This window comes from Perca fluviatilis, chromosome 8 (genome assembly GCF_010015445.1).
Source record: "Perca fluviatilis chromosome 8, GENO_Pfluv_1.0, whole genome shotgun sequence".
Taxonomy (NCBI): Eukaryota; Metazoa; Chordata; class Actinopteri; order Perciformes; family Percidae; genus Perca; species Perca fluviatilis.
Genome location: NC_053119.1, coordinates 15815920 through 16104277, shown reverse-complemented (window position 1 = coordinate 16104277; position 288358 = coordinate 15815920). Strand labels below are relative to the sequence as shown.

The 288358-nt window shown below is 39.2% G+C and overlaps 1 protein-coding gene and 3 long non-coding RNA genes across 7 annotated transcripts in view; 1 reads left to right on the top strand and 3 right to left on the bottom strand.

The window, feature by feature from the left end:
* Nucleotides 1-31082: 31082 nt before the first annotated feature.
* LOC120563409 lies at nt 31083-47265 on the bottom strand. Its single transcript, XR_005639946.1, has 3 exons — nt 47127-47265; nt 33534-33667; nt 31083-32814 (listed from the first exon to the last, which is right to left on the bottom strand). It is a non-coding gene; the product is annotated as an uncharacterized LOC120563409 (long non-coding RNA).
* A 1148-nt stretch (nt 47266-48413) lies between these two features.
* lysmd4 (LysM, putative peptidoglycan-binding, domain containing 4) lies at nt 48414-53173 on the bottom strand. 2 transcript variants are annotated; one of them, XM_039810068.1, is made up of 3 exons: nt 52865-53173; nt 50857-51134; nt 48414-50752 (listed from the first exon to the last, which is right to left on the bottom strand). In XM_039810068.1, exons 2-3 carry the CDS (start codon nt 51118-51120, stop codon nt 50207-50209), a joined length of 810 nt encoding a protein of 269 aa, XP_039666002.1. In that variant the 5' UTR covers nt 51121-51134; nt 52865-53173; the 3' UTR covers nt 48414-50206. The 2 variants fall into 2 exon arrangements, with proteins under 2 accessions (XP_039666002.1, XP_039666001.1); XM_039810067.1 differs by having other exon boundaries at nt 52912-53169.
* Nucleotides 53174-56036: 2863 nt separating this feature from the next.
* LOC120563424 lies at nt 56037-245437 on the top strand. Of its 2 annotated transcripts, none has more exons than XR_005639953.1 (4): nt 56037-56234; nt 57550-57615; nt 58411-58475; nt 244227-245437. It is a non-coding gene; the product is annotated as an uncharacterized LOC120563424 (long non-coding RNA). The 2 variants fall into 2 exon arrangements; XR_005639952.1 differs by lacking the exon at nt 244227-245437 and adding an exon at nt 134993-135205.
* A 41603-nt stretch (nt 245438-287040) lies between these two features.
* LOC120563790 overlaps nt 287041-288358 on the bottom strand; it is a 6298-nt gene continuing 4980 nt past the window's right edge. For both annotated transcript variants that reach the window (XR_005640006.1, XR_005640007.1), the window contains exon 2: nt 287041-288358. This exon is cut by the window's right edge. This is a non-coding gene — a long non-coding RNA (uncharacterized LOC120563790).

The following is a 288358-nucleotide window of genomic DNA, read 5'->3' as shown; positions in this document are numbered from 1 at the left end:
ATATTTTGTATCACTTTGCACGAGTTATTTGTTTTCAAATAGATCCAATTCTTTGTGTGCAAGACTGTTGAGGCTACAATATTTCACTCTCGCCAGTGAAACCCAGGACATAATCAATAAGACATGCCAAACAATAGAACACAATGATTTGAGTTTAATACCCTTGGCTCGAGAATCACTAATGTTCCTGTTGCAGAAAAATCGATCTCCTCCACACCGGAGCGGCTCTAACTGAAACGCACAGTGAAAGTACATCAAACACGTGCAGTGCTAACAGGGTGCTACACAAACCGTGTGACGTCTGCATGCTACACACACCGTGTCATTTGGTGTCTGTCTGCAAGTCATGCTGTGAAAAACTGAAGAATCACTAGTATTGTGGCATTTCAATTTACTGTATTGGATCAGATCAACACTTATGAACACTTATAAATTTGAACTGCAATTTCATCAAACACACCAGAGACTAATTTGCTTTTGTTTTACACAATTGAAACTGCAGCTTAAACAACAACTGATATGATAACATTTAATAAGTTTTAATACATATATAGTACTGTGCAAAAGTTTTAGGCAGGTATGAAAAAATGCTGTAAACTAAGAATGCTTTCAAAAATGGAAGTGTTAATAGTTTATTTTCATCAATTAACAAAATGCAGTGAATGAACAGAAGAGGAATCTAAATCAAATCAATATTTGGTGTGACCACCCTTTGACTTCAAGACAGCATCAATTCTTCTAGGTACACTTGCACACAGTTTTTGAAGGAACTCGGCAGGTAGGCTATTCTAAACATCTTGGAAAACTAACCACAGATCTTCTGTGGATGTAGGCTTCCTCAAATCCTTCTGCCTCTTCATGTTATCCCAGACAGACTGGATGATGCTGAGATCAGGGCTCTGTGGGGGCCATGCCATCACTTCCAGGACTTCTTGTTCTTCTTTACGCTGAAGATAGTTCTTAATGACCTTGGCTGTATGTTTGGGGTTGTTGTCCTACTGCAGAATAAATTTGGGGCCAATCATACGCCTCCATGATGGTATTGCATGATGGATAAGTATCTGCCTGTATTTCTCAGCACTGAGGACACCATTAATCCTGACCAAATCTCCAACTCCATTTGCAGAAATGCAGCCCCAAACTTGCAAGGAACCTCTACCATGCTTCACTGTTGCCTGCAGACACTCATTATTGTACCGCTCTACAGCCCTTCGGCGAACAACCTGCCTTCTGCTACTGTCAAATATTTCAAATTTGGACTCATCAGTCCAGAGCACCTGCTGCCTATGTTTTTGTGCAATGTTCAGTCGCTTGGCCTTGTTTCTATGTCGGAGGTATGGCTTTTTGGCTGCAACTCTTCCATGAAGACCACTTCTGACCAGACTTCTCCAGACAGTACATGGGTGTACCTGGGTCCCACTGGTTTCTGCCAGTTCTGAGCTGATGGCACTGCTGGACAAAATATAAGCATGTGTTTTTCATCTGCTGCACTAAGGTTCCTTGGCCGACCACTGCGTCTACGATCCTCAACGTTGCCCGTTTCTTTGTGCTTTTTCAAAAGAGCTTGAACAGCACATCTTGAAACACCAGTCTGCTTTGAAATATTTGTCTGGGAGAGACCTTGCTGATGCACTATAACTACCTATATACTATAATTGGTTGATCATACACCTGACTACAATCCTACAAAATCCCTGACTTTTTGCAAGCACCTATAAAAAGTTATGCTGGTTTGAAGGCAAAGGGTAGTAACACCAAATATTGATGTGATTTAGATTTTTCTTTAGTTCGCTTTGCATTTGTAAATTGATATTATTTATATTTTTGAAAGCATTCTTAGTTTACAGCATTTTTTCACACCTGCCTAAGACTTTTGCACCCACACACACCCACACACACACACACACACACACACACACACACACACACACACACACACACACACACACACACACACACACACACACACACACACACACACACACACACACACACACACACTCACACAACAGTCACTATGCTATAGGGGCGTATCACTATTGATGGCAATGTTGATTGGTCAGACTGATGTCTCAACAACGTTTGGATTAATTTTGTACAAATATGAATCATGTGGTCTTTCATGGTCTCCTGATGTCTCCCGTAGTGCCACTGTGAGGTTGGCATTTTTGGTTTTGAATTAAATGTCTCACCATCATCAGGTCTGAATTTTAATGTGGCCAATACTTGAACAAATATCTGCAAAAATAGCAACATTACAATCAGCCTAGTACTTTGTGTTTTTTTTAGTGCTAATTAACAATAGTTAGCATGCTAACAAACTAAACCTTGATGGTGAACATGGCAAATTGTAAATACAGATACAATATAAATCTATAAACTATAAACATTACCTGCTACACATCAGCATGTTAGCATTGTCATTGTGAGCATGTTAGCACGCTGGTATTAGCATTGGCAGCCTCACAGAGCTGCTAGCATGGCTGTAGAAATTCTGTCTTGTTATGCTAAATCTGATTCATCCACTTGTTTGTTTTGTTGAATTTAAAAGTCTAATGAGAGACAGGGGCTGCAAAATAGCCCACGTTACATCCAGGCCTCTTGCATTACTTTTTGCTATGTAATGTGTTTATATGTACCCTCCCTGTTTTGAATGATTTCTGCAATCACAAAACATTTTCACAGGTTTCAATGTTTGCATTGTGAATTCTCCATCATTTGATTTGTTGACATTAATAATGCAACAGAGATAGATATTGGCTGACAGTCAAAGGGCATGTTCAGGCTGCTGTGTGTCTTCAGGACTACATTTCATATTCCCTCAGATGAATAAATACTACAGTATTACACTGTACCACACTGGCAGAGTTGGGACAAACTTGTAAAATAAAGTGGAGAGGTTTGCTAAGAGAGTTAAGTGTAGAGGCCAACATGTAATTAATTAACCATGTCCCAGAGGCAGAAAATGACAGCCACATTTTAGGCTTCTATTACAGGGTGTTGAGTTGCAGGCCTCAGGGGGGGCTGCCACATCTCAGGAATCTCTCCCTCTCAAATCAGATACATGATAAATATTCAATGACACAAGGGCTTATGGGTAACAACGGGCTCCGTTTCCCTGAACTTGATGGAAGAGGGGCTTGACGGAGCAACGTAATACAGATCCTCAAACCAAAGCGCAAGTCTGCATCAACACCCCCTCGGGATTCACCCTCTGATCTCCAAAACCGTAGACGCCAGTGTCAGTAAATGATCCCCGCAGCACACTCCTCTCCTTACAGGTAAAAGCACGCTGCAGGACCAACCCAAATTCACACAGAGGGAGGGAAGTGTGATGAAAGCATATTTAATGTTTAAAACACTTTAATGTTTTGGTACCATCGGTACAACCTTTGTTGGTCTGCCTCCTGTGTCTCAGAGTATAGGGTTAACGTTTGCTGTGTTTGCTTCTGCAGTTACTGAAGTCACTCTTTGATAGCATGATCAATAGAGCAGATTACTTCACACTGTCAGCTATCACCTTTCTCTCAGAGCTGGGTAAATGAGCTCAACACACCGGCAATGGAGTGCAAGCTGTTTGTGAGAGTGATGATGTTTTTAACAAATAAGTCACATTGTACTGTAAACCTTTTGGGTATTACAAAACAAAATATCCAATTCAATTAAATCTCAAAAGAGCTTATTTCAATACACTTTGGCATAATCAGAGGTGTAACACTGTGAAGCTGATTAACTGTAAATCAGTTCCTCACATCAGCATATTGAACAAAGCGGTATGTTAATGAGGCAGAGGATGGGCGAACTGTGCTCTCAGCCTGTGACCTTAATTAAGTCATCAGACTCGGCTACTTGACCGGCGGTCAGGATGCTCAGTCACATTGTCCTGCAGCTCTAACACGACACAAAACCAGCTTTTAGAAGATCACAAAAGCTATGGATTTCAGTAACTCTGTGTCCTAGAAATATATTCTTTTAATTAATTTTCACAAATTTCTTTTAAAAGAAGACGTCAATGCCGGCTGCATGGCATATGTTCACTGGCAAACAAAATGTTGCTATTGAGCATTTTGCAAAAATGTTCAGTATACACATATTGAGATTTTTGCAGATATGTTGATGTATAACCTTTCTCATCATGTCCAAAAAATAAATATATTGGGGCACTATTACATTTCTCTTAAAACAGGATACAAAAGGATATTCTTATCAATGCTGCTGCACAGTCTCATGCACAGGTAGTGTTTTTTCACTCAGTGTTTTTCTTGCTGACAGCAAAATAAGCATTCGCCGGTGGCTGAGGTGCATTACGCACAAACTCAATTTAGTTTTCAATCTTCCAGAGACTGATTACTGGAACACAGCGGAAGAGATATGATGAGGGGAAAATGCATTTGTAATGAAATGACTCTGCATAGTCTTGAAAGTTAATCAGTGCCGTATGATTCGATTGGGCTGTCTGGTGCTCCTGTGCAGCTAACAATAGGTCAGACTCAGGTAATCGTGAGTAGAAAGCATTAGCTCCTGATCCAAAGGTTCAGACATTAAAACTCAGTGGACACACTGCTGCTCACACATTAAGAGTCCTGGTACTCATACAACATGCCTTAATCCTATTAAAATAGATCGCTTACATACTGTATAACACCAAGTCAATAGAGATACATGTAATCTCATTGCCTCTGTAAAAAAAAAAAGATTGCCCTAAAGATACTTAAGGTGGTATTCATTTCACTCTATTGATGGGGCCCAGGGAAGGCAATGAGGCTGACACGGTGTCTCTGGTGAGACATTTGACAGAGAGAAACGGGTTACATGAATACTTCATGGGCTTTGGGTGCATATTCCCACACATCCACAACATGTTTGTCCTGCTGGAAATTACATCTTTTAAGTCACAAGAGTGCAGCATTTCACGCTGTGGTTCAAAGTGTTACTGCTTTTAAATATAGACAAATTGTGAGGTGTGACACGTTGACACTAACACTACTAACTCGCTGCTCCCACTTGCAGCGGCATTGACAAATCTACAGCCATCTCTATGGCAACTGGTGGCTACCTGATAACAGATGATCTTGCAGAGGTCTGAGTCAATAACTGAACTGTGGAAATTAAACAACAAGAAGTTGGGATTTGAATTAATTACACACTGATAAGATGCTCTCATATTCAAAGCCCAGCTAATGAAGAAGCAGAGGATTATACACAAACCATCACTCCTCTACACTCATATCATCATAGTGAGAAATAAACTAACTCACTTTCAGTGGAGCCTGTCAGCTTAGCTGTGACCTAATTAATACCAGAGAGCAGTGCTTTGGAGAGTTGTGTTGCAGTGCTTAACCATGTTAATGAGTTCAGCCTCCTCATCTGAACTGGCAGTGGCTTCACCGCTGCCTTGTAAGTTTAATTTAATTTATGAAATGATTGCGGCTTAAAGGAGTCAGTGTCTGCATCAACAGGGGGAAACAGCTCAACCATGACAGTGTAATAATACAGCAAATAAGAACAATGTGAAAACTGGAGCGGAAACTAGCAGTACAGTAACAGATAATCACATGACATTATTCATCTGATGGGTGGTGAACCTGACTCTTGTCATGATGTTGAGCTGCAGCTGACAGTTGGTAGAACAAAGTGATGTTTTCGAAGACACTGCTGCAGAATAAATGCTTATGCTATATTTGCTGCCTTCATACATTAACTAAGTAGATTGTATGGTATAAAGCATTATTGTATATAACATGTATGCAGAAACGTCTTTGGTTGTAAGTCAGTAATCTGAATTATGCTGTAAAACTAGACAAGTGAAAATAGATAACTCTTTCATAACCCAGAACTAATGCTTTAGAGAAAACGGTTTTCTTTTCTAGTCTTAATGACAAGTAATATGACATGGAAATGAATTGATAATGAGGCCCTGCTCATGTATTGTTTGCATTTATTTAATTATTATGTAATTTTATTTTTTATTTAAGAACGGAAGAACGGGGGGAACACTGTACTGTGAGAGGACATAGTGTGTTGGAATCTGGCTATATAATATTGTCCTATCACTCCTGCACGTGTGGTTTGTTTATTCATTGTAATGACAAAAAAGACTATGATGATGTGGTTGAAAGCTCCAGAAAAGGCTAGTAGGTGGACATCACATTTTAGATGAGATATGATTAAATGTACAATGTCAAGCTAGAAAATGTGAATCTGTAAGTAAAGGTAAATTAAAGTATAAATAATAGTCATATTTTTGTTGGAGAAACTGAAAACTGAGTCAGTGAGATTTAAGATATAATTTCTCAGGAAGTACGAACGGTGTGATGAAGTGTAGATGTGCTGAAAGTGCCCTCAGAGATTGGAGGAGATGCCTTTTCCCCATTACATCCAGTGAAGCATCAATTGGATCTCAGTGTGCGATAAAATGATCCCTCAGTGGATGAGAATGTAGATGAACTCTGTGTTTTTCATCAACACTATTTTCCATGCTTATGTATAGTAAACAACAAGGCAGCTCTTTTAATCTATTTGAAGTGCCCTCAAATCTGTGCTTGACTTTTAAGAGCTTCGTCCAACAGTCATAGAGCTAACTATTATGTGCAGCTCTGCTCCAGCAGGCAGAGTGAGATGCAGCCACTCAAGAGGAAAAACCAACTGAATATATACGTCTGAATCAATGTGGCTCCTGTCATTTGAAATATACAGTGTACACGAGTCAAAGTGCAAAACAAAATGACAGAAAATGGCTGGTTTTCCTGCAGCTTTGAAGGAAAGCAAAGGATGAAGACACACAGTCACAAGCTTTCATCTGCAGGCAAGACACACAAATCACAGAAACATTATATGATTAATGAGCCATGCTAGAGAAAAGAGAAGTTCTTTATAGTAATTTAAATCATCAGAGACTCTTGTGAGTCTGAATGATTATTACAATGACATCCTTTTGTAACATATCACTTCTAAAAGCCAACATGCATGTAACGTATGTCGATTATTTACGACTATATAGTATTTCTGCTCATACATAATAAGTATGAATATTACCTGCACTTACTGTAAATTGCCTATTATTTGAAATGGTCTCGACATCTCCATCATCACTGGAGATTACAAATAATAGCAGATACAATCAAAATCATTCAGGGATGTCTGCTCTTTGGAGGGCAGACACAGGTAATTGTAATCAGTTGTACAGAATTGCATAGGTAATTGCTCGCTTCAAGGGTTATTTGGTAACTTGTAAACTGTTTAGTTCACAGAAGCCAGACTTATATAGAGTCAATTTATTCTCATCTCATATAGAAGAAAAAAAAGGAGCCACAAAAGTTAATTATTATTACACCATGGAAAAATGGACTGCATCGACTAAAGATATAAGAAAGATGTAAATTGTGGACTTATGAATTGTACTGAATATAGCTGTACCCCAAGCCTTCCTCTGTGCTTGTGACTTTCCCAGGAAACCTTAATGAAACAGAGGATTTATTATTTTGCAGACACTTGCTCAAGACTGGCAATTCTTAGTTTATTCTTTAAAAAGGCACTTTAAAATGTAAATGAATATTTAACACTGTTCTTCCTACTGGGAGAGTTTAGTGATGTGAAGCAAAAACACTGCCTTATTTCCATACAGCAGAAGAAATCTCTGCTGCTGCTGTGATCACATTAGCCTGCTGACGGACGACTGTTTGAAATTGCTCTCCGCTTGTTTATGCAGAGCTGAGTCATGACAACATTTAAAATTCAAATCTGGATATGACGATGTGACAACATAAAATGTATAAGTTGTGATGACAAGAAACCATTTTGAACACAAGAAAAAGCTAGTTAAAACATTACTTTTGTGCAATATGCCTTAATAATGTTAAGGATTGATGAGGCAGCTTGAAGTGTTTGTTATATAAAAAAAGAATTCCCTGGATCCTTTTACAAAGTAATTTCCCTATAAAGAACATGTTTATCATGAATAGGAAAACATCCTATGGGTGTTGTTGGCATCTGTATTTGTCACAGTCAGGCTTTTGAGCATACTGAACAGAACTACTGTATTTACTATCAGCTGCCAAACCTGCCATACATACCCTGTAGATAATACGTCCACTGTAATAAACGACATGTACTATAGTAATTCTGCCTACACTGTAATCTTTTAGTTGTATTAGTATTGTACAATGACATTGCAGTTAATATATGTATCTATTATACTGTTTTATGTACTGTAATAGAAACTCATATCCATCTTTCTTTATACCATGTTATCTGGCAGGATGCACACTAAACAGTGACAGCTGTGCAACATTTCACTGCATTGATAACATTGTTAACAGATAACACTGAAAGTTATGTATTAGCCATGCTAGCAGTGATTGGTTGGTCGATAAGACTGTTGTGGTCCAGAGTAAATCAGGCACCGTTTTTTTTAAAGATTTTTTTTGGGGGGGTGTGGGGGGGGGGATTTTCCCTTTATTTGATATTGACAGTGGATAGACAGGAAAGGTGGGAGAGAGATGGGGGATGACACGTAGCAGTCGCTGGCTGGACTTGAACCCGGGCTGCTGCAAAGGACCCAGCCCACATGGGGCGCATGCTCTCACTGGGTGAGCCAGAGGTCGCCCCGAGCAGGCACCTTTTATTTGAATTTATAACTACTGTTCAAATGAAAAAAACGGAATATTCAAACTGTAATCAGTATAAGCACAACAGGCTGTTCCAATGGGGCACGTTTGTAAAATGCACTGTCCATCGTAACCCATTGCATTTTGTTTTTGTCTTCGGTTTATAACTAATAAGACATTATAAACTATAAACCTTACCTGCTAGAGTCACTAACATTTTCATTGTAAGCATGTTAGCATTTAGCTCAAAGTATGCTATTCCCAAGTCCACTTGTCCTCTTGTGCTTCAGTTGCATGTATCTTAGCACCACTGCCAGCAAGTCATCCTCCTTGTACACTAGATGGCTAGTTGGTCTAGGGGTATGATTCTCGCTTTGGGTGTGAGAGGAACCTGGGTTTAAGTCCCGGACAAACCCTTTCTAAGAAAGGTGAGGTGTGAGTCTTAGAGGTAAAGTAGATTAAAATGTAACTGTATCCACACTTTTGCATGATTAAAAGGAGTAAGAGACATAGAGAAAGAGCCGTTTGGTCTGGATAACTACTGGGAATAATCAAACCCTATTCTTAGTTAGAAAACATGCTGTCTGAAATGCACAGCAGGATCATCAGCTTGGGTTCTTATCTCTCCGAGAGAGAGAAAAAAATAGATGAAGGTATTTATCTCTGAGAGGATTTTTTGCTTTGATACTCCTTTGCAATAAATCTGTCTCCATTCTTCAAAGAGACAATACAGTCTCTGTGGAGCATATTCTGTCAGTGAGACGCCTAAAAACCTTCATACAGGCTTTGTCTGACTCACTGATTTAGTGTCTTTAATTGTTTTTCCAACCTTTGTGTGAAAAAGTTAGTGAGATTCTCCCAGCTGCTAGTTTACACGATCAACTACCCTCATTGTCGTGTTCAGGCATTATACTGAGCAGGTACTTTAGTAATGTCAGGAAGAGAGAGGAAGCAGTATTGCAAATCAATCATTTCTATTCTCTCTAAACATATTCACTTACCAGAGAACAAAGGAAAGGAGAGCCAATCGCAGGTTTGGCACACATTGTGATGAAGGGCAGATATTCAAGAAACACGCATTGGCTTTAGGTTAGCTAATTACTTTTTAAATTGACCAATTTATCTTAATCTGAAAGGCTTCAAGATAAAATGACTATATCACTTAGCAGTGCTGAAGATCCTTTGTTATGAATGGACAATGCATGCATCCACCTTCACTTGAAAACACATTAATTTCATGAGATTAAAGCATGAAGACAATGACACATAACATGACCCGTAGCAGTGGGTATTGTCATTAAAATTCAACTATAAAGGTTTCTCCATCACCATCATTAGGCTGCTACACCTGTAAACTCTCTTTACAGTATTATATACTTAACTGGACGTCTTTTGCATTTATTAATTAGGTCGTAGGCTACTTTATTTTGTTCAAATATATGTTTATGTTTTTCAATATTCAATCAAATCTGTGTGTCACCTGAGCTACCCATGAAGCATCTTAGAAGTCTTGTAATAAGATGATGTTTTCCTGAGAAGCCAAATAATGTTTAAATTTGGTGATGATTGACGGGATAAGTTTGCAAAACCATTAAATGGACAAAGAAATGATTATTTCCCCCAACTTTGTTAATTAACTATAATATTCTATTTTCTCTATTTGGATCATATTTGAATATTTAGAAGAAAACAAAACTGCAAAGGCTGACCCATATTCACTTAGTTACAATTAGCACAGGTTGGATCTTAAAAAAACATGTCCAACACATTCACTGTGTCAAGCTCTTCACATATTTACAGATCTTGTGTAGGAATCCACTTAAAATGTGTTACAAAGGTAGCACCATTTTAATATTCTGCACAGTAATTTTGGAGCTGTTTTGAAGGCAGATTTTCCTCCAGCTGGCTGAGGCTGGCTGTTCCTCCCTCCTCCAGTGTTTGTGCTAAGCTAGTCTACATAAACAAAACAATCTCAACTAATTTTTTCAAATGTCAGTATTCACAGAAGAATCAGCGAATAATGAAATACTATTGGCTGATTTGAGTTCACAACTAGCATGAATGAGCTTTGATATTTAGAACATGTTTAACTGTCATAAACTCCACTTTTCATTTGTTTATCAGCATCCAGTCTATAGTAAGCGTAACTTGTTCAGACATGATAACAAAGAGAACATGCTGTGAATTGGCCGATCAGGATCATCAGGAAAAAGTGATGAAGCTCCAGGGACTCTGCTCTCTGAACCATCCTGCAGTTTTACATTCAGTATTTCTCTGTGGTACAGATGCACTACAGTATCACACGCATAATACTGAGAAGAAAAAAGCTAAAGCTACAAGGGTGCTAACGCTTACAGGCCTGCAGCTTGACATGGGCCGTGCCAATTGTGAAGACAGGCTCATTAAAGGCTGCCTCCCCTTGTGTGACAGCAGCCATTTGTTTAAGAGCCTATCTCCTCTCCAGCCAACCCAGATGCGATAAGTCAAAGCATAAGAGCGCTCACAGAGACACCTGACAAATGACAGTGTGTACCTGGCTCAGATCGTAGCAGCATCTCTTTGGAAGAGTAATGTCCAAGAGGAATCAATTTCCTGCAATGAATCGCAGCCGAGACAAAAATCTTCAAGATGTTCATGCGAATATGTGTTCACATATGGTCTGATGAGAAGTCAACCTTATATGGAGAGAGAATGCAATATGTGCAACAACAGATGTGAGTCAGATTAGGTCATTCAATGAAATACATCTACGGCAATATCACTGAGACAAGATTTAGTTACTTAGAATAACAAAACAGTGGTTGCTCATTTTTACTTTTAGCTTACTGCCTCAATACATTGCTGTTGAGTCAAAACTTTTGGGAGGAAAAGTTTCACATGAACTATTTAGAATTGGTGAAAAATAAATAATTTAAATGCCTCCTCTAGAATATTTCAACTGATACCGTGCAATATGATTGAAAGCTCCAGAACAGCTGCTAAATGGACATAGAGGTAAGATTTTAGCTCAAAGTATGCTATTCCCAAGTCCACTTGTCCTCTTGTGCTTCAGTTGCATGTATCTTAGCACCACTGCCAGCAAGTCATCCTCCTTGTACACTAGGTGGCTAGTTGGTCTAGGGGTATGATTCTCGCTTTGGGTGTGAGAGGAACCTGGGTTTAAGTCCCGGACAAGGTAACTTTTGTTGACTGCTGTACCGAGGTCAAGCATGAACTTTAAAGTTTAACTTTTAAGCCAACGTGAACAAGAAGTCCTTAAAGTGCTACGAAAAATGGACATTTGAATATCTAATTCCTTGAAAAGCGGGGAAACTGAAGGCAATTGTGTAATATGACTCAAAGCTCCAACAGCTTGAGGTGCCAATAAAATGTTCTTATATTTAACATTGGTTCATCAAAAAAAAATTACAAATAGTTCTTAAAAAAAAGTCACCGGTGCCAAGATACTTCATATAAAATAACATGTAAAATCCAGTAAAACTAAATATCATATTACCTCTCTCCATGTACTGCCGTTCACTCTCTTGAGATCTTTGCTCAATGTGACCGTCACCTTCTCTCCTCCTTGAGATTATTTGGATGCAAAGCTATCCACACAGAAAGACAGTGTTTACATAAAATAGTCTAAGGTAAACAACGGCTTACTAACCTCAGTCTCATCTAATAATCTGGCAGGCATTTTTTCAGCAGTCTTTTAAACACAAATATCACAGTAATGTGGTAGCAAAACAAAAATAGAGCTCACTTGCTTGAGAAGATAACCCATGTGTGTCAGTACTGTAGTATTTGCAGCAGTGCCTGAATTGGAACAGAAAAGGTGCCAGTAGCAGTTGCATGACATGATCATTGCACGTGTCTTGGCTATATTTATATTCATACATATATCTTGAAGGGGTGACCCCGAATAGTCGCCCATTTTATGATTCGTTCTAAGGAGCCTGATTCGACTGCCAATCTCACTGTTGAATCGTTGCAATGTCTGAAAATGTTGTCATGAAACAAAGAATCATTCCATTATGCTGTATGGGGTGCTGAGTTTCTGATAGTACATATCATTGCTTGATTTTTCCCAAAGAATCATGATATATAGCCTATTTTGGTATAAATATCAGCCTATCAATAAAACTCTTAATAGCAATTCGAAGTAATGGTACTCATGTGGACAAGTATCAGAAGTTCAGAGTACTGGTGAGTACTGGCCCATTTCAAGCCACTAACTTGCAGTATGCATATTTGGCAGCTTTTAGTTATAAAACATGCAATTTAGGAGGTATAAGAAAAAATACAGAAGCAACATACATGAAGCAAAAAAATATTTTTTACAATCTCCACATTAATAACCACAACTTCATATAGAAGCTCTCAGCTGTAAAATGTGGCATTCATAACACGTCATCGACCCTAAAAATGCTTTTGCCTTTGAAGAGCCTTTTTTTACCATCCTGGATATACACTGTACATAATGTCACAGACCCTTGAGCCTCAAAGAGACCCCCAACCATAAAAAAGACCTAAAACAGCCTTAATTTTTACTGGAATGCATCACATAAATGGCACTGTATAATATTCACTTTGCCTATCTAAAATATAATTTTCAGGGAAAAAGAAACCAGTGATGATGTTGACCATATAATGTTGTAGCTGATCTCCATTACTCTCAGCCTTTTAATAAGAAATTAAACAAATGCTAGGAGCTGTGAAGGGTTAAGCTGCTAAAGCTGTGTGCTGTCTGTATTTCAATTCCATTATAGCAGTCTCCCTCTGGCTGTATCGAGTGTCTGCTACTCAGGATGTGGCGCAACAATTAATCCTCAGATTGATTCACTTCCTATTGAATTGCCCCCAAACTCAAGCTGTAATTCAACCTGTCCTTGTTAATCCTAGACCCAGCCTCACTCACACTTTAAAAAAGGGGGCGAGACATGTAGCAACTGTTAATTTATCAATTTCAACTCTATTGAAGGCATGGTTGTGGCTCAGTTAAACGTTTTCTTTTTGAGGAGGGAGTTTCAAATCGATTAAAAATGTTTGATATTTGATCATTATAAAATTCCAAAAATCTTGACATTGCAACAGAAGTAGTAGTAGTTTTTTTTCAGTTCTAGCTCCGGTACAGCTACTAAATGGATCTTGTGGTGAGATTTGTTTTGTCATTGACTGTTTCCAATGTTAAGAATGGACTTTCAGTCTCAACTTTTAAGTCATTGTGGTTGAGAAGTCCTTAAAAGAAATATTTTGACAATTTGGGAAAAACACTTATTCACTTTCTTGCTGAGAATGGGATGAGAAGATCGATACCACTCTCATATTTGTCTGTGAAATATTGTGTAACGCTACAGGGAGGGGACAGTTAGCTTAGCACAAACACTGAAAACGGAGGAAACAGCTAGCTTGACTCTGTCTGAAGGTAACAAAATTATCCCTACCAACACCTCTAAAGCTCACTAATAAACATGTTATATATTTTGTTGTTGTGTATTGTAAAAAGAAAAAAAGTAAATTGGACTATTTCCAGGAAGTTTATCGTTATACTTTGTCATTTATATGAAATGAACAAAAAACATATAACATGTTAATAAGTGAGCTTTAGCGGTACTGGTAGTCGGATTTAGTTACTTTTGGACAGAGCCATTAGCTCCCTCTGTTTCCATCTTTTATGCTAAGCTAAGCTAACCATCTTCTGGTTCCAGTCTTATATTTAACATGCGGATTACAGAGTAGTATCTCTTTACTTATTAAACATGAAATGTTAATTTATTATTATTATAATAAAAGTTATCTTTCTCTATCTTTTATTGTTTCTAAATGTATACCACTTGAAGCAGTTCAGCATATTTGAAGTTGATGTTGATTCTTGCAATTGGAATGGGTGTCTTCATGGTGGAATGGACTTATTGCTTTGTATGAAAGCGTGCACTAAATGAATGTAATGTAATGTAAACACTATTTCTCAAAATTCTATTTCTTTAAAGTGCTCAAACCTTTACAATTCATTGATTCAAAATCTATCTGCCGAGGAAGATTGACAATCAAAAGCTCCAGCACAGCTACTAAATGGACCTTGTGGTGAGATTGTTTTGTCATCCAAAGATCTTGTTTACCCTTGATTAACATAACAACACCTGCGGTAGCTGTACAAAGCCACTGCTACAGAGAAAGTAATAGTAGAAGTGATTAGCAGTGGAGGTTGAGCTGTCTTTCGATGCTTCCTTTGTTTGAAACTGAAAGGAATCCAATGAGCAGCGAAAGATAATGTCATGACAATGTTCAAGGTAAAATAAACAATTTTTTAATGTTCTATTAAGACAACAAATATTGAGCCGGTAACTCAGCTATAGCTGCTGGATTTAAAATGTGCTGCAGTCTGAGATTGCCTCTTATCACATTTCCATTGATAAAATGTTGGAGCAGCATTTTTTCTGACTGAGATTTCATGTCACTGTTGGGAGATAATATATTTATATTAAAAAGCTTTCAGTGCAATCAATCTTTCCTCAGGGACATGAAAAAGAAGCTTAATAAGTTTTATCAGCAGCAGCTTTTTGGGCCCTATAGAGGTCCTGTTCATTATGATTATAGTGCAGCACTATAGGGCTCAAGGGGCCACTTTGAAACGGTGAGAACAAATATTTCACAACTGGGAAATTTGTGTGGGATTCAGTCGGCAAGATAGTTTAAACCACTGATTTCTGGGGACAGTAGTGGAACATGAGACGGTAACAATACTAATCCGCTTCAAAGGCAACGTGCTTGTCACAAGTCCTTTAAAAGCTCACTCTCCCAGTCAGAAAGTACCAGAGGGGAAACCATTAGGCTGCACTTTGATCTTGCCAGGTCTATCACTTTTGATAACAGCGTCTGAAGCAAATGAGGACAATATTGTCATTCAAGAAGCATGCTTGGCTGTATGGCACGTTAATTAATGTAAACTGCTGGATGCTCAAACTGCGGGAAAAAAAAAAAAAAAAATATTTTTTTTTTTTTTTTTTTTTTTTTTATTTTAAAAAAAAAAAAAAAAAAAAGAAAAAATATTAAGGGGAGAGTGAAAAAAAAAAAAAGAAAAAAAAGATAAATATATATATAATATAGTATAAAAATACATTTAAAAAAAAAAAAAAAAAAAAAAAAAAAAAAAAAAAAAAAAAAAAAAAAAAAAAAAAAAAAAAAAAAAAAAAAAGGAAAAAAAAAAAAAAAAAAAATAAAAAAATATGGGGGAAAAAAAAAAAAAATATTCCTAAGGGCCAGAAATGAGAAATATTTAATGTACATTTTAAAAAAAAAAAAAAAAAAAAAAAAAAAAAAAAAAAAAAAAAAAAAAAAAAAAAAAAAAAAAAAAAAAAAAAAATTTTTAAAAAAAAAAAAATTTTCTTCATTTACAACATTCATATTCCTCACCATTCCATTAAAATAGTAAAATACAAACATGTTAAAACTTAGAGACATTTATTTCTTCATCACTGCAGACACATCATGTCACATTAAAATGTGGAGAACTGGAAAAGAAGATAATCCAGCAGAGGGAGAGGATGTCGGCTCTACCTGATTCTAAGAAAACTTTTTTTCTGAGCTCTTTCATGCGTGAAACCATTTATGGCTTTTCTTTAGCTTCAAACCTCTTTAGCTCCTCAGCTGTTCACAGCTCTTGACATAATTGAGAGTTATGGTATTTCATTGTTAGATCGTAGCCCGAAGACAAACATAATAAAAACCAATGTGTATTCTTACATCATTTGAGGTGTCACATAGCTAAATAAATGCAGAGGGCAGTATATACAGCAGAGCCACAGCTTTGAAGAGTTAACCTCACTTCACCAATAAAGAGGTTTTGGGATTATTCTAGTGGGAATACTAAATAAAGCGTTCTATAAATAATGTGGTAACTGCTCCTCTCAATTTGAGAGAAAAACAAAACTGGCATTGAAGTGACATTCCCCAACCACGATGTAACCTAAAAATAAACAGGAAAGGCTGTGAGAACATTTACAGCTCATTCTGCTCGTGATAATGAGAGCCCGCTGAGTCAATCAGCAGAAAGCTAACATGCCGGGGGGCTTCTCCTGTGGAGGCACCCCGTCTCTACTGAGCCCAAAATCTGAATACTCTGGAGTTGTTGACTTATTTAAATGAGATGGATGTTCCTTTCATGCCACATAGCAGTCCTCAGACATTTGTACGGTGATTTAAGTCACTTGTACGGGGTATTTTGTTCATATATTCACATTCTGGGTACAATTTGGAGTAATTTCCTGCTGCTGTTTGGACAGTGAAGTGCTTCAGGCTGCGTTAAAAATGTTATGTAGTAAAGCTTACAGTATATCCATCTTATTGAGAGGGAGGGAGCTGAGTACCATTACTTCCACAATTTTCACTTCAAATATTAAAATACCGACATGGGCGGGTTCAGAAGTTGTTTGCATATTTTGGCATATTTTGCATGTCTCTTTAAACCACGAGAGTTAAATGAAAATCATTTATCATGCCTTTTTCACAAATACCCATAAATAAAGATGTTTGAACTTCAGAGTGCGCTCAATATTATAGTACTAATGTTTTTATTGTTACTGGAAATCATACCGGAAGATCCTGTTTTATTTTACATTTCTGACATATAACAGTGAAAAGCTCAAATAAGAACGATGAGGATACAATAGAAGACAACTAACTGTGAACATGAGATGCATCAGTCTCTGATCAATAATGAGCTTATGACAGTGATGGACTGCAGGAATTGCAGAGAAATTGGAGAGACAAATTGTCCAGAGCTCAGAATACACAACCCACCTTGGTTCAAGGTCACTAAAAGTGAGGCGATTGGTGTCAGGCATGATCTCCAAAAGTTCCTTTTACTGCAGTAAAAGGTTCAATAGTTACTATTGTTTTAACATGAATAGTTCCTTGCTTGATGCTCGTTGTAAAATACTTGCTGTGTCTTTACCTTATGTTTGTTAAAATTGCCACAATTCTTATTCAAACAGCAGCCATATTGATTTACGGTATGTCAACTCTGTGTGGAAGGCTGCAGAGCAGGTGGAAACAGTTAATGGCAGATCTAGGGCTGAACCATATGGTTGAACTCAACATGGCATAAGATATGATACAATATTTTTCTGCTATTGAAGTTCTTCTGCAAACCATGCAGCGAGCTGAACATGTTTCCAATAAAGGTTGAAGACACACCGATTGCCTTTGAGGTTTGTACTGGAAGTAATTGTGAAACTGTGAAAACAGTATTGGATAACAACGTCAATAATAGTGATTACAAATCAGAAAAAGGTGAGATTCCATAAATAAGAGTTAGACCGAAGGTATTATAATACAGCACAAGGAAACTGGATTCACAAAAGTATAGATTAGCTTTCCATTAGTTACATTGTGCTTTATGCCGTGGGAAGTACAGCACAATAATTAATCTGGCAAATAAACACATAAAGTCCACAAGATTAAAGGAACACGCCGACTTAATGGGACTTTAGCTTATTCACCGTAACCCCCAGAGTTAGATAAGTCCATACATACCCTTCTCATCTCCGTGCGTGTTGTAACTCTGTCCGACGCCCCCCCTTAGCCAAGCACAGATCCTGGAGGTAACAGGTTCCAACCATAATAATATACAGTCTATGGTTCCAACTAGCCTACTGCTCCGAATAAGTGACAAAATAACGCCAACATGTTCCTATTTATATGTTGTGATTTGTATAGTCACAGGGTGTACAAATAACAAGGTCACATGAGACACAACTGTCTTCTAACCGTATACAAACTGGGAACTATATTCTCAGAAAGGTGAAGCACTGCTACTCTATGCTCGGGGCTTCTCAGGTGCTGCAAGCATTTCACTCCGCCCAAGTAGTAGATGTAGCACTAACTAACTGCGGGTCAATCACTGCTCATATACACGCATTCATTCTCCCTTGTGGGGGGAGGGGCTTAGGAGGCCATTTTGGGCTTTAGCGGAAAAGGGGGAGAGAGTTTGTCGATGAGAAGTTGTCGATGTTAACATTTTTTGGCTAAGTCCTGGATCTTCACAATCCTACCTACAGTACCTTTAATTAAAAGAGTAAAATAAAGTTTAAACAGTTAGCCCAACAGTTATTCCACATAATTAGAATGTTGTATTAGCAAAACATGAACTCCAGATTAGGTTCAGATTGGTTAGCAGTAAGCTAATCATAGAAACACTAAACACAACCAAATCAGAAATTAGCAGTCACAAAACGCTATAATTATAATATTAATAATAATAAACTGTATTTATATAGCACTTTTCAAAAGACACAAATAATAAAAGGAATGGCGGCTAAGGTTGGGTATCGAACTTCGACTTTTATGCACCTACCGAATTACCTTCACAGTATCGAGTATTGAAAATTGCCTTGTCCTTCAATATCAAATATCAATATCTAATGAGTAAATCTCATCAGCATCAGTGAGCCAATAAGCATGTAGCATGCTTGTACCAAGATCTAATAATGCTTGTGATTGGCTGTCTAATGTTACATGTCGTAGAGTCATGCAGGAAAAACACTACGCACAGAGACGGGGCTCACGTGTGTATGTTTTTGTATTTTGAGAGGCTTCACTACAGTGTGCGTCACAGCTGGAAAAAAAAGAAAACGATTTGAACCCTAATGTGTAATTTTGTAATTTATTTTTCTTAAAATGGATTTCTTTTTAAAATTGGTATCAGTATATGTATTTTATTGAAAAGTTTTGAACAATACCCCAACTGTGGCTAAATAACATTTTGCTGCTTTGGTTCCAGGGTCCTGGTATTGTTCATGCTGGCTCACTGTCACACTTACTGAGACACTTGAACAGAACAGAGCCATCGTTATTCTTATTATAATTGTTATTATTATAAAGTTACACCTGTGCTTTTCCTACTCTGGCATGTTGAAATGTCTGCTGTGAAAAAGACCTATATGATCATATAATCACAATACCATTTCACTTAAAGTTGGTAAACAAAAATGTTAAATTATGGCTCTAACACTAGCAGATCTGAAGTACTCTATAGTATTATTTTGCCACTGGTTTCTTTTTCAATATTGAATGAAGCGCTACATTTATTTGATCAAGCATTTATGTTTTTTTAATCATTACTTTATTAGCCTAGTTGGGTGGGAAGAAAGCTATGCCTCTCCAGCTTCTCCCGTAGCTCTGGGTATATGTCCTGCACTGACTTGAGTGTGAGGTAAACTGTGCTAAATCGTGTCTCCCCCATCTGTAGCACTGTCTTCGATAATTGCGCAACCAGGCCAGATTGTTTCAGATATCTCACGAGTCCTTTAGCAGCAGATAATGGTCTCTCCTATAGAGAGCCGAAGTCACGCCCCTTCCGGTGGACCTCATGGGACCTTAACTCAGAAAAAATATGAACATCAGTGAATGGGGAGAGGCAAATAATTTTTTGATCCCGTTTGAATTGAGCCATGGATTACAAATATGATGTTCGTCATTTTAAAAGATAATTTTTCAACCGAAGAAAGTCTCAGTTAGCCATAGGTTTGTCATATGACCACTTAGTTTAGTGTGAAACCGCTCAGTGAACTACATCTCCCGTCTCACACAATCTACGTCACCTAGCTTGATGCTCGGCTTGCTCGCTAGCTAGCTAGCTTAGCTCTGTTCCTCAACATGTAACGTTAATCTTATCTTGCTGTGTTTTATCCAGTGAAGTGTTTTCAGCAGATAAGCAAAAGAACAAGCAAGATCCTCTGCTCATTTGAGTAACGTTACATCCTGGTACGATACACACACACACACACACAGGTACGATACACACAGACATCGTAGCTTCAGCGAGACGTCATCCATGAAGTGTGTAGTCTTTTCTAATTACGTCTTATACTTCAACAGTTTAACAATAAACTGAGACTTTCTTCGGTTGAAAAATAATGTTTTAAATTGACGAACATCATATTTGTAATCCATGGCTCAATGCAAACGGGATCAAAAAATAATTATTATCTCTCCATTGACTCTCGTTCATATTTTTTCCGAATTAAGGTCCCATGGACCGGAAGCAGAAGGAAATGACTTTGGCTCTCTATATCCGGCGCATTGTCGGCCAGTGTGTCGGCATGCAGACCGTGGTGAAGGACAGTATTAATTAGGTGATCGAAACATTAAAGTCTCCTATATGGTTCCAGGGCTTTGATTATGTTGCTGCCTTGATCTGTTAAGTTTCTTTATTCTGATACATTCCATTCTGAATAAACAGACAACTCAGTTTACATGCTTTGTCCTTGTTTCATTATTTATTAAGATAATTCTAAACAGATTTCTGTAGTTCATACAACTCGGAATTGTAGTTGAGAATGTCAGTTATAACGGCCCATGTATAAAAAATTGTCGGGTTTAAATCGGGCTCGGGCTCATAATTACAGTTAATGTGTCGGGCCGGGCTCGGACACAACGTGCACAGGCTCGGATAGGGCCAGGCTGGATTTTTTTGGGCCCGATCTAAGCTTTAGTAGTTAGGTTATAACAAAAACACTTTAGGCAAGGTTAGGGAAAGATGGTGGCTGTGGTTGAATGTTGATAAGTACATTATGTCCTGTGCTTCAAATCACAGATGTTTTCTGTTATAAACCATGATCATGATCTTTCCCTGACCTCAACCAAGTGCTGTGAGTGACTAAACATAACCATAAAAAAGCAGACTTGTAGTCACTATGAGCAGATATTTTATTGCAAGTTTGGATATTTTGGTGGAAAACAAATTAAATTACATTGTTAAAGGTCCCATGGCATGAAAATTTCACTTTATGAGGTTTTTTAATATTAATATGAGTTCCCCCAGCCTGCCTATGGTCCCCCAGTGGCTAGAAATGGCGATAGGTGGAAACCGAGCCCTGGGTATCCTGCTCTGCCTTTGAGAAAATGAAAGCTCAGATGGGCCGATCTGGAATCTCCTCCTTATGAGGTCATAAGGAGCAAGGTTACCTCCCCTTTCTCTGCTTTGCCCGCTGAGAAAATTTGGCCCACCCATGAGAGAGAGACATCATGGCTTCCAAACAAGCAAAGTGGCAGTTGGTCAAGGCCACTTCTTTTTCACTTCAGTTAAAAGGATAATCAAGATTATTCGACCTTCGGCTCTTTGCTTCATGTTGTTCCTCCTCCTCTCTCTCTCTCTCTCTCTCTCCCCTTCATGTCTTCAGCTGTCCTATAGAGATTAAGGCGTAAAATGCCCAAAAAACAATCTTAAAAAAAAAGTATCTGATGATGCTATTAAGGCAGCCTATTGCCTATACTGTGTTGTTGTCCCTAGCAGAGGCAGAAGTGCAGAAAAACTATAATTTGGCATCAAACTGAGACAAAGAAAAAAAACAAAGCTGAAAAATCAATACATAAGCATGGTACGGTCACAATGCCTATTGCTATCTGGTGCTCACACAGAGTTATTCCTTGAGTGGACTAAATCTGGAATTATAAAAAAAAAAAAAAGGAAGCATGATTGATTCCATGCTCGCCACTGAGGGATACAGGCAGTAATGCTCACTGCTTTAAAATAAGATGTGTTCTACTTGACTAAAGTGGCTTTTTGTATGGAACCCATGTTTGTGTTCAAGGAATAGTGTGGCTGTAATCTTACTGCAGGACTGAAACCAATATATTAATAACATGCTGGAATCAAAGCACACCTTTAGTTTAAACACACACACACACACACACACACACACACACACACACACACACACATACACACACACACACACACACACACACACACACACACACACACACACACACACACACACAACACACACACACACACACACACACACATTTCATTTCCCCTGTCTCTATCCCCCAGATACAATGACAAGCTTCACATAAAAGACATGATTTTTTTTCTCTGGAAGAAAAAGCAAGTGGAGTACAGTATGTGACAAAGAAAGATAGCGAGCTCCCAAAATAGCATATTTTTGGCGGGATGAGGAGGGATAGTGATGATTAGTGTCCGATATTTCTGGGTCATTTTCATGTTTTGAACTCGGGTTAATCATGAGGGATGATACTGTTTCCAGTCCAATCAAGGGGAGCAGAATTTCTAACTAAAGTACTACCCTGGAGAAGATTTCATTAGGCAGAAAAAACAGATTTAGGTGACAAGACATTTCATTTGGTTCTGCATCTACCATCTCTGCACAGCCTGGTGGGTGATCCAATGCAGCGGGGATCTCATCTAGAGCTGTGTCGTAGTTTGCGGGTGATACTAAAGGGCGTCAACCATACTCCAGTGAGCCATTAATTCACGTCACACAAATTAATCCAAGTGTAGGCCTCTGCCACACACAGAGAGCCCCCTCTGCTCTCCCACCGTACATGATATATTCCAGGACTGCTGCACATAGCCACATTTTGGCACCCAGTTGAACACTAGCAAGAAAAAGAGAGGGGAAAAAAAAGTTGGACAAACTTGAAAAAACCCTCTGTCAAAGTATTAAATAATATGTATTGCAAATCTATGTGGACTGTCTCGCCTCAAAGGAGTCATATATACCACACACATGTCAAACCTTCATAGCGTGTGCCACATCTGAACTGCAGACAACAACACTGGATCTGTTGAAATCCTTACAACCCACACATACTGCACACTTTTCTTTGCTGTTTCAAACGGTCATGCTCATTTTCGTCATTAATCATTAATCTTAATTGGTTAAAGAGATGGAAAACACGCTTATTCACTTTCTTGCTGAGAGATATGGAAGATTGATACTACTATTGTATTTGCATGGTAATTATAGACCCCTTGCAAACACGTGACCACGACCACGTGATGACGCCATGACGGACGGCAGAATCACCGGAAGCACAAGCTAAATAGTGTAGTAGACGAGCGGCAAGTTTCATTAGTTTCAAATAAATAACACTAAATAAAATGTAATAATAATAATTATACTATCTTCTTCTTTATGGCTTCTTCAGACATTGTTTAAATTCACCTACCCTGGTCCTTGTCTCGATCCTGCCGGTAGCTAGCTTGCCCCGCTAGCCGTTAGCCGTTAGCTGCCGTCCGGTGAGTGTATTCAGCCAGGCTTCTGTGATAATCATCCCAATAACAATCCATGGAGCGATGGTGGTGTGGCTATGTCTTCCAGTTACTGAAGGCTAGATTTAGCTTGCGCTTGGAGCAGCAAGTACATCTGCTTGTTGCCCCTCTGTCTGTCTCATTCTTTCCAACTCTTGTGAGGCTAGTTCTTCGACTGTATACTCGGATTTGAATACATAAGGACGACCATATAACTCAAAAGGCTCTTCCCTGTGTTGTATATCTGCTATATTCTCCATAGTTACATTACTCCAAGCTTCTTCCCTTGTAAACAAATCCGCCCTTCACTTTTCACACACTACGCTCCGATCGGCACACTGCTGTTTACCTTTTCTTGCTACAACTAGCAGCTACTACCGCACTACTGTTTTTTTTTTAGGGGGGAATACACTTCAATACGTGACATGACCTGTCCTCTGGAGGACATAGCCACACCACCGTGGATTGTTATTGGGATGATTATCACAGAAGCCTGTCTGAATACACTCACAGGACGGTAACTAGCAGCTAACGGCTATCAGCTAGCAGGGCAAGCTAGCTACAGGCACGTGCCGTTGTTCACTGGTTGAGCCGATGCAACTCTCTAATCGATGCCTGAACGCATCCCAGCTCTGAGAAATAATTCCTCACACGTTAATCCATGCAGTAAATCACGGAGTGTCTATGATCAGTATTAACCACACATAATGTAACATCTAGCCATCGTCTTATCTGTGATTATATTCGCTCGGTGGATATTTCGACAGCTAGCTGGTCGGCTAACTGTTTTAAATCAATCATTTAAAACAGAAAGGCAATACAGACTGGAAATGAGGAAACAGCTAGCCTAGCTCTTTCCAAAGGTAAAAGAAATCCCCTACCAGCACCTCTAAAGCTCACTAAGAGACCGTTCGGTATTTCTGGAATGGACCACCGGAGGAAATAGGGGAGGGTCATGTGTTTTTATTCTTTGTTGAGGGGAGGGTCATCCAACATTTTTCAGTCGGGGGAGGGGGTGGAGGGTGTGGGGGGTTATATATTTATATATAGTTTTATAAATATCTTAAATAACACAAAACAACTAAATGGCGGTAGGTAATACATCTGATTTCATATACTGCTTTAGTACTTTTATACATTTATTCCACTTTGTTTAAACGGCGAAGTGGGGGAAGCCTAGTGATGAGTCCATAGCAACCAGTTTGTGTGTTGAATGTTACCCAGAGTGCCTTGCTGAATAGTCTCAATATTTTATAGTTTTATTTCATGTGAATACTAGTTTACTAGATGAGTTACTTAGTATTTGAAGTAATGCAGTAATGCAGGAAGTGTTTTACATTTAGTTTCCATGCTTATTGTGTTTCCACAACAATTTTAGTGAGTAAGGAGGGTCATTCCTTTTTTGAGGGTCATAGACATTTTTTTACTGGCGAGGGGAGGGTCATGTCTATTTTGGCTAAAGGTCCCAAACCTCTTCTGGTCCCTAATTGGCATGTTATATCTAATTTGTTTAATTTGTACAAAAACAGTCTAAAAACAGCAATTGTGTTTTTTTAGGAGGTTATGTGTTAAGCTAAGCTAACCACCTTCTGGCTATAGCTTCATATTTATTGTATAGACCAAGCAGCAACCTCCTGTGCTGAAAAATGAAACCCATGCTTGCAGTTCCTGGAATGGCCACTTGCTGCTGGCAAAAGGGAGTCAATCCCATAGACTGTAGAATATTAATGGACAAAGCATCCGGTTCGGCGAAGTGCTGCAAATGCGCAAATGCCTTTAACCTGCATTCTATCTGAATTCCAGCAGGGGGCGACACGTGCGGTTGCAAAAGGAGGTCGGTTTCTGTAGAAGTCTATGAGAAAGTGACCCACTTCTCACTTGATTTATTACCTCAGTAAACATTTTCATAATGAGTTTATGGTCTCAGTCGCTAGTTTTAAGTCTTCTGCAACACAGAATGATCTTCATTTTTTTAATTATGGTCTCGTTGATTTTAAAATCGGCGATAAAGCAGGGGATGTTTTAGGGCGTGGCTATGATGTGATTGCCAGTGAAAGTGTGTAACATAATGTAGAGTGTAATGGCTCCTCCCTCACTCCTCCCTCTCGTCTAAAATCCTCCGCAACCAGGATGGCTGCGCCCCTAACGGCAAACTCGACGACTCATAGCAGATCTCCACAATGGGTGATGTCACACATGCTCTGTCCATTAATATTATACAGTCTATGGTCAATCCACATAGTCCCCCCAAAAAAGCAACAATAAAGCACTTTTCCTGCTTCAGTCCCCCTATAGGTTGGAAGCGGAATTGTCCATTACCGCTGTCGTAATGTCTCATTATGACTCATTCGAACTACAGATCCGCTACCTGATCTGGCAAACTTGCATAATGTAATGTAATGGACAATTCCGCTTCCAACCTGTAGGGGGACCGAAGCGGGAAAAGTGCTTTAGTGTTGCTTTAAGAATTAAATATGTTTACAACGGTTTTGGTCTCTATAGCTGAGTTCCCACTTCATGACAACTGTAAGGGGTGATTTTTTTTTTATAACTCACTAAAGGCTTAAAATTATGCATAATTAAGGGCTTGGCCGCTTTGAGTGACAGGTGGCTGCTGTCACAGGAGACTGTAGACTTCATTCGGCCCGCCTCAGATCCATCCAGGCTCTGCTTCTTTGCCCATTTTCGGATTAGCTGGGGACGTCAGGCACTGCCAAGATGGCTTTGGACAGAGCCACCGGGAGCCGCCCACTTTGACCTTCATTTTGGCTCTTCAGAAACCTATGTGTGATGGCACAGAGACTACGTTCAAATTTTATACAGTCTATGGTTTAGACATGAGATTCGTACACGTCTTTTTATCTAACTCTCAGCAAGAACAACCCAAAATGTCAAACTATTTCTGCAAAGCTGTCCATCATGTGCACTGTAAATATTTGTGGTTTTATCACCCAGCTAGTGTTTCAGGTTGCAGTATATACACACCTTTGCTGATGGCTTTCTTTTCCACATTCTAAGAAGATGAATAATCAAGTGGGCATCTGCTGGAGCAAGACTCCTGAATATTGACATTACTGCCATCAAAAAGTGCTTGTCCACAGCACAGCTTGTTTCCTTGGAAACATGCCATGCGTTTTCTGTCTCCTGGCCTCTGCTTTAATCTTCTCAAGTCCTACTCCTGTGTGGAGCTGCTGATGCTATGGTACACACTAGTTTACAAACTAAATTGATGTGAATATCTTACATTGTTTCCTTCTTTTTCACATATTTGGATTCCCTGGGTTGGCAGAAAAGGAATATATTCCATCATACAACACTGCCCTAACAACTTAATATTCTCCTCATGTGTTGGACTGGATTCACTGGCTGTATGGGAGGGTTGTCACACAGAAATGAGAGTAAAATGTCATACCGCCCTCCAAGGAGAGCTACAACTACTGCCAACGCACAATAATAATACCAGACAATTATTACACTGTGAAATGAAGACTTTATCAATAGGAATATACATTAAAGCGCCCATATTATGCTCATTTTCAGGTTCATAACTGTATTTTAAGGTTGTACCAGAATAGGTTTACATGGTTTAATTTTCAAAAAACACCATATTGTTGTTGTACTGCACAGATCTCTCTCACTGCTGCAGATCCTCTTTTCACCTGGTTTCTGTTTAAGCTACAGAGTGAGACCTCTTTTCATCTTCTTCTTCTGTACTATCTTTGATTGCACTCGCACATGCGCAGTAGCTCAGATGTAGAGCATGTCAGCTAGCTAACTCTAGAGACAGTAAAAGAAAGCCTGTTTCTCCAACTCCAGTCAGTTACAAGGCAGGATTAGCTGGGAGACTTCTAAATGAGGGCGCACATGTAAGTAGTTCTTTTGTAGATTATGGTGAACTTGTGTGTGTTGTAGCAGTGCTTTGCTATTGAGAACGACGTAACGTACGCGTGGCGCGCACGCGCAGCATTGCCGGCTTAACGCTAACCACGAGCTAACGCGTTGGGGTTTAGCCAGCTCATTTCAGACTGTGACGTCACAGTCCGAGGCCGATTTGGAAAAGCTCACTAGGAGACTGAAAGCAGGACACATTCAGGGGCCGTCCACACGGAAACGTTTTTTTGTGCAAACGCACATGTTTTGCATCGTTTGGGCCGACCGTCCAGACGAATCCTGCAAACGCACTGCCTGAAAACGCACTTTTTTGAAACCAGGTCTCAGGGTGAATAAATCCGAAAACGGCTCTCGTTTGGCTTCGTATGGATGGTGAATACGGATCCGTATCGATGATGTCATCGTCCCCCAAACCTCTTTTACACCCTCTCCCCGGCCGCCTGACCAATGCCGTTGACGCACACAACTGCGGTGAAGCTAAGCGAGCATGTCCCATCTCCATGGTCAAACCAGCTCACTTCATCTAAATACTCTGCTCCCTGACCCTTCCCTCTGGATTCTACACAAGATATATTGCTAACGTTATGTAGCCAACGTTAAACATCGCTAAAGTAGCTGACCGCTCCAGCAGCGAAGTAACGTTACGTTAGCTGCGTATGGCTATCTGTTTATAAAGTGGAAGTACCGTAGATAACTTATCAACTAGCTAGCTAATCTGTCTGCTTATCAACTCCGTAACGGATTATAGTAACTTTTACCGACGGCTTATTGTAGAAAGGCTAACAAGGAAAAAACGTATAGATTATTAAAAGACATCATTCATGGATCATTGATGTTTGTTTGACTGCCGATGTTAGAGCTAATGTTAGCTCGCTGCTAGCGCGCTGCAATCATGCAAAATAAAAAGCAATCCAACAGCACATTATACAACGTAAACAAAGACACGTTTTCTTGCGGCAGCCTTTATAAAATGAGCAGTGGTGAAAGTTATCATAGTCCACGGATGTAATAAGAGAAAATGATAATCTAGCTAGTCATGTTATGATGGGAAGTGGAAGTGACTATGCTCTTCTTCTCCGTTTTTTGGTGAATTTCTGTAGCAGAAACAGCGCCGCCTATAGGCCTGGCATATGAAGTAGCGTATTGAGTCATTGACAAGTGGATTCGTTTGGACGCAACTATTCTTGAAACGAATCCAGGGAAGACGGTTAAAAAAAAGATCGTTTTGGTACGTGTGGACGGGGCCTCAGAAACCTGTATCTCACTCAAAACAGCATGGATGGATTTTTTTCAAAGTTTGTATGTGTGTGGAAGCACCAGAGACACAAAAGAACACCCCAAATCCCAGAAAAAGTGTTTTTTTCATAATATGGGCACTTTAGAGGAAAAACATTTAACTGTAGCTTATTCTGATATAGTCTTATATTGCCAGACCTTCCTCCACAGCGCTGCGGGGGAGGGTCTGGCTAGTCCACACAGCATTCCTGGATGGGAGAAAAACATGCTCTGGTTAATTGCCCTTTCTTTAAACACATTTGTTTCACAATTGTCCAATCACTAAGCGTCATACGGAGCAGCGATGCCTCTGCCAAATAGCCTCGGGAAGGAACTTGTTTTGGTGGAACATGTGTACGTTCAAAGGTTGTTTTAGTCGTGCAACAGAAAAGATTGGACAGATAGTCTAGCTAGTTGTCCTCATAAATCCACCAAAGTTTAAAATGCCAACACAAAAAGGGGAAAGTGACGGACATCCGGCCAAAATGAGGGACATCCGGCGCAATTTCCGGCAGCACCTGAACAATCCCGGAAATGAAACGTTGTCCTAATTCTGATATGACAAGTAATGAGGATTACATGTTACACTGCAGCATATTGTGAAACCATAAAGCTCAGTTCATACTCTTTTGACACTTTCCTTACAGGGCTTGTTGGCCATATCATCTTCTCACCTTAATATTTGCACCCGACGCCTCAGTTTTGTTCTCTTGATTTAGAGTCTGTCTTAAAACCGTTGAGATGCTGTTTCATGTTTATTGATGTCTGCTGTAAATCCCCACAGACTGTCCTTGAGTACTTTTGTTAATCTCAGAGGATAAGCAAGGTTAAGACATTCAATTATAAAGTCTTCTATCCAAACATTTTTCATAATAACATATAATCTATGAACCCTGAACGACACATTTTTCTCAAATATACTAGATGGACCTTGATATGAAAAATACTTTTTTGTAGCAAGGTCATATACATTTTGGATCTCTGCAGACGAACTCTGACAGCTCCGGATTAATGTTCTCACCAAACAGGCTGTCGACTCCAACAAAAATAAGCAGGCTAAGTCTATTCTGACCTTAAGAGTGCCCACTGATACACAGTGACAGGCAGGCACACAGATCCACAGCCAATGCACACAGTGAAAACACACCTGTACGCCTACACATTATTTGCCATACATTCGGATAAAGAACAAGGTAAAAAGAGACACATGAAAAGGACGGTAATGCATGTTGCTTTATGAATTGCATGCATGATCACAGAAATATGACTATTGTGTAATCTCAAAAAGTAAATTGTTTATATTTGCCTGTTAGCCTGTACAACAAGCCTCCAGAGAGGGAAACAGGCTATTGCTTTTAGCTTAGCAAACAGTTTACAAAAAAATCTTCTAGGGAAAGTTGTGTGTAACAAGAAAGTTTGTGTGTTAACCCTATTTATTTGTGAATTATATGGATCTTTGTCTCTGGCTGATGGTATCGTAAAGGACTTTAACAGATTTAATACAAAGGTAACCGATAGAAGGTTTTTCTTTCTTCATTCACCTCCATTACCCTTCACAGTAAGCTAATTTATGTACTGTGACTTTTAAAATTAAGTCACAACAGAGGTATTAAATATAATATAAGTTAGAAAGTTTCATCTGTGGAGTACTCAAGAATGAAAGAACACGTATTCTGGGACTATCAAGGTCTGCTTGCATGAAGTTGTAATGGAGTATTTTTGAGAAGTTTTGAAGGTAAAATTATTCTGTAATTCACCAGAAAAACACAATGATAGAAAAAATTATTTATATATTATATTTTAATATTATTTTTTTTTTTGCATTTCTTTCCAGTTAATCGTCTTGCAAACCTCGTGTTGGGAACCGCTGTCCTAAGAATATGTTAACGTACTACTAATTTGCTGTTTCAAATAGTCCAAGAACCGTGTCCTTTAGTAATATATTTTCTAACCAGATAATAGTCATAATGAGCTGTTTTGAAAAATATATACTGTATATAAGGAAAATACACAAACACACACACACAAAATGAATGAGTAAGACAGACAGAGATAGAGAAGGAGAGGGAGAAGGCTATTGATTTAACAGCCAGTTAATTCGAGTCTTTTGTTACCTAATACAGACAGATCTATCACCAATCACATCCTACAGCAGAGCACTAAATGCAATTTGCCCCAAGCATGTTGATCCTCTTTCAATAAGACACCTGGGAAAAGAAAAAGGATATAATAAAGAGAGGATTTCTGCAAACAGTGACTCATACACGATGAGCCAATTGTATGAGTTTATTACCAGGAATCTTTCACAAAACAAGTGATGTACTCAGGTTTGATCATATTTGATGTACCTGAAGACCTTCTATATTTGTATTTTTCAATTCCTTATCCGAATCAAGGGTCAAAGGATAGAGGGTGTTGTATGCTATACAGCTTGTTTAGCCCCTTGAATTGTGACTTGTGGTATTGGGCTATATTAATACAACTGCCTTGACTTTACCTGACTACTGCATAACTTAGATGCTAGATAGTTCTTTGTCCATATAAGCTCATTTATGAATTGGTTCTTGAGTGAAACCTCTCTTCAGGTACACAACTTTTTCAGAGATCACACACAAATTAAATACAAGACCTATGTGATATTTTTGTTTTCCAAATGCACATCTAAAGGGATTACGTGAAAATGTTGCTAAGTGTCCATTTTTCCCCTGCTGTGACATTTTTGGGGACAATCAGAACAAAGCAAAACAGACTGAGGAACACCCATAGTTTCCTTTTTTCCAAATGGCTGATAAGAATGTGAATGAGTACTTTGAATAATTTTTAAAGCATCCAGGTAAGTGCTTATTTGATGCAGCCGAAGATAACGATCCAGTCAAAACATAACAGCCAATAAACCATAAAGCTGCAGGAATACATGTCTGATGTTATCCCCATGCAACCGGTTGAGCATTAACTTATTCTAAAAAGATGGCAGATAAAGGCAGGAGCATGTTGCTTTGCAATTTTCCACATTTAATTTTTTTTAACTAGAGCAATCCTTGAACATGAATAATAAAATGAAAATTGAATAATTTCACCTTACTAAAACAGAAGAAACCCACACACGAGCACAAATGGAACAGGGTTGAATGTTTGACAGTCACGACAAAATATGCAGAGCATTTGTTTGTGTGTAAATGTTTTGTTGCTAAATAGTAACATTTTTGGTGTGTGTTGACCTGAAACAGTCAATCTGCTCAACACAGAATATATATCAACTAGTGTATATTCATGGTCCTCATATGGTTCCTAATACATTTAGAGACCCCTTGATCTTTCATCTCGTGCCACACAAACAGGCCAACATTTCCACACATAATAAAAATGAATATTCAAATGACAACGGCCATGAAATTTACTGAGGAAATTCATGACCCCCAGAGGATGAACCCTTTTTTGTTGCATGAGCTTTCCTCTACCACCGTCCTTAGGCCAAATCATCCCATCATGCAGTTGGCAGATTGCCGTGACATTTGCTGAACACATTCACAGAGATAAACCATTTGGGTTTCTTCTAGTGCTCACACTTTTTTAGCGTCTCTACAGAAAAGTCTAGAAAAATCAGCGCTGTGTTTGTTCAGTTCATCACTTTTGTGTGGTTTTAATGAACATTGCAGTCTTTAGGTCTGTTTGGTATATCAGCTCTTTCTATCTAATTGAATAACAATGTCTCCTAAGCTAATTCAATCGACAGAAAATTAATAAGCCACTTTTTTAATAGTTTATTAACAGTTGAAGTCATTTTTCAGGCTGGAGCCCTAGTTTAGTTTGTAGTGTACAGTAAATGTATACAGCTTGTGTATAACTGTCTACCTGTCTAACACAGCAACTCACTAGGTCACCACAGTTTCACCCTAAAGCACTGTTTTGATTATTTACTGTTTTCCTCCATGAGTTCATGAGCAGTCATCATCCATCCTCCGGCTTGGATCAGCACCATTCAGGGTATTTTTCCACCATAAACTGCAGAAATGGAAACATTTCTCTTGAAAAATGGCATTATGAACACATAGAAAAAATATCAGAATAACATCCACATACTGTATGTATTGGCATTATTATGTTTACACTAGGAACATAAGCGCCATCATCACAGAAATGAAAGGCAATGGATGATGATGATCATGACAACTGTATGCTAAACTGAGAAATAGAATGGAGATACAGTATACTGTATGTTGTCTGTGATACTCAGCGTTGTTTTTTCTGTAGACTCACTTCAGTAAACAGACTCCAGTCATTGTGAAATAGGTACGTCTTGAATATGTGTAACACACTGAAGTACAGTAATATTCTGTATTCGTAGCTAATGAGAAACATGCATACAGTGAATGCATCCAATTCTTGAAAGCTGCTAACTGGTTCAGTTGTATACAAGCTGCGTCTTAGAGCAGTGTTGTCATAACATAAACCAGATGTTTTTTTGGGCTGGAGTTTTTTGACAGAGAAACACCTCTTTGGCATATGACTTTTAGCTCAGTTTGAGGTAGCATAGATGGAGTTAACTGTTGTTAAATAACAGTATGACAAATGAACAGTAAACGCAAACATGGGAGAGTATATCAGTTAAATAAATCGTTACACGCTGAATGAAGAAATAACAGTGTTTTGAATGATACAAGTGGCTTTGCTCTGTCTGTAACCTATACAGAGTGTGTCTGGATTGCAAGAGAATTACTTACACCCTGTTGTGGTCCTTCCCTTGGCTGTTTGGGTTTGGATGTGTCCCAGACAAAAGCCTGTCCAAATAAGATCAATGTGTTCGTGCTCCCCTCCTCTGAGTGGGCACTCTCCCACAACTCCAGAGCCCAGAAGTCTGAGAGGAGGAATAAAACAGAGTTGCCACATATGAAACTCATGTTAGAGAGGAGCAAAAGTCTTGTTTATGCAAAAGCACACATTCATCCTATCAAGGGACATAATTCAGATGCATTATTTTTTAGATTAAGTAGATGTTTTTAATTAATGGCAGTATATGTAAAACTCTGCGTGCTGATACATGATGCAGTAAATTATTTTTGAGGAATTGTGTTTTACTGTTAATCTTGTCCAAGTGACATTAGCATAGTACAAAGTATTGCCGGATACCTTTACAGCTCTGTTGAGATAGTGTGCCTAATTGTATCACAGCTAATTACAGCGGCAAACGCTGTGTAATAAGAAACCAGGATAATGATCCATTACAACAGAGGAAGATCATCAGGGCTTCTAGCACCTAGTGGGCTTGCTCAATGCTTTGGTTGTAAACATATAATGGCTTAATGGCGGGACAATTTGGAAGCAGCTGGAGGCAAAGCAGCCGAGGCAGCTGTTTCAGTTCAGACCAGCAGAGGAGGGGGAACACTGCAAACCACAACACTGCATTAGCATAGAGCTCATCACAGTGTGAGCACACACGCACATACTCATGCACACACAGTTATTTATGTAAGCAAACATCACACCCAATAAGGTAGTAAAACAGTAAAACTGCAGCTTTAAAAAAAAAAAAAAGGTCCAAAATGTCAAGCTGTGTTCAGGGGGTCTAATGCGAAGAAGATGAGCGTCAACAGAGAGGACAATGTTGCTCACACAGTCAAAACAAAGAAATACCATAACATCTCACAAGACCATTACATTGTTTGGAATTTTAGGTCTTTTGTCTAGTGAAACCATTGTCAATCATCATTTTTAATAAAACACATGAAGGAGCAGGTATTGCTGCAAAAATTTAATCCATATGCAGTTGTAGCAGTAACAGTAACAGTTATTACTGCAGTTTCTCATTTTTCAAGATGGTGAGAACAAACAATATTCATAGACAGAATAACCCAGATTATTTTCTAATGGAGACTGTAGGAGCTACAGCACCCTCTACTGGCAACAGATATCTTTTAGGGTCTGTGGTTCCTGAAAACATACCCAAGGTCCACAAGAAAAACCGTCACTCACATTCCCCTGCCCACAAGCTGAGAAACTGTAATTTTGTGGCTTGGACAAAGTGATTTACTTGGACAAGATGACTGAGGTTTTATGCTCCAGCTAATGTCAGTTCCTCCGCATGAATCTGTTGTGTTTGTTGTTGCCCTTTGAAACAATGGACATTACAAATGGTTCAGATACATGTTTGTGTTTTTGATCCATTTTGGAGAATTAGATTGATTAGAAAACAACTACCTTAAGATATAAGCTGTCTTCCTGCTGTCTGCATGATCCACGCTTTGTTACAGGCTGTGATTGTAAACAATAAAGCTGACTCTGGTGCCGCTCTGTTCTCAAGTGGAGAACCACTTGCATTCACTCTTAGAACAAGCACGTATTGTACACCACTGAATTTGTTTGGCACCTGTGCAAAGACACACACACACACACACACACACACACAAACACACACACACACACACACACACACACACACACACACACACACACACACACACACACATACACACACACACACACACACTTTATATATTGTGGCTCTGCAGAGAGAGCGCCGTTACTGAAAAACAGTTTGTGATCCACACTCATTTTCCTCTATTTGTTTTTTACATTTATTTTTAAATCTTTTGTAACAAAGATTGATAATATCAAACCTAAATCCAGCTGCATCCTTGAGTTATTTGATAAAAAAAAAAGAGATTCCCCCTTGGTGGCTTGGTTAGAACACATTGTGTGATGTGTGATGAATTGCAAAGAGTCAAATCAGTAGTAGCTTTCAGAAATTGTATTCCTACCCCAGATGCTCCAAACTGACATGCTGAAGGTAGAAGGAAAGGCACTTTTCACACAATGGCACCTCATGCTGTGGCATGGCAGGAAAATACAGAAACCCTTATTTACAGCCCTTTGCTCAAATAGATAAATGGCGGGTACATCCTCACAATAACAAAGCGTAGAAGATGAGCAAGTAGCGGAGGTGCAGTGAGGCTAACAGCTGCACTGCTTCATCTACTGCAGTAAGTGTACATAAACACTCTTTTCCTTCTGGAGCATTACTTCTATTTTTTTAGTGATTATGAAAAATATGGTAAAGCTTGACCCGTGAATGTGAAAAATAGGAAGCAGACTCTGCCTACAGCCGCGAACAATTACAAACAGTGGATGGAATGCTTCTCTGCTGCTGCTCTCAGGAATGTGCATCATTGCCCTTTGTCCTCTGAACAAATTGGGGGGAAAGACTATTCAAGCCAGTATAATCCGTGCATTAGGAGTGTTTTAAAGCGGTCATACTTTACATTCTTTTGACTGATACCTATCTTGACACCTGTGAAAATGCCCAAACATTTGCATTGCATTTTTACACTGTTAAATTTAGATATGATAGTAAAGTACATATGTTACCAAATTTTAAAACCTTCAGATAACACTGGAAAGGTCTAAATTTTCCGAAGAAAATGTATGCGTTTACTACAGAAAATTCACAGTTAAAACGTCATAGTTCAAATGCTGAAGTAGTTTCTTGTTTTTGTTTTTTGGGCATTTTAGGCCTTTATTTAATAGGATAGCTGAAGTCTTGAATTGAGAGAGGGGAAATGACCTGCAGCAAAGGGCTGCAGGTTGGAATCGAACCCTGCGGCTGCTGCATCGAGGACTGAGCCTCTGTACATGGGGTGCATGCTCAACCAGGTGAGCTACCCAGGCACCCCACTGCTGAAGTTGATGTGGCATCGAAGTACAAAAACTGGAGGAAGTTTAAATTGCAGTTAAACTTCAAGAGCTAATCTGATAGTTGAACTGTCAGGAACAGTAAGCACTGAATGATCTTGAAGTATCAGTTGATTTAAAAGTGCTGAAAGGATATTAAATGTCAATGGAAGCATTGGTGATACAAGTGGAAGCCCTGAAAGTAATTATTGTCAGCTCGAGTGTATAAAACGACAAATGGTGATGGCAGTTAAAGTGTCAGCTGAACTTTAAGCAGTTGAAGTAAATCCTGTATCAACAGGGAAAGTTGGAGGAGTTGAAGAAGCTTTTGCTTTTTGCTGTTGAAAGAAGATCTGAAAGGGTTTGAAGTGCAGTCAAAGTGTAAGCATTGAAAGGAGTTGAAATGCCAGTTGAAAAGAAAGCGGTGAATGCAGTTAAAATGTCAGTTGACGTGGAAGCACTGTAGTGTGCACTGTACAGTGTTAAAATGTCAGTTATCCCAGGAAAATTGAAGTGTCACAGCAAGAACAGAAGCACAGTATAGATAATTAACCTTAAAAAAATAAAATACGTTATACATTATGAGCATCTATTATATCAAATAAGAAGCATCATTTTTTTTAAATAAGGTTACTATAAAGATCACACAAAAAACTATTGAGTGTTGACACAGATAAACAATAAAGTGAAAAAATATTACATGAATACAACAAATATTGGGGGAGAGTTGCTATTTTATCTTGAATTGAAAACTAAATTTGAAAACTAAATTTGAATATACTCAAACATTAATGTGATTTACTTGAGTTTTCAATTTGCATAACCCTTCACATTTCACTTTTAATAGCTCCTTTCAATCACCGTAACACGGGAGAAAAGAGAAGTAAACATCAATACTTGGAAAACCAGAAGCTTATTTAAAGGAAAGCGAACAATGTTTTAATTATTGATAGCTCTACTAAAAAGAAAGCCAAGTTATCAACTTATCAAGTTTCAGATTCAAATTTTTTTTCTTATTCTAAAACACACAGCAGTTTAAGGTATTAATCTCGGCAGATTTGCACAGCGCGTTAGCCGTGCAAATGAGGACAGATCCTTCTTTAAAATCTCCATTCCAACCTGACAAGTTTAAACAAAGCAATTTCAGGCCAACTGCACCTGCAGTATTGACGTGCCTTGTCAGGGGTGTCTAGCAGGAAGGCAATAATTTGTCTTGTAACATGACTGAAATGAGCTCAGAGTCTGGATGCTGTTGGCTGGGAGCAGAGTGACAGATAGTAACAGCTCCATTTCACGTTATTTCAGCGTCATTTAGAGCTACCAAAAACTACGCACTATAATGCAATAACCTGCTTATAATAAACAGCTTTGTGGTTAATGCGATTGATTTAAAGTACTTAGATACAAAATGTACCATTAATTATATAAATTGACTATACCTTGGATTGTAAAACACTAGGATCAGAAATAAGTGTTCATTATAAAATAAAGGTTGGCAATATTCTATATTGCCAACCTTTATATAATAACTTTATATAATAACTCCTAAAGGCCGAAACCAACAATGCATTAGTCCCCAGGTCCTCTGTAGCACTCAGCCCCAAGCCCATTTGTTCCTTTTCACTTGAAGACGTAGATCACAAATTATATTTTATAATAAAAAAAAGGCTCAGTAATTTCCAAAAACACCTGTGCACTTAAGTCTTCTACAAAGGTTACTCAAACAGGAGTGAATATGGAATTTGTTGGGGACTATTTTCAGCTGCAGATTTGGTGTCCTATCAAGTATTTACGGCAGCATGACAGTGTATATGGTTTTGACTCTAAATAAACTACAGTATCCAGGTTCATCATAAAGAAGGAATATGTCCTCCAGTGTAACGGTGTGGCTCGTTGATGTGTTTTTAGCAGTTTTTGAACAACAAAATAGGTGGCACAGAGGAATAATCTATATCAGTCTGTAGCTACACAGAAAAATACCTGTATTCATTTATTGTTAGTTTTATTTCTTTTCATGGGATTTGTTTACAATAAGAAAAATCAGGAATATTACCAGATGTATCCTTCATCAAAGAAAGACCAAATGTTTATTACATTTCAGGGGTTTTATTCTGCTTGAAAAGATCCATTATAAGCAGCTTTTTTTTCAAAAAGAGGATCCGCTTTCACTTTGCACTTCCTTCAGTGGGCCTGAGGGCTGAGGTTGCTAGGCGATGTTGGCTATCTCTGTGGTGACGTGATCCCCTTTGGGCCTGATTCTCACTCATCACCTCCACAGACAGATACAGGGACATATGTGCATATACACACATGCACAATGCCCACACACACTCACACTGATATCCAGAGGTCTTTCTCTCGCTCTGCTGTTATCTCTGGGAGGCTGTTGGCACTCACTCATTGCTGTGCTGAGAGGGGCTTCGATGGTCTGACCTGAAGAGACTGAGAGAACACCTAGGATACCTCTCCGTTGTCAAGGAGAACCAAATGGTGACAATGAAGAAACTATGGTAGCAGGAGGCGCTCAGCACTTCCTCTGTCTACCACTCAAACAAGTTGTGAACAGAAAGCTCTTTTTATTCTCCATTTGGAATTATTAAGATCCGTAAATGTGTGGTATAAATTCCTTAAAAGATAGCTAGTTGTAAGTTTTCCTGAGATCATTTTGGTTTAGGTTGAGGAAATGACAAAAAACAAATTACAGTATCTCATCAAAAAGTAAAACATTTTGTAGATAGCATTTGATTAACGAGACTAAGAGGCTACAGCCACGGCAGCAGCTCTGTGAGCTAATACTTAAGCACAGCTGTGCTTTGAGTTTAATGCTAACATTAGCATGCTAACATATTGATGTTTAGTAGGTATGACGTTTGCCATGTTCACCATCATTTTTAGCGTGTTAGCATGCAAACATTTGCTAATTAGCACTAAACACAAAGTACAGCTGAGTCTGTTAGGAACGTTTTGTAGCTATTTAGTCATAAAATCAAGTATTGAACAAAATACAAATGTTGACCTGATTAGGACACTAGATGAAAAGTTAAGGGATCACCAAAGTTATTACAATTCATCCTGAGGGGAACATGCATGTATGTACCAAATTTCAAGGAAATCCATCCAATAGTTGTCTAGACATTTGTAGCCACAAATGTAAGACCATCAAAGTCATTAGGATATATCATCTGGGAACCATACATGTTTGTAGAAAATGTGTACCGATCTTTCCAGTAGATGTTCAGATATTTTACTGGATAAATGAAAACTGAGACCTGTTGGTGCTAGATGGAAAGTCAGAGGTTCACCAAAGTCCTTAGGATTCAACCTTTCGGGATCACGAATGTTTCTACTTTCATTCATGGCAATCCACCCAATAGTTGTTGAGGTATTTTAGTCCGGACCAATGTAGTGCATGAACCAACCAACCAATATTGCCATCCGTTGAGCCACAACGCTAACAGGGTTAAAAAACAACAACAAGGAAATACCTTTAGAAATAAATTAAGCTAACTCTTGGAAGCATTTCTAGGTCACCTATGTCAAAGTCCCAGAACTAGTCCCAGGTCAATCTTTTCAAGTCTCAAGTCTGACCACAGAGGACTGCTAAGCACTTGTCAAGTCAAACTGGAAACTGTCACTGTCATACACAAACATTATTGTCTGATCATTGAGATGCTGGATTAAGAGTCAATAGCCATCAGAGACACACACACATACAGTCTGTGTAAGCATAGAAAGGAATCATGTTTTCCATTCCCCCACTATTCCTCCACTACAGCAGTATCCATGGGAGCATGAATCAGGTCAGAAAAACATATCAACACAAGGAAAATCATATCAATACCAGAGTGAGGAGAAAATGAGTAAGTGTGATTTTATAGTGGATTCATAAAGCGAGCCATCATATTACAATCAATTTGAAGAGTTGGGACATAAGTCGGGCAAGTCAAGTGTTTCTCCATGTATCAAATCTGAAGTCATCAAAATGATGACTATAAATAGACTTCAGTACAAGCCTGTAATGTAACTGCCTACCTCATTCAGAGTCAAAGCAGCTAATATATATCCGTTTTAAGCTGATATCAGTTTTCGATTCTTTTCTTATTGTATAATATTTAATAACAGCTATATAATTTATTTCCACAGCAGCCCAAAATAAAATAGCTCATTGATCGCTGTGTGTGTAGTTGTATAGATCTGTATTCTTGTGTATTATGTATGTAAGTATATTTTGCGTGTATCTGAATGTTTTTTTTGTATTTCAGACGTACATGAACAGGCAAATGTTATCCTGCTGGGACAATAAAGGGTGAAAGAAAACACTCTCCTGTAAAATGTATTTTGCAAGTTTGTCTCTCATTTCCACAAAAAAAAAAGCCTATGCATGTCTGAATATGTAGCAGTAATAAGACAGACCACAGCACAAATCCAAAACTCAGCAGTCTATGATCTTTCTCTGTACAGAAGTCTGGGGCTGCTTGTATGTTTATCACAAGGCTGAGAAGCACAGGGAGAGGAGTGTGCTTACATTTCTCAAAGGGGCATATTCCACTAATCCTGATTGCTGTCTTGCTACTATTTAAGTGGTGTGCATCTACGCTCACAGTTAAAAAAGAAATTCGCTCAGTTTCTAACTGAGTTTACTGATGCAGAAGTATCTCTGTAACATCCTTCATCAGAGCTGCTAAAAGTCTCTAATAATGTTGAGGAAAGGATATTATCATCAGGTAATAACAATGGTTACAGACATGTTTGACAGGCTGCACACATTTCAATCAGGAGAAACTTCGTTGCAGATATCCAAGATTTATTTGTAAGTTACACATGCAAAATATGAATTGTACATAGTCTTTGTAGATTAGACTCCAATGTATAAAATGTAGATATATTTTAAAGGGTTTAGGAAAACCCGAACATATCCCTGATGGAGTCTAGACACTGGTGGTGGTGGTGAAAGGGGCACGAAGACCAGAACTAAGGAGTCAAAGGGAGCGGTCAGCCGGAAGAAAACCGAGAGTGCCGGGTGAAGATGCCTGGAGGTGGAAGGGGAGGAGGAGGGTCGCACTCTTGTCTGACAGCCGCAGAGGAGAGAACAGATTTAAAACATGGATGTCATGCTGTGATTGGCTTGTGAAATACGAGGTTGAATCTGATTGGTTTAACTGAAAATCGACTCTTGAAAACAGCTGATCAGTTTAGGAGAAAAGTGATTAAGTTATTAAAGTCTCCCTGAAAGAATTTACATTGAGCTATATTAGTGAAGTACTTAAAATATTATATAATATTTATAGCTCGCTCAGATAGTTCACTCCGATTCTCCTGACACATTTTTTTCCAAGTTCTAATGGCCTTTACATTTTGGTTTGACTATGTCATTTTTGTTTTTAGCCAATGCTAGCGGCATTAATTATATAGAGATCAATATAAGACCATAATGCTCTGCTCTGACATATACCGACAGGAGACACCGATAGAGCTCTGAAAGAGTTATATTTGTACAGCTATACTAAGAGATTAGCAACCGGACTGCATATCTTTTACTGGACCTGACCTGACCCCTGATTTTCCTGTTGTTGTCTTAAACTTTTAGTTTTCCATTTCACATGCAGAAGAACACACAAAATAGAACCCATTGCCTTCAGTTTATACACTGGCTTTGATTGTTGTAATCTGCTGAAAGATCTGCTTGTGTCCTTAAACTGCAAGCACAATTAATGACCAATAAATCTGACTGTGTACACAAAAACAACTGGATCAGTTTACTTACTCTTTCTTTATCTCTCACGTCTGCATATTTTGGCATCAATACAGCATCTCAGAATAAAAGCAATGATTGGGTAGCATGGGTAGCTTGCCACCATAAGCTTCATTATGATTTTAAAGGTCTCACATCAGTCCTTCCACAGACGGTTTTTGTCTGTCTCCCCACTGTCAAATAATCTTCAACGTTACAATTCAGTTTTCGGCCTGTCACTGTGTCTTTATCTGGTCTTGGATCAGGAGCCACTCGCCAAAGGACAAGTACTCCCCCACGTATGGCAGCTTTGTGAGCCCAGGGATGAGCGATAGATGCTTTTTCCCTTTACCCAATCTTTTTGTTGAACAAGTCCTCTATCATGTTTGGATCAACTTTGTTTGACCTCACCATGCTTTACTTGACAGACACTATCCACCCCTTGTTGGTTGTGTCAGTAAAGTGTAAAATGCAGCTGTAGGACAAGATAAGATGTAGTCTTGTAATGGCCAAAATTGGAGACAAACAAAAAAATGTCATCCAGTAAAACCATTTTTGAAAATTCATTTTGCATACATTATTTTCACTTAATCTATCTATGTCATATCTATCTTTATGCAAAATACCTATTATTTTCTCTTCTAAACTCTGAAACACAATCACACACATTAAAATGCCTTTTTTACCTCTTGTTTCTTATTTATTTATACATAATTTTAAAAAATGTTTATTTGCCATTCTATTAATTTTATCCGTCAATTAGGACTTTTGTAATTCTTGGTGTGTTTCAGACACAACTTGCAATCGCCAACTTTTTTCGCGGTCGTGTGAGCAACGGCAAACATGAGTGCAGCTTTCACAAGCAAATAACTTTTTCCTTTGAAAGCCTCCTCTGAGAACATCTGCACAGGAACATCTGGGAATGGCAGGAAATTCGGCATCTCTCAGCGTGACGTGCAATGAATGTTTTTCAAGTACTTCAGAGGGATGAGCAGAGTATTGAGTCCTACAACCTCCAAACCCCTGACATAATTTATGGAATCCAGCAGCAAGTGGTTCTCATTACCCATGTCATCTTCCAAACAAATTGCTGTATTGGGCTCACAGCTGGGGTGATGTTTGTCTCCTGGCATAATTACTGTTATATTGTGTTTTCACAATATATATGTCCACAACATTGCTCCAGCTGTTGTTAACAATACACTTGGTGTGATGTGACTTAAATGAACGTTCCAGAGGAGAATTTTCATATCATTAACAGTTGCTACAGTGGACATGCTTGCATTATCCTCTCTTTTATTTCACTAAACCCCCAAAAGTCCTTGTGCGGAATAAAACCACAGAACTAAAAATGTCTTTTAATAACAGGAATCCCCCACCAGTTTGAGGGGGCATTCCAGTTCCAGTTAAAAAAAAACATACAGTTTTAATAGAGTTCATCTGGCAGTGGGGAGATACGAATTATGAGCCAGGAATTATGGTATAAATTGTGCCTGAAACTGGAGGACTGAACAGACTGCACCTGGTCTGACACAGCTGTTTCGCAGACACTTCTGCAGCTCAGATCCAGAGGCCTGATTTTGTGTTAAGGCCTTAAAAAAGTGTCAAAGGCAGAAAATAGAAAGGCATAATGGTCTCTTTGGCCAGTTATTTAAAAACCAATGCATTTAAAGTGTTTAATTTGGCATCTACAAGCTAGTGAAAGAGAAAAAAAAATCATTCCTCTTATGGAGAAAATGAAAATCTTAACTCAGTCAATATCTTTTAAATCAATTTACGCCTGCTTACCTTTTGTAATAACCTCATGGTTAATTTGAATGTTTATGATGGATTTCTTGGTGCATATATCTCTATCTATATTATGCAGACTTATTTCTGGTTTCATGGTTCCCAACAAACTGTAAAGTCTTTGTTTTCCCTCTATTGAAAATGTTTCTGCAAGTGAAGCTAAGGTAACTTCAGAGGCATACATTAAGTGGTTGCAGATACGGGGTTAACTTCATCAGCACTGCTGGTGTAATATACTATCAGAGTACTGAGAGCCCATATTGAGCCTCCTGTTTATGTCTTGTTGTGCTTCTTTGAGCCAAGCAGGTGCTCAGTTGAGTTGCATCCAGTGATTTCAGGGAAGCATGTCCAACCCATTATCCTCTCTTCATCCATGCCTGTCTCAGTGGATTCTCTCTTCCTGCCAACATTTTACATTGTCCTTTGCAGCCAACAAGGACACAATGGAGTGCAAGTTTATATGAGAGAGTATATGATCTCAGCAATACCACTTAAAATAAGATAGTCAGACTTTTTAAACAACTTTTTTGTGAGTCTTTAAACCAGCTCTGTAAAAGTACCAGCTACTTCATTGCATCTCTCTATTTCTATAGTAAAAGTCAAAAACTCTACCCACAAAGAGGGAAACCCTGAGTCAAATCAGTCGATGTCATGTTAAACAGCTTTGAAAGACTTTGTAATTTATGCTATATCTTTGAGGAGTATTTTATGTGTCTCACAGCATGTTCCTCTATAGATTTAAGTAATTTTTAAAAAAAAAAAAAAAAAAAAAAAAAAAAAAAAAGAGAAGATATAAAACAATATTTTTTTTAAAAAGCAACAAAGTAAAGTGCACATTTAACAGTATGCGTTTTCTCCTATCATGTTTTTTTATTCATTCATTTATGTCCATATTTGTTTTTTTTTTTTTTGGATTTTTTAATTTATTTTTTTTTTTTTTTTAGCGTTTGTCCTTTACTCAAACCAGGTTGAAACCGGCTCCTGTCTGCATGTTGAGGTGTCCTTGAGTAAGACACTAAACCCCAAGTTGCTCCCACTAGGCAGGCCAGCGCCTTGCATGGTTAGCTCTGCTATTGGTGTATGAATGTGTGTGAATGGGTGAATGAGCAGCAAATTGTAAAGCACTTTGTCCTGTATGGTAAAAAGGTGCTATATAAAAGTAGTCCATTTACCATTTAGGCCTACGATTTTGCCTTGCCAAATTTGACAATTTCCCCTTTATTTGTTTTTTAAATGGGTTCTGTTTTATTCCCGGTTCACGGTTCCCGCTATGAATGCCATAAAGACGTACAATACTGCATACAAGCAATTTTTTTCATTGAACTAATAGCACCTCATTTAATGCCTTATACATGTTTTGACTTAGCTATACTAATTTAAATGTGGAACATTTAAACTTTCTAATTTAATGTTCCTTTCTATCAATACTCAAAGTTGAGGTACAGTGTGAGCATGATGGACAGAAGGACATATGTTGTAAAGCTAAATGTTCTTAAGCTAAATGTAACTAGTAATTCCATTATTTCAAGAATTATTATAACACATAGATTGTATAAATACTCTGTGAAGATGTTTATTGTGCATTTCTACAGTTCACACATACTGATGTCTTGAAGGTGTCACACGGATTCAAGACACTACAATAATGAAAGACTATATAACGTTCTCTCTCTTTATATACTCTATCTGCGTGGTTTGACTAGAAGCGTCCCTCGGGTGAAGACCCCTCAAACCTCGGCTGGAATGTAAAACAGGTGCTGCACAATTGGTTCCTCCACAGCGGGGGCGAAAGAAAAACAGTCGCCCCTGCAGGAACATGAGTGACAGTACATCACATTCTCCAGCCAGCTGTGTCTCCAGATGATCCCTTACTTACACAGGCAGACTTAATAAATAACATTCAGCATGCAGAAAATTATAGTATGCATTCTCAGTCAACTCCATAGTTAACATTAAAAAAAAGAAAACAATCGCCACATTTTAAGGCTTTTTTTTCTGGTGGATTAGTTTTCATATTACAAATATATGTTATATCAAAAGATATACTGATAAAAACAAATTAAACAGTCTTAGCTCATTCCTTGACACCTTGTGTGTTTTTCAAGTGGCGCTGTAACATCTGGCACGGATTTATACACTGAAATTCTGGCTGGGGATCCAAAGAGAAGAGGTTTTAATTGAATCCACTCCGAAGAATGTGAAACTGAAATGTCTTCTGGCGAGAACCTTCGAATACATTCATGTTGCTTTGTCATCTGACCTGTTTCACAGATTGAAATAGTTTTTGTCTCATTTTTTTTTACTCCTGTGTCAAACTGACAATATTTTCCTATGTGAAGAGTAACTTCTTTTTTGCAGAATGGACAGTCTTGTCCAGACAAAGATAGTTACTTAAGTAAAAAATGAAAATATATAGAGTATTTCATTTAAATCCTTTTCAACAATCCTTTGGTTTATCCATGTCTTCTGCTGCCTCCCTTCCATTAGTCCAGCCCTGACCGTACCACATACCGGCACAACACTAAACCTACTGCTGTGCAACAATAAACACATTCACAGCCCACAGACAGCAAATTGCTTCTCTCATTCCCCACCACACCCTGCCTTCGTTCTCAGCCACCTGCAAAACAAACTGTGCTGGAAATTTCACTACAAATTACCCTGTGTCTGCCAAATCCCCCCGGGAGCTGAGGAAATCAAAACCCCTGGATCTCCCTGCCCCGATTGAAACAGACCTCAGCCTCACTCCCACAGAAATCATGTAGAATGTATTTATGTTTAGAAATAGTTTTTTATTTATTTAAGAAATGTATGTAATGTACTTTGATATTTTCTTACACTGAATTGTAAAGTTTTAATTCTTATCCATAATTTGTATTTGGCTTAAAAAGTCAAGACAAGCTGTTAACCTTTCCCCAAAAAGCTGATTGGTGGTCAAAGTGTCTGGAGGTGAAGAACCATATGAAAGTTCCCAGTTTACTTTTTGTCAACACCAATTGTACGAACAACCCATACTTCTTTGGGCTTCAGGTCAACATGACATCGTGAAACTAAGCCTTCATTCCCACTAAGAAAGAGTGAAAACTGAAACCTGTTTCGCTTCAGGGGAAAATCAAAGGAAGGCACATACCTTAGCAGTGAATAATGATCAACAGCATAAACCCAACAGGGTTTACATTGTAAGGGCCACAGAGCCTCCTGGTGACGGCTCTGCAGAACTCCAAACAGACAGGAATGTCAGAGAGAAAGAGAGAGAGAGAGAGAGAGAGAGAGAGAGAGAGAGAGAGAGAGAGTCAGTGGCCGATGTGCTAGAGAGATGAGTGTTGAAAGCTCCTTGGAAAAAGGATTAGGGCTGTTTATGTTGGCCAAGTGGCCCACTGCCAGCTGCTCAAGTGTGCAAACTTCTTAAAGCTGCAGAGCTTCGGGTTGCTCGTGAATCTTTTCACTGTATTTACCCTTCACCCAGACGGTATGGATGGTTGTGCTTTGTTCAAGGGGGAAAGCCCCCTCCACCTCAGCCCCCACCTCCATAAAAGCACGCTCTACCCCAAAAACGTGCTGGATTTAAAACCAGCTTTTTTGTGACACCATCCCCCAAAAACACAGAGTGTGCATAGGTTGAGTCATTTATTTTCAACTTAAATATGAAAGCAAACGTCCACTCAATGCAATAGAAAAAAGTGATCACATTTAAGTTAAATACTGTATAGGCATTTAGTCGTTGTTTTTTGACAGTGATGTGTCAGCCAAACCCTTCAGAACGCCAGAGCTCTGTGGCCTGGAGCTAGATCAGAGCAGGGTTCGTGAGCTGTATATGAGATGAGGGTCTCATGACATGGAATAATAAAAGGCATAGAGCCTCTGCAGCAATAGAGCTAAACTACTGAACTTTTGTTCTCGTGAATCAGAAAATACCGATATAACTTCTTTTTCCCCTTGTAGGCTGTAGGACTACCGTTTGATGTAGAGGACTACAATGGCTATAAGGAATGGATTTACATATTCACAAACTTCATAACCTATTCAGCTGTCCCTGTCCTTTGAAGTTTCTACAGCAGTGAACATGTCTCTTTAGGATGTGTCTTATAGTGTGTGTTTTGGCTTTAAACATAGGGTACAAACTGTTGGGATAGCAGTGTGTAGGAATACTATCTTTCAACCAGAATATCAAGGTTCAAATCCTGATTCGTGGGCCAGGCTCTGAATTTTCTATTAGTTTTAGCAGTGCCGACATTGTGCTTTAACTTCTGCACGGAAAAGGCAAAAAACTATACATTTTGCCTTTGGGCCTTTTAAATCCTGCTGGTTGTGTTACTGAGTGAAAACATTTCATTTGTACATTGTGTTTTATTTGATTTGTGTATTCATTGTTGATTTAGAAATACAACTGTTCATATTTAAAACATTGACTGCAGTGTACTGTTCAAATTACATGTTTTTAATCATGCCACACATATTACAACTTAAATTCACCCTTTCACTTGACAGCTAACAAGTTACGAAGAGTCGTTTTCTCTCAATGCCAATCCAGGCAAGACATGGGAAACTGGCATTTATCTTAAACCTTTGCATGGTGTTTGAGTGATGTAACTCTTCAGCAAATCTTTCTAAATCACATTGCAGTTGTTCCTTACATACTGTATTTGTATACTTTGGATTTTACTGTAAATACAATGAGTAATTGTGTCCAAATTGGCTACAAGCAGCTCCACAGGCCTTGTTTATCAATAAAAACTATGTTTTTACAATCATTTGTAATCCCAAATCGATATATCAAACCATATAATCATGCTACTTGCAGTCCTACTCAGAAGCTGTCAAGTAGTATTGTCTGACTCCATCCCTCCAACAACAAACGCCACAGCAACAGTTTGTGCACAATGCCATCTTTTGGTAACTGTAGGTACTGCAACTAATCAAAACAGTATACTGCCAAAATACAGTACATACTCTATCTCTACCTTTTTTGTGTCCTTAATAAAGTAATTATTCTATTAAAATATGTTTATATATTTCGCTGTAGATTTGCTGTCAGTATTCTAATCCCAGCAAATTGTGTGTCTGTGTGTATAATCTCAATACACAAGTATAAAATAAGAAAGATAAGTTAAAGAAAAACAGACAAAAGAAAAGACATCATGTCAGAGAATACTAACATGCTTTATAAAAATGTTCTTGCACATCAATCATGTCTATTTTTCCATCAAAATGGTTTCAAATTGACTTAAAAAAATATGTCAACAAAATCCAGTTTCATAAATTAAAATACTTCAGACTTTAAAAAGTGCATTGGACAACGCAAATTCACCACCTGCTCATGGTGGACTCAATTACCCATCAAACAACGTAAGATGGAGTATGCAATACTGTTTAAACCTGAAAATTAAGTACTTGTTTTTAATTATATCTCACACTTAATTCAGGGAAATTATAGATGACTAAATGTCATTTTCAAAATGCAACACCTTGTATTTTAAATATTGCAAGGTGTCAAATGAATACATATAATCTACTAAAATGTGTATTGCACGAAATTCTTAATGTAAACACAAAACACAGCCACAAATAAGTTAAATCAAACAAGGCACACAATTAATGATCAAACCCATGTCAAATACAGTTCAACTTTAAATTTGTCTCTCATTTTATCATTTTTAGGCAAATGTTTAAAAATATATTACTGTATTGGAACAGATATCAAGATTGCGCCCAATATGACACAGATATGATGACACTTGTTGATACTGACAACAGGCACTAGTGGAAAGGCAGGCTGTGATAAAGTCTACACAGACAAATACATTTTCCATTTGCAATTATTCAGCGTGTGTCATGTGAGGAGGTTTAAGACACAACCATTTAATACCTCACATTTAGTAAAGCACCTGAGGACCTATAATCCCAACACAACTGTTTTGAAAACAAAGGATCAGGGATCAATAGGATCAATAGGAAACAGTACTCTGAAAGCTGGTTGAAAAAAACATTAGTGTCCTAAATTGTCACACAAATGAGAACAGTGTTCAGCCATTTCACTTCAAGACATTCAATGAAGTATCTGTCTCAAGCATCGCATTTATAGTATAACATTAAAAGGTGACATTTACTGAAACGTGGTGGTATTGCATTGCTTTATCTTGATTGTCACCTACTTCTGAGACCATCTTACCCAACAGTTTTCAAAAATGATTCTGGTTTTCTGAGTCTGTACTATCCTGGTCCTCTTGTACTAAGGCCTGTCCCCGAGGAGTTTGACGAGATGGTGGATGACTGTAAAGCACCACTACCATCCGTTGGTAAAACTACTCCATTATCTTTTGTTTTGAAATAAATCACATAAAATAATGGCAGGACGATGCCTATCAGGAGCATGGCCACTACAGCATTCCACCACTGGATGCCCCAGTCTGCACCGTGACTGGTCAGGCGCTGTCCTCTGGAACCAAACCGTTGCTGTTTTTCTGAGTTTAACAAGAAATCCTCATCTTGATCATTTGTGATCTGAATCAGTTTTTCAATATCGTGGTCCACATCCATTAGAAAGTCTGTGACCTCCTGTAGATGTGGTTGGGCTCTGGCTCGGTCCGGAGGCTTTACTGGTGGGGTGGATGAATGTGGTATTTCTCCTTGAGGGTCACCTAGGTCTGTGCACATCTCCATTAAAAAGCTGTGTTTCTGAACAGGTATTTTGATAGATTTCAGTGCAAATAAATCTTGCCCCTGCATAAGGTTGTTCACCCGCTTTATATCTGCCACCTGTTGACAGAAACAGGAATGTCAACACTAAATATGCCACTGAAGACATCAACACCAGAAATGATTTTTAAAAAAGAACTTCAGTGACTATCCAAAATCTTTACCTTACAGCCATATTGTAGTGCAAGCTTGTTGAGGTTGTCACCATCTAACAACTCCCGCTCCAGCAGCTGGATGTTCCTCAGACTGTCCTGTTCTTGCTCTTGGAAAACCCGCGGCCTCATCTCCATGACGTTAAGCTCCTCATCATCTGAGGATACAGTAGACTCATTGGGCCTCCTATTGAACATGTAAACCTGGCCATCAGCACTGGCATGGACATCCACCGGGGCCTGGAAAGCCCGTGAAACGTGCTCCCCTCGCCGCATAATCTAGCACCAACCTGTAAAGAATGTAACAGTTAGACTTATTCTTACATAGTTTTAGGCTAGCCTCTGCTGCACTGCCTTGTGTATCTGAGCAATATAAAATATTTTCTAAGAGTCTCAGCCATTGGCACACAGCCTCATAGCAGGTGTAGTTGTTGAATGCTAAAAGGAGACCAGCAACTGAAAAATCTTTATTACAAAAAATACAGATACACAGTAACATAAAATGTTAAATGTCGGGTGAGCATTCCTACAGACACCCAGCATTCATGTTAAATTATGTTTTGACCTAATGTCAGGCCTCACAGTGGGAATCAGGCTGTGCCGTCTTGAATCTACTGGACCACCATGACCATCACCATGACAGGTGACACCGTTCTCTAACCCTGACCTAACTTACCTTTAATCTGCCTTTAAATCCTACACTCACCCAAGTAGAGAGCATATACTTTGTGGCTTGACCTGGCTTTATGTCTACATTAACTTATATCTGCTTACACAGTGGCTGGCCCCACTGGCCTTTTTTAGGCAGTTTCATCTGAAAGACATGATGGCCCGCTCAGTAGTCCAGCTGTCATCACTCACAAGTCTTATACGTACTATTTATGTAAGAAACTCTCCATACCATTGTCTGACCCAATGCACCTGTCCTCAGATCCTAGCCTCACCTAAGCAACCAGCAGATACTTGGCCATGACCCAACCTTATATTATCTACATTCTATCTACTTAGGCTAAACTGCAGTGGCTGGCCACCATCACTGTTTATCTACTCGCACACTAGTCTTACTAATAGCCACAAGTAAGCAACCCATCTGTTATGAGAAACCTTTCATGAGCCATGTCCCTTGACCTGGCTGTCTTACCAAAGAAAAGAACATGGTTTCAATTTGAAGAGTGCAGGCAAGTGCAGTTTCGTTGAGTTGGGCCCACTACACAAAACTAATGTTCATACTTTTGGTGGTCACAAGCTCAAAGAGAACATTTGGTTAACGGCAACATATCAGTCTCGGGTACAGTACCTCATGTCATAAAAAACATCCGCCTTATAATTGCGAAGATGGCTGCTTTCAAATAAGAGTGCGCTCGCTATGTTTTGCTCACTTTTTAAAGAGGAACTGCAAAACACATGGAGCAGCATGAGCGTCGCCATGGTTACCTGAGATTGAATCATAGACTGTTAATATTAATACAGTCTATGGATTGAATACAGCTACATAAAAGTAGCTAGATCACACGTGTCCTTGACAATTCTCACGATTTATATGGGTCGTGTAAACTTAAAGAGTAGTTTATATTTGGGGTTAATACTAATGCCACATATCTAACGATACTATGACTCTGGCTGGTCTGCTTTGCGTTCCCAACACATAACGTTACAACCCGCACCAGAGTTCACTTGCGGGTCGATAAGGTGGGGTGTTTAAAAAGGGGAGACCAAAGCAAACAGACAAACGTCGTTTGACAGCAGCACTCTAATCACCATGCATGTTTCAAATACTAACATGAACTATTTACATGCATTTAAGTTACCTAGCTAGCTAGCAACGTTAACGTTATACAAACTAGCTAAGTTAACGCAAACAACAGTTCTAGCAAGTTAGCTTTAGCTTTCAGCATGTTAAGTTGACCTAAATTCCATGGCAGACAGCAAGTCAGCGAACTGCTTTACTTCAGCTCCAGTTACAGTTAACTTTAGCCAGCCAGCTCATGTGCTTGACACCACATGGATAAATACTACTTACAGAAATACAGTGTCAAAGACTTTGCTCTCCTGTCCCCAACTAGTTACCTTATCCAAATGCTTTGGCAACAGTATTGCAGGACACCACCTTCCCACAGCAGTCCTACCTGCTACTAACATATTACAACAGCAACTTGTGGCGCGGCGCTAGCTACTGGTTAGCCTACTTCTTCTTCTTTGTGTTTTACCGACAGCTTGCAGCCTTAATTTTGCACTACTGCCATCTTCTGGAGTTAGCTAACTCCTCCAGTGTCTAGATTTTCCTCATCAGTCCTGTTCTCATTAGGAAGCTGACCAAGCATCTTCAGCCTTGCCCACTTTTCTCTTAATACATCCATGACTTTCACACTCCTGTATCATCATCATCATCATCATCATCATCATCATCATCATCATCATCATCATCAGCTTCTTCTTCTTCTTCTTCTTCTTCTTCTTCTTCTTCTTCTTCTTCTTCTTCTTCTTCTTCTTCCCTACTTCTAAACATACCTACTTCCTTTGGATTGAGTGTAAACTTATATATGTCAATGAGTGTAAATGGCTCCCTTATTATTGCGTTATCCCAGTGCTGTTGCTAATGTTGAGTTAGGCCTATACTTTTCGAGACATTATACCTTGTCCCTATTTTGATAATTCAATATTGACTTCAATTTCGTTTTTACCTGCCTCTTTTTCCAACCTGTCTGCTCTCTCATTTCTCTCTCAGAATTAATAAATTTGCAGGGACCCTCATGAATGTTATATTTTCCCCCTGTCTAACCATTCTAGAATTTGTAAACAAGACTTCATAAAGACCATCCTGATGACCTCTCGGGGCCGACACAGTTGCCTACTTCTTTTTCTTGTTGAGTTTTATGGCGTTGGCATCATGGATGTATTGGATGTATTATCCATCCATCCACATGAGATGCTTTACCGCCACCTACTGGGTCTTAACAGTTTCACAGTGCAATGTATTTACCGTACAGTGGACATAGCTGAGCAGCAATGACGTCACCCATTGGTTTGTGGACTGCCGTTTTGAAGCACGGATGTAGAATCCCATGTACACTGCCTCAAATACTTGCAAGCATAGATATATCTATGCTTGCAAGTACCACACATGTATATTAATCAAATACAATATTTACTCCTCTTTGAGTAGGCTGCTATATACAAAATGAAACAATATGTTAGTAGTAAAGTGATCACATTTATGTTATTGTCTATTCTATGGTCTGGACTATATAGTTATATACTATATAGTTGTTTGAGTTGGTTCAAATCCTTCCCATATACTGTATGTCTACAACGTTCAAGAACTTCCTGAAAACAATTTATTTGCTTGACCATGGTTAGCCTACTTCTTCTTTGTACCCTCTTTAGAATGCACACACCATTGAAAATAACAATCATTTTTATTTCCAAAGAAACCTCACAAAAAGGTTCAATGAAATGAGGAAAATGATATTATGATGCTAATTATTATTTTATTTGTTTAAATTGGTGTCATTTTGTTTGTCAATTGCAGTGTGTGACACTGTGGGCACCACTGCTGCATATACACAGGTTTTCCAATTTATGTGAGCAATACCCATTCACATTCATACATTGAACCATTACAAGTGAAATAAATGTGGTAATGAGACTTAGTGAATTCACTTTCTGTCAGTCTTGTCATTTGACATGAATCCACAATCCCAATGGAATTGCTCAGTAGAGCGATAGTGAGGCGTTAAAAACCAAATTATTATTTAAATGTTGTCAAATGTTGTTTATCAAACTCAAGTTTATCAAAACGTAAGATGAAGAGCCATCTGAGTATCATGTCTAATTCGCAATGAGCTAATGACATTACTCAATGTGGCCTCTTTGGGCATGTAAGATTGTTGGAGGAGGGTAATTTGGACTGAAAATGACCAGTCTAACAACAAACAAACAACTAAAAAAACATATTTCAGTTTACAAGAAACTACCAGAGCTAAGACAATATAAAAGATGTGCACATTTCATACTAAAATTTAAAAAAAAATATACACAGATTCATTGCAATAATTTTTGTATGGCTTACAGCTCTGCACAAAAAAGTTACCCATATAATATGTTTCAGAAAATATCATCACCATATACAGTTTTTTCTCTATATAAAAAAAGTATTTGAGATTTCCTTTTCAGCATATTTTCTCTTTAAAACGTAAATGCTGATTAATATTTAGTAACTAAAAAGCTCCTCTATGTGTGACATCTGTTGGTAGAAAGTCATCATTACATCAGATCTAATCCATTGAAGCACAGGACTCCTCTATCCATCTGTAAGCTTCCCAGTACAAGACAAGTGGTGGTGAGACAGCAACAGCAAACAGCGAGGATGCTAGAATGTGAATATTGACCCCTAGGTCCCCAGGGAAAGAACCAAAAAAGTTTTAGAAAAGTCAGTATAGTGATTGAGCTTTCTTTGACCACTAGATGGAGCTATTGATCTTTCATATCTCTTAACATTTGTTCAAAGCTGCTCATCTGCTTATCAGAACCATGATCAGAACTTATGCAGGGGGCCTTTTGGCAAGGGGCAAAGCATTACTTTAATTCCATTCTGGTATTGATTGCTATTGTTAACAGGTATGGAATATTCAGTTTGGTAGTTCGTCTGAAAATATTACAGCCATGGTAAATGCCTCATGAATGCCGCCACAAAAAGTAGAGTAGCCTAGAACCCCTTCTATCAATCCACCAAAATGAAAGCCAAGATTGTTCTCCAGTAGTCAAGGTCTAATGTCCAGCTCATGCAACATGTCAATTTTGTACACAGGATTTGAGGAAATATAATACAAATAAATGCACCAATAGGCATCCAGACCTTTTGACAATTAGTAAAGGCCATCACTACTGATTTTCATAACTGATACATTGAATTACAAATACACACTTCATTTGGTCTTGTCCGTACATAGTTTACACTATAAAGAAAACACATAGTAGTACTGTACTGTGTTAGATACATTGGGAATCACAAATGTATGTACAGCAACTGTTTAAAATGCCTCCTCTATTCATCATACTCAGTTATTGCTATTATTTTAAATCAATGTCCATTACCGTTTGGAGCGTGACAAACGTCCTGCCTACAAGGAACCTGATTGGTCAACTCTAAACAGCGCGCATTAATTTGAATGTACGTAGTTTGATGGCTGTAATCCGATTCTCCATGGATTCATCCCATGAGATGTACAGTTTAGCTAACATAAAAGTGACATTGGGGCTTATTATAAACAGGCGAGCGACATAAAAATGTCTAAATATGTCTAAAGTGGTTTGAGGCAAGGCCTAACCCGGACAAAACCCAACAGCGTTCGCTGCAGTGCAGTGCGCATTATGTGCGTAGGACGACAATGGTGAGCAAGTTATGATTTTACGCTAACGTTAGTAAATATCATAGACTGTTAATATTAATAATAATATACAGTCTATAAAACAATGGTTCACCCATAGTCATAAAATTATACCTTCAGTAATGTCAAAATTGTTCACCTAGCAGAAATATAATGCATGACTTCATAGCTAGCTAAAACCACATATGTAGCTAGAGTCGTTAGGCAGGTTAACTAACGTTAGCTCAAAAACTCACAAGTTTAGCTAGCTAGCTCATAAACGTTAGCTTACATTTAGCTAAACTACTACTTAGACGCTAACGTTACTACAGTCTCTGTCACAGGTTAATTACTTGTGTCATGGGAATAACTTTATATGTTATAAAGAAGCGAAGTGTCAAGCAAAAATAAAATTAAACTGGATTTTGTTGTCAACCTGACTGGTTGCACAGGGGCTTTCCTATAAAATTACAAAGCTGTTGCTTTAGCAATGCAAGGCCAATGCATTTTGGCCTTGCATTGCATTTTTAAATTGATGGTTTTGTTTTAATTAAAGTCCACACAGACTCTTCTTGATTAGTATAAATGAGTATACTTTTTTCAGATGACTGAAACCCCATCAACAATGCTCATAAAGGACTTGGCCTGCCAATATTTTGGAGGTTTCTGATAATATGGAGAGTAGGGATGCCCTGAAGACCTTTTGTTTTCCTGCAGTCCTCACCCAAGTCCTTTTTAATAATGAATATCTGTAGAGTCTGATACTATTCATTTTCATTACATTAATCTTGACTTTCTTTTGACATACAGCTGCACAGTGTACAGTAAGCCTGTATTACATTAGTAAATCAGCTTAATGCTTGACAGCTAAATAGCTCTACTTGAAATATGATAGAAATAACCTACATGAATTTCCCTTGATGGTTTCCTGTAATATTTTGTATAATATCCTACAGTATTTTATTGTATAGTATGGTATTTTATTTATTTTTGCTGTGTCGTTTGTACAGGTTTTGAACTCATAACGCTGTGTTTCTTGTGTCTTCATAAAGCACGTGGGGCATTTTTGACAGTGTTGATGTACTGCTGCAAACAATGCCTTGGACATAGATTGGGTTTGATAAGGCTAATACTGATCCATCAAAATATGCCTTGATTGACCTTGATCCCAATCTGATCTAGCTAATCCACATTGTCTACACATATACAGTACAGAATCTAGTTCATTGGTTTCCAACTGGTCTAGCCTCAGGGTCCAAATACTTGTGGCTTTATTTATTTGTTTTGTGAGCTGTTGCCCACAGAGAATGACATTGATACTCACCTATGATCAATGCAGGTGCACTATCAGAATGAAGGAGATGCAAAGAGAGCCCTAGCCAAGCAGGGAGAGAAGGCAGTACAGGTGAGAATTGAGAGTGAACTGTAAGGCCAGTTACACACTACCTGCGTGGCGTGAGCGTGGCGTTTCTGTTGCGTGTCAGCTGCGTGGCGGCTGCTTGGATTTTTCTATGTCTTTACACACCAGAAACGTGTCTGACACGGTGCTGCTGCTGCTAGCCTTGTCTGGACACATGTATGTTTCCCATTGATAAAATGAAATACCATGTTAAACATAAATATATACTGATTTGATTACAGCAAAGACAACGTTGGCAGTATTGACGGCAAAATAGGCTACAGAATATTTCGTTCTGTATTGACAGGTGCAATATTAGAAAATCGATTTTTTTTAAAAATTACATTTATATCTGCATTTATATCAAAACCTAGAGACTTTCACACATCAACATGTCATTATTAATATGTATTTGTGTCTAAACGACATATAACCACCTGTTCTATTTTGCCTGGAAACGCTTCCAACACGCTCGCGTGTCGCGTGAAAAATAGGCATCGGTTCTATTTCTAGCATGCACACGTTTTTGGCACGGCTCGTGCCGTGCCTGAGACGCGCGTGTCACGCAGGCAGTGTGTAAGCTCTAACCTGTTAACATGGGAGCCGAAATATAAACAGACACGCCACGCAGCTGACACGCCACCACGCAGCTGACACGCCACCACGCCACGCAGCTGACACGCTTGCGCGATGCATCCAGTGTGCAACCGGCCTAATGCTGTCTAATTATGGCAAATACCTCTGTATTAGTAGCAGCAATGTAATTTTTTTTTTTTTATATACTTGTTGTCCAAACATCAGAGTTTCAGACGGAGAAAGAGAACGCACACTTACCTACTGTAGAGCAAAAAGAGAGAAGTCATAAGGTAAGTTGTATTGTCATCACACAGACCATGACATTGGTATAGTGGCGGGTGTTATTGTGGAACATTTTGCACATGGCTAATTGAATTACAGTCCATACAAGAATTTTCAGAAAGCACTTTTTCAATGGAACCTTTTCAAGTCATTAGTGCTAGAGGCAAGGACAATGAAAGTGACACAGAGGCAGAAAGTGGGAGGTTGGACACTAATACTACACAATATTTAAGAGTGAACACATGTTCTGTTAAAATTGTAATTGTCAATACTGTAGAGCTTTTCTTTTTCTTGTCAGGTATGTATTTATGTCCCAGCTGAACGTAAATATTGATACTAGAGATGTTCCGATACCAGTATCGGTATCGGCTCCGGTACTACCTAAAATGCTTGTATCGGTATCGGGAAGCACTGGAGTTAATGCACCGATCTGATACCACGTAATATAGCCCTAAAGAAAATCTATGTTAAAGTAGATTATTTATGTTCTTTTTCCGTTATAACTGACTGTCAAACTGGATCATAAAAGAAAGTTCTGTGGCGTTCATTGTTTGTGTTTGTTCATGGTTCACAAAGATAGAAATAATATCACATCCATACAGGGATAGTAGTATACAGTTGTTAAAACATAATAAAATATATGACACACTGGTATCGGATCGGTACTCGGTATCGGGCAATATGCAAGTTCAGGTATCGGGAAGCAAAAAATGGTATCGGGCCATCTCTAATTGATACCATTAACATCCAGTCATCTTGGTGATATGTATCTCTGAGGCAGAGTTAAGGCCATATCAGAATATCATAGACAAGATACATCTCAGTTCTGAATGTAAAATAATTTCTTCTGTCGCACTCTCTTTGTTGCTGTCTATGTTTTGTGTGTGGAGGTATTAGAAATACCACGTGGAGAATGCAGGAAATGTGATTGGTCAGCAATCTGATAACTGTAATTGTTGTAACTAAACTTATAAAGTGCACAACTTACCACCACCCTCTGGAGTGGAGTCGAACCAAACCTGAATTGCATGTAGCCTATAAAAACCAAGAGGGATTACAATAAGATTTGTGATCTGGCTAACTGAGATGCATATATACTATGTGCCTAAGTGTAAATAAAAGTATATGGTATAGTTTATTGGATGTGGATTAAATGCAAATGGACCCATTCAAATAGGTCTGGCATTTTGCTCAATAACGGCTGTTTCCATTGGCAGGAGAAACAATTGACCAATCGGTGCTTTGTTGTCTGGATTTAGATTTAGATTCTTTGTATGTAGCTTGCTAGCTACATACAAAATGGTGACAAGAATGAAATTGAAGCAGCTGTGCAAGATGTTATAAGTCGATTTACAGATTTAACAACTCTTAAATTGCATATTTCATAGCTTGTCATGAAAAATATCAGAATAACTACTCCTAATAATGACTACTGAAGCTTCTGTGTCGACTAAAAATGATGCTGAGTGGACAGATACATCACATGCTACTAATTAATTGTCACAAAACGCAATAACTGCCCCCAGGCAAACATGAACACAATCTCAGGTTAAATGAATGACGTGGCAAGTAAGACTGATTATCAGGCTTTTGATGTGGTGGCAAGTAGGACTACAGTGTGTAGGGAGGAAGGTCCATTGACAAAATACACATAAAGGAATCATTCACAAGTAAAGGTGTGCAATTTATCAACTTTTAATTGCAATTATGATTTTTGGTCCTAACGATCACAAAAACAATGTAATCGATAAAAACAATTATGTTTAACTGTTTCACTGTTTTTTATGTTCAATAAACACCTTTCCAAATCTTAATGAGTAATCGTGTTAAATAATCATTGATTTTCAATATTGACCAAAATAATTGTGATTTTATTAATTTTTTCCATAATCGAGGAGCCCTATTCACAAGTTTGTCATCTTAGTTAGGGATGCACCGAATATTCGGCCACCGAAAATCTTCGGCCGAAAATGGCCCAAAAGGGCATTTTCGGTTTTCGGCCGAAATACTTATCACCGAAACAATACGGCCGAAAATGTTGTGATGACGCAAACAGAAACCGCGACCTGCACGTGTGTTAGTACCCGTTCCACCTGCAAAGCGTCTCCTAAGCAAAGAGGTTGAGACGGACCACGGAGTGAAAACCATGAAAAGTACGCTCTTAGAGTCTGTCAGCACACGTTTCAGTGAGATCTATTCGGATCCTCTGCACTTCATCGCGACTGTACTTGATCCGCGTTATAAAGAACATTACTTGGATGTGGAAATAAAGCAGGGCGCACGAGAAATGATCCAGGCCGCGATGGATGTGGAGAACCGCGTGGAGACGGAGACGGAGCGCGCACGGAGCAGCGCCCAGCGAAGGAGGAGATCAGAGCGCAGAAAAAAAGACTCGTCTCTCTGCACCAGATGAGGGGCATGCACCCTCGTTGTCTATGTTCAGTGAAATCCTGCAAGAAAGTGCCTCAAATAATAATAATAATAATAACAATAGGTAAGCTATTCTGTTCTTAGGCTACTATATACTGTATGTGACTATCAGATTGTAGCCATATTTCTGCCAGATATTTTTTTAATTAAACTTTAATATTAATTTATACAATTGCAATGCCTTGATTTTAGTAAAGATAATACACAGTCATGGCCATAAATGCAATGGTAATAATTGGCATAATTTCTTTCGGTGTTTCGGTTTTCGGTCTTGGTTTCCTCTTTTTCGGTTTTCGGTTTCGGCCAAGAATTTTCATTTCGGTGCATCCCTATTATTTATTCATCCGTACAGCTGAAGTGCACAACGGGATTGTAGCATTTCTGCAAACGGGAACAAATGTTGTACAAACAACAACAACAAAAATTAGTGTAATTAAAGTGTGAATGTGTGTTTGTAAAATGGAATGTTAATGGAGATATTAGCATAGTGTGCTGTTAAATGGAAAAAATAATAGTGATTAAAGTCTACAGAGACATAATAAATGGCAGAATTTTCTGTTCCTTGAGCTGAAATTGAAGAATGGAAGTGACAAGAAATTATAGGGTTTGGAAGGAATTGTTCAAGATCAGAAAAACTGTAAGATTCTTGTTTTTTATGTGTAGAAATGTGCATTTTAATGCATTAGAGAAATCTTTGTAGCTGACCTGACAATTGATGTACAATATTCTACCCTGCAGTAGACTTAATGAACGAGTGTAAATAAGCAGGGTTGTAATTGATTTGTCAAGGATAAAGCATCTTTTTTTATACTCAGTGGTTATAGTCTTGCCTTTTATGAAATGCAGTATGTGTACATTATTTTTAGTCACATTTCCCACAGGGCTAAGCTACAAGCAAGACTGGTTAAACATAGAGTTAACAGCAGTCATGCATATTTCAAATGACCTGCAGTTGACTCCTTTAACTAGATAGCATAGTCGACTCAAAAGCAAATCTAATTAGATTTTGTGTTTAAGGACATAAACCAGTCTCTTAATTAAAAGAATCATTCAGTAGTTATTGATCTCATATGTGGATGCTGTTGCCCTTTTTTAACCATGAAAAATTGTTTAAATTATTGTCTGTTCATCTGCCAGCGCAACCACGGCATTAAGCGAAAGTAAACCTTACTATTTACTTCATTGTGTCATGAAGTCAACCATTGCACTTGAAAACACTGAACGAAAGTAAAGTTAATGCTGCCTCAGAGGGAATCATCATATCATTTACATTGCATTCAGAATCAGTGTGTTAGTCTGAATGATGATCAACAGAGCGGCATAATGTGCCATATGAGAGAGAGAGAGAGAGAGAGAGAGAGAGACACACTGTGCACATGTTGCCCGAAGAACAACAGTATGGGCTTTGCTCTAAATGATTCAGAGCAAAGATTAAACATTTATTGAGGTGAAAGATTCATGTTTTTATGAACTCATTGCTGTATGGCCACATCATATGAGTTTCAGTATCTTGTGTTAAAAACATTTGTGACAGTGAAAGCCAAATGACTTCCACTCTTAAAAACGAACACATGTTGATGTTAGATTTACACAAAATGCTCGCTTCACTATTTAAACATTTTCATGTTATAACTTCAGTTTGGATAAATTAGTGGTAACCGTTCAGCTACAGATATCAATAAAATGCTTCATTAGGGGAAATATTTAAAAATCTCTCCTGTTTCTCAGCGATCTTTAGCCTCAAAACAGTTTGGGGAGCTTACGTTTTCATCAAAACGAGACTCTACAGGGAGTCATGTGTTTTTTTTTTTTTTTTTTTCTTTTTTAAGGGTTGTATTGAAGGCAAATTGATTCAAAATCTACATGCACAACAAGGGCAAATCTTTCATGTCATCATTAGCATCTAACACTTATTATTTTCTTTGTTATTGAAGTGTTGACACAGGCCTGATTACACCCATAGACTGTATATTATTAACAGTCTATGATTACACCCTATTGCCATACACTGTGAGAAACATTTGATTATTTGTCTTGCAGAAAATAGAGCATAAGATTTTTGTTTTCATCTGCTGGGTGGATGTTGAAATGAACTACAGGTGACTGGAGGTTTGTCTCGGAAATCTGTGGGGGTCCTTCAGCAGTTGGTATGGGGAAAACCAAATTAAATCCTTATGGCTCGGGGTCATGGCAACAGTTCAGATGTTTATTGATTAAACGTCAACTGCCAGGTGAACAGGATTCACAACTCAGAGAGGCATAATTCAACAATCCATCACTAGTGGAGGAACATTCAAACCAACACATCAGTGCATGTTTAGATCTCATTTATAACTCTAATATAATTCTACAACATTGGAAAAGTGCAGTAATGTTGTATATAAGTTAGTTGTTTTTGAACTTCTGTTGGGACTTGTTTGTTTGTTTGTTGGGTCAAATTAATGTATAACTGAGCTATGGGGAGATTATGACAAATGTGCTTGTTGTATGTTTCTTGTGGACAATGCCACCTTTCAGAGAAACCGCCAATTTTGGATTGACCAATGTGCAATTTTCTTAATAAATTTCATAAGCTTAATGGTCACTAATTAAAGCTGCAGTAATAACAATTTTTTCAGTTATAGTTGATCGACAAAAAAATGAAGCATCTATTAAGTTGCAGCTCTATTCTCAATTGTCGATTAAAATAGAATGATTCACCAAAAATTGAAACTATGTTGTCATGATAATATTCAGTATGTAATTGAATATTGGACAACAAAATATGAGGTCAACTATGCCTCTGTGAGGACAGAAATTGAGAGCAAACATGCTGGTTAAAGAAAACAAGCATCCTTGCATATCATAATGGTGTGTCAATGATGATGTATTTCAGGCTGCTTTGGGTACAATTTCAGGCAAGGAAGGCCTTAAGCCACGGGACTGAACAAATTGCTGATAGGTGCTATGCAACTGTAGTGGGGTATATTAATTTGAATCCCAAACCCTAAGGGTGACCACTCACATGAGAGACAGAGCTCTGGCAGCCGTGGTCTTTATGCAGGCCATGAGCATACAGTGGCACATAACCTTGCCCTGTCACCACCCTCACTAATGTGTCAGCTAACATTACTGTGATTGACGTTGAGCGAGCACTCCAGCCCTATGAGATCTGAGGCTCTGTATAACCTCGCCCTAGCTGGGTACCAGAGCTAGGGCATTTGGGGCATGGTGCTGGATCATGATGCCGTCTGTGTTTGTAGCCTGTGCCTCTGTTAAACAAGGGCATAAGCCTTTGTGACCTTGTTTAAATTGGAGCTTTTTTCATAGTGTTATCTGAGCCGAAATTTGAATGTTTTTGTGAAGTATTACTCTATTACAAACAGATAACTAAATAAAAAAGGTGCGTACATGCACATGCAACATAGTGGCATAACTGAAAGGGGGGGATCTATCCTCATATTGACCAATATCAGTGACTATGGGAATAAATGAAACAATATACTCTCTCCTTGATCTATGTCATCACTTTAGCATCCTGTAATAATGAGTTGTTTTACAATGCTGGTTGCTTATTGGTAGTAAAGTCACTGTTGAGTTGAAAATGCATATTTCAAGTTTTGGTATTGATTAATCAATCACTTGATCAGGATTTTGTCTAGCAAAGCCAGGATAGAAGGTTAATCTTAAAATTTACCAACAACTAGACATACCACTCACAAAATGACCACTAGCTGGTAACCCCCAGCTGAGGAATGCTACAATGCTAAGGCAGGCATATGAGTTACTAGCCTAATTTACTAGTCCTGTGGATTGCCAAAATATATTACTAATCTAGGAATCCTACTGATGAAGCAAGGCAGTTTTACAAAATCCAGTGACCTGCTAATCTAGGCAAGCTTGTTAATGGAATGTTAGTGACAAGCTTCTCATTTAGCTCCACTGGCCTCTAAATTACTACCCCTGGCCTACCAGTGACTGGAGTATTTGCTGGCTTTGACATAGACATAGCGCCACCAGACTCTCTTTAGTCCTATTTCTGGCACTTTGACTGCTTTATATATAGTAGGCAAATGCAAATGTACCCATTGATGCTCTGATGACAAAGTGGATGAAAGAATGCCTAAAGGCATCTACAGCCACCATCATGCACCTTAATGCAGAAGCATGAGTCTAGCTTGAATAGCAGTTGGAGGTTAGCTGCACATCTAACACATATCCAGCAGATTAATGCAATAGGGAAACTTCAACACAGTCTCACCACAGTGGAAAAGGAAGCTTTCAACAAAGGAAATAGATGTATGCATATGAAGTAAGACATGTTTGTGGCTAAGTGCAAGAGTAGTTTAACCAGGTAGACTGTTAATTGTAAAATACTTCATTCATACCTGTCGTGATAATTTTCTACTACAGCTCCGATGCATATACCCCCAAGAAACATTGAGTTGAGAGGTTTTAATGTAATATAATGGGCTGTGTTGGAAAAAACACTCCCCTTCTAAGAGGGGGCTACCTTGTAATGCTTGGTAATCCTCAGTGTGAGTTCAAACTGCAGTCACGAGCGTCACTACCTTTGCCTTGTGGTTCGATAGAATGTGAGCTTCCTTGTGACCGTGGGGTTTTAATAATGCATGCAAGATGTGTACAGGCACTGCAATGTGGTTTTATGCCTTACTTGAACCACTACATGATCTCAACTTTCCAGCCATTAAATCATCTCTGACGATGGGGAGAATGAGATGCATTGAAATATTAATTATTGTATAGAAGACTGTACTCTTTATGCAGTAGTGTAACAACTGTATAGAACGGCTAGACCCTGTAAAAATGCCATGATGGATCTGATGGATACTCCTGAGAGTAAGCAATGGCAGTGATACTAAAAATAGAAATTACAAAAAAGCCTTGCCTTTTGCCTGATAAAAACCTGATAGTGTCAAAACATAGCCTGTTCAATTTATTCTGTAGATATATACTCTGACTTTTCTGAACATACAGAAAAAAATTACAAAAATAAAGAAAGAGCAAACACACAGAAAATGTTTAAATACCAAAAATGTACTGGCATTTGAGTTTAACCAACTGAAATATAACCATCACATTAAAAGGGGGGAAAAAAGCCTGATGCTGATCAGTATCAAAATAATTAGCTTTTCTTTTAAAAGTCAGATTAATTGTCCCTAAGTATGTCAGCCAAAGTTGGGTCTGAGCATTTGTAACTGTAGAAAGACTGTTTATTGACAATACTTTAATGGTTACAACTGAAGCATGCTAACATTTCAGTCTGCGTTGCGCTTGCCTGAGTGTGTATGCAATGCCTCATAGTGTAATGTTATAGAAACCTTTATTCAGTAAACTGCTTTCTTATTCTGGTTATTGACATCCATTTCTTTTGATTTATATTTTAGCCACCAGCATGCTGGTAATCTGAGCAAATAGCTGGAATGATAATTATTGACTTCCAGGCACCTTTTTAGTACAAACTAAATGACCAAAATAACATCAATTATTTTTTTCTTCTGGCTATCACATAGTAAAATACCTTTTACAAAGAGTTCTCGGACTGATTTTGAAACTCTCCCTAATACAATTGGCAGCTTCAAATATAAAGATGACCTAGTACCAGCTAACACCACAAACAGTACACTAAAACCCAGTCAAAGGCAACAACTCCATCCGATCATAATTAATCGTCTTTGTGTATCAAATCGTTACAAATGTATGGTTTTAGTATTGCATTGTTGACCATGTATCCAGATACATACTGTATATAGTTGCTAAGGGAGAGATACAGACTGGCAGCTTCGTATCCTCCTGGCTATCACTGTAGGGCTATGTTCTGTATGTGCTAACATTCAACAATAAGTTTGCCATCGTTACTAAATCCAAAATATTCTCATGGCACTTTTGGGGGATGGATTTTTATGGGGATCAAAATATTGTTTTGTTTGTTGTAGGCTAGGAGCCTGAGTGCTGGTATACTCCTCTAAACCAGTACATTCCCTTTTTCTTATCGTAGTCTAGAAAACTAAACACCATTGGGAACTTGGCAAATTGTTTTTTACATGTGGAAATCCTACATAGCACAAGCAGTTAATGACCTCTGAATGAACCACAGTAAAGGATAGAAAAATGGATTATAAAGGAGTGGGGGTGCTGTACATGATTGTAGTCACACAAGTGACTGACCCGTAACACCACAACTAATATAGCTTGGGATAAAATAGAAGTCCTAGTGGTTTATAGAGATGGAACTTGACCATGGGCTGTTAATATTAATGGACAACGCATCCGGTTCGGCGAAGTGCTGCAAATGCGGAAGTGCCTTAAACCTGCATTCTATCTGAATTCCAGCAGGGGGTGACACATGCGGTTGCAAAAGGAGGTCGGTTTCTGTAGAAGTCTATGAGAAAGTGACCCACTTCTCACTTGATTTATTACCTCAGTAAACATTTTCATAATAAGTTCATGGTCTCAATCGCTTGCCTTAAGTCTTCTGCAACACAGAATGATTTAAATTTTTTTAATTATGGTCTCGTTGATTTTAAAATCGGCTAAAGCAGGGGGGTTTTTAGGGCGTGGCTATGATGTGTGTGCCAGTGAAAGTGTGTAACATAACGTCGAGTGTAAGGGCTCCTCCCTCACTCCTCCCTCTCGTCTAAAATCCTCCGCAACCAGGATGGCTGCGCCCGTAACGGCAAACTCAAAGACTCATAGCAGATCGCCACAAACCAATGGGTGACGTCACACATGCACTGTCCATTAATATACAGTCTATGAACTTGACTCAAATATTTAAAGGATGAAAAAACAAAAATTATTAAGAGAACAAAATTATCAGCCATTCCATTATTTTGTAGTGTTTATCATATACAAAACATAGTGGCACTTATCTTTAATTTCAAAAGGTATTTCATACAATTCACTAAAGAGCAGTATGTATTAACCTTCTGTAGAGAATGCCACGACCTACTGATGAAGTACATCTTCTGTCCATTTGGTGATCATCCACAGGGAAAGTGAACAATTAGGCCAAAAAAAGGAAATGGTCAACATTGGGAAACAATTCTTCTGTTTCCAACCGTGCTATCCCTTTGCCACTTTTTCAAGAAGACAATAAAAGAAGACAGGCAAAACTGAGAGTCAAATCGAAGGTTAATTGGAGCCAAGGAAATGTCAACCAATTTTACCGATCACCCACAAGGGATATGCAGTCCTTAGTGAAAAAGATGCGGGAATATCTGCACAGTATATTAGCTTCCTATCCATAATGGCCTTCTGAAGAGAGTGATGATGACATCTTTTCAGCACTCTGTTCCCCCTCAAAGCATTTGACAAAGACAAAGAGAGCGCGCGTGCGTGTATGTGTGTGTGTTGTATGGATATATGTATGGATGTATTCTATGCTTCATGTCAAAGTCTATATTGTTATTGGAGATGCAAGCTCCCTGGGAACCGACAGGTGTTGGCACCAGATCTCTGACACCTCTGTGGTCATGACATATCCATCCCCTCCAGTTAGTTTTACCACAACACATGGTGGTTTGACAAGAACAACCTCTCTGCTGAAGAATATCAGTGGCATTTTGGGCCTGATATGCCATGTATTATGAATATAACAAATTTACATGCACTTTGTTGTGATTCTCAAGTCTTTAAAGCTGTTTTGAAAAGCTTCCATCAGAGCAGTTTTTGAAAAATTGTTCAGTGTTTTTGGATGATTGTTACAGCATCCTTGTAGTTAAAATCTCAAGATAAAGATTGATAAGAAAATTATAAATGTGTATTTGTAAATGCAAAAGCTAAGGGAACGGAAATAAAGAATGTGCTTTCTTTAAGGTCAATCTGAGCCAAAATGTCACATCAGTGCAGCAGTTTATAGAGAAAATTGGCCTGGCCTTTAGTTGAAAAATTAAAAGAATTGTCACATTGTTTTTTTTACACACACACACACACTGGGGCTATATTTGTTACATACATACATACATACATACATACATACATTACATTACATTACATACACAGTATAATCTAGGACTGTAGTCTCCTAAATATTTTAATTAAATTCATACAGTATTTCTGGCATCCTGTTGAATAACAACTCTCATGTATGATACCTCCTGTTTGAATAAATTATTAGGTTTGTAAGTTAGTTAAGGTATTGGAAAAAATAGGCATCTCTCAGTAGGGAAAAAAATAACAACCCACTGCATTGACATTTATAGATGATTTTGACCAGTTCAGTGTTGTTGATATGCTCATGCAAGTGCGTGTTTATTTTAACCTTAATGAGCAGTGTTCTACGGTACTTGGAGTAACCCATGCTATCACTAACATTGAATCATGCTGTCACACCCTATAGTCTTTTTTTGTGCCTTTGACTAAGGGCAACTTAGCCTTGATCTTCCTTACAGGACTATAGAGACTAATGATAATAAAAAGGATTACTCTTGGTATAAGAAAAGGTGATGCAGTCCAGTCTTAATTGGTGAGTTCCCTTGCTAAGTTGAGCTAGTCTTGAGGCTGCCAGTTTGTGAACTGGTCAATTAATCTTCCCTCTCTCATAATGAGGTGGGGGATTTCAGATGGCTGGTCCTTCACACAAAGACAGACAATGTGCCCAAAGGATTTTCTGTCCCTGCACCAAGTGACCTGACAATTAAAAAATGTACCTCCCTACTTCCCCCTCCGCACCAGGTGGCAAATTGGTCTGACCCAACCTCATATCAAAAGGACTAACCATGACTTCAAATCAACTTCACAGGCACAAAAAGAGGGGAAAGGGCAGTATCCTCCATGAAATAAGATTGTTGTATTAAGACTTTTGGCCCCATATCATTCTGCCTTCCTCATTTTGAGGTAAATGAAAAGAGACTTGTTGGATCCTCCCCGCTGTGTGTCACAAAGGTTTACCCTCTCAGAGGGGAAAAAATGTGTTGTAGTTTGCAGATGTGACAGTGGAATAAGCTAAATGTTTAGGGTTAAATTTTCTTGACCTTGCATTGTAGCAGGCTTTAAATCTGTTTAGCGAGGAGGAGGATAGGAAACAGAAGAGCCGGTCACAATTAAAGGCAAACTAGAAACCAGCGATCAAAGTCCTGACATTTAACCTTTACACAATCTGTACTCTTTTTTTATATATTTTTTATCAATGCTGAAAGAAAAAGGGGATTGAGCTGTGTTTATCTATTCCATCATAATAAAGCTTAACAAATAGAATAATCACATTGTTGTTAGTACACTGCAGCTTCCTGCAACTAATTATTACCGAAATAAGTGTGTTCTTAATACCATACTGGTGGTTTTGCATGGTTTAGCCTAGAGCTGGGCGATATGGCAAAACATGTGATCCCGTCTTTTTCCTGTCATGATATATCCCATTTTGAGACCGTTTTCTCGCCCAGCCCTATTTTAGCCCATTAACTGCAAATCAAATTTGCTTTACATTGTTGCCAAATAATATGTTAAAAAAGGATGCCATAAATGAACTTGTAAATCAACTTGCATACATTTATAAATCTAACTCAATAAAAATATTATTTCTTTGCATTTTTCTTGTAGTAGAATTATTTTTATGCTGTACTGCAGTGGCCGCCTGAAGATTAAATAACTCCAAGTAGAACTGGGTGATTAAGAAAACTTAATAAGCAAATCCTTCAAAAGATAATTCGAAAACTTAAATATACTGTCAATAGGATACCTTCCTTGGCAATTATAATAATAATAAATAATAATCCATTTTATTTGTAAAGCACTTTTCATAAAAGAATCTCAAAGTGCTACAGAAACCACATTTAAAACGCATTACAAAAAAAAAAGAAAAATACATATGTAAAATACGCATAAAAACAGCTAAAAGAGCAGTTTAGTGCAAAAAAATAATATCTGCAAAGCCTAAGGACAACTTAAGAATGCCTGCCTGAACAAAACAGTTTTAAGCTCTTTTTTAAAGGTGTCCACAGACTGGGGTTTTCTCAGATGTTCAGGGAGGGAATTCCAAATGCGAGGAGCAGCGATGGAGAAGGCTCGATCTCCCATGGTGCGGAGTCTTGAGCGGGGCTGATAGAGGAGGTTTGTACTTTGGGACCGGTGGTTACGGGTAGATGCGTGAGGGATAATGAGGTCTTTGAGTTATTGCGGGGCGTTGTTGTAGATGCAATGGTGGGTGATGAGGGCAATCTTGTATAGAATTATTGAGGTTATGGGTAGCCAATGAAGGTTCTGAAGAATGGGAGTGATGTGGTCGTATTTGCGAGCTTTCATCAGAGTTCGGGCAGCACAGTTCTGAATGAATTGGAGTTTCTGAAGGTTTTTATTTGGTATACAGTTAAGCAGGCTGTTACAGTAATCAAGCCTGGAGGGAAGTATAATCGTGGACGAGTTTTTCAGCGTCAGAAAAACTTAGGGATGGCGAAGGTTTTAGAAATGTTTTTGATATGAAAAAAGCAGGTTTTGTACAGATGTTTGATATGGTTTGCAAAGGTCAGTTGTGGGTCCAGCTTCACACCAAGGTTGGTGACAGTAGTTGAGAGGGGGATGTCTTGACCAGAGAAAGAGATAGTGGTTATTAGTGATGACTGGACCTGATGAGGGGTGCCAATTTGTATGGCTTCAGTTTTAGAAGTGTTCAACTGGAGGAAATTTTGACTCATCCAAGCCCTAATCTCCTCCAGGCAGTTAGAGAGGACAAGAGCTGATGGTGAAGAGGAAACGGACTGATGACGAGGGAGCCGATGATGCTGAAGGGACCCGGGTGGAGCATGACGGTTCGCAGGTATAACTGAGTGTCATCAGCGTAACAATGAAAGGAGATGCCGTTCGGCTGATGACCGCGACCCAGTGGCAACATGTATAGAATAAAAGCAGGGGTCCCAGGATAGATCCTTGGGGAACACCACAAGTGACAGGGGCTGTTAGGGACCTGGCAGATCCCAAGCTGACATACTCTGTCCTGTCAGCGAGGTATGAGATGAACCAGTCCAGTGCGGAGTGACGGAGACCAATGTCAGTGTGGAGGCGGCTTAAGAGAATATGGTGATCGACGGTATCAAAAGCGGCTGAAAGAGATCGGTAGGATGAGCACAGAAGGGGATCCAGAATCTGCAGAGATAAGAAGGTCATTGATAACCCTCAACAGTGCTGTCTCTGTACTATGGGCAGGTCGAAAACCAGATTGGAATGTTTCAAACAATGAATGACGTTGTAGATGTTCCTGTAGCTGTGCAGAAACAGTTTTTTCAAGCACCTTGGACAGGAATGGAAGATGTGAGATAGGCCGATAGTTAGAGAGGCATTCTGGGTCAAGGTTGTGGTTCTTCAGGAGAGGTTTGATAACGGCAGTTTTAAGTGGGGGTGGAACAAAACCAGAGTTTAACGACTGGTTTATAATTTGTGTAATAAGAGGATTACATCACTTAAGCATCTATTTGCAAGCAATCATAGGGCATTTCCCAAAATCGGCACTGCAGGATTGGTTGAGTTGGCTAAACACACCACTATGCTAATGTTTTGGTATCAAAAGTCAGATAATTGAGACGAACGCTTCTTCAGAGGAACCTTAGTGTTGACAGTCACAACAATCTTAAATGTAAACGTGTTGTTGAAAAACAAGGTAACAGGACATCAGTGGCGTGATTATACTTTGACTATTAAAAGCTCTGTTGGGCCACAGTGCATGGGACAGTTCCAAGCAGGGCTTGGGGCATGGTCATTTAAAAGTAGACAAATGTGCAGCCCCACCACCAAAACTTAAAAAACAAGACTGGAACATGTCAGTTCCAAAGTCATTCAAAGTTATGTATTAATGTTTTCTGATGTAGTTAAAGGTGTCTTTATACCAGTAGCCTAATCTTTATAAACTCAGCAGTAAAACTGCAGGCCTGTATTTTAAATATTTTGAACAAAGAGAATCAGTTATGCTCTGCTGATTTATAAAGAGATCATGCGTTTGGAGCCTTAGTGAATAACCGTCTCTTGGTTACAGCTCAGTGGCTAACCATTAAGGTTGCTGATGACATTGTTTAAGTTCACTATTGAGTGTCAGTTGCTACAATCCTCAGTGATCCATGACTTTATCAGGTGCTGCCATGCAGAACGGTGGTACAAACCAGGAATTAGTCCACTCACTGCTTCAACCTGGTTGTTTGACCCCTGACATTTTGACATTGTCTGCTAGAATTTGAGAAACAAATTGTTTAGTCTCTTTTTATATATATATATATATATATATATATATATATATATATATATATATATATATATATATATATATATATATATATATGCAGTGTTTCAGTGTTTACACTCTATAAAATAGCAAGCGGCTAGCAGACCAGGGTCGGATCTACAGAGGGACGGGGGGGCAGCTGACCCCCCCCCACTGTAGGGCCTTCCTGCCCCTCTAGCTGCCCCCCTAACTTTGGTGTGCTTGTAAAAACAAACTGCCACTATGTTCACAAGCTTCTTAAAACATTGAAACAAACAATTGATTTCTATTAATTAATAATAAATAATAATTGTAGATGTAATCTTAGCCCCCTGCCCCTCAAATACTTAACTACATCCCTGCATCAAACGTGCAGAGCGGCGTTTGCACAGTCTGGCTCGCACACAGCGAGTCTGCTGCGGTGTGGTGGTCCTGTAACCTGACTCCGCCAGATGGATTGCTTCGCATTTGCTTGGTATATCCATCTGGGATCTTTCCGTTCGAGAACTTTTGGGAAGGGGCGAAAATACTGGTTAGCTGATTGGATAAACCATCTGTCTATCACCACCTATGTTGGCGATAGATGGGCCAAATCAACCAATCAGATCAAACTCTTGCCGAAACCAGTCGGGAGAAGAGCAAAAACATCTTTTCCTCCGAGAAAAGCCTCCAGTGCCGTTTTGTACTCTTCTTTTAATAAAGGAATACTTTCTAACTCGGATAAAACTTTAGACCCCTCAAAAATTGGTCGGTCGTTTGGCGAATGGCTCCAAATTTTCTCTATCTCAAGATGCCAGACTGATCTGCGAGTAGAAAACTGGAGCTCGCGAGATCAGGACGCTCTCACGAGGCTAGTGGCCCTGCATCCCGGCAAAGACTGGAGCGACTGAGCTGCCCCCGAGCCTCTGTAGGTGAAGTCAGTTTTCTCAGGTGAAGTTTAAACACGTTTAATTAGGGCCCGAGCGCCGACAGTGGCGAAGGACCTATTAAAACTGAAGGAATTATTATTCCTTCTTCCGGCAAATGAATCGCCTTTTAGAGGGACTTAACATACTCAAAAACTCACCAAAATTGGCGGTCGCATCAAACCTGGTGAACATGTACGTATTTTAAGGGTTGTTGCTGAATCTGTCTTCATTTCACCTCACCAAAGGTCAGTTTAAAGATTTTTCGTCAGATTTTGAGAGACTCTAGTCACGCTCAAAAGAAAAACTTTTAGTCATAGGGCAAGGCCGTGGCGGGGTGGCCATTTTGTGCGTTTCGCCATCGAAACAGGAAGTGGGTGTAACTTTAGTGTACATTGTCCAATTGGCTCGAAACTTTTCAGGATTCATAAGAGTCCAACCCTGAGGACATTTTAAGGCCAATATTTACTCAAAGTCATAGTGCCCTATAGTGGCAACAGGAAGTAGGCCTAAAAGTTAAGGTGAAAAATAGACTTTTGGTCATAGCGCAAATAGGAAATAAGCCTTATATGACAAACATTATCCGATTTACATGAAACTTATAATGTGTGGTCTACATGTGATACTGAGCCGCTCCTTATACTTTAACCATGCCCACTTACTCAGGTTGAACGTCAAAAAGTGCAGGCTTATCTGCTAATGTTAGCTACCGTTGGCTTGAAACCATCCAGTAAATAGACGGTACCCTAGGGTGATTTAACGTCACCGCTCATTTTACACACAGTTTAACAACAAAACAAAACGCTGAGTGAACATTACTTGCTAAGTTTTTCATGTTGGTTTTGAGTGGTAACATTAATACAGCATGTCGGAGGAATACAGTGTCTCCTGCAGTGGGGAGTCAAAGGCAGAGGGACCGTCACCGCAGCGTTCGCTAACGTAAGCTAACGTTAGCTAACGTTAGCTAACGTTAGCTAACATCATCTGGGGTCTGATAAACAGTAAATTCATCAAATTCAGTGTCCACAATGCTATTTTCCAATAAATTGTAGCTGTCATATTTCACGGGACCCGCATGAGTGTGGATTTCATGTTGCTGTTTGAAAAAAAAAAAAAATTGTTGTTTATTTGTTGCTATTGACTTGCTTTGAAGTTGATGGTACGTCCTGTTACTGTTCCAGTTGCTCACCCTAAGGGGAGAGATAGCGGATGACCGTCCGCTTGAGTTCAGTAGAGCACACGGCTCTGCAGAGTCGTGTAATTATGACTTTTCATAAACCGCCTGAAGGAGCGGCGGTGCGCGGTGTACATAGCGGAAACCCTGTTGTGCGTCTGCCCTATTTCTGATACCGTGGCGGCAGAAATTTTACCGTGGTGGGCCGCCACGGTAATATCAACATAGAGGAAACACTGGTGTAAGAAGAGAACCGCAATAGTAAGTGATAGTAAGACTCTCACATAAGGATGGGCGATATGGCCTAAAATCCATATTGCGATATACATTGCAGCCTCTTGCGATAACGATATATATCACGATATATAAATCATAATAGAAGCATTTCAGACCAGGTTACATGGACCTTAAGGAAAGAACTGCTAAATGTATTTTTTTTTTAAAAGAGAAAGAAACATAATATGTAGTTTTGAAAACATTTATTGTGCAAAACTGTAATTATACAACATAATGTTGCAGATAAATAAAATTCAAGTACATTAGATGCAGAGACTTTAACAAGGAAAACACTTAAAGTATTGGGTTTCTTTCCTTTAGTGCAAACCATTCTAAAAGGCACAACACTTAGATTAAGTCCTTGGTTCTTAAATGCCACCCAAGATGCAGAGACACTGTACTGGAAATACTTTCAGTATTAGGCAAAGATGCACAGATACTTTTAAATAAAAACATATTTCAAACAAAGTCTCTTACCTGCAGCCTAATGTAACGCATTTGAGCACACTTTTACACACACACACACACACGCACAAGTGCGCGCACACACACAAGTGCGCGCACACACACACACACACGGCTGTATGTTCAGCGGGGAAGTACAACGTCTGCAAACACCGGCTGCCAAGATTCCAATCGTCCGTTATATAGTGAATTGTCAGGCTGGTGAAAGGCTCCATGGTACGGCTCGACCACAGGTCCGTTGTAGCGGCTTAAATCCAAACCAAGTCCAAATAACGGATGTTGCACCGGTCTTTTTCACCAGCTCCTCGTTTCGCTTTCAGTCATGTTTACTCAAGATGACGATGATGCGTTGCAGCCGGTTGCAGCTCGTGGCTCTAAACTTCGCGGGTAGATTGCGTCATCAACAGGCATTATCGCGATAGTGCATTATAATTAAAATCTCTATCGTAGGCCAATTTTGTATCGTTTATATTGCATATCGTCTCTATCGCCCATCCCTACTCTCACATTGAGCTGAAATGGAAACACTGCTGCAACACGTGTCTTTCGGTTCAATTAAAGGCATTTATTTTTAGGATTCTGTTATTCTACAGTATTGAAGATAAACAAAAAAAGAATATCCGAATCCCCAAATTATAAACCGAATACCTACCCAAGGAATAAATATCCATATAGTTGAATATTCGTTATTTTAATGCAACAATTTGTACATTAGCAGGAATGTAGCACAACATGGACGTTTATTTAAATGTGAATGTGCAATAAAAATATTTTGTCCTTTTAAAATCAATGCATGAATGTGGTAAATAATCATGATCTCAATATTGATTAAAATAATCTTGATTATAATTTTGGCCATAATCGTGCAGCCATATGTGAAAGTGGATTTCTGTCTATGCAGCTTTTATATGTGGTATGGAGACATTATGCATTTACTCTTTGTTAGTAGTGGCTATTTTTTAAACATGAACACTTCAAGAGGTGGTTGACAGACACATTGTGATATGAGTATGTACCTACTGTGGTATCTGTTGTGTAGGACCAGTGTACCTTAACATTTGTCTCAGTAACTGAGAAATCTTGTTTTGTGAGTCCCATGCCACTCAAAGCAACACTATGTAACTTTTGCTGAACAGTAACAATTATGAGATCAGCCTAAGTGTTAAACTACCATTCAGCTAAGCTACTGTTTACCATTAACTTTAAACACCCAAATGTCAAATCACAAACCGTCACAAATCAATATTTGCCTTAAAATCGATCAGGCAATAATTGTGTCTTGCAAGAGTACTGTTTAAAAGACAGGAGGGATGGATGGCAGTCTGTTTCTTTAACCAGTAGGTGGTAGTCATATTACACCAGTGATGTGTATTCATTTAAAGGCTTTAAAAAATGCATTTAGTTCCATCCCTTCAAACTCTGCAGCTGCTCTCTGATTGAAGTCTGCATCACTATGGAGATCTTTGTTTCTGTCCATGCACAACTTAGTTACCAACAATGTCAACATACTGCTCTATGTTACTTCTGGTTTTGCGGTTCTTCATTTGCTAAAAATAGAAATACAAACATGGCGTTGTGTAATGGGGGATTATAACACCATGAAAAATGTAACTTACACATACAAGTGTGAATACTTTTGAGCAACTTCGGAGATTTGAGTTTTTATTTCTTGCACAATTTAATACAACTATTATTGCAAACTGAAGGTTATGCACAATGCCAATAAAAGGGCAGGTGGCCTATACAACGTTTCACTTATGGTTTAAAAATGACATTTAATAGGAATAGTCTTACCTTTCAGCAAAAAAAAACACACATATACCTCTCAGAAAACAACAACTTTTAACCCATAACATATATTTTGAACAGAATAGGTCTAAACCTTACTCATTTGTGGTGACTGAATTGTTCAAAAAGCAAAACCGCTGTGTGAGGGATGATTTAATAGTGAGAGTACCCTAAGTATGGGTCAAGATCAGAGTCAAGTTTTTTTGGCTCTGTCTTGAAGAGTAGAGACTCCACCGAGAGTAATTATTTGTGGAGGGTTTAGAGCCCTGGGGGTGACGGAGTGGGCGGGAGGGGCAGAGGGTGCGCTGAAACGGAAAGCACGCCAGTGCCACTCACGGTTGATGCTCAGTGAATCTGAAAGGTCATGTCATGTTTTCTGGCAATTGACTCGATTGGTTTGAATTCTGCAGCATAAGGCCGGGACAGTGGTGTTTGTGTATGTGTTTGTGTGAGTGTGTGTTTCTGCACATTTGCTGGGAAATGTGCCCCTGGGTAATCTTTTGCATTGACCTTATTACCCTGCACAGTGACGAGCCTGCCACATAACTTGCTCCCGCTGACTCTTTAACACACAAACACATGCAAATATTTTACTCGTTAATTGTTAACATCCATAAAAACCATTTAGATACTTGTGAAATATATTGACTACGTTCACATTAATCCAAGGTTTACGTAATGCATAACATGCAGTAAATTACCAATAAATGACAAAAACAATGACGAAAACATTTAATGCTATATTAACTATGACAAGCTATTTTCATTAAATGCTTAAATTACTACATTTTAGTAAATTTATGAATATCATCGTGGAATATGTCTGTTAAGAAAAGACAAAGAGAAGTTTATTTTGTGCAAGTTGCAGTCTCCACCTCCCTAAATGAACTGAAACAAAGACGATATTAACACATTTAATCAAGGTTGATCACAATCATCAAACACAGACAGCTTACAACCAGAAGCTAGCTCAGACATATTGTACATTCTGTGCTGCAGTCTTAAAGGATGTACCCAATGATATGGCTTCTGCCTTGGAGCCATTCTGTGCAAGTAATTTACCAGAACAATGTAATCTTAACCTCTACCCTTTGTTCATCATCTGGGAGGCTCAACTATCCAGCTATAAATAAACACCATCAGCATCAGAAATATTTCTATATATGGTGTGTAATAGATCAGTTGCAAGCATGTAACTAGTTTATGTTTTATTGGAATGTGTCTTAGTTATGGAAAAACATCTAATATAACCACCAAAAAGGGATGAGTATGTCCTCTAGGCGATAGCACACTACATGCAGTTTTACCAGCAAATCCATTGCCAGCCTTTACTCTGCCATGCCTACGCGGTTGACTCCTGCACTCCAGCAGATCGGTGGCAGAGGTCCAGAGTCACTTAGATCATTTTACCCGGGGCACAAAGGGGGCAGAGAGGAGCCAGTGACCCTGCGCTCGTCAGGCAGGGCTTTACGCCTCGCTGACTTCCCTGGTGTGACATTTCTCCTGTATTTGCCCCCACCCAACGCCTCCCTATGTAACCACCACTGCAGTGCGAAAAAGGATCATTGTCTGTAGAGATATCAATCAAATGAACAGCATCTGGGGTCAATCTGCTGTCAGTGCTCCCTCTTTGCTGTCCCAGCTCTCATGTAAAGTGACAATAATGACAGAATGTCAGAGATGATGCCAGATGTGGCCAGTTAACGCAAGATGACAATTTTAATCCCAGCGTTCTTAAACAGGGACATTGTACCTAGCTCCTTCCCATCTCCCCCTCCACCCCCATAAAAAAAACAAAAACAAACACGCCCCCTGCTATGGCTCATACAATGGTCGTGACATTATAAAAGGATCAATTGTGCCTTAAAACACTGCCTCTCCTCCATTTGGATATGCAGTACAACAGATGGGATTTATGCAGAACGGCTTTAATATCTATTTAAAGTGCTTTAGAGACAATGATCTAATGAGACATTTACAATTTGTTCAGCTGAGTTGAGAAAGCTTAGACCAAAGCTAACTGGCATCTGATATTTACAGCATAAATGTCCTTAGATTTTGCTGATATGCAAATGACAGCTGTATACTGTGACTTCACAGTAATTATGCCATCGCATTACTGTGATTTAGCAGTAAGCTGCTGTAGAATTACTGTAAAACCGTTACATATTTACTGTAATAAAGCAGCATTTTGCTGTGAAATTACATTATCTTGCTGTATATAATCACAATAATATCCTGTATATTTTAATTTTTACTGTAAAATGAATGCAACTCAGTAGCCAGTAATTTGCTGTGAATTTACAGTGAACAAGACTGTAAATTTGACATGTGATTTTACCAGACCTATACCAACATGTTTTGCATCTGGTCAATAAAAACAACAAAGCAAATACCATTTTAACCTTTTAATGAATACAACCAAACATGTACAGTTAAATAAGTAGTAAAATTCAACATCTTTTTCTTTTGGCAGTTGTAATTCATTGATACATTAGAACAGGGGGGTCAAACTCAGTTTCCCAGAGGGCCACACTGGAAAATGAGAACCACATCAAGGGCCAGACATGTAGAGATTATTGATATGCTTTTATTTAAGACAAAAAGTAAAATATTTTGACTGTATTATTGCATGACTCAAAATGCAAGTCTTCTCACTTACATTTTGGGCCTCATAATGCCCCAAAAAAGTTCCTCAGCCAGCGAAAAATACGTTGAATAAAGCACCAAGAAAGTTGGAAAAAGGCCGGGGGAAAAAAGCGTTTAAATTGTCTGAGATAGTGCCAAAAACATCGTAAAAAAGTGCCAAAAAACTTCCGAAAAAGTGGCAAAACATTTAGTAAAGTATCAAAAACGTTAAAACAAAGTGCCTAAAGCATTGAAAAAAAAAAAAAAAAAAAACCGCTGGAAAAGGCGTCAGAAATGTAAAAAAATTAAAATACAATATAGACATAGACATAGACACACATACACACACACAAAGACTTTGGAGAAAGCGACAAAAACTAGGTGGGCCTAAATTTATTGTGAATTTAAATGGAAATATGGGCCGGATCAAAACCTGCGAGGGGCCGGATTTGGCACTCGGGCCTTGAGTTTGACACATGTGCATTAGAACATTATTACCAATGTGATAATGACATAAATCACCTCACAGGAATGCATTGATACATTTAAACATTAGAACATTATCTTAAACAACAACAATACTACAACCATCTTCCAACCTGGGTGTATTCAGAGTAGGCCTACATGGTGTCCCTATACTTTAATCCATTCTGTCTACATCAACATCCATTCAAAGTCCACAAGTTTTCTCACGAGTCTGCTCACATGTGGGTTGATACCTCCAAGCTGTTTCTTCTTCGATTTGGAGCCCATCTCAGGGTTAATACCCAAGAAGCACCTGTAAACAATATGCCAAGACAACAACTTTCAGTACTGCATATTATATTGCTCATTATATTTTACAGTTAAAGGAATGCTCCAGAGTAAAAAACAACCTGGGGTCTATTTATGTTGATAATGGGTTAAAACTTTCATTTGGGAGTAAAATTACATTAATCGGAGGAGTTTTGAGCAAGACCATTATTTACATTAAAAATACTTTATAGCGTATTGCAGTGGGAATATGTCCATGTCAAAATAAATTGCTATTTTCAAAGCAAATCTGGTGGTAGTGTCCATGGGTATCCTACAGATAAACCGTATTGCAAACTTTTAAAGTGAACAGAGAGGCTATCACAAGGGAGTGCAAAGGAAACACACATCGTCTTACTTCTGTTCCGGTAGCGTCGAATCAGTGGGCACGTTCAACATCTTGCAGCTGCACGGATCTGGCTAATTCTTACAATAAAAAAAGCATCACATTTAGCCAGATCTGCACAACGCTGGAATAAGTTGAACGTGCACACTGATTTGAAGCTACTTAGAACAGAAGTAAGACGACGTATGTTGCCTTCAGAAACCCTCCTCGTTATAGTCCGGACATATACCCACTGCAACTTGCTATAAAGCATTTTTTGCAAATGCAAATAACCGTATTGCTCAAAACTCTGATTAACGTCATTTTTCTCCCATGTTGTTTTTACTCTGGATTATTCCTTTAATCTAAAGGCACAGGAAATGGTGTCCCTTTCCAAAAAACGTGTTAGAAAAGTAAATGAACTGACCACACCCCTACAACCCTTACCTTTCTATGGAGACAGCTGCATCCTTTGACCCCTAGTGTATGTGCGCGTGTGCGCATGTGCACGTCCAGACCCTTACCGTGTGTGTTTGTAGGTGTGTGTATAGAAGTGTGTGTGTGTAATGTAAATTTGAATGTTTCAATACCTTTGAATAAACTCCAGAGTACATGAGCCGTCGTCAGGATACTGACTAAAGTTGTTTTAGCTTGCAAAAACAGCTGCTATCCCATTGATGAAGCTGTCGTCTGGTCCCATCACCACTTGTCCTTCAGTGGATAGCATCCTTGGCTTCATCAGGTCACCTAAAATTAACAGATATGGAAGTGGAATGTTGAATAAAGAAGAAAAGAATGTTTCTGATTTTGATATCCAGCAACACTGCCTTTAAACTGCGAACCCACTTGTTAGTGATCTAACAAGATAATCTACTGATCTAGTCTCTCAAACAGCTCAAGCTACAGAACATGCCTTGCTCTCACAATTGTACGCAGTCTCTAAGATTGGTTTTTCACACAGTTCCAAAATAAATTTAAGACAATGCCCTACCCCACCCCTGGAATGCAGGAAAATCTCTAAAGCCATTGACTGTATACAACTACTACCACCACTTCTGTAATTGTTAAAAGATCAGAATTAGAAAAAGACATTCATTATTGAGAAAAATGTCAAGACAAGACATTGATCAGCAAGTTATTTAAAAATGTGTTTTTTGGTTCTTGCTGCTAGAAAATATTAATATGAAGTCCAGATATAAATATTACCTTGGACAATGAAGCAGGAGGTGCTCGGTAGCATCACTGTTCTCTGCACATCAGCGGCTGTGGCACACGGCTGTAAAATAAACCTTAACTGTAACATACATTTATGGTAGCAGATTCAAATACATAAAAGACAGTCCACTGGTCTCCTGACAGAGGGTAATCAGAGAGAATGTTATGTATACTATCCATCTAGTGTAATCACCAACTGCTTAAAATGAACTGGCTAGCAGGAGCATGAAATAAGCTCAGCAAAAAAAAAAAATGCCAAAAAAAAAAACGGCAGCACAAAAAAACGGAGGGAAAAAGGAGGATTTTGGTAGAGGAGAAGATAAAGTCTGATCAAACGAGGAAAAAGGACTGGTATCCGAAGTCAAATTATATTTAACGTAACAAGTACACTGAACGGACAAGGGGCAACCTGCTATTTCACCACAATGAGGGAGCCTGAGAACGTGGGGGAGGTCTGCTAGCTAGCTAACGTTATAGCTAGCTGGCTAACGTTATAGCTAGCTAGCTAGCTATATATAGCCCTCAGTTGCTCCAGTCCAGGGTGACTGTCAGTATGTCGTTCTGGATAAGAGTGTCAGCTAAATAAATAAATATATGACTGAGCCTGAAAATGTGGTGGCAGAGTCTGCTAGTTAGCCATCTAACCAGCATGAAAGCCAGTCCACTAACCTTAAAAGTTAAACCAAAAAGCAAATAATTCTTCAGAATAACTCTTAAAGCACCGTGAATTACAATCTACCCTATCCTTCTCTATTACCGTCTTTTACTTCTTGAATTTATGCCTTTAACTTGACGTACCTTGTATCTGGTATATTCTGCCTGGTCCCTCCTCGTCTGCCACAAAATCCAGTGAGTTTGGCTTCTGACCGCAAAATCGCCCCACAATGCAGTGCGTTTCAAGTGCAATTCAAATTTCACAATAAGATGCTGTACTTTTATAGAGAACATGCAGTCTTACATTAATTTCACAGTAAAAGTCTTAATACAATATTTTATTGTGAAATAATACTGTTAAATATTGTGAAGTGGTAATAATGTAATTTATTGTGAAATATTACAGTTATATCTTGTGAAATCCTGGAAATATTTTACAGTGTACAGTAAGGGTGTGACGAGATTTCTCGTCGAGGTGAAAAGAGTGAAAGAGTGACAGACAAGACGAACACAATATGTAAACATTGTAAGAAAGAAATGCCGTACTACTAACTGGTGCTGTAAGTGTTTTTGCATAGTGCTCGTGTTAGCCGCGGTATACGGCATTTTTTTCTTACAATGTTTACATATTGTGTTCGTCTTGTCTGTCACTCTTTCGCCGTTTATTATTTCCGCAGGAAAACCAAAATGTTGCCACACAAATGATTTAAAAGTGGCAGGGGGATTTTCAATAGTAATTCCACGCTCCATCACGCTGACATCACATCGCCTCACGAGACAACTTTTCACACGACGACGAAATCTCGTCTCGTTCTCATGAACCCAATCTCGTGATGCGTTTCGTCTCGTGGAGTAAGCGTCTCGTCACACCCCTAGCTTGTAACCTTGGTTCTCTGAGTAAAGACTATTTTTCCCAGTCATATTTCTTAACTGAAGTTTTCTTTAAATTAGTGTTAAAATCGCGTCTCGCTCTCGTGACCCCAATCTCGTGTCTCGTCTTGTCTCGTGAGCAAGTGTCTCGTCACACCCCTAGTGTACAGTATACAATTCAAATTTAGATATGGGTCATTTCTTCAGTTTTTACTGATTTTCACCTGGATTTTGTGTCACTACATGTCCAAAAGTTCTTGTTTTTCCCGGTAAAAGATGCAGATCACTATAGTATACAGTACACACAGTGTTCTTACACAATTAATGCTTCTAATAACCGTAAAAAGAAAAATGGGTAGAAAATGCAAATTAGCTGCAGATTATGCACAAGATTCCCTCCTAAAAAGTGTGTTGGCGCTAAAATTTCTTTTTTTTTTATCCAATTTTTACCCAAATTTGTAACTTTTTTTATTCTACCTCTCTTTAATATTCAAATGAACAGCAGTAAAAAAATAAAGTAATGACCCATAATTTTAATTTTAATCTACCATTTAAATATTAGCAATTAATTATTAGGGTGCTGGTCATATAGTTTACACATGGATGGGGATGTTTGGTGCATATGATGATAAAATGCTGCAGTGAAGTTGAAAGGCTTGGAACCTCTTGCTATCCATAAACTGCTGTCAAGGGAGTTGGGAAGAAGGGGTTGGGAAGGTAAAAGCTAGGACATGCTGTGCTAGGATCAACACGTGTCTGCAAAAGCCTGGAGGTTCCACAACAATCTGTTCCAGTTGGTTCACTCTTGTGCTGTGACCTCAATTTTTGACTGCTGTTGGATCTTCCTTGCACTCTGGTTTGACATAAGAACAGTACAGGCATCTCTACACTCGCCCAGCCGAGCAGAGGGGGGCAGAGTGGAAGAGCTTCTCGAAAATCAAACAATGAAGCTGAGGAGGAACATTGAATTAACATCCGCTCATCCTGGGCTGCGAGAGCATCTCTAAAACTTGGCAATCCTGTGAAATGACACTTTCAATTGGGGTCAATTGGACCCCTGCCTCTGGATTTCAGGCTGCCTAGGGGTAATCAAGGGCCGTAGATATAATTAAAGTAACAGGCTCTCATACTGTAGTTCAAACACTGCAACTGAACATTTGAGCAACACTAGGGGTCAGTGGCAGTCTGTGCAATCATGTACTGAAAAGACCCTTTCCAACATGTATATCATCACTTTTAGGGGTGATGAGAATTTGTAGTAGATGACCAAAGGTGGCAGTTGATACATTTACACAAACTTAAGCAACAATTGAAAATTTGTAATTTAATTTGTGGTCCTAACTGCTGCCAAATTGTAATTGTTAGACCACGATTGCAAGCTCATATCCAACATTTCAACATCTCTTCTTATGCCTTGTATTTTTCAGATCTTCCTGTCTTCTCAGCCATCTCATTTGATGCAGAAAGTGTGATTGTGGGTTCTTAGTGCTTTTCATTACTTTCTATACTCCCTTTCAGTGGCACAGCAAAACATCTCAGCAGCGGTGACACGGTGGTCTAGTAATTATCTAATTGTTCGAGCTATGTCTTTCTTTGATTTATGGTCTTGTATCAGTGGCTGACCTGATTTATAATGAGGTTCCCCCACTTGTGAAAATATGAACCTGAATTATGTGGCACCAGTCCAATTATTTCTTTGTTCGGCTGAGGCTCCTGTTGACATTGAAGCTGTGCATCACAAATGGCTGCCATTGAAGCTTTCACCTAATAACAATAATATGATCCATCATTTAAGATTGGCCCAATCACACCTCCCACCATGTTACCTACTTCATCTATTATTTTGTAGATGCACCCTTATCTCTAAAGATTGTAATCACATTTTCCTCTAATGGATTATTGGTAGTTCATCAGATAGGTGTTTTCATCGCAATGTTTATCATTTTTACACCTGCCAGGTACAGTATGTGATATGATTGTCATTACCACAATATTGTGTCTGGAAAACCACAACAGCAGCAGCCGGGAAAAAAACATGACTGCGCCTTCCATTAATCCAGCAGACCTCCCATTATCAAGTTCGGGCCACAAAGTCAAAAAACTGGGCACTAAGTGGAGCAAGTTGCTTGGCACAAGGACAAAGTTGACAGAAAACATGAGGCCCCCCACACACTGTCTGGACAGCAGGAGGCTGTGAGTACATGGGTTGAAGAATAGACCCAGCCACAAACACATCCACTATACAGATGAGCTGCCCCCTTCAAATTAGCACCAAGCACAGGGACTGCTGCTGGTGTCTGATGAAAAGATGCACGGCTGCCACTATTTGTGCCGCTAAGGCATTCATCAAATTAATTACTAGTGGATCCGAGCACCTCTCTGATACCTCTTTATTTTGAGTCCGGTAAATGGGGACTCAGACTAGTGCTGACAGAGAGGCCTAATACGCCCAGTCTTTCGCTGCACATAATTAATTGAAATCTTTGCTAGCTTGACAAATTGGAATGATGAATCTATCTTCTATGAATAGCTTAAGAAAAAAATGCATAATCAGTCAAAACCATACAGTAGAAGCAACATCTTGCTCTCCCCGTCTCACTCACTCGGTCTCTGTCTCTCTCTCTTTTGCTCTCTGCAGCATAGTATGATCCATTAGGCTGCAAAAGCATGGCTTGTTGAGAAGACTTCCCTTTCTTTCACCAACTCGATTGATAACTTTGGCTTCTTTCCTTAATAGAGCGGTCAAGGTGGAGAGTTCTTTTGTATAGTTCAATAGAATAGGGGAGAACATAAATCAAACTCTTCGGTTCTTTACAAAAGGAATCATACATTGTAGTCTCTAATCTTTAAAAAATCATAGATTGTCATAATAGTTAATATAAATGAAAAAAGCAAATCAGCAACAAAGTAGCTATAATCAGTATTTTTTATATAAATAAAAATGGATTTACTGTGCATTTTCAGCTCAATGTTGGCTGCAACTCTACTGTTTTAGTTCACTCTCAACACTCTCATAGCTCTAAAACCCCACTGTTTGCTACCTGCCCAGCACCGAACGAAAAGACACGGTTAGCGATTAGCTGGTAAACATAGTGGAGGAAGAATCAGTGGCTGGTGGAGGAGTGGCTAAAGAATCAGATAGTTCTCTCAGGAGTTGGTGGAGACCAAAATCAGAGCCCAAAGGAGAGTGAATATTTTTGGACATACAGTCACCAGGTGGACAGTAGGCTACACCGGCTCGGCTGTCCTGCCTCCTGCTTGGCTCACGTGCTGTCATGCTTCTGTGTTGATAGCGTCTTGCTTCGGTAGCTCAACGCAGTTATTTTTGTCATATTCATCAATACAGTGGCTAATTATCCATTTAACATTTAAACCTAACGTTACACTAGCTCACTCAAACAATACTTTTTCGATAACATTTTATAAATCAAAAATAAATTACAACATTACAAAGAACAAAACATCTTTTTATTTATTTTTCAGCTTCTACTACGTGAGCTCCATCTGTGTGTAACGTAGAGTTGTTCCTGCCTGCCTCTACGACATGTAATATTAGACAGCCAATCACCAGCATTGATGCTGATGAGATTTAGTCTTTAGGTATTGAAATTGGGTATTGAATTACAAGGCATTTTTTGATGCTCAATACTTTAGAGGCAATTCGGTTGGTGCCTAAAAAGTATTGAATTAGGTACCCATCCCTAGTTAACGTAAGCGGCGGTTAGTCCCCAGTAACGTTAATTGGTGCGTAGCTCCCGTTCCCCACCAGAAGCCGGGAAGGCTGGGTGACTGTCCAAAAGAAGCACAGTCCATCAGGTGTCAGATTCATTGAAAAGAGTGGATAAACTGCTTTGTAATTGACGTTATAGATTTAAAATTCATTCGTCACTCGTGCTGATTAACGTGGCTCAGCAGGCGGACTTACCGCTCCACCAGAAAATAAACCGTCAACGTTATAGTTCTGATAGTTAGTTAAAATCGCTTTACATGCGTAGGAAAAACCAATCGCCATTCATTCCTTCAATTGTGATATACGATCTGATTGCCAATCGGCACAAGCCTAGTGGACAGAAACATGACTTGAAATTAATGCTAATGTTGCACCATATCTGCTGGATTTGTAAACAGGCAACTGTTTGCTAACAAGTTATCAACTCCAAAAATGATAAAGTGTCGGTGTTGTGTTCACAGGTTGTTTCTATTGCCCCCAAGCGGCCCCAAAAAAACCCAATCCAGTTTTAAATCTTAGATCAATATATATTCTAAATGATTTTGTTTCTTTTTGGTGCACTTGCACCTGTTTCTGGTAATTACCTGTTTCCAGGTGAACCTTTTTGCACTGAGGTGGGTGGAGTGGCGCAGCTGAGGTAATGTTTATGTAGATGGAAAAGTGCAATTTTGGTACTCATTTTGGCATCAGGGCACTTATCATCCCACCTGCTCTAGCCACCTCTTATCGCCAATGCAGGCATAAACAGCAATTTTCCTAGCTATAATTAGTAGTAGTAGCATTAAAAAAAGACACTGTGGCGGACAGCAGTGCACATTAATTCACCTTTAATTTGTTGTTCAACTGCAACTCCACACAGACTTTTTAAAGCACATATGTGTAGATTATGTATGTGGTAGTAACACATCACATGCTGTCTGGTGTCTATTTGATGCTACGAATCGGAGTCACCAATGTCAGAAATTACAAAAGAAATGTGGACCCCACAATTCAGTGATTACAATCAATACCAGGTACTATTGAAACAATTAAACTGGACTTGAATATAAGCAGCCGTTTATATTAATTCGAGAGCATGAATAAAGTAATTAAGTGCAAAATTAATAATTTTTCCTCATTTATTATTAATATGTAATTTAAGAGAATTTGCCAGGTTCCTTAAGATTACTCTTTAGAGGGAGATCTAATCTGTTAGGCTGCTGTATGGAGTCAACATTACAGTGTATTGTGACGTAGTACTGCCTGTCAATTTTTAAAGGTTACAATTAAAAAAAACTGTTCTATGGAAATAAAGGTTTCTGTGTTCCACATTTCCTCTGATAATGTAGTTGGAGTTGGATTTTGTGGAAAAATGAAATGGTCAGCATCGTTTCAGCTACTGTAACTTACATTTAGTGTAAGTTTGCAAAGATATTGTCCTGTGCCACATTTCCATTGTTATCAGAAAAATACTGGTCTAGGGACAGTATGTGATTTAAAAGACTTCAAGGGTATGATAAGGGTGTTTGGCGGGAGGACAACACCATCGCCATATGTGGCAGTAGATGAAATATAACATGAAAAATATGCACAGCAGTCTGTGTTTGTGTGTGTGCACATGTGTATGTGTACATGTATGTATCTGTGTGGGTGTTTGTAGATTGAGAAAACACTGAATGTGAAGGTTGCTGCTGTGAAGGACACATCTTGTCTATGGTAAGTAGTCATTCTTAATAGGTTTGGTTTGGATGTGAAATATTGGTGTGCCAAGTCAGTATGTGACATTAGTGTTGTCTCTAGGGAAAACTGCAGACTGATCTCAGTTCAGCATGTACCGAGACAGGATAGGGGGCTAAATAAAGGCTCAGATAGATGAAACTGTACCTAAACCTTACAACCCCAAAACAATCACTTCACTCCACCTTCTATGATGAACATGTTCGCCATATGTAGAATATTGTTGCTAGAAAATATACCTTTGTATGAGCATTAATGTTTTTTCTCCATTTTCTCAATTAGTGAGGACTAATCAGCATCAAATACTGAGTATTAGGCTTTTGAGATCATGGAGGTTTGTAACTGAGATCAACTTGATATGAATCAGGTTAGTATTATAATGATAACTATAAAAACACAGGGATGTAAAATTGAATGTTAAAGACACAAGTATACTCTTTGTCTCTTCCTCCATAAATACTGCTTTCTACGTATGAAAGCCAGTAGAACATCAGTTCAATACATTATGCATTTACATGATTCCCTTTGCATTGCAAGTGTTAGTGTAACAATTATCTCTGTAGAGAAATACATTGGCATTGGGAGCAGAAAGTCTTGCATGATGTCTCTATGGATATTTCAAAAACTTTCGTTTTATTTGTGCAGTATGTTTTTTTTTTTCTTATCCGAAAAGAAGTTGCACCAAATCATGCCGCCAATTAGAAAGAGGCCAACTTTTAATTGACATTTTAGTGACTAAAATGCAGCAGGAAGCTAAGGGTTTTACTTCTTTTAAAAAGTCTTGGCTCTCTGAATGAAGTGGTTCTTTGATTGAAATCCTTGCCATGGAGCGTGACATGAGCATTTCCTTTCTGTTCTCCTATTATCAGCTGAGCCTATGGTGCACAACCTAATCCCTCTTCATCAAAGCGTTGTGGGCAGCAGTCAGCGGGATGTGACCATCAATTAATCACCCACTACCCCCTGACCAAGCTCAGTCCCAGCACAGGTCAGTCCCAGCACAGATGTGAGGCCTCATTGGTTTTAAACTCTCTCACTGGGAGATCTGCTGCAGACGTAAGACTGCCACAAACTGGCTTTGTCAAAGGGCTTCTGTAGACAGTGAGGCTGTCCCCAATATGTGAGTCAGGCTGCTCTGAGGGGAGGTCAGTGTGAGAAAGCACCATGAGATTAACCTTTAAGCTGAGCCTTAACTACTTCCCCTGCTTTAGTATTTTAACTTCATTTTTAATTGCAAGGAATGCTCCGTATTTTCTGTTTTATTATCAGTATGCCTTCTGTGAGAGTTAAGACAAGCTAGTGCGCTCATTTACTCAGTTTCACCCTCAGGGTTTTACTGCTCTCCAGCTAAGCTGTTTTCTGAGAATTCCATTGTCTTATTGGAAATCTTCTGAATATTGGATAAACCAATTTCCCCAAAGCCCCTATCCCTAACCCAGCATCCCCTGCTCCAGCTGCCCAATTCCCTACACACAAGGCAGATAAACCACCAGCTTGCTCACCTTACATTTCATTAAAATGCAGGTAAATGTCATTTCAAAGTACATAACCATATAATATTCCATGTAAATTTAAGCATCTCAAGACCAGTAGCTTAAAGCACTGCAGAACAGAAGGGTTGCAGAGTTCATAAATGAGTAAAAATCTCCAAATGAGTTTGGTGACCTCTTAAACTCCATGAAATTAATATAAGCAGACATCCTGCGCGCTGCAGGCTACTGCAGAGCTTGGGAAGATCACTTAAGCTCTCTGAGTTCCATAAAAGTTTTATAAGTTGACTTTCAAGACACATTGTAGCTGCTTATTGGTGACGACAGGGAGCAATATGGAAGCAACCAAACCTTTACTACCTTCACTTAACCCCTCATACACGTACAGGGGAAATACTGGCATCAGAACATTTAACATCACCCCTGAGCTTTGCACAGGAGGCTCATCCCAAAAGATTTCAGATTGAATTTATATAGGCGTGAGGGTTCGACTATCACATAGTCTGTGAGGTAGTTTACAAATTTTAAGTATAATTTTAACTGAACTGAACTTAGATTGTCTTTTTATTGCTACTGCTGTTTTGTTGCATGCTGTCACATACGATTTAATATACTGTTGGTTGGTGATATATTATATATCCTCTGTTTTCATTATTGGATGCACAGAGTTTCTCTGAAATTAAGAATTGTAACTCATTACGCCACCCCTGTTAGCCATAACTCTTTATAGACAGCAGAAATAGCAGATCATATTAACAAATATAGCTGCAAGCAGCAATGAGGGGCGCCAAGCAGTACACTAGCAGGAATCGCGTTGCCATGGCATGAGCAAGCACTCACAGAAACTTTGATGGCAATTGGATAAAGAATGGCTGAGATATCAGCTCATTTACTTTGTTACAGTGCCCCTAGAGGCCAAATTACACCAATGTCCTTGTGCGTTCTCACAATCAAGTGCCAAGTCCCTGTACCAAGTTTGGCTTTAGTACATCAAAGCGTTTCTGCGATATGACCTCACTTTCTTTATTACAGCGCCCCTAGAGGCCAAATGACACCACTTTCCTTGCACGTCCTCACAATCAGCTACCATGTCCCTGTATCAAGTTTGGGCTTCACGTTGGTGAGATATGAGCTCATTTCCTGTAACTCTAGCACCCCCCTAGTGGTCGAAAGTCACCAAATTTATTGTGTGTCCTCCGAATGGGGTCCCAAGTCCATACACTAAGTTTGGTTTCTATACGTAAAAGCTTTGCTGAGATATGATCATACTTCCTGTGATTATAGCATCCCCCTAGTGTTCAAAAGACTCCAAATGTATTGTACTTCCTCAGGATAGGGTACCAAGTTTGATTTTGATACGTGAAAGCATTACTGAGATATGAGCCTACTTCCTGTGATTATAGCGCTCCCATAGTGGTCAAAAGTCACCAAATTTCTTGAGCCTCCTCCTAATTGGGTCATGAGTCCAAGTATTGAGATTGGTTTTGATACGTGAAAGCCTCCCAGAGATAGGAGTTCACTTCCTGTTTAGCGGCTTCGCTGTCAATTTCAATTGGCTGTGACAGGCAAACACTTTCAAATATCAATACGCAATTAAATAACTTTTATGCGGCTTGGTCTGAAGATCATCTGTGCCAAGTTTCGTGAAAATCTGAGAAATGTTGTGACCTGTGAAAACTTTTTAGTGTTTTTGATGAAATCCAATATGGCGGCCGGATCAGTTACGTTGACGTCACAAATTGGCATTTGTTGGCCTTAGGACCTCCTACAGTATTAACAGACACCGCTAGTAAGTTTTAATTTGAAACACATCAAACGTTATAGGCCAAAATGTAATATTGCTAATTACAGTGCCCCCTGTAGGTCTAATGTCACCAAAAGCCTCTTCCTAATTGGGCCCTGTACCTATGTACTAAGATTGGTGTTGATACGTGAAAGACTTGCCGAGATATGAGTTCACTTCCTGTTTGGCAGCTTCACCGTTGATTTCGATTGGCTGTGACAGGCAAACACTGTCAGATATCAATACGCAGTGTGATAACTTTTGTGAGGCATAGTCTGAAGATCATCTGTGCCAAGTTTCGTGAAAATTTGACCTATTTGAACTTTTTAGTGTTTTTGATCAAATCCAATATGGCAGAAGGCCCAACATGGTGGATATTAGGGCTGTAGCGATACACTAATCTCATGATACGATATTCAGCTCACGATACGATATATATATATATCACGATATTCAGCCAACGATACAATTCGATACGATTCGATACTATTTGATATAATTCGATACACTTACATCATTTTCTGAAAGATTTAAAGGGGACAGAGTGATTTTGGTGACATCTTGTGAGTGTTCCATTTACTTGGATTTAATTAATTGAACTGAAAACATCAATTACACAATATATGTCTCTGACTGGACAGAGAGTCTACAGCAGAATTTTTCTAAGCACTCTGGTGGCCGGACTTTCAAATAAAGAAAATAAAATTAATTTATACCTAATACGCCTATTCTTGTTCGAAATTTTCACTTTCTTACTGAATTAATGCTATATATATATATATATATATATATATATATATATATATATATATATATATAATTTTTTTTTACATGTATTAGTGTGAGCAAACTCCTAGAAAACATGGAAACTCCATAATGATAACTGGCTCTTTAACTAGAAAAAGATCTCAGACTAGGAGGCAGTTCACTGAGGAGTGTTGGTTAAAGTCTGTGATTATGGAAACATTATTGTAGTATGCAGCATCCTGATTGGTGGAAAATGCTTGCAGAAAGAAATGGTTGTTGTCAGGTAGATATGTCACTGTCAAAAAGGCTGAAGGGAAAAGTTGACGTGGAAAAGCCAAAAGCCCAGCTTTAATGATGAATGGACTGATAAGCAGGCTATGCACTCGTCATGTATGCCTCATTTGCAATGAAACAATGTTGTTGCAAAATAATACAACCAGCATCATCATCATCAACGATCGTGTCATTCACGTGCATATTAAGTAGCTCCAGATTGTCCGCTCTAACGGAGAGTTTGGTTTGTTCAGCCAACAGTGAGGTTTACAAGAATTTGTCAAAATTTCCAGATTCCCGGCAACCTAAGATAAACCGTTAGACTGAAAACCGACAGCTTTTGTTTTAGCTTGTTTCGCTATTTGCAGAGTAGAGCTGTGTTTGCGTAAAAACAGTGGTGGACTGAGCAGATTGAAATATCGCTTTCTACATGTTTATGCTGGTCTACACAGGTCAGTGCATTGATAAGTATTGACTTTCTACTCACGAAGGTTTAATTGTAGCCTATTTACAGAAAAGAGACTAGCATGAGTTTATCTGCCCCAGCGGCCGTATCGTTCCCAGTCAGGTGCTGCGTGTTTTAACCTTTAACGTACACACATCTCGGCTCAGCTGTGTGTGTGGAGCTCGGGCATCGCTGTACAGAATCCCGGCATGTGAATAGAGATGTAAATACAGGGAGCTGGGTTTTTGCTCTAAATGCTTGAAATGATAAATAACGGAACACGTTTTTTCCTCTTTACATTTTGTGAATTCATGATTATTCTGCGGGCCAGACTATAAGCTTTGGCAGCGGGCCGCCAGTTGACGTTGGCTGCTCTACAGCGACACTAGCGGCTGGCTGACCAAATCGCTCTTCCTGCAACGTGAACGAGGGTAAACACGGGGGATTTGAATGGGACTTATGTATCGATACTCGCGACTTAAAAATCAATACTTTCTTGGGGAAAAAAATATTGATTTATATCGCAGAATCGATAAAATTGCTCAGTGGATATTGACATCATGGGGTGCGTTGAGTTTGGCGTCATCCAATGATTCCAACTATATCTCGACGTTCAAAATCGGGCATACGGTTCAAAAGTTAATCGCATGGATACATCACCAATTTTGACCCATTGGTGGCACTAGACTGCCTGTGGTGCAGACCTAAAACTTGGTGAAATGAATTATGGGACAGTCCCAAATCAACGTGCCAAATTTCACAACTTTTTACTGTACGGTTTTATGGGCTGTTATAGACTCCCATGGCAGAGGAAAGATGTGTAATAATAAGCTTCGCTGCTTGGCCCCCAATTAGCTGCTTGTTTGATTGTATGTCTCCATTAGGGCTTTGACTTTTGCCCAAAAATCATATTCAAAGTTTGTTTGTTTATTAATATTAATATTTGAATATATTTGAATATTTATTAATAATATTTTGACCATTAAATGCCTTCAGTAAGAGCTATATTGGTATCAAACTGAAGCTGTATGTTCTGTCCACCAGAGGGCAGTGTATCAGTCAGTCAATAGGCAGGCAATTATGTTTTCAGAAGAAAAACACTGCCACTACTGTTTTTTTTATATTAAAAGTCAGACCCTGGACACGAACAGTATGCTTTTGGCAGGAAGTTCGGAGCTTTCACCGTAGCCTACGTAAGTGCTCTGATGTTTATGTTAATCTTTACTGATCTCCCGATTCGATTACGATTATCATGTCAGCGATTCAATTCGATTCGATATCTCGATGCATCACGATGCGTCAAATACATTTTTCTATTAAAGCCACGTAGGATATTTAATTAATAGCTTTTCAAGCTTAAAAAAAAAAACATTCTGCAGTGCTCTAATACTAAATCAATTGGATACATAAAAATACAGCACTGAGCACATGGCACTTACTGAGTGTGCAAAACATAACAGAATATGTAAACAGAAATGTTCTTAGGCCTACATTAAATTGTAAACCGAAATAATCGATTATGAGCCTGCCGATTATTGATGCAGCATCGTCCATGTCCACGATTCGATGCATCGATTATTTGATTAATTTCAACACATCTAGTGCTGGTGTGTGCGTCGAGCCGGCGTGTGTGTGGGGAGTGTGTGTTAGAGTGAGAGAGTGAAGGTGATTAGCTTCAGAGTGAGTAGCGACTCTAGAGTCATAGTGAGAGGAGAAAAGCATCTCCCCTGTTCTTTCTGACCACGGTGAGACATCTGTAGCAGGAAAAGTTAACCGTCTCCTTGATTTCACGTTGTTTATGGAGAAGGAGAACCAGGAAATGAGTCGGGGGCAATACAACGCTACCAAGCCACGGCCGAACGACGTGCGTCGCCGCGACGTGTAGTTACATTTTGAAATGCATGAAAAAGCCTCAGAATCTGAATTGAAAACGTTTACAAGCTAACACATTTACAAAAAATAATGTCCATAACAGGTTTGAATATTGTGCCTAATATTCGTTCGAATATCGTTATTTTTTTTAAAATATTTGAATTATATTCAAATAACGAAGTTCGGAGTCAAAGCCCTAGTCTCCATTGTCAACTCCAAAACAAGAAATGACCAGCATGACTTAATTGATACATTTGTATGTTGTATTTCTTAAAATGTTTATTATTATAAAGTAGAGGTGTGACGAAATTAAAATGTGACAAGATTTCTCATCAAGGTACAAATTGTCTCGCAATATCTAAATACCGGTATGTAAGTGCAGAGCAGCAGCCAGTAGACGGAGTCTAACCTGGTTGGTCTTATAATACGTCTGTCTTTGAAGATGCTTATATATAGGCTTGGACCTATAAATTAGTATAGAAGATCCCCTGCCCGTTCGCCAAAGTTGACTATGAGTTCACTTTTACAGAGCGGTAGCGAAGTTGCAATTGTAAAAAGCTGTCTGTAAAACCCAGCGTAGAGGGTACGGCCGCTCTCTCTCTCTCTCTCTCTCTCTCAGCGCAGTTAAGTGTGGCGCTGACTCGTGCAGATCGCTCTCTTTTTCCGTCTTTTTTTTTCTCTTGTCTTTTTTTTAAATGAGTCAGAAGCAGAAAGCGAAACCTAACTTTACTTTTCATATTAAACAAAGAGAAATGTTCTCCCTCGTCTCTGCAATGAAACTCTTGGTTACGTTGTAACCTTGGTTCTCTAAATAAAGACTATTTTTCCAGTCTTATCTTAATTGAAGTTTTCTTTAAAAGTGTCAAAAGCTTGTCTCATCTTGTTCTCGTGAACCCAATCTCATGTCTCTTCTCGTGAGCTGAGTTTCTTGTCACACCCCTATTGTTAAGTGTTTAAAGAGGTTTTATACATACAAATGTACTAAAGTAATGCTCTTTCACAAGAAGACCTGCAAAATGTGTCCCACATTCAACAACAGCCTATGGAAGAAATTCTTCAGTTGTGAGATATTTTTCTCTGGAGTTGGAAGCAGATAAAAACAGCTAACAAGTGAGTGAATATTGGATTTGCAATCATATAGTAACCAGATCTATGATTCCAAATGAACACAATGTTGCGAATGCAAATGTGCAAGTCAGCAATTGTTTGCTAACACATTAGCCATAACAACTTGATTAGCTAATGGTGGCTGTGTCTGTCAGCTTATGTTTAAAAGGTTTTTTTGTCCTTTTGTGGTTTTAAAGTGCCCATATTATGAAAAAAACACCTTTTCTGGGATTTGGGGTGTTATTTTGTGTCTCTGGTGCTTCCACACACATACAAACTTTCCATCCATGCTGTTTTGAGTGAGATACGGTTTCTGAATGTGTCCTGCCTTTAGTCTCCTGGTGAGCTGGTCAAAATCGGCCCGGCTTGTGACGTCACAATCCGTAGCGTTAGCGTGCTAATGCTAGCGTTAGCATGCTAAATAGCAAAGCACTGCTACAACACACACAAGTTCACCATAATCTACAAAAGAACTACTTACATGTGCGCCCTCATTTAGAAGTCTCCCAGCTAATTCTGCCTTGTAACTGACCGAAGTTGGAGAAACAGGCTTTCTTTTACTGTCTCTAGAGTTAGCTAGCTGACATGATCGATATCTGAGCTGCTGCGCATGTGCGAGTGCAATCAAAGATAGTACAGAAGAAGAAGAAGAAAAGAGGTCTCACTCTGTAGCTAAAACAGAAACGGGAGGATCTACAGCAGTGAGAGAGAGCTGTGCAGTACAACAACAATATGGTGTTTTTTGAAAATTAAACCATGTAAACCTATTCTGGTACAACCTTAAAATACAGTTATGAACCTGAAAATGAGCATAATATGGGCGCTTTAATAATCCCACACTGCACTTTAAAGGGAAAATGTTATACACTCAACAGTATTCTGCTCTTTCTGTAACCTTTTCTTAGAGCAGCACCCCTGGCAATTGCACATACCTTTTTACCTGCAGATGCATCAGATGTTCTAATTACTTTCTTTAGCCTCGAAAGGTATGTTAACTGAGTGTATGTTAAACTACTGTAGCCTGCTCCATCCTCATGAATCTTAACTCTGTTCTTATAAAAGGTGATGTATTAAATCTCTAGTGTCCCAGAGTGTGACTCTCAGTTGGTGGGATACTAATCTGAACACGCCTCTGGAAACTAAGAGAAAGAGAATTGGCTGTTTAAATATGATGAAGCACAGTGTTGCCATGGGTATTTGCTAGCGGTTATCTCGTGTTCAGAAGCGTGCCCAGGTTAAGCAGCATGTTTTTGAGGAAAGTTGGCCAGCAAAATGAATGGGGCCACTGAAATGTGTTTAATGAGGATGAAATTGACTTCTCCCTTAAGGATGTACTCCTATTTAATGAGTTTTACCTCCAACCATAAGAGGAGATTTACAGGAATAATCTTGCCCATGTTGTGAATTTGTAAGATCAGATGTTTCTGTTTATTATGTAATGGTTGTAGGAGTGTAAGAAATGCTAAAGGCTGTGACACACCAAACAACCAGTCGGCTCCCGTCTCTCAACAAAGTGCCTCGGAACACACCGAAGCGGCGCTGACTTGAGCGTACGTTATGTGCGCGCGCGACCCGTAATACGTCTCCATAACAGCAGGTGGCGCTAATCTGTATTGTCTCCCAATAAATGAAAACCGGAAATGACGGAACGTCTCTCTAGACCTAGTAAACACAGAGCACGCCGTCGTCAGCCATTGTTTTCATCAGAGAGTGTTGATGGTAGTCAAGAAGGATCGTTGTTGTCATTACTCGCTGAATTGAAGAAAATATGATGGCTAGTAATAAGAAAATACTGGCGTTGTCAGCTCTCGGGCTTCTTCTTGTGGAAGAAGCACTGATTCGCCAGTCAAGGGCTAGCACTCCACCAGTCAGATTGGTCATTGAGTCCGACTGCCCACTGGCCGATTCAATAAGTCAAATTGGCCAAAATGGATGCCAACAGCTCCTCCGACTGACGACAGCACAGAACACACCGAACAGACTTGAGTCACTGACCTCGCCAGAATGTCCGACGGCCGATAATCGGGTTGGTGTGTCAGAGCCTTAATAATTCATAGTGTTGTTGATGCAGATAAGGGTTTCCAGGGTTTTCCTGCATAGAGAAAGTTTGGGTGCCCCCAAAGAGGTTTTAGCTAGCTCCAGAAGAAAATCACCAGCGCCAAAACATCTGATTTTCAGCAGCCAGCCTCCCTCTATTCCACAGCTGGTATATTTTATAGGGATCGACAGATATGGATTTTTTTAGTGCCGATATTTGGAGCAGATACTGCTTTTGCTTCCTCAATTTACATCATAAAAATGTAAACACTGCCACACTGGATTTGTTTTTGGAATCTGCTCTGCCATTTCTTTAAAAATAATAAACAAAAACACAGATCAGTGTGCAATGTGCATCATATGGATGGGTGCACTGCATATGGTTAACTGTGCAAGGGTCAACATCTACAACACAGCCTGTTCTGCAGCATGGTCTGCACGTGAACTGCAGCGTCTCCAGCTACACAGAGCGGTCTGTAAATAATGCTGGGAAAAAATATCGCGCCGAATGCAGGAGCCGTATCGGCCCGGCCGAAAAAATGGGTCTATCCCTAATATTTTACACATGTGGCTGGCGCTGATAAGCCAGCTAAACTGCATTACTTTGACTGCACCTGAATGCTCCGCTGGGAAGCTAGTGCTACTGGGATCTCTGTTTTCAGTTTTTGTACTGGACTCTCCTGGTGACCATGCTGCCCGACAGATATGGTTTTTTTGTGCCGATATTTGGAGCAGATACTGCTTTTGCTTCCTCAATTTACATCATAAAATGTAAACACTGCCACACTGGATTTGTTTTTGGAATCTGCTCTGCCATTTCTTTAAAAATAATAAACAAAAACACAGATCAGTGTGCAATGTGCATCATATGGATGGGTGCACTGCATATGGTTAACTGTGCAAGGGTCAACATCTACAACACAGCCTGTTCTGCAGCATGGTCTGCACGTGAACTGCAGCGTCTCCAGCTACACAGAGCGGTCTGTAAATAATGCTGGGAAAAAACTATCGTCGAATGCAGGAGCCGCGTATCGGCCGGCCGAAAAAATGGGTCTATCCCTAATATTTTACACATGTGGCTGGCGCTGATAAGCCAGCTAAACTGCATTACTTTGACTGCACCTGAATGCTCCGCTGGGAAGCTAGTGCTACTGGGATCTCTGTTTTCAGTTTTTTGTACTGGACTCTCCTGGTGACCATGCTGCCCAGGTGACTGGCGGCGCAGTGAGAAGCCGCTGCTGATGCGTGCGGAGCTCAGCCTCCAGAGTTCCGACTGCTGTCTGTCCGCGCGGCGGGCTGTGCTGCCGTAGATCAGTATTAAAATTAGACCGTTTCATAACCGGGTAAAAACATCTTATAGTTGCGATGAATAGAAGTCCAACAGTTGGCTTTAACCTGTTGCGAACAGTACGGGAGTACGCATGAAAACCACAGTTGCCACCGCTTTATCAGCATTGATTGAGAGGCGGCGGCGTCCTGCTGCAGAGACACTCTGCCCACCCCCGTTCATGTAACCGTGTCAGTTAAACTGTATTATACACTACTAGTACAGTGCCCGTTGAAAATGTGTTTGGAAAGGTAAAATGATATTAAACAAAGAGAAATGTTCTCCCTTCATCCTATAATGGTCATAAATCGATACTAGAGTCGCCTACTTCCTTGTTTAGTGCTGCAATTAATAAAATGCAGAGGAGGAGAAAATAGCATCTGTCTTCACAAAACTCTGTTGAGTGTTTGATGGTGATTTATTTGTGCTATAGTACGTAATCAATGTGAAACAATAGTAAAATAAGCTGTATTGCTCTCTGTTTACTGTACAATGACAAATTCAAGTACAAAACATTAGGGGCTAGATTTATCAAGCCGTTTGCGCCTGTTTCCAGGCGCTAATTGGTCGCAAAGACGGACGTAACCGATGCGGGCTATTTACAAACAGGGCGCACTTGGGTAAAATCGCAGATTGCCTGCCACATGAGCGAGAAGAGACAAGTTGCGCTTTCAATATGCGTTCGTGGGAGGGCGTGGGGAAAGTGGGTGGAGTTCCACCCAAAAGGTTGGGAGGATAAGCGCAAAGTGCACCTAATTATATATTCCGTGGTATTTACAAAGACTGTCAGTAAGAGCGCCTCTATTCTGGCGGGAAATTCTCCGCCTCTTAAATGAACTGGTGAAATGGCAGCAGCAATTTGAGTAAGACGAAGACATAGGCGAGACTGAAAATATTTTTAACACAAGAATCACACTTTGTCAGTGAACACAACATCATTTAGCGTTACAGATCAAGCAGCCATGCAATATTAGAGTTACTGGAAGAAATCAAAGATGAAATTGAATCTCCCACTCAGCATTCACATCCCACTCCAGCAGTTGTTAAACTCCTCGCTACATTACAAATATTGGCATCAGGATCATTTCAAACAGTCATAGCATCAGCAATGGGAATATCGCAGTCTGCACTCAGTCATATCATAGCACATGTACCGCTTTGCTACAGCGCAATTTACGGTATAGTGGGCGGAGAAAGACGCTGATTGCCTGATGGGTGTCAGGGTTGATAAATACTACGCAAAATGTGGAAGCATAGCGTGCGCTATTACCGAACTCTCATAAACAGACGCAGCCCAAACTGCGCTAGTGTTAGTAAATTAGGCCCTAGGTCTCAACTACTGCCAGAAAAGGCTTAGTTATGTTGTAACCTTTGTTCTCTGAGTGAAGAGACTATCTCTCCACCATACACATGAAATAAGTAACAGTGTAACTGTTAGTTATACAGGAGAGACGCCAGTCATTTGAGTTTATGGCAAAACTTTTCAGTGCTCTTTCATTTTGGGACTTTCGTTTGAATAAAGGACTATTTTTCCAGTTTTCTGTAAAATGGTGTTAAAATCTCGTCTTGATCTTGTGAGCTGGGTATCTCATCACACCCCTACTGACAATTTGTCAATAGAATGCAATTATGTTGTTTTTTTAAATAGAAAACATATAGGCCTATACTTCATAACGTTTTGTATTCATAACACAGTTGTATTATTGTACAAATTAGCTACAACAGTAATAGCAGTTACCTTATTTAAGGGAAAAAAGTGTTGGCTGACCGGATTGAAACAGCAGCCGCTTCAGCGACTTTATAGTGAAAAAACGTTACAGCGTACATTGATGTTAAAATGTATACAGGTTGGCAGGATGGTCTGAAATGTTTTGCACGGTCTTTCGCTGTATGTTTTGTTGGTAAATGTGAGATGTTCGAGTCTCGTCTTCATATCGGAAACAAGCTCTCTCTCACTCCCGCTTGGTCACTGGCACTCAGAGTCACATTATACTGACGTAAAGTCTAGCACGTGGGACTGCTGGGATTGGTTGAAGTCACGGCAAACTCCAGTTATTGGTCAAATTTGCGGAAAAGTTGCGGTGATTGGTCAAAATTGCGAGTCGCACCAAAGTCCTGGTGATTGGTTGAATTCGCCTGAATTGGTGCGATCGTGACATTGTGAAATCCTGGAGGGACTGTATAATGCAGCTATCCAACACAGATCTGAAAAGAATAGTGATGGCATTACATAAGAGTGATGCTGTTTCAATGAGGAATACAGCCAAACCCTGATTTAAACAGCCTGAGCTGTATTCCTAAAATAACATGGCCCTTCACATTGACAATAAGATAAAAGATAACAGAGCTGAAACTTGTCACACAAATGGGCTCGTAACGGCAGTGGTAATGTACAGTAACTATTGGTTTTGTAATGCAACTTGCCATAAGTTCTTACCTGCAGGACATTCCGGACTTGGTGAAATGTATCAAGTGTTTTATTTATACTTATCGCTAAACATCTTACACATGATGAGCTTACATTCTGAATGCATCTTATTCCAGTCCATGTGAGTATCTTCAATAACACAACACAGACCATGCAAACAGTGAAAAATGCAAGAAACTATAGTCAAAGCTAATTAGAAATCTGCCTTTGCATTAAATTTACCATCCTTGCCTTACTGTTCTTACTGTTTTTGATCAGCCATAGAAAATAAGTTTGTGTAATTTATGGACATCCAAAAGTATTTGATATAACAAACACACAAACAAACAAACCAACAAATGCTTTGTGAACAGGTACAGTAGCTCATGCTCATACCATGACAATAAATTGGCTAAACTGATGATGTTTATCTTACTGTTGGATTATTAAAAGACCAGCTGTTGTAAACACATGTCTGCATCAGTCATACGTTCTCAGATATTAAACCAACAACCCTCAATTAGAAGAATATTTACACAGCTTGTAGGAGAGCAAACAAAAGGCTACACAAAGCTTTTGTTATTCTGCAGAAATTAAGAATTATGTGCTGTTATGTTTGTTAGAAAGTAAGACAGTTTAATAAAATTTTCAGCAACAAAATATGTTAATATCTAAGTAATAGTGAAAAGTGGTTGTTGTATTATGACCTCATAAGGAGCAAGATTCCAGCAGGGCTCCAGACTAACTTTTTACCTTGGTTGCACTGGTGTGCCTAACTTTTTTTATTTAGGTTCACCAGCACAAAATTTAGGTGCACCCAAATTTTTCCTTGCGTCGCCATTAACGCCACAATTTCAAGGTCACCTTTTTATCACACTCCATATACATTCATATATATATTATGTTAATTATTTTAATAAGGAGTTGGTACATTTTCTTTTTATTTGAAGCACAATTATACTGTACTCAAAGTCTTATAGCGGGTCCCCCCTTGCTGTCAAATGCCCCTCAGATGGCCAACACCTGTCATTTGGCCTTCTTCCCCTTTGGCCTTGGCTAAACCAGCTTGCCATACTCTCTAGCATTAAAATTCTCCAAGCTGGGCCCCTCCACACTGATTCTTATAAGATCTTCCACTAGTCCAGAACTAAAAATCATATCTCTGTATTTTTCAGCTAAATGGTGATACACAATATATATCTCTATCTCTAATTTATATTTTTTACAAAGTGGGCTAAATGTTCAGTTTTAAGTCAAAGCCATTTTTCACAAGATCTTTTATTAAAACAGATGTGATTAAAATAAAATGCAAAGACAGGGTTTCCTTCCCAATTTGAAAATATACAGCTGCAACATCTGAAATAAATAGCCTGGGATATATTTAAAAAATATATATCATTTATAATATATCTCTGAGAAAGCTCCTTCACTTGTTTTCAATAACAGACCCGTATAGCCCAGTAGCTCATATAGGGAGAGAGTCGATGGAGCGGAGCGGAAAGGGATACTGAGCGCGGAGGGCTGACTCATTATGAATGGGTCCTGCACGGGTCGAATGCGGGTCAGCGGCGTTACACACGTCTTGTGTAGGCTATGAAATGTCTGTATCGTCACTGCATTTTTATGAACTACGATAATGTGGCCATGGGTCACATCTCTCGCCCAGGTCCAACAGGCTCCGTCTCACACGCTATTACTCAACGAACTGAAGTTACCGTAGTTCCATTTAATAACTTCTAATGTGTTTTTCGCCGTGGCGGCCGCAATAACAGATAGTTACCAGCGGAAACACTGGTACCAATACATGTTTCCCTCTCATACAATATACAGCTGTGTTAATAACAATTAAAACTGTAGACAAATGTCAGCATATGGACCGGCGGCGCAACATCTCTTGTGTTGCAGGTGAGCCGGCCCATGTGTGAGTGAATGGGGGCGGGGCTGCGCGGAGGCGAGATCCAAACACAGGCACGGCTTTACAGAAGGAATGGTTCATGTAACGCAACATTAAACCATATCGATATAAACGACATCGCTTTGTTCGTGGAGAGTCAGCGGATACGAGGACGTTAGGTGCGACCTAGGAAAAATCATAGTTGCACCCTTACAAATTTTGGTCTCATTTGCGACCAAATTGGTTACACTCTAGAGCCCTGTCCAGATTGGCCCATCTGAGCTTTCATTTTCTCAAAGGCAGAGCAGGATACCCAGGGCTCGGTTTACACCTATCGCCATTTCTAGCCACTGTGGGACCATAGGCAGGCTGGGGGAACTCATATTAATTTTAAAAAACCTCAAAACATTTTCATGCCATGGGACCTTTAAAGAAAAATATAGTAATTCTTACTCATCTACATTTATCCGACCTATTTGATAATTTTATAAAACATCAGGGTTAGATTAAACTATCCAAAAGTATATAAAGTCTTTATAATTAGGTTCACCTCAACCTACTTGATTGTTTTTGTATAGTATTGCTACTTTTACCTAAAATGTGAATATCTTTCACCACTGGTCAGAAGTTTAGAACTTCATACAATATCCTTATATATTCAATTTTCCTTTTTCCTGCAGCCATTGTTTGTGCAAATTTTGGTTGTGAGCTACATGCATGTACAGTACAGTGTATTTTACGTAGTATTCTCTTTCTTTCATATCTCATGACGCCACATAAAATAAGTAATATGAACAAAATCAATAATTATGAACGCCATCTGCCCTGTTCTGTTTCCTAAGCTTTAGTTTATTAGCTTGGTGGAGCTTTGCGGTAGAGTGATATAGTGCATGGTATGATGAGATTATTAGGCTTGAGTGAAAAAATTAGGTCCTAACCATTGTATGCAATAATCTCAGTTACATGCACCATCACTATGGAAAATGTGTGGGTTGGAAGCTTACCTAGTGTGTGGGACTGTGAGAGAGGCACACAGACTGCTGGATGCTGCAATCTCCCCTGTGGGCTAATAGATTTGAGATGACATGCTCTCCGCTTCCGTGCTGAATGTTCACTGAACTTTCTGGCAAAAGAGGCTGCCACTAAAGAGGGTTCAACCAGAGGTTAATATAAACAAACAGCAGAAAATGGAGATCTAGGGATTATTAAATACAGGGATGACTGACAAATCCCTCATTGCTATTAGCCCTTGGCCTGCACCTATGCCCCTTGCCAAAAATACGGTCTTCCCATTTTTGTACTGATGACCCTCTTTATTAAGTTTTAGCTTTGCAGGTCAAATATTCCTTATTCTTGATTGTGAATGGACAATCCTACCCTTGAAAACAAATATCTGTGTAATAGTAGTGTATACTGTACCTAAATTGCATCAATTTTTGTAGCTCTGTCCACAAGGTTCATTAAGTTTGATATCGCACTAAAGTGCCAATATCATTCATTTGTCAATATAAGTTGCTTGAATGTGTTTTTTTTCCACACTGCCTTTTTGGAAAATAACTGCATTTCTTCGTAACCCCCCCCCCCCACTTCCTCTTCATTATATAATATTGTGTGTAAAATATACAATGTCATGGTGTTTAAATTGTATGCTGCCCTCCAGTGGTTGTTTTCATACATTGCTCATATTGCCATACTGCATGGCTGATTGTGATTAGAGGGCTGTAACCTACTGTAGGATAAACTCTGGTATAGTCACAGGAACTTCACTATTTGTCATTTTCAGTTTTTCAGCACAGCAATAACATCTTGTGAGTACATATGTGCAAAAATATGTAGTCATGGTGATGACGTTGATATTCTTCTTGTGCGTCATCCTTTATTATGAAGGTATAAAACTACGTTATCTTGTAAAGAGCTGGTTAAGCGAAGGATGTGTGTTGTCCCATCTGAGATACGGAAATGCATCACTGCCAGCACTAATGTGCAAATTTTCTCATGTTAACTGTGTATTGTTAACAGTGATTGTCATCTAATTAAATCGTGGTTTGTCACAAGAGATGCTTTTAATGGCAAGATAAGCTCAGGGAGTCCACTGAAGCATTCCCAAGATCAATAAAGATGTTAGAGTCTAGAGAACGAATTGTCCTAGGGTTACATAGGCCAGTTGAATTAATTAGTATTGCGTTCTAATATCCCCCACTCAAACTTTCTGACCAAGCAGCATTTGGTTGGTTGCTGGATGCATCTAGCCTCAGACTCTAATTGTATTTGCTCTTGTGTAGCTTCATTAAGGAGATTAACCTGCCACGCTTCGTTTCTACACATAAATGTACATGGATACTGCTAATAGTCAGACATTTTATTCTGCACAGATATTTTCAAAGCCTCCCTTCTGTATTCTAGATGTTATTTATGTCTTCTTGTCCATTTTGGCCCAGTTTTCTTTCTCTTGCAACAGCTTTATAAATCATGTCCATCAACCAGCTCTGGAAAAAGCTTTTCTGTCACTGCAGGGGGCCCCACCGACAGACTGATGTCTGCCCTATTTGTAATACTGTGATTTCAATCAGCAGGCCCTGGGCAGGTAAGACAGAATAGCTTTTTTACTTATTTTTACTTATTTTTTTACTTTTCTTGGCTAAAATAGTGTTTTTATGGCCACATAAAAGTGCTCAATACTGAAGAAATGCTTCCCTCAGTGCCTAACAGCATGCTACATGTTCTGAGAAGAGTCTTATCAGGTTGGGCGATCTCTGCTAAGTTGGCAAGTAAAACAATATTTCTCTCCCAACCAATACAAACAAAAAAGACTCAAGCAAGATGGTGCCTAAATCCTTCTACATGGCGTTAAAGGGCGGATCTCCATTTTATTTTATTTTGTTTTTTTTCCTGTAGCTTCCCAGTAGTATTCCTTATGTATTAAAATCCAAACACATTGTTCACATTTTGGTTGAAGTAAGTATGTTTTAGCATCAAAATGCTGTTTTCCCAAGCCCTTCTTAAAACCTTGTCCCACGTAACCTGACGTAGGTTTCTGTATGATAACTTTGCTATAGTACTGTACAGTAACTTTGATGGCGATTGTCACTGCCCCATGTTTGCATTCATAAAAGAAGAAAAGAACGCAGATGGACTCAACCTTACATAACATACAGTATTTTAAGGTTTTGCAGAACATATTAATACATATTACAGGATACTCTGTACCGTTACATAATTACTCTGATTATCTTGGATGTATTACATGACAAAAATATAATCAAATGTCAGAGAATAGGTTTTTGCATCCATACTTGCTCCTTATTTCAACATAACCTTTTAGAAAGTGAGCAAAAACGTGGCAGGAATGGGAATAAAATCTTTTTGAATTGGTAACATTTAAATTAATTGTTTGAGTATTAAAACACTAATAAATCAAATTGGTTAGTTAATGTAAGACAGCCAGAGAGAGAAGTGGAGATACTAGTGGTGTCAGTCCAAGCACACTAGAGCAGTGTCCTGCTGAAGACATGCAACTGTGACTGTGTGAACCCTGGGGTTCCTTACAGACTGTGCCTTGTGTCAGTAGAGCGACCCAGGGGCTCAGCTCAGGCCACCTAACTGGGAGTCAAATCAGAGGCGCTCAGTTGGCACATCATGCCTGACTGGCCCATGACCCTGAGGGGCAAGACCCATGTCTGGGTCATGTACAGTCCTGTGACCCACTTACCAACTGATGGGAGGGTGACAGTCATGCTCTTGCGTATGAAGCAGCATCAACTTCACCTTCCAACAGCAGTTCCACCGTTTGCCAAGTTAACTTGTACTTCCATCACATCAGATTAATTTAATGACTTGTTTGACACAAAGATGTCCTTTAAGTTGCCCACATATGTTTTTGTTTTGCCAAGGATGGAAATGAAAAAATATGGCTTCAAATCCAGTTGTTGAATGTTGTGTGGTAATTAAGTAACTAAGAAGACGCTTGGCATCCTGATTACATAATCCAGCTACTCAGTGCCCACTTCAAATACATAAAAGTTAAAAAAAACCTAATCCAGTATTTATGCTTGACAGTTTACAAAACAAATCACTATTTATTATTTTATGAATTTCTTAAAAACAATAATAACCAAGCTATACTAGTATTTTACTCTATCTTATATAGCTTTTACATCTCAAGAAATTCTACAACATACAGTGTATAAAATGTCACAATACTGTGAGTGTTTTAATTTTATTTTTCATTTCTGCATGAAAACCCCAGAGTTGAAGTTGATATAGACCTGATAAAGAACCACACTGCAGGCTGCAAAGTGGTGGAGGGCCACTTGGAGCACATCACCTGCTTCTCTTGTCATCACCCTCTTCCTTGCAGCACCACAGGCTCTGGTCACTGCTCCATCAGCCAACCCTAATGCGAACCATCCCCCTCTTTGCCCTCCATTGGCCTTTACACTTCAATGTCACTCCTCGGCTTACCTAGAACACTGGACTGCAATGACTTGTCTCTGTAGGTCAATGAATTGTCCCATGCCATGCTCATACATCCCCTTTTTAATAACATGAGATGAAAAATACTGCCTCACTGTAAATGAAATAAGCAGTATGTTTCATTTTAATATGCCTACTAATGGACGTCAAGCCATAGTAGCTTTGAAAAATCAGGTACTACAGAGGAATAATGTTGCTTATTGGTAAGGAAAGTAGTCTACCTCTTTAGCTTAATTTGATAAGACAGAGGAAAACTGGTCTCTCCTTGTGCGATTGGGTCTATTAGCTCACCGACGTGCTACACAGTATGTCATTTGAGTCGGTTACACTGGCAAACTGCCTCGTTACCCCTGTACCTTGTTGTGCAGCATGACCAATTACTTTTGATCTTAAGAGGACATGACATTTGTAGGTTTTGCACTCTGAAATGACTGCACATGTTAAAAGATGCATCATGCCTTTTCCCTTGCAAATAATTTATAGCTCTCGCCCCCCAGGGTTTACTCTTTGAACTTAAAGGCACAAGCTTTAAATATAGTCGTTATAGCTGTGCTTTTAAAAATATCACATTTGGAATTTGTTACAACAAATTGACAAATTTGTATTTTTTGTGCTTAAGAGAGAAATACATCACATTTTATAAATGTTCAAAATGTAAAGGAATTTCCACATTGACATCAGTATTGTGCACTAGTTAAGATACAGAGCAGTAAAGGAGGATTTTTCTTTTGAAATGCAGCCTTAAAACACTGTGTTTCAAAACATCTTACATGCACTGTTACAACCACTGCCAGTGGGACTGACGAGAAAATACCACAGGGTAATGCAAATAACTTTTCTGATCTATTAACAGCCTCCATATTTTCATCTTGTTTTATATGGCTAACTGGTAATGGGTGATATGATGTATTACATGTCATGTTTATGTTATTAGGTATACTGAAAGCTTCATGTTTACACATATTTTATGCTTATTCAGCTATTTGAATTGTTGCCTTTCATATCCAAATTTGCTGTGATAGATAGGCAAAAATGCAACGACTACAAGCTTCTCTGCATATGCTGTACAATATGTTTTAGTTTTTTTGTAGTTGATAAAGATGAAGGTAAATATAGACCTATAGTCTATTCAGATTACTTTACAGCAAGTTTATGTGTAGTCCCCTACATTACTGTATAAGATCATTTCATTTATCCATATACTCTATTATATGTTGGCAAAAATCACAATACTGGATTAATTACAAGGCCAATGTACATTTCATCCCTATTTTACATCCTAGGTAGGTCTTTGTTGTAATGTTATCAATTACTGCCAATAATGTAGCTGTAGATAAAAAAAAGAGAAGGGAAGCACTGTTTTCTATTTCCAGAGAAGCATTTATGTTTTATTCTTCCTTTGGATACAATACTACTTGTATGCCTAATTTAAGATATACGTTTACTTTCTCCTACCTCCCTGACCAATAACTTGTTTTTAGGGTTAGGTGAACTAGTGCACTCAGTAATAACTGAGTTATGGACCAGGGGCAATATTATTAAAGCATCTCCTCTGCTGCTGCTGGCTGTCATGATATAGCAGATAATATACATAGAAATCAGGGGTGGGTGGATAAGTGGGAGGCTGGTTGTAAACCCAGTCCTATTCCCTAATTCCCTTGCTGGATACACGTGTTACCTCTATGGCAATTTGTCAAACACAACACTGCATGCTTGATGAATCAAGTGCCCCCTGGTGGTGATGTAATGGACCAGAAAAATAGATTTTGATTGTTCAAATTGGATGTACAAGCAGCCAAGGGCACTCTATGTCCATTTGAGCATTAATTTGCGCAGAAAGAAACAACTTGTAAAGCCACTTATACAAGCCTTAAACAATGTAATTTTTTTTGTAGTTTGTACAAAAAATGTATGTAGTTTTATGTTGATGTTAATGTATCTGCCAGATGGATAAAAGATGCATATTTTAATGTGCCAAATTATTATAGAATTTACTGAGAGACAAAGCAGAGAGATTTGTTGCACAGTCATACATTTTTTGTTTTATTTTTAAAGCCAATTCAGAAAGATTCAGCCCCTTCCGCTGTCTTAGATTCAAATTGTTGTGAAATCTTAACATGGATGAGTAACCCACTGCCTCTCGCACACAAAAAACAAACACATAAGAGACATAAACAAGGGACATGAGGAAGCGTCCAGTCAGATGGTTTTTAGCCTTTGTGTTTCTGTGGGGAGGTCACTGAATGAAAGAGAGCCAGAGCAGGGCATTTAATCCCATCATCAGAACTGCATTCCCATAATGAGAAATTAATAACATGAGCATGCTTTCAGATTAAACAGAGCAGTTAGGACCATTAGATCGTTTTCATTGCTGGCATTAGGGCAGTGGATCCGTTTTCCCCCCCCCTGTATAATCCAACAAAGTAGGTCAGTGTCTATTGAGTATTAGTGCTGTGGCTGTGATCCTGTTGTTTCAGCTCCAGGACATGGAATTAACCCCAAAGACAGCTAAACTGGAGAGGGCAAAGGTTTTGGAGGGGGAGGTTGGGGGTGAGACATCAGGCCCCCCTGGACATGGGTGTAACTGTGGGTAGTACTTCTAAACCTCTAACAGGTCCTGACACTCATCTCCTGCTTATTCTCAGAGCTTGAACTAGTATGTCTGCTTCCCTCCAGCATCAAGTTAGTAACTTGTTACTGTACTCTCCACACACACACTGACCCTTACTTCTTCAACTAAATCTGCATTATACTTACTATACATTACTACACAGACTGTCACTTTCTTGTGATACTAGATGCTTTGTTTAGCTTATGAAAAACAGAAATAAAAAAACAAAAACAAATGTTCTTGCAGTCTCAACTTTGGGCTTCAACACATACAGGGTCCCGTCTGCAAATGATTGTGAACACAGAGTTAAGATGAGAAATCTTTTATGGAAATCAACCTATCCTATCCTAGCCTATGCACAAATACATTTGGCAAGGGGTAGACACTTATACATAAACATGATTTTTAGTGTTTAGTATTTGATTGCAGCATTGGCCATGCGATATCTAAATTTGCATCACTTAAACAAGGTCTAACAGCTCAGTGATCCTGTCCACAGCTGCCCAGTGAGTAATAATCAGTGAAAAAGCAGAAGGCCCACTTTAGATCAGTGTTCTCAATAACCACACCCAAGACCTCACACCCAATGAGATGATGAGGGGCAGTCACAGATCATGCCAGATTAGTGCAGCTTGTTTTGCACGCACACACACACACACACACACACACACACACACACACACACACACACACACACACACACACACACACACACACACACAGCCAGCTTGTCACTGCTGACCTCTTAATGTGAAAGCAAGTATATTATGAGTGACAGGACAACACAGTTCACTTCCATCATATACTGTACTGTAGTGATGAGATAAATACGACAGTCAGACCATGGAGATGAACGTTTTTAAAAAGCTCTCGTTTTTATTGAATGTAAAACTGGTATAGTCTAAGAAGAAATAAAATATTTAGAGACTATGGGATCATGTGGCTGCAGTTGCTACTGTGTTCACCCATGCTCAAAATATACAGTACGTGATGTGACTTAATGGAAAGTGTCCACCAATGGCTATGGATTTCTTTTGGATAATCAGATCTTTAGGACATTTTTTATCACATTTAAATCAGTGTTTACAGTACTGCAAGAATGGTGTAGCGACATAAAGGCCTTGCTCACTGTGAGACATATTTTCAACCCTTTCACATAATGAAACAAAGCAGAGCAGCTTGGGCTACTTTGTCCAGCCCTTACAATCACAGAAGAACCTAAAGCCAGTGGTGGTGCTTCTGAAGCAATCTCTGATGCCATTAAAAGTGACAGCAGCTGCTCTGTCTGTCCTTGTGCACAGTATCAGTAATTCCCGCTGCCACTTCTTAAAGAGCCAGGTCACTTTTACCTCTGTTGACCCAAGTGCCCTTATATTGTACCTTTTTGTAAGAGTGCTCAAAGGCAACATGATCACCGGATTTTATGAATGCTTCTTGGGATTATGAAGATGGATAGAAGCAAAGTAAATTCATTGTATCATTTTGTCCTGCAGTTATCACAAACGTGTTTGTCGCGCAGTTAGCTCTCTACATCTGGTGATGAATTCACATAGAGAATGCCATGTCCTGAATTGCCCACTTGCCGTGATGCAGTCAAAGTTCGCTAGGGTTTAGTCGCTATTTAGTCGCAAGTGAACTGCGCTGGGGTTGTCAGTCTGACCTAAATAGAGCATTCTGGCACATTTACCTCAGTTGCCCCACACAGAGACTAGAGACAGAAGAAAATTGGAGAGAGTGCAAAGGAGACAAGAGGTTTAGACAGGAGGAGAGGCAGAGAGAGAGAGAGAGAGAGGGCTAAACAGAGTGTGAGAGCACGCACATGCATACAGTAAGAGAAATACTGCGGGGAGGTAATTCAAGGATACATTTAACAATATTGCTTTTTTTTAAAACGCATCACAAATACAACACCAGTTACTGTTTTATGTAAAAAGGTAACAAACAAGCTGAAAACATTGCTCTAAATTAATTTATATCCATGTCACATCATCATCTCTCTGTACTCTGAATGTGATGGGTCATGTACTAATATTGTCAAAGGTCTGGCTATAATAACTAATTTGATAAAAGGGGTACTATTGTGTAAGAGCAAGGTGTGGATCAATGACATGGCAAAACAGGTGTTCGGATTTCTTATATAGATCTATGTTTGTACATTGATGAGCTAATGTAATCAGTTTTTAAATGCTGTAGTACTGCAGAAGACATACTTTATAGATTGTGTTGACTTATTAAATTGTGAGACAGCGAGACAGATCACTTTAAGGTTTAAACCTCTACATTTGGAATGCAAGGAATTGCGTATCAGGCATTGTATGAATGTCAAAGTCATACCTGTTAATAAACTTTACCAGAATAACACTTAGGAGTGTAAACATTTAAAAAGACAGGTGGGAGAAAAGTCAAGGAGGAAAACCTTGATATACAGGTTGACAGATTCCTTTATTTAAAGACAAGTAAAGATAACGTCAGAAACAGTGTTTTCTGCAACATAGTTGCATGTGTGTGCATGTGGGTATGTGCGAACAGGCACATTTCTTGATATTTGTGTTAAATGTAGTATAGAATGTCTCATCTTACTGCATCATACTGTATATTAGGGCTGGACGATTACTGTAATCGAAAAGTAAAGTGTGAACTATGAGGGGCACATAAAAAAAAGGTAAAATGTTCAATTAATTGTGATTTTGATTTTAGGTCATATTGTCCAGCCCCCACACAAACAATTATTGGATTAGTGTTGATGACAACGTCCAGCTGTCATGTAGTTACTGTAAGTTCAGTGCAATGTTGCATTTATCCCTTAATAGCTCTAATACTAAATAATACAAATATGCCAACATTGCCACTTAAATTATGTTTTCTTTTATTAGGCGGTTGGGCCCAATGGGGCAGTAGTCTATTGTTTTTTCCTTCTTGCTTTCTTTCTTACCAAACCTCCCTTCCCATCAACAGCAATTGCATAAAAACACATCATCAAATATTCTCCTGGTGGTGGTGCACTGACAACCGTCTAAAGTTTGAAAATGTGGGAATTGAGAACACTACAATCTTGTGGACCTTAGGAAGTCCATCACTATCATTTTATCCAAACTGTGACACTTTTAAGACTTTCAGTTCTTTGATAGGTTGTTTAAATGTAACAAAATTTGCTGTACATATATGAGAATGTCAGGTGTTAACCAGTAAGTATTAAATGTCTTCTTTTCCAATTTGTATGTTTCAAAAGTATTAATATGATTCTGACAAATATACAGATAAATTACCTAGTTGATGCCTCAGATCAGTTTCTCAGGACAATCTGGTTTTTTTTTTTTTTTTAAGAGAGGGATTACAAAACATGGGTAAAAATCATCACTTGTAAAGTGACAATGCACTTCTTTAATTTGATTAGATCTACACATATAGCATGTTCTGTGTCCATGTGAAAAAAGTACTGCAAAGGGTGGTTATTAAAATGTTGGGGGCACAAGGACTATCATAGATCACAGGGTACTCTTCATCCTGTAGAGGGCAGTGAAGACACATGGCACAGTGTAAGCCAGGGTGCTGTCCTCTCCTCTCAAAGCAGTACATGTAATGTTCTCCAAGCATGGCATCTCTAACAGCAACACAACACATACATGCAGCAGTGACATGTAATAAAAGAAACCTTTTTAGATCCACTGATCTGCAGCACAGAACTGCAAGTAGTAATCCTGCTAGTTGGCTGAAAAACAATATCTTTAACTCACTAGTTATTTTGTATATATTTTCCTTTTAATCAAAGTAAAATTACAGGTTTACCACCTAGTACTGTAAAGAAAAAGCGTATTTAAGTTGGATTTGGAATATAGTTGGCAAAGGTGTTGATGCCAATTATTCACTAACCTTTTTCAACTGAGCAGTCCCGCTTTTAAGATAACAAGCATGTCTGGTCATTTGTTTTTCCTCATAAGAAACCAGATTTCTTACTGTATCAGATCAACAACCTTTAGGGGTGTACCCCAGTGAGCCATAAGGCTTGAGACAAAACATAGTCAAAATAGAAGTAGCAGAGGCCAAAATATCCAGATTTTTGGTTCTTAAAATGGGTCAAGCTCCAGTAGCACTGGGTCCTAGACTTCAACATTATCAGAGTTGTTCTCTCAGACTTCAGAAAGCTTACTACAGAGCCACAAAATACAAGACTGAGTTGTACTTCTTGTGATGAGTACCCCAATCCTTATGGTCAAATCTACAAAATGCTTATTCTTAAGCCAACAATTTGCAATTTAATAAAAACATACTAGATGTTTCAAACTCCTCAGCAACCATTTATTCCTACTTCTGCTCTCTACCGTTTGGTCAGACTGATCTCATGAAGTGGCATATGTATGACACGCCAATTTGTGTGCCATTATTGGCATTTTATCAGACGCATACTCGTTTTTGTTAGCATGTTTATCAACGCTGTTTGGCCTCCATTGACTTACGTTACCTTGTGATTGCATGTGAATTGACGCTGTAGCGAGTAAAACACAGGACTTTCCCCCAGGAGAGCGGGGATCGCGTCTTGCGTGTGACTTTGTGTCCCCCGTGTGACGTTTCCTTTCCATGTTTGTTGTTCTCCTAAACCCAACCCCGTTCTTCTTTTCCTAATCCCAACCTGTTCTTCTTTTCCTAAACCCGACCCGCGTGACGTTTCTAAACCCAACCGTAGCCTCGTGATAACACACCACATGGCTTTTGAAAGTGCCAAGTGGTGTGTATGTTTACGTTGTGATGTTGCAGACTGCCGTCCGCTGTATAGAGTGTAGATGCATACAGATAACACGCCACTAGGAAAGTGGCGTGTATGTTTACGCAAAGTCATGATATCACGTTGTTTTGGTGCTGCAGTCAGCTTGTGGGTTGGCCTTAACCATACAGACTGACATTCAGAGTTGGGTCGATTTCTGGTTTTGCTGGTTCGGTGTATGAGCTTAAACCAGTTGGATTTTACGCAAACCAGCTGCACCGGCATTTGTCATTATAAGTACATCAGCAACCTGTGCCGAGAGCGTCAAGTTGCTAAATCCAACTTTTATTGCATTAGTGATAAGCAATATGATAATGTGATTAACATAATATAATGTTTGTTTATAAATGGACTAACATAGCTTGCGCAATTTACTGCCAAGCCAAGGCCATCAACATAAAGGAGAGCAAATTTAAGTAGAGGTGGGAGTTGGTAAGATGTGCACGGCGGTTAGGTTACGGGCTTGCTAGCCGCATTTAGCAGTTAACACGAGCCTGGTAAGCATAGCAGCGTAACATTAAGTCTTAAAGAAAAGAATTTGAATTTGAGGCCGACAAAAGATGCGAGACGAAAAACATAGACGAGGCAATGTGTACCTAAACACTGCAAAAGAAATGAAGTGCCGCTTACACTCTGCTTCTTCTTAAGCCAGGTTTATGGTAGCCGTGGTGTACCCGGCGCATGGTGCACAAGCCATAAATTGACGTCACACCAGCTGTCCTTTCCAGCGCTAAGGCTCCACCAGTTGTCTCGCCGCGCGCTGCACTTTCAGTTCAACATGGTTGGTTTGGAAGGCCGAGCAGGTTCTTTTACAAACATCTGTGTGATTCTTTATGTGCAGACCACAGAGAGTCAAACAACCTTAAATATGTGGTCAAAGACAGACACCACACTGGGAAAAGAAAAAACATTTTGCTGAAGAGTGTGAAAAAACATAAGGGATCGTTTTGTCAAAGCTAAAAAAACGGCTTCATGGAAAGAGTTTTCTTACCAGTGTTACAGGCAGACAGTAGCTTCGATTTGGAGATAAACGACAGTCATGTTAATGATTAGGGTAGATAAATGGAATGTTTATGTGTTTATCATGGATGTGTTTACTAATTTTCCAGACAGCCGGATTTCTTTTACTTCTGCTCTCTTCTGTTCTGCTACTTCTTGCTTATTCACAGATTATTTTGTCTGTACGCCCTCTGGTGTTTCAAAGAATATTGCAACGAACAGTGCGTTGAGCGTAAACGTCTCTGTGCAAGTTCACGAGTATAACCAAAGCTTTACAGTATTGTTTATTGGCAGTTGGCAAACCAGCTTAGAGGTGCATTACTGCCACTAAGTGGACTGGAGTTGCTACACTTTCATTCATGGGTCTCATTCAAGCCCCCAGGAAGAGCACCATGTCTAAAAGCCACCATGGGCTTAGCGGATAACGGTGGTACTGCACCCCATGGCCCAGAAAGACTTTTCACATAGACATTGCATGGCGAAAGAAACGTCTATATTTCAGTGGATAATTTGTTTTGGGGTATATCAACCTACCAGCCCGAACACTGAAAGGGTCCTTGTTTAAAACATAATGTTTTTAACATTTTTAACATTCACTAGAAGCGAATCCAGAATTATTAAATTTGGAATAATGAACGCGCATAGTGGATGCGAGCAGACCCACGGGACTGTGCATGCCCGCTCACATGACTGTTCTCCCGAGCTCATGTAGCTAGCTGTAATAATGGATATAGCTAATGGTTGTAATTCACGTGTTCTATTAATACTTCCATGGTATTATCTTATGAAGTTATGATACATCCGAGGGATGTATGTATGTTGTAAAGCATGTTACGTGGATGTAACATCATTAGCGTTTCCCAAACTGGCGGGGCTATCGGGTAGCTAGCTAGTTGCTAACATCAGGGTTAGCTAGCATGGCTGTATTAAGATCATGCCTACATAACGTTACTACAGACATAGCGATTACATGGCCTTGGTTCTGTCTTATGATACATCCGAGGGGTATATGCTGTAAAGCTTGTAACGTGGATGAGAGATGAAGCCATGGATGAGCTCTGTTCATGAAACTGCAGGCTAACTGCTAGCGCTAGCTAGTAGCACGACATAATAATTAAATCTCCTTGGTTGTCTAGTTAAATACATCTATCGTTTATTTAGCTAAGCATGTAAACGATCGGGAGCAACGAAAACACAATGTTTAACGTTAGTGAATATTTTAGACAATGAAAACAGCAAGTTCATGAGTTCGCCACTTGTAAGAGACACAAGAGAGAAGCTCATGAACGAGCATGTTGCTACCGGTTGCTAAGACAACACAAACAAATTGTTGCTAGTGCGCGTGTCCATCGTGACGTCATGGGCCAAGAATGCGGAAGATCCGAGCTCCATGTTTGCTTTATGCGCTTATGAGCACTCTCATTGGAACGTACGGGACTTCCCGCTGAACGCTGTATCCAGTTCTCTTAATACATCCATTATGTTCCACTTGGGAGTGGCTGCTGAGTCAAGTGTGCCCCCCAGTGGTAAAATCGGGTAGTCCGGTCTTTGGCTTTGGGAATTTTTTACACCCAACCCTAATACCTATACAACCAATCAGTAATAGGGATGGGCATGATTACTCGACGATCTATAATTGATTATTAAGAATTTCGTTGATCACGTTAATTTGTTATCGATTAAACTAATGGTGGTTGCATTGCGTAGTGTGAGTCTTGAAGCATTGAAATTAATTTCACAGTGTGGCAGCAATTAAACATTTTACCACCCAGGGGCAATATTTGACTCCATACTCAGTTACCTGGCTGCGAGTTTCCGTTTTGATTTCAAAAGTAATCATGAAGAGGACACGGCGAAGTGTGGCGTGGGACCATTTTGATTTAAAAAAACGACACAACTCAAATGATGTAGCCTACCACTAAACAAAGTGTATTCGACCTTGGTTAATGTCGGTGGCGGCCGTGGTGCATCCTGCTCTCAGTCTCAACCTAGCATAAACTCGGCGTTAGCATGGAGGAGCTGCGATGCACAACGAGCAGAGAAAATTAGGGACCTGAAAGTTCATTGACATGGACATTGGAACCAGCATATCACATTCCGTCACAACGTACCATCACCAGACTGGTAGAAACTCACTACGAAGAACGTAATAAGGTTCCCCGGGCTGGCCAAGTTAGCGCGGAGGTACCTGTGCATGTCCGTGCCTTGGATATTTTTGAGTTACATTTTGACAAAACCTGTCAGATCTAGTATTGTTATGTTTATGATTCTTTTTATTTATTATTTAGGAACAAACGAGGGTCTCTGTTTAAGAACGCCGGCTCGCAGCTGCAGGTTCTGCAGGTTCTGCAGGTTCTGCTCCTTCAGATCACCGCAGCGCATATATCTATAATCTATATCTATAACCTCCAGTTTAACTGCCACAAGTTGTTCTTCTTGTAATTAAGATCTCATCGAGGAAAAGCACGCTGTATTTTTGTATTTTCATTGCATTTTTAACTTTAAAAAGTTAAATAAATAATATTAATGATTAATCGATAGTCAATTGTTAATTCTCCCGACGATCGACTAAGAAAATGTAATCGAATGCCCATCCCTAATCAGTAAGTGGCTAAAAGCTGCGTAAAGCTGCTGACAAGGCTGTTGATTCTCAGTGGCTTCAGCAGTATTAGCAACTCTTTCACAGTAAAGACATTTATATGCTTTTAAAGTATTACTTTTGGAGCCTTACTCTGTAATAAAGTATTTTTTACATTAAATGAGAAGACAATATTTAAGATGATTAAATTCATCCAAATGAATTGGAATGTCAATGAATGATGACATTCCATGTCATTTGAAATTCAGAGTTTCTACAGTTACTAAATATACAATGAGCAGAGCAGTGTAGCCTCCTGGTTTTTCAAAACTTATGTTTGTGTCCTTTCTTCGAGAGGATTTTATTTTTTTTACCATTGACTTTCGTGCTCCTTTGCTGTTAACAAGTGATCCTGACATCTGGCATTTTGATAAATAAAGTGTTTTTCTTGTATCACTGTTGCACAATTCTTCAAATAATACATTTGTTCCAGGGAAGAGTGTTAAGCATCTTATCAACCTTTTATTTTAGAGAAATCCATCTTATGACACCATTTCTCCTATAAGAGTTGTTGGTTGTTCTGTTTTCCTTATCATTTCTGCATTTCTGCATTGAAGCCATTATGTTAATTATGCTTCTGAAAGTTTGAGGCCATTTTCAGTAAGGGACATGATTAGGTAAATATTGATCTCCTGGATCGTTATTGTTTGGCTATAGAACACTTGGGTTACTGTGTGCTGCATGAGCTTTTTTGGAAAAATCTTTAGTTTTAAGTTTAATACCATTGCTGCTTTATTGGACAGCATTGCCATGTATTGAAGGAAAATGGGTCAGAATGTAACCCAGGCCATTGTCACATTGTATGTGCCTTAATGCCAACTGAGATACCAGGACAGACAATGACTGTTTTCATTATGACTGTTTTCTCCGTTTATTTGCTGTGACTATATGACGTTGGTTGTCTGATTATTTGATTCATATCTTGATCTCTGCCACACATACATGTTTTGATTAACAAAACATACTTCAGGAAAATTTGTCATCACTGGTATCACTTAAAGTGGAATTACATTAAGCTGTCATAGACTTTTGAAATTTTATCGGAATAATTCCCCAATAAATAATTAATTTGATGTTATGAAGTACCATCAATGGAGGATCTTTCACACAACAGTCCACATCTGCCGGACAACACCATATCTAGCACTCCTACGGCTGCTGTAAAAATATCAGGCCTCAGTAGGCTCTGCACATATGAAATCAAACAATTCTACCAGTGTACACTCTTCAGTGCATAGCGCTTGGTCACAGATGATTATTACATGCCACTCTGAGACAGAAGGCCCCGGGATCAAATCCTCCTTGGTGCTTTAGACTATCAGAGTGCAGATTCTTATCCAACATAATGTAGAGGATTAGGCGAGTAATGTCTGCGATGGCACATCAGTCCAAATGGTCCAAATTGCTTCCTGACCTGGCTGTTTTGAAGAAGTAAGTGCAGCAGATGAACTAAAAACCAAGTTCATGGTTTACAGTTTTTCATTGATAAACCTGCTGCCCGTCCGCTGCAATGGCATGATCAACAAACAGCCAGCTTTTGTAATGTGCCCTTGATGTGTAAATTATTACTTATCATCTTATGATATTCTTTTATCATTTATTCCTTTGCCTTTGCCAGATTTATCATGCATTTGAATCTCTGATTGAGTTTTGATTAATTTTCTTACACAATGGGATCTCCTTCATCACTTCCTCCTCTATTAACCTGCATATCAGTGCCCTGGAAAGGGACGCCTTGTGCCACATTATAATCAGTTGAAAGTAAAAGATAGGAGACAAGCCTGGGTCATCGTGGCAATCTTCCAAACAGCTTTTAAACAGTGTTTCACAATTGATAAACAACCGTGCCTGCAATTAATATTGTACATTCATGGTAAAAGGCATTCTGCATAATTACTCCTCTGTCTCCTCCAGTAATATGCACATTCAGTGTTATTATAAAGCACACCAGTAAATCATATTAAGTCATAAATAAGTGCCAGAAGAATTAATTAATTTTATACACACCCCTCCCCCTTGTGTGGTACTTTACATTAAACTATGTCAGCAGTTATTGATGCACTCTTTAAACAATGACATTTTACATGCCTTTTAAAGGGAACGGTTTACCAGTCCCTCCAGAAAAACGCGATTATGCGATCGCATAATTCAATGCATAATCAGCCAAAGTCCGCATATTCATGCGGGGGCCGCATTTTTTCAAATATACCGCACTTTCGCCGCATAAATTGCCGGTTTCCGCGCAAAATATGCGGTGCTTGCATAATTTAATAATCCCCGCATTTTCGTTGCAAAAAAGTCACATATATCTTAGCAGAAAGTTGAAAAAATGTTGCGTTTACTTCACACAAGAGCAGCCATTTTCCACTGTTGCCATGGGAACGTTATGAAGTGACGTAATTACGCGAAGTGAACATCATCGTAAAGCAGGTGTTGGAGGTTGAATTTGACATGTACTTTGAGTCTCTTAAGTTGATATCCAATAAGAAAGCTATCTTAATATCTGATATATACTCAAATTTCTTTGTTTAAGTGCTCCTGCTGTCTATATTATTAACGATTTTTGAAAGTCTGTCTCTTTTGTATCTTTTATTTCCCTCTGTTTAGACTATTACTTTTATTTTTACTTTAATATTATATTATTTGTATATATTGTTGTATCTTATTTGTTTATTTATTGCAATGACTGAATATCTGTAAACTACTTTTGGAAATTAAGTTTAAAAAAAGCAGGGTGTTGGGGAATCACTTTTTCTTCTCTTTTTCATTAAACCGCAGTTTTTGCAAGTTCCCGCAATTTTTGCAAGTTCCCGCAATTTTTGCAAGTTCACGCATTTTTTGCAAGTTCCCGCAATTTCATCGCATAAAATTGCATAAATATCCCACATATTCCATCGCATTTTTTTTATAAAACGTGCCGCATAATCAAGGATTTTTGCCCGCAACAAACTCCGCGTTTTTCTGGAAGGACTGGTTTACTGAGAGATAACTTGAGGAGTTTGAATAACCAAATATGTTTAAACTGTTCTTAATGTTTTAAGCATTATTTTCCCTCAAAACATATACAGTATGTAGTTGATTAGATGACTGTTTCTTAAATAAATAACATTGGTTAAGTTTTTCCTTATACCAACCTGTAGACAAAATGTTACCTGGTTGTTTAAACCTTGATTTGGGTAGAGGCTCACAGCAGGGTGGGGTTGGATACATTCATTAAGCGGCTGTATGTGGACTCTAAAACTTAATTAGCCAGTTAGCCAGACAGGGACAAGTTATAGATATAGTTGTAAATGATCAGTGATTATACATTTTAATAAAATGTATAATCAGTAATCTTTAGTTAATCATTTACAACTATATATATATAACATCATTAAATGATTTTATGATGTTATAAATGACCAATGGGTATGATCTCTTTTCCTGGTAGAATTTAGAAAAGTCTGTCATACTAGCAATGAAGAAACCTCTTTTTAGTGCAACTGTACTGTAAAAGATGGGGGGGGGGAGAGGGAGAATCTACAGCCCTTATTTCATGCAATAATGTATTCCAAAGTTCAGGTAATGCTGTCATGAGGCGTGAGCAGTCTGAATTAGCTGAATTATATCTTCAAATCTACATGTGACTGGCAGGATGGAGATATCCACTAGATGTGGCTGTGCACTTTTGCTTGCAACGAGGACTGTGGGTTTTGTCCCCTATTTCTTACAGTGTAGATGAGCTATGAAGGGATTGCTTCACTGCCAGTATGGACAGGAGCAATGCAACTAATCACTCTCAACATCCATATGGCATGTGAGTATTTTGTGAAGACAGACTTGGAAGACTCAGAGAGCCTGTCCTTTACGAATTAAACCAGTTAATGTAGTAGCCAAACTGTTCAAACTAATGATAATGGCAAAACAGTTCAGTGAGTGAAAACAACATTTTGATTGAAAGGATAAAAGTGGTGAGTGTGGCATGACTGTTGCCTGACTCCAGACCTTTGAAACTGGCCACTTCATAGACTTCACTATTTCGTCTGGCTTTGACGAAATAAAACGTGGCATAAAACAGCGATTTCTCGATAGAAAAAATGCTCGATCTAGTGAGTGCAACAGGGGAAGTTACGATTAGCCAATCACTGCCGTTGTCAAGCTGTGTGTTTACAAAAGCAGTATGTTGCTGAAATTGTAGTTTGTTTTTACCTGCTCCAGCGGTGTACTGGCATACCGTGAGCCGTCGCATCGGTGGGCCGGTGGCCCTACAGAAAATCCTTGTTTCACTATCAGAATTTACTTGATTCGGTCCAATAACATTTGGAAAGAGAATAAAGAGAGCCGCACCATTAAATTATTTTATCCCCATTCAAGTTAGCATATGGTTAAAGTGGAAGTTAGCTAGGTCAGACCTGAAGTCTCTTCTAATTGATTAGGAATATTCAAATCTCCTTCCCCACAGAAATTGTTTGGAGTGCAGGCAATGTCAGACAGAAGATGTAAACGGGGTGTAACTAGTTGACGATTCTGTCTGATATCATTCAAGCATGACTGTGTTGTTGTACTGATAAAAGCAGCGCTGTGGACAAATGCATTATACAGGGAATTTCATTTCCCCCCCAATTTTTCTCCCCATGTGGGACTGGCCCTTATAATGTATGTTTGTACAGACTGGATCCTATTATTTGAGACCTGCCATCTTTTATTTATTTATTTTTTTTCCCTGTCTTATATTCAAGATTTTTCACTATACATCGCCAACATTCCATCTAAAATGTATTTATTGTATTCTATCTATCTTTTGACCTGAAAGTGCACCTTGTAGTACATGTCTTACCAGATTGTAAACATACTAATGAACCAGGGTTCTAATAACTGGTCCTCTGATTTATTCTATATTCTATCAGATTAATATGTCTGAATATGAGGGCATTAGAGAACATATGACAGCACTTTTGTAGTTCCTATCCTCTTGTCAGGTTTCTCTTTTTTTTGATAAATACGAGATGTTGTCTTTGATGGCTGCTCAACAAAGAGAGAGCTGTCTTCAGCTGTAACCTCTCTGCACCAGAATCTGGAACATGACACATGTCAGGCTGTGATAAATGGTGCAGAGTCTCAGTAATTTCACCAGGAATGCCCTTGAGATGCCCAAAACCCCAATCGCAAATGCTATTGTTGAATTAAACCATACAAAGAAATCCTTCCCCCCCCTGACATGATAGCAACCATGGCTGAAGGATTTTTTTTCTTTTTTATTCTCCAGGATTTACCTGGAGTGTTTTGACTTATGTACAATGGAGTGTTTGCGTGCCTGCCTGCATTAAAGAGAGAACATAAGAAAGTGCATGGCACTATATGTTCATTTAGATGTATGGCACTTATATTAAGGCTTTTCATGTTAAAATTATAAATAAAAAAATAATTGATTGTATTTCAAATAATATATCACTTAAACTGTTGTACTTATCAGCAGTCTTGCTTATCGATTGATGTATTTTTTTTTTAGCACAAGTCACATTTTTGGTTACCTAAATGAAGTAACGCAATACAACAGCAATTCATTATATTTCATACATTCATCACATCAGATGCATTTTTTAAAACACATTTTAGAGACACCCTGCCAACACTGGATTCATGGCACATTTGGCTAACTGTCATGCAGCTGTCTCTTTGTTTTTGAATAAAAGGTAATGCAAAACACTTTTTGGGGGTTGTGATCACATTGACTAACCAAAGACGTTGTTTTGTGTTTGCAGTTCCTGTTTAAATTAGTGCTGTCAGTTAAACGCGTTATTAACGACGTTAACGCAAACCCATTTCATAAATTTTTTTATGGCCAGATTAACGTTCTTTTTGGCCTAGCAAAATTTTTTTCACATGCTGTTGCAACAACTAGTAACGTTAGAAAACTACAACACCACACCGGATCTAACTAGACCGGAAACAAAACAACCAGCACACCGCACACACTTGTTTGGGCTTGCGAGCCGGCCAAAGAGTATTAGGCTAACGTTATGTTTTGAGTGGATGGCGAGTGCGAGACGCCGTTGTGAACTGAGCTATCATCACAGCACGTCCAGTCTGAAATACAACTTGATGGCCAAGCACACAGCTGATGTGAGTTCTCCGCCCCCACGTCAAAGCCAGGCGACAAAAGCACAAAGCAAGCCGATCAACTTTTCCATGTTGATAAGAGCATCAACATGAGAAAAAATAATGGGACAAAAAGAAATCAAGGGACATTTAGAATAGATAAAACTGTATGATTGGGAGTTAACTATAACATTAATGCGATTAATTGCGATTAAATATTTTAATCGTTTGACAACACTGGTTTAAATGCTCAGAAGTGTGAAAGGAACTGCATTCACCAACAATAAAGTCACTATCTCTGAAATCCATATACAACATAAATGGGACTTAAAACAGAACTGCATTTGTGTTTATCTGGACAAATACACCCTCAATTTTAAACAGCATTTCATTTAAACAAGGACTACAATGACTGCACTCTATTAAGCATTAATAATGTAAGTGAGATACAGGCTGTGACAAATAGTCTCAAGATCCAATTCCCTATGGAGGCTTATCTGTAAAAATAACAGAGAAAAAAATACTTATTGTCACTGGTTTTCTTGCTCAGGCTCACTGAGCATTCTTATGTGTGGTGATTTACCCAGCAATTAATCCAAAAACTGTGGCTAAACTACCCTCTGTGAAATCCTCTCCATCCTATGACAAATAGAACAGAGGAATCTTAATTAGGAGGGAATGTGCTGCAGATGTATTAGAGTAGCGATGGGAAAACAGATGAGGCCATCACACCGCACAGCAGGGACCTGAGGAGTCTGGTCCCCCATCGCTGTGTCCTATCCATAATGCCACGAGTGTGCCACATGCCTTTGCTGTCATCTGCACAGTGCCACTGGGGCCCCCAGGGCCCACGGAGGTCCTTACTATCCAGTGATTGAGTTCAGCCTCTCACTGGTGCACTTTGGCTCATTCATTCATTTAGAAAACCTTTCCCATCACTATGACCCTAAACATCTGCTGCTTATTATATAATAGAGAGCAACCACTAATGTTCAGAAATTGATAAAATATAGTTTCAGTCTCACCATTTTTCTTGGGAGTTTTTGTAAAATACACAAGCTGTGATTTACTGGTAAAGGAAACATTTTTACAGTAAAGTTAACTGGATCTTTAAAGTAAATGGATGTGAACTGGACGCAATAAATCATGCAACCATATCTGCGTAGCTTTGCCCTATGTCTTGGCCCTGAGACTGCTTCTTTTTAATTTATTTTTTAAGTTTCCATGTTGGTCATTGGCGTTCCCTTTTGAAAAATAGCCATACTTTGACTGTGTCTGTTCAGCTGGCTGCCTTCAATTTTATACCTGCAAAGTTTCAATCTAGGCCCTGCCTGCGTCCTTTAACATTCGGTGCCCGCGTCAACACCCTCCCCCACCTTTTTCTCCCTTTTCCAGGATTACTGGTAGAGACTGCACTTGTGCTGTTATTTTCAACCTTGGTGGACAGGGGCTTCGGTATGTATTCTGGAAATACTTCAAAGAAAAGCAAAAAGGCAGCAATTTTCTGCTTGAATATCCCTCTGACTAAGTCCATTGATCATCCTTGGGGTTCCTGAGAGAGAGGGAGTGAGATGGAGAGGCATGTTTTATCCTCTAATAACTCCTACCTTCACCCCTTCCTTCCTCTCCGTTGTTGTGTTGTTGTTGGTGGCACTTCTGCTCTATTCCTTGGAGAGCTGCTGAGATTGAAGTTATTTTATGCTTCGGCTCCCCGGGCCCCAATTTGAAAACTCTTGTGTGTCAGTTTTCACACACTCCTGTCATATGGCAAGGAGCACTGCAGAGTTTTGCCTTTTTACTTTTTTCTGTGAATTCATCTTGTGGGGCATTCAGCATTTTAGTGATAAATAGGTCAAGAAAAGATGGCTAGTTTGTAGTTTTTAAAAATTCATAAAATGTTTGTTTTGTCCTGCAATAAATCCCAACTTCATGAAGATTATAATGTTCAGTTTTTGTTTTAGAGACATAGAGACATAGTTTTTGTTCATGTTCATTTCGGAGGATGCGGTTTGTGATGCTGTTGAATTGTATTGTTATTCTGATGGTGTTTCTATTATTTTGTCCACCCCATTTATATAAATGAGTTTAAGCTAAATAACAAACATCTCTCTGTATAATGCAGTACAGTTCAAAAGCATCACAAACTACATCCTCCAAAATGACTATATGTTGAATCAATACCTCTATTAAAAACACTCCATTATAACTGTCATAAAGGTAGGATCTATTGCAGGACTGTTGTATTAGACTGCTGGCAACTGAGTGTATATGTCAGCCATATTCGAGCTCTATTGCAAACATTTTGATTGTGAGGTAAAAAAAAAGCATTCTAAAACCAAAGCATGGTTTGAAAACAACCTCCTAAAACCTGAGGCTTTTCTAAAAAACTAAACTAACTAAACTAAAACCTTTTATTTCTCAGCATTCAAACATAAAATGAAACTTGTTTGAGATGTTAAACCTTTGGCGTTTATTGTAAAGTATTTCCTTTGCCCTAATGTTCATTAACATTTAAAAGAAACTGAAATAACTGAAAATGTCAGCAAGTATGTCACAGCCTGGTCTGAATCCTCTAAGTCCTTGTCATTTTTGTTTTCATCCAAGTAACTCCCCTTCACTCAGGTCGTCAGCCCATGTCTAAAGCGCTACTTCAAAAAACCTTTTGTGAGGGCTAAGAGTGCTGAAAAAACTTTTCCCATAATACAGTTCACCTTCCCCATTGTATTTCAGCAAATCATGATGCATTTCATTGGTTATGTGTCTTGAAAACGATGATATCACGTAAAACGTGTTCCCATCGGATCTGGCTTATCATGGAGAAGTACGCAAACGTTGCACTCGGTCTTAAAGGGATACACGCATATGTTGCATTGATTATTTAAAAATGATCTATAGTAGGGATGGGCGATATGGCCTAAAATCCATATTGCGATATACATTGCAGCCTCTTGCGATAACGATATATATCGCGATATATAAATTATAATAGAACCATTTTAGACCAGGTTACATAGACCCTAAGGAAAACCAACATAATGTTGCAGATAAATAAAATTCAAGTACACTAGTTGCAGAGACTTTGACAAAGAAAAAGCTTAAAGTATTGGGTGTCTTGTCTTTAGTGCAAACCATTCTAAAAGGAACTACACTTAATAAGTTGAAGTCCTTGGTTCTTAAATGCCACCCAAGATGCAGAAAACAGAAAAACTGGTGTCTGTTTAGACAGAACAGACACTGTCCTGAAAACACTTTCAGTATTAGGCAAAGATGCACAGATACTTTAAATAAAAACATATTTCAAACAAAGTTTCTTACCTGCAGCCTAATGTAACGCATTTGAGCGCACGCACGCGCGCACACACACACACACACACACACACACACACACGAGTTGGGACGTTTCCCGGTGGGCCGGTCTGATAATAGTTATACATTGTTAGCAACACCATCCGGCGGCCTGGCGCCGCTGCCTGCTGGTCAAACGGTGCAGCCTCTGCTCAACCCGTACGGCAGGGGCCGTAAACGTCCCGGTACATTTTTTGGTCCCACTCCGCCGCTGCACACACGGCTGTATGTTCAGCGGGGAAGTACAACGTCTGCAAACACCGCCTGCCAAGATTCCAATCGTCCGTTATATAGTGAATGGTCAGGCTGATGAAAGGCTCCATGGTACGGCTCGACCACAGGCTCGTTGTAGCGGCTTAAATCCAAACCAAGTCCAAATAATGGATGTTGCACCGGTCTTTTTCACCAGCTCCTCGTTTCGCTTTCAGTCATGTTTACTCAAGATGACGATGACGCGTTGCAGCCGGTTGCAGCCGCTCGTGGCTCTAAACTTCGCGGGTAGATTGTGTCATCAACATGAATTATCACGATAGTGCAATATAATTAAAATCTCTATCGTAGGCCAATTTTGTATCGTTTATATTGCATATCGTCTATATCGCCCATCCCTAATCTATAGTATTATATAATTATAAATGTGGGGCCTAGACATGTTTCATGCTTGTTTTTTCTCTACTGCATATTGCCATAAGTTGGCTTGTACATGTATGTATTTTGTCTTACCTGTAAGGTCTTTTGGTCAAGGTGGGGAAGGATGTCTGGGTCACAAGTGAGCTCTGTCTGATTTTGGTGTACTGGCGCAGGCACCTTTCAGACACCTCTCTTCACCTGCCAACCTCCTCCATCTCTGGCAGACTCAATAAAGTGCAGCTAATTGGAAGGTGATGACAGACAAGCCAGGCCCAATTTATTGCAGTTTGAAGACAACCCATTCACTTTCCCCTCTGTGGCCCGGCTGAGTCCCGATGTTGGAGCATTGCTTTCACCCCCCCTAAGCATGCATTTGGCGTCTGATGTCTGGTGATGGGACATTGAAATAACCCATAAAGAAAAATGAATACCATGCATTCTTAAAAAAAACTGTTGGTAGATTAGCCTTGCGGCTTACATTGCCCTCTTTCAGTGATGCCAAAGGTATCGTGCCTTGTGCACGCAGGTTAATGTGAGTGTATATATAACAACACAATCCAACCCTGCCTGTCTGCGCTATTAAAAGATGTTTTGTCGTGCTAAAATAAAAAAATATATATTTTTGTGTTTTTTAAACGTCATGTTTGTCACTAGATGAAGGGATTTAGGTGTCAGCTCAGAGCATTAACTTGGCAAGCTATGAAATACATGAAATTGGGTATTATTGCATATCAAAACACGAATGGACCAATATCATGTATTCCATGTTATAAACTTTGTTTTCTGCTGCTAGATTGCTGAAGCCCAAGCCTTGACACTTGTGATGTACTCTGCCAAGAACATTAAGTATCCGAAAGTGATAAAGCTTCAATTTGCTAGACCATTAGACTAATTACTGCAATAATTAAGTAACTACTTGATTAGAACTAATGGGTACCTAATTATCCAGGAAGAAAGGATCAGGTGGTAATTAATAGAGTCAAGCTGATGTCTTCTGACTTACCAATGCCGATTACCAAACATACAGGACTGAAACTGGTGATGACAAAATGAAAAAAAAAAAAAAAAATGTTTACCTAACCCCCTGTAGCTAAGGCAAACAGTGTGTTAGTATCACATCACATGACTGGATTGTTAATGATTTTTAGTAACAAGAACATTACACATCAATACATTATACAAGATGATTAGCCTGCATCTATTTTCTAATTCATCCCTGAGCAGGGGTTGATGTCAATAGTATTGATAATGCATACAAATAAGGAAGTATTATTCTGTATTGTGTGTGTGTGTGTGTGTGTGTGTGTGTGTGTGTGCGCAGGTGCGTGCGTGCGTGCAAAGCGGGGACTGCATGCACGGAGCTGTTACTCTTAACTTGATTCTAATCACATTTCACAATGAACATCTCTCACAGACAGAAAAAGATGAATAGAGACAAATCTAAAATTTATAGAATTCTACAATTTGCATAAAGTGCATTATCTAAACATGTAAGTGAAAAGTTGGGGTGTTGAAAAGGTCATTAAAATTTAAGTATATTGAATGCGGAATATTATTATATTTATCTATCAATCCATCAATCTACTACTTACTTAATGTATAATTGTTATAAGACGGGCAGCAGTCAAGCCTAGCCTACATATAATATGCATGACTATGAATAAAAGTAAAAGTGAAAGCTAACACTTTTTGATGTATCGTTCTTTTTTATATTACGGTTTGAATAATATGTGCCTGGAGGGTGGGCTATAAATTAAAATGCAGAATTGAGGTATAAATGTTTAAGGGTCATCCTCATCTATTTCTATTATGTATTTAAAATGGAAAGAATCACTGTTATTTGGATTAAACAGACACTCCTACACTGCATTACTTCAAGCAGACAGATTGAAGGTTAAAGGTGCATTTAGCAATCTTTCATTTTCCTTAAACAACCTCACAAAGAATGCATAAATGGAATTTTTTTTTTGCTCAGCTTACTTGATTCTTTATTTAAAACTAAAACAATTTAGTCCATTAATCGATTAGTTGATACTGAAGGTTGAATGAAAAGACATCACCTCGGACTCTGGGAAGTTGTGGTATTTTTTTCGTCTTCCATTTTTTGATATTTCATAGACTAAATGATTGATTGAAAATAAGTAATGTATTACTTATGACATTTAACCAGATTTGATAATGCATTGTAACCTTTTAATTGCGGTTATTTTTGTGCAGGTATGATATGAAGAAGCTCTAGTTTAGCTTGTTGGCAGTGTAGTTAGTGTCCCACAACCTATTGAGGAAAACTCCCTATCAAAAACGCTGCCATCCCAGCTGTGGCAATCGCATGGGGGACCATGCGATTACAAATAAAAGGACTGTGAAGGAGAAGGTGTGGGGTCTCCAGCTGAAGGGTCCTGTGAGAGCCCCAATGAGGGGTTTTAACAAGATGAGCAGTGAGGCCAGAGTTACTATACCTAAGCTCTCTCCCTCTGCATATTCCTGTGAGAGGATGCTTTTTTATCTTAGGGAAGTATAAAAATAGCATACTTTGTGTGTGTTTCTGTCACGGTATGGCATTTGGAAGGTAGGGGCTCATATAAGTAGCAACAGTGGTGTCAATTAATCAAGGGTTTATAGGCCGTGCTCTACAAGACATCAAAGTGTACTGCTCTCAGCAGAGATTGCTGTTAGAAACGTGGGCAGACCCGGCAGGCTTGTATGTTCATTACTCTATTCAAGTGTCAAACAGCCGGAAACTTTATATTCATTATTTACACACTACAAATACACAATAAGTTGACAGAGAAGCATTGTCTTTGAGTATGTGAGATCGTATCCTATCAGATTACTTGTAGCGAAATAACACTTTATAACTCAGTCAGTATCCACTCCTCTCCCTGTGCTCTAACACCGCACCCAATTGATATGCAGTCTAATCGTCTGCTAGGAGCTGATGTGATGTAAATGAAAGTAATTAGGGAAATGTCAAACATAATTAATAAAACAGGTTTAAGTTGTGAAAACACTTGTCAGCGGAATGAATGAAGATTTCGCCTCTTGTCTCCATCACGCTGCCCTCCCTTTTTGCCACTGTTCAATTAGGTCACAGATTGCTCCTAAGTTACCGCTCCTCTCGCACTTTCACTTCTACCCTCTATCTCTTGATCTCACAGCCTTTCCAATTCTATGCATAGAGACCTGAGAGAAAGGGGGGGGAGCCCCCATCCTGTGGAAGGGAAATAAATTTGCCTGTCCATCCACCGCCTGGATGAAATTAATTGCAGACTCCTCATGCTGTCTGGGTACAACTGGGGCATTAACATAAGCAATTTGCGTCTAACTTCTTCTGCCGGCTGTTTAATAGAGCATCGGACCTGGCCGATAAGGCTTAAGGTCCCTGACGCATTAGCATTTTCATAATATCAAAATATTATAACACCATGATTTGCTAAAGCCCATTCATTATTGATAAGAACAAAAGGTTTTATAAATTACAAAAGGGGAGCATGACCTATAATTACGGCAAGCAAATTAGGGTGTGCAGTAAAGTCAGTTACATTTTGAAGGAAAATAATGATGCTGGAGACCTTTCTCCTTCCCTCAGGATTGAAAAAATAATAGATTCCTTCACAGCCTCACACGGGGTTGAGGAGCATACTCGCAGGTTCATGAGGGACAATGTCTGCACAAGAACGAGAGCAAGTGTCCCTGGCCCATATACACAATCGCTGCATGCATAAAACGGGCCATTAGGCCAGTTAGTTTTAGTTAATGAACATACTCAATCCAAGAGAGATATTTATGCAAATAAACAAATTATAATTCCGACAGTTTACTGAACAGTACTGTCAAATAACAGGCGTACACAGCAACCAAAAACTGTGATTTTGAATTTTGTATTTCAGGACCTGATTTGGTCTGGCAGTGATTGTGACGCAATGCAATGATAAAGCTTCCGCTGTTAGTTGTGGTTGGAGACCGACAGAAATATAGCTCTGTAAAAGATATTTGTTTTAATAATGACTATGTCCCTGTTAAATCATACAGTGATAATTAATCTCACCTTATTTACTGAAGGTGAGAAAGATATCAGATTAATTTTAGTTTCTGCTCACTGTTATTGTATAGGGACAGTTGTGAGGGCACTGTAACATGACTGAGAGTGAAGTTGGATATTTTGTGGATGTGTATTAATGTAGTGTAGTAATCGATATTTCTAAAAAATAAAAAAAATGTCTACAAATGGTACAAATTTTGTCCCTCTAGTTTACTTGAATGTTTAAAATATCAAAAGATGCTGTCTCACAAACAGCTGACTGATGTAATATATATATATATATATATATTTTTTTTTTTTTTAAACAAGCATGTGTGCACCCTTAAGCAGTTGTTGGTGCTCACATGGATCAGCACAAAACACTAGCATGCTGTGTCACCAAAGCACAATAAATAAAATGTATGTCATATTTTCAGGTGTGGAACCACAGATGCCAGTTGATGCTTCAGGGTAGAGGAGATAATTGAGCAAGTTCTCTGGAGAACTCCATCATTATCCACTATCTGTTACTGCAGTGTGTTTGCCCCAGATGATAGGAATGAGAATTCACCAAGACATTTTGTTTAACAACAAAACCCAGTTCATCTGGCCTTTGCTTTTCTGCAAAGCTACACGGTTTAGTTCTTTAAGGTGCCTTCTAGATCATTTCTTTTCATTGTGGTGTTGCCAACTTTGCACATCATCATTTTCTGAAACTCTGAAAAGAAATGTTTAAAACCCTAAATTTAACTTTTCATGTCATAAATGTAAAAATGGGAAACAAGAATATTTCTGTGTGTTTCTTTCATTTACTTATATTAACATAATTCATTTCACAGTTCAACCTGCCTCCTCATTTTTGTCGAACAGGTACTCTCTGTAATTCACATTTGATAATAAAACCATTTATAAGTTTCACCATGTAAACACAGCCATCTGGAAACGCAACAAAACTTGACTTTTTTTTTATCCTTTCATGACTAAGAACACAAACACAGTGTGTGTCTAATACCTGTGACACACACAGTTCGCTACTTAGTTTTAGATGGTATTGTGTAAAGACTGGCAGATTAGGTTGGCGTGCCAAACTCATGAAGTTTGCAAACAGCTGCTTATTTACACGTCCAGAAGACCAGAGGCCTGTACTATGAATCAAGATCAACATGCCCTGGATTTCTTTCAGTTACCCGGCATAACCTAACCTAACAGCCGCGGTCCCGCATAAACTGTGTCACGACGCTGTTTTACAACTATTTCAATCAACCCAGGTTTTCCCAATCCAGCGCCGTTAACATAAAAGAGGCGATGTTTGCACAGCATGACCAATCGCAAACATCTACCAGAGCCGCCTATTTTACATTAGAAGAGCAAACTATAATTCTACATAAATATGAAGAATACAGACATGGTTTTACATGCAAAACGCAATACAGTTGCTGCTTCCTAAATTAGGAAGGAAAGCTGAAAAAAAAAAAAGCTGACACTGTAAATGTGTAATCACATCGCTTATCAATACCACTTCCCCATCGGTCAGGCACTAGATCTGACCATAGTTACATTTGTGCTTTCCATAAACTGTCGTTGCTTTAGCCTATTATTTCAGTTGCAACCCTGGCAGTGGTAAGCGATTGTGAGAGCCAATAAAAAATATCAAAACATAATTCAAACCGATGTGCGCATGTGCAACACACGGCTTGAAGCTACATTGTGTAAGAATTACTCCCATCTAGCGTTGAGATCACATATCGCACTCAACTCTCTCTCGCCACGCAGTATTGCAACTACGGTAGCCTTCACGCTTCAAAAAGCGAAGGTGTACAAAAGGCCGTCTAGCAGCCGTCATTGTTGGAGTTCACGCGTTCTCTTAATACATCCATGAGTTCATGTCGGAGAGTGGCGCGGAAACCACGAGTGGGCACGCGCGCCAACCGACGGAAAGGAGAGAGAAAGAAAAGGTGACTGCAGCGGTCCGGAGGATAATTAACTAGTTGGGATTTGGTGTGTGCCTCTAAAGCAGCTCCTATGTTCACTCTTTTTCCAGTCTCTTGCTCTTTTCAATATCCGTTTTCTTTTTCTGGGCGAAGAAGAAGACTCCTGTTGCTGGCTGAAAATTGGATTTTGAATATGTGTGGTCCTCCATGTTTCCTTCTTCAAACTTGCCGGGGTCGGGAAACGACGATACCCATTACCAGCAGTTGTGAGTCGAAAACGCGAAAGGCGGAGCAGTATAGCCTGTATGTCCCTTACCGGCTAACGTATTTCAAGATGGCTGCATCATTATGGAGCGTCTACCCAAAGCCGGTCTACGGAAAGCCATTCCACTCCCTATCCAGCCCCATTGTACCGGATTTTGGTTGCAGTTCCACCAGAGTTCCACTGGGGGTGATCGCGGTCCAGTGCAAAATGAATGGGAGTCTATGGAGCTAGACAGCTAAATTTGTCTCTTTCGCCTTATTGTCGTTGAGAAACCTCAGATTTGATTGTAGTTTTTGCAAGTTCAACATGGGTTATAGGTCGAAAGTTGAATGAACGAACTTATGTCCTTTTGATTTCTTACAGGGTGACTCGTTGTTGCCCATAACACGCTAGCATTCTGCTAATGAATGCTGATTGGTCAGTGAAGGAGTGATTACGATCGGGGATCCAGCTTGACGGCATCCGAAGCAGAGCCTGAATATCAGAGTGAATATTTCGGTGTGGTCTTTAAAACATTAGCAAACCTCTTTCTAGCACATGTATTAACAGGGAGAGCCTAACCTGTCAGCTGTGTTGTCGATGCCTCGAGAGAACAAAGGAAGTGACTCAGAGCTTGCCGTAAAGCAGTATCTCTGGCCGTATATGTGTATGACGTCATTAACATTTTAAAAGGCTTTTTAGAACAAAAAAGCGACTTTAAAAAAATCTAACACACAGCAGTGTGTATTTTCTTAGCCTCCCCTTTCGAATGCAACATTCAAATTACTAGACAAAAAATTATATCCTGAGAAAAGTGGGTTTTGAGGGGTATAGCTCCATAGAGTCCCATTTATTCTGCACTGGCCTGTGAGCGCCCCCTATACGGAACTCTGGTGGAACTGCAACCAGTTCAGAACCTGGAAGTAACGAGGGAGTGGAACTTCTTGATATATTAGAAGTTCTTTGGTCTACCCCAGTTCATGCTAGCGCAAATGTAAAATTCCAAGCTAATAGGAATACTTGGAATTGATGGTGGTGGTAAATATTCATGAAAAAGGACAAGTTTGTGAAGGGCAATACAGATTTTGACACTGGGGCTTTAAGAAGCCAACAAATAGCCTATACGTAATTCACTCCGCTGATAATCTATATCTTTCATAAAAAGACCCATCAGGGAATGTTAACGGGGTTATCACTCTCTAAATGTTTTAACTTCCATGAGCGCACCTCTCTCTCTCTTTCCACGCACTGAGCTCCACGAGAACGGTCTTCTAAGAACGGTGACACCGTTATCAATACGAGTATTGATTGTTCAGTAGGCGGTGCTTTTACACCGGTTGCTCCCGAGCAAGTTAGGTGTTCAGTATAAGTTACCATGGCGATTTAACCTGGTAACAAGTGATCCACCGTCGTGATACACTAAATCCTGGGTTGAACCTGAAGTTACCTCGTTAATTCCAAATCTTGCTTCGTAGTACGTAGTACTCTGGGGCCCGTTCCAGAAAGCAGGTTTAGTGAAAACTCTGAGTTTGTTAACCCTGAGATGAGGGAAACTCTGGGTTTTCTGTTTCAGAACTGGAGGTTAATCAAACCTGAGAGAGAGAGGTGACTCCAGCCCGTTTCAGAAAGAGAGGGAACTTAACCTCAGAGTCAGTTACTATGGTAACTGAGCCTGTGAACCTAACCTGGTCGCGAGCAGGTTTTCTTCAGTAAACCTCGAGTTTCTCTCAGTCTCCTCCTTCTGACACAGCACTCTTTCATTACCTCATTCATTCATTCATTCAGTCTGTATCAGGCGCATTTTAGCGCAGTTTATCTGTATGAATAAAAAAAACAGAGTTGGTTTATTAACCGTGTTAGGCAGACTATAAAACGTTTTTTTCCCCTCAAAACATGGCATTTCCTTTTGTCGACGATCCCGTTGATGAAGAAGCTGTATTACTTCGCAGGGAGTTAAACATGCGTTGGGAGATGATATTGAGGCCCTGACTATAGACAAATTTTCATTTCCAGATACTAGTCTACCTATTTGAGCGGTATCGTTTTTCTTCCCAGTCTATCAGTTATGTAGCCTACATAACCTTATCCGTCCTAATATCACTTACGTCACCCATCGTGGACATGCTCTTACATCCCAGCAGATTCTTTGTGACGCATTACGTTTTTTTGCAAACGGCAGTTTTCTTTACATGGTGATGCGGAGCATATTAGTAAGGCCACTGTATAGCAAAGCGCCGTCAGAAGAATGTGACTTGCTCTGTCATAAACTACGTTTTTGTAGTGTTCCCTGGACACAAACCAGTAAGAGCCATTAAAAAGGAGTTCCACAGCATTGCAGGTGAATGATGTTAACCCTTTGAAATAAAGATTATGAATTATATTCTGTTAATGATGGTGCTGCAGCCTCAGAATGGGAGTAGTAGGCCTAGTACTTTTTCTCCCGCAGGATTGCACCTAAATGAAATAGATTATAGCTTCAATATCATTTCACCAGTAATATGATACTTATGATTAAATATGATATTAATACACTATATTTGAACTTACGCATTTACTCTAGCAGCAATTTTCTCCCACGCAAATGATCTCTCTTGCAGCAGCCGCTGTGTTGCTTTTTTAACGAAATATATGTTCAACCTCACTGTATGTGCACGAGTATTTCCACCGACCAGTTTGTTTGTGGTTGTTACCATGGTGAATCGTAGTATCGTGGCTCCATTCATGCTGCCTTTTTATAGTGGTGGTGCATGCGCTTAACTCTGAGTGAACCTACTCTGAGTCGATTGAACCAACTCAAATCAGCTGTTCTGGAACCGAAAACTCAGAGTTTCCCATCTCCGGGTAAATCAGGGTGAGACTCAGAGTTTGTTAAACCTCCTTCCTGAAACAGGCCCCTGGAGCAGCATGAGCATTTATTTGAAGTTGTGTTTCTGTCTTGGACTGTATGCAAAGATGGATGGCTTGACAGCTCCACCAAAAGGGAAGCCAAACCATCTCCACCGCCCGTTCCCTAATTTTGCAGACTCTGTCTCCTTTTTTTTTTGGCTTAATTTTTGTACAGTGGGAGGAAGTGAGGACGCGTCCCTCTTTACCGTATATACGGTCTAAGGTTTCTGTCCACCTGAGCAAGTCATTCTCGTTTCAGCTCTGTTTTTGGTCTACACTAGCCTGACAAGCCAGACCCACATCAAGATGTTGGGTCTGGGAACTCACCATTGACAGGGCTCAATCCGAGGGGCGGGATAAACGGTTGTCTTTCAAATTCCCTCTGCACGTAATAGGATAGCGCTACAACCAGGCAGAGCAACAAAGAAGGTAGCGAAGCTAGTTGATAGATTAAACTTTTGCCGTATCCGGTCGGCAAAACTCCGAACACATCTTCCTTTTTTAAGAATGATTTCTGTGCCGTTCTTTATTCTTTCCTCAAAGAAAAGCTTAACTCCAAGTCTTCCAGAAGACCGCTGTTCCCAGCAGCAGCAGCCATAAGCCCCGCCCACCGACTCCATACACAATGTGATTGGCCTGACCAAAATTTGGTTTTTCCAGCTCGCAAGTCAATGGAGAGTGCCTAGTCCCCCTGGCTGCAAAATAAATTTGCTGCCACTAGGGTGCGTCTAGATTTCTAGGCTAGGTCTACACTAACTCTTGATGGAAATATCTGGCTGCTACATGCTCCACCGTGTTCACCAGCTAATTGCTATGCTATGCTTTGTTTGTTACTAGCTTCTTGGTGCTGGGCAGGTAGCGTACAGTGGGTTTTATCAGAACTGTTCCCAGAAAACCGCTCACTGCTGCTGCTGGAACAGATGCTAATGACAATATAATAATAATAATAATAATAATAATAATAATAATAATAATAATAATATATCATGGGCAGCCCACCCCGTTGATAGAAATCCAATTTCTTTACTTTATTCTTTTAGTAATTGTGCTATCTTCTCATTCATTACCCTGTTGTGTATGTGGTCGTGGCAGTGGAGCAACTCAAAACTGTATTGGGGTTGGATGTGCGGAATATCCATAATTTACCCATTTTGTTGCCACATCAACGACTAAATCTCGAATTACCCAGTTACTACAGATATGTCCTATATTAGTAAAAACATTTGTCTTTAGCTATCAGTGTGTAGCTAGGTATTTAGAGTAGCTACATAGTAATATAACCAGTGGGAATTATAATCATTTATCTCACCCATCCTTGTAAAGTGGACTCAGAGTTTGATTGCGTCCTATTGGGCCCGTCTAATCACTGCCACACTGTGTCCCAGAGTGCTCTAGGCTCCTTATCATTCATTAACCTCTAACCGTGATGTCGCTCTGTCCTCGTCATTCAGTCATATAGCATTTCAAGTCATAGATATATTTTGCAGAAGAAACGATGACCATGCAGGGAGAATATATTGTGAATTCAGGGCTTTGTTAAAGGTGACTCCACTCTCTCTCCTTGCCTTCTCTCAATTTCTCTCCATCTGATCTCCCTCTGTCTTTAACAATAGGAATTAATTAGCCTGCTTATTTTTCTCTGGTTGGAGAGAGGCTCCCCATCTGGATGGAAGACAGTCCTCTGTGTGCCTGATTAATGGCGTGGAGAGACAGTTGCCAGTTCTGAAGCCTTGCTGTCTGGCCCAGGTCAGAACTTCCAGAAGGCAACCTAATGTTAGTCGAAGACAGAGAAAAAGAGAGACAGAGAGAGAGAGAGAGAGAAAAAGCCTTAGAGATTAGTGTGCTCTTTAATAATGAGCAGGACCTACCGAAGTTATTCTTAGTTCTAACAATAAAAAGTTACCAATAAAAAGTCGTTAATAGATAGGGGATATGAAGTCTGAAAGAGAATAAGGAAATGTGCATTGTTTTTTTTTTTTTATGGAAATAACTTGAAATATTCTAAAGCATTACTGTATTGTCGTGTCAGTGTATGTCAACATAAATATACATAGTTCATACAGATTATACAAAATCTATTCTAAATTTATTTACTACATGTCATAAATGACCATAGGTTTTATATCTTAAAATGGTGCTTTAAAATAACAATGATGCTTTAAGTCAGCAACCTCATTAAAAAAGGGAGAAAACAACAACAAACTTATTTTATTATTTTACACCACACACTCTTTAATAACCAGGCTACAATTTTGAGGAATAGACTAATAAACTTACTTATAAAATGACTTTACTTGTAGTAAATACGTCAGTACTCTAAACGCTGCTTTTGATTTTAGCCAGCTAGTTGTCTGGACCAGAGAAAGGAAGGGCAAAGCATCTCTATGCCACTGGAGCTTTGACTCATTTGTCACTAATGTGTCAAAGAGAAGATGACATTTACAGCCTGGTGAAGTGAGGGGCTCCCAGCCCCTCAGGCACCCCTGAAGTAATAAGTGTTTACCTTTAAGAAAGAGGTCTGTGGGTTCAGGCTTTTTTCTTTAGAAGTGAGAAGGTTTCTTTGCACACTGGGTTCTCAGTTTTTCCGTCTTTCACTTAAATTGTCAAACAGAACAATTTTGGAGGCTGCATTTCTGCTACTATTATTTGAAATTTACACAATTCTATTTCATTGTACATTGCAATAAGATGATTGATAATATACTTGATTAATATACTTAAATGGCAGTATCTTAATGTGACTGAAGTCCATTATTGACCTGTTATTATGGCATGATTTGATCATTGACTTTTTTTCCACCCAATGTTTACTAGGGCTGTTGCAACAAATACCGAAATTTGAATAGTAAAAAAAAGCAATACTATCGAATGCTGAAATTACTATTCGAATGTGACTGAAACGTTAGCTAATCTTCCTCTTCTCGCCTTGGCCTACCCGCATGTGTCAGTTAGCAGGAGTGAGAAACACAAGGCATTGTGAGGTCTAAGCTAACGTTACGTACCGTACGTTAGTACAACATTACGGAGCTAACGTTGCATACCGAGTTTACTTAGTACAAGGGGGAGTGACAGGCTGCAGCTGGAAATCGTAACGAAGGACGGGAAATAGTTTTAACATGACTTTAAAATCAACATCCACCAAGCCAAAGTGCTTATGTTAACATTAGTTAGCTCGTTCTTGTTTTCTAACTGCGTCGCGAGGTATAGTAATGTTAAGGCGCTTTTCCATTACATGGTACCTGCTCGACTCGCCTCGACTCTACTCGCCTTTTTTGGTTTTCCATTACGAAAAAAAGTACCTGGTACCTGCTAACAGATACTTTTTTTAGTACCACCTCAGTCGAGGTTCCAAGCGAGCTGAGGCGTGCATGTGTGATGTGTGTGTGTGGGGAGCTGGTGAGCGTGGGAGAAGTGAGAGAGTGACGGTGATTATCTCCGCAGCGAGTAGCGACTCTAGAGTCATATATATGTGAGAGAAACAAAGTGTCTCCCCTGTTCTTTCTGACCACGGTGGGAAATCTGGAGCAGTAAACGTTAACTATCTCTTTGATATCATGTTGTTTACGGAGACGGAGAACCAGGAAATGAGTCGGGGAAAAGCAACACTACTAAGCCACGCCCACGGCAGTCGCTATGACGACCAGCCACGCTGAGGCGGTACTAAAATCTGCAATGGAAAACGGACGCACAGCGCGTCGAGGCGAGTAGAGTCTAGTAGAGTCGAGTCCTAAGGGTTCCCCTCTGCCGTGGTCTAAAACACTCAGCCCAAACAGTAATTTATAAAACAACTAGATCACTATGCACAACAGTGACCTGAACATAGTTGTTGTTCAAGGGAATTTAAATCACACTCATGGTCTTGTAAACTCAATTTTAACTGTTTTGTCTTTATAATATTAATCAAGAACAAAACTAATGCCCTTGAGTATTGTTTCCACAAACGACCACAAACATGTATTGTAAAAGTTATTTTTTCAGTGTGTTGTCAACATCTTATCGTGTGATAATTACTACTTGTAAAAGCCTTAGCTGTGTAGACGTATGTGAAGCGGATAACCGGTAGAGTGTGTCTACATTGACATACACTGATAAAATGTGGACTTGTCTCCAATGTTTATATCCTCAACTGTCTGTATACAGACAACAGCACACCAGCTTATACAACCCTCGCTTACTAAATCAATGGAAAGCTGCAAAAATGTGAAAAGAAGATGAAGAGAAAACCAATGTCTAGGCCTTGAGGGCCAAGATGCGCAACATCACACCAGACTCTTATCTGTGGACGTGTCTTTCCCCTGAGAAGATTCTGCACTCCAGCAAACAGTGGGATTCAAAGGTATATCAGGTGCATGACCTTAGGGTTAGTGTAATCTACAGCCGAGCATCCGCTGAAAAAGTCAGACACAGAACTAGACATCATGTGGCCAGCATACAATTATACACACACATGCACACACCCAACTTACTTCTCTTTCTGTTACACTCTCATAAACACAAGGTTGTACTTTCTGTTGTTTCTGTGGATGGGTTTATGATTGGATATTATCTATGCATATCTTGTTTTTCTGTGCTTTATATAAGCTTTAAAGACATTTTCCTACCTTCTGCAGTACCGACTAATTACATGTTATGAGTCAATTTTATATTGAATTTGAGTTCATACTGATTGACTTTGCATTATGCAAAAGCGTAATGCGTAATATGCTGTATCTTTGAAAAAATAGATCTATTATCATTCAATTTTCCCCTCATTAACCTTTGGTTCATTGCTTAATGTGTCACAGGCCAAAGGCCATTGTAATCTCTCTCAATGGACACGCTGTTCTTGATCAATATGCTTCTTGCTCAGCAACTCGCATTGTTTTATTTTCCTGCTCGTGTTCCAGAGTAAGGTGTGAAAGGATCATTCCAAGTCTCAAAGGAGAGGCTTCTTTCAATATCCTCAAAGTAGCGGATCCCACCCACTCAATTGTTCTCTACATAATCATATAAAAAGATTCAGGAAGAGTTGTTTTTTATTGTTGTTGTGTTTTTCCTCTGCTGAACAATGCCCTTCCGCCACAGGGTCCCATAACAGCCTACCAGTCTGTGCTTAGTGCACCTCCACCCCTCATCCCACCCTTGCTATCTCGTTTTCCTCATCTGGCCCAGGCCCACTTCCACATCTACATCCCATTGTCTGAGTGAAGGCAGCACGCGCGGGGCTGGGGCCAGTCCAAACATACTCATCTCTTTCTCTGGATGTCTGCCAGTATTCTTTGAAGAACATAAACTTTGTTACTTTCCAAATCAATTTAGCAGTTGTGTTTTAATAATGGAACAGAAATTGCAGTCTCTCTTTATTGTCAACAAAGGGTGTATGTATTTATTTGCATAGCTTTTTGTATGTGTTGTGTTGTACGTTGGTATTCATGCATGCACATGTGTCGGAGAAACCAAATCCCAATCCATCATGCAATCCCCAAGGTGGGCCAGCCAGTGTGTGTTTGTCACTGTCCCCTGTCAGGAAAGAGGGTTGGAGCGTGTTCTCCGGACGAACCCCCTTTGGCTGAGGAAGTGCTCCTCTATATTGGCCTCTTTGTGGCTCGCTAATCGAGCTTTCCTGTCAGCAGGCTGCACAGTCCCAGTGCAGGGTGCACTACGTGATACAGACCCACTCCGGTGCTCCAAGGGAAGTTCTGGGATCAGCAGATAACAGCACAGCTCCCTCATCTAACACGCAGAATAGTGTTGCCTTTCTCGCTCTCTTCGCTCTTTTTGCCCTTGCGTAAATAAGGAAAACACAGATTTCAACCATTTAAAAAATTCCATTATTCAGAGCTCCTGACTGCCAAATTGTCTCCTTCGGAAAACCCCATAGTTTCCTTTAAACCTTTAAAGTTAGTGTGTAACAACACTATATTCCAAAATGTGGATGATCACATATAATCGTTTGTTGCTAAGCCAAATACAGGTTGTAGTCAGAAAATACTCTACGTTATACATGTACATTGCTATACCTTCTGCATTACACTGTCAGTTCTGGATTGCCAGTTTTCTGATTAAAACTAGGCTATTATCACTCCCACATGCATTTTGTACTCCACAGTGGGCCATCATGCAAACTGTAGCACTCTTTTAAAATGTAAGCAGATTTTAGTGCTATCTGAGCAGAGTGGTCACGAAGGACCCATGTTCCCATATTCAAAACCAATTATAAAATAATAATCTGTAGGTGTCACTTCTATTTAAATTTTCCTCTTATTCAAGCATTCACAGATATGTCGGGGATTTTTCAAGGACACGGATGTAGCCGATATCTTAGTGGTGACATTACTGAAATTTCTGATTGTCTCACGTGTCCTTGGCGGTCTACCTTTATTTATGTGGTATATATTGTTCACATGTTCCACAGTTTAGTGTGCTAGGACAACTGATGTAAACTTTTTACAGTACAGTGATGTCTGGGGCTGTATGCGAGTATATTTAGTTGTCCATTCTCATTTTAAGTTCTTTCAACTCCTCCGTTGTGGTCAGTTACAATTTGACAGATGTTTTAGTATGGAATGTATTAAGTTGACCAGACATTTCTTAGTTACTTTCAGCAGTTTTTGGCACATACCACTAATAGGCTAGCCTTGTGGAGCTTTGGTCACAGTTTTCTGCTACCTTATTAGAGGATAACCTCTTGGTTAAGGGTACCTACGAGGACGGTGGGGGCTCTGACAGGAGTGTCACACTCCTCCCTGCCAAATAAACGATGTAGTTTAAATTTTGATTTCAAAGTCAGAGCATATTTTCAGTAAACTCGTATGTACTGACAAATAGCAACCATTGTTTTACTTTACTGTATGTACTGTATGTTGCTAAGAAAGCTGGAACTGGTTATGAATTGGAGTTCATTCTTGACTTTGAAACCTACAAGTTGTGTTAAGAAAAACAATTGGTACTTCTATAGAAAAAAATAATGCTTTTTTTTATAAGATCGATGGGTTGGGGGGGATTATTTATTTACATTGAAATGCAACATTTTAAAATCATACATGTTTTCGGTGTTTCATTCTGTGGTGGTCATCACAGTTTTCCCTGATAAATTTTGCATTTATTGTGTATATGATATTGATTCTATCTCCCTCATTTATGATCCTAGTGTCCTGAGGAGCTCCTCCTGAGCCTCTCAATGCTGGTCTGGTGTATCCAGTACCTTCTTACTGACCTCAACAGGGAAAAAAAGCTGTTACCCAGGTGGTTTGGATCTTCAATGATTCTCCTAGCCTTTTTCTTGTAGCGCCTGGTGTAAATATCCTTTAGGCAGGGTAGGGCATCACCTATCGTATGTTCAGCCCAACAAATCACTTTTTGCAGAGCCTTGGGGTCTTGTTCTGTACTGTTTCCATACCAGTCAGTGAGGTTCCTCATAACTCAATGAGGCAGGATTAGAAAATCCTCAGTATTTGAGGAGATAACCTAGCCTGACGTGGTCATACTCAGATTCTAGTCAGAATATGAGTCTGAAACCGCTCCATTGGGCTGTGATTATGGGGCGTGTTCCAACCGAATCAGGAAAAAAAATGCCTCTGCATTCATTGGATAGACCTACATCCAATCAGAGCAACGGAACTCAACTCAACTGTCAACAGAACTCAACACTGTGTATCGTCTCCATAGCAACCACTCTTTGCACAATGCATTCGTTCTAACTTCCGACTTTTAGACCTTTTTGAAGCTGGATATATCATTTGTTGCTTGTACATATAAATGTGGATAACGTTAGTGATAGTGACATGCTCACTACAGTCGCATTTCTAGAGATGAATCGGCGAAAACACGTTTTATTTCTCTGATTCACGGCTTTGTTCTAGCGCCGCTGGGCGCTCCCTCTCTTCGGTCTCTCTCTATGTCTCTCCACCATATAACGCTCTCTCTCTTCAGTCTCTCTCTATCTCGCTCCACCATATAACGCTACCATGCTTTCGGGCAGTTGTTGAGGCTCCTCCGCTGAGGATTTTAAAATGAATGCGCTGTATATATCTTCTGTAACAGACGCGATGGTGGAATCTACACATCTCAACAAATTCAACCCAAGCGTTCGTTGGTGACGTGGTTGATTCTGTTTCTGTTGATCATCTGTCCGACAATCTGATTGGTCCGAACAGATCCTGTTCGGGCAATAATTTTTTCTCAACGGAGCGACTCCAGACCGAACTTCCCGACCTCGAATTTTGTGGGCAGGGCTAAGTTCGGCTGGCATCCAGGCTAGAGATAACCTGCATTTCCTCAGGCATCTGAAGTGAAACAGTCTCTGCCTTGCCTTTCTCACCACTGGGTCAGTAGGCAGCGCCCAGGCCAGGCCCTCGGTGATGTGGGCACCACGGTACTTGAAGCTTTCCACCTTCTCCACTGAGGACCGTTGATTTAAGAGCTGTGGCGTTGGCAAACTTGCGCCTGCCTTTAGATGTAAAGGCCAATGATTACGATTGTCTTCTGTTCACTGCTGGGCAACATACTGTATATCTCCAAAGTATGAAATGCATGTCCCAATATTTGAAAAACAGGAATATCAAATGCAGATCTCAAGCCGGTGAATTATTATGGCTTTTACTGGTGACATTTTCCAGCGGCATATGGCAGCAAGCTCATGGGAGAGCACAGGTTTTTGATGAATACTTTGAGTCAGAGGGACCAAAGGACTGTGCTCGGCATATGTTGCCTTCTGTCTTTGCCTTCTGAAATGATAATGTGGCCTCACTTAAACAAGTTTCTGAAGCTACTGAGCTGCCATTTTTAGCCACAAGAAATGTCATAGGACAAACATGGAGGAACAGACTATGTGTGTGTATGAAGACGTATGTTTGCATGTTTCTGTGCGTGTTTGATGTCTGTCAGTTCACTGTGACTTCTTGTTAACTGTCAGCTTCTCATAACTGTTGAAAACAGTGAGAGTAAAGTTTAATTTGTTCTCATTTCACTTGTGTAGATGTATATTATGTCGTTTGACATACTGTAAGTACTGATGTTTCGTAAATATAAATACATCTCAGTGCTTCCCACACATAGGTTCTCCTTGGGCACCCTGCCCAGGTAGATTAAGACCCGCCCAGGTAGATAAATTCCGAATTAAATGTTTTTTTCCAATCAACAATGTAATTTTATAGTGCACACAGACCAGCGGCCTCCAGCAACGCCCCCCCTTCTCTCTCTCTCTCTCTCTCTCTCTCTCTCTCTCTCTCTCTCTCTCTCTCTCTCTCTCTCTCTCTCTCTTTCTTCTTTCTCTGTTTCTCTCTCTCTCTCTCTCTCTTTTTCTCTCTCTCTCTCTCTCTCTCGTGATGTCGCGCCTGCATGGCACAGCGTAACGATTCACTTCAGACTCAGGGGCTGGTAGTAGCAGGCTGCTTGTTGTGTTGTGGTTTGCCAGATTAACTGTACTGATAAACCGTAGAAACACCGCGGCCCCACAGCTGTGAAAGCCCTGAACGTCATTTATCAGAGTCTGGTTGTTTACCCAGGTTGTCTGCTCGACCTGATCTTTATAATGGAGTTAACTGGAGCTAACCGCTAACCGGAGCTAATCGTTGCTACTGAGCCTTTAGTTCCCCTTCTCTCCGTCTTCATTCTCTCCGTACCCATTAACTGTATTTATGGACTCAAGCCCGAATATAAACCCAACATTTTATTAGGTTGGCTGTGGAAGTGTTAAACTACAATTCAGAGTTGTTTGAATGACGATGAGATTAGAGAGTGCAACACGACACCTGTATAGTAACATTACAAAACAGGATCCCAAAAACACAGATTAAAACATTTTTAAAAAACGAACAATGATATATATATAAAAATTATTACAAATTAACTTTGGACTTAATTTTAGACTAAAATGATTTAACATGAGTTAGGAGGAGACATGTGTGCAGTGTTGAGATTTATAATAACGTAACTTTCTGTATGGATATGGTTTTAAGGTTAAGTTTTTAATACATGTATGGTTACATATAACATTGGCTCCAGGTTATCACTGCATTTAGAATGCTCACAATTTAACAAGGCTATAATGCTTCATTCAAATTTCAACACTGGCTGACCAACAAAATATCACGTATGATCAATTCTATACTATGATTTGATTTAGATTAGACATGCTTCCGTTCAGTTATCTATTACTATTTATCTGTTACTTCAGATTTGGCAAACAATCTTCTATATACATGGAACATTAGCATTCATTTGGAGTTGTGTTCATGAATGTAAGTCCAATACTCCCTCAACCTTTAGCTCTGTTTTGGTCTCCACCAACTCCTAAGGGAAATATCTGGCTCTTTAGCTTCTAAATGCTCCACTATGTTCACCAGCTATTCACTAACCTGTCTGCTATTAGGTGCTGAGCTGGTAGCAAACAGTGGGTTTTGTCTGAACATTTTAGTTTAAAACAACTGCCTTCTGTGTCTGGAAACGGAGTTGATGAGAACAGTCAGAGTAAAATCAAAAGCATAAAGTTGAGGGTTGTAAAACCAAAACATTAAGCTGAAAGATGGTAAAATTATCCATAGAGGTGGAAGGAACAGCAGAGTTAACCAATGATACTCTGTGCGTTCATAACTATGCGTGACACATTTCACATTACACCTGGCTTTGTTATATTGTTATTATATATATATATATATATATATATATATTGTTATTATAGCATATATAGCTATATATTCTCTGTACTTCTAAGTTAAATATTATATTGTATTTAATTGTATTGTGTGTGTGTGTGTGTGTATGCTTATATATCACATCTTGGCATTGCTAAAAGCTCTGCTAAATCTGTGTATAAAAACACATACATGCACAAACATTTGCATTCTGCAGTTTCCATAAACAAAATCAAATTGAAAAGGGTAAAGCCAGAAATTAATTATCCATCTAAAGCAAATGTACTGGAAAATATAATTTATGAAACAATTATGAAAATGGTGCACTTAAGTGAAAACCCCACAATAATTTAATTAATATTTCATTGGATTACTCTTTTAATTCTTTGCCATGGTGAGTGTGATGGAATGTACAAGGCTGTTGAGTGAAGTGGTATTTTAGGTTAGAAAAAAAGAAAAAAGGGCTAGCGCTGCTTTCAATGAGATTGGAGTTTTAAAAGCTTGCTGTTATGATAGTAAATCTGAACCAAAGGGTAAATGTTCTGCAGCCGATTAAAACATTTACAAGATGAGACCTTGACTTTTGGTGCTGAGATATGTTATATGATAAAGCATATTATTATGTACTGGACCTTTTGTAGTAGAGTGAACACATATGTTTCAGTGACTGTTTCAATATCTGTGTATTAGCATACTGTGTGGGGGATTGTGTGCATGTGTATCACCTCAAATGGTTTCTTTGCTCAATGTTTTTCCTCTACACAGTGCCTCTTTATTCCGAGGAAGGACTTGCCCTTCTTCCTGTCACCCGTCCACTGGGAACACTGCTCTCTGTGCAGTCTCATTGGCATGCTAAAGAGCCCTGATATTTTTGTCTTACATTTAAAGAGGGCATTACGCTGAGCTATTGAGGGCTTATGTCCAAGGCATTTTAACTTTTTTTCATGGTTCTTGGAAGTCTTCCAAGTAGATTGAAAAGATGGGAAGGTTAGAGAATGGATAGAGAGGTTATTGACAGCGCTGAGGTTAGTACTTTGAGGGACAAACGGAAACAATGTGCTGACTGTTAGCCAAGGACCAGCTCTGCTGTATTGCATGGGGGACATGAGTGTCTTGAGTGGGCTTTTTTTTTCAAAATGTTTCTTCCCTTCTCCCTAGAAAGCCGTTACAATGAAACCAAGTCTAAAGCAGTAATTTGTAAGTCAAGGACCTGGCAAAATGGATAGTGTGGGGGGGAAAGGGAGTTGAAAGTGTATGGTGTGTAAAGTGAGAGCCCAGGGTTTAGGGCAAGTGGAGCTCTGGTCAGCTTTGCATGCCACTTAAGTGGCTTCCCGAAGCTTGATATATACAGTAGACCCCACCAACACAGTTAAAGGCCTTTTTATCCTTAGATACATCAATTACTGTTATGTACTGCTATTCTACAAATTATGTCAGAAAAAAGACAACCTCTTTAGTAAAATGTCAAAATAGCATTTGAGTAACTAGTACATACTGTATTTACACATACATAGAATATTGCTGAATCAATCAGATTTTCCAGTAACTGCTAAAAGGTTAGATTACCACTTATTGTTTGTACAATGTTAAAATCTAAATTATTCGAAGATACACAACTGAGACTGTTTAAATTTTCACACACTAGGAAACAGGGCATCAGTTTTCTAGGGCTGTCCTCGACTAAAGCAATTCTTAGTCAACTTACAATCGCATGATTTTGCAGACTAATCGATTAGTTGATTTAGCCTTTGTGTTGTCTTGAAAAAAACACCTTTTTTCACAGTTTGTTTTTGCTTTTTCCAACGTTTTAAATTGTTAAATTTTTCTTCTACACATTTTCAGCTTTTATTTCTACGTCCCATATTTTCTGATATAAAACAAAAATTGAAAACGGGTCAGTGTGACCCAAAGTCAACACAAGGGTTAATCAACAGATCTGTTAAGCTGATTTTCTCCATAAATAATAATGCAAAAGCACCACTTTAAATCTTGTCTTTACCAGAGATGTGCTCATAAGTTTTCGTGGAAATAAGTCATTCAGCTAGCCTGGCAAGCCAGACCCACATCAAGATGTTGGGTCTGGGAACTCACCATTGGCAGGACTCAATCCGAGGGGCGGGATAAACGGTCTTTCATATTCCCTCTGCACTCATAGCCAACCAGAGCAACGCTAGTTGATAGATTAAACTTTTGCCGTATCCCTTTGGCAAATCTCCGAACACATCTTCGTTCTTTAAGAATGACTTCAGTGCTTAACTCCAAGTCTTCCAGAGTCGCAGCCAAAGCCAATTCGAAAGACTGCTGTTCGCCAGCAGCAGCAGCCATCTTCTTTGTTTTCAAGTAGCAGGGAATTCACGCGGAACCGTCGCAACTCTTCTGTCCTTATGCCGCCCACCGACTCTATACATGACGTGATTGGCCTGACCAGAATTTGGGTTTTCCAGCTCGCAAGCCAACGGAGAGTTGCTAGACTGACCCTGGCTGCAAATTACATTTGCTGCCGCTCTGGTGCGCTCTGGTGCGTCTAGATTTCTAGGCTATCATTCAGCATGAAATAGCATAAAAATGACTAATGAAATCTTAGTCGACTAAGACCAAAGCAACTGATTAGTCAACTAATCGACTAAGAGGGGACAGCCCTACAGTTTTCTAATAAAGATAAATAGGAAAATTAAAGATTTATTTAGATTTGGACAAAGCAAACTCCAAAGTCAGGAAAATGGCAACTTGTCAAATCGCAGTCTCCCTGTACATATCCGTATTGACTATCTTTATGTTCGTGAATGAACCAGTTCAAAAACTGGTCAATTATTGCTTTATCTTTCTTAATAAATCACACATGCCATACAGTTACACAGCACTTTTGTGCAAATCACGAAACAGTCAAATTCACTGTGTGCCGAGAAAGTGGCAAGGCACTTTTGGAATAAACCATGTTCACTGTATGTCATGAATCACTCATCAGTCTATATTTTGCCTCACTGACACATAGCCGTAGCCTGATTACAACTGTATTTTCTACTGAAAATGCAATGCTGTCAAGCTTGTCTAATTGGCAGATGGTGAACAGTGCTAAACATTGTCATCCTTGACACCAAAATTGCAGTGCTGGCTCGCCAATGGCACATCCCTACTCTAACTCCTCTCCTCTAACCTCGGCACAGGGCGCATCACCAAAATGCCAAATGGGCGCATGTGATGAATACTCCTATCTGCACCTCTGGAAAATGTCATCTCACCAGCACGATGCTCCCAAAATACACCCACATGAAAATTTGTCAGAGCCCTTAGTCTGACAGTTTAACATTTAACAACAATCTGCCATATATCATTTTCACTCCTAGATGTGGACACATTATACGATTTGGTAGACTTGAAATAATTTTTGTCTTTCTTCGTTGTGAAGGACAGCAGCTATAGTCAGCTTGGAATTACAGCATTTACAGTAGATACCAGTGGCTAATTAGCGTCAGATCTCCTGCAGGATAATAATAATGTATTTTTCCTGTATTGATAAGTTGTTAATAATGAGACCAGTAAATTTGCCCCCTTTTCGGTACCTGAGAGCGCGTAAGCGCAAGCTTATCTGTCCTCTCTGAAAATTGACCGAGAGCAGAGCTCTGACACACACACACTAGAGGGTGACACGGGAATCAATTGTCGCTCCCATCCCATCCCGATCCCACGAAAAGACTCCCGTCACGTCCCAATCACGTGACTGCCCCCCCCAAAAAATCCTGTCCTGCAAAATCCCGAGATAAAGACTCCCGAATCCCGTCCCGCTCCCGTTTCATTCCTTATGTTGTCTAAACAACTTATCAGACTCTGTTGCCCCCCCATCTAGCATGTTTTTTTCCCCCAACGTATTTGAGTCTGGAGAGAGACTGGATTATTTTACCTTCTATCCGTTGTCTCCTCTGTCGCTGATTTTTAAAATAGTATCCTGCATTCTTGTTGTTTGCCCACCTTTTTCCACGTCTTATTCCATCCACATCACGAATGGACTCGACTCATCCAACTACTACCTAACTAGTATTAAGCTACACGCTTTTAAACAGTCGGATATCACACACAACTTTCCCCCAGGCTGCGTAGCAACAACGCATGAGTTTCAGTTTTGGTGCGTGCCGGCCGGGTAGGCCTGACAGGAATTCAGACAAACCAAAAGCAGCGATCTATTACTGCATTTTGCAGCGGAATTAACCACACACATTGCTGTGTTGCAGCGTAATTTTTTTATTTAATCTCCAACTCCTTCCCGCTCCCTCCCGCTCCCGTTGATTTCTATGCTTCATCCATCCCGATCACATTACCGACAGTGATATTGACTCCCGTACCGCGGGACTCCTGCGGGAATCACGTGACCCGCGGGAGTCCCGAAAAATTGTCACCACACACACACACACTCGCACACGCACACACGCAGAGCTGCAGACAATGCAAACTACGTCGGCTCTGCAGTTTTGCTGAAGTCACAGTGAGTCACGGAAATGCTGATAAAGTGGTTTCAAGTGTGGTTACAGTTTTTAATAACTTCACGCAGACAGCGTTTCCTGAAGTTTAAGATATTAATGGCGAGCCGAAAGCGGTCGCGGTGCTGTTGATGGTACGCTTCCTCGGAGATGAGCAGGCACAACAGTGGTTTCTATGCCCTGGTGACTGACTGCCAGGCTGAGGTTTTAAGGCAATGCAACTTTATTTCTACAGCACCTTTCAGCAACAAGGCAATTCAAAGTGCTTTACATGAAACATTAAAGAGCAATTAAAAACGGTCATGATGACAATAAAACAAATACAATAATAAACAAAATATATATATATTTTTTTACTGTCATGACAGCAATGGGGCTGTCAGTTTACCTTATATGTTGCATCTTCAAAAGTGACACTGAATTTGAAACAGCACATTGTAATTTCTGCATCTAGGCTATTATCAAAGTATTTATTAGTAATACAGTGGAAATTAGTAGAAATGTGAATATTTGGTTAGCATGTTGATTTACGGTTTGTGCCCCTAAATTTTCTTCTAAAAGTTTCAGTTGGGGCCACTGTGCTCCTAGTGAAAAAAGTTAGTCTGGAGCCCTAAATACAACATTAATATATTATCACTTTTTAAAGGAACGCGCCGACTTATTGGGACTTTAGCTTATTCACAGTTAACCCCAGAGTTAGAGAAGTCGATAAATACCCTTCTCATCTCCGTGCGTGTTGTAACTCTGTCTGACGCCCCCAGCTCTAGCTAAGGTTACCGGTTCCAACTAGCCTACTGCTCCGAATAAGTGACAAAATAATGCCAACATGTTCCTCTTTACATGTTGTGATTTGAATAGTCACAGGGTGTACAAATAACAAGGTCACATGAGACACAGCTGTCTTCTAACCGTATACAAACTGGGAACTATATTCTCAGAAAGGCGAAGCACTGCTACTTCTGCTACTTGGGCGGAGTGATTTGCTAGCAGCACCTGAAGCCCTTTGGTGAGGAGCAGAGAGTTCGCTCAGAGTTGGAGTAATAGAGTCAACAATTACTAGATAGTAAAAGCATAGTGACCTTGTTATTTGTACACCCTGTGACTATACAAATCACAACATGTAAATAGGAACATGTTGGCATGATTTTGTCACTTATTCGGAGCAGTAGGCTAGTTGGAACCGGTAACCTCCAGGATATGTGCTAGGCTTAGCTAGGGCTGGGAGCGTCAGACAGAGTTACAACACACACGGAGATGAGAAGGGTATGGACTCATCTAACTCTGGTGGTTACAGTGAATAAGCTAAAGTCCCAATAAGTCGGCGTGTTCCTTTAAAGATGATATGGCAAACTTGTTACCAAGCAGTTGCCTATTTACATGTACATTATTAAGAGAGCAACATTAGCATTTATTTGATGAATGTAAGTCCAATACTCACGCGGCTTTTACCTCTGGTTTGGTCTCCACCAATTTCTGATGGAAGTATCTGGCTCATTAGCTGCTAAATGCTCCACCTGTTCACCAGCCAGTTTAACCTTGTCTGTCTGTTGTTTGGTACTGGGCAAGTAGCAAACAATGGCTGTCTGCTGCTGCTGCTTTTAATGACGGAAAACCAAAACGATATCTCGAAAGACGTTAAAATGCTTGGAGAAATGAAGGGAAATGTAGATAATGATGATTGGTAGTAATTATCTGTAGGTTTGTCGCTATGATCAAAACCTCACATTGCACATTACATGATCCTTTTTAATAATATTTAATATTATGTAATTATTGTAATATTTAAAGTATTTTGGCTACTTAAAGTATTTTAAACCAAATAAATTAGTTTGGCATTTTTGTAGAAAGTGCTGCTGAATACATATGACTCAGAATTACTTGAAGAACAGTATTTGTGTCAAGCGATTTTAATCACTGACACCTCCTGGGCAAATGTAGAGTACGAAGTCTAAGGATCTGCTCAGCTTTGTTGGAAATATACAGAGTGACATACTAACTGTGGCCTCTTAGGCAAGCATTCTAGATAGAGTCCCTGAAGTATCAAAATGATGATGAGAGCCATGGGCTGCCACTGGAAACAAACTCACTGACACGCTGATAAAATCCATGCCCCGTGTTTATATGCCATTTTGCAAAGAAATCAGAAAAGGTAATCATGTATGGAAGCCGAGGTTAAGAAGCAATGTAACAGTCTATTAAGTTTAATATAGATATGTAGAATAAGCATATGCAGGGCGACATTAGCATAAATCTTGGTTACACACGAACGGTGCAGTGCACTCTATTCTCTCCCTGCAGCCGAGTCTAATGACAAATACTGTGAATGAGCCATGCCAGCCTGGCGACTGCTCACTTGAGCTCTCAATTAGCCCCCTTACCAATAAGTCTTCAGTTCATTCAGAGCTCTCGTATTATTCAGATTTCCAAAAAAATGAAATATAACAAAAATGATTCAGACAATAGTAGTTAATAAGTAAGGAATGATACTAATTGTCTTGCTCAGCGATACTTCAGCAGCACACGCAACTCCTCTCTCTTACTACCACAATTCTGAAAAAGAAATGAGCAAAAAAGAATGGCAGTGTTTATTGTCATGAACTTTAAACTCAATGTTGTTGCTTGCCAAAAAAAATCCTAAAAGGTTTTTTTGTTTCTCCCATTCATGGGCTTTTGTCTGGGATGCAGTTTGGTTGATTGGGCTATGCAAATCAGAGTAAGCAAAGTGTTTGTTGTAAATAAAATCATAGTACATTAGATCCAATTCAAAAACAGTAATTTAGAACAGTTTTAAAGAGTTCATGTCACCCTAAATCTCTGCAACAACCTTTCTGCAGTTGAATGATGACTTATTTATACGCTGATCTAAATGGCTGTTGAGAAGTTCTAAAAATTGACATACTCAGCTTTATGGATGCATATACTGCACACATATACAGCCTCTAAAATGTTTGCGATGCCACTGCATTGGTTTCGTGGAACATGATTTCATTGTCCTTGGAGAAGAGTTGCTCATTTCCAACAGCCATTTTATTTTTGGTATTTTGGTATGGTAAGATTTTCACCACTAGAGGCGCTATAGACGAATATTTTAATTATCGTCTCCCTGTTTTCTTCATACCTTGTGCTCCGCTACTGCTGCGTCTACTGTGACTCACTACTACCGCCTCTTGAGGTACAAGTAGTATTACTCATTATTATTATACATTATACCTTCTTAACGTGGATGTAAACAATGCAGGTTTGCAAATGTTTTTCGGAAAGAAAACACTTGCCATGTTTTTTTGGCTTTAAGGACACACACAATTCTTTAGGTTAGAAGCACATAGTGTTAACACTGAACAAGAAATCTGCACATGGTACCTTTAATATTTGTCATATCAGGGTACCCTGCCCAATAACGTGGCTATATCCTTGTAGAATGGCAGGATCTCTGTTTGCTTGAATCAGTCATCATCTTTTTTGAGTGTCAACTGACAATAAACATTATTATAAAAGTGATATATCACATGCTAGAAAACCCATTCTCAATTGAGTTGGTGCTCAGTGTAGCGCCTTCAGGGGCTAATTGGATTGGTGTTTAGCAAGACCTGCAGATGAGGCAAAGACTAAAAATTGTCTTTGTTTTTCTCTCTTGTTTCGTCTCTCCCTTTTCTTCCTTGGTTGCATTTCCCACTGCCTCCCCCATCTGCACAGGCCATCGAAGGAGTCATGTAAGCATACCTTTGTCCCTGCATGGGAGGAAGAAGAAATGATCTGGTATTAAATTTCAATAACACGTTTTCCCAGGTCCTCCAGAGTACAAGCAATCAAGGGTTAAATTGGATCTGTAACGTATGCTCGGTGACCCACAAATCGCTTACCCATCAAACAGACTCATTACGAGCCGGCAAGCAGATGAGTGTTTGTGAGCCTTGCCTCTGAGCGGTGGGGATTGTGTGTATTACCGCTAACACGGCTGAGGTATTTAAATTTTGATTTTTTCGTAATGGGTTTTGACATGTTTCATTTCCTCTGGGGGAAGCGCTCGAGACCTCAGAAAGTAAATGTTGCTAAAAAGTCATCAAGGCAGAATATTAAAATGCCATCAAATAAGAATTTCACTAATGCGATGGGGCTTGGGCTTCAGGTACGCAGGGCCGGGGTCAGAAGGGCTTGGTTCTGGGAGAAACACTATTTGTTCCCCTTGGCTGCCTTCTTTCCCTCTTAAATAAATTATTAAACTACTTCAACCCCCCACCCACCCACCCCTCCTCCTCCTCCTCTGCCCGTCCACCTCTTGTGCCTCTCACACTTTAGCCCTTGCTTTTGAAATGAAAGGCCAACAAGAGAAGGAACTGGTAGGGCACTAAAATAGCACACCTTTGGTTGAAATGAGATTAGCTGAATATATCAACATTTTCACCAGGTTTGACATTTGAAGCTGTCGTCCCATATGTTTTCTTTTTATTGTATTAATACCATGCATTTAAAAACAGCAATAACTCAGACTGACATGGTTTTGTCCATTTTTAGATGTGGAAATGGAGATACGACACAAGTTTCCACACTAGAAGCTTTCCGTTTTGACTTTTATCGCCCAGGTTTAAACCGTTGCATCGTTGGTAGTTTTTGTATTCCATGGGTACTCCTTTTGAGGCCATTACCAAGCTGACAACCCACCAGCTGTCACTAATTGCCCACTAATGGGGTTTGGTGGTCTGATGGTTTGTCTGTGAGGGACGTTCCAATTCTACACTGGAGGTCCTTCTGGCTTGCCAAATCAAAGGGGACACATTTCAAAAAGCATGTCATGTTATTCTATTATATTACCTCTAACTGCACCTCTACAATAACGACTCATTTACAGGGCAATATATTTGAAGACAAAGATTTCTTGCGTGTATAATTAATCACAAATTATTTAATATTCACCTGACATTACCTTGTATTGTTTAAATAAATGGCAAAGATTGCTTTGTTGGTGGCAACAGCCATTATCATGCATGATATTTTCCATTCCTTGTCATTGAAATCTTTGCAGGAGACAAGAGGGGCTCGTGTCTGCCCTCTGCGTCAGCCAGCCCGCTAATAGATGTGAGAAGGTCATCTGGCATTAGTGGCAGAAGTACGTTAGCATTTGTGCTGAGCGTCTCTTGCCAGGCTGTGTGCATGTTTGAAGGCGCTTGGACAAGCAGGCCCTTTCATGGTGATGAATGGCTTTTTTCAAGCGTTCTGCTCCCTAGTTATGAGAAGGGTGACCTGGTCATTGGACGACTTTATGAAGCTATAAAAAATGTATGTCAGTCTGCAGTCTCTAATGCCATCCCTAAACGGGGGAAGGGGGGCAGGGGTAGCTGAAATGGTAAAAAGGCCATTTACCGTCACTCTAAATAGCTCTCTGACTGCCCTTCTCCACTTATCTGACAATGTCCTTGTCGTCAAGACAATTTTTTATTCTCTTTTTTTATTTTTTCCTCTTTGAATCAAGGGTAGACTAGCCAGTATTTCCACACAGTTTTTTACAGTTCAATACAGTCTACTAACTTGTAATTAGTGTGTTACTAATACAGCCTTCTCAGGTAATGTCATGTCAAATTGTGTTGCTCAAATTACAAGATTAGTGCTTGATTTGTTGTATTTATACATTAAACAATGTGACATAACAGTGTAGTGTATAATACTGCATAAAAAGTAATTCATACAATGGTAGAGAACACTAGCGTACTGTTCAGGACTCTACATGATCAAGGATCCATGATTTTTCTCCTCATCCACATGTGACATGGCTGGATGCCATTAATCACAAATGTCTCCTTTTTAATAAATATGCAAATTTTTATTAGCCAAATGGTGTTACAGCTTTTGTGTCATTAATATATAATGAGCTTCTTTGTTGTATATCTAAGGTATTTAGATACAACCTCTTCATACTAGCAAACAATGATGCGCATGAAGGAAGTGTGTCAGTTTTACTGTTATATTTTACGTTAAAGGGCTGTGCTGTATACATATGGCATCTGAACTAGAGGTAACAAGATACAGTAAAGGTTATATAAAACCAGTTAAGTGGATATCATAATCTGCCATGTTCCATATCAGATAGGTGTAATTGTGACCATGAAATACCCATTGTTGAACAACATAGTTTCTATAGGATACACCCCATAAATAAACAAATAAATACAGATGCAGACATGCATATTATGCTTTGTATAGTGAATGCATGACAAAAGTACTTTCTAAGTACTAAAAGGTGAATAAAAAGTGTTTCTTTCTGAAAGTCGTGGCTATAAAGCTCATACTAGTGGCCACAGAAAAGGGAGGCCATATCTCAATGGTGCAAAAAGCTGTTAATACTAGGACTGTGTACCGAATTGCCTCCATAGTATCTAGGGCTGCACGATATGAGGAAAATATGCAATATACGATAATGTTGTTAAATACTGCGATGACGATATTACTTGTGATGAATAAACAGATATTAATGTGTGCTAAGTTCTGCCTTTCTGCTGCTTTCAGTATACTGCTAATATACAACAAATTGCTTGGATAAAAAAACAAAGGAAATTATTCCCAAAATAATTAATTCAACATTGAACTGAACACAAAAGGCACCAATATAAAAGAGAATGATAGTTACATTTTAAAGTGTAGTTTTCTACTGATGCTCTCTTTAAACTAACTCAAAAAATCTGTGACTGTGAGTCGCATATATGTAAAGGAGCTGAAAAATAAAGATTTGTTGTGTAATATTTTAATATTTTTTTGTTACAATGGATTTGATCAGATTGGCTCAGGAACCTCAAGGTAACAGTATCGACATTTTTTTAACCATACCCAGCCCTAGTACATATTAAATATGCAGCTGATAAAAATTACAGCCATTATGAAAGGCCTTTTGGTTATTTTCCTCACTATGCATCTGATGGGATTCCAGACGTTCCATTAATTAAGACATTGACTACGTTTACATTCACATAATATTCCGTTTTTTGCCCTTATTCCGAAAAAGATGATATTCCAACTAGCCTGTTTACATGACTAATGAAAGTGAATAGTCCACTAATATTCCCGTTTACATGCAGCTGTGCTAAATACGATTTTTTCAAAGTGTACCAGCGGGGGAGGACTTGTTGGACCGTGCGAACACAGCGTCCCTCTTTCATTCTTCAACCAGTTTCTTGAAAAGGTCAGCGTAGCGATGTGTGCACATATCCAAAAACCTGTTGATATCCAAGTCTTTCATAATGTTTAAAAGTAGCTGTTTTTCTCCTTCTTATCGGGTCTGCAGCCTTATAAACTGTTTGATGGTTGATTTGTGTACAGTAACCAATAACCATAGCAACGCACAGAGTTGACCATAAGCTGTAGGCAAGAGGCCGTAAACTGCGGTAAAAACCCAGAAAGAATGGCAAAGAAGAATGGCAGTAAAACCCCAATAATACTGGAATATCCCACATGTCTTAATCGTAAAATGCTATATTCGGAAAAAGGACTTATTCTGAATATCCAAACAGAATATGCAGTTTAAATGACCCGTATCAAATTCGGAATATTGTCATATTTGGAATAATAGTGGAATATTGGTGTGCATGTTACTCATTGTCTCAGTCTGAAATGCTGCCCTTTCCTTTCTCATGCAGCACAATCCTTTATTTGACATGCTATTACAGTTAGCCTGACCTAAGCTAGCATGTCTACAAAAACAATTTGAAAATGACAAAAAAGTCATATTAATTTGTACACTGTAAAATGGCAGGGTTATCTTCTCTTCTTGTTGATAGTTGATAATGGCATAATATGTAATGGTAACCGTATTTAAATGCTTGTAAACAACTGAAACCAAAGTATTGATTGTGCCTTTCATAGGTCTTAAACACATTGCAAGCTAGCAACTTGTAATGTAAATTAATGGCAATATAACAATGAATGATTGTGTTATTAGTAAACTTTTCTGACATTTACTATTGTCAATTTAGTCATAAACAAAAACAGTGTTACACCTGTTGTCATATTAACATTTGGTTTGGTATCTTAAATATACCAGAATTCCCAGGAAGATTAGAAATGAAGGAATTTTTCCATTATCACACCAGAGAGGCAAAAGTGAGATGTGGGGGGCTGAACTGCCTGACTCTGTCTCTTGGTGAGCAATCAATCATGGGCCTCTCTGCAGTCTCTTTGATCTGAAAACAGCTGTAATCTGTGGTCATTGTTGCTCGAGTAGATTGTTTGCCAAACTATTACCATAACTGTCAGCCCAAATCAGAGGAATAATCTCATGGCTCTGGACAGATGCGGTTCCTCTGCATTATTGATATGGTCATCTGAGAGAGAGGGGGAATTATAAAACATAGTTCTATTTACAAAGGGAGATTGGCTTGGTTCTTGAGAGTGAGTGAGTGGGACAGGCACCTCTAGAAAGTGAGATATAGCCAAGTTCAGGTGGAAAAAAAACAAATTTCCTGGCTCTTTTAGGGTCAACTCACCCCATGGGTCTACTTCCTCTGTGAAAATGAGTCACCAGAATACACAATGGACTGATTGAAGTGCCTCCACATGCACCTGTATAGGGACAAATATGTATATATTATTTTTATAGGGCTGATGACCCTTGTGACAAAGCAAGGCATGTATTTAGTCAAGTATTCATAGTTTACCATAAATGTGTACCTACATTTGGCTTCTTTATGCAGCCATTTTTGTCTTACTCGGGGCTGTGACAAAGAAAAAAAAAAAAAAAAAAAAAAACAGCCCTTAGCGCAACATTGAATGTTTCCATTAGAGCACATGGTTGTGCCTTGTGGAAAGGTTGTGAACCTGAGCAACCAATGCATGTTTATTTAGCAGCCCTGCCAACTCGGTGAGACTGGCTAAGTTTCAGTCAGTTAGTGAGGCCAGTGAAAATAGCCCACATCTTGAAATTACAATGCCTTAACAGTGTAAGTAGAAGGATGTGTGAGGTTGTTGGTGTCAGCAGTCAGACACAAAATGCCCTAAGGTGGGTGGGCATCTAGGCAGAAAGAAAGAAAGTAAAATAAATGTTTTACTTCATTCGATATTGTAAACATTATTTTACATACATACTTATTGTCTTCTTTATGATTTTAACTTGTCTAAATATAAGAAACATTGGAAGAACAGAGGAAACAAAGTAAGGTAAAACAAACATGTATGCACTGACTTGAGTGGTATTAGGATTTGTTCTACTAAAGCCCAAATTACAAAATCATCAGCACGCCACATGCCAGACTTTCCTTTGTGGAAACATGTGGCCCTTGTTGGCAAAGGGCAAAATTTGGCAGGATCCTGAGAAACCGATTACAAGTACTGGCATATGGAAGAACAAATAGTTCTTCATTCGGTGCATCAGGTCTGTGCCATCTTCATGGACTAAAAAAGAGACATGATGGATGTGGAGAAGTGCTCACTGGGCTGGGGCCAGGCACTGCTGATGTGCAGCACAAGAGTACAGCATGACCCTTCTGCCTGCAGTGCGAGTGGTGTTTGCTTACTTTGCCTTTGAATATTCATGAAAAAGCTCATTTCCACATACAGGATTGAAGTGATTTGAAAATGTGGTGGCGTTTGCCTTTTGAACTTATTATTAGATATTGCACTAGTACATCTAAATAGCCATTTTCTATGGTGCTTCCCACAGTCATTACATAAATAATGGATAATTTTACAATAATTTTAAATTGAACAATACGACCCCACAGTAGAGGGTTCACCTACAGGTCATTCTCTAGCGTCACTTTGGTTACTGGTCGATACTGAGTCTTAAATAATATTATTCATCAACAATTACCAGATTTACAGTGTTTCCACAACATTCATTCAGGCATGGTGCTACAACAATCTTTTGTGTTTAAATCTTCCTTACTGAACACTACAGTATTTACCAGCAATATCACAGCGGGAGCTGTTTTAGTTTCTGCTCCTTTCATGATGTGAAAAATGTTGATGTTGATACTAACTTGTCCCTTCCTGTGTGTGTTTCACACAAAAACACATTTTATTGCGATGGCAGTATTGGGAAACAACCACGGGAAGTGTTGACAATGCTCGCAAGATTAACTAATAAAAAATTTAAAAAATGGTTGAAAAAGTTGATCTGAATAGATATAGAAAAGTGTTGCCATGTTTTGTCAGGTAGCTATTTTGCCATAACTGGTTAGAAGTAAAAACATGATACCGCACATGCACACAAGTACCGCACAAAATAATACATCCAGGATTAGTTAAGTAAATATTATGTGTCATAACTGGCCGTACTTTTTAGAAGAATACTCAATCCCCAGTGCATAGTCAAATTGTCCATATTATCCTTATAGAAGTTTAAATTTCTTCATGGCTGTAACTATATAGGCACCAGTCGTTGACAGAGGTAGTGTGAACTCCTTCGATCCATAATTTACACCCGTTAGTTGACTCCCCCGTCATTTGTGAGTATACTCTGGCTTAAAGGTTAACAAAAGAGAAACAGGGCAAGCTCTGCTGCCGCTACAACAGATCAATGTCAAGTAAATAACCTTTTCTACCTTATTTCCTGACATGTATAGATCTGTCTCTCCTTTCCCCGTCTGCCTTCTGCACTCTGTTCCCTCGCATTCCACCTCACTCTCCCCGTCATGTCTTTTCCACCGAAACGTATTTTAAGACTTTTAATATGCTGTTGACAGTGAAAAGCAGCATTTTTTTGTAATCATTTTTCAAACATGAACACAAAGAATAAGGCCTTTTTTTGTATGACCTTGCTTTGAGTTTAAGAGAATCTTAAATCTTTTTATTTTGAGTGATTTAATAAGTAACATCAAGTATTTTAAAAAAAAAAATATATAACATAAAAAAAAAAAAAAAAAAAAAAATTTTTTTTTTTTTTTTTAAAATTTGGCTTTTTTTTTTTTTTTTTTTTTTTTTTTAAATTTTTTTTTTAAATTTTTTATTTTTAAATGGAATAGCATTTAATGTTTGACTGTTGTTGGGACAACACATGCCATTTGAAGATGTGACCTTGGGTTCTCAGAAATTTTCTTCTTTTGAAGATTTTTGTTTTGGTGTGACATTTTTTCCTTTATTTGACAGTGTAGAGACAGAGACTGGAAATGGGGGGAGATAGAGGGTTATGACATGCAACAATGGACACAAAGCTGGTATCAAACCCAGGACGTTGCGGTAATTTGGCATGCACTGTAACCACTTGGCTACGAAGGCGCTCTGTGATAGGATTTTCTTTTTATTTCTTGACACTTTATTGACTAAACAATGAATCGATCAGTTTAAAAAAAAAACAATACAAAAAGATGCAGATGTCTCCCTTTTCTGACTGAAAAGCTAATGAAAGTAGAAGTCTTTTTAATGGAGCACCACAAGCTCCATTGGCACCATTATTGCCATTATTAGGACACCATTCTTATTTGGGCGAGCAGCAGCTGAGTCAGGGTTAGTGTGTGGTTTAGGGATTAACAGGACTAAAAGTATAAAACCTTTCCAGCAGCCTGCGATGTTCATTACACCTTGCAACACAAAAGCGTTCGACTAAACAAACAACGTTCTTAAAGCTCTACCATTGTAGGATTGTCCTGTCGCTGGCAAAAGAAAAAAGGCCATGGGTCATTAAAATGAAATGGGCTTGTCCTCTTGGGAGCATGTATGTGCTCAGAATCCCCCCCCCACCACCACCACCACCACACACACACATACACACACACACACACACACACACACACACACACACACACACACACACACGCACAGTTATTTGCATCTCAGAGTGCACCAGAATGCTTCATTCACATGTTACAAAATGTAACTTTTTGGGTGATCTAATAGGAAAAACTAATATTATTCATCCTCTTGAGCTCATGAACATCAAAAGCAGAATTACTTGAAATTTGATCATTAGTTTTTGAGATACCTTTACATGGACCAAAGATAAGACTTTTTTTTTTTTTTTTAGCCCTAACCCTATATTGATATAGAATAGTTTGCCCAAAAAGTCTTCCAGCTTGTAATGTGTTTGCATTGACAGAAATGCAAAAATGATGGCATATATGGGACAAATGTCAGCTAAATGTGATTTATGCTTAGATTTCCACCATAATACAACTTCTATCTTATTTTATGCTTTTGAATATTATATCATTAATATCATAAAGAACGGACACGACATATACAAATTACTTTTTACCATCTAGTGAAACACTTTGATAGAGCTCTGATACAGAGGAGTGACTTGTTTTGGCTCTTTCTTTCCTCATTTCAAATTTATGAATACAGTAGCTTGAAGTCCTCAGTATGGCCTGTCTGTGGGTAAATCCTCTGTGACATTACGTCCTGAAATGAACTTGTAAACACAGTCGCGTACATCTGTGCCCCATTGATTCTTTTACAAGCAAAAATGGGACAGAGGAAGCAGTGAGACAGGTTGAACACATGTTCATGCCCTTGTGCGTCAAAAGCTCTGAATTGCCCTTTGGGAACTAAACCCATAACCTCTATGAATGATTTTGTAGTCCAGATGATCATTGTGGAATCACTCCAGTTATAGTTTTGCAGGCAATCACACTGTCCATCATATATATTTCTTGGGAATTAGAACAAGATATGGATTCAGTCTTTTGAGATATGATAAGGTCCAGTAATACCTAGCACCTGCTTGTGTCACACAAGGCTTAGAGCATTACTGGTGTTGATGTGGTGTTGTATAAGTTACCTCAGTAATGCTATATGATCCATGTGACATATCACAGAGACCACCAATGTTGCCATTCTTGACCGTAAAACACAAGTTGTCATTAGCTGTTGATCACACGTCTTAAGTTCTGTGGAAACTTGGTTATTCTGTGATGCTCACGATCTGATCAAAACTATTATGTGTTTTTTTTCTGAAGCTATTCTTTCTTGATGCAAATATGTTTTAAAAGCATGGGTTTAAATGCTAAAGTAATTTCCTTCCAAAGTTTTTCTTTGTTACTAAATAAGAAAAAAAACACTTTCTTGGCAGTAGCGATTTTCCTCCTCTTTTCTCCTGGGCTTGCTTAGAAACAAGTTGTCTCTTTCATGTGAGTGTGGGCAGAATGACCACTAAAGTAAAAATCAATAAGCACTTAATTTATATAGACTCTCTGAATCAGCAAATGCAGCACTGCAAGTGCTTTATATGCATGTAAGCCACAGAATGTTCGTGATCTGATCAAATATGTTAGATCAGACTCAAGAGAATTTTTCACATTTAACTCTGCGGTCAAAAAATACATGACAAACAAACATCTAATTGAACATGTGATTCACTGTTTTCTTAATGTGAGCTCTAGCACAGTTTTTACCACTGCAAGTCAGATTATAAAGGAAGGACAGTTAGACACAGTGTGGTTTGCCACATGGCTACTTATTTACTTATTGATACTGCTCATCATCAAATATTGTTTCATATTTTATGTGAACTTCCCTATACTTTTCAGATGGCAAGTTACAAAAAAACTGATGTCTGATTATAGCTGTTATAATAAAACATAAGGGCACAACAAGGCTTCTGAAAAATGGGACCTTATTGTGATTTATTAATCGGTGCTCCATTTTGCAGTGGTTTTTACACTTGGTGATGTAGTGCTGTTGTTCATCAGTTTCAGCTGCTGAACTTTTCCGCTAACTGTAACCAGGCCCTCAGGTTTAAAAAAAGAAAAAAAAAAGACTGAAAAAGAAGTTATCTGTGGTCCAAGGTCAGTGACCTGCTCTGTAGCTGTCTCTATTCCACCTCAGGGCACCTGCTAATGTCAGCCCTCTTTTAGATTCCCCAAATCGTGGCTTGCCACTGGTTATTTTCAGCCGCAATAAGTGATCCCAGTGACCCCAGAGGTCTGACACACTGCTTTTTTTTTATAGCTAGAAGTCAAATGCCATAGCATTGCCTCCGGATCAAAGCCTTCAAAGTCAAACTCTACTTAGGCATCCATTGAAATAAGAGCTCCAAGCCCAGTGAAGTGTGCAGCGCCAGACCAAGCTCATGGCTTGACTTTCACTCACCGTACAGCCAAGTGGTGGGCCAACATGTACAAATACACACACACAACACAAAGAAAAATGTTTTTCTTTCAATTTTTTTTTAAAACCTCTCAGCCTATTGCACTTAAGAACTAGCTATGCCAGACTATAGCCGTAGACTGCCACTGGTATGAATGCCAATGAATGGAGAAACTGTTTGCCGTGGGGTCAGTCAGTTTGATTCCAGATACATGCTTTTAACCGTGCTGACATAGTGCAAAACCTGTGTTTATTTTTTACAGTTTTGAAAATATGACACGGTTGTTTATAAATTATTGAAGGGAGACGGGGGATAGATATTGTACTCTGTTCCTTCCATTCTCTCACCTAATCCTGGTCGTGTCCACTTCCTTTTCCTGTTCCCGACATTGCTGGACAACCCCTCCCCCACCTGACAGGATGCAAAGTCTGGCCTCTCAGCAGATAATGTGACGCACACGTGTGCTAGCGGAAGACGAGGCCATGAGCCACAAAGGTCCACTCTGGGTCCCGGATTATGATAACATCAGGAAGCGCAGAAAGGAAGAGGTGTCTGCAGGAAGTTGACAGGCATGTGAAGGCCTCAGAGACAACCACATTTATCTTTTTGAGAAGCCTGGGTTTCACCCTGACTAACATGATGTTCATGGAGAACGGGTGACAAAGGCATTATTATTGGTCATCATCACAGTGCGGCATAATACATTGCTTAGCCACGCTTTTTTTGACTCTGTGCATCAGTGCTGCTGTGTCCTTGCAGTTAAATGGTTGTGGTGTTGTTGTGTTGAGCTAAAAAAGTGGCCATTCTTTATTAATCACTGACAGAAAATGAACTAAGTGAAGACAACATAAAGTGAGCCTCCTTAAGTGTAGTGATACTGAAGACAATTCTGTCCTTAAAAGCATATTCCCAACAGAGACAGCTCAAAATAAATGTTAAGGTTGGGAAGTCCAGATGGTCTTTAAGAGTCTATTCCCCCACCATAAGCACTCTTGATTTATGAGATTCTCTAATGGTATCTCTGTTCTGATCTGGCTTTCTTTCACCCTGCTCTCCTCTGAAGCTTTACACTCATCAGGTTCTCTCAACCCTGTCGTCAATCCTGAAGTACAAAGGAAGGTATGGCTGTAGAAAATTAGGGATTTCTTTTCCTCCTCTCTCTTTTTCTTCTGTACTGAAACTCCCGCTGTCTGATGAATGATAAACTGATAAGCAGACTTAATCCAGGAGAACTGCTCCCTGCCGCTTCTCTTTACATTCCCCAAACAGATGTAGTGCGTGGTGGAAATTTGCCATGAAATTGGGAGCTGGTTGGTGAAGAATTCCTCACATGACACTGCAGTGACTGAGCGTGTACAATTGACCCCCATGCCTGCAAGTGACATTCCTAGTTTTTGTTATAGAGTGAGAGTGGGTGGGCCAGGGATGAGAGGTCATAGGTCGGCCTCACTCTAGCCATGTAAATGTTTTGTGTATTATTTCAAAGCATATAAGACTGTGATACTACTGACATTACTCATCACCACACTCAGGGTTTTTCCTGGCTAAGAACGGGCCTTTGGGCGGGGACTACGCACGGCAGTTAGCATGATCGGTCTGCGCACAGTAAACGCAACAAGTCTGTGCTACCTTATTTGACAGAAATCTATGAATTTCCCTGTGCTTTCTGGCAATTTAATAAACAGGAATGTATATTAGGCTTGAGTAAATGAGACCCAAATTAACAAAACTGGTTCAGAAAACCATCCGAGAGTCCGGTACAGCTCGACGATAAAACTGAGATTAACTCTTATATTCAAGTTTATGTTCTGCTTGTTCAACGGTTGTTTGGTAAATTGCTCTTAAACACATTTTTAGAGGATTTGAATTGCTATTTTTACTCTCAATTCTCACCATTTTGGTGCTGGTGATTTTCCTTTGGGGCTGGCTAAAACTTTTTTTGGGGGGCGCCAAAATTCCCACTATTCAGGAAACACCCTGCACACTGTAGGGCTGAGTGACTGAAAGGTCAAAACCTAGAGGAGTTTAGCAATTTTAAGTAGCCCTCATAGGGTAATGGTAGGGTAATACAACCACATGTATACAGCGCATATATACACTCTTTATGAGGTAGACCTAGCTAAAAACTATTGTAGTCCAACCTGATCTCACAGAATTCCGTGAAATGAACACGGCCCCTTAACTCAAAATCTGTGGCAGTTTCACAGAATCGCAAAAAATTCTGTGATGGGCCCACGGAAGAATTCCGTGAAATGAACACGGCCCCTTAAGTTAAGGAAAAGGTTGTGGTTCGTGACATGCGGGACAATAACGGGATGGTTGGGGTTAGGAAACGTGACCAGGGTGGGAAATTAACTTTTTTGAAAAGAAAAAAAAAAGTTAATTTCCCACCCTGGTCACGTTTCCTAAACCCAACCATCCCGTTGTTGTCCCGCGTCCCATTATTGTATTCCTTAACCCAGCCGTTTTACCAGCCACTTTTCCGGAATTCAAATTTATAAAAAAAAGTGCACTAGCATATTTTGAATTGCTTCAATACATTATTTTTACATATTTTATTAATATAGGCAAATAAAAAGTGATGTGAAAAAAAGCCTGCGAGACCATGGTTAAATTGTGTTTGGTCAATCATAATCTACAGTAATTGTAGGCCTACATGTTTAATGAACAGAAAAAATACTCATCTCTCAGCAACATAGCATTAAACAGTCCCTCCGGGATTTTGCAACTTTTAGCTACTGAAAAATCGTTACAGCGTACATTGAAGTTTAATACAGGTTGGCAGGACGGTCTGAAATGTTTTGCATGATCTTTCGCTGTTTGTTTTGTCAATGCGCCACTTGTTCCAAAAGTACCTTCACGTATTTCATTTGGTTTCCTACAATCTCCGCTCTTGCAACCCAATAGATCGAAGCAACTAAAGCGTTATTTAACTTTAAATGGTTGTGTTTAGGCACTCGCAACACTAGGTTAAGGAAAGATTTTCATCTTTTGGATACTGAAAAAGTCAATTCTGCCTTTAAACACCAGATAAAACATGTTTACTTACATTTAACTGAACCCACAGTTCCCTATTCTTAAACCAGAGTGCTTTTTTTGGCTAAACCTAACTATGACCTGCATGCATTGAGAGTCCTGAACGCAACAGCATTAGGGGTTGGATTGTATACTGTATATAAACTTGCCAGTTTATTAAGTGCATCTGGTTTAAATTGGGTTAAATGTTTTAAGTGTTCAGTAATAATTATATTAGAGAGAGAGAGAGAGAGAGAGAGAGAGAGAGAGACTGAGACTTATCCTGTGTCATTGTTATTTAGGAGGGCAAAAAAAATTGTTCACACTTATCTTTAGGCCTGTGTGTTCACAGTACGGAAACCTTCTAAGGCATGGCATCAGTTAGTGTTTCAGTCTTCCTGTGGTCTCAGCACCAGCATGGAACTTTAGCCCCTGGCTGTACCGATGACAGTTTATTATGATCTCTCTGACAGGATGTGCACCCTGGGGGACTACGAGCTCATACTCATATGACACACACACACACACACTGACTATGCCATCCCTGCACTGGCTGCCATTCATGCATGCTTTTCTCACTCAAATGTCCCTGTTCACTCTTCATGTAATTCTTTAGGCTACATTTTTTTATTGTCTCTTAGTCTCCATTTTTTTCCTTCTTATTTCATGTTTCAAGTTTGCAGTATAAATGCATGGATTAGTTTTGGACAAAATATACAGCGGGTCAGTATTTAGCATTGCAGCTGTGATTTGTGCTGTGCCACACACAGATGTATTGTGTATGTGTTACTATGTGTTCGTCCATCAAGCTCTGCATAACTAAGATAGATCCAAAAATGACAAAGAGGATGTTGGGCAAAAATTAACCCATAGACTTGACCTACCGGGGCTGTAATGTTGACATGTAAGAATAATAATAATAATACATTTTATTTGGCAGATGACTTTCTAGATACACAAGGACATCTTACATATTTAAGAGGGCGTACAAGGAGAAAAAACAATAAAATACTTTTAGCGTCATAGAAATACATTTAACAAAATAGACAGCATCTGAAAAGTGCTGAGAAAAAAACCAGAAAAGCTGAGGGAGTTGGGTTAGGAACCAGAGGGTTGCTGGTTCAAGTCCCCATACGGACCAAAGCATAGTTCACCTCCTCCACCTCTTGAGCAAGGCAGATCCCTCACTCTGACATCTCTCCATGAGTGCATGTATAGGTACTGAGCATGTGTGTGTAATTCAGGCCAGTGTGTAATAACAACAAACATTGTAATTTCCCCTTGCAGGATTAATAAAGTAAGAGAAAAAGAAGATAAAAAAAAAGTATGGGGATGCAGAGTTAAAGATTAAAAGCTTTCAAGAAGAACATTACTGTGTCTTAATGGGCAGCTTGTTCACTGCCTTTATCTGGCTTCTCCTCCAGTTTAACCTTTACTGTAAAACAGATTTTTTAAACCACTGAGATGCCAATGTGAGTAAAGACAGTCGTAATCTGAATTCCGATTGTGTTAGACCACTATTTACTCATACTGCTGACATACGATTCAAATGGCATTACATACACCATAAAACTGTTATGCGCCCCGTGTTCAGTATCTTTGGCATACTAAGTATACACGTTACCCATGATATAATAAAGCGCAATTTATTGCATTAGATGAGATTATTTTACTGGACTATATCTCTAGCATGGTCTACACTGTCCTGCATGACTGAAGTTCACATCAGCCTTACTGACCATGCTGTCACATTGTGTTACTCAAAGAAAGATTTTAGACTACAGTACATGTCAACAGGGGACATCTCTTTGTAGTGCTGGATTATTTGTCTTGTAGTAAACAATGGAAAGGACATGTTGTCTCTTGTGTGTGATAGCGCCCAAAACCTGGCTTTTTTTCATCACTAAAATAAGAAATGCATTACAATGCACTCACAGGCATGTTTAGAGAAGTGGTGACCAATTAGATTTGAGTATTTTCTGTTGCAAAAAAAGATAAAATAATAAGAGTGTAAAAGAAAATTTAATAGTATTTTTGCTAATATCAAAAAGTTATATGGGCCTAAATGTAGTATAATACGCAGCACTTGTAATGCAGCCTTTTACAGAAAACGAAATGCTGTTTTTCTTATTTTAAGAAAGATAATTAAATGTAACTGTAATTGGATGTTATTCTAATGATTTTATTGGCCCATAATGTTGATTTGCAGGTGTGTATCACATAATCTAGTTAAAATAAGACAACATTTCTTTCACATTTTTCTGAAAACTGTCAAAAATTAGAAGAGGTGTATGTGACAACTCTCCTCCACATAAAAATGTAATTATCCTCATACATCAATGAGCTGACATGTTGATTTGAATCAAAATGTTGTGTATGAGTGGTGTATCTTAGATCACTGATTTAACAAAGAGCAACTGAGGAGTATAAAACTTCTCCTGTACATTTAAGACCTACGGTGTTGTGTACTGCGTGTTCTATTTCTATCCTATTCATGTAAAAGGGTCCGCATCCAAAAAATGTTCTACATGGCAGCTATAAGTCCTGTCGCACAGGTGCACTGTACAAGACAAAGGACCCATAACGGTGCTAAATTGCACTTTTATTTATCATGTGGATTCTAGTGCTCTGTCACCTTTTGCTCCCCTCTCTCTCTAACATCCTTTTGGGTTTTGTTCACCTCTCATACTTTGCTGTCATTGTCTTGATGTTTTTGTCAGCTTGAGCCTGAAGGGCATCAGAACAGCAGGTTTGTCCTGAGCCTCTCAGTTCTGCGCATTTCATTACAGACAGTATCCAACTTACTATTTCAGGCAGGGCAAGACAGACACTCGTATGGAGGCAGAAACGGCTGTAAAAGTCATGGCTGGTAACCTTGTCCGCCCATGGTCATGGGTCACTTGGCAAGTGCACGCTGAAATTCACCTCACTAGGAAACCCCTTTACAAGACTAGTAGAGTGAATGAGGGGAGCTGGGATGGGGTGAGGCACACAGGGGTAAAAGAGAGAGACAAAGCAGACTGTGAACACTGTGTTACAAAGGAAATTGTCTGAAAGGCTTGTGTGTTTTCAAGATTTTGATGTAGTAGGGATGTATGTTGACAGAACTACACCAGATGTCGCCTGTACTTTATATCATTTTAAATGTTTTTTTAACTTAAAATTGTGTCATATTGTTGGTTTGTATTAAGAAATCCAAACTAACTTGAACCTGAGGTTGTACTGTGTTAGAGCTGAAACGATTAGTCAATTAATTGATAAGTTGATCAACAGAAAATGAATCGGTTAATTGTAATTTTTCAAGCAAAAAATACAGTTTCCAGCTCCTTTTATTTGCCTTATGTGATGGTTAACTGAATATTATTGGGGTTTTGGACTGCCGGCGAGACAAAAACATGCAATTTGAAGATGCCACTTTGGGCTTATGAAATTATGATGAGCATGTTTTAAAACAAATGATCAATTAATTAAAATAGATAATGAAAATAATTATTAGTCTGTACTATATCATTGTTTTGCATTCACTAATGTTAACATGCTGTTCCACCTAATGTTCACTTGTCTTTTAAGGCATGCTTGGAATGATTCTGGGAATCTACGTTAAGAAAGAGATTAATTTAGTACAGCATGAGTTGTATCAACAATGCTGCTCGGTTACCTCTTGTATAACCATGTTGCACCATCACCTTGACCTACTGATGATTTACAGCTATACATTATAAAACATATAACCGAGAAGATACTGTAAAGTTATGTAACATCTTTAGCTCAAGCTGTGGCTTGAAGAAAGACAATGGCTTTTTGTATTTACTCTCATTTCCTTCCCTAATTGAGTCACGGACTAAAGTGAAGCAATACAAAGGCTTTTTTGTTAGCTACAAGAAACACCTATCCAAACACATTGTGCAAGGGCATGCTGGAGCAATTAATAACCCTCTGAGGCCAGCCAGTTGTAGGCTTGTTCAAGTGTAGTCAATTTCAGACGGTAGGTCAACCCAGCCTGGAATGCCTAATAAATATTGAAATAATCAGGATAATTACGGAGTTATTTTTGTTATTTTAGATTTCTGAACATATGCAGAACATTCATCACATTCATGTCTGGAAATGGTTTAGTATGGAATTGTGTGTGCATGTGTATATTATTACTTAATCTTTAAATTCTCAATTATAACAATTAGACATAAAAAAAAAATACAACACCAGGTATCCTGTATGGCCAACAATAAGCACCAAAAATTAGAGGTCTCCATTACGTTACATTAACCTTGTCACTACAAAATATAATGTTCCCAATTCCCTGGTGTCAACATCTAATGTAAGTGAAAGAAGACTCCCACTCAGTTATACAGTCCCATATGAGCATACTTAAAGACCTCTCCTGTGACATGCTCTTGAGGTATGGCAGTCCTCTTGGCAGGTAGCTTGATTAACCGCTGCAGTCCTGAATGTGTTATGAAATGATACAGCTTTCCTTTCTACAGAGATGATCTGTTGGTTCTGTAGGTGTTAGTTATTTCCCTATGTTTTCCACAGCTTCCACCCATTAACACGTAACACTTAGGAGATCGCTGGGTAAATGATCGACTCACATGACAGTTATGGGTCTCTGGCTGCAGATGACGGGGTGCTTTAAAGGCGCCGTAAATTATTTTGAAAGTAAAAGGAAAGCCGGGCGGGTGCAGGGAGTAAGCATGCCATTAACATTTTCTCTATTAGGATATACACACTACACATTTCATTTAGTTGACATTTGTGTGGGCCTTTACAATTAAGGAAATATGAGGCTTTTCACCACACATTGCAAACCTGTGCTTGTACACTGCAGGAGCTGTTTGAGGGCTTGAAAACAAGGTATAAAATGGTTAATTGGAGCAGTGAGGGTTTTATTGAGGAGCTGTCTTTTTTTGCATGCTTTTCCAACCCTTTGACCCACAGGCATACACCTGGTTTTGGGTCAGGTTACAGCTAGGCTCCAAGGCTTGCAGGTCAAGACCTAGTGCTTCACAGACCTCTAATCCCTTGCCTGGCAACATATTTGACTGAAGGGCTAGATCTACACACTCACAGACTTCATACTTGAAAAAGTACAGCACTATCTCTTTTGCTTGCCTGTCCCCTTTTCCTGTCTTTTCTCCCACTCCCTCCACAAAGTGATGATTTAACACAGAGGATGTTGAAGGGGTTTTGTGGAGCATTAACCTGCTGTGATTTATGAGCTTACTGAATTATGAGAAGTACATTTTGTCTTTAAATTGTGTATGTGTGAGCTTGTACAGTGTGTGTGTGTGTGTGTGTGTGTGGGTGGGTGGGTGGGTGTGTGGGTGGGTGGGAAGACGAGGCAAAGAAAGTGAGCCGCTTTGTGTAGCTTTTTTTTTTTTCCATTTAGGAACCCCTGACAGAGATATAAATCTTAATTCTTCAACATCAAGGTTTAACACTCAAGACATAGAACAAAGCTTAAGAGACAATGCTATGACATTTTGACTATGATATCAAATGTTTTAATTAAGCAATCAAGTTGTTTGTTGTGGAGAATTTCTTTTTTCATTTTTATTCAGTGGAGTGTTGGAATATGGTGCGGTCTTTTCTGGCTGCCAGGAGAGGTGAGAGAAAGGCTACTGAGCTGGAGCATTATGTGAACACGCACCCCTACCAAGTCACTACTTTGACCTGAGGGTGCATACTAATTACACCACAGATTATTCTCCCAGGCAATGCAGTGATAAGCACACCAGGGGGAGCAGTTATACTGTTATTTTGATCATGAATCAGAGAACAGAGAAGCTTGGAGTTCCCATCTTAGATGCTTTCACAAGCAATAGAATAGATATTTCTTGCATGATTACATAAATAAGCACATTTCTACTGGAGACCTGCTTCACAGTCCGCCCAATTGCCCTGCCTCAAGTGGCCCCCGCTGCTCCCGTTTCAGAGGATTTCAGAGCGTAATCCTGCCTGACTCCTGAACAACATGCCCGTTCACACACACTCCCAGTTTGTACTGTTCTGAAATCATGCTCCGTGTCTATGGCTACAAGCAAAAATGATGTAAACAAAATAGTTCTTGCCTGGATGTACTGTAGAGAAGTTTATTTTCTCTGTTAATTCTGCTCCCTTGTACACAATAATTACTACAGTAAGCTGCCATTGATACTAGACTCTTTCTACAACACATTTAACAGCAGTGGTGGTTTTAGTATTTTTTTACTCCACTTTTCAGCATTCTTTGTGAGCTGGTGTACACCCTTGTCCCATTACTCAGCACGTCCATGCTGCCTGTCAAAAAAAAAAGGTAGCACAATGAACTATGCCTCCCTGCATCAGCAATCTTTAACAATTTCAATAACACAAGTCAATGTGCTGAGCTGATGTGACAAGAACAGCCACCGCAATGACTACAACAATAACGAGACAAACCACAACATCAACAGCAAAACATTTAATAAAAATGACAAGCAGTTATGTCATTATGCAACATCTTGTTATACATACTTTATTGTACATATACCATACTCTACAGTGCACTAATATGCGATGACTAGATGTTTTTTTCTGTATTGAAACAAGCAGAGCACAGTAAGGGATATAATAGTAATTAATCATTTAATTTATTTTTCACGTCTTCATTACAGGATGTCTGGTCTTGTGACAAAATAAGTGGCATGTAACTTCAAGTAATTTCAACTTGCTTAAATTAATGTTATATTAACATTCTATATTATATAATGTGTTTAATTTTCCATTACTCAGTAGACAGGTGCACAGGGAAAACAATTAATGCAAAAGAAAGTTTAAGAAACCTGAACACTGTCAGCACTAACTTTATTGAAAGTTCAAGTGTCGGTCATAGACCTTCATCAGGCATCACAAGCAACAAGCAGCAACACCAATCAAATAGGGGTGCAATTACAATCACCTGAGACAATTACACCACCGATAATTGAAAAAAAAAAACATTCCTAATAAGACAAAATGGTGAAATAACTTATTTTGCATTGCCCGTCCAGTACTTTTTAGTACCTCTTTTGCATTGTATTCTTTGGATCTTAAAGTACAATGTATATCTAATTTTTGTGGATGTTTTTTTTTTTTTTTTTTTTTCAAATTGCTGATAGTGCCCAATAATATAAACTTACATTCACAATAATACTCATTTAAAAATAACAAACATCACAAACTTTAAGCATGTTTGTGGGCTTGTGCAGCTATTTGTTTGTGTGTGTGGGGTGGGGATGAGGGCGGGGAGGGGGGGGTCATCTCTTCTCGTTTTTCTGGATCAGGTAAATGGCTCTATTACCACACTTCTTTAAGTTGGTTATTGCTCCATATAACTGACATACGGCACAGCCTCCATTTTTGTCCCAGACAGTTATGGGCCTGCGGTGATCATGTGAAGAATTTCTCTGGTGCCCTTGGTTTTATAGGATGTGTGTCTTACATCTCTGATAAATACACCCATTTGAGCACAGTAGCTGAAAATGCTAGCAGTCTGTGCTGTTTTATCCTGTTCCTTTTAGTGAGCAATATAACAACCACTTAGAGATCTCAATAAGTGTTTTAGGACATGACAACAAAACTACCAATTCTGGCTCCGGCAGATTCTTTATCGGCTTCAGTTATCAGGGAAAAGATATTTGTAACATCACTTTTAAGGCAGAAATGCTGAAAGGCTATTGCAAGCCAGAGACACTCTGTCCCCTTTTTAATAGTGATTGCTGAACTCTGACTCTCAGATTCCCTCTCCTCACCTCTGACTTCCTGTCTTAACACAGCAGAGTCCTCCGCTGCGAGTCACATTGCCATTCCTCTGCTCTTGGCCTTTCTCTTCCTGCGGGAATTACCCTAAGTTGTGCTGCAGTGAAACAACTGTTTATTAAGTGTCCACACTGTTAATTTTCTACTTTGTTGTGCTTCTCTAAACCTCAGACGCTCAGGCTTACCACGTCAGTTTCCTTTCCCCCGAGACTCAATGACATGAAATACGGTATGGGTATTAAGAGGGTTTACAGTTATAAGCGCTCTGCTGTAGTCCTGCATATGTTAATGTGATTATACATACATATTTTTAGAATAACCTTGTAACTAACCTACTGGTTTCTGAAATGTAAATCAAGTTTATGCCTTGCACTTTGCTTTTCCTCGTCTGTGTATGTGTTGTTTTTTTCTGCTTCTCTTGCTGGAAATGGTTTTAGTTGCTATAATTGTTGACTGCATGCAACCGTACAGATGAGAACATTATTAGAGTATTTTTCTCAACTAGAAGCAGCATATTTTATAGAATATATGTGAAACTAGTTTATACACACTGCATATAGCCCAAGATCAATCCATTAAATGTAATTTACATAAACATTGCTTATGTAACATTTAGCAATGAACAACATAGATCACTGTCTACTGATACCATCCTGCAGCGTCTGCAGAATGTGTGGTCCTAACATTGTGTCAGTGTTGCTACTGTATGTGAGCTTTTGATGTATCACAGCACGAATTCCACCAAGACACGTTTAGGTACAATTACACAATTTGAGTTTAATTCAGAGCCATCTTTAAAAGAAATTCACATAAATCTATTTTTATTAGAAGCATAACGTTCTTAACATAATTAACTCGTACACGTAGAGAGTAAAAGTATGATATGACATTTGAAAATGTAGTACAATACAAAGAGAAATACAGCAATTAAGTGAGAAGTGTAGTATGAACCATACTTTTACTTTAAATACTTTGCAGAATTAATTTGTTTGTTTGTAAATGTTGATTTCTTTCTTTTTAAGTTTATCGTTACCTTGCATGCAGGGCCAACACATACAAACACCAAAAAGAAAAAAAAGAAAAAACGTATTTGTTTAAAAATTTGATTTAAAAAGGCTGTGAACATTTCTAAGGATGGAGATGGGGTACAGAGCCATTTACACTTCTAATTTAAGGCTTCTTTATTCCCAAATGTTAAATACTAATGATTGGCCCCCATTTTGAGCTCAACCCCCACTGGAGGCCTGTTCAGGATCTCCACTGAGGCATTTGTGTGTGTCTCCCCTGCTCCTTTCTTCTACTTTTAGCCACACAGGCTCAACTTCACAGGACAGTCGACAGCCCGTGGACAGCAGATGAAAAACTAAGGCAGCATATCCTGCGCCTGTTAAGTCCTCAACTAATTAGCAAAAATGGTGTCCTTTCTTTTCTTTTTAAGCATTTAGTCTCGGGGGGTGGCAGAGAGAGAATAAGACGGAAAAAAGGGGGGAGATAGTGAGTGAGGGGGAGAAAGGAGAGATGGGGTAATGCTGGACTGGAGCGAGGGAGTGACTGAGAGGGAGGAGAGGCATCTGAGCTCTCAGCTGGGCTGTTTTGAAAACACACTGTTGAAAGCCCTCAGTTAATTCATGGCTTTTGTTTTTAGACCTTTTGTGTTTGCCAGTTTGACCATATAACATCATACATCTGGTCTATAGATTTTTTGGGGCTTTCTCGCTTAGGGACCCATAGAGTCCCCCTGGGCTCAAATTCGAGTGGTCGTGTAACATAAAAGCACCTCAAGTGTGGGCTGAGGGAGAGACGCAGAGAGCCAGAAATAGGAATAGATGGCTGGGATGCATTTGGAACGTGAAGTGAAACATGCACAAAATAATTTTTAATCTTTTTCTGCAGTTGCTTGTGTTGTCTCACCAGGTGACATAGTGTTTATGACTGTTTATTAAAGCAAAACACCATTTATAGCTGTATTTCAAGCAAGAGTAGCGTTTTACAATTTATTTTAACATGTACTCCAACAGTTCAGGAAAAATTCAAAATGTCTATTTCATTAAAAGGTAGTATAGATTTAATGGATCTTTGGCATTTTGAATGTGTCAACATTTTAAAGACTACCACTTTTAGTAGCGATAAAGCCAGTTCATATACATATACATATACCAGTGTTTCCCACACATAGACTAATGTGTGGCGGTGCGCCGCACTATCAACACCAGCCTCCGCACATTGCGTTATACTTTTTTTTTTTAAACGCTATTTAAAACACGTTCCGCTGCATTTCCTTTCCCTGCTCTCCTCCGTCTCTCTGTCACTTGTGTCTCGCTCACATACACACAGCTCCTCCCCCAGCGACGCCTTCCAGGCTGCGCAGCAATGGATATAGTTAAGGTTAAGGTGAGGGTTAGCTGCCTGGAAGGTGATGTTGGAGGCTTAAAGGTCCCATGGCATGAAAATTTCACTCTATGAGGTTTTTTAACATTAATATGCGTTTCCCCAGCCTGCCTATGGTCCCCCAGTGGCTAGAAATGGTGATAGGTGTAAACCGAGCCCTGGGTATCCTGCTCTGCCTTTGAGAAAATGAGCTCCTTATGAGCTCATAAGGAGCAAGGTTACCTCCCCTTTCTCTGCTTTGCCCGCCCAGAGAATTTGGCCCACCCATGAGAGAGAGCCATCATGGCTTTCAAACAAGCAAAGTGGCAGTTGGTCAAGACCAACTGGCCACACCCCCACCCTCCACCTTGCCCCCCCTCTCTCCTCCTCAGACACAGAAATGGCACATACTAAGGAAAGCTCATTGTAGGGCTGGCTCTAGTGGCTGTAATTCTGCACCAAGGCAGAATTTTGGGAAAGAGACTTCAGATACAGTATTAGGGGACCACTAAGGTCTATATAAAAGCATCCAAAGAGCACCATGTCATGGGACCTTTAAAACACCATCGAGCCCACCGTGCACACAGCGTCTGTCTCCGTAAAGGAGAGAATACGGCTGGTGAAATTCACAAGTTCACTAAAGGTTGGCATCTATCTCGTGAACACCTTTACACAATCACACATTCACAATCACCGACCTGACTCTTAAGCCTGGTACAGACAGCAGGATAATTAGGCCGATTTTAGCCCCGATTCACCCCTCCCAACAATCTTAAGGATGCTCCGATTATTGTAAAATAATCTGATCAGATATTCCTGCTGTGTGTGTGTGTTAGGACTGCTCTCGTCTGCTCGGAAGGAAGTCGGGACCGCTCCGATCTCAAATCGGGGATATCCAACATGTTGGATTTATTTGGCCCGATTTCTCCTCGTGTGTGGTGTCCCCCGGGGACAAAAGAGCACGCAGCCTGTGTAAAATAAATAAAGTCTATGGGCATAACTACATCCACAACTGCAGTCCACCAGAGTACATGGAAACGAATATATGAACGTTTATTAATCTGTGTAATAACTAACGACATTTCTATGAGAAAAAAACAAATCACCTCAATATCATGATGTAGCAAGTATGTAGGCTCGCCGTTCTTCTTTTGACCATCGCCTTTTCTTTTGATAACGTTTTTTCGGTTAAAAACACACATTACAAACTATCGCCAATGCATCCTCTTCGTCCGCAATGATTGTTTACTTTTGAAGCCCGGTTGTATCTCGAGGGATTTTGCGAGATTTCCCGTCTGACCTGGGAATGCTCGGGAGTGAAATCGGTTCGTGTGTGATGTGTTGATTTTGCCGTGTGCTGCGCACCACACACTGTACGACCAAAACTGTTAGACCCGTGATTTTTTTATCACCGTGTGTGGGGTCTCTCAGGATTGGAAAATCGGCCGACAATTTTAAAATCGTCCCGTGTGAACCAGGCTTTAGCAAACAAGCGATTGTGCCTGCTTTAGAAAGTTAACTAGTCGCAAGTTTGCGGTAAAATGCAGTTGGGTTATCGAGGTCAAATCACTATGTAGCAGCTGTGAATAATGAAATAAAATTACTCTTACACTGAATGTTTGCTGCTTCAATCCAGATGAGTATTGAAAAGTATTTTCCGCGACTGAAAAAGGCACGTGTTGAGGATGAGGACCAGCCTGAACCTGAGGTATCAGTCTGAAACAGAGCTGAACAGTCCGACCAGTGTAATTAGTTATGTTATTAATTTGTTTATAGTATTTTCAGGCTTCAACAAGTGATAGACAGGGTCAGGGAGAGAAAGAGATAAATTCGTTAGGCATTAAAGTAGGAGAGAAGGACAGCATCCAACAGCGTGATCCTCCTCAGTTTTTGATACTTGATTGTTACGTCAAACCCCCCCCCGTTAGATCACGGAGCTAACGTTAACCTTACGTACCGAGTAACTTTAGTACAGTGGGAATGACAGGCTGCGGCTGGGAATCGGAAGAAGGTTGGGAAATAGTTTTAACATGACTTTAACATCATCATCCACCGAGCCAAAATGCTTATGTTATCATTAGTTAGCTCGTTCGTGTTTCCTAACTGCGTCGCAAGTTATAGGAGCTTAATGGAGACAGCTAAAGTTTATGTTAGCTTCCCTACAGCTGTCAGACTTAGCTACAACTTAAGATATTACCTTCTAATAGCTGTATTCTCCGTAACGTGACAATCTGCAAGAAACAGGTTTCTTTTAAATCACTAAAATAGTAGTGACAGCACCATTTGGCTTAGTTATCAATGCTGTTAGCATCGTGGCTAACACTATTGTTACTTAGCTAGCTAGTTTATGACAAATTGTTTTGGCTGTGCTTTCTAACATGATGTCATTGTGCTAACCAAGCACCATTTGCCTTTACAACAGAGCCGCTTCAATACACTTGTTAGATAATGTTACATTACAGAGTTCTCTGTTGATTTTGGTTTGTCTACCTTCACATTCTTAAAAAAATCTTCTATACACGTTCACACAAGCATACAGTCATACATGCACACCCATACATACTCATATACACTAGATGATTTTTATTCATCCAACTTATGATTCCAAGTGGATTCCAGGTTAGGTGCAAAGCATAATGGAACATCAGCAATGTGTTATAAAACCAGGTCAAGAATACTTACTACTTCTTATCTATACTAAATGGCTGTTTTGTGATTCCCATGAATTCTCATAAACCCTACTGCTTTGCATACCTTGGCCTTCCTTGATCACTCTCTTTTTTAAGGTCTAATATTTGCCAAGTTGAAGATTTCTTAAATGCACTTTCACTCTTGCCCAAATTCAACATCTGTTCACTTGGCATTTATTGGGACTTTAGGTTATTCACCGTAACCCCCAGAGTTAGACAAGTCGATACATACCCTTCTCATCTCCGTGCGTGTAGTAACTCTGTTCGACGCTCCAGCTCTGAAGTCTAAGTCTTCCACTATCCTAATGTTATAATTAAGTGACAAAATCACGCCAACATGTTCCTGTTTACATGTTGTGATATGTATAGTCACAGGGTGTACAAATAACAAGGTCACTATGCTTTTACTATCTAGTAATTGTTGACTCTATTACTCCAACTCTGAGCGAACTCTCTGCTCCTCACCACAGGGCTTCAGGTGCTGCTAGCAAATCACTCCGCCCAAGTAGCAGAAGTAGCAGTGCTTCGCCTTTCTGATAATATAGTTCCCAGTTTGTATACGGTTAGAAGACGGCTGTGTCTCATATGACCTTGTTATTTGTACACCCTGTGACTATACAAATCACAACATGTAAATAGGAACATGTTGGTATTATTTTGTCACTTATTCGGAGCAGTAGGCTAGTTGGAACCAGTAACCTTCAGGATCTGTGCTAGGCTTAGCTAGAGCTGGGGGCGTCAGACAGAGTTACAACACACACGGAGATGAGAAGGGTATTTATGGACTTGTCTAATTCTGGGGGTTACCAGGGACGGACTGACAATAAGTCCAGAACGGCCGTCCAACCGACGGCCGTCTGCACAAAAAAGTTTAATAAAGCGATATTAACAGCCAACAGCAGGGGGCGCAAATCCAATCATTTATATGCTACGTGTAAAAAATAAAACTGAAGAAGAAGAGTAGGCTTACATCATTAGACGTAAGTTAACTTCACATCAGCAATACTGTAAGTGCCAGCAGGAAACATTATAGGCTGTCTTTATCCCTATCTTAGCGAATTGCATGAGTGTGCATCATGATTATGAAAATGATCGTGCCATTTGGTGCTGTCAAACTTAATGTATTTAATAATTTCTGTTAGGTTAATTTGAAACATTAAACGCGTTAGAAATTAATCATGGGCTGACCGCGATTTAACTTGGTTGTATATGAGAGGTTGTAGTGAGCTCACTTTTGCGGCTAGGATGAAGACTATGGTATTCAATTAAACGGGAAAACATCAGGCATACATTGGTACCACTCTAAACGTGCTAACGAACAGGGAAGGGGGCCAAACAATTCACCAAATGTAATCAAAAGTTTAACCAAAAAATCCTAGCTTGCACTTTCTGTCTGTCTTCCATCAGAGTGCAGTTTTTCCTGGTCTTTCATATTTGCGTTTACTATTGTGGAACTGGCAAAGGCCTGGTGGTTGTTTGTGAAAGCTTCACAGACAACATTGATAGGGCCTATCATTTTCATAATTGCACAGCCTTAATATGAATCAAAAGTGTAATATGACATTGACAAAATATTAAATAGGTTATTCAATGCTAATTCTTTAACACAAAGCAACACGTTATATACATTTATATTTGAATAGTTATAGTAGTAAATAACACTCTCAGTGTAGTTTTGGTATAGGTCTACAATATATCTAATCCCCGTGTTCAGGTACAGCAAGTAGCCTATTTTATCACTGAAAGTGTAGTTTTTATTTGAAGGCTGAGGCTTCATTAATAAACAACCCAATTATCATCATTGGTTTTGAGATGTTAATTGCTGTGAATACCTTGTCTGATACGCTACAGTATTGTGGCATAGTATCAGGACATCCTGGCTAGTGTCTGTCGCGCATGGCTAGGGGCGAATGACCCGATGATGGGCCTATTTGGGAGAAAGTCCAGAGCTGTTTTTTAGCCCCAGTTCGTCCCTGGGGGTTACTGTGAATAAGCTAAAGTCCCAGTAAGTCGGCGTGTTCCTTTAAGTTAGTCTTGACAGTTTGAAAGTGTAATAGATGCAGTTCTATGGCTTCTTTGAGGGTTGTGCTCAAATATTTCTAATTCAAAGCTGATCATACTGTATACTTTTTTAAACACACAATGAATGTCTTCAGTTCTTTGCTGATTAGTCCACATTTTACCAAGAAACTTTGTAAACTTCACAAAAGTACAGTCTCATGTGCACAAGCAAGAACAACTCATATTGAAGAAAGTATTATTACAAGTTAAAAGTATTATCATTATTATTACATACTTATAAAAGGAATGACTCATGGTTTTATTTATGGTACTTTTCCTATTATTATTATTATTATTAGCCACATTTCAATTGCCTAACCATTCCCTAACCTTTAAATACTTTCCATGCATGGACTATTTTTTGCTAGGTGCAGTAACTTCCTGTAGTCTTTTCATTTCGTTAAGGTATTTTCTATAAACAGATATCTGCATATGAATGCAGAATCTGTAGGCAACTGGACAAGATTTTGGTATTGGAAGCGTTCTGGTTTGTAGTCTGAGTAGTATTGACCAGTCATGTTTGAGGGGGCTTTGGTTGCATGCAATTAAGCAGTCCGTGTGGAGAGGAAAAGAGGCGAAACGCATTGGCCGAAATGCAACCTCAGAATCCATTGGTTATCGTCTGATGATGATTTAGCTTTTTATTTTATTATTATTATCATGACCAGCACACGGAAGAGGATCTCTTGGCCCGGATATCTGCTGGCTACACTGGAATAGGGATGGGCATGAGTAATTGATTCCTCGATTGCTCACCGTTATGAGGGAGCTCGATGTGTTAATGAGGTAACTCAGCTTTTTTTAGTCTAATAAATAAACAAAATAACCTCACAACCTAACCAACTCTGGTCGAAAAAACCCTGGTAGTACATGTGGATAACTACTATAACTATTCGGAACAGCCCTAATAGTAACTGTGACTGTTTTGATAGAAAATAAGCATTATTCATCGGCTATATTGCTGTGTATTGTTATTGCTGCTGCAATACTCTTTAAGATGGGTTCCAAAAAATGACAGATATGAGTGGCTGACCTGTCTGAAAATGACGTGGCATGATCAGTTAAACTGCATCCGTAGCAAAGAATTACTGCACCTTGTGTCAAGCAAAAAGACACTAGCTTTTGTTTGAAAAATACAACATGAGAGAGTAGTGTTTCACTCTGTAAAAAAAGATTTGTTTGCAAATGTAATGGGCTAAAAATGAGAAGACTGCAGTAGTACTTGTATTAGCTATTTAGATTATTGATATTGTTTGATTTGCTTATTAATATATTTTAATTACATAGTGCAGAGCTATCATGCTAGAACAAAGTAGGGTTGAAACAATTAGAGCAGGATGTCAGTGGGCCCTCCCTAAAAAAAATGTTAGTAGGTGTTCTTCAGACTGAAAAATGAAAACTGTGATTTAAAAGAAAAGCAGAGGATTGCATTTTGGGTGGGGGGTGGGGGTGTTGCTACAGAGGAACCAGAAAGTCCAGTTTGAATAATACAACCATGAGTTTGAAGACTTATCTCACATAAAAATACTGCACAGCAGTTTATACAGCTATGGGACAGTATCTCACAACTCTCCCTTTATATATTTGTATATTCATTCTGATGTGTTTCAAAATTGATTAAAAAGTCTTGATAATGTTCAGTGACAGCTGGTCTTTGTAAATTTAATTGCATTCATTAGAGATTGATGATTGTTCAAGTTAAGAAAAATCTTTTTGCGAAGCCATTTCATTAGAGCTTAGAAATATTGTGAATTTACTTTTTACCAATATTGCTCCACTCTACCACAGGATTTAGGCATTGTGCTGGAAAATAGCCATGGTTCCAAATATGCAATCATGTGGTTTGGGCCTTGATGTCTCTGAAATTTTTCAATATTCTTACTGACTCGTTTGTACTCTGTTTTGTCCATCCTCTCTTTTATCTTTTATACTTCTGCATTTAGGAAATAAGAACTAGCTAACTAGCTAATGATAACATAAGCATGGCTTGGTGGATGTTGATTTTAAAGTCATGTAAAACTAGCCTGTAACCCCCCGTACTAACGTTAGAGCTGCGTGATCTTAAGAACTCACAATGCCTTGTGTTTCTTACTCCCACTAACTTATTGTTCATCAGACGTGACATGAAAAAAGCATTTCGTTTTCACATGCGGGTAGGCCAAGGCGAGAAGAGGGAGATTAGCAACCGTTAGCCAACATATTTATTTTAAACAAATCACATTCGAATAGTATTGATTCTTTTACTGTTCGAATTATATTCGACTTTCAGAATTCGTTCTAACAGCCCTAATGTACACACATATGAAGAGACAAAAAGATCACTACCCCCACCACAACAATGAGAAGCAAGGAAAGAAGAAACCCCAAACATGCACTTGGGTTATAAATTAGGAGCTGTCAGTATTACAATGTATATTAATAGTCACACCTCTTTTTAATGAGTTTGGCATTGGCAGCTGAGAGGAAATACAAGTCATCATAGCACAGCTCATGCACACCCCGATGAAAGAAGCTATAATAAATCTTGTGAGAGCAGGGCTCACCATAAATATGTATCGCATAAGGCATCTGTTTTACATTCTGCATATAAATCAGCCAGAGTGCTGAATAGCAATGAATCAGACACTCGACGCTTGATTTGATAACAAATCGACTCTGAACTTGGGAGTGGAGAATTTAAAGCCTTCAACAAAAGTGGGGAGTGGTGGGGTCAGTTAAGACCTGTGAGTCTCTGACATGCTTCTCTTCTAGCAGATAATGCTACATTTTTCTTCCTGGGTCAGGAGTGGGACTAATCTCCTTTGAGTTACCTTTTCGTAGACTGCCTACTCTTTCATATGTCACAGATGATGACATTACCTGCACCTGAACTGGTCAGAATATGAGGGGAAGGTGCAGCCACACTGTGGAGGACATGGTCATATATTTGTAGTGATTCTGTTGTTATAATGCTGTAATGTTGATATAGAATGAGAGGCTTGGTATATGTATTCATGTGCAGGTTTGGATCTGATAATTTTCAAATAAATGCAATTGGACGGTAAAACGAATCAGAATTTTAGCCTCAAATTCTGCTTCTTGTATTGATGTTAAATTTAAATTCACTCTAGACTGAGTTTGAATTCATTTTATCTCACAGTACAGCAAGTCTATACAGTGGGTCATTTATTCTGTAGATGTGAAGAGAACGCCCTACATTCTCATTTTAACTGTATAATTTTATCATATTTGATCACTTTTTCTTAGTACATGCATGTTACTTATTAGCCAATTTATACACTGATGCCGATATATCTGCATTGTGTTAATATTGGCTCTTTTTTCGGTCCAGCTCTACTTAACTCATACTAGAATGCATCAGGTGCACAAACGCACACAGTATTTTGTATACACAGTGTACTGTATGGGAGGGAGATATATCACCTGACCTTTTAGTCTGACAAAATATAAAAAAATGTTTAAGGTGGATTCATACAGTCAGGGGCAAAGAGGGCATCAGGGTGGGAGAGACTGTAAAACATACTTAACAATGATGCTGGCTGATTCACAAAAGGAAGACATAACCATCAACAGAACAGCCAAATGGGAGCTCTCTCCACAAACATACACATTATCTTGTGATAGCAGCTGGGGTCTAACATCTGCCTGGGAAATCAAATACCCAGGGAGCAGATGTTCATACAACCAATGGTGTTATTTTCTGTATTTCAAATTGCCCTTGGCTGTAAGGGCGATGTATTTGAAAATAAGGTGTGTCATTTGTCTAACCTGACCTGGACTAAACTGTGCTGTACACTACTTCAGTTTAAGATAAAGAAATATTTATTATCACAATTAAACAGATTTCGGTGATCGATGAAGAGCTGTTGTTTTGCAAAATGTTTTTAATTGCAATTGTTAGACACCATGGTTCAGATAAGATTTTACACTTACATACAAAATATGGACAGCTGATATATCAACTCATCAACAAGTTGAACCTCCCAGAGGCCTATGGATGTGGTATCTCCTAAGACAGGATGCCAGAAGGAACGTTAAAGGCAAAAGAATCATAAGCCAATACAAGCTATCTGGAGAGCTTACTCCTCAGCATGTTCTTATCCCCTGTTGCTCAGAACAAGCAGATGGTTTTCAGTGAAATTCAACAATCTTCCCTTGCTCCAGGGGTTTGAAAACGATTGGGAGTTAATGTCTCTTGATATGAAATAAGACAACCTACTATCTGATTTGCTGGCATGGACACTTGCAAGCTGCAGACCCATTCAAGTTTTGTATTTTCAATGTTCTTATGTTATTTTCAGTATCACAAGTAGATGTAGTAGTACAGAAACTGTATGCAGTGATTGCAGACAAGGTAGTTTTTGTTTGTTTTCCAGAAGCACAATGAAGGGGTGTATTATTATTATTATTATTATTATTATTAGAGTTTAAGGGAGTCCTTACCCATATTAGAGAAACATGCTATATTTAGAGCATTGTATCAAAACATTAAGATAATACTCCTTTTCTGATATTCTTTTATTTTGCATTTTTCCATAGATATGCCATTTCTGTTGAGTAAAGTTTGAGTTTGAAAAACTGCTTCTATATTTACAATAAATTATTATGTGTACTGTGAAAGAAATGTGGTTGCTCAGTCATTAACCCCAGATCATTGTCACCTAGCTCTGCAGCTCTGTGTAGCTTTATTGCCTTTTTAGCTCATTGTTGTGGTGGTATGGCCCTCAGATATCATGTATGGTAAGGCTCTTTGTTCTCAAACCCATTTCCACCAGCAGTAAGCAGCCATTTTTTGGCAGAACAAGTTCTGATAAACACACTTTAAGCTATCTGTTTAGCACCACACTTACTGTGAGGTGGCCAGAGACATGATTATAATCAGATTATAATATTGTTCATGACGTGCTGGTTGCGTAAACAGGCAAAAGGCCCTTTTCACAGCAGCCATTTACAAAACTTAACCCTCTGACATGTCATTGCAGGGCAAACACAGGTGTATTTATTAACATTAGTTATAGCCCTGTTCCATTAAGCTGGGCCAGGGCCCAGGTATGAGCTAGTATGCAGGCCCTGCCCACTGGAATGGCTGTGACACAATAAATAGAATGGGACCATAATTAATTTGATATCAATTTCACCTGTGTTTGCCCTGCTATGACATGTCCAAATGGCAGGAGTGGAAAAAGTACTAAAATAAAAAATCGGGGTCAAGGACAAGGGGTCATAAATCCAAAACTATTTTGTTTTTAATTAAAGAAATCTATACAAATGTATAAACATCTATACAAATGTATACACACGTAATAACAACATAACACATGCCACACATTTAAACAAACAATTGAAAGTGAAAGTACCATACATTGTTAGTTCTGAGGGCCATCCTTCTTTTCTTCACAAACATAAACAGTTATAATGCAAATCAAGGCCAAATCACATGTTTTGACTCCATAAATGGTTTGGAGCCTAATGTTCCCAGCCCAGACTAGCAGCTAGCTTCTACACACCTAAGTAGCCCGTATGAGCTAATTAGAAGTATGTGAATTAATTTAGCCAGTCTCTTACATATGTTGTCCTATGGCAGGGGTGGGCAATTCATTTTCCCAAGGGGCCACATGAGAAACAGGGACTGTTGTGGAGGGCCGGACCAATTGGCTAAACTCAATTCTGCTCAATATTAATTTTATGTCAGGCGGCACGTTCTTAAACATCTTTTTTTCTCTGGGCATATTAGCGCAGCAGAGTCCACCAAACACTCTTTAATAAACTCAAATTCAGACAATGGCTTACTATTTTTGGCGATATTGTGGGATATCACAAATCTGGTCTTGACTGCTGCATCCCTGGATGCCTTGTTGCTTTTGCAGCTTAAAGGAATACGCCACCGTTTGTTGAAATAGGGCTTATCGCGGTCTCCCCTGGCTGTAGATAGGTGGGCCAACGCATTTTTTGTCTCAGTGCAAGTAATTAGGTTATTTTTTGTTGGCTCACTTTTACTCACAACATGCTAACCGGCAACATAGGATTCCATTCACTACGCTAAGCTAACTAGTAGCGGCGCTGCCGATGTTGCACCAGACTAAAACGATGCATGCACAAAAAATGCGTTGGCCCACCTATCTACAGCTAGGGGAGACCGTGATAAGCTCTATTTCAACAAACGGTGGCGTATCTCTTTAACTAGCAAAGCTTCAGATGTTCGTGCCCGCTCTGCATCAGTCAAGTTGTTGTATTTCTCTCTGTTTAGTATTGTAGTGGTGATTCAAATTATAATCCTTTAACACAGCGATCTGTTCTCCGCAAACCAAGCACACAGCTTTACCTTTGACTTCAGTAAATAAATACTTAGAAGTCCATGTTTGGTTAAAAACTCGGCACTCGTGGCCGGGTTAGCTCAGTTGGTAGAGCACATATATAGAGGTATACTCCTCAACGCAGCGGCCACGGGTTCGACTTCGACCGGCGGCCCTTTGCTGCATGTCGTTCCACCTCTCTCTCCCCTTTCATGTCTTCATCTGTCCTGTGAAAATAAAGGTCTAAAAATGCCCCCCTCAAAAAAAACTCGGCACTCTGTATCGACCTTTCTTTCTTTCCCATGAGCTGACATTTTTGATAACAGCTATTCACGTCCATGCTAATGTCTCCCGCTCAGTTCATGGCTCGCCCACACATTGCAGTTCTTCTTCTACTTCTTTTTAATTGCAACTTGCAAACAGAGAAGAAGACGCTGCATACGTTCACAAAAAAAAAAAAGATGGTGTAGTTGTTCCGGGCGCGATTTTTTTTTTTTCTTCCTTTCGGTTTTCGTTAGTTTTTTTGGGGGGATTTTACGGATGGGATTTGTAATGTAGCGAAATACAATACTTCACTCAAAACGTAATCAAGTACATTTTAAAATACCAATTTTAAAAACTGCTTGAAAAATACAAAATACACAATAAAACTACTCAATACAGTAACGTGAGTAAATGTATTTTGTTACTTTCCACCTCTGCCAAATGGCTGCTGTGAAAAATGCCTATTGTTTGCTAACCAGCTAGCCATTGCAGCTTTTTAAGGTGATAGTATGTCAGAGTTGTTAATCTATAAACTTGTTTTAGGGTTATTCTGCTTCTTGTGGCCAAAACTCAATCATTACAGTTCTAAATATACAGTAAGTACAGTCCATTTACCATTTAAATGTTGATTTATTCATTGACTGCCTTCAAAAATGTCCAAAATAGATTATTTCTAACAAAATAAAAAGAAAGTTTGTCTCTGATAGTGACACTGAAATATTATCCATTCATTAATTCATTCATTACCTCTGCCGAGGAGGTTATGTTTTTAGCTCAGTTTGTCTGTCTTTCTGTCTGTTTGCTTATTTGTTTGTTTGTCTGTCAGCCAGATTACGGAGAAACTCCTGGCCTGAATTTCATGAAACTTGGTAGAAGAGTGTAGCATGGGCCAAGGAAGAACATAATGGTAAAAAAGGTGCATCAAATGAGTATTACATGCAATTTGATCACAAATCTATAAACATTTTTCAATAGGTTCTAATGTAATTTAAATTGTTTTAGCAGTAGAAAACATCATTTCATTCAAAATCGGGGCAGGAACGAGCATTAGATGTATGATTTCTGTTGAATACAGAGATAGTCTGACAAACAAGGAAGATTGAGGAAGAGGCTGGACCTGAAAATATTTCTTGCAGCTTGATTCACACCTGCACACCCTCTGTGGCAGCATGTTCTGCAAGCGTCGTCTGTTGCACGGCAGGAGTATTTGGGGATGATTAATTGCTCTGTCTTGTCAATGGTGTGCTCAAAACAGCGGGATCCTCTGCATATGTAAATACAAGCAGTCTCAGCACAGCAATCTAGAGCAGGATTAACACAGGTATGCTTCAAAATTCAGACCCATTCACCAATCTTTTCTATTATCTCTGACATCCAACCTATGTTAGAGAGACAAACCATCCCTTTCCTTTCTCCTGATCCAAATACATACATCTTGTCATAACACACTTCTTACAAACACAAACAAGATGAAAGATACAACAGATTTAGCTTCCATTTTGTAAAAACAAGCTATTTTTAGTCTTAAGTGAGCAGGTAGTGTTGGGAGATATTGACAAAATAAATATCAGTTTTCACCCAATATCTATATATGAATACATATTCAGGGATGACAAGTAGTGATTTCATAAGATATTTACAATGCAAGATGTTTTGACAAACACCAGCACGTAATGTAATGCCAAAATATCTGCAGACATTCACAGTTACACATATCACTACGCTAGAGATACAGTAACCATTCTTTCACCATCAAATGGGCTCAAGTACTCCTTCTTTGACATCAGTCATGTGCCAAATGTGTTTGTTTGAATTGAATTTGAACTGTTTAGCTGGGTTTTTTGCCCCCAACGGCTCCTTCCAGGCAGTGCTACCTGGAAAGCACTAGGATTAGGCACTGGTTATGGTTATTGTTAGGGTTAGGGTTAGGTGCCTTGAAATCAACGGTTGCAGCGCTGCCTTGAAGTGAATTAGGCAATGGTTAGGGTTAGGGTTAGGTGTCTTGGAGGCAGCGGTCGCAGCGCTGCCTGGAAGGAGCCGTTGGGGGCAAAAAACACCATCAAGCATTTGAACTGCATGTTATTTAACCCTATTAGTTATATGAACATTGCTAACACAACCCTCAATTGCATTAATGGTATTTAGGTGTTCCTGTGGTGTCTGCTTATTGTAGCATGCTATTTTATTGGTCATTGTGGCAGTAAATATACTAAAGCTCAGCTTCACACAAACTTGTAAACCGGAATGTGTTTTTTTTCCTAAAACAGCTACTATTTTCATGTGTTTTTTTATTTTATTAACCAAACCTTAACCCCTTTATTTCAAATTAGCTAAGCTATTTATCGATGTCTCTATGTACAACCCCCCATAACTACGGAAGAGCCCTCTGTGTACATTTAGTCTTTTCATGCCAACAGGAAATCTAGTGACATCTAGACTCTATTACTGAAGAGAGTTAAAAAAAGAGGAAATCCCCTCAAAACAAGCCAGTGATAAAAGGTTTCAGGGCATCTTTGAAAATGAAGACTCAAACAAGGTCCTAGGCACCTAGCAACACAACCATTTCCCTTGATATGTTTCATCCCTTAATGCCATTGGCTATTACGTGTGAACTCGCTGCCTCGTGGCAGGTAAGGAATTTATTGGTGTTCCATTATTAGAGGATGGCAGAGAAAGAAGTGCAAATCGCTACGGTTTTCTGAGGATGTTACGACCTCCTCCTAGATTATGCCTTGTGACAGGTTTGTCATCCCTGTGCACTGATGTGCTCTATAGAGTGCTCTGATATCATTAGCTTCATTGCTCCTAATGTGTCTGCTCCCCTCATCAGCAGGACAGGTCATATATTGTGCACATCAGTGGACAAAAGCCAAAAGCGAGAGATTACTGGATAAACCCTTTCTCACCAGGAAAAGAGAAAAAATGTGTTTCATGGGAATTAAACATAATTTGAACTCAAAACAGTTGTATTGCCAGTTAAGATACCAGTCGGTAAGCTAAGATGACATATTAGATGATAATAAAGTACAGATATAGTAAGCACAGTGCTATGAAATAGCCTGCAGTTTTTATTACAGGTTATGCAGGAGCAGATGGGTAAGCTCATAGCTCTCTTAAAGGATTAACAGCGGTCCTGCAAAGCAAAGTATATCTTTTGGAGAGGCCTTCTAGGTCAGGCAGCAACAACAACATGAGTGGTGGGGTGTGAAGGACACCCGTGACTTTTAGATTATGAATCTTTGGAGCATGGAAAACTAGTTCTATATCACGCAGGTGGATAGCGCCAGTAAAATGATTGGCGCAAAGCTGCTGGGAGGAAACGTGTAGTATACTGGGAGTATCCCTGGTGAATTTGAAGTCTTTCATTACTGCAATTATAGTAACCGTAAGCAGCCTGCTTGATCAGACCACATCCAAAGCATGTTTTTTTTGTGTTAATTCCACCAATTAAACACACTTCATCAAACCTGAATCCTTTCATTTTAAAGTTGGGCAGTTGTTGCTAGATGAGCCATTTCCCATTATATGGCCTGGCCTGAGTTACGGCCTATATTTTGTCATTTGTAGTAGGTTAGCCTCCAAGGGGGAGACCCCAAGTGCCTCAGAAATCAGTCTTAGTGGAAGCTAACATACTGGAGCTCAAGGACAACAGCTAATACACCAGAGCATATGCATAACATTGACTTGTTACTTAACAAAGGTAACTCTGCAGAATTGAAGCATCACTTTTCTGACCTTTGGTCTTTGTAGCTGCTGATCCTGTATACTTCCAACAGTTGGCTGTATTTCATGATTGTTGGGGTTAATTGGGGATTTCTTTACTCACTTTGTATCAAGCAGTGTTGTCTTGTATCTAACAGGGTTTCCGCTGGATCTTAAAAAGTCTTAAAAAGTCTAAAATGTCAAAATCAAAATTTTAGGCCTTAAAAAGTCTGAAGTGTGAAGTATGGTGTTCTAGGTCTTAAATAATTTTAAACAGTGACTGATTGTTTTTTTTTTATTCTGTGGTGTAGTTCTTTCTTTCACTCGTCCAAATATAATTTGCTGTATATTTACAGATTATTATTTCTCTGTTGCTTTTATTCAGCTTTAATAAGTTTATTAACTTTGCAAGTACTTTTGTGACTGCATTTCGTTGTACTTTTATGTTGTGATATACAGTAGGTAATTTTTTGTTCTTCAAGGTTTTTAAAAGGTCTTCAAAAGTCTTAAATTTAACTTGTTCAAACATGCAGAAACCCTGCTTAACAACCATCAGATGAACTGCATCTTTAGACACCTCTGTGTTGGCTTCACTCAGCCTCAGTGGTTGCTGCTTAGTGGAAGAGATTCCTTGCCCCATTTTTTGTTTTTACAAGTTGTAATTAAATCAAGAAACCCAGTAATATTGCATGTTCATACCTGGCCTGTTTTCCAATTTTGCAATAGCTCTTTCAAATTATGACAGGTTTCCACACAACCTTCCACAACAACTCTGCCATCTTTGCTTTAAACCACTTGCTGTACAGAGGATACCAATATGATGAAAGTTAAGTTTTAACAGAATTTTGTATGTTTTGAAGTTTGAATTCAACTTACAAATTGGCATCATTTCCCCTTGGAATCATGCATGCAATTCTGCATAATTACAGTATATGGCCAAGGCTAATTGTGCCTTGAAACTGTGCACCTCCTTGACAAGGACAGTATCTTTCTTAGCTGAAGCAGGACTGGACTTTCCTCCTGACCCATTAGAAAATGGTTTATCATTGCAGAGCACAGCTTCTACAGCAGATGAAGGAACCTGATTTGATTGGCCATGATCAAAACCCGCCCACATTCTACCTGCTGTTTTATCCTACTAATAATATATTAATTATTAACATATTAACATATTAATTCTGCTCAAGCCTCTCTTCCAGATTGTACTGCATTGCCCCAGGTTGCGTTTTAGCCTTTGGTTACCTAAACGGAAAAGTTGCCCATCCACTCTTGTGCCTGTGTTTGCACTTGGGCTCAGTTTTCCGAAAAATAGTGCCAAGAGGCCAAATAAGCACAAATATATCCAATATGATTTATTTATTAATGTTTGTGTTCAGGATCCTCCTTTTCACATTTTGAAAAGTCACTTTTTTAAAACCAACAAGGTTTTTATAACCTTATATTTTGTTGGCATCTGCTTTGTTGTCTTTTCTCTCATCTTGCCATCACTCTACAGGCAGTCTGTCTGTACAGCTGATGAAAAGGCAGGAATCCGCTGAAGCTAGGAGAAAAAACTGCTGAAATCTGGTGTGGGGAATTACACCAATTGAGGAAATTCCTATTTTTCTGCAACCAACGAGAGTTATAGGGCAAAGAAAGGTTGTATATTATGGTTAGGATGGAGAGGGGAGTTGAAACAAGTGAATATTGCTGAAAGAGCGTCGCTCACATTCAGGCACAGACAAAAGGTGGAAATGAAATAACTTCCTTTCGTCGGGAAAACAGGGCAGCTCTTGACAGAATAATAGCAGCCGAGTAGATGGAGAAGGTCTGGTACCGCAAGCTCTAAAACACAGGAAACTGTTGTGCCGCCTGCACGCCTTATTAAAAGTGAACATGACACACTCCCCAAAACAATGCTAGATCCTGTGCAAATGATTTTTATCATCGGCAGGATTTCACAATATGTTAAAGCTTATTTTATTAAATGTTTTTTTTTTTTACTGGTTGTCAGGACATTTGTTTGTGTACTCTACCAGGTGTTAAGAGATATAACCTGGGCTTGAAATGGTGTACAGCAATATAGTATTTCAATGTTTTCTTTAAGTGGTTTGTGTGTTGTTGTGAAAGTCTTTTAGAAGGAATCATGCTCAAAACTCAAAATATCAAGGAAGTTTGACCTAGTTTTTATGTTAAAATAATTTAAATTTTCAAATTAAAACATATACAAAAGGGTCTGTCAACTAATCTTGTTTCATTAATTGAACTTTTAAACAAAAGCCTGGAAGTTAGAATACATTAAAAATATTATATTTCTAAGATAAACTATGTTAAGTAAACTCATAGAAGTAAATTGCAGTTGTTGTAATAAAATGTGTTTTAACCTTAATAACTATCTACCGGTATTAAACCAGTAACTAAACTGACTTACATTTTGGCAATGAGTATATTTTAGTGAGCCAAACCTTTTACTTTTTGTTGGCTTGTTTAGTTTTTTTTTTTTTTTTTACCATTTTGGTTCAGTCCCACAGCTAGTTAGTAGTTGTTTTTAAAAGCTTTAAAAACCCACTGTACACTACCTGCTCAGCACAAAATGGCAAACAGACAAATTTAGAAACTAGCTGGTGAACATAGCGGCGCATTTAGCAGCTAAAGAGCCAGATATTTAGTAGTTGGTGGGGACCAAAAACAGAGCTAAAAGAAGAGTCAATATTGAACTTACATTCATCAGGTGGCCAAAGCACGACTCCAAATGAATGCTAAGGTTGCTCTGTATCATATGTGTAAATAAGCCCCCATTCACAAACAAGTTTACCATATCAACTTAAATCAAACATTACATAATACACTAATATGTATGCTAATATGTGGTAAAAACATGTTGAAGTTCAAAACTGTTGACAGTCTTGTGTATTTAAAAAAAAAGAAAAACATCACTGATTTAAGGGAAAAAGAAAATGTTCCTTTGACATACAGTTGAAAAAAAATACTTTGAATCTAGCTTACATTGTCAGAGTTACAGTAGGGCTTAAAGATGTTTGCTTTGTCCAGTAGTTGAAGTCGACACTTCTGCTGCTTCAGTAAAAGACGTAAATATTTTGTAGATACTAATTTGTAGGTTGCTCGTGATGGAGGAAATTAAAAGACCTCCTCTGGGTTCCTGGACCTCTGCAGTATTTAAAAGCTATGTCCAATCAAGCAAATGATTCCTCATGCAATATGGTAATGGATCTGTGTGTGTGTGTGTCTGTGTGTGTTTTCAGGATGGGGGTCAATATATTATATCCGTGTAGTAAAAGCTAATTACCATATGTTTGCGGGTCCTGTAAGCTGATGTACTAGATGTTTATAACTTGGATTATTAAAATGTCTCCACTCAATTACTTGAGACTCTGCTCTATGAGCAGATTAAGACTTGACCTATTGTTTTCACTCTTCAGTGTTTGGACACAAACCATCACAGCTTCTTAAACAAAACTGAACTATAAAGATAAAACAGATTAAATGAGTATAGTGACATTTTAAAATTCAATATTTTCTAAATTGTTGTAATATAATTACATTTGTCATCACTGCAAGAAGGGTTTGAACCAAATCAAACAATGTGCCTGTTCCTCCCATCTTCAGACTACGGTTCTTCCAGTGTTCCAATTTCCTGCCACTATGACTTGCAGATCAGATGAAATTAATTCAAAATTATGAATATGAGAACATTTTCCTGTTTACATGTGTTTCACATGTGCAAGGTAACCTGTCCGGGCTGTACTGTGCCTCTCACACAGTGCATACTGGGATAGGTTTCAACCCTAGTAATACTTTAAATGGTGACGCTACATCCTTTTTTTTTAGCTTGCAATAACTTTGTGTGTCTGGGATTTTTCATCTTGTATTTACAAAAGCATTCTTCAGTGCCTTAACCCAGGAGTTTGAGAACCCCTTGACAATGTTATCAGTTTGCATTAAAAGTATTTAGATAAAAAGTCAAAGAGCACATGATATTTAACCATTCATGTTGCTTTGTAATTGTTTGGGTCTAAACTACTTAGTCTAAACACTACTTGGTCATTCTTTTTCTCTTGGCTTGGAATTGTAATTGCAGATAATAGTAATCGTCACTGATGTTGATACTTGACCTGCACAGGTTATCATGTCTGTATACCTGGTTTCCCTCTTCCCCTGAATCAATTGTTTGTTAATCTCTTGCTCTAGCTTTCAATTGTGAGAAAATGTAACTACTGCAAGGGTAGTCCTTTAATAGCTTGACCCCAAGTGGCTTTTTCTCATATGGACAAAAGGGCGGTAAGGAAATCAAAGAGAGGCATAGTAAGTGTTGAGAACTCTTTGGGGCAGGGGCTTGGAAAAAGCAATAATACTGCAATGTTTTGACTAGAAATTCATGATTTCCATGGACAGAAAACTTCAAATGGTTTAGTCATGGCAGATTAGAAAAGTTTACACCATTTTCTGATTAATTAATTAAATTAAAATTAAAATTAAAATTTTTATTTTTTTTAATTAAAATACACCAAATTCAAAATTCCAAGACAAAGAAAGCGGAAAGAAACGTAAAATACTAGCACGTGGCGGAATTTCCTGCAGCACCGGAACAATCCCGGAAGCATTGGACTCAGGTCCCGAGTGAACACCTAAACTTTGAAATTTTGAGTTATAAATAACTCTAACCAGCTCTTCCAGTTTGCGTAATGTTATTATTGTTACTACTACTAATAGTAATAGTAGTTATTTAATGTAATAAAAATGTTGAAATGAATAATTTATTTACCCTCAAAGGCAAAGGATTCATACTAGCAGACCCCAGTCCAACTACATTAACTCGTTATCATATGAAATCTTTTACATGTATATATTATCTAAATACATGTTTGTTTTTAGCCATGCTAGCTGCACTATGGATGGCAATATCAGTTGGTCCAGAGTAAAAATATCTCAACAACTGTAGGATGGATTGACATGAATTATTGTAGAGACATTCATGGTGCCCAGTGGATGATAATATGGCTTTGGTGATCCTCTGACTTTTCCTTTAGTGTCACCAACAGGTCAAAGTTTCACATAACTACTGGATATCTCAAAAACTATTCTCTGACTGTCTCTCTGCCTCTTTCTCTCCCTGTGTTTGATAGACAGAGGGAGGATGAATGAAAGAAAGAGACCATTACCGCTACAGTAACCTACATTGGGGATTTCAGGAGTAAAAGCAGTAAAGTTAGGCTGCTGGCCATCCATCAAATGCAGAAAGCAGTTAGAAATTGCTTTTTGTTCATTGATTTTGCAAGACAACATTTATGCTACCAACCAGGGATGTGAATAGCACATCACCACAATGGCACTGCAGGGCCCATTGATTTAGTGTTAGCAAAACTACTTAGCGCTTAGGTAGGTTAAAACAAAGCTCAACTCAGTAGTTATCCTTTAGTGTCAAAGACTGAAGTGAATGGGAAACAGTAGCATCTGTGTGTGATCTTGATAGAGCTGAGAATTTCATACTGTAGCAGATGTATCCTATGTTTACTGAAAAAGTTGGTATACAGTTACATAATGTACTCCTGTTATAATTATAATACTACTTTTTTTGACAAATATGTTGCGAGGGAAACCTAATTACTGTTTGGAATATATTCAGTGGCAACCTTCTTTTCAGTAGTGCAACATTTTAATACATACAGTAGGAAGGTGGTCAAAGCGCAGGACTGTGATTCACATCTTGAGAGCTTTGGTTAAGATTTAGAAATAAAATGTGGTTTTAGAAGTAAATGACATTTCTAAAAGACATGGTTGCCACGCTTGTGTTTTGTCAGCTGATTATGAGAGATTGTTATTCCACTTAATTAAATTCTGCTTTGTTACATTAACAATTCAACTGGTAGATAAGCTGCCTACAAATTATAGGCGGCAAAACTGCTTTGCGCGGGCCATTCCATTGATTTCCTATGGGGAGGGCGGTGGCGCTGCATTACCCCTGGCGTTGCGCACCGCTCGGATTTGCCGCTTTGTGTTGCGCTCAAAGTTTAGATTATTTCAACTTTGACCTAGTTGCCGCTGACCTTTCGAAAGCGCAACCAACGAGATATCAGCATGTCGTTACCTAGCAACGGGAAATTGCTTCCTTGCCACCCTTGATTTCAAATACCTGCGCTGCACTTTACTCTCTGGGCTTTGCTCTGCACCCTACCTAGCTGTGCACAGAGAGCAAATCGCTTATGTGTAACCCTAACCCTATAGGCACAAGTACTGTACTGACTTCTTAATTAGGACGTGGTGATCCTTGATTCAGTGTTATACAGTAGATAGAGAGACAAAACAACTCTGAATTCATACTTCAATATAAGTATTGAGTATAAGATGTATAACAAAACATTTTTGTTTGCTATGGGTGGGTCTGATCTCTTTTTTAAGTAGCCTACATTGTACATTAGACACAAGTAAGTAATACGTTATTCTAAAGGTCTAATAAAAGACACTATTGATTGGCATTATGGGAAATTAAGTCAAATTTTTTTACCCATATTAAGGTTTTAATGTCAGGATATATCTGCCTCTGTTGCTTCACCTTTGGCCATTCTTTGTTTAATCTGTCTCTTTCAAGTCCCCCAGCTTTATGGAATTGCAAAACTACATTTTGGACTTTGAAGATGAAATTAACTCTAAAATGTTATTTCCACAATGGGACTCCTGTTAATCTCAGAGACTAATGTACAGAGGTAGCATTACCACTGTCACAGGTGGATGTGTTATACTGTAAAACTGTTTTTCAGTTTGGGTAAATGATTATGTGATTGGTGATGGTTCTCTTCATGGTGCAATAATGCATTTTAATCTGGCCTAATGAAGTACTAAACACCTTATAATTAAGTATCCACATTTTAGATAAGTCCTGTGTAATAGCTCCTTTTAAGTGTTGATGTGATGGCGTCCACAGCAGAGTTGTGTTTATCAGTGGTGATGTTTGTGCTAATGTTTTAAGGGCCTCCATTTGTGATTGAGGTTATTTTCTTTCTGTCCTCAACTGAGATGGAGATGTGACAGTATGAGGAAAAATTATTATCTTATTTCATTATTTGAACTACCGTGAAAATCTGTGTTTAAGATTAGATAACGAGATTGTGCATAAGGGCGGTTATTGCATTCATAAATGTAATAGGCAGACAGTAAATGGTCAAGAAGTCATTGACATTGACATAAGTACTAGTAATGACCCTGAATGTGAAACTGAAAATTTATATCAACCCCGACTTCAGATATTATTTTTGTTCTGTGGTATGCGTTGAAAGCCTTAATGTGCTGTACTCTAAATTATCCCTCAAAGGCACATAATTAGCCCTCATAGAGACCTTTGGCTCAGTGAGCCCCTGCCTTAACCGATTGACATCATGGCTACATAGCTGATGTTTTACCTTCATGCGACCCATCTGGGCTGTCTATTTCTTTTTACCTGAGGGTAAATAAAGAGGTAGTGGTGTAGTCCTCTTACCTTGAGCTAAATTATATGGACATTTTCCCTTTAGTTTTCATTTTGAACACACGGATATCCGAGTTAATTAGATGTTGTGATGTTTGTGAAGGACACATTATGCATTGGTTGACATGTTTCTCCCTGGGGGAAAATGCTTTTCACCACTTAGTTACTATTTGCAGTCATGTCATTAGTTATTTATTGTTAATAATGTATCTGCTACCACTCAGGCCTCCCGGACAGTGGCTGCATTCATTTGTGAATCAGGCCACAGCCTTTAAACTTAACATGAACTATCTTTACAGTGTCATCAAAACAATATCAACAGGCCTGATCTAGATATTTAAAAACAATGCAAAAACAATTTTTTAAACTAATGTAGGAATTTCTTAAATGTGAAAGGATAACGTAGAGTTATATATTGCCATGGTTATCGGACTTGAATGAGTGTTTAGTATCTGGATTTACCCTTCCCCACTCATCCCTATTTTTTGTCTGCTCTCACTGACACAAATCCCCATGCCTAGCCCACTGCTTTTATTAAATTCGCCTCAATAAAAAAGCTCAGACAGGATTTATTAGGTACTCAGCACGGACGTTTAGTATTTCCCTCCGTTATTAACTGAAAATCAATAGATAGCAAAGAAAATGGAAGTCATACAAGTGTTGTCGCCTTTATATTATGTCGGCTGTCGGGTTAGATTCATGACGGGGCTCCAGCGTCTGCAAGGTGGATTTTCTGCTTACATTGCAAGACCTAAAGTGGAAGTTATTCATTAGAGTAAGCCAGCGGTCAGATACATTTCCAGGCCCTTTCACACATCTGTCTTGGTAAGACTCGAATAGAGTGAGAAAGAATGCTGATATACCCTGATAGAGATGTCAGACGCAACACACAGCTTGCTGGATTTATGGTTATTTTGTTCTGAAGACCTTTTTTAACACCATCATGGAGCCTGTACCCTTGGAATGTAAACTGGAATAGCATTACGCTTAACCTTCTTCCTGCTCTTATACGTATCATTTATTATTTCATTATACTATTTATTTTCTTAACTTCTGCAGCTGTCAGCCACAACTTGTTCCCTGGCACAATGACAGTGGTTTTACCTTATGGCTTCAGTTTTGAGGTTTAACAGATGAGCGTTACATGCTAATTTGACAGACAAAATCAAGATTACATAAATGTGAATGCTGCACCACACCGGTCTCATATCTTCAGGAAAGCCTTGATAGGTTTACTGAAGCATATTCTGCGCTGTCAAAGGTTTGGACTGCTGCACACACTCAAGTTCAAAAGGGTAAAGGTGGTATTCACTTAATATGCTATAAAATAACAGTCATTCAGTAAGCCTGCATGCTGTGGCTCGACTGCAAAGCAATTCCATCATGAGGAAAAGTGGCTTTGTCCACATATTAGTCTTTTCTTTCACAAAAAGGCTAGAAAAATGTGGGAATAAAGAGCTTACCCACCTCACTAATTTAATTACTCTTAGGACCTCCATGACAGTAATGTAAATATTCCATCATGAGGACCCAAGATACACAGAGTAATTACTTAAGGCTTTCCTTCACATCTCTCAAGACTTTTTTTATTACCCAAAAGCTTTTTAACATTAGCACTCTCTTCCTGACAAATTAAATGAAATTTCATTACTCTAGCCATCCTAATGGCATGAAACTATCAGCTGTTGTATGCCTGGTCTCTCTTCCCTGGCTGCCCCGGCAGATTAATCAAATAGTCAGCTTCAGAGTCAAACTGAGGGGAGCATCGATCCGCAAGTCTGTGTTTGTCTACGGTTCGTTCGTGCTGCTGATCTGAACCTTGAGTGAAAGTCTTATATATTGATCTCCATATGTTAAACATCTACAGTCCATCACAAAACAATTATTCAGAGCAGAGGCAAATGTCTACCTGCTGCTACCTGTTCTTTTTCTGTGGTTAATAGAGAATATATCCAGGCAGCATGTTTAACAGTGAGCAAAATATCATTGTTAGTGTAGTACTTAAATTCCTACAGTATATTCCTGTTTACAAATAAAGCAGTCCCATGGTAGGGTATATACTTTTTTATGGCCCACTCAATGTGAAAAGATACATAATAGAAGTCAAAATATGCTTTAAGTAGCAACGAATAATATGGAGGGGGCGTACACCAATAAAGGGTTTCCATAGATTTGTTATAACCAGCCATTACCTATGATATTTAACACCTTCGCTTTTGTAAGGGTTAAGCTGCTTGGCCTTTGATCTCTCAGGGGTAAGGTCTTGGCAAAGTGCCCCTCCACCACCCGAGGCCCTTAAGGGACTTTCAATCCAATTGCTGGCTAAGAGTGGATGCAGATCTCAAGGTTACACCTGAGTGTTCAAGGGCAGGTCCAAGTGTAATCGGCACTTAGATCATAGATTAATCTTATTTGCTATCTATTAGGCTTGATTCTTGCTTCCTTCTCTCCCCTCCCAAAGCCAGGATTACTGTGATAGTTTAAGATAATGGATTCTTATGGAAGAGGAGGTCAAGAACCATTCTTGTTTCAGAACCTGCAGATAATATGATTAATCTAAAAGCCTCTTTCAAAAGAGGTCCCACCTTCAAAGGCCTAATTGGCAGAAAGGTATAGAATAAATCTGAGATGTTGGCTCTTGGGTGTTTTATTAATTACAATTTTATTCTCTCACCAAGTGTAGGTGATAGAAAATAGAATTTGTATCTACTTCATTCACTTATTTATCAACGGAAACAGATTGAGTGGGTGTTTTTTCATCAAGCAAATCACCAGGGATATACAAATGGCTTTTATTAAATATGATGTTGGTAATCTCATATTCTTTATCTTTCAACCTTTAGATCCATCTTTATGTATTTTATTGATATATAATACAACCTATTGATGTTGATGACACTATTTGGTATGGCATAATTGACATTTCTTTAATACAAACAAGCCAGACATTTTAGTGAGATAAACACTGATTACAACTTTTAGGCCGTTTACAAAATGCTCTATTAACATTTAAAAGCAGAAGAAAATGTAGCATCTTTGTCCATACATTACACAAAAGGTTATGTGGAGAGAGAGAGAGAGAGAGAGAGAGAGAGAGATATATTGATTTCACTAAGTACAATCTCATTTTGATTCAAAATCTCTCCTGTTGTGATTTCTGCAGTAGCCACTAGCTAAACAGATAACAGATACACTCTGATAAAATATATCCAAATGTGGCAGCCTCCCTGATAACCTCTGAAGACACATTGGTTATCTTGTCCAGTCATCAGCAACTGAATATTTATCGCAAAGAACAGACTCTTGTTCTCGCCTGCATGTTTACCAGTTTATACACAAGTTAGAGGTCTTTTTTTTCCAAGAAATACCATCACAAGCATGTAAACATTTAAAGTCTTATTTAATATATGGAGATGCCTTCGGTTAGAGTATTGTAGGTACATTTGATAAGGGTCTTATTAGTTTGATTACCTTACTACCAAATATTAATTCATTCATTCATTTCAATTGCCAAATTAACACAAAATTACACTGGAGTATATGTTTTATTTGTTGCAATTACATCTGCATAGCAGGATCTTGTTTGTATTAGTACACTGTCGCAAAATCAGTAGAATAGATGCATAGTGGAAAGACAAAGGCAAGCAGCACATCCTCACACTTAAGAAGTGAGAAATGGGGAATGTTTAATTGTTTACAAAAATGGTAGCCAATTATGTATTTTTGTGACTCGATTAATTGAAAAATAGTTTCAGCTCCGTTCTTGATTAACTGGCAGTTAGTAATGTTAACAATGTCACTAATTGTACTTGTCATGCTGGGTCCTACAAAGATTTTTACTGTTTCCCAGAGTATATTGTTTGTTTATTTATTTGATTAGGACAATGCACATTAATCAACATTTCTGTAAATGCGCCAGTGTTAGCCAGTCGGCTAATTTTCAACTGTAGTCCTAGTTGCCTAGCACGCATGTCTTTATGGTGGGAAGAAACCCCCGCAAGCACAGGGAGAACATGCAAACTCCACACGGAAAGGCCTGAGATGACCTGAACCTTCTTGCTGTGAGGCAGAAATGCTAACCACTGAGCCACCATGCTCCCTTAATGGCTCACCTTCACGTACAACTTGGAGTTGAAGTTCAATATAAGTTATATGTCTAAACGGCTATTAGTTTGACTGCACATAGGTCATATAATTTATGGTTTTTCATTGGGTGACATGCTATATTGCCTTATCAGTAGCATTCATCTTAATTATGAATGACCTAGGAATTAAATTTAAGAGAAGAAGAAAAACATGCCATTTTGTGTCTTGACACAAAAGATTTAATTTAAGCAGGAGGAGGCTGATTTTCCATATCATAGCATCCATTTAATGGCACAAAAATAGGAAATCAATTACATTGCAAAAGACTGTCTGGTTCTATGTTCTTATGAAATCGGGACATAACCTTTGCAAAGATAGATTGAGGCCTCATTTCCATTCTCACCTGATACTGTCACACCGCTGTGCTCATTAAAAGCTGTCTGTCACCCTTCCCTCTCACAAACAGCGCTGCTTTGTTTCCACCATTTATCATTGTCAGAGTTGTCATGAGAATCCGAATTACTCACACCTGTACGTTGCTCAGTTCTAGTTGCCGATGCAATTATATATATATATATATATATATATATATATATATACAGTACAGGCCAAAAGTTTGGACACACCTTCTCATTCAATGCGTTTCCTTTTTATTTTCATGACTATTTACATTGTAGATTCTCAATGAAGGCATCAAAACTATGAATGAACACATATGGAATTATGTACTTAACAAAAAAGTGTGAAATAACTGAAAACATGTCTTATATTTCAGATTCGTCAAAGTAGCCACCCTTTGCTTTTTTTATTAATAAGGGAAAGAATTCCACTAATTAACCCTGACAAAGCACACCTGTGAAGTGAAAACCATTTCAGGTGACTACCTCATGAAGCTCATTGAGAGAACACCAAGGGTTTGCAGAGTTATCAAAAAAAGCAAAGGGTGGCTACTTTGAAGAATCTAAAATATAAGACATGTTTTCAGTTATTTCACCCTTGTTGAATCAATGACACAAAGAATTAAGGTAGTTCTGAAGGCGAAAGGGGGTCCCCCCCCCCACACCATTACACCCCCACCACCACCAGCCTGCCCAGTGGTAACAAGGTATGACGGATCCATGTTCTCTTTCTGTTTACGCCAAATTCTGACTCTACCATCTGAATGTCTCAACAGAAATCGAGACTCATCAGACCAGGCAACATTTTTACAGTCTTCAACTGTCCAATTTTGGTGAGCTTGTGCAAATTGTAGCCTAATTTCCCTATTTTTAGTGGAGAAGAGTGGTACCTGGTGGGGTCTTCTGCTGGTGTAGCCCATCCGCCTCAAGGTTGTGCATGTTGTGGCTTCACAAATGCTTTGCTGCATACCTTGGTTGTAACGAGTAGTTATTTGAGTCAAAGTTGATCTTCTATCAGCTTGAATCAGTCGGCCCATTCTCCTCTGATCTCTAGCATCAACAAGACATTTTCGTGAAATTTAACAGGTGGTTAAATAATAAATAATTCCCAATAATCCTTTAGGTGAGTGTGTATATATATATATATATATATATATATATATATATATATATATATATATATTAATATATATATTAATATATATTAATAATTAGATTACATCTCTGTAATTGTTCATGATGTGTGTGGATGAATCAATATGATATTGATTGATGACACTAATTAAATTAAAGCAATATTGACAAAGAATGCCACGGAGCAATTTTGGATATATTAAAGAAAATGTTTCAGTGTAGTGCTGACACATCTTAAAATGTGGTACATATGATGCATTCCAGGTGGTATTGTTTGATAAAGTCTTACAGTAGTTTCCTTCATTTCCAAGAATGTCTTTCGCCAACCCTTATAGAACAGTGTGAATTTGCCCTATTGGCATGTGGGTTGCAAATAACCACCATGTAACCACCTGTGATTATTGCGTTCTCTTTTCCAGTATGATCCGTAAAATCAATGAAACAAGGAAAATCTGAAAGGCACAATGAGTAGGATTTTCCCTTCAAACTAATGTATAGACTTATACAAAAATAATCCCTCTTAATCATCATTTATGACACGCTAGAAGTGTGTGGCGGTGTCTGTATGAGCAGAGACTCTGTCCTATGTTTGTAGTTTCTAATTTCTTTTCATTTTGCTGTGTTCAGGACGTTTCTGGGCGTCAGCCTCTATAAAAATGTAGCAACCAGGTGCCACATCGTAAGCACGTTTCCAAGAGGGAGCTACGAAAATGGCGAACACTGGGCAGAAAAAAACACAAATATAGCGAGGGGAAACACCAAAGCGGACAAAACGAGAGTGAGTCTGGTGTTAGCTTTCACCTGCCGGCGAGCACTGTAACGCTCATTAAGCCAAGGAGGAAGGGCCAACTTTTAATTTTTTGTTTACAAACCGCAACCAACAAATCCATCTCATTCTGCCTCAACTTTTTGGCAGTTTATTAAATTGTGGGGAAATAAATGTGATCCATCCATCCATCTTCGTCCGCTTATCCGGTGTCGGGTCACGGGGGGGAGCAGGTCCAGCAGGGGACCCCAAACTTCCCTTTCCCGAGCCACATTCAGACATGAAAATCACTCACCTTTCGGCGAAATTCACCGTTTTGAAACCAAAATAGGTAACCTACATGAATCGTTTAGATTCGATGAGAAAATGTTTAAGGGGGGGGAGGGGGAGTGTAAATACTTGGGCCTGGTGCCCGATCAGATGCAAAGTAGGGCGGGTCTTTGCCGAAATGTCAGAGTGCGGTGCCGGTGTGGTCTCCGTGGTAACACGGCTAAAAAAAATGGAGGCAAAGTTTATCAAACTTGGAGCATGTAGATACCATAGAAGTAGATACAGGCAGCTTGAGTTGAGAAAGTAGTTAAAACAAATGGCGCTGGGCATGAATAGAGGACAAGAAGAAAAGGGTGGAGACGGGAAGCCATTTAGCACTTGGTGCCTCAAATTGAGGGAGCCGGGTGCTTGCTTCTGCAGCGCATGTTTTGGACGGCAGCAGCGGTAAGAAAGTGCTTGCTAGTCATTAGATGCTAATCACAAAGCTTCGGTCCGTGCACTCTGTCATACGAGTACGTTACCGGCAACGACCGCTACCGTTGCGACTGCGCCTTCACTGACGTGATACAAACAATACGTGTGTGCACGTTCATAGCGGAACATGATTTGTAAAAGCTATCTGTAGCCCAAACTACCTTGACAAAGCTGTCTGTTTGGAATTAACATGGCAGGTATTTAAACATAACGGCCTTGTCCCAGAGTCTAGTCTAGCTATATCAAAAGATAAACAAAGCGACGTTTTTAATAAATGTAAATAAAGCAGCTATATATCAACATAGACAAAATCTTGAATGTACTAATTCGCTTTTTTGATGATGACCTGCCCAAAGTAGTACATTTTAGTTTTTACAATAATTCATTGTAGGATTATGATTATTGCAATATGTAAATCCACATTGACTCTTTATTTAACATATGGTTGGAAGAAGTAAAAATTGATCCAAAACTTTTTAGTCTTTAAAAATTATGACTTTTATTATTGTGTAATGTCAGAAGGACTTTAACTGTTTTGCCAGTCAAATTAACTGAGTGCATATTGAAATATTACACTGTTGGTTGGCAAAAAAAAGCATCTCAAAATGCATCAGATGCTTTAAAATATGGAATATTTAAAATTTTCTTGCATGCCCCGGACCCCCCTAGAGTGGTAATATCCTTCTCACCTTTTTCACCCCTGACCCGTTTTCATGCCTGCACATTAACCAGCTCTGACTGGGGGATCCCGAGGCGTTCCCAGGCCAGGTTGGAAATATAATCCCTCCACCTAATCCTGGGTCTTCTCCGAGGCCTCCTCCCAGCTGGATGTGCCTGGAACACCTCCCTAGGGAGGCGCCTATGGGGCATCCTTACCAGATGCCCGAACCACCTCAACTGGCACGACTCTACTCCGAGTTCCTCACGGATGACTGAGCTTCTCACCCTATCTCTAAGGGAGACGCCAGCCACCCTCCTGAGGAAACCCATTTTGGCCGCTTGTACCCTGGATCTCGTTCTTTCGGTCATGACCCAGCCTTCACAACCATAGGTGAGGGTAGGAACGAAAACTGACCGGTAGATTGAGAGCTTTGCCTTCTGGCTCAGCTCTATTTTCGTCACAACGGTGCGATAAATTGAATGTAATACCGCACCCGCTGTTCTGATTCTCCAACCAATCTGTCCCCTCACTCGCGAACAAAACCCCAAGGTACTTGAACTCCTTCACTTGGGGTAAGGACTCATTCCCTACCTGGAGTAGGCACATCGGTTTCCTGCTGAGAACCATGGCCTCAGATTTAGAGGTGCTGATCCTCATCCCAGCCGCTTCACACTCGGCCGCGAACCGATCCAGTAAGTGCTGAAGGTCACAGGCCGATAATGCCATCAGGACCACATCATCTGCAAAGAGCAGCGATGAAATCCCCAGCCCACCAAACTGCAACCCCTCCCCACCCCGACTACGCCTTGATATCCTGTCCATAAATATTATAATAATATTATTATATAATATTAAAAATATTGTGACAAAGCGCAGCCCTGGCGGAGGCCAACCTTCACCTGAAATGAGTCCGACTTACTGCCGAGAATCCGGACACAGCTCTCACTTTGGTCGTACAGAGATTGGATGGCCCTGAGAAGAGACCCCCTCACCCCATACTCCCCCAGCACCTCCCACAGTATCTCCCGGGGAACCCAGTCATACGCCTTCTCCAAATCCATGAAACACACGTAGACCGGATGGTCATACTCCCAGGCTCCCTCCAGGATCCTTGCGAGAGTGAAGATCTGGTCCATTGTTCCACAACCAGGACGGAATCCACATTGTTCCTCTTCAATCTGAGGTTTGACTATCGGCCGAACCCTCCTTTCCAGCACCTTGGAGTAGACTTTACCAGGGAGGCTGAGAAGTGTGATACCCCTGTAATTGGCACACACCCTCTGGTCCCCCTTTTTGAAAAGGGGAACCACCACCCCGGTCTGCCACTCCTTTGGCACTGTCCCAGACTTCCACGCAATGTTGAAGAGGCGTGTCAACCAGGACAGCCCCTCCACACCCAGAGCCTTGAGCATTTCTTGACGGATCTCATCAATCCCAGGGGCTTTGCCACTGTGGAGTTGTTTGACTACATCAGTGACTTCTGCCTGGGAAATTGACAACGATCCCCTGCACTACCCGTTTGGGCTTACCAGGTCTGTCCAGAGTCTTCCCCCACCCCCTAACCCAACTCACCACCAGATGGTGATCGGTTGACAGCTCTGCCCCTCTCTTCACCCGAGTGTCCAAAACATACGGCCTCAGATCAGATGAAATGATTATAAAATCAATCATTGACCTTTGGCCTAGGGTGCTCTGGTACCAAGTACACTTATGAGCATCCCTATGTTCAAACATGGTGTTTGTTATAGACAATCCATGACTAGCACAGAAGTCCAAACAACAAACAACCACTCTGGTTTAGATCAGGGAGGCCGTTCCTCCAAATCACACCTCTCCGTGTGTCTCCATCATTGCCCACGTGTGCGTTGAAGTCTCCCAGCAGAACAATGGAGTCCCCCACTGGAGCCCCATACAGGATTCCACTCAAAGTCTCCAAGAAGGCAGAATACTCCAAACTCTTGTTTGGTGCATATGCACAAACAACAGTCAGAGTTTTCCCCCCCACAACCCGCAGGCGTAGGGAGACGACCCTCTCGTCCACCGGGGTAAACTCCAACTTAGCGGCGCTCAGCCGGGGGCTTGTGAGTATCCCCACACCCACCCGGCGCCTCACACCCTGTGCAACTCCGGAGAAGAAAAGAGTCCAACCCCTATCCAGGAGTATGGTTCCAGAACCGAGACTGTGCGTAGAGGTAAGCCCCACCAGATCTAACCGGTAGCGCTCCACCTCCCGCACCAGTTCCGGCTCCTAACCCCCACAGAGAGAGGTGACATTCCACGTCCCCAGAGCCAGCGTCTGCAGCCCGGGTCTAGTCCGTCGAGGCCCCTGACCTTCACTGCCACCCATGTGGCAGCGTACCCGACCCCAGCGGTTCCTCCCACAGGTGGTGGGCCCGTGGGATGGAGAGATGGGGGCCACGTAGCTTTTTCGGGCTGTGCCCGACCGGGCTCCGTGGTAAATCCGGCCACCAGACGCTCGCTGACGAGCCCGCCATCTGGGCCTGGCTCCAGACGGGGGCCACGGGCTTCCTCCGGGCAGGGTCACTCCATCTCGATCACTCATAGGGTTTTTTAATCATTCTTTGTCTGGCCCCTCGCCTGAGACCACTTTGCCTTGGGAGACATAAATAAATGTGATGGCATCACTTATTAAATGTTCCCACAAAATAATGTAAGTTAAAAAAAATTAAACAAGCAACATCTTTTGTCCCCTTGGTGTCCTCAACTGTTTTTTGCAGGCCCTTCAAGGTTTAGTGATACTTCAGTGCTCATAGAGACCAAGTTAGACAGTGTTACTAATACTATATTTTCATTTCTTTATTTCCACACTGCACAAGAAAAATTTGGTCTAGGCAAGAGAAGTGTTGTTCACTTAATGACACACATGTTCTTGATGGGAAACACTAAAAGAAAGGAAAGACCTGTATAAGTTATAGTATAAATCTGGGTTAAGCTATTTCATGTTCTGTTTTATTTTCTTTCTCAGTCGCCACATGTGATGAAAATTCTTGTATATACAAACAACTGTTGTAAAATCCGGTATCACCCGTACTAGACCTTTTGAAAGATAATTTCATGCATGTCATCTTAATAACATTTACACCTGTCAGTCTTTCACAAGAGGGCTTTTCAGCCTTAGCTTTCATTACAGTGTCTAAGATAACACAACTGTTGCAGAGTTTTTCCCCCATTTCCTCAACAGACCAGGTCATTTTTCTTCTTGGATGTTCTTTTTGACTGTAATTTTCCTCTATATAAGGTGTATATTTTGTGCAGCATAATCATTGCATCAAAATGAAGTAGAATATGCTAATGACTCTAATTGGACTACTAATAGAGACTGTTTCCCCAGCTTTAAGCTTTTGGGGGGTCTGTGTAATCAGTGTAGACAGTCGTTAAGGGAATGGAGAGGCAACTAGCAATGTCAGGAAAGGGCCCAGGCGGTTCCGGCTGACACTACCCCAATCTTCCAGGACCCATTAAATGGCAGTTTCAACACATTACCAACCATAACATCCTTGAATATCACTGATTTTATTTGCAGTATCAAACATTTCATTTCACGCACCATTAATGGAAAAGTGCTGAGGTTCTAATGCTGCCAAACATTTAGTAACTACCTGGACTCAGAGAACCAATTAACTCCAGCGACAACATGGCCAATTAAACACACAAATAGGTGAGTCCAGCATTGGTTACTGCCCTAGTAATTTACTTTTGAATAAACCCAAGCAAAAATAGAAAGTCAGTCATGGAATGACCAGTTGAAGTGGAAGGAAGAGTAGAGATTTAGCAGCAGAAATGGAAGATAATGTACTGTACCTGCAATTCAGTATATTTTAAAGGAAATGTGATACATAATTCTGAAAATAATAGCAAATGAATAATATTAGGGTAGGAATGAGAAGTAATTATTCTATAATTCAATTTGACATACATAATGAAGCTCCTGTTCAGGGGGATCTGGTTGAAGAAAAAACTAAAACACTGATGAAACCGAAGGGGAGTGCATTGCTAAAATACAGGTGAGATGATTTGGTGTTTCACTGTAATATCATAAACAAGCTTTGTTTGAATACAGTGCAAATGTATTAACATATATTTCGATCACTTAAACATGTATTGCTTTGTAACATCTACATTCATTATACACCATATGGTCTGTAATACCTTATGCACGAAGTCCTGTTATTCTCTCTTTCTTTACCAGTTCTTTATCCCACCCCCTATAGATGATATTTTCGTAGGTGTTGGTTTGTTGCTCGGTAATCTCACCACAGTAACCTCACAACCTCATCTAAACTAGGTAATATTTTTTCTATTGATTTTCTACCGTCCTTTCAATTATGCTTTCATTGGAAGCCAAAACATGTCAATACACAGCTGATGAACTCTTATGGCAGGGGGAAGCAAAGAAAAACATACGCTGCGGTTGTTATTTATGTAAGTCGTGTCATATCGTAGCCTGATAATAGGGTACCAGAGCCATTTCCTCTCTATGGGTTAGAGGAGTGTAAAGAGAACCTCCACACTTAATTACTTCTAACTGGCCGGCAGCATTACCAATTTATTGTCACACCTGTGTCTGTTGAAAATTCCTTTCAAAAGCAAGGTACTGCAATGGAGTGTTGCAAAATGACTCTTGGTCATAAAGAAGTTTCATTTAACTAAATTGGACATTTTTAATTTTTTTAATTTTGGACAATTGGGGGCAGCGCAACAAGCTGTAAACACTGAAAATGTATAGGTAGTTCCAAAAGGCTCTTGGGTCACTAAGAGCTAATTATCATCAGTTGGCTGCTTCTTGTAACGCACCTCATCACATCAGGTTTTTGTCAAAATACACAAGGGTATTAATGAATCAATAAATCAATCACAAGGGTATTTTGACAGTGGTGGAGCTTATAAAGGATGCAATCACCATATATCAATCAATCAGTATATCAAAACAATCTAATAAGCCTGGAGATCAGGGTTTGCACAACTCTCCGCTACTTGGCCACTAGAAAATGCAGTCATGCAATAATATTGAACTTGGAATATCCCAGCCGACTGTCAGCAGAATTATCCATAAAACCATAAATGCCCACTTCAGAACCCACATTGTTCGACAGCTCATTAAGTTTCCATTAGATAATCGACAACTTTGGGTGATCGTACAAGAAAAGACACCTGCCAGCCGGTTTGGACAGTTTTCAGTTACATAATCATTCATTTTATTACAAAAAGGTGCGCCTCTGTGAAATTCTTGCTGTCATATCTGGGAAATGAACAAACCAATAACTTCAAGCATCCAATAATGAAACTCATACATGTGTTTGTTGTTGCAGTTACCTCAGTTTGGTGATTTGGTGAAGTTATAGAAGCCAGGGTTGTTTGTTTCAACCTCACAGTAATTGGCATTTTGTCTTTCTGACTTTTTGGAACTTTGGTTAGAATTTATTTAGATGAGAATGTGTGTGTTCATTGCAAAGACAGTGGCCAACCATTGAAATATGACATTCCTATAGTAAACTGGTTCCTAATAGCTTTGCAATTATTTGTAATCATACCTCTTATAACCCTTTACTCTGCCCTTCTCCCTTTCCCCTCTCCTTTGTCTCTTACACACACAATTTTATTCGCTTCCTTTTTTGCACCTCTGGGGTAGACATCTTGTAGTATCCCAGCTTATTGTTTAGGAGCAAAGGGGTAGCCAAAGGCCAGGTAACTTGGATTTGACTGGTGTACTCTCTTGTCCCACAGGACATAAGATACAAATCAAGTTGCTTTGACCCCATTGTCCTCTCCACACTCCTAGTGCCCTAAAGGCAATACTGTGGTATGGGATCCTTTCTTCCATTTATTTATTTATTTCCCTTTGTACGGCTGCTGCTAAAGCCATAAGGTACATACATTTCCTTGGGTAAACCATTTGACATTCAGGGCCAGAGTCAGCTAACATTTTGATTTTAAATGGTGTTTACCCATTGTGATAGCTTGATAATCAGCTGGACAGGTTCTTTGGTTGAGTTCTTTTTTTGAGATTTACGGCTGTAAACCAGTATACCCAGATTCCTCAACAACCCAGCATCCTCAGGCACAGCAGTGGCTCGCTCAGTGATGTGTGGTTTGATCTCACCACAGACGCTGAATCTCTTCTTGATATCATGCTGACCTTTTCCCACTCTTAATAAAATCTGTCTTGACTTAAAAACAAATAAGCACATTTTTAGCCTGCAGATCATGCCAGTGACCTATGAACTTAATTTTCTATCCAAACATATATTCATAGGTGGCACCCTCTCTTTCCATGATGGAAATTGTCACAGGTGTTGAAGTCTGATTAAAAATATGATAATGTCAAGATCCTGGTTCAAAAGTCTTTTGACAATGTGATGAAATGAAAACACTAATCCAAACCGAATGCTTCTTCCAGTCTAATATCATAATGTTTTGACTGTCAAATAACAATTTTGTGAAAGTTGACACTTTTTTGTAGCTGTCTCAACTTTATCCTGATTAGAAATGGGTTTGTGCCGGGATGTTTTGTTTCCATAAGTTAGCGCCATAGCACCTTTGATCTGCAATCTGGACATACTGTCCAGATACATACTGGAGTATAAGGGTAAGAACATACCATCACAATAGGACAATACTTCACATTACTGCCAGACATTTTACAAAGCATACCTTAAAAAGTTACATCTTTAAAAAAAAATAATTGTCATTTGTCTTCATTAATGTTATTACTGTACAAAAAGATTGCAGTGGCTTGACACTTGCTTGAAAAAGGTAATCTATAAACATAAGTTTATGAATGGATAAAATGGCATAATCATAATAACTGTCGGAGTGTCCTTTTAGCCTTCAAGTCTATTTTTTTCCTGTCTTAAAGGGATTATTTTAAACCACCTCCATCTTTGAGTTGGCAGTGTGTTAAGATGAACGATGTTTGGCCTCCCTCTGTGGCGCCAGTGCGCAGAGCTACCTGCGGAGCAGCGGAGGTCTGTCAGGATCCACACACTGCCCACTCTGCTATGACAGAGGTGGATTTAAATCAGTAAAATATCTCTATCTGTAACTACATTGATGTATTGGTCTGTGAGTACTACTAAAACAAATGTGAGCCCACAGCAAAACTGTGGCTGTGAAAACAATGATGCAGAACTGAAGCTGCTGCACTACTGACGTGCTGTTTTCACTCTGTGGCCAGTTTAGACAAGGTGTAAAGTTTGGTGTACTTGTGGTCGTGCTATATGCTATTATACATTGCAAATAATATATGGGCTGAAAAATGGTAAACATGACCTTGAATGCTAACATGGCTTCCATTCAGTTCAATAAAAGTTGGATTGTAGTCTAGGAAGGATTATAGTGTAACTTAATATAGTGCAAATCAATTAGTATCAATTACATTGTAACACCTCTTAAATTAAGTCTATTTAAATAAAAATAAAAAACATTAACTTGCAGGTCTTTGCTGAGCATTACAAATGTGGTCTAAGGGTAACAGGCTCCACAACAGTCATTTCCGTGGGATCTGAATGTTTAAATGTGTCAAATAATGTTTGCATTGTAGTTGGGTGCTAACACGCCAAACTAAGATGGCGAACGTGGTAGAAATTATACCCACTAAACATCAGCATGCTAGCATTGCCATTGTGAGCATGTTGTTATGCTGATGTTAGCATTTACAGCCACACAGATCCGCTAGCATAGCTGTAAACTGTTGTCTTGTTTCCTCACATGTGACACAGATCTGTTTTTAATTACAGCAATGAACCATAAAAAAATTTAGTATGACAATCAGAATATCCTTTAATGTTAATTGCAGGGTCCATCCAAAGTCATTGCATTTAGGAAGTAAGATTCAGGCGTGGCACCTATTTCTTGTCAGACGAGAGAAACAATACAGCCCTTTAACCTACCTTCCACCACCATCCTTATCAGCACGTTTCCCTACAAAGGGTTAATTCAATCATGTCAAGGTTCTCCGCTCTGTTGCTTGCCTCTACCATCATACTTTAGGAGCAGTGGAGCGTCTCCTCATTGATGGCACCTTTGGCTTCACAATAGAAGCTAATTTGTTAGAATCTTTCACAGGTCAGGGGCTGCTTAAAGGCGAGGAGGGCGCCTTGGCCACCGGAAAAATAAAGCCTTCCACTGAGTTGAAGGGGGCAAATTAAATGCCCACTCATTTTATGACTATGGACATACGAAACATAAATATCCATTTTCTTTCCTTGAATTCAGTCCAGCCATCCCAGTTAACACAGGTTAATAGATTGATTCCAGTGACATGGCTCATAATGAACAGTAAATTGTTTTATCTCTTAAGTCTTATTTGGTCAGTCAGGAAAACATATGAGGTAATATGGCTGAGGCTAAATGGAGCGTATAATAGATCTCTCACTAAGGCATAAGGATAGGTTGATGGCAGGGCTATGATTAATGAAAATAATAATGCTCTTGAAATTGAAATTTTTCTCTTTTTTTTTGGACCCTTCAATCCTTTCCTGCTATGGTCATTCTGACTGTTCATGCACAATGTGATTGATGTGTGATTGCTAGCATCTTTATTTCTGTCTCTTGGGTCATTTTCCCAGAAAGGTCTACTCTGGCCCAGTAGAGACTCCAATTTACAGTGAACTCATACTTACTTCATAGCCAGAAGGGTGTAACAAAAAATATAAAAAGTGCATCTTGCTTTCTTTATTTTTTCATATAATATAGCCCTGTTGAATTGACTTTTTAACTGTAATTATCACATTAAAGTATTGGCAGGAAGTTTACAATAAAGCTACCTTTTTAATCTGCTGTACCATGCTAATAACTTTGATAAAGCTGACTCTGGACTTATTTTAAACTGCATATTACAAAGAACAACATAACTTGCTCCTCCCATTCAATTTTCAATCTTTCAAGTGTTTACTCATTTAAAGACACAAGTTCAGTGTAACAGCTCTTTCTACCTTCTTTTGACCAAAAGGAAAAAGAAAACTTGCAAAAAATCAATGACTTTTAATTCGCACTATTGATATGCTTAGATAATGCAGCAATTAAACTGTGCTTCTGCCAGTGGTGATGAGGAGCAGTAGATGAAGAGTAATTGGGCCCTGACCCTTGTGTCCCTCGGCCACCATATCGCCCAAGCTTCCCCCCCAACCCATTCTCTCCTACAAGCAGGAGGGCTCATTTTGTGAAACCCTCGGTTGTGGCAAGGTGATAAATTACAGTTCTTAACTATCATTGATTACTCAGTGTTTCTCCACTTTCTGTGACAACTGTTCAGTCACTCTGAATGGCTCTTAATGGCACATTAGAGAGAAGAAAGCATACAGTTTCCCCAACATTGATTAAACTTGCTTGTTGCTTAATAAAGACAAACTGACATGCACTACACTTTGGTAGCCTGTGACGAAGTAGAGACATAAGACCCATATCATGTAAAACAATGAGATATCGCTGATTCTCAGATGGTTTGGATGTAACTAATTCCATTGCAGCTTGCAATGCAATGATTTTCTATTCATTCAGTATTTTATCTTACAAAAAAGGCAAAAGCCTTTATAATTCTAAAAAAATAATTATTAAATTACATCTTGAATTTTATTGTGATTTTGTTCCTCATCAAGTAAATATTTCAAGGGTAAGTTTAACAATTTAGTCATAAAGGAAACTGAATTAAATGGACTGTATTTAAAAAGAAATTGTCAGTGTCCATACCCATGTTAAAGACAAAGACGCTAAACTGTTAAATAAGTCATAGTACAACCAAACTTCACCAGAGACTAATTTTAAACAGCTTGAACACTAAGTTCTCAATCAGGAACTGCCTTGAATTATTTCACAGTTTTTGATATCACAGTGTCAGACTGGCTTTAAATGTTATCAAATTTAAATTGTATTTAAAGCTTTATAAAGCCTTGGTTTACTGGTAGCACTGTTCTCCAACACACATACATGTACAACATCCCATACTCCGAGTTATAACTACAATGTGTAAGGTAGCTCTCATCACATCACAAAATAACAGAGCATTTAAACGCAATCAGTAACTAAATCAGGAGTATGAGTCTCAAGTATTGGTGTTAAATCTTAAGGTGTGGAGTCACAGTTGTAGGAAAATAAATATGAATAACTTGTGGATCTCATGGTCTCATTGTTCAACTTGAAAGTTGAACTTTGGAAGATGCTTATAGTTTGTTGGCCATGTTTTCTGCCCGCTATCGAAATGGACGATAAATCCCACTGATAATGAGTTCTGACTTTAACTCTAGTGCCACCACAGGGTTGATATTTGTGATATTAAGTAAAATATCTTGACAACTCTTGTATTAGTGTATTGTGAAATTTTGTATCCCCCTCAGGGAATAATTGTTCAAAACCAAATACCTGCTAATTATATTATATAGTTATATATACCATGCTAAACTAAGATGGTGAACATGGTAAACATTAAACTTGCTAAACAGAAGCATGTTGGCATTGTCACTGTGAGCAGGTTAACATGCTGACGTTAGCATTTAGCTAAAAATACAGCTATGTCTAAATACAGCCTTGCAGAGTCACTAACGTGACTGATCGTAGTCTTGTTCAGTCTTAACATATGAGGAGTGCTAAAGTGCTACTTCCATATTCAGTATTCTACATACTGTATATGTACTATGACTCTAGATTCGGTACTCGCTCCAAAGCTAATCACCGTCACACTCTCACTTCTCCCTCGCTCTAACACACTCCCCACACACACATACATGCCGGCTTGACGCACACACCAACGTACAAGTATAAACATCAGGCCACTTACGTAGGCTACAGCGAGAGCTCTGCGTGGATCCTCCGCAGAACCATAAAACAGCCTTCATGATCAGCTCTGTGCGTTGCTATGGTTGCTGTACACAGACCAACCAGCCAACCGTTTGCAAATCCTGCAGACGCGATAAGAAGGAGAAACACAGCTACTTTTAAACATTATCAAAGACTTGGATATCAACTGGTTTTTGGATATGCGCACACATCGGTACATCGTCCTTTTCAAGAAGGCGGTTGAAGGAATGAAAGAGGGACGCTGTGTTTGCACGGTCCAACAAGTCTGCCACCGCTTATTTTGCACGGCTACATGTAAACGGGAATATTAGTGGATTATTCACTTTCATTAGCCATGTAAACAGTTTAGTCGGAATATCGTCTATTTCAGAATAAGGGCAAAAACCGGAATATTATGTAAACATAGTCACTGCGCTTTAAGGTGAGCTGAAGAACCTCAAGAATCTAACGATCCACTGGGATCTATAGTATAGTAGGGTATTCCAGGCATTTGCTGTCTGTCTCTTCACTAATTAATGTCCTGAGCCATTCAATTGACAACGGCAATGTAATGATAGGGATGTATTGCTGTGTAATGAAGCTCAGACTGAGTCAGCATGAAGTGTAGCTCATCAAATATCCACCTTTTGGAGGAGAAGCACTGTACGAGATCTTATTCAGTGGGTGATGTTTTACTTGTCTAAACAGACCATGTGAATTATTTTCTAGGCAAGGAAAGCTTGTTAATTTTATTATATAGTAGTGTACTTGACCTCCTTTTTTAAGCAGTTGTTACCGCCAGTGTATTATCTGAAATCACAATTAAAACAGTTATGTTTTGAGCTGAAGCTAATTGCACAATGTTTATGAAATTAAATATTTTTTAATTGATATGACACTGTAATCTCACCCTTCCTTTTAGCCTGCATATAGGTCTGGCACAAGGTTTCAAAACAACATTGAAGGAAATGAGTAAAGTATGCTTCTAATTTGTAGAAATCTGTGATAAAGAAAGTCTAGTGATCCAGTGGTGAGATATCAACGGCAGTCTGAGGTGTCCACGTTTGAATCTGAGTTAAGAATTCATATGCTAAAAGTTTTAGCATACCATCTAAGTGGTTAGTCATACTCTCAAGCTCAGCAAGCTGAAAACAAAGATAAACAAAATAATTCTTTTCAGCAAAGCCCACTGAAGATTCTCACAATAGCACATAAAACTTTGTTTTATAAAACCAGTAAATACATAATAAAGAGCACAATATGTAAGAGGAATAATCATGTCCATATTATATAAATATGTTCACAGCTGAGAGTAGGGCCTCTTCTGATGCACAAAATGCTTATTGACCTAACGGGCGTGACGGTAGCGACTTCCTGTTGGGCTTGTGAAGTTTAGATATCCCCTGAGATGAACATGTCCTGGACTGACTGAAAGAAAACAAGATAGAGATCAAGATATCCTTGACTTAGATTATTAGTCATAAGGGAAGGACTAAATCAGTAGTTAACACTGTGCCAAAATGAATTATTTTGTGTATTTCTTTTATTAAACCACTGCCAGTGTCTGTAATTACAGTGCTAATACATTTCTGACATTTTAATATGAAATCAGTATGCATGTACGTTAAGACACAGAAACAGTTTTGTATAATTGTGTGTTACAAATGTTAAATGTAACCTAGAAATTAAGCAATATAAAATCTGGGTTTTGTTTGGTTATCTCAGGTTTCAGTCACTCATCAGTCTCTTTGTTGCCTCATTTCAAGAGATAAAGCAAACAGGCATTGTGTGTGTGTGTGTGTGTGTGTGTGTGTGTGTGTGTGTGTGTGTGTGTGTGTGTGTGTGTGTGTGTGTGTGTGCGTGTGTGTGTGTGTGCGTGTGTGCGTGTGTTTGAAAAGCCAAGGAAACCAGTTTTGACATTTTTGTCAGCTTGTGACCCACTACTCATAGGACTGACCCAGTCCATCAACAAAATGTCACTGAGGACAAATCAAAAAACAAAAGAAATGAACCCTCATTTAAATAAGGATAATATCATAATAGTGGCAGGTTGAGGAGTCTATAAGATGCTGTTGGAAAGATTTCTATTGTCTCTGAACCTGATGTCAAAATGCCATGAGAGGTGTCCCTCTGCCAGGTCAGTATGCCTCTGAGGTCGGGGCTTTTGCCCTGGCCTGGGCTCTGGGCCACACTGACTCTAGAGTGGGACTGGCACTTGTGTCAGCCACACATCATGTGAACTTACAGAGTTGAATTAGTATAACAGGGTTAAACTGATTAGTAATGCACTTGTGTTCAGTGGGTCACAGTTTGAAGAACAAAAGTGATATTAAAGGATCTATATTTCTCCCTTGGCTCCTTAATGCCATCAGTTCTTTTAACATACAAAAGTCAGCTTGAGATCCCTGACAGATAGGTGCCATTTTTTCTATTCAGTTTAGCCTTTTCTTTCCTTTCTCTGTGGATATCACAAATCCCCCGCAGCCTGAGCCCAGTCCTCAAATTCTTAACCCCATGTCTCCCCCCTGTCAATACATGAACTCTTCTTTTCACTTTTAATTCTCGCTTTTTGGCTTGTACTCAAACTTCTGCTCTGTCTTGCAGTTTCCTTCTCACTTTCACCCACACTCATCCCTGGGAAATGTGGATCTTTTCCTGACAAGTTCCTCAAGAAGCAAAGCCTCTGGAGATCATCAACAGAGCTCTGCCAAAGAATGCGTGGGAATAGTCTGGATGGGAAGGGGAAGGGACTTTTAATTGTTTTTCTTTTTTTCTTCTTCTAGAATTAGTCAGTGGAAAAAATAAAAATCTGTGATTGTTTCTTTATTTACTTTACAGTGAATAAGGTTTTAACTGTGGGTGGCAGTGACTGCTTATAGCATACTATTCAAACGTAACTCTAGTTTGGAAATGTTCTCCATGTGATACAAATGATGCATATTAATTCTGTTCTGTATGATATAAATCAAGCTACTTTGAAGAGTGAAAATTATGTACTCCCTGTGTTTATGCACTCAGCCAACAGCTGGAATAACAAGTGCTGTATTTTGGCGTTCATTAAGAGCTCACTCAGATGGTTTCCCGACTGGAGGCATTTGAGAGTTCAGCTCTGAGGTTGAGGGTCGGAAAGCGTTGAAAAATGACATTATACAAGTATATTTATAAACTGGGCGGCGATTTATATCTGGATAGGATAAAATGTCCTGATTTGGCAACATTACATTCACGGCATTGTTTGAAAATGCACCGACAGGCATAAAGCATCCCAATATTATTGATGGACAGAACTAATTTATATTATTATTATGAGATAAGATTATGGTCAGTATACTACAGTATTATATTTCAGTGTGTTGTAGTGTACTGCACTGTTGCACTATTGTTTTTATTTGGATTTCAGTTCATTTTAGTTATTACATCATATATCTGATAGGAGTTAAGAACTGACAAATGAAGACTATATTGTGTGATTAGAAATGGCCATGTGTCAAAGAGAACATGAATATTTCGATATGTCGATTCAATATAACTGTTAATATTAAGTAAATTGTACAAAATAGCTCAATATTGATTCTGTCAGTTAATTTATTGTTTTAACATTATTTCTATTATCTCTGTAACAATACCTACTGAAGAAAAATGCACTCTCTACATAGTTAGTGCCAAATGTTAGTACATAACAAGAGAATAAATGGTACTGCAACATAAGAAATCAAGACCAAATAAGGTTATGTCTCACTGCAGACAGGACGACAATTTTCATTTTCTTTTCCGGCTTACAAATATTTTAAGCGTACAAATATGCTTTCATTAAAAAAAAAAAAAAATAAAAATATATATATATATATATATATATATATATATATATATTAAGACTCAAATGCTACTTAACTCTAGAGAGGAAATGTCAAGTCTGCAAACAGTTTGAAATAGTTAGTCACTGTGTTGTTGCACAATGTCAGTTGCCATCTTTGTCCAGTGATGGACATAAAAGGGCTTCCATTGTTCAGACACAATAAGCCTCCATTCTTAAAGCAGATAAGCATAACAAAGTAAAAGTAGGGGGCCGTCAAACATCCCAAACTAGAAGGGTCCAAGCAACACTATTTACATATTAGCCATTTTCATGGAGGGAATAGCTGAATAAGTTGTATTGATTGACAGTCGCTCACATTTACCATTTTGTGATTTTATGTTATTCCCAGATAAAACAATGATAAAGAATAACTGTTGTAACTTCTTAATAATGGAAGGCATAATTGAATGTGTGAAGCAAAGTGTTCATCTACCATTTTTTATATGAAAGTATTACTAAATTATCAGCATTGACTTTGCTACTGGTTGATTGAGCTTTTCGTTGTTCCATCAGGACTATTTATTTGTCAATAAATTACAAGCAAATCAGGGAGAACACATTTGCCTCATTTAGTAACTCACTTTATCGTCTTTACATTGCAATGGACTTGATTGGGATTTCTATTACTGCATCGCTACAGGGGGCTGATTACCAAACAGTACTCTAAAGCTAACAAGTGGCTAATGTAAAGCAAAGTAAGTGATGGCAACCAAGTTAGGATTTGAAAATCAAATCTTATTTTCACATAATCCTTCCGTATATTAATATGAAGGTGGAGGACTAAGCAACCGGGTGAGAGGTCCACATGTGGATGGTGGCGGGCTGCAGAGGGCTAAACTAGTGCCTGGGATTTGAATCGCTGCTCCACAGGAAGCTGGCCTGCTGGTTTGTTTAGCTGGATGTGATTTCAAGTGGCAGGAGGGGGTGTTGCCTGGTCATATGAAACACAATGAGGCATACTTTCTGAACAAGACTATTAGGCAATAATGACGTGGCTCCAGTCCAAGCCATTCGCTGGCCTTGTCTGAAGATTAAGATATGCCCCTTCTTGTATTAATCGAATAGTGGCCTCTGTGTGAGGGCTTTCTATGAGTACATGTTTCTGTAGCACTATATGCATAATTTCAGGGGCAGACATTTTTTTTATATCTTAGTTTTCAGCAGTGAGAAAAAGATAAACTGCTGTTTTTGAATGGTACAGTTATAAGACAGAAGCTCCAGTTTAAAATGTAAATCGTTGCTGTAAACGATCGCTGTTGTTTGGGGATTTTTTTGTCACAAAGTCCTGATTCATTATTCCACAATTGACCGTTGCCCTCAACCTAACTTGCACCATAATAATGTCCCTTGTGTACAGTCCTATAAACATTTGACTAAATGCACTTTTAATGTACTGAATAAACAGAAAAAACAAAGAAACCCAGGAGTATCCTATTGCAGGAAATAACTAGTCTCATTTTCTCTGTAACTGATTCCAGGAAAGGAGCTACATGAGAGAAAGAAGTCAAGCAGTGGGATTTAGAACACTGAACAAGATAGATTCTTCCAAATTCTAATTGGAGAACAGTTGATTTAATTGGTATCCATTTGGCTGACAAAAGAAAGCAAGAGTAGTGGGCAGGCAGGAATGCCTCTGGGGCCGATGTGAACATGAAGTGGCTCTGCTCAACGCTCAGGGACGGATCACTTCCAAAGACAAACCGTGGGAGCTGGCAGGACAGATTGCAGTGGGAGGGAAGGAGGGAGGGGTACCAAATTCATGGTGGAGTGAGGAGCTTTCAATAGAGAGGCATCTTTATTTGGAGAGGGAGGCCATTTTAGACGCAAAACTGAACTCCCACTCTGGGTAGTAATGTGTAATGTGACTCTGACCCTGAGATGAGAGAAGTGGATGTGGTTCAGCGGGCCTTGTAAACGCAGGCTTTGGTGACAGACAAATCTAAATTATCATGACCAAAACAAACTGTTTGCTTTACAAGCTTCAGAGAGCACATGTTAATATTTGTAACGCTAATTAATTTGAGATACTGTAGAGGAAAACATGCGGATAATTCCAAAAGTTTAGTTTAAACCCTGCAGCTTTTTTAGTCTCTGAATAAAATAACATCAATGACATTATGTTTAAGGAATGTTTGAAGGTCAGTCGATAATAATGTCTTTACAGATGTTGTAATGGCAGTCATTATTACTTGGCCTTCACAATAAGCTATCAGAGATGAGATTTTGTTTTTATGTCAAGAGCTAATCACAAAGCGCTCTGTCTCTTCTCTGTGTGTTTGAGCTTGTGTCTGCAGATGAAAAATGTAGTCAGTGGTGTGTTGTACTGTAGCTTGCGCAAAGCAAAGGGGGAACCCAGGTGTTGTAATGTTTTTACTGCCTCTGTAGAGAGGAAGGGTGGGAGAGCGAGGGCAGATGACCTGGAGGGGTTCAGAATCAGGGGCCGTGCTTGGGAGACCTTCACAGCCTGCCTCAGGGGGATACAGCCACTGCTTATCTCTTCCTACACTTTTACTTCTTTTTTTTATCCTCTTCCACAGCACTGCTTTCATTTCCCTTTCCTCTTAGTTTAGGAGGATGAGTACTCCGGCATTATTTCCTACTAACGCCAACCATTGTATTATCTGCTGACACGCATTTTCTAAGAGTGGAAATGCTCCTTTCTTCTCTTTTACAGCAAATATTTGAACCTGGCTGGATTATAAATCTTAGTGTTGAAGCACTCTGGGATTACTGTGTCTTTAATCATTTAATGATTCCTGGCCAATCTGGAGCACAACACACACATACACACAGAAGACACCCCTACAAAGACATAGTATTATCATGATGACATTAATGGTCTTTTCTTGTATTCACTTTGAAAGCCTGGTTACAGTGGCTCTTTTCCCGTAGTGACTACAGTAGGTTTTAATCCTCCTGCAGTCTATGACAGGCTTGCCCTCACCTTGCCCAGCACTTAAAGAAGCAATCTTTCAAAAAGTCCCCTTTAAAGCCTATGTGAATGTACGTCCATGCAGAGGAGAGTGCAGTATGCTGATGGAGAATGGGCCCATTCCTGATGTAAATGAAGAGATGCATATCAGTGTTAATCCATTGCTTTGTAGTCACGGCCATACCCAAAGTCTGTCTAATTTCCCTCACACTCCCTTTTGCAGCCAGAAGTGTATCGATCGGCAGTAATTGAAGTGTACTTGATAATCCGTAAGGCAACAGGGGAGAGGGAGACCCTCAACTCTCACATCGATGCACAGAGAATGGGGCTGTGGGGTTGTGTGTATTTGAGTGTGAGTGTGTGGTGCAGGGGGTGGGGGGGTGCTCTAATGTATGGGCGGGTAAGGCAACACCCCCCTCACGGCTTCTTCTCAGCTGATTAAACTCATTGAGAACCAGACAAGTGGAACAAATAGATATAAAGGTTTGCCTGGCAGCTTACAGCCATTCAGATTTCTTCATTGAAACGGCAAGCACCACATCTACATGGCCTGCTTTATGCTAACATTAAGCAACTGGAGTGCCTGTTTTTGAAATGAACCATACATTATGCGCCACACTCACTCAGATATCTCAGGTGGAAACTTTAAGAATGAATAGATGCATTTTGTTGGGGGGGGCGGACAATTAAATATGCAGTACACAGTCAACTGTAATATTGGTGATTTCTTTTAAAACACAACAGCCTGAATGTGTCGTTTGCAGCGTTGGCTAGTAATGGGTTATTCATCACAGTGTTACTTATTGACTGTATTCATTTGGATAAAAGCAGCATTATCAATTTGAAAAAGTGTTTACTTTTGCAATCAAGCAGCCAAAATATTTGAATTTTTAATAATTGATAAATTAGCATTTTTCTCTTCTCATTTCTGCACGATTTGTTATCATAACAGTTTGGTCCGATTTTCACAACCATTTTCACCATTTTCACCAGTTTCATAATAATTTTGGAATGCTTACATCCTGTCAACCTCCCCCTGCCTTTCAAAGTAAATGCTTTTTGAAAGGTCAAAGAGCATGTGATAGATTTGTTTTATTTGATATTTCGTAATAAGCAATTAGGAACAAGACGCATCAGATAGATGATAAAAACCAGAGATAAACAATGTTTTCTTTTGTTTGGCAGGACATGTCAGTTATAACTTTAATTGGAATAAATTATTATATTTGTTAGAGATCAATAATCAACAACTTAACATAATCAACACGCTAGAATATAACTATTGTGCATGCTACATCTACAAAATTTGATACATAATGGTGATTTTTTTTATTTCATCAAGAAAATAATTGTTTTTGTTTTGGGGATGTGATGCGTAGTAGCGTAGAAGCATAATAGAACAGATTATTAGTCATCAAGCAGTACCTTATGACAAGAAAAACAGCCCTGGCATCTTCAAGTCTTAGGCCAAGTGATTATGGTCTCTCTGCGGATGTGGGAATAGTTACTAGACGGCTGGTGGCGTAATAAAGGGCGCGCAGATTAAAGATGATTAAGAAAATGTCTCAACTGTAAATGTTATGAGATAATATTGAGATAGTGAAAGCCATTGTATTTTTACAATTATGATTATGCTGTCTGGTTACATAATGATGCCTTTGCTCTGCTAATGATGTTGATGACTGTATCAACAAAAGTGATGGTATGTATCTATCTATGTAACTATGGTATGTATCTATATGTCTGTCTGTCTGTCTTTCTGTCGGTCTGCACTAATTGAAAAAGTACTGTACAGTAGTTATATTATAGAAAGACCCTACATGATGTAATTGCTGCAGGTCTGGTTGTGGTCAGGTAAAAAGGACAAGCCTGGAGCTTCCTTCCTTTTTGTTTATTTATCACTATTCTGTGGCACCTGTTCACTCCCACTGAAGAGCTTTTACCATTAAAGCTCAGCTATTCAGGTTTTGGGGATTTTTACCCATTGAACTTTTTTCACAGTAAGGCCATATTTTATTTATAGCCTACTCATGATAAGAAATACCACATTGACAATCATGAAACGGATATAAAGAAATGCAAACTGAACCAGTATCTTGACATTCAATAAATCAACACCGAAAATATCTCCCAATATTGAGAGATGAGCAGGCTGCACACCAAATTACCCAAGTTCCACAAGTCTAATTCCTATAATAATACACAAAAACTGGTAAGGAACACTTACCTTTATTATTGACATTTTTTGTTGTGCTTCATAGTTATATTATACATTATTTAAATAATGTCCCTTAACCACACCTTGTCCAAGCCAACCTCACACATTTGAGACATACCTGCCTACACACACGCACGCACGCACACACACACACACGCATAAGGAGATAGAGAGAGAGAGATGTTTCAGAGAGTGTCTCACCCTGCAGAGAAAATAAGAAATAACCATAACTCCTTCCACTGCCAGCCTGCCCTGCATGACCCCTGTTTTAAGTGGGTAGCAGGTAATTGCTGAGGCAGTGTTACCCATCAGCCTACAAGTCCATGTGTGCCTTATGTGTCATCTCTATTTATTATATTCTGCACGCTCCCTGGGCCTTGGTAATCAATTTCACAAGGATACAGGGCTGATATCAGCTGCCGTGCACATTATGAGGCGAGCCCTCCTCTTATCAAGTGCAGAATTGCCGGCTAGAGGTCATGAACAGATAAACAGGGATGTAACACAACTCCCCCCACTCACCTGCCCCCCAGTGAACACAAAGGTGGGAAGGTGATGTTGTGAGGGGGGTACAAAGAACAAAACACCCAGCAAGGAAAAGGTTGTGACCCTTGTAAGATGCCTCTTGTTACGCCCAACCTTCAGAATTTCATCATCAGTGCCTCGGTCTGCTTAATAATTCGGAAGCTCCCATCTCATCTCGTCTCTTGAGTCAGCGTATGTATGCGTATGTGGGCGTGCGGATGTTTGTGTGCGTATATTTGTGTACGGTGGGGGGGTTATGAGGCCTGCAGACACCCTCTCTCTGATTATCTCCAAGCACTCTTTGCAGTCCTTTATAGACCAACCACAACTCCATCAATCATTTGCCCTGCCTTCTTACTCCTCAGGCTGCCCCATGTCCCACCTCACCACTGCTGGGCTAATATTACCTAAATCTTTATCACGACTAAAAAACAAAGTGATTTCTTCCTCTGAAACTTAGGGGTTTTGAATATACATATTCATAATGTTTAGAGGGCAGAGAATCAGGTGCTGTCAAATCGACCTCAGCATTGTACTACAAATAATAATAATTATTTTTCTCTACATCAGATCGATTTAGCTGCAGAAACGAGCAGCCACAATTTGTGAGAGAATTAAGAATCTATGTTTATACATATGTGCAGCTCTAAAGGAAAGATCTCAGACTAAGAAAGTATTCATAGAGATTATTTGTGGTAAGTGGACAAGTCGTGCAATAGTAGAAATGTCATGCAGTTGCATCAGCCTTAGTAAACATTAATTATGAGTCCATCTTTGTTTACTCATCCCTACACCCCACACTGGCAGCTGTGGATATTTGTCAAGAGGATTGGATCTCCATGTCACTATATTTTGGTGATGTGCCTATACTATTGACCTTCTGTATTTGAGGAAAGATGTTGTTATTAATCGCTAAACGGGTTAGCCCTGTGGTGGATATTACTGAAATACTAAATAAAAAATAGCTTTTTTTAAAGATACTATGGGAAATACTTAATAGTGCACCTTTGTATTTTCCATAATACAAAGTTTAGTTCTGGTCACCTGCCTTTTGTTGTAGACATGTGTCTGGCTCCCTCACCCTGCCCCCGCCGCACGGCTGACCTTGTGCAGCCTTTCCAGGCCAAAGACTTGATGAGTGTTTTTTTTTTAGCCCATCCCCCAACATCCCTCGGCATGTGCGCTGCACATCCGCTCTGTCATTAAACCCTCCACCCATGGCTTTAGGACCCAACCATATGGTGCAGCTAGTGGAGTGTTGCAAGAAAGGCTCGGCTTTGGTCATAATCTGATGAATCTTTCTCAGAAAAGAGGTTTTCTATGATGACATCACAACCAATCATCTGGACAACAATCTGCACTGGTGTGTTTGTGCATGTGCATATTTTGTGTGTCGTACATGTATGTGGCTCTCAGCACACATTAAAAGTGTCAAATTTAGAAGCATGACAGAAATCCTCAAGAGACATGCAAGTGACACTGCAGGACTACATTTGTGCTAAATATTCCTATGGATACAATGTAATGCACTTTATTTTTTATAAAAAACAAACACTTTTTACACTTTTTTACTTTGTTTTTTTAAGGTTCTGTAATTGTCTAGACTATCTAAAATGTTATAATTGAAATGCCTATAAGAACATATGAAACGGTTTAAGAGCTCTGGTACCTTGTGCAAGATGAAAGGTTGCCCTTGGAGTCATTAGAGGCATGTTCAATAGCAGCACCAACAATAGTTGCCAGTTTCACAGTTAAGACATGACCAGTTGTCTGGCAACATGTTTAGTATGCAGCAAGCAGAGCGTATCACACACAAAGATGGAAGAGATTTTCTGTGGCTCACACAATCCAAAAGAAGCTATCAATTCCCTGACATAAGAGTGAATGGATATGGTTGATGTCCAGGCGATGTTATCGGTGTGCGCATACTAAATCCATGAGGGAAGCAAGACAGTGAGGTTCATGGCCTGAGAGGAAACAAGTGTAAATGAAAAGCATGCTCTTTGTCGAGTTATCATGGGTCACGAACGTGTGTGTGTGTGTGTGTGTGTGTGTGTGTGATAGATAGAGAGAGAGGGAGGTGCATGGGCTTTGTTATATAATGCTGCTGAACCAGTTTTTATAGTTTTGGGTAGGTCACATTGTGACATCTCTGGACTGACAGATGTGCTTATTGGGGAAAAAAAGTCTGTTCAAATTTGGTTAATCTGGTATTTCATAGGCCATAGTGCTGCCTTATCCAGTTCATGTTAGGTCATGTCAGTTATTATCAGGGCAGTGTTTTTTTCAATATTATCACTCTGTTTATAGCAACCTACTGACCCAAAAAGGCAGAAAACCAAATGTGGTCACAAAACATAAGCTCATTTCCCCTTGGAAATTTGAATGAGTGTAACATCAGAGGCAGCTGGACAGAGAGATGTTCCCTTATGATTTGAAATGTGTACAATTAATCCAGATTCCATCATGCTGCATTGCTAACTGAAACATTAAGCTATAAAAATTTCTTTGGTCTCCCTATTCCAAAACACTACTAATAATTCCATGAGTTGTACGTTCCAAAGCTGCCTTTCACACAAAGTTCACAGAGTCCATCCACATATTAAAAAAACACAAGTGTTTAGTCTAATAGGCCTAGAGGCCTCTTGACTTTCTCATTTAGCTCTTTTGTGTATGTCAGAGTAAGGGGCAAAGTGGGAACACGGGGTCTTTAGCAGTAATTTCACCAGAGTGAAGTGTATTGCAGATGGGAATTATTAATTTGTATCTGCTTTGCCTCAGTTCTACCACTTATTGAAGAGGGGAAAAGTGTCATTCTATTCAATTTTTGTGTTTCTGAAGTCTGTGGTCTCGGGCACAGCCTGGTCCAGGGTCGTGAGTGTTAAATGTCAAGCCTTGTAGTGAGCTGTCAAAGAACAGAATAGGCCCGGGATGATTGATGACTGGAGAGCCTGAAACCAAAACCTCCCAATTGCAAATGCTACCTTGCGTCAGTCTTTTTACCCCCCGCTTTCTCAATCCTTATAGTTGCTCACTATAGGGCCAGGGCAGCACGCACACACACACACACACACACACACACACACACACACACACACACACACACACACACACACACACACACACACACACACACACACACACACACACAAAGTTATGCTTCAACATATTAGCATTACTAAAAATGTCTTCTCTGCACACAGCCAGGAGTTGTTTTGAATGCATGTGGGCAAACCCCTTGCAAAGTCACCAAGCGTTTTAACCCACGAAAGAAAAGTGAACCACTGCTTTCATTTATGCCAGTTTTGCTTTTTTGACTCTGCCTGTGACATTTGTAGTAATGGGGAGTTGTCAGAATCTAGAGGATTGCGAAATAAGTTAGACAATAAGTGAATAACTTGGGAGTTCTGAGTTATGATGACAAGATTATTAATGGCTCAGGCTAGACCGTACTTAGCCCCATGCATATTCAGTGGAACCATACAGATGGGCTTCTGGCTGTGAAAAGTTTTCTGCTGTCTGCTATAGGTCAATTAGTCTACAGCTCAACATCTTAATTTTTGTCAGTTAGCCTAAAATAATCTACTCAGTAAATCACATTAGTTGCACAAATTTAAATAACATTAATTAATTAATATAATGACATTTTTAGATAATGTGCCATTTAAATTGAAAATTGTATTTATATGCCCTTCCCTCAGATATTAAAGAGCTTAATAAAACATGGATTTTAATAAGTAGAAAGACAAATCATGTGCTTTGTTGAAAAGTGCCTGAGGGCGCTCATATGTTAAATGTAATTATTGTATATTGATGGCCCATGGAATCTAATACAGTGCAAATATTTATGCCTGCTAGCCTGTGACAGCTTTAACAAGGAGCACTTCTGATGAAGATATCTCCCTGAACACAGAAATGATCAAAGACTGTCATAGCGTTACAATAGTTCCATTTGTCTGCCTTGGCAGGGACATACATCCTGCTTACCGGATGGTTAATCAGAGACTCCCTCTATCATCTTCATCAGGATTGCCTGTGGTTTCGGAGAATGCGTAAAAACGTGCTCACATTTCTTTATCTGCCTTTCTCCCACCGCCACTCACTTTGTGCCCCAGATGCTATCTACTTCTCAAAGCACTGCCTATTTAGCAGATGAACGAATTCTTTTTCAACCCTCAACACACTTATTACAATTTATCACAGCTTTATTTTTTCTTTTAGGGAGAAAAGCGCAAAGTACAAAAGCAGTGTGACAATTGTTGTTGTTGAGCCATATGATACTCCCACACATGTCAGTCTGAAGTCCCCTATTAAAGCAAGCATCATTGCACTCACCTGAAGCAGAGAGCAAAGAGGCTGTGAAATCACGGCGTCAGAACAGCTCAACACCTGCCAATCTGACCCGCAGTGACAGGCCACGCTCCTCTTGCCCACATTAATAACACAGATAAACATAAAGCTAAATACCAGGCTATGCTCTGTTAACTTTTATGTGGTTAAGAATGATTGGCTTTTTGCTTCACTACACCAGAGGGATCAAAGTACTCTGGAAGGATATCAGAGCATTGGTATCCCAATAGAAATCCTGCTCTGTTCCTTTTACCTTCCATGCATATATAATTGTCAGTGTTCCCTCTCAGCGCTACCTGCAACCTCTGTGGACGTATCGCACACAATATTGTGTGATTAGCACGTAAGTGCCTTGGCAAGGGTCTGCAGTGGGACTGTTTGACTATGTTTGCAGAACATATATAAATTAATTGTAGGTGTGGACATACAATAGCTTTGTAATGTATAATTAACACTTGCCCTTTTTAAATGACAGTACTGCATTACCTATTGTAGGCATTTAAAGTGATGGTTCGGAGTAATTTACCCTAGGGTCCTTTGCACCATGACCTTGAGCCAAACACCCCCCCAGAAGCTTTTTTTTACCTGGGTCTAACATTGGGCGAGTTAGCGTAGAGTAGCGTTAACCGCTGAATAGCGTTAGGGGGGCTAATGGACCTGACGTGTTTTGTATCTCGTAAAATGACCCTACTAATGATTATGACCGAAATTATACCAAAGGTCTACTAAAATAGGTTATGCTCTCATACAAAACGATGGATTGGAAAGTTTGTAAGTACACCAGAAGTTTATGAACACTTGCCTGCTCTCTTCTGCTCTCTGTTGCTGCTGCTGCTACCTGCAGTTAGACGAGTGCTTAGGGCTGTCTACAAATTACTACACCGAAAAGAGATACAACAAACATATTTATTAATTTAATGATTAAATAAGGTAATGTCTCCAAACTTACCTCAATTATTACTTGTCTCCTGCTAGTTATATTACAGCACTTACTTAAAAAAATAAGTTAAATTAAAAAATATTTTTGTTGCATCTCTTTTCGGTGTTGTAATTTGTAGACGTCCCTAAGTACTCGTCTCACAGCAGCAACAACAACAGCAGAGAGCAGAAGCCAGCAGGCAAGTGTTATTTACATAAACTTCTGGTGTACTTACAAACTTTCCAATCCATCGTTTTATGAGTGCATAACCTATTTGTACTAGTGTAGACCTTTGGTATCATTTCGGGCATTATTAGTGGGGTCATTTAAGAGATACAAACGTGGGTCCATTAGCCCCGCGCTAAGCTATTCAGCGGCTAACGCTACTCTACGCTAACTCGCCCAATGTTAGACCCAGGTGAAAAAAGCTTCTGGGGGGGTGTTTGGCTCGAGGTCATGGTGCAAAGGACCCTAGGGTAAATTACTCCGAACCATCACTTTAAGGTAGATCTGAGTCTGATCTGAGTATTGTCTGCAATGCCTATTATATATTATGCAATAATTTTATTATGTCTCAGGTGTATTTTTTTATTATTATTAGTGTTATAATAATCTTTGTAGAAAGTCGAAACTTTGCTACTGTTATATAATATCAATTAAAATTAGGCTGAGAATATGATTTAGTAATAAAATAAGTGTTGTAATTTTTGGTATCAGTTTTGAATGTTCACATTTTTGGCAGTTCATTTAATGCTGTGGGATTTGTTTAACTAACAGCCCTAGCAAAGAACCATATTTCACAGCTTGACATTTAAAAGGATGGAATTGAGGGTCGTTAAGGGGCAGGGGATGCGGGCAGACGTCTGCAACTGTTTGTTTACCAAACCGCTCATTGGTGTCAGACTTCCTGACATTCTTGTACCTTATCTTCACTATTCTGAAGTCTGCAAACTGGTGCCAGTGAACAAGGGGATGTGTGTGGGGTCTACTTCCATGGCACTGCATTGCGCTCACACCGGGACGGAGTCCAAAAGAGCCAGGCTTGTGCTTTTGAGGAGTCGGGGGTCAGGAGAGATTAACCCATGTGATCCAGCAGCGCTGGGAGAAATTTGACTGAGTGTGGAGCAGAGGTGCTGCAGAGGGCAGTGCAGGCTGGAACAGGTTCAGCACCCGCTTGCTTATCCCTGGGCCTCACTGGTGACAAAACTCCCTTAGTCAAAGAGTGCTGAGAGTGGTGTAAAAAACGTGTTTACAATTCAAGGAGGTCAAGGACTTGAGGACAGATAACTATTAACAGAATAATGCCACAGTCATTCAAAAGACAAGGTAGAGTAGATGCTGGGTTAGAGTGAAGATAATCAGATATTTATTTATTTAATCAGAAGATTATCTCACTTTATCGATTTATCATAACAATTCAAAAAGTATTAGATAGACAAAACAAGATGAATTTAGAAGTGAAACTTTTAATGTTTCAAATAATGATCAACATAAATGGTATTCATTTACAGATGAGAACAATATACATAAATCATGACAGGCTAAAGACAGTGCACTGTTTCAGAGGTAATGTATTGAACTGACCCACTCAGAACAGTATGTTTAAGCTACTGCTTGCCAATATGTAATGGTTTCCTTGTCCACTCATTCTTCATTATTTTACTGTATTTAAATATAGACTCAAAGGCACATGTGAGCCAGCTGGCAAGGGTGATAATCCCCTGGCCTTGAAGTATTCTTTTTTCTTATTTCCAAACACACGAAGGATCGATTACACATGCCTGAGTAAATAGGTGACAAAAAGACAGTGGAGTACTTGGCCCTATAGATCGACAGGGCAGCTGCAAGGTTGTCAGTCACGACGATGAATAGTGTCACACTTCTTTGCCTTCTTTAAGGCCCGTGATCAGACCAACTTGGATCACTCTGTATCCATGCAGAATAACATCAGTGACAGGTGTTCTTGCTACTTTAGTGTGAATTGCATCCCTGTAACAAACTCACTGAGGAAATAAACAGGAGCCAGTGTTGTAAAAAAAATATTTCTTCTTCAGATTCCTCCTGCATTACTCTGCAGGATTAGAACACAATGAAAAAACAGTAGATGCCAGTGAGGACTAATGTAATTGTTGTGTGTTTTCAGTGGATGACAGCTTGGACTGACATCTCCCCTAAAGGTTTGGTGACCTCCATTCTTGCCCAAACCTGTCAAAACATACTATCTTCACATTGTTCCAGGGGTTAGCAATGTGAAGCAGCTGTTTCCCTGTATATGAGTTCTGAGCTTTACCCTTCAACACCCTCCCCTCCCCTTTTTCTCAATCGCTCTCACACACATACAAACATATAAAAACACTGTTTCTGTCATCTTCACACACTCCTCTGTATTAAGATGCTTTGTCCTCTAATGTACTGAAGCCATGGCCCTTGAGAGCAATTATTGCTTCAAGTCAAACATCATTATGACTTGATCAATGAAGTCAATGTAAATGTAAAAGCGTGAAATAGACAGAAGTGACAATTTAAATCAACAATAGTAGTCAATCATAAGATTTTGTTGTTGTTTTCTGCCTTCATCTTGCAATTAATATGAAAAAAGTATACAACTATAATTTCCATTCTTAAATGTGCCACAAGAGAGATAATTAGACCTTAACATGTTATTCCACAATGTAATTGTTACATTGCATTACATTGTCTGCAATGTTTTATACTAGCAATTTCCCCAAGAAATGCTGGATTTGCTGGATTATCTTTTTGTTGTAATTCAGAATGAATTCATATTACATGTGACTGCATCCATCAGCACCTCCCTGGCAGCACAGTTGTCTGGCTCTCGGTGTTTAATCTATTAAAGTGCACCCCTGGCTTTTTCCATGACATTGAGAATCTGAAACTGGCTTTGAGCTGACATCATGTTTGAGGATCAGACTTCCATTGACACGGGCATACTCATATCTCCTTGTCCTATTGATGCCTAGACTTTAAGGTTATTGAGCTGTTGTTTTTTTGTTGTTGCATAATCCTTCTCTGTTAAAATAATACTGGAATTGTTATGTGTGGTCTAATCAAATTAGAGGAGTATTAGGGCTGGCAGTTCATCCATCTGCATCTGCAAATTATGGAAATGACTGTTGATTAGCGACACATTCAAGTTAAATGCAGTCCGAAATTTTTTATCCGCTGTGATCGGACACATGCATGTAAATGATACATTAACGTCATATGGCTTCAAGCCAATTACTGCAAATGCTTAGACTAATATAAGTTTTTCAGTCTTCCATACATTACTAGTTGATATTATACAATATTCACTGAACTTGTAAACAGCTCATAAAAGGTTATACAGTATTGTTTACAATGCATAATGTAAGAGCATCCCTTTTCCTCACAAACATCCTGCGTTTGTCAGGAAGTGATCCACTTGCAGATTTAGTGATTTAAAAAAAGATTTAAACTGAAAATAAATATGGATTCTTATGAATGAAGCCACACATTGTAACATGAAGCATCATTATCATTGTATGTGCAGTGTGGGCACAAAACCATAGAAATGATGCTTCATTGCCAAAGGTGTCACAAAAATCAAGATAAACTGGATTCTTGCCGATTGTCTTTTTACATAATAGTCTGAAAAGAAAGGAAAGTAAAAATGGACACTCATAAGCGATTCCTCTTGACATTACTTTATACATTTAAAGTCTTTGTATTGTCATCTGCAAAACAAAAGGAGCAACTGCCAGTGACGTGATTAGCCTAAGCAATGCTGTAACACGGAGAGAAAAGAAAGCAGTAGCTGGTACTTTAAAGTGTCAGAGTCTTTGTAGCAATGACTAGTTTATGATGCTGATGTCAAGCATCACACTCAATGAGGCCTTTGTCCCAGGCTGAGACCAGGGCAGTGGGAAAACTGCCCACTCTTAGTCGGCAAGCCCATCCATCTTTCCATGAGTCTTTGCCGTCCCCTTTGCACCAAAACTCTTGTGTATTAAAGATCTCTTGGGTTAATGCGCTGGAAAATTGGCTTGCATTTTTATTGGTGGAGGCCAACTAAATGAAAGAAAAACAACTCATGGAGGGTAGAAAAGGACGGGAAAAATATCTGGAGGAGTGACTGTGGAGGGCAGGCCCTCAAGACTTGTTTCCTGTGACTTCGATAAAAGAGAACCTTGTGTCTGACATGCCAGAGATGATATTGTGCTCGAGCTGAGTGTAGCTCTATCCATTTATCATTACCGTCATAACCAGCGGTCGTTACTGCTGAAGTATTGACCCGGTCATGATGTCTGTAATAGGACATTAGAGATAAATCTAAAGAGAACACCGGTGACGATAGAAACAAGAAATATTCTATTTTCATCCTGTTTCACCTCTACAATCCAAGATTACATATTCAATTAATCCACACCCTTTTCGTTTTTTGGGATACTGTAAATCTATAGAAATCAGCGCCAGCTAACTGATCTATTTGCTCCGATGAGATGTTTACCTCTGAGGGTCTTCTTGACACATGCAGACTGCTTGTGTCACCTACTGCAGTCGTTTTGATGAAGGAGCTTAAGTCAAGCCTCAGCACGGAACACATCAGTGCGATCAATGAGCGTGGAGTGACTGACCTACTGGACACATTTATGGGTGTGGGAGGCTAATTAGGAACCACTTCCCAGGCTTGGAAAGACAAGCCCACAGAACAGCTGCTGGTCAGCACTGGACTCCTATCTATGGGTCAAATAGGTGGCAGCTCGTCACGGACAGTGACACAGCTATAGGTCTAGAGAGGCCAATTTACTTAATGGCTAGCCCTGGGGCTGGGGACTCCCAGTATTTCTTTACTTTGACACTTGTAGATGACAGTGCAAGAGCCAAAACGATCCACTTCATCACAGCCGGTCTCATAGGAGAGCCACGACCGCAGCCGTTTTACAGGAGAATTTTTTGTCTTTAAAAGTGGATTTAATGAAGTGCAATGTTGAAAGTTGTAAAGGTAAGTTAATACAAACATTACATTGTTTGCATTGATTCAATGCTACATTAGGCATCATAATGTTTAAGCTATAGTGTGTAGTTTCTGTCGCCCCCATGAGGAATTCTAAGTAATGACAACAACACTGTCGGCACGTCCACATAATACAAACCTTCGGTGATCGTGCATGCGCCCCCACCCCTCCTCCACGCAGTTGCCAATAGCCAAGAAGGACATGGAGGATTAAAAAACATGATGGACTCTTCAGAAGAGGTAATTATCTTCACTTGAGCCTCTGCACGCGAAAGTCACCGGACACCACAATCTTCTGAACATAGCCGTACTGAGAAATACAGAGAAATTTGTGTGGAGCTGATAGTCTTAATTATTTTATAGCAACTTATTTGGCAATGGCTTGAATGTAACTGACGTTCATTAATATCAAAAAGTTACGCACTAAAGCTTTAAATGCAGTGCAATCATTAATGGCAAAAGACAGATTTTTTTCACTGGTGTGAGGATTTTTATTACGTCAAAAGTAGCTCTAGAGGGCTTTATGTCAAACGTAGCTATTGAATCAGAAATCTTAACGGTAGTGTTTACTTGTTTTCTTTTCACGATCATGCCCCTGAGAGTCAGTCCCAGACGTCTCTTAACACACAGATGTTACAGTAACACAGGCAGGAAATCATGCCCAAACATCACCTTTGACCCCACATGTCAGCTGATCCACCATCACCTCTTTTGAAATAGACTCTCAACTTCTATAAATTACCAGATTTTCCCACCATGTCCCTCCATTCATTTTGTCTGGCTCCAGCCAATTTCCACTACAGACCCTGCAGTCAACTAATAGTGATTGCACAGTTGCTGAAAATCTGTCCCCTTGGGTTCACAGAGGTCAAAGGGCTCACACCAGGGTCAGAGCCTGTCTTTATGTCTCTTCCCACCAAAGGCTTTGTGATGAATAGAGAGCCCCAGGAAACAAAAGCTTTCAGCAATGACAAGCAACTTTGCTCAATACATCAGCACCTCCACTCACTGCCGCCCTCCCTGGTAAAAACACACTTTCTAACTGAGATAATGCGGGATTGAGGGGGAGCCAAATCCACAAAGACATTTAAAGCAAGCAAAGACGAGAAGAGAAAACAGGAGAAATTGATCATTCAATATTCAGTCCATATGTAGCCACTGAAAAGAGGAAAAAACATAGGCATGCAACAGCATTACTATGCACTAAAAGACAATTTTCTGGTACTATACATAACTTGTGACTTGCAGATGTACACATATACTTTATTTTTATTTTGGAACAATCAGTTTAATTTACTTTAATATAGCTTTACAGCTGCAAACTAGATGTATGTTTCTTTCTTTTTTTTTGGAAAGAAAAGTTGTCTACAGCTCTATTAGAAGCCTTTAGTTTGAACTCCTAAAAACACCTTTTCTTCCTCAACTTGTTTTCCCTATCATTGCATTTGACCCTAGTAAAAATGTATCAGCAAACTAATAACCAGACTGGCCTCTAATCTACTGCCTTTGTTCCCTTCTCTTATAATGTGTTGCAGATTCCAGAGGTTGAAACTGGCAGGGAGATTTTAAGCAAATGGCATCTGGTTAAAGGTCAGATTCGGGGGCCCCAGTGGGTGAAAGGTTGAATAACTCCAAGTAAGGTAGTGACCATGTCTTCTGGGAGATGTTTTGGAGCTCGTTTTAGGCAACAACTTATCATAGGACCAATCTAATCCTTTAAAACCTTAAATAAAAAACATTTTGTATTATTGATCATTTGAGTGTTTAGAGAAACTTCTTGTAGTTAAATATTTTTTGTTGTAAACTTTAGAAAACAAACAAATGAGTTAAAGATGTTACTGTCAAGATTTTAGTGTTTAATCAGTTTACAGCTAGTTCAGTTCAGATGTATTGGATTTCTTCACTTTGATTGATTGTTTTTACCCAGCCTTTAAAAATAAGTGAAGAAAAAGGTTTGTTGGAGGGATCACAGTTTTGAGTTCAAACTGCAGGTGTGTAAATTGGAACATGCACGTTTCTTCTAAATTGGGCATTGAGGGCTCGGAGAGAGCGGTGGGGGAAATTAGTGGAATAACTGGTTGATTCTAACCAGATGATTGCTTCAGTTGGACACCAGAGAGTTTTCATTAGGTCTCTAATTTACAAGCCTCCCTCTGCATTCCAGCCGGTGGACCCTCTGCCCCAGGTCTTAAAGATCTCCTTTAGCCTTTGCCCCTTGCAAAAGTTGTTGCCAAAGCCATGCACTTTGCAATGTACAAATTACTTTATGTTAAACTTCAAGTGTTAGAGGAATTGATATTTAAACATTATCACTTTTCAACTGTATTATTCATCATAATATGTATATGTTAATATAATAAGGTCGGTCAGGTGTCGGTAAGAAAGCAGCTATAGTACATCCTTAACATCAGTCAACTTTGTATGTGTTTATTATATATATTATAAAGCCATTAAAACCCCTGCTGAAAGAGTTTACTGCAGAGGTTGCCGTGAAAAACTTTTACACTTTTGATCTTTTGTTACTCAGAAATATATTCAGGGAACTGGAACAAACACTTTTGATTTAATCATTTACCATATCTCAAACACCAATTGTCAGCGCAACACAAACGTGACCACAAATATGTCAAAGCATGTTTTAGGTGGATGCTCTTTTGGATTGCTGATACAAAGGAGTGCACAATGATGACAATGAGCTGTAAAGATTTGACAAATCTAAGTAACAGCAAACGCGTTCATGCTTCATTTCAACATCGGTTAGGGAAGAGTAGTAACTAAAGAATAATGCCATCGCTAGAACTACTGTGGTATTTATATTTGTTATTTTATTTATTTGGCATTTTTTACAAAATAAATCTACTGACAAACAGCTGTGAAAAGATGTGTACTGAATTGGTCTGTAAAATTTAAACGATTCAAATGAACTGAGTGCACTCACTGATTGAAACGGCTTGAAATACACAATATGGATGGATGTCTTTCATTGGGCAGAGTTTATAAGATAAATTCAGTCATTGTTCATTGTCTTGGTCTTTCCAAGCTGATCATTTGGGATTTTCTTTTTTATATAACTGTAGTGTTATGCACCAATGTCCAGCTCGACTGTGGCATCTAAGTGTGTAAAGTTTACAAATCTGTTTTTCACCCCTAAATAACCTGTTTTTTCTCTTCTAATTCATGATTAAAAAAAGAGAAAGTAACGTGTCATTAAATGACAGAAGACTATTATTATTGTTTACCTGCCTTCCACAAAGCCTCTTCATCCATGAAATAATCTAGCAAACTAATTTACAATGAATTCATAATGTATGATATAAGAAGTATTTCAGCCTTGGACGTGATCATACCCAGCTGATAAGTCATGATACGTACACAGCATGAAACGGTCTCAATTTAAAACATGTGGTTAATGTGAATTTAAACAAAACTAATTGGTTAGGTTTAGGAAAAGGTCAAGGTTTGGGTTAAAATAAGTATGTTTGTTACGTAACTTAAGTTACCTTACGTTAAGGTTACGTATGTGACATAAGTTAAGTATGTTACGTAAGTTAAACTAAGTCAACGTTGACTGTTGTGTTCACACGGGACACGAACAGCTGCCTCCTGGGTGAAAGTCCCGTGTTTGTTTGACCAAACTATCCACCCAGACCTCCTCCCTACGCAGACTACAAACTTATTTGTGATACGTCAAAAACGAACGTAATCCAGGAGAAAATACGTTCCCCTCGAAACATAATTAAGAATGTAGTTCAGTATGGGAACGTTATTTTTAGTAGACAGGGCTGTATATTTTTACTCTTCTTACAAAATATTGTAGACCCGCTGTCAGCTTTTTCCAAGGGCACACAGACTGTTCCTCTGCTTTGAACACCACCCTGGGTCGCTTTAATGGCTGATGACATATAAACCTTCAACCACTGTTCAGGATGTTTTTTCCCCTTAAAGGTTCACTTTGATAAATGAACTTGTGTGTGTGCAGCACTAAAACTATGTTGAAGGAGAGATCTATACCATACAATCTTGTACAAACACCCTATTTGTCAGCAGCTGCAAAGGCCTTACATTATGTGTTTGTAATGATTTTTATTTGCTGCTGAAAAGTCTTAATTGCATTTTGTCAAACTGACTCATACTAGCATGGCGCTGTGGCAGTCTGACAAATTTGGCACAACAGATTACAAATGTTTACACCAAAGTCTTGGCTTAATATGGATTTACTTGATACCCATAGTTTAGTATGGATTGCAAGGCTTTCCGATTCATCGTAAGTAAATTTCTAAAATAAGCCACAGCTTCACTGGCATGTCGCTGGTGATGGTGTTTTGTAAACACTGGGATGGATGCAGGCGGGCCATGTGCCTCGGCTAATGATGTTGTAGGAAGGGAGGGAACACTATGGGAGGCCCCATGCTGCTGCTTAACTCTCTCTTAGCTGCCAGGTCATGTGTGATTAAGAGGTTTGTGTTACCTGGAGCCCTGCTGAGGAACTTTCCCCTGGAGGGGAGTTTGTCCCATCCACCTAATCTGAAGAGGCCACGAATGGATACAGCACCATTTACTGCTAGTTTTATCACTGTTTTCCCCAGGGGAACTCTCTCAGGCTTCATATTCAATTTAGTAACCAGGCAGGAGCTTACTAACCACTGTAGATTAAATGCTGGTTATATGTTGGACTCAATTTTACATTACAGATAAATGATCTGTGTGAGGTACATTTCTGTAGATTATATGGTAAAAGGAAAGTGAGCATATACTGTATGATTCACTGTCTGACATGGAAATTCTACAATGTAATTAGAATTCAAATTGTTGAATTGGAGTGACAAATCAAGAGAACATGAAGAATTTCAAATGTGTTCATTCAGAATGGACACAATGAATTAAAATAGAAAAAAACACATAAAGACTACACATGTACAGTAATTACTGTCTCAGTGATACATTCATAAACCTGTCAATATGTTTCAAATGAACATCCAGAAAATGCTTGTCTCCTGTTTTTTACTGACCAAGGATAATAAATAGTCTTCAAATTGTCCCTGAAATTGTGTCCAACGGTGATTACAACTGGCATCACGCTGTTTGTGTGCAATGGAGCAGGGGGGGAGATGAGCGCGGTGGCTGAGGGAGATAGAGCTGAGACAGTAGTGGGTTAGGAGGTGGCATGCAGGACAAAGAAGAAGTATCACAGAGAGAGAAGTATAACCATGACCATGCTCCTGTCCTTGTTTGCAAAGTGATGAATGAGAGGACTGTGTGGTGCTGGAGGCACCGTGGTATTTGAGAGTTGTCTTTAAAGGCGCCATCCGTGATACATGTAGAGCAACGGAAGTCCCTCCACCAATATTGAAAACAAAAGCTATGGAACCTGCTGTCCTTTTCAGAATAATTGTTAGTCATTAAAGTGTTCTGATTCTGTAAAAAGGTTTGTTTGCATTAGTAAAGTTTGTAATGGCAGCAGTAAGACAGGCATGTGTTTCCAATTATGCTACTTTGAGTAACACACAAAAGAGTGATTACCTATCAAAGATGTATGCTCTTCACTAATGTATGAAAATCCAGCACCATTTCATCCTTGCTTAACTTTATCAGTAAAAGTAAATCAAGGAGTCCAAATTACATGTTTTAAAATCCAAAGCAGACACCAAACAGTTTTGTTTACGTTAGTAACGTTTGTAATGGCAGCAGTAAAACAGGCATGTTTGCAATTATGATCAGTAGAGAAATACAAAGTGATAGTTTCCTTTCAAAAACGCAAGCTCTTACCTGTAATTTTTATGGTAAAAAAACAAAGCAGATTGCATCTTTAAAATCCAGTGCCATCTCATCTTTGACTTAACTTATGAAATAAAAATGTATCAACAAATCCAAAACAAACCAAACAAAATTTGATTATTTTCAAACCTTTTACAGCCACTAATTTCTTATTTATGTTTTCTAAAGGCTGCACATTCTTACCTTTTTATTTTTAGGCTTAATGTGGAACACTGAATTGGTTCAGTGTAACAATGTCAAAGGAATAAAAATTAATGATGACTCCAACCGCTCAGCCAGACCTACTCTGCCTCTGTGCCAAAGTGGTTGTGGTTCAAATAGAGAGCATTGAGGAGACAACTGATATTGTCAGCATGTTGAGTTGTTGCAGTGTTTTGAGTGGGAGAGGGAGAACCAGGGGAGCCCCAAACAGGACAGGGCCACGAGTTCCGCCAGCTGCACCCTGTCTTTGAGGAGGGGATGGAGAGCTTCTCATTGAGGTTGGCAAACGCTGGCTCATAAACTTTCCCCTGTCTCTCCCTTTGATTTTCCTTGGACATCTGCCTGGCCCTCCCATCAGGAATGTGCAGCAGCTGTTTGCTGCAAGTGTCTTCGCCGTGTGAACTCGGGCTTGTGCACGGGCCCTGGCTTAATGAATTGAGCCAATTCAAACTGGGTCGCCTGGGACACTCGGCCCTGCTGCATAACTCTTCTCTGGGGATGACAAGCGAGCTCAGAGAAAGAGGCTGGGAAATGTATATTATAGAGGTTAACCATTTGCCCTCATACTGTAATTGGCTTAGATTGTCTAGCAACCGGATTTGCAGGGGCAGAACCTGCGCCATGCTGCAGTGCAAAAGTTCAGCTGCAGCCGACACGATTGTGTGATCTTATGAGAGAAAGAGAGAGAGTGAGTGTGAGAGAGAATGTGTAGACTTAAGTCAAACACATGGACAGACAGCAGATACACAGTCAGAACACAGTGAGGCAGATATAGTTTGTTTTACATTGCAGCTTGTGCTAGAACTGGCTAGACAGGTTGTACAGTTGTCCATAAAAGTTGTGAAATCATTATGATTTCATTTTCAAAGGCTGCGACTGTATGTAAAACGATGTTTTGGATGGATTTCATTCTAACATTTCATGTCTCTTCTGCAAACTGACAAACGTTTATGCTGGCAGTGGAATTCTGTCATGCAAAAAAAGGAATTCCTTAATTTTTTGTCTAAACCAAAGAAAGGTCCAGACTTTACTCACAATGCTCATCCAGACTTTAGACTAAGACAGACAAGAGGATTACTGATAATGTGGACAGTCTTAATTCAAGAAGAGCTGGCAAACATGACTGAGTTGACCGACGGAGAGAAGAATCTGATGCTGCTTGTTTGTTTGGACGAGAAGATTAAGGAGAGTGAGAACACAGAATTCGGGGAATTAAATACCACTGAGAGATTGCCATCTTTGTCAAGCCAGTGAGGCCCCGTCTTTACAGCTGTTGGACCATTTGCTTTAACTAGAAAAGGCTTTCTTTAAAATTGGTTGAAAACTGTCTTGAGTGCTTGCATAAAAACAACAACATATAAGCATGTAATTTATGATATTTCATGAAAACCATGTCTGAATACTGATGAGCCCTCCATGTTCATTTGTTTTTAGTCTTGGCGTTGTTATTTTTTTTTCTTGTGTATTCCTGTATGACTGGCCATGCAGTGCATTGAGGGGAACTTCATGAGCCATGATGAGTTGTTTAAAATCTAATCAGAAACTAACAAGTCCCTGGTTATTTGTTTCTGCCTCAATACTTGAGAGTTCCCAGATGTTGTGGAAGGTAGGGAGTCGATTGTTTATACAGCAGCGAATCTCACCCAAACACACACATTCTATCAGCCTTCATGGCTATCTATCAAGGGAGGCACAAGTTACAGTTTTTCTGAAGTCAGGCAGGCACAAAAGCCCTTCAGCAGCAAATTACAACTCCCACCCCACCTGCTGAAGCCAGCGTGCTGGCGGCGCAGTGTTCAGACGGTAACCTGCCTCCGATCGATCGGTTGTTGTTGCAGCTGTGCTCTGGTTGATGGTTTATTTAAGCGGCTCCACATGCTTGTTGAGGAGAAGGCAGCTGAATACATAAAACAGGCTCTCAGAACCACTTTGTGGTCCGGCTAAGAGTAAATGGAATAATAAAAACCAAATGGTTTCATCCCATGTTGTAGCCTCATAAATCCAGGAAGTTGCTTTTTACCTTTATGATCCAACACATGTAGCATGTTAGGTTTTGTGGGATGAGTACTGACTTTAAGACAGTCTGTCTATTCAACTGGATGTGCACCTAATGTAGATCTAGTTAATTGTCCCGGTTTCATCTGTAATAACCTACTAATACTGCGTTAAATTTAAAGGCATCCTTATAAACACTTATAAATGAAGTGACACCAACGGTTGTGCTTCAGTTAAGAGAATTTAAGATAATGATCGATAGCTGCTTCAGTAACATTCATGCTGGCACAAATTGCAAACCATATTTTAGCAATCTGTATTGAAATATTTTTTTAAATACTAAGAAATAATTATTAAACGCCCAGTATCAGCACTGTCAGATCATAAGCAAACTGTGCTGGAATTGTGCTGCTGATCCATGTTCAGCCCCGAGTGATTTAAGTCCTCTGTTTAGTCAGCTAGGCTTCAAGGTCAAGCCTTGGCTCTCTTCAGAGAGGTCAGTGACATCCCCTCTCCATTCACACTGTTTCCTTCCCTTCAGCCAGAGGGGAGGATGTATCTCTAACTTCCTGCTGCCATACACACAGACAGGAAATTAGTAATTTGCTGTGCTATGCCTGACATTTCAAGTGTGTTCAAAGTTACATGCTGCAGGACTGTAAGGGTTGCTTTACTGCACACTATCAACTTAGAACTTTCTTAACAGAAACACAAACATCATCAATCTGAAAATCACTGTTTGAAAAAAGGTTATAGGAGAATCAACTCTTCATTAGATTTTAGTCACTACTGATCGTTAGAAATCAATTGATTTGTTTGAAATAGCCTTTTTTTTTTATAGCTATAGTACCATTACAGCTATATACCAGATACTAATATATGGTATTGTAGATACAGCTGCTATGCAGCATTACTGCTGCTGTGCTTATCAACCTGTCAAAAGCTTTGTAAACAATTGATGACATCCTGTTCCTACAAAGATTTAAAGGCGCAGCTTTCTGTCTCATTATTTCCTGACTGGCTTTTACATTATCAACACAGATTAACTTGTGCAGTGAGTTGATCGTGTTCAGTCAAGCTATATTTTTGTATAACAGAACAACCAGTTATTAATTAATAATTAATATAAATGTATTTATTTAAGTGTTACAGTATAACAGGTAACTTTAGTTCTGGAAATTACATTGTCATATGTTATGTGACTGTTCTAGCACTTTTAACACTTGGATAGTGTTGAGGGTAGATGTAGATGAGTAGGATGGAAGCTATGCGCCCCGTCACAGATGGACATACAACTACCTTAGCTAAATCAAGTCCTAAAAAAGAATTGCAGTTAAAATGCTAGAACTCTGGCTGCAGGAGCAACTCTAGTATTTATTGCCATTTAACTCACCAAACTGACCAGAAAACTTGATTTGTCATCCATTAAGTTGAAACAACTTATCTTCAAGGCCGTCAGTCAGCAATGCAAAGAAAAGTTGCTGCCATTCTTGCATTTTACAGGAGATCTACTGAACATGTGGAATTAGATGTGCAAAACTAACACAGGCAAATCTAATTTGAGTTTTTATGGCCCTTTAAATTGAATCAAACCCAGGGAAACAACAGTGCATACTTGTTCATCTCATTCTAAAGGTTACCATGCATAATTACAGAACAGCAGTCGAATGTTCTGAACCAGATGATATTATAGTATCAAAATCCCTGGAAATCACACCTCAAGGTTTTATGTCCGATTACAGTAATAGCATTGTAAGAATGCAGAGCTTTAATTTGATTTTAAGGTAGACTTGGGTGAATTTAGTTCATTTTGTGACATCTGGTTACTTTAACATGATGTGTGCGATCATTATAGACTCTTATTCAATCACTTAGATTTACAGTTGAGATGTATTATTATTATTTAATTTCACTGAAATTGTACCTTGTATGATTTTTCATGTAAAAAATCAAATGGATTGATTGTTGTGCGGTTTAGAAACATTATATTTTTTGCCCATGAACAACCTATAAAAATAGTATATTGAAAAACAAAAGGTGCAAAGTGCTGCCAATTCCAAAAACAAATAAGAGGGATTTCATAACCTTTTGTTGTCAGATGTTGAGTAGCTCAGGTTGACTTCTGTGGGCCTTGGAAACAACAAAGGTGAGCCTCCGATATAAAACAGCCACTCTGATATTGTGGATATTTCTGTAAACTCCCAGGGGTCCGAGCTTGCCCTAGAAATGGCTGAGGACTGAAAAATATTGTTGGAGCAGTGCTGTTTATGCGGAGCACAGGCTCGTTGTTAAGGGACAGGGAATATTCAGAAAACAGTTTGGCCCTCTTGTACTCCAAGATATTTTGGCCCATGTCTCCCTGAGAATGACCTGAAAACCAGTGACCTACATTGTAATAACCAATTAAATTAATTCAAGAAAACAAGCCTAGAAACAATAACAGCTGCCGTTGTATTTTAATGATGAATCATGCAGCACCATGTACATGTTTATTTACTTTGTGCAACGTTAAAACAGGGATTAAACTTGATTGTGCACAGAGTGGACTTTAAGTACTTTTATTCTATTAATGCATGTTTGTTAAGTTTAAAGTGCATTACCCTGAGATAAAGCACAGACCGGTCCATTTTAAAATGTCCACACACTTGAGTTATAAGGTCATTAGCTGTAATACAACATATTGAATATATCTCAGCAAAACTTCAAAACCATGTCCCTGTCTATTCGGCACAGAGCAAGTGCTCCATAGAAGCTCACATATATTAACAAAGCATTATTATCATGTTGTCTTTACACTGGAACAAATGTTTAGCATCCATACAGCATGTAGTATTTCTTTTTCAAAGTACTCCTCTCACTTTAACTGCAGAAAACACTTTGATTTAATCTTCTAACTGTTGAACTGTATGATAACACTTCTACATCTGGCGCTGGGTCCAACAACACATCTGGCATTGGGAAAAAATCTTAAAACAGTAACAAACCAGTAATACCCTCCTCAAGATGATCTAATAATCTGTTCTGCTCATTGAGGGATTCTGCGTAACACCCTTGAGAAAACTTGGGCCATCAGTTATAGAATTGGTTGCATTTTTTTTTCCTGAACCAACAGCACATTTCTATTTTGACAGGCTCTCTAATTACCTCTGCTATTTATGGTGCACTAACCATCTGCTACTGATTCCTTCATTATCTTGAACATGACAAAATGATTAGGGCATCGTTGGAGAGAGTCATACCTGTGCCAAGGTTGGGCACTTGTCATCACAAATTGTTTATCAAAAGTCACCAAACACTCCCAAAATAATTAAAATTACTAATCACTTTATTGCTAAACTTTTTAGTGAGAGATGCCCCATTTGAGCTTTGTTTTTGGTTATTGAGTGAGCCAGACGCTTTTAAGAGTTAGCTTCCTGAACGAGGCTCACTTGGATCCCTACCTTGCTTTGCTTAATAGTCTTGAAAAATGGTGAATACTGTTAAACCCTATTAGGATAAACTTATTATTTACTCTTAATGACTTACTTAATATTTTTCAGCTCAGTTTTACTTGTTAAGTGGTTTGTTTGTGATGTATATCACTACAGTATATACTGTATCAAATTGAATTCCCTGAACTCTGGACACCATATGCTTCAAAAACTCATTTGCAGAAGTTAGAATAGTAAAAAAAAGTGAAAATTTGTAATTTACACGTAATTGACAGGTTTGGATGCTAGTATTTGTTATGTTTTTAAATGTAATGCAGTGTTTATTATCTTAGAGCATTCATAATACCAAAATCACAATCACGTTTTAATTGAAAAGTGTCCTCGTCATAGAGACAACAGCATTTGTCACTTCTTAAAACACTTAAAACGAACGTGTTTATATTGCTATTGCTAGTAAACAACCTTTTGCAGTTGTGTGTAATTTCAAGAGACCACAGTCAACATTGGTTTCCTTTAAACCATGACTATTTCCCTTTAATCACCAACCGGCTGCTGTGTCATACTTGCCACAAGGATGATTTGTTGTTGTCATGGCAGCTGTCATTCCTTTTGACCCCGACTGATGTAGCATGTAGGCATTGTTTCATAGGTTCATAAAATAAATTTGCTACATTTGTTTTTACCTTGTCCGTTGCTAATACAATGCAGTTTAAGTTCAAAATACTTTTGCTGGTTTATAAATCACTAAACGGTTTAGGGCCAAAATACATTTCTGATCTGCTACTACACTATGAACCACCCAGATCTCTCAGGTTGTCTGGGACAGGTCTGCTTTATGTCCCCAGAGTCACAACTAAACAGGGAGAAGCAGCGTTCAGTTTTTATGCTCCACATATCTGGAACAAGCTCCCAGAAATCTGCAGGTCTGCCGCAACTCTTAGTTCTTTTAAATCAAGGCTGAAGAATTTCTTTTTGATGTATTTTTAATAGAATTAAAAAGTAAGACCGGTGGGAACGGCAAGGATTGCGGGTGGATTAGACCAACGGCTTATACATTGTCCCATACTAGCAGCCTAAAATCTCGTATTTTATCTGCTTTTATATTTGTTTGTATTTGTATGTTTTTAATTTTTTTATCGTTTTTATGTAAAGTGCTGAAATGTGCTATACAAATAAAGCTGCCTTGCCTTGCCTTGCCTTGCCTTGCCTTGCCTTGCCTTGCCTTGCTTTGCCTTGCCTTGCCTTGCCTTGTCTAAGTCTCAGTCTGCATCAGGTTGCTTTGCTATATGCTGGGTTTGTCATTCAATTTGCATGTTTGCTCTTATGTGTGCATGAACTTCCCTGACCTCTGCTAATATGCTGTACAGTACCAACAGATTCTGCCTGCGCTACCAATAATTAATTTGCATGTCATGCTGGGAAACAAGTAACGCTGCCTTCTGACTGCATCGAAATATGATCCGCTCAATTATCTTGACATGTTTAAGACCAAATATAATCAGGCCACAAATATCAGAAGAGGTCACACTGACACTACAGTAAGTGCATTGTTACTCATATCGAAATTCAAAAGGACACTCGTGAAAACACTTGAAAGCATGACCACCTATCAAACACTGATGTGAATTTTCCTATGCTTATATTGTAGTATTGTATGCTTCAGCATCACTTTATCTCTAATGTCGACTGTTGTTTTTAAGTCTTACTGGACATAAACAGCATTTTTGGTCTTTTTCCCAGAGAGGCTATTATCCATAATTTCACTGTCCTCTCTGGGCGTTATTGTCAGTATTCACGTTTGATTAAATCCCTGTGGCATAAGTGACCAGCGACATTGATTTGCTATCCTCCTTGTTGCATTGACTCACCAAGCCACAAGAGGCTTTTTGAAGGCTGCTGATCCCCATTATATATTTGTAACACATTTGTTTTAATTAAGTGTTCACACAGCATGGAAATTGGATACTTGACTAAATGACTGGAACCAACAGTAATACGACTAATTGCGGTCACTGTTGCAGCCATTGTGCCTCACAGATCAATATTTAGAGTAGCTGGGTATTGATTTCCAAAAAGTGAAAGTAGTGATCAAATAACGGTGGAATTTGATAGCAGATTGTTTTCTACAGTAATCTGTGAGGACATCTGTAGGAATGTTTTTTACTATTACAAATATTTAGTTTTTTTTTGTTAAATAAATTTATCAAACAGTTAATGTGCCTTTTTATCTTTAAAAATGTATAGTTGGTCCGACAAACCCTGACCTTTTGGGTGTCTTGTAGTTGATCCAAAGCATACGCACAATCCAAGGCAGCGTTTTTAAACTACAAAACCGAATGAAATAAAACACTCAAAGGATTAGAACAATTTAGAAAGCAGACCCCCTTCTTTTCCATTGTGCCTCTACCATGCTGCGGCTATTTCTCTATGCCCAGCATGGGCTCCACTTTGTGGCTTTTAATAACCTACCCCTTCAAGCTTCTACCCCCTGAGACACATTTTTCCCTACTTTATTTGTGCCGCTCTGTTTCTACCTACCAGCAGCTGCAGCGAGGAGCAAACAGTGGAGGCAGCAGCAGCAAATTTCTTCCAGTTGCTCAACACGCTAATACTCCCCTTTTCTTTGCAGCTCAAGCATTATATTGCAGTTTCATTGACTGGGAGGTGTTGTGTTGCAGTGGAATCAATAGCTGAGGGGATCCCAGCCCAACGATTAGCTTGTCAGTCAGGCCTCTGTGGTTGAAAGGAGGGGAGGCAGCGTAAATCCCAGAATACCAGGGGCCACCAGCATGGAAAAGCTGGAATGCTGGGAGCCGCCGATCGTGCTGCACCACCTGTTGTAAGAAGCAACATGTGCTGAGTGTATTAACCTTTCTGCTACTGTGGTTTAACCGCTGACTGCTACCACTGGTCCCTCCGTACAGTGCTGAGCACTTCTGCCATGCGAGTAAAAGATGTTGCTGTTATCTAATCAAATTAGCTTGAGGTGTTTTAATACCAACTGTCTGCTCTTGTTTGGGTTAAGTGGGAAATTAACTCTAATGAGATTTCTCTATTTTCTTAGACACCGATATGTCTCTCTGGTTGCTTACTGACCTCTGTCAGCTGATTGGAACCAGAGAATAGTTTTAGTTTTAGTTTAGATGCAGCAGAGAACTGAGGTATTTGTGTTTAAATACAACAGAGAGGTCAGTTAAATGAGAATTTGAAGTGACATAATGGCTAAAAATACTTTCCAGTGCGCTGTTGACATCTAGGAGTCCCCACTTTGAAAATCACTGGCCGACACAATGTGAACATTCATTGAATTGAATCCAGGTTAAGGGTTGGTCTCTATGATGCAACACCAACGTAACACCACTATATATTGTCCCTTTTTTAAAGGTTTCATTTCTTTTATCTCCATTCTCTGGCTTTAAATTAATTTGATTAGACTATTTTGCAATTTTAATACAGTACCATTATTTTCTTTGGAGCTTTAAATCAATTATCCAGGGTAACTCGCGGCTGACAGCAGACAATGTTTCATTTCCTCAAGCGCTGAGACAGAGCAATTGTGAACTGTTTGTTTTTGTTGGAGTCACATTTAGAGAAAATTTAGACAAAGTAAATCTTTGACCTTTTTAGAAGGATTTGGCTCTCGTCCTGGGGTCGCCACACAGTTCACCATCGATAGAAAGCTATGTGATATTAACAGAAGGCAGCATGCTGCTTGTGATGTTGCTTTAGCTATTTTCCCCCATATGTTTCCTTGTGACCTTTTTTCCAGTAGCTCAGTTAGAGAATGTTTACTATCATATTCTTACCCATTTGAAACCTGGCCTTGATGATGAGCACAGCTATATAGCCGGTATTGTTAGAGTCGTATTAGCAAAAAGACAACATAGGTGCATTGCTGAAAACAACTGTGGTCTATAAATATTGGTAGTCAATTTTATGACCATGTAGTTGTATGCAGACGATTATTATTATGATCTTAAACACTTTAGTTTACAATTAATATCTGATTTGCTTCTATTCTTCTTCTATTTTTCATTAAAATAAACATTTGATTGAATCCTTGTTCCTACATCAGTGTGTAATTTCAGAGATCATTTCTTAATGGTATTACCTCTTCCATCTGTCCAAAAGGTTTATGGATGATAACATGTTTTTTTCAATACTCACATTCTTCCCCTCATAATACATTGTCAGCAATAAATTAAATCCTGACTCTTTAGTAGTCAGTCCTGTTGTGTAGGGATGCCTGCAAAGAGAATCCACTGAAATAATTAACTACATTTTTTTTTTTTAAGGTTTTAGACTGGGGAGAGAGAGACCATATCTTAGACTGTGAACTAATATTACACTGTTGAAAGTGTCATTTTTCACCTGCGCTCTGCAGTTGTTCAGTCTCAGAGTACAGTTTCTAGATAGCGGAAACGGAAGGCCATTTCTTCCTGTGAGCAATGGAGGATCACTAACAAGCCTCCCACTGGGGGGCGTGCTCTCATACCGAGACCGATGATCACTTGATGCCCCTGTCGTCAGACCAGGCTTAGAAAAAGGCAGCTTAAGTTCGGGGCTTGGAGAGAACTGTCAACCAAGGGTCACACTAAGAGAGAGCTGATGCCCATCAAGCTGTAGCACCAGAGGAGGAGTCAAGGGCAGTCATGGACTGTTTGTCTTTAAAGAGGATGGGAGGGGGTAAGGGTCACTGCAGAAGGATTGAGAGCCCATTAGCAGTGTTACACTTACTTCCACTAGCTTAGCTTCTGACTTAAAGAGCAATTTTCTGGGTGAAAATCTGCCTGAATTTTATTGATTTGTTTTTTTTTCATTTTGTTTTTTTTGGAATTTAATTTGGATATTCAGTTAAAAAAAATATTTGTATACTGTATAGATTTTACAGGTACGGAAATACAGCGAAATGATCTAGACTGACAGCTGTGCAACAATGCACTGTACATGTAGAAGATGAATGTGAGACTGGTCAGTGGTGATTCAAGTGTTTATCCCCACTTTGTGTTTTTGCAGAGAAAGACAGGACACTGAGCTCACACTTTTACCAACAGTTAAAGGAAATTTGTGAGATATAGTTACTCTTTTGTGTGGTGATGAGAGGGGAATTTACTGCCACATTGTGAATGAAAAACACAGTCAGGTGCAGCCCTCATTTTAGGCAGGAAACGTTTCTGGCTGGTATTATATGTAGCATAAGTAAGTTGAGTTCTATTTCCCAAGTGTACAGTAAATCCCAGTTTGCTAGATATTTGTAATTCTTTATAAATGTGTTTACCAAGTTGTCAACCATAGACTGTAAAAATAATGGATGTAGCATCCCATTGGTTTGTGGACTGCCTGTTTTAAAGCTGGGAGTTTGCATTTTGGCCGTTGCCATCTTGGTATTTTGGAGCCAGAAGTGACCATATTTGGACAAAAGGGCAGAGCTGGGGAGGATGACGCATCAAAGTGTTGTGTATTTTCTGCGCTAATCTATGCACTAAAGAGGTGAAAAGAAGTGAATGTAACAACTTTCAACCACAATCAGAGTATTATGAAGAGAAGTTCAGGTTTAGACCGCTCAACTATGAACCTCTCTTCAGTCAACCTAAAAGAAAAAACATTTTAAGGTAATTAGGGCAGTGGTGGCCTAAAGGTTAGAGAAGCGAGCTTGTGACCGGGAGGTTGCCCGTTCAGTCCCCAGACCAACAGGATAAAATCTTGGTGGGGAAAGTGAAAGAGCAGCTCTTGTCCCTCCCTCATTACCACCACTGAGGTGCCCTTGAGAAAGGCCCTCAACCCCAGCTCAGTGACCAGCAGATCAGACTGTGGTTGTACTGGGCAGCTTCCAGGTATGAATGTGTAACTGTGTGAATGTGACAGGTCTTCGTTGCAAATTAGAAGTTGTTCTCAATCGACTTACCTGGATAAATAAAGGTTAAATAAAAAAAAAAATGTAATTATCACAACATCAGTTATTGAGTATTTCTTATTTAGAGAAGATATAGTTTTCATTTTACTCACTGGACCAAAAGAAGTGGCAACTATATCACAAAAAGTGTTATTTGCCAATAACAACGTATCTTTAACACACACATATATATATATTTTGCTTAGCTGATGACACTATTTTACTACTACTATAATATTTTTAAAAATAGTTTATATGTCTTTTTTTCTCTTGTGTGTGTGTGTGTTGAGCGTGTGTTTATGCATGTATGAGAGAGAGCAAGACAGAGGCAGATAAAGAGAGGGAAAGTCTTTGTAAAGAATTTGGCAAGCTCAACAAAGTCCCTCAAGAGTCCTTACCAAAGGATCTGGGAGAATGTCCTAGGTTCTAAGGAGAAAGACCCCTCCAGAGTGAAAACACACTAGCGTTAAGTTATTAGCTCCACTTTGAGCTGTGTATGTGAAACAAGCTCTCACAAGAGCTGGTGAGAATCCCTTAACTCACATTACTCCACCCCCTGGCTTTGTCTCTTTTTCAGAATCAGACTAGGAGGGTTATTCTCTCCATGTGGATAGGTCCTCGGGCCCAATTATCTGGCTACAATGCTCAATTAGCCATAATCCCTCTTTTGAGGTGACAAGAAAGGGGTTTTAAGTTTTAACTTATAAAATAAGTACCACCTTAACTGAGATTAAATAAGAAATACATAATTCTTACCTTTTTTTTATAAGGGGGTGTTATTCATTTAGTGTGAGAGTTTGTTTAATTTTGTGTAAATGACACAAAAACACTGTGTACTTGTGAAATATTGCTGCCAAATAAATACAATTGGATGCAGACATGCACACGCAGGACTGGAAATATGAGCGCCATTAACTGGAAAAGATGAAGCAGCGATTTCAAACACTTATGCTTATTTTCTTTTTGTTCCTGTATTTTAGCCCCAAATAGCCTGACTCGTGGTTGGATGTAGTCTTTCAGGTAAGTGTCACTACGAGCAAGGTTGTATTCTGTCACCAGGTGCTCAATTAAAAGGAGCATTAACCTTGTTTACTAAATACAAGAGCAATACGGAGAGAGGCAGTAAATTTATTGTCATTAAACAGTAGGAGGCCGCTTTCTCTTGGCCGCTTGCCTACTAGCCCCATAAGCTGGGCTGGTTAGCGCGCGCACACACACTCTGCATTTGAGCCAGCACAAGGGCTACATCTGGGGCACCCCTCCACCACAGCCAACTAATGACAAATGTTTTTGCTTTACTTTGGCTCACATCTCAACAAACGAGTTCAAGCATTCTTGAAAAGTAGATTTAGGAGCAGGAGGTGCCGGGAGCAGGGGAAAATATCTGCCTCAGCTTTATGATGTGGTAACTAAAGGCGCTGAATAAGGTGACTGCAAAGTAAGCCTCGACATAAAAAAAAAAGTAAAACTCTGGCACCTAAAATGTCATTGTGCTGCTGCTTATGAGGCTACCACGCACCCCCGCTCTGTTTATTTACGTGCCAAAAAGTACACATGATAAAACCTTCCTCGCGAGGTGAAATAAAACATTTCACTCTTTATTTTTTACGAGTTTCTTTAGTAGATATTTGGCCAGAGACGTAACCTCTGTCTGGCTTTAGTATTCCAAAAAGTCTAAAATAATTTGGATAACACATGCATGTGGAAATAGACCAGACTATCAGCAAGTCAAGGTGTTTAGTCAAGACCCCTAGCTCTCCCCTCTCCTGACAGTTCAAATCCAACATAATCATATACTCAATATCCAAAGGAAGAATGTCCCTGGTCCCCTCCCTTTCCATAACAACACCTAATTCCATGCCAAATTTGATACCAAGTGTTACTCCTAAGCTCTGTCACAGGTTTCTGCCAATCTAGGTATTACAACTGTCTGTGTTATTCTTAGAGGAATGGCTCTCAGTTAACCTCAAATCAAGGGCTGTAATTTGTGGTTGATGGCACACTTTGAGATCTGTCTGATCTCTGTGCCTCAGGCGTCGAGGCACAGGACTTGATTAGAGACAGTTACATGTGGGAACTACTGCGCTAACCACAGCTCGGAGTGAATGTCAGCCGCATGCATGTCATGTGTCTTTTGCTAAGATTTATTGGGGTGAGATCTGCAGTAGGAGGCTGCAGTATCTTTGTAGTTTTAACTACAAAGGTAAGAGGGGCAGTCACTTCACGAGGTATTTTGACTTTCTCTTTCAAGGTTTTAGATCTTGGAATCCATTTTCTGACACAAAGGAGTTGATCCTAACAAACAAAAGATTCATTGCCTTGAAAGGTTTGTATGATTTCATATTTACAAAGCATGTTGTTCTTTGTAAACTGAGAGAAATTAATTTGGGAAACTTTTTTTCAAATGATTTGCTTTGAAGCTTTCTTATCGATGATAAGAAAGCTTCTAATGCATGTATGGTCTTTTTAACTTTAATGCAAAGTTGTCTATTCAATACAACAATACAGCTTATAAATATGCTAATAATCATATAATAAAACATAATTTTAATTTAAGTTGAAAAAAATTAAAGAAATTTGCTTAATCTCTAAAGTTAACTTTTTTGTCTTCATTAAACAACATGCAAGCTCTCCTAATTTTCAAAATTCTCCACATCCCAAAATCACTATTTCGGGACTATTTTTCATTATTAACGCTCGCTCTCCTCTCTATCTCACAAACAATACAGATTTGAACAGCTTTATTTTGGGGGTTATGGCCACTGGTGCTCGCCCACCCACCCCCACTACACAGGAAAAGATTTTGAAAAGGGCGAAAAGAAAGAGAGAGGCACAAGGAGAATAAAACACAGCCACACCTTTCAGCGCCTGTGCTCTTGAGGAATTTGATGAGCGACAAAGGCCGAACATTTTGAAGCCCCATTTTGCCTAAGTAGCAGTGCATATAGTGAACAACTATTTACGCAGTAGCAGAGTGGTGGAGTTGCCTATGGATTCATTAGCCTCTTTGGGGCCTCCCCACTCTTCAGTCTCCACCAACTCTCTCTCTCTCAATGTCTCTTTTCCTCTCTCTCTCTCTAACGCCCTCAAACGCCTTACTCACGCTCTTTCTTTCTTTCTTTCTTTCATTGCTGTCTATAAGAGGTTTTTAAGCCTAGCCAGTGTTTGTAATTAGCTCCCAATGCTGGAATGGAACATGTTGAGGTGGGTGTTAATGGGCTGGCCAGGCCCTTACTCGCACAGCAGGCTGAGAGCAGAAACAGAAACCAGTCTTTGTTCCTTGGATAGAGAGAAGACAAAAAAATGGGCATTAAAAGTGTGTAGAAGGACCTCTGGAAAAAATTAACTGGCATTCATATTTTAAAAGAACACTTGGACCGAAGCACAAGGCTGTTCATAATGACTGTCACCCTTTCTATATGTGCTCAGCTGGAAACTCTTTGGCAACTTGGTGTATACAATTTCAGGAAAATGATGAGTTTCCTAAGTATTGTTTTAAAAATTGTATTGTGTTTTTCAATACTTTCAAGCTCTTTCTTTTAATCAATTTTAATGTTAATTGTTTAAATGACATATTAAATACAGATCATTATTGCACATCACATGATCATGTTAACGCAGATGGGACAACTGCAGCACAGTGCTTTACAGTCACTTTCAAAGGAGAACAAGCTAAGATTGTAGCTTTGAACGTTCAGTCTTTCAGGTCAGAGTTCAAATGCACTGGGAAAGCAGTGGGCGTTATTCTGAAACCTTTCAAGATCTTCCCTTCTTTCTTTTTTTCTGGCATCTTCACATTAAGCTGTGCGGCTGCTGGAGCAATCCATTACTGTGTCAAAGTTCTTGTTCTGCTTTGGCCTGGAAGCATAGTGAAACAGCTTGTTTTCATTTCAGTAGGGGAAAGGCAGGGCTCTGTTTCAAGTCCTGTTCCCCTCCAGATGTGCCTTGATCAAGGAAAGTTGACTATGTGCTTTGTGTTCTTAAAGACACTAATGTGATTATGTCACATGTTTTCAGCTGATTCCCATTGCTATTAGTCTTGGTGTGGGGTCTGCGTTTCAATGGACTCTATCAGGATGGGCGTTGGAGGGATTTTTCTTTCACCAAAGTCAGATTCCTAGCCAACCAGAGAACACTAAGAACTACGTGTGTGTGTGTGTGTGTGTGTGTGTGTGTGTGTGTGTGTGTGTGTGTGTGTGTGTGTGTGTGTGTGTGTGTGTGTGCGCGCGTGCGTGCGTGCGTGCGTGTGCGCGTGTGTAAATCTCCCTGTCTCACTATAGCATAATATTTAAGCTCTCCAAATCCAGTCTAAATAATTCACTTGTGTTTTGGTGCTTTGTTTCCTTTTGACAAAACTCATGAACAGTAAATTTCAATTTCATTGCTCTTCCTCTCTCATGGATCTTTAAATGTTTGTGATATATTTGCCTCCAGTGCATAGAGTGACCATGTGAAATGCTATTCATGCTTTTTACCTTTAGCCTAAATAAACCTTACTGCTACATCTTCTTCTCTCTGTCACAAGCGCTTTAAAAATCTGATCTTCGAAATATAAAGAGAGAGAGTTAGGGGACCCTGTTACATCATTTATAAAAAAAAAAGTAAACTAAAAATAGTTCAACTTTTGTTAACTTTGTTTTACAAATTTGTACCACTGACCAATTGCACCTTCGTTAAAGTGACAGGAGAGACTCCAATACTGTGCCATCCAATGTTATATGACCCTGCTCTGCTGAATGACAGGTAATTTCAATGAAGTGTTCCTCTATCAGTGTTTAATTGCCATTAGTCTGGATCAACGAAAATACATTTCCAGGATAAAGCCTGACATCCGGCGCATGATGTCAGGCTTTGCCTCTCACCAACTTAGCGCCACCCAGAAATATTGTGATTGAAATGCAAACCACCCAGAGGGTGTTTTTCTCCTATCCTAGAATGTATGTGTGGTGTAGCCAGACCTTACTCCACATCACTGTGGAGTTTGCCATTAACAAAACTAGCCACCACCAACCCTCGCCACCACAGTACCTGTAAGTATCAGCAAGCTTCTAGCACCACCTGTTTTGCGCAGATGCATTATTAATGTTTGCTGTTTCAAAAGTCTAGCAAGCTGCCCCTATAGACTGCCACATGTATTACACCCCAGAACACAAAGTTGTTGGATAGAAACAAACCGCATACTGACACCTTTGCTATTCTTGGAAATGTTCTTAACACATTACCAGACTTCATTACAGCAAGTAAATGTTTTAATAATTCTGTCCCTGCTATTTGGGTGGTTGTTTCTGAAAGAAGTCACCTCACTTTGTGCTGAGCCGGCTATTTGAGGACATGCAAGGATATTACTTGGAAGTGCCTGGGTCAGACGCAATGCCACTCTGCACACTATGGCTCATCAGTCCGGGAGAGACAAAGGGCCACCTCTGCGCTCTCCACTGCCAATCTATCCAGCCATTAAAAAGAGGCAAAATCAAAAAGGGCCTGTCACAAACAGCAGCTAGTTTATGCTAAATAAAGAGTGTTAATCTTGCCTCTGCTTCTTGTGAATTGTCCATTGACCTATCCGTATGCTGCAAACAGGGTTTCTGCGGGGTTTTAAAAAGTCTAAAAAAAGTCTCAAATTTAAAAAGTCTTAAATTCACTGAAGTATTGTGTTCTAGGTCTTAAAGGAACATGCCGACTTATTGTGAATTTAGCTTATTCACCGTAACCCCCAGAGTAAGACAAGTCGATACATACCCTTCTCATCTCCGTGCGTGCTGTAAAGCTGTCTGACGGCTCCAGCGGCATCAGCCCATCACAGAACATGCAGGTGAATGGTTCCAGTAATCCTACTGCTCCGAATAAGTGACAAAATAACGCCAACATGTTCCATCTTCTATCCGTAAACAAACCGGGAACTATATTCTCAGACAGGCTTGCTGCGAGCATATCACTCCGCCCAAGTACTATATTCTTCCGCCTGAGAATATAGTTCCCGGTTTGTTTACGGTTAGAAGATGGCTATGTCTCATGTTACGTTGTTTTTTGTACACGCTGTGACTCTACAAATCACAACATGTAAATAGGAACATGTTGGCGTTATTTTGTCACTTTTGTCACAATTCGGAGCAGTAGGCTAGTTGGAACCAGTTACCTGCAGGATCTGTGCTAGGCTAAGCTAATGCTGGAGCCGTCAGACAGCGTTACAGCACGCACGGAGATGAGAAGGGTATGTATCGACTTGTCTTACTCTGGGGGTTACGGTGAATAAGCTAAAGTCCCAATAAGTCGGCGTGTTCCTTTAAATAATTTTGAACAGGTCTTCATTTTCCTACATCAATGTAACGCTACCTCTGATGCTCATTGAAATGCTTTTTTATTTTTTTTATTTTGTGTTGTAGTTCTTTCTGTCGCTAGTCCAAATATAATTAGCTGTATTATGACTACAAATTAGACCAACATGCAATTTATTTTGCAGCCATAGACACCAGTCCTATAATGCCAATGAGGAAATCGGGGAATTGTTTGAGACAATGTTTCCAGACTCTGACATTTTTTTTTTATTTCATGATATAGGTTTTAAATTTCATTCATAATGGTCTTAAAAAGTCTTAAAGTTTACTTGGTGAAACCTGTAAAAAGCCCTGTGCAAAGGAGAAGACATGATGACAATGGGAGAAAGCGACGGACGTAACATTAAATTTAGCAGGCTGTCCTCAAACGTTTCTGCTCACTGTATGGCAGGATGACTGCATATTATAGAGAGTGGCACCATAGCTACATGGAGTTTTCTCACCCGCCGTTAGATTAGAGGCCAGCTGGGAAGACAGCTCCATCATCTGCGAACCCAAATGGTGGACCCCACTTTCCCTTAAGCTGCCAGTCTGGGTAAAAACAGGATTATGCCTCCTGCTCACCGACTGGGCCTAGATTTGGTCCCTGATGGCTGCCAAACTGTTTTGTGACAGGCCTCCGTCATCAACTCCCCTCTCCAAACTCAAAATTGGGAAGGGTCCTTTAACCATGAGTTTTAGTCAGGCTTATCATGGGTACTAAAAAAACAGTAATATTTCCCAACTTCAGCCCAGTCACTCTTCCCTCTATGGCCAGAAGAGCCACAGGGAGGGAGAATGAGATTGCAGCAGATAGCAGCCTGGAAACACTGCATCCTCCAGACAAGCACCTTCAGATATACTGCTGAGTGCAATGCAAGGAAAGGTGTGGTTTGGAATAGCTACTGCCACACTTGGCCATGTTTTCATTACAATAGATCTCCATTGACAGCATCATGCTCATGCTCAATTTTGAGCAGTCCCCTAATTGAGCCATCATTTGATAAGTTGTCACTGTTGCTGGCAGGGTTGAATGGGCTAATTGGCTGAGCACAAATATAGAAATGATCAGTGTCCCGATACATAAAAATGAGAGGCCAAGCTTATAGATCTCTGCTAAAAGATACAGTCTGTGTGAAATAAAACAATAGGATAGGTGCATGCACAGGATGGAGTGCACTACAGTTTCTTGCTCCAACAGATTGTGAATGAATGCCGATTTTCCAATGTAGTGTCTTGCTAATTCTAAGTTCATGGCCTGTCAAGGACAAGACACATTTTGTGAGATCGTGCAGGAAGTTCTTTGTTTGATAGACACCGTCTCTTTTGAAAAACTAGTACTTCATTTGACCACAACTCACTGACTTATCTATGATAATCAGCAGTGTTAGAATGGCCAAGTTTCAATCATAAACTCAAGGATTTTTTTACGGATGAGGTGTGACAGTATTGCAGATAATGAATTGGATCGTGGAGTTATGTGGTAATGCATGCTCCCACACTTCAAACTAAGAAACAGCACCTTTAATTGTGTAATCAGTGTGTGTGAGAGGGTTAATGGTGTAGAGTCTTTGGAGTTAAGTTTGTAAAATTTTAAGAAAGACATCAAGGGAAATAAGGAGAAGAAATAATTTGAAGTTAACCCAAGTGTCAGAAATTATTGTAGAAGTGTCCCAGATGTATCCTTGAATTATTAACATTTAGCCAATTTCTTTAGAAAAAAAGAATGTGTTCATTATGAAGAGATGATGTACACAATTTCTGGAACATAATGAGAGTTCGAATGAGCTGTTCAGTGTGAACAGAGAACATGCAGACTCCACCGGAAAGACCAAGGACAAGACTGGAACCAAGGACTTTGTAGTTGTAAGTTGCCAATTCTTAAATAATTGTACGAAAGAATTGTTGCCCTTTCCTTGATTATGTTTAGCAGAAATACACAAATAGTATTGCATCTCTAAAGCTTTCTACAATTTTAAAGAAGCTTTAAGATAGTGTTTTATGCTGAAAGGAGGTTTGTATTTGTGCTCACAAGTGTTTTGTCTAGAGGAAAAGAAAGGTTAGTGTTACACAATATATATATTTTTTAAATCTAGTAGCTATAGATAACCAACACTATTGTCTTTTATTTGCGGATACAGTAGACAGTAGGGGTCTTTTAAGTCTTGCTGTACATCTGTTTGTAAAAATCACACAGAGTTTAAGTGATCAAGGTGAATCATAATATATAGCAGGATAAGTATCAGCACAGGTTTTGTTGAAAATAAATACAAATTTACTTCAAGAGACGTACACTTATGGTGGCATTTCTGACGTTTGCATTGCCACAAACTGGATAATCCGGCTGTCAACAGTTTGTTAAATGCAAGAGCCACTTTCTGAGTTCATCACTGTTTGGAGCAGATTAGTAGAGGGTAGTGGATCTCATATGGCCTGGTCAGAGGCCATCATTGAAGGGCTTAAGGGATTAATGTTGTCTCGCGCTCTCACTCTGTCTCTCCAATATTCAATCAAACTCTGTGCTGTGAGAGCACATACAGCACAATTTGTACAAACATGTCTTATCACTGTAGTTTAACAATACACATCTATTGGCTGAAGTCTGTACAAGAACATATTATGTACTTCTGCCAGATGGTTTGCTTAAGGATTTCCCTGAGTCATGTTTAGCACTCAGACATAGTAGTATTACAGCATAGTGTGTTGCAGTGCAGTATAAAGCTATCTATGGCAACTGAGTAGTGATGTAGTAGTGTCTATGGGCTTGAGGAGGATGGGTCAAAGGCTAAATCCCTGCTTAAAGACACCGTAGTGAGCCTTTTCTATCAACAGACAGGCCATTTCAGTATGTGTTGGATAAGATGTAATTTCCCATCTGCTTTATGGCTATTTCTGATCCCTGGGCTCTTGTCAGCAAACTCCTCAGGACAGATATCATCAGTAATATAAGGAGGACTCTGGCAATACTTAGGGCCTTAAAAGGCCCTTCACTTCCCTCAGTCATGTGGATGGCTTAAGGAGTTTGAGAGCGCAGGTCACAAGTAAACGTTTCACAAACACTATCAAATAGCACAGATTTAAGTGGCTTAGGACAGCTTCCTCACAGAATGTTGTTGTGTGCGTGAGTGAGTGCAATGGTGTGTATGTATGTGTGCGTGGTTGGCTGGGGGAAGACTGGTGGCGGCTTGTTTCAAACTTTTACGATCTGGAGTTGAATTCTTACTCGTTTGTACAGTTTCTAAGTCATTCACCCTATCTCATGTTTATATACAGTACAACTAATTTGTTTTGCCAGTTACATTTTGAAGGTACTATAATTGCTGCCTGGATTATGTTCATTGGCATATTTTTTTAGAGTAAAGTGTTTCATTCTTGTACATCACGCAACTCCTAGGAAATTACAATTTATAAACTTGTTTTGTAGGAATTACAATTTATATTCTTTGTTTTCCCAAATATGTTATGTTAGGAAACATTTTTGTCTGTGTAGTGAAAGAGGTGCTATGTTTTAGGGGGAAGGTCGGGCTGGTTGTTAGATATACACAAGTACAGGCATTTTGTTACACTGGGGACTGAGGTTTGTAACAAGAGCACTTTTGTTAAGGTTATTGAAAGATTATGATTTTGGTCCAATATTAATGCAGTAAAGACTCTAGCGCAGTGTCTGTTTATGCGAGTTCGGTAATAGCGCACGCTATGCTTCAACATTTTGCGTAGTATTTATCAACCCTGACACCCATCAGGCAATCAGCGTCTTTCTCCGCCCATTAGACCGTAAATTGCGCTGTAGCAAAGCGGTACATGTGCTATGATATGACTGAGTGCAGACTGCGATATTCCCACTGCTGATGCTATGACTGTTTGAAATGATCCTGATGCCAATATTTGTAATGTAGCGAGGAGTTTAACAACTGCTGGAATGGGATGTGAACGCTAAGTGGGAGATGCAATTTCATCTTTGATTTCTTCCAGTAACTCTAATATTGCATGGCTGCTTGATCTGTAACACTAAATGATGTTGTGTTCACTGACAAAGTGTGATTCTTGTGTTAAAAATATTTTCAGCCTCGCCTATGTCTTCGTCTTGCTCAAATTACTGTTGCCATTTCACCAGCGGCATATAAAGGTCTACGAGGAAACTCGATTGCGGCTGGTTTACACCTGCTTTTATGAGGCGGAGAATTTACCCCGCAGAATAGAGGCGCGCTCTTACTGACAGTCTTTATAAATACCACGGAATATATAATTAGGTGCACTTTGCGCTTATCCTCCCACCTTTTTGGGTGGAACTCCCACTTTCCCCACGACCCTTCCACGAACGCATATTGAAAGCGCAACTTGTCTCTTCTCGCTCATGTGGCAGACAATCTGCGAATTTACCCAAGTGCGCCTTGTTTGTAAATAGCCCGCATCGGTTACGTCCGTCTTTGCGACTAATTACCGCCTGGAAACAGGCGCAGACGGCTTGATAAATCTAGCCCATTGTGTCTTGTGCTCAAGCCACTCTTGATAATTTTCGCTAGTTGCCTGCTCTGTGCTAAATGCTAATATCAGCATGCTAACATCCTCACAATTACAATATTGATGTTCACTGTGTTCACCATCGTAGTTTTGCTTCAGAGCTGGAAGATCAATCGGTTTTATGAATTAATTAGAATTTTTGACTTAGGAGGATGTTAAATGTTGTTGTTAAATGGATTTTTACTTTAACTTGGGTAATTACGTTACGGAACCCCCGATCTCCCGTAGTACATTGTAACGTAGTGTTAGTGTTTTTGACTCTCATCCTTGACTTTTTGAAGCTCTGTGCGCCGCCAACACCCCGGAGGCACGGAGGTCCCGGGGGGAGCTGGCAGCTGGATAGTTAGCTAGCAAATTCGCCATGCTTTCATGCTACACTGCTTACAGAAAATGAGCCAAACAAAGTTATCACTCATTAGGCGATAGAAATGTGCTTTCCTGTACTGTGTCAGGAGTGTGTGGATGAAGCATTAAGTTGTTAAATTTACTCTTTAGCGGCTGGCTGGCTAGTTAGCTAGCTAGCTCATGCCTCTGTGTTTGAAAGTCGTGTCACCAGCGTAGCTACAATGGCAACCCATGCACATAGGTTGGTAAGGTCTGGACCATATTGACACACAAATCTGATCACTTTCAAATGACAATGTGGACAGTCTAATTAGATCTTTGTTTCATTGCTTCTGTTAATAATTTTTATTGTTAAAATAAAAACAAAACTTATTTGAATAATGACTTTGTCTTCTGTAGTTTGTTTTGTATTAGAAAAGAAAAAAAACGAGTAAAATCGACAAAATCTCCAATCATATCGGCCTGCCCTGTTTTGGCTATTTGGCTATTAACCGAAGCATAATACAAACTGATATTTTGACCTGCTGATGATGCTGGATGAAAATTGTTTGAGGGGAACATGAATGTGTGTAGCAAATTTCATGGCAATCCATTCAAGAGTTGTCGAGACATTTCACACCAAAGCTCATGGTGGCACTTGCGGAAAGGTCAGGAGGATTCATCCTCTGGGGACCATGGATGTCTGTACATTCATTCATGGAAATCAATCCCATAGTTTTTCAATCTGAACCACAGTGATGGACCCACTGAACGACATTGCCATTTCTAGAGCCACGATGCTAAAATACAATTCAGGTGGCCTTACATTCCAAAGCCAACATATTCCCTGTTGAGTTAGCAGTAAATAAATATAATTTCTAGGAGACAGGGTTGAATTAGTGGTTTATATTCCCACAAATAAGTAAGTACAATCTGCTTTGCTGACTAAGCATATTCTGTATATGGGGTAGGTAATGGAGAGACCATAAATAGGGGCTTTTTTTCAGGGCACATGGTCAAAAGGCAAATACAGCCTGGTCATAAATGATTGTGAGCAACAAAAAAAGCTCATTAGAAGGACATTTTAGGGAAACACTAGTTCACCGTTCAACCAAAGCACTGCTGTAAAATTGAATTCCTTTTTTCTGCCTCATTATAGGCAAACAGAATCTTGGCATGTGAATTGAGTTATGAACACACTCTTGAGAGGGATACAAAACAGCATGAGCCTTAGTCTGGCCAGGAGTGCTGTAGTTATAATATAAAACATTAACTTGGCTCCACCGCATCATCCCAACACATGTTAGTGTAGCTGCCAGGTGCCAAATTTGAGTTAGAATAATTGTCAGACAAGTTGATAACATATGCTTAAATCCCATGTAATTTGTGGTAGAGAGATGTGATTTCATTTTCTCCAGGCTAATTTATGTTATTCATAGTGTTCCCACATAACACTTCTGAACTCAGTTTGACCTATTATTAAAGATGGCATCTTTCTTCTAAATGAGCTGCTGTTGATTGTTGCACAACCGATACAGTGTATGATTTACAAAGAAAACGGTGTCTCTGATCATTTTTGTACATCCTTTAGATATATTGCATTCCTTTTCTTTGCACTAAATCCTAATCCTTCTATCACTCTTTACGAGTCTTGGACTACCGTTTTATCCTCCACTCCCACCACAGTACCACAGAGATATGCCTTTGTGACCCAACCGCCAACCATACTGCTTTAAAAATCCAGCTGTTTTCCTTTGCAATAACTCCCTCTTTGCTTCATTCATGAATACGTATCCTCCTCGCTTTGAGAAAACTGTCTGTGGGTGGATAGCATTTAAGACAATGAATTGTTTTCTCTGAGTCACTCAATGCACAGGGCCCATATCCAGCTGTGTTTCCTCAAGCATGATACACTTCACTTGTTAAACACGATCATTAGTTAGTCAACTTGGGCTGTCTGGCAAGGAATTAGTGTTGACAGTCTCTCCTTCATGCTCCCTCCCACACACCCAGGATTCTCCCACCATGAGTGTTCTCAGTTCTCTACCTGCTCTGCTCATGGGAAAGTCCCAGTGCTGGTAAAGTTGTGACCAGGGGGAATGATTATGTAGGAACTGCAAAATTTTGTTTCAATGTTTTATGCTCTTATAACTCATAAGTAGGACCTAGAACTGCTGTCCAAACTAAAATCAGTATATGCGCTTGTATTGTGCCTTGAATAAGTTGTAAAGCCTGCAATATTTTTTATTGTGTTCTTATAACAATACAGTACTATTTCCTGGAAATTCCATTGCAATTTCCACTCACTGTTGATCCTTTAAAGCAGCTGATAATGACAGGAAAAATCTTCAAATAGTCAAATGCACCCGTTTGTCTTAGCTGTCTATTCTGTGAACATGAAAATCACATGTGGAGCGCTGGTATTCCAGAAGGGGAGTGTGCTTCTTTGTGACATTGAGACATCCCAGGACCTCCATAGATCAAACATGGCCTGCCTAAATAAGCCATGTGTAGATGACCTCGTCCACCATTTATTTTAGCATGCAGAGCCGAGGAATGCTTGTTATCAAAATTATCTCCAAATTGCTCGAGTTCATAATTTCATTTAAATGCAATGTGCGATAAAAGCTAAATCCCACCCGGAGTTGTTGTCGCTTGGTAACAGTCGTTTGACTTAATTAGGCCTGCACAAAGGATATTCTTTGATGAAGTAATGTGATACATTTTACTGTATAGCTGCTGGGTTAAAATATATTCTCTCTGTCTCTCTTCTTTCCCACACACTAACACACATCACATACACCATACATACTGTATATATTTAAAGTCACTGAAGCTCAGTACACACCAGTGTTTCTCCTTGGAGTTTCATTTCAGGAATGCAAATGCCTTGGGCCCAGACACTCAGTGATTTATCTCCTTATTTATCTTTGCACACATCTGCCTGTGCCCTTGTGTCTGCCTGTTGCTCATTCCTCCCTTCTTTCAGCCAGCATGTCTCCCATGAGACCTGAGACTCCCCCTCTTGCCCCTCTCTGCCCCTTACGCACACGGCTTGTGTGCATGCATATACACAAAGCACATGCGCGTGCAGACGTAGGGTGAGAACATTCAGCTGCGCTCACTATCGAGGTGCTTTACCCTCACCTTGCTACTGTCAGCTTTGCCGGGGCCCAATAATCCAGTCTGTTCACGACCATGCACAGAGGTCTCTGCACTTAGAGCATCAACAATCTGCACGCTGTCTCTGCTGAGTTCAGAACACTGTGGTGGTGCATTACTGGAAGCCATCGAAAGTGACCTGATACCCACACTTGCTTTCTGTCAACAAAGATTACACTCAGAAAAGCGCAATGGGAGTTCCAGGCAGACCAACCTGCTGCTTTATGTCTCATGCGGACAAATAGAGTATGAGCAGAACGGGTTGGAGCTTTGTTTTTCTTGTCAGGAACAGGTATGAATAACAGCAGGGCCTGCCACAACACCCCCCGAGTGAAGTTTCATATCTTCACAGCATTGCCATAAAGTAAACACCAGTAGTGCAATTGCACTATGTTTCTTGACACGTCTTGCTGCTCATTCAGATGTCCCCTGTCCTCTTGTGCTATGCCCTACACCTTTCTCCTAAAGTGCCCCACATTCTGCCTTGATTTCACATTTCCTCGTGTCTCAGGCCCTGCAGAGAAACCACCGCCTGGTGTGAGGTCAGGTGTTATTTATCACAGCCGTCTGCGCGGGGAGTTGACATTCGTACAGGCATTCTGCTCTGCTATTGTAATTGACTCTCCTTGTCTTTTCGAGGACACCAACAGCTATAACTATGTCAGGACACCTCTCAGCTATATATTACCCATCTCACTGAAGAAGACAACTGGTGAGTTATCATTCTGCATCAGCTAAACACAAGATGGGCGACACGGCTGGTCACTGGGAAATGGCAGGATTTCACAAAGCCAATAGAAATCTCAGCCAGATTCAATTTTGCCTCTCTATTAATCTTCGCTTTTTTCTTTCTCTCTTTTTCCGTTCTTTCTTCATACATTTGTCCTAAATTGTCAATATAAGTAATAACACAACAGCAATCCCAGCGCTTGGGAGTGAGCTGTTTTCAAAAGAAATTGGAAACAATTTGAGGAGAATCAAATCTATAAATTGAGGGTTTTATCATACTAGCCCAGTTAAATTGTTATAGTCCAAGGTGCAGCCACATTCAAAGAAAAAGAAATCAGGCCAACTTGTCTGATAGGGCTTACATTTGTGGGGCAAAGGCGGCATGCACATTTTCAGAGGTCATCGGGAGGCAAACACTTATTAATGGTTACCTGCATGACAATCAGATAAACAGGTCATGGTAATGATTAAGCCAAGGTTGGCCAGGTTATAGGCCATGTGTGCACACAAGCATGTTGGATGAAAGCAGGTTCAAGCTGGTGCTAAAGGAGTGAATGTAATTGTTCTAGGACAGTGATCTTTGACCTGTGATGTGTGTATATAGTAGACAGAAAGCTCTGAATCAGTTTGGTAAAACAGCAGAGGCGCACAGACACTCGATTGGCAGCTACACCCTTTACCACCTTAAATATTTGAAAGCCATCCAAAGTGTACTGACGGTATTGTATGGAGAGATAGCTGCTGACTGAGTGAAATAAAAAGGGAAAAGAAGAAGAAGCAGAAAAAAACATTCAACCCAACTTAAGTTCACAAGGTCATTTCCAGCTAAGGGATTAAGTAAACTAAACAAAACTACACAAGCTGCAACTTATCAGACTGCTTGCATGCCAGGACTTTTTTATCTCCCCCTCATGTTTGTGAGTGTGACAGAGAGGGCTCACAGTCCTCAGCATCCAACCATTGGAAAGACCTTCAGTATGCTAAGAATTCATATTCTTTCCTTAATAAAGAACAATAAACAAAGTTTGGATTTTAGAGTTTGTGGGAAAATTGTAATGGAAGGAGTCAGTGTATGTGTGATTTTTGCACAGTTATATGTTGCAAGGATCACCTATTTCCAGCATGCTCTTGTTTTTTTTAATCAGTAATGGATTACCCAGCTGATTTATCGCCTTTTTTACTTTTTGTTTTACTGAAAGAAATGTGTTGAAGGCAAGTTAGCTGGTTATTCAGTGTCAGAAATAGTTACAGTGAACATGGTCTCTAATCACAGCTTTGGCTATGTAGGAAATAGCACTTTAATTTCTCAACATAACATCATTGAATTGTTGTGAGGATCATTTTGTTTATTTTGATGATATGCAGAGAACTATTTTTATTGCTTTCTCACATTCCTCTGGTAACTAAGCAGAGTTTTTACATAACTTATTTCTCTGTGAATTGCTTCAACATGTGATCACTCGAAACCACCAGGGTGCTCTGAACATGAATCCTAAATATTTTTGCAGCTTTTTAAAATACAGAAAGGCAGTGTGGTTGTTTGACCTTTGGACTTCTTGAAATGATTATTTATGAAATCCTTTGGCTACTTTGAAATTTCTCAGTACACATTGTTTGCTTTAGTTTCCAAACTTTATAATGGTGGTTGCTGCATAACATTTTCAGACGAGTTGTCTAAATGATTTTCCACAGAATAATTGAAAGGCAGTTCTAGAAGGCCATGATTTGATTTGCTCAAGTTATATTAAGTGGAATATTATAATTTTCTTACTTCCACATGACTCCTGAAAAAAACTGAACTTTGACCACCATGGAAAGTTTACTCCCTCATTTATAACTTTTTTAGATAATTTTGTTTATATTATCATTGGGACAATATAAATTAAGAATAGCAATCTGTGACCTACTGTACTTCTTTGTGCACTTATTTTAAACCTATATCAGGCATGTGGGGTCAAATTAAGTAAAGCAAGTAGTTGGAATATATTTTCTGCTTCTTTCTAACAAAAACGGATGAGACTTCCAGTAGGTTCTAACATAATTGTCAATAACATGATTGGGAAACAGAAATGGCTGGTCTGAAGAAACTACTTTTTGATGCAGAGAAAGATTAAGTAAACTTGTTGAAACACTGTACCAACTCTCTTCACAGCACGTGTGTACCTCAGTCCCTTAACCACACACACATTTTGACAAGACATATATATATTTTGCAAACACTTCTGTTGATTGAAGTTATTAAGATTCATGATTTGAAATGTTGCAAATGCTAATAAAGTAGATTTTATTTTCAAATTACCAAATGCCTCTTCTACTCTACACATATATCAGAATATCCAGATAATAAAGTGTATTTTTGTTTGCTTAAATAAATCCTGATTATGATGAGCATGTTTAGAGGAGGTGATCTGTCGTACATCTTGCTAAGCTGATAGGTATGCTTTGCTCCAAGGCTAACACAGTGTCAAAATGATTGGCCGAAGCCAATGTAGGTAAGGTGAAATGAAGCTGCCAAAAACCCTGGCATAGATTACATAAGTGAGAGAATACTCAGAGTTGGTATCGCTTCATGAAAAACTTCAACATTAAAAAAGAAAGAAAAGTAAGGTCATCTGGTTTCCATTAAGAAGATAAAATGGTTCACTCGGAGCCTTTTACTGGCCGCTTTGTTACTGGGAGGCGTCCATGCTGCTCTCTCCATCATCATCCAGTTGACACAACATTAAAGGCTTCAAACAGCCGCGCAGGGTTCCTTAATCAAAAACTAATTGTAATAGATATTGAGGAGTGCTAACACTCTGACCGCTCAGCTGGTATCAGTGGTCCAAGGCTGGAGATACCATTAAACACAACAAAGGCATGATAGCTGAGACAGGGCAATGCAAGTGTGAAATACAACATGTGGCTGAAAAGGCACAGATACCATGACACTATAAAGTAGTGGTCCAAGGCAAGCCTGTCAAGCTTGGTTATTTAGAAAGAAAACAATGGATCTGGAAAATTCCTGAAAGTGGATACAGCAGGGAGATTTAAAATCACTAAAAGCTGTGGCATTGTGCCAGACTTAGAAAATTAGGAACATGTCAGACCTGATAACAGTTTGGTGAGTTTTTTGTGACTTTGTGTTCGTGCGTCTTTGTGTTTGTGGGGTGTATGGGCATGCAACACAGTACCTAATTCAGCAAATGAATTCTCTTTAATTTGATTACTTATTATCATTAACAATAACTCATGTCCAATCGAAGGCCTTTTCTCCTATATATTAACCTTTCAGACACACTCCCACTTAGCATATTAGAATTTGAGTCCAAATTCACGAACAAGGTGAGTGGAGCTTCTTTATCAGAATGATACATGGTGTAATTCTCATCCTCTTGGATGACTAAGTAAGAAATTAAGGCGAAACATAGACTTGTCTTCTTCACAGTGTCACTTCCTTTGACAAGGCTCATTCTTTTCATGTTAGAGAAGAAACTGTTTGATAAACCTGTCCTCAAATGAATCTTAACAGACCCATTGAGGTCAGGACTGGAACAGTGGGCAGACTGTTAATAAGAGCCACTTTTTAAAAGCATCTAATCAGCTCTTTGAGATTGGGAAAGCGGTGACAATTCTGTCAGATGCTTAATTTGCATTCAGTGCCAATGCAGGAAGTAGGGTAAGGTGAAAAACACAACAAAACATTGGCATTTATCTTATTCTTGGATTTTGCATGTTCATCCGGTACTGACGTTCTTGACAGCAGTGTTGGATAAATTGACGTAACAGCATCTAGTTTAAATTAAAAACACACAGTTGCACTATTTACATGTAAACCGGCAGTAGATAAACATGTGAGTGAGCATGTATGCACACACTCAGATCATATACAGGTGTGTGTGTATGTTGGTATAAGTGGAAAGGATATTCAAAGTCTATATTGTATGTCACTTTGGCTTTAGCATAGTAAGTTTTCTCTGGAAAATAATTGTATGCGCGATAACTGTGTGGAAAATGTATGCAGCCTCCACCTAGCATAACCACCCCTGCTGCACTCCCCTGTGGATAACAAATGGGCCTTTTCTCTGGGAATTGAGGCTAAATGATGGTTTCACTTAGAGAGCAAAGTGACTGTCCATCTTCATAACAGTGCTCTCCATCAAAGAGCAATGAATCCCATCCCGTCTCACTGGCTCTGATTAAACGCAGGCAATGGATATCCCCTTTATGAAGGCCTGCAAAGTTGGCCTGCATGTCAGCCTTGCACCTGCAACTATCAGCTTCTCCTTCTCTTGTAATAAAAAAAAACTCCACACATCTGGTCAGGGGAGCAGCATGCAGCTCTAGCAGGGCTATTCAGCTGAGTCTGTTTGAAAGTGACACACCTCCACTTGTTTTAAATTACCTAAGGCATTTCTTATTGGTGGGGTCACATGGAAAACCCACAGGTCACAAAGTTCACTGGCTGAGGGACTTTCACCCTTGGTTGTGCTTTGAACCTTCCTCTTGGTTTTTATTCCTAATTCTTGTGTAATAATATCATGCTAAAGCAGTGCCCTCTCTCATTCACATAACATTATGATGTGTAATTGCACTATGAAACTATCACGGTTTCATTTTTGTCCATTTAAACAAATTCATCGGGGGATACATGTCCACTATGTAGCTATGAGATGCTACTTTTCAAACAGATCTGCGGCTGGTAAACGCTCTTTGCTGTTATCCAGCTGAACGAATTAAACTGTTAAATAAACTCATGCTGCCCAAAAGGCCTTAAGATGGTTCTGTCATTCATTTGCATTTTGTTTTTGCAACCCCTTGAAAACATTGGGGAAAATATTTTTAAAAGTTACATTTACATACATTATTCTGTAAAAAAATAAAAATAAAAATAAAAGTTACATTTTGTTGTTAAAATTCCCTTATTTAAGTCTTAAAAATGAAAAAACTCCAAATCAAAAAGTCCCACGTTTGTCCTACCGTGTTAGAGTTGCAAACAATGTAAAATTGTAACATGTATCAGCACTGGCTCTTATACTACACGTGGGGGGAGACGCCTCTCACCTCAAATCTCGTCTTGGACCCAAAGTCTTCAATAGGTCACATTAGAGCAACAACTTGAGGCTGTTAACGGCATATCCTCATGAAGAAAAACATATGCAGTACAGCATTAGCTCAGGAAAGAGAACAAGCTGGAGGTGAAGGAGCTACTAGCATCTGATTAGTCCTGCCATTGTCAGGTTAACATCTATTTACAGGGTACAGTGTTAAACCACTTGTGCATTAAGTGTGACCCACTAATAGCACATACTGTACGTGATGAGAATCACTTGCTGCGGTGAGCACTTTTAAGAAATTTGCACTAGAAAATAGACTGCTCTGTCACTAATACAGTCCAGAGGACAAACAAGCCTTTGTTTTTAATTTGCCCTGAAAAACCGGTTGCATATTAGGTGGAAATGGTGATGAATGCCTTTAGCTGATCAGATGGAGACAGGGAATTCAAAGCAAACTGGTTGAATCCAGAACAAAGTGCTCATGTGTCTCTTTCAGTGAGGTATCAGAATGCACACAGAGGTATTCTATTGTTCATACATTAGCTAATGTCATTATCTTGTCTGTGAAGTCAAAAGGGCTAATCTCATGTTATAGGATTTGCAGCCACCTAGACTGATCTCATTGGGTAAACGTTTGGCACAGTGACAAAAGAACAGGATGAACATCCAAGTTCTGTAAGTAGTATCGATATACCAACAGCAACCTGACCCCATGTGAGTGGAATAGAACAGATGCAGATGTGACCATTTTTACATTTCACTTTACACTGAAGTTGGACTTGTATATAACATTTGACACACAAGGTTTTTTTTCTTGGGTTTCATGTCAAGTCCAGTGAGAAGCATTAGAGATGTTTGTTAGAAATGTGAACGCTATCATTTTAAAAGGGAACCCTTGTAGAGGGGGGAAATGTCTTACCTCAAAATAACTGGACTCTGGACCTGGCAGATTCCTACAGTAAATTAACAGATGTTAGATGGATTGTACAAATTGATATCTACATGAAATGCTCTCCAACCCTTCAGCACCATGTTAAACTTAAGTTTGGCAAGATATTATAATTGCTTAAGTTCATATTAATGCCTTCTATCTTGGCCTGATGTCATTTACAGCAGTGACCATGAGTACTGTACCACATCCTGCCCTTGAGCGGTGAATAGATTGGTTATGATCAATACATCCATTTTAAAGGTTGTTATACTGTATGATCGTATTGATCTACTGTATTGTATTAATACATACACTGAACTGTGTTGGAATAAACTAACTTATTTTGGATTTCTTATTTGCGCTTGCTTTTTGTTCAGTCAGGTGTTAAGTAGGCAGTTACCCCAAACAAAATAGAGAAAGCAACAGCACTATAAATACAATGTATCAATTACCTACTAGTTTGATAATCATGATCGGACACAAAGACGGACACCGGACTCAAAGACACTAACACTAAAGCTTAGCAGCTTAGTTAACACTCCATTTGTAATATTTCAGATTTTCCACCTTCTCATCTTCCAACAGTGTGGGAAAGCAAGGTCACAATAGTTGACAATAGTTCCTTAAACCAGTCTTAAGATGTGTATCTTTTTTGGCAATCCTTAGACGGGCCAAGCTATTATGATGATCTTTCCCCTGAGCTTCTTTTGTATTCATTAGTCCCATAATGCCCATTTGCCATATTTGTTAACATGCTGGGTCACCTGTCTCACAGCTGTCCATGTTGACTAGATCTTCCTTTTCATCGTTGAGAGCTACCTGCCATAATGACCCCGTAATAAAGTGTTATTATCTATCCACCCAGTCTAGTGTACCATGCACAAAGCCAGTGGAGGAATCCAGGCCCCGTCTAATTCATTTCTGCTGGGTATAAATGTCAGCGTCCTTTTGTTAGGATTACAGACATTCCCACATTAGGGCCGGACTGATTGTTCTATACGGAATGGTGGGAGTGAAATAGAGCATTTGATTTCAGATACTGTAGAACAAGACAAATGCCACCGGACCGGATGGGGCTTTTTGTCTAAACTTGGCTGCAGACTTGAATCTGAGACTATAACTGTGTCAGGGAGAGCTTGAAGAGATGAGAATGACAGTGGTGTGGATTACACAGTCCGTTATTACAATTTGTCAGGTTTTATGATGTCAGTGACGGCTGGAATTTATCTCTTCAACCTTTTATATTCCACCTCATTGTGCCATCCAAAGCCATCTATGGTCCTAATTTGTCACTTTGTACATCAGTCACTGGTGGGTTCTGTAAAAAGGCATAAATAGATTTAGATTGCATCACAAAATCACTTTAATGACAAATAGTCTTCTTTGTTTTTGAGTAGAGATTAATGTGACTAGGACTCTTGGTCTCATAAAACCAATTTAGGATTTTAAACATTAGATTGGCATTTTAGAAAATAATTTGTTGTGGTTATTTTTTCAAATCTGATTTTGAGTGTGAAATCGTCTTTTAAACATCAGTGTAAAAGGTAAATCTGTGATGCACTTGCCAGTGACGTTATGATTCACACAAAACTTCAGAAATCCTGGAAATGTACAGTATATAGTTTATAAAGAGCATTGCTTTGCTGAACATGTTTAATAACTTGTTCAGTAATTGGTATATTGATTGCTAATGTCATCATGATTTAGAAGAGAAGCAGTCATGTGGCAGCTTCAACAATTCAAGGGCCCCTTTGTCCATTCATCAGCACCCCTGATTGGGCCCATGTCATGGTTAGCTGCAGGCCCAGCAGATAAAGATCAGTGGATGATTGGGCACACACATTCTTAACATGGCTGACCCGTGACATCTCAGGGGCAGGCAGGGAGCCTGTCATTATGTGTACAATGCACCGCTTTCTCCCCTCTTATCTTAGAGATGACATTGAGAGTTTTTGCATTAACTCATTAACGAAAAGACTCATCATTAAAGACATCACGGAGGCATGGTGCAGCAGTGGTGACACTGCACCACCACTGCAAGCAGGAATGTGTCTGAGTCTCTACAGCAACATGCTGACAGCATGAGACCTTGGCATTGCTTTGTTGGAGACGTGAAGCTGTCGAGACATGTTTCTCTCATTGTTGTGTACACTGTGCAGTGGATTTACATGAAAGTATGTCACATGATATCTTGTTCACAATTTCTGATAAGGCACCCTTTATGAAGTGTTTAGAAGTTGTAACCAATAGCTTTATCAATGTTTAATAAATCATGTATTAATGCTTTATAGGAGGCATTAATGAGAACAATGTTTGGGTTGCCAGATTGTGAAAAGTCTCTCTGGTTGAGGAGGATAAACCCCTTTCTCCAGCTTTTAATTCATCAGAAAGACCCTTCTGGAAAAGGTTTGCACAGCATCTGGAACAAAATCCATTTATTAACAACTTATTAACTACAGATTGGATGGCTAATTAGCAAGTGTAACTCCTGACCCTTATGATCACTTTGTATCATTTATAAATACAGAATTTATGGCTTATTAGAAGGTGAGAAACATGAGCATTTATTAATGGATTACCAACCTTTGTAATAGTATTATTACCATATACAAATGTAATAACTTGTTTCCAACGTGTTCTTATTACTGGCTAATAACTTAATTCATAAAGCATCAGTTAATTGTATATTGACATTTAATAATGCTATTAGTTACCACTTATAAACCCTTTATTATAAGAAAGTGGTACCAAGAGTTATTTTAGGGTACGAGTCTACACATTTTTGTTACTAACTTTTGTATTTGGCATGATTTTGATTCAGACTAGTGAAATGTATTAAGCCTTACAATCCTTGTGTGCCAGGAAGAGGTCTTGATAACACTATTTAAATTTCAAGCCTGTGTCACTCCATGTATGCCGTGACTATTCATTCCACCTTGATGTCTGTGCGCACAATCACGTGCACGGTGAATGGGAGTGCTTATGTGCAGCTCATGTGTTAATGCTGTCATTTCCACAGATCAGTCACAGCAGCCTTTTCTCTGTTGTTTATGGTTATGTCACCACAATTACAAGAGAGAAGGGGGGCAGAAATAAAGTGTCTGTGAAAGATTGATAGCTTTAGTCTTTAGTTCAATTGTAAATTAGAATAGCAAGTCCCTCTGGGATACAAGAGCTCTATTTATGATTAAGAAAGAGCCTCCATAATACAGTGGTGGTGGAAAAGTTTGCTCCCTCTCACAAACAGGCAATTAGCTTGATGAAATGGGTCTTACTTTTTTCTTGCAGCCTGGTTATGTGAACCCATATTATTATGGGCAGCCTTATAGTTTATGGTATTATTTTCACCTTGAGCTGCAAACAATATGGTGTTTGAATAAACTGTAGCTTTTATGTGTGTGTATTAAATCGCAGACACTACCTTTTTATCACTTCAGATGAATTTGGGCAGAGCAAGTTCAGAAGTAAACAGAGATATTTATATCATATGATGAAGGTGACAAGTATCACACCATTGGTAGTTTTCATACTGGCTGAAAGGCCACATAAATCACACGGGTACAGGTACAGGCACAGAAAGGACATTTAATATATTGATTTAAATTAATCTCGCTTCATTATAACCTGCTACAATTAATGATTATACATGTACTTTATATACTGAATATACTAATTTGCTCACAACTGTTTATTTATAAATATAAATACATCATGTATGTATAAAGTTGGTTTAACCTTTTATGCTCCAGACAAATATTTTAACATTCATATAATGACTTCTCAAAAGTGACACAATCCTGCTATTTGAGCCAATGTTTCCATCTTGCTTCAAAATTTTCCACCAGAGGACCTAATCCTTGCGTTGTGGGCTCATTGCCATGCCAGTTATACAACCTGACTGCACAGATTTGTCCCCTACTGTATTTTTCTTGGAAGAGATCAATCACACCCTTTTTTTAAAACAGGTTAAGCTTTACTAATGAGCCAGAAGTTAGTGTTAGTTAACAAGACTACAGCAGTCTAATGATACAGTACATTTATAGCTAAAAAGCTATAAATCCTCTTCTGAAATAAGCTGTGTAAAAGATTATTACCTTAACCATTATAGTTAATTGTTTTATGGCTGACAAATGATCAGACTGCAGAATATTGAAGCAATAGAATAGCTTTGGTTGTATTGTAGTTACTGAGCAAGTTAGTAGGTGAGCCGGTGTGTGAGTGTATCTACTGTACATACAGTATGTACCAAAGTGCACATGTCAAGAGTTTGACAGAGAGAGAGTTGTCTGGTGAAGATTCATCTGTTTTTTTGCAAGTGAATACAAAGATTAATTCATTTGTTAATTAAAAAGTATGTTTAAGATGTTAAGATCAAACTGAAAACTTATTTTCAATACGCTTACTGTATTTCCCAAGGCCAACGAGTCAAATCGTGGGTTACTGCCGAGTAACCCAACTGCTGCTGCAGGGCATAGTGCAATGCACTAACCTATCAACCCAACTTCGATCAAATTACACTAAATGGACAAACCATTAGATTGCCTTTAATCTACTTCCTTTATGAGGTATGAAAAAACATTATTTATTTCTTTATTAAAACACAAAAGATGGCACTTTTAGATAAAATAAGGCAAGGTTTAAGAGTATGTAAATACCACTTCAGTACACCGCTGCCCCAAGCCTTTTTTTTTTACTAAAATAATAATATAATTGACACCAACTGAAGATTTGTGTCCCCCCCCCCTTCTGATATTTTGTTTCTTTGCAAGCCAGATGAGGCTTCTCAACTTCAGACATCACAAGATGTGTGGCTACCCTCTTTTTGAAGATTTTTGCCCAAGGGCACATACTCCTGTGCCAGCTATTTTAATGAAAATTACACCAGTTAATACATTTTTTTTTATTACAAAGACAGTGCTGCTCATCCAGTAGCTCTTCTCTTGCTAGTGTTTACACTCAGCTAATAAGTTCATTTTGTTCTTTGTTTGCTTTAAAGCCTTCCAGTTTCTCTATGCCAGATGATATGGCTGCACAGACAGCGCTCCACAGCCACCAGTGTTGTTTACAACTGTTACGCCTGTCGATTGATCCATAAACAGATGTAATTCTTTGAATGTGATTCACCAAAGCTGATTCAGCCACAAGTGTTTTCTGTGGGTTCACCACATTTTGAATTTCCTCGGATGTCAACGCCCTGTCTTTTAAGTTTGCCTGACATCTTTGTTTTAGTTTGTGCTGAACCTGTTGAACAATGGATTCTGATCATATCGTCTAGGCATTATAAAAAAAAAGATGTGCCATTGTGCAAGGTCGTAATGCAGTGTGAGTGTGTTATATGAGTAGCTTATTGCTAAGTTCATCAAAATACATTGTCATTGCACTGTAAACAGCAAAACCAATTGCCCCTTTGGGGACATCTAAAGTTCTACTTGACTTGACTTGACTTGATGACTTGATAAACAGTATTGATGCTGTGTTTAACAAGAAGTTAAAATACCTAACAGGTTTACATTAGCCTATGTTAAACCATTTTTGTATTTTTGTTCATTTTGTTTTCACGTTGCACCTCTGCAATAATGCTGGTAATAAAGTACAGTGGCTGGTATCTAAACTCATTCCTCCATAATAAATCCTCACTACTTCTGGACATGTAAAAACTCATTAAAAAAATCTGATAATTTAGTCTATAACTTGTAGGGTCGAGGGGCCATCTTGGAAGATAATTATGTCTTAAGTTATATCTAATTAATCAGACTCATGCCAATGTTGTTACTGTTAGATAATACTTCTCACATGTAAGCACCGTCATCAGGTGCTTTATTTTGTTGTTGTAACACATGCAAGGGAGGAGAGTTGGTTACACCTCCTCTTGATGTCTTTACATTTGAACATAAACCACCATGGATCCCTTATTGACGGAAACCAAATGCTGTGGCTACTTTTAGCTGTGATGTCATCAGGCTGTGAAGTAAAGAGCTGCTTCAGAGATAATGAATTAGAGTCCCACTTGGTGGAAAACATTTACGTGGATATTTACTTTCAAGTCAGCTTCACATTACAGCAGTGTAGCATTTTATTTTGACAGTTCACATTCAGAAAATACACATTTATCTTTGTACAGCGGAGAACACATATTCTTCATGTGCTCTTTGTTGACCTCTGCACTGGTATTACATAATATCAAGTAGTGGACTGTGACTGTCCTGATTGATCCTAATGTACATGGATAACATCTTCAAATACTGACATTTGGTTATAGAATGGTTGCATGATATAAGAACTGCCATTGAAATTATGTGTTTAGAATAGTGTTGGTGAAAATAGTGAAATATGACACAAAAACAGACACAAGTTTTGTATAAGTTTATAATTGCTGATAATGATAGTTAATTAGCAGGACTACACATCACAAACAAATACTGTTTTACCTCTGTTTACACCTGAGAAAGTATTTTAGAGCACATCAATTCATGTCTTTGTCTAACCTCTGGGCACTATCACATGTCCACAAATCCCGTCTCAATTTATTGTCAGTGGAGCAAGTCTAAGATTTGACTCTGATGACATCATCCTGGGAGTATTGACTCTCATGCTGTGAGCTCTGGAAGCAGCTTCTGCGTGTCCTCATATGACGATATAGTAACCAAGATCCTGTGAATAAGTGATTCCTGTTTATTTAATGGCTTTTCCCCTTGAGGTCATCTTCGCACCAAGAAGGAGTCATCACTGTTGTCAAGGTGTAATCAAATCCCATTCACTTTTTATTCCCTCCATCAGTTCACAAGGACCATTGATCACATGGGAATGTGTGTGATTGAAAAACCTTAAATGGCAATATTTGCTATTATACAATATGTTATGCAGTCGCTACTATACAATATGTTCCATTCACAAATGCTGAATCCGTACCTGTGGAAGTAGAGATGTAGTTAACAGCGTCAATATTCACAGGCTGCTGGTTTTGTTCATAGTGATGCAATTTATGTCTGCAGCACTTTCACAGAGAAATGCATTCTTATGTTAAAACATTTCGGCTTGACTGATTCCTCAGCCTGCAGTCTTTATGCTTGGAACTGGTAGAAGCGCCTGATATAATATGTTACTGTTGTTAATTTTAGTGTTGACTCCAGTTTCAATTTCAGGAAACGTGAGTACTGTACTCTAACTTTTTCACAATCATGCACATTTCTAAATCATGCACATTTGCACCACAGAAAGATGATATCATTGTACAATGTAGAATATAATATTCTTATTTTCAATAACTTGCAGTACCCACTAAATCTCCACTGTATTTTTTTTATCTGGAAATCCTGCAGAATCAGTGAAGCCAAAGTCAAATTTAGCTAAACAGA

Coding starts and splice junctions, on each gene's coding strand:
- lysmd4 (XM_039810068.1), bottom strand. CDS start 51,120: ATGCGGCGAGGGGAGCACGTTTCACGGGCTTTCCAGGCCCCGGTGGAT. Junction 50,753..50,856: donor CACTACAATATGGCTGTAAG/GTAAAGATTTTG, acceptor TTCTGTCAACAG/GTGGCAGATATAAAGCGGGT.